Here is a 243793-nt window from a genome sequence, read left to right on the forward strand (position 1 = left end):
ATAGGACCTTAAAAAGATGATTAGGAAGGCATGCCTGGAATCCTACAAAGGACACCACGGAAATATTGTCAGAGACTGCAAGGGGTTGGGGAGGGTACAGCACTATGGTTCACCTTCACCTGCACCTTCTCACAGGGCACTGATAACCATGTACATGATTATTTAAATACATTCAATACCTAATAAAAGATTTAAATATGACTGAACTCGTAGGAGTGTTATTACTAAGGCCTTTAAGTGGAATCTGAAGTTTACCTTTGTGCAGAAAAAAATGTGTTAAGAATTGTTTTTGAAAGGAAGAAACCGATTTAAGGCAGTTGATCTACTTGAGTTAAATATGTGTATATTTAGGAATAACCAGCATATAATTCAGCAGTTGAAACACACAGCATTGGGACGCCTGGGTGGCGCAGTCGGTTAAGCATCCGACTTCAGCCAGGTCACGATCTCACGGTCCGTGAGTTCGAGCCCCGCGTCAGGCTCTGGGCTGATGGCTCGGAGCCTGGAGCCTGTTTCCGATTCTGTGTCTCCCTCTCTCTCTGCCCCTCCCCCGTTCATGCTCTGTCTCTGTCTGTCCCATAAATAAATAAAAACGTTGAAAAAAAAATTTAAAAAAAAAAAGAAACAAACAACAAAAAAAAGAAACACACAGCATTTTGTGCCAGAAACACGGACATTGGTAAATCATTAACATGGTGCTATACTTTAAACACATACAGAACTGCTCATTATAATAAAGATTAATAGTGGAATTAAAAGATTAGAATGTTTTTTAAATTTAAGAAGGTGATTGATACCATTTCCTAAAAGCATTTGAAAATGGCATATATTAAAATGATGTCCATGCTTACCGCTGTTAACTGAATTTCTTCAGGGAAAATTTGATTCATTTCCTTTCTCGAAAGTTCTATATCTCAGAAAACAATGCACTTGATAGATGTGTAAGCAAAAAAAAATTAATGAGTTCAATTATTAAACATTAATAATTACCCTCTTTTATAAGCCATTATCTTTTTTTTTTCCTTTGTAAGAATTGATAGCATGGATAAGTTTATCTCCCAAATGAAAGTAAAGTAACAAAATTAAATTCTTGAGTTACAATGGAGAACTCTTGGCCACACATCAGAATCACCTAGGGAGATTTAAAATTGGTGTTTTGGTTCTCACTTCCAGGGATTTTGATTCAATGGGTCTGGAATGAGATGTGGGGCTTTTAACTCTCCCTAGAATCTCTAATGTGCATCCAAAGGTGAGAACCACCAAGTATAGAACATCATTTTAGTTTCATGGATATATTAACAAAGTATCAATACCTCAGGAGCCAAGTAGTTTAAATAGCCCAACCCTTTCCCAGCAAATGGTTTTAGCCAGCATTGTGCAAATACTTTCATATGCATTCACACATACATAACACCTTTCAATTTTGAGAAGGAAGCACACATATTCCCTCTTGCTCCCAGAAGACAATATTCCTGCACGTCTCCTGAAGACTTTTGAAAATAATAATATATGTTTAATTAAAATACTAGCAAATCGTGTAGAACTGTGAATATTCCTCAGACTTCATGCACTTCACTTGGTTAGAGACAAAGCTTTCTTTGAGACCTCAGCACATCTGTGTTTGGGTGGGTGGCAACCCAGGCTCATATAGCGCTTTATAGAGTCTATATGGCTGGGCCAATAGGACTGTCAAGAGAAACAACCTCATGTGGGAGTGTTTGTCATCAGAGCAACCCTAGGACAAACATAGTGGCTGGGATGGAGGGCGCTGTAGGCTTGTGGATGCTGAAAGGAGTGTTGTCTCTTTGGAAGTTGTCATAGACTAGAATCTGACCCATCACATACTTGCTCAATGATCCTGAGCAAATTACTTCTCTACATCTTGTCATCTATAGTACAGGGATACTGTACCAGCTTAGGTGATACATAATAAGTGTTGGCTAGTGTCCAACATGAAACACTAGGGCTATTAACTTGTACTGGGAAAATATTTTTTAATCTTCTCATAGTGCAAGGGCTGGGGAATTTTCAGGTTGACAGACCTTATTCCACAGATACAGAAACCTAAACAAAAGGGTAAATGGCCTGCTAAAGAACGCAGCTAGTAAGGATGAGAGTCCAAATGGAAACATAATTCTTATGGTTTCTACCAAATTGGTCCTTGCCTCCTAACGACTTGGTATTTCTCTTTCTTAATTATTTTTTTCATGACTAGAGAGGAAAATGCAAAATTATAATTTATATTTCTACAAACCTCCATAAAATCTGCTTAGTTATACAGCATAATCAAGGGAATAAACCAAGAGAAATTGTTTTCTGAAAATTCTGCAAACTAACACCTACAATAAAATTCAAACACAACAACCATCATCGTAACTAAGCCTAAGGAGACATGACTATTTAACGCAATGTGCTATCCTTGATGATATCTTGGGGGAAAAGGACAGTATGGGGAAATTAAGGAAATCTGGATAAATTATAGATTTTAGTTAATAATAATGTATCCATGTGGGTTTATTAATTATAACAATAGTGCCACACTACTGTTTGGGGAAAAGTTGATGTAGACTATTTGGAAACTGCTTGTACCACTTTGCAACTATTCTGAAAATCGAAAACTATTATAAAATAAAAAGTACATTTTAAAATGTAAGTCATATGATCTTCTACCAATGTTGTGTTATTATTATTGTTTACTAACATTTATTCCATTTGGGCATTAGACGGTGCTCATGCTCATTTTAATGAGCAGGTTGGCTTCATAATATCACCAATAGATGTCTCAACTGGAGATGTTTCTGGAAGATTTGGTCCAGTATTAATTTCAAAGGTAAATTGTTTGAAAACAAAGTTAACCCCATAACAAAGTTTAAATAAACCTTAGGTTGGGAGGCAAAATTGAAACAATGAAGAAAACTAGAAATTAAGAAACCATTAAGTAGGATTCCCAAATCTCAAGGCCTCCAAAGGCAGATTTCAAGGCATCTACAGATCTCCTGAAGATGTCTGTATATGTTGGATCCATCATGTTTATCATATTTTCAAAGGAGCCATGGATACCCCAATATTTGAGAACCATTATTTTAATATACCTTTCAGTTTCAAATCATGTCCCTATCTTCAACATCCACCACTAAATTTTGCATTTAGTACACAATCTTAAAAAGTTTGTTGATTGAATAAATGAACTGATCAGAAAAATGAACAAAAGGAAATTCTATGCTGAGCACAAATGTCACCCCTTCCCTTCCTCTAAATATTTACAGCATTATACATATTTTTACCGCTCAAGTCACTGGATACTTATTTATCTATGTATCTCTCATCAATATTTGCAAACTAAGATTGAAAAGGACCTTTTAAACAAGGGATCTTGAATTGGTGTTTTTATACCCAATCCTGCCTCTGCTTGTCATATTAGCCCAGTAATTGATGAAGGAACATCATCCCAGAACTTTATAAAATTGTAGTTGTAGATCATCCCAAATCTGACTAAAAATTAGAAGAAGCTAGTTAATGGCTGCAAAAAGAAAATAAAAAGCTTAGCAACTGGGTCTAAAATTACAACCAGGGGCGCCTGGGTGGCGCAGTCGGTTAAGCGTCCGACTTCAGCCAGGTCACGATCTCGCGGTCCGTGAGTTCGAGCCCCGCGTCAGGCTCTGGGCTGATGGCTCGGAGCCTGGAGCCTGTTTCCGATTCTGTGTCTCCCTCTCTCTCTGCCCCTCCCCCATTCATGCTCTCTCTCTGTCCCCAAAATAAATAAAAACGTTGAAAAAAAAATTTAAAATTACAACCAAATCTCAAAATTGTTCTTTTAGTGCTGCTTCAGTCCAGCTGTGATGTTTTTATTTTTTGATGGTATTCTCCAGCACTAAATAAAAGGATAATGGATTCTCAGGAAACAATGAGTCCATGGAATAGAAGAAGTCATCTGATTGAACTAGGGCTCTGCTTTTAACATGGGCTTTGAGAGAAAGCTCTGAAGTTTGAAATGAAAGGCTTTGTACTATTTATTTCTAATTAACACGACACTTGATGATGCCATCCAAGCAAGCAAAAACAAAACAAAAAAAAGCAGGAAACCTTTTTCTTCAAACAGGTAACATGATAAATGAAGAACTTATACAGAGCAGTCATCAAAGACCAATTCTGTGTGTGTGTGTGTGTGTGTGTGTGTGTGTCGCATACACAATGCTAATTTTAAGGAATCTCTTCACACAGAGAACTCCTAGAAGAGTTAATGTGTACAGATTTGTTTTGCCCCCATTTTCTGAGCACTTGAAATGTGACATAAGAACTCGGTAGCTTTAACCAAACCTTTTTTTTTTTCTATTTAAAAAAGGATTTCTGATTCTTACTTTGTATTTATTAATGTGTGACTTTATAAAACCATTAAAATCTACACAGTTCTTTTGACATATTTTATTATCATGCCAAGTCACCTACAGATTCCTAAAACCACCACACTGCTTTACTTCCTTGGGCCTTTTTTTTTTTTTTTTTTTTTTTTTTTTTTTTTTTTTTACCTCATTTGACACCCTTCCACCACTTGCCTGCAGGACATTTGCAGAGACCCAGCTTGGCCATCATCAGTGCTCTGTGCCTGTGCTTAAGCTGCTCTCTCTACTCTCCCCAATTCCTGACCTATCTGGATGGCCTCTCACCTTTCAGACCACAGTTTATAAATCACTTTTTCCATGTAGCCTTTCATTAGGAAGATAGATGTCTCGGCATGAATTGTACGCACTGCATTTCCCCTAACAGGCACTACATTTTGTTCATTTGTTTTCATTATCTATCTTCACAGCATGGTGCTAATCTCAGGAAAAACAAGGGAAGCATCTGTTTTGCTCACTGTTATATCTCAGCATGTAGTAGTGGCTCAATAAATATTGAAGTGAAATATGAATGTCATTTCTTTAAACACCTCAGAATATGACTATGCCTTCAGAATTAGATATTTGAAATGTGTTTTGTTTTCTTCAACTGTTCCTCTTCATAAAAGATATATCCTAAAATACAGATTTAAGTAAAGAATAATTTGCCAGAAACTTGCCTAAGATACCCCTCCATGTCTTTTCATTTTACTTCTTCTACCACCTAGTGGCAAACAACCACATGAACAAACAGAAGAAACAGTCAGGTTAAGTTACTGTATCTGAGTAGTGTTACCTACCCAGTGGAACTCTCTAAGGGTTACCTGTGAGAGCTGTAACCAGGAGCCAGGCACACAGCAAAATGAAGCCGATTCCCACTTTCTTATTGACACTAGCCACCGAAATATCAAGCTGTGATATCTATTTGGCATATGGAGCAGAACATATATATCCTACAATTAACAAAATTATATCAATTACTTTAATTGTAAATAGGGAAGGGTATTATCAGAACAAAAATCAAGGCATGGCAGATTACCATTCTTTAGTATAAGGTAACACATTTCAATATGTAATTTGCTTCTGTCACAATATTAATAAAGAGTATATTCTCATTAAAAGGAGTTAGAAATGTTTTGGAGTACCTTGAACCAAACACCAGAAATGGTAAAATACCAATTTTTATTATGAACTTAAGAGGTGGTCAGTAACAGACATGTGCATGTCTAATTAAGTGTCTGAATCTCTAGTGACTTTCACAGTGACAACAGTAGACCCTAGCTTCTTACACCAGATTGTTTCATATAGCCGTGCATGGACTATGCAATACTTCTTTGGGGTGAGAAGCAAATAAAAGAAAATCTTACACAGTATGACTCCCTTCTCCGCCACCCCCCAATAGGCAGGCAAGAAGAGACTGTGGGTTTTAAGCATTATAAGGACTTTTGATGTGATTCAGAAAGCTATCAAGAGCGTGAGACTCAAGCATGTCTGTCTTGCAAATAGGTGATTGATACAAATTTATTAGGTAAACAAGCAAAACTTAAGTTGTACATTAACAGATTGTATTTTTGATTCGGAGTATTGATATGGGTGACAGGATGGAAAATGACTTTAGACTTTTGGCTGAGCAACAAAGATGGTAGGCTAAAGGAGTTCTTAGTGAATATGAGTGGTAATGCTGATGGAGAGAAAGAGCCTTCTTAGACATTTAGGTGGCAAATTGATGGGACTTGGTGACCAAATGCAGGTAAGGTTAAAAGAAGAATTATGAGGAAGCCCAAAACTCTGGATTGGTATGCTGGGTGTCATGGATTGAAATAAAGGCTAAAGGAGAAAGAATGCCTTCCTTTGGGTGTGATGAACGTTTGAATGGGAGTGTTAAAACTAAGTTATATTTGAATGGGAAAAATCAGCTCTGAAGTGGTTCTACATGCCGTGTCTTTGACAGATTGACCAGTGAAACATGGGGGAAGAAAGAAAAACAGCTGGGTGAATAATCTTGATTTAAAAGATTTATAATCAAAGTAAAGCCAAGGTTCTGAATCCAAGTCAAGAGTGAAATTGTAGAGCAGACACAGGTAGGAGTTGTAGATCAGGGCAAAAATGGCAGGACAAAACCAAGAAGTAGGCGATGCATGGGAAGGCAAGTAATGAAGTTTGAGGCAACGAAAAAAGGGGACCTTCGTTGTAAAGAAAACCAATCAGGACAAGAGTCAGTCCCTTAACAAAACCTGCCTAAGTTCTGGAGCAAGAAGAAAGCAGGCAAAAAGGATATCCATGTTGCAGTAAGCAGAGACTCAGAGGCCCATCCTGACAATGGGAGACCAAATTTGAGAGGTGTCCCAAGAGAGGCAACCCATCTGGAGAGTTTCCCCGCTGAGAGTTCCCTGAACCGGACTCACGAATCTGGCAAAAAGAATCCAGACACTGGCATTTTCCCATATTTACAAGATGAGAACATGTAACGGAGGACATAAGCTTCTCAATTAGATAACTTCAGTCTCTTGATCTGGGAAGGAAACCACAGACATTCTTAATTTCTTAAACCTCAGAAGAATTTTCAATCTCCTAAATATGGCACTAAGGTCACGGTTTTGAGTTGCTCCTTTGCCCCAGTCATTTAGAAAGAATTCAACAAGAAGAAAAATACTGTGACACTTCTAAAAAAAAAATCACAGATCTCTTAAAAAGAAAAACAGCTCGTATTCAGAAACTAGACTTAGTTTAGTAACTGAAATCACTTAGAAAATCTTTAATTGACTTCTCTTCCCCATCCCTATTGTTCCTACCTTAGCTGGGGCTGTCATTCTCTTACCCGGAGTACCACCCTGATCTACCAGCTTGTCTACATGTGTTGTGTCTAGCTTGGCTCCTCTTCAATCTTCCAATACAAAGCTGCCAGGTGGTACTTTCTAAAATGCTCTAGAACATTCACCTGAAAAGGTTTCTCCCCAATTAAAATCTGTCAATGGTTCCTGGCTTCCTCCTGAATAATATCCAGACCCCTTTGCAAGGAATTCATGTTTTTTAATGGCCTGGCTTCTTTCCCATGGCCCCATTTCATCGGACACTCCTTATAATTTCTCCTCTCAAAACACCATATGCTTTCTCATTTTCTAAATTCAAAGAATAATTCCACACTGCTGGGCTTTTGGATATGCTATTTCTTCTGCTTGTACTGTCCTCCCTATCTTAATTACCTGAGAAATTCATACTCAATCTATTAATCTTCAACACTCATCTCAAATTCCCTCTTAATAGAGACTCTCCTGCTTTCTTGACCTCCCTCTTCCCACCCTTCGCCAGCCATAGTCTATCATCCCATCTCCTCTGCTATCTTGGTTTCTTGTACACTCCTCTACTTTAGCATGTACAAATAATAGTAGACTCTTAAATTTTTTACTGAAGAGATGAAGAGGGCATTTCTTTGGCAATCCAGACAAGTCTTTGGAAATCCCTAAATTCACAATGCCACAGCATCATAAATTTCTCCCCAAAATGGTTTTTTTAGGAAGGAGACAGAACATAAGCTATGTGAATGTGCAGATGGTGAAAACCCGTCTAAGCTCATTGACTAGCTCCCTGCCTAACTCCTATTGCATGGACAATTTAAATAAATATATGTCTAAGTGAAATTACTATTTATGGTGTATAACTACTCTGTACTTACTAGTGAACAATCCAAACTTAGAATGTAAATTTTATAAATACCAAGGATCAAACTGATAGCACTACCTTGTTTAAACATTTGCTACCCCATCTAAATCTACATTCTACGAGAGGAGAGACCATGTCTATTTTTGTGTGAGAAATAGTAAATGTTCAATCAATTTTAAATGAATAAATGACCCAGATACCTGAAATTCAATTGCAATATTTAAAAAAAATCATAAAATGCTCATTCCCTTCTTCCCTGGTTTTGAGGAGAATGCAACCACATCTTCTTATTTCTAAAAAGCATTATTGCTGGAGAAATGATTTACTTCATTCAGTACTGATTTATTTCACTATATATTCATTCACAGACCAAATATTTCTTGGGTTCTTAATATACGCTGCTCACTGTTCTATGTGTTAAAGATACAGGAATAAGTACAAAAAGATGAGGTCTCTGCTTTTATGACATCTGCATTCTAATGAAAATACAATAAGCAAATAAATGAAAACCTCACAGTACCACAAATTCATATTTTTAAAAATGCTTCTGTTCTTTTTAAAAGATTTTTTAAATGCTTATTTATTTTTTGAGATAGATAGAGACAGAGTGCAAGAAGAGTAGGGGCAGAGAGAGAGGAAACACAGAATCTGAAGCAGGTTCCAGGTCCTGAGCTGTCAGCACAGAGCCCGACATGGGGCTTAAACTCATGAATTGTGACATCATGACCTAAGCTGCAGTGGGATGCTTAAATGAGTGAGCCACCCAGGCACCCCACCTCTGTTCTTTTTAAAACCTGTTAAAAAGTTAGATATGGGAGTTGAAGTTAGGAGGAAAGGATTGGTGGGGTTTGCTGTCTACTGTTGCCACTACACAATGCAAACTCTGAGCTTTGCAATTTCAGATTTTGGCTATCTTTCAAATCCTTGTAGTGTTCCTAACTTATTTGTATAAATAGCATTGCCAACTGACTGACTAAGATAAATTTTCATTTCTCTGGGCTGGGTGTGTGGCTTTGCAAACAAGCAACTTTGCCAGGAAACTGAGTAAAAAGGTCTTACTTTTGTCATAGGGAGACACTTATCTGAGGAAACTAAAGGTGGTGGGCGGGGAGGGGGGCGTGGAATATGCAGTCTTGTAGTGGAAACTGCCCTTTAGAAATTCAGTAAGTTTTAAGTAGAGACTGTTTTCTACAATGACGCAAGCCAGCCAATCATTGTAAAATCAACAGAGGAAAAAAATGCCTCCTTCAATGATGAACTAACTCTTTTTGTAAATTTAGAGGAAATCATACCAGCCAGAATCATCACAATGAATTAAGGCAGGACTTGAAAGACTGAAAACGTGTTGATGGCTTCTCACAACTATTCTTTCCTCTGGAATAAGCTTCCCTCCACATTCCTCCAATATCCAGCTAAAGGAACCAAACTTTTGAACCCTTCTCTCTCATGACATTTAGTACCACTGTGCTCTATATATTTCAACTAGTTCATTGATCACATTGTACTTTAATTATTTTTATAAGTCTGCTTCATATTCTAGATTGTAATCTTGTTCCCATATACATCTTTAATCCCCATAAGTCATCTTTCTGGAATGGATAGAATGAATAATTATAGTCTATTTTCTACAATGGCTTCACCAAGCATATTATTCTATAGTGATATGGAAGAAAAGTCACTCCTTCAATGGCTAAGCAACTTCCTTTAATTAAAATGAAATATTTTTATATTCACATTCTTCAATTTTATTGTACACACAGCTTCAAAAGACATTTATCCACCTTTGCTGAATTTGTTTATGATGACAAATGAAATATTTAATGAATATCTAACCTAAAAATGTTAAATATCAAATATTATAATTGCCTTTCCATACTGCCAACAGCATATTTATGCAATAATGATGATGAAACATTTCCTTGAAAGGCATAAGATATGTTATCCCTAACAATGAAATGTTTAATGGGATTAGAGTTAGTGAAAAAGTAATATTAGGAGCAGGAAATTCTTCAAGCTCTGACAAAAGGATGGACAATTTTTCTCATTACAGAAAGTAAGAGACGGTGGACTCATTTGTGAACACGGCAAATGGATAAAGAAATCATTCCTTAACCGAAGCTCAATAAGAATAAAGCCTAAGATAGGGTAAAAAGAGAGTAGAAAATACAGACTAGATTTGATAAAAAACAATATCATTACTCTAGGTCATTTATCTGCTACAAAATTATGTGTAGAAATTTAGTCCCTGAGAAAAAAATAAGGTAGAAATGGAAAATTCAGAATTGGAATAATCACAGACGGCTGTAATCTAAGATTATCTGTTACATTTTAGCACTGAAATGCTTTCCGAAATACTTATTTTCCAAAAAAGTAACTTAGAGGCTACTGAGCATTTTTCTGGTCAAGCTTGCTTAAGGAACTTATCTTTCTTAAAAAAAAATTTTTTTTTCAATGTTTATTTATTTTTGGGACAGAGAGAGACAGAGCATGAACGGGGGAGGGGCAGAGAGAGAGGGAGACACAGAATCGGAAACAGGCTCCAGGCTCTGAGCCATCAGCCCAGAGCCTGACGCGGGGCTCGAACTCACGGACCGCGAGATCGTGACCTGGCTGAAGTCGGACGCTTAACCGACTGCGCCACCCAGGCGCCCCAAGGAACTTATCTTTCTAAATCAGTGCTTTTTAAACTGCTGGTTCCAGTCTTTGAGTGAGTTGTAAGTTTAAGAGTTGTTTTATTCTTTTTAAAAACATTATGTGTACCTTATATACACACATGAACATATATGTGTGATGTGGCTCAGGGTGTAAAATGTATTTATTATGAGTTACAGTCAGACCATATGAAAGCGGTCATCTTAAATAACATGAATACATTAACAATGTTTCATGGAAATGTTTAAATTTCCTCAGGAAAGACTAACTCAAGATATAAATGAAGTAAATGAATGCCTATAATACGTCAGTGGAGGACCGTGAGCACTGTTTCCTGAGGAAGTTAATTTCCCAACATTGGTCAAGGCACCATTCTCTCTCCACCTCACCTTAAAGCCTCACCATTAGTGCCCCCTGCAGTTTTACTGAGATACAACTGACAGAACACTGCAAGTTTAAGGTGTACAACACCTTGATTTGATTTACTACCACAGTATTAGCTACTGTCTCCCTCCTGAAACATAGTTGTCGTTTCTTTTCTGTGCTAAGAACATTGAAGACCCATTGTTAGCAACAACTTAACTATGTGATGCAGGACAGCTACCTGTAATCCCCATGCTGTGCATTAGATCCCCAAATTCATCAATCTTACAACTGGAAGTTTATACTCTTTGAACAGTAGCTCCTCCTTTAAGACTAAAAAAAGGGGGCACCTGGGTGACCCAGTCATTGAACGTCCAACTTCGGCTCAGGTCATGATCTCACAGCCCATGGGCTGGAGCCCCATGTGGAAATTTGTGCTGACAGCTCAGAGCCTGGAGTCTGCTTCAGATTCTGTGTCTCCCTCTCTCTTTGCCCCTCCCCTGCTTGTACTCTGTCTCTCAAAAAAAAAACATACATTAAAAAAAAAATTGAAAAAGACTGAAAAAAGAAACCTGCCTCAAGATCATTTCTTAATAATTTTTATTAAAATGAGATGATCTTTAAAGTCTAGTTTATGATTTTAGCTATTTAACAGACAGAAGCCACAGAGAGACTAGCTCTGAGGGAATAAGAGATACTGAGAACAAATACCATGTTTTCCTAATGAGAGAGAGACTAGTGGTGGCAGACCAGCCCAAGGCACACACTATAGAAGAAGGAGAGCTGGGGCAGGGAACCTGGACTCCTCAATAGCCAGAAGCAAAGAGTGAGGATGCTGAGCCAGGAAGAGGAGGGACCTCGGGATGCCCTAACTTGAGTAGCAGAGGACATCAGGGAGTATCTCTTAGAAATACTATGATTCTTTTCCTGAAGATGAATTCACCAAAACCTCCCACAGGATTATTCCTCCAGCTCCTGGAGACTGAAGCACATGGCTGCATGTACACTCTAGACTGTAACTGGTCAGTTCTAGTGTATGATTGTGGGTGTGAACAGATCACAGTATATGAATCTCCCTCCACCCATGTCCTCTACACAAATAAATCTGAGGTCCCTTTTTTAAATCTGTAAAACAAGAAAAAGGAGGATAACTAATAATTTGGAGTGTTTTTCCACTGTGCTTTTTAACAAACCACCTTCTGAAGAACACAAAGCAAATACACTATTATCACCAGAGGAAACCCAGAGCTGATATGACCCACACAAGTTCACAAATCCAGCAATTACTGAAGAACTAAAAACCTGAGTCTGCACTCCAAATCCTTTGCCCATTGACTGTACTGACCTGTTTTGCTATTTGAGAAAGAACAAAAGGAACCAAAATCAAAGATATATTTTCTTTACTCCATGGCTTTGCCCTTGGGCTGCCTTAGTGTTTGGTCACATTAAGAATATCCAGTAAATCTGAGGAGACGATTTGGGGCCTCATGTGTTTACTTATATTCTCTTTCACAATAAATTGAAAAAGTACTGTATTTCATAAACTCTAAGACTACATAAACTGTAAGATGCATGATTATTTTATGTACCACAGACAAAGGGAAAAAATACATAAGCAATTAAACCATAACATAATGGTTTCATATCTCTTTGAATTTCCTTCAACAAATACTGAAATATTTATTCAGACTTATTTAGATATACATTTTTTTTATCACATTCACTCTGGGCACCCATAAAAACAAGTATGAATGAAATAATTTTGGTGAAACTATTCCTAACACTTCCTTGTGTTCACACTCTAACTCTTCTGACCCATGTTTCGAACTTCCATTACTGTTGTCTGTGGTTTTCCATCTGCACCATCCTCTGTGACGACAGGTTCACGCTTCAACGAGTTTGAATGGTGAAATGTCTGGCTTTTACCAAACTATGAACAAAGGAATGTTTGCAGACAATCACTATGTCTCATAGTCTTTCTTCAGATAGTATTTAGATGGTTTGTAGATTGAAATATCTAGGTTGCATTTTGTGTACACATGTCACCAGAAGTAATGAGTCTACATATACACAGGCAGGAACAATTACTTCAGCCTGGCTGACTTTTTAATCACACGGACCCTGGGTTCAGTGACATTAAATGGGGTGTGTGTGTGTGTGTGTGTGGGAGACTACGTGTTTTAAAGTTCTTTAAATAAAATGTTTTCCTTGAATTATCTTTTTACTTTCCCTTTAAAAATAATAGGTCACGGGGCGCCTGGGTGGTTCAGTCAGTTAAGCGTCCAAATCTTGATTTCAGCTCAGGTCATGATTTTGCAGTTTGTGAGCTGGAGCCCCATGTCAGGCTCTGCACTGTCAGTTCAGAGCATGCTTGGGATTCTCTCTCTCTCCCCCCTCCCGCCCCTCCCCTTCTCTCTTTCTCTCAAAATAAATAAACTTAAAAAAATTATAGGTGACAGATTTGGATCAGACACTTAACCAGCCCAATTCCTTCCAGGGAGTCAGCCAAAATAAGACCAAACATTCAAAATCAGTTAGCCAAGAGTAGTCAAACATAATAGCTGACACTTATTGAATATTACAAGGTACCAGACGCTGTGTTTCATGTGCTAATTCTTACTAGTGTGCATGGAAGGCTTTGTTATACATTTTACAGATCAGGAAACTGAAACTCATGGAGATTAAGCAATTAGCCCACAGTGAAGAGGCAGTGTATGCCAGAGCCTTAATTACAGCTCTCAAAAGATCATTCATTGCCTCATGTATAACCTCCACTTCTCTCTACTCTCCTTATGGGCTCATCTCCATGTACAAAACATTCCTTTTGGAAACTAGTCCCCACCCCTACTTCCTTCATTCCTTTCTTTCTTTTGTTCACTCTCCTCACTCCTGAAATACTTTGTGGTGAACAATAAGATGTCCTAATTCTCACTAGACACACCCCCAGGAATCCAGTTGTGAACCCAGGTACAGAGACATCCAGCGACAGATGGCAAAAAATGCTTCCCCCACCCAGTAGTCCCTGTGTTGTTGTTTTTTCTACCATAATTGGATGATATTCAATTACAACTGGGATTTTGTGAGATCTTAATATTAATGGATAACCTGAAGATTCAGTGGTGTGTGTGTTTGTGTGCACCCCTGTACATATGTGTTATCTTTCCCATGAGACATATTCATAGGAGTGCTTGGGGGTGGGGGTGGAACTCTTAGAAGGGGCTGTCTACACCAGCAAAAGTGGTATTCATAATTGCAAAAGACCTTATGGAAAGGTTGTGGCTGATGTGAGAGTTCCTATCCCGCACTTGTTCACTTACCCCCTAACAGCGCCCTTTTATCAGAATGTTTTACAACCATTATGCTGTGGATTCCCATGGCAATGATATTCTTAAATACAACAGCTGACAGTAGAAAGAGGCATCAGAGCTTGCAGAAGCTGGGTGGGATTTCCCAGATTCTCAAGATTTCATTTACTCCAAAGAACACGAAGACATAGGAAAGAATGAAGTAGTTTCTTTTCTTAAAAAACCACCATTTGATTTTGAGGATAAGGTGGGTGGTTGAATTATTATGATACACCTTCAGAGAATAAAAATTACAGGTAACTTTCTTTTTCCTGAAAGGTTATTATGATGATAAAACTCTGCTTTTTTTTTTTTTTTTAGTTTTTAAAAGTATTTATTTATTTTTGACACAGAGAGAGACAGAGCATGAATGGGGGAAGGTCAGAGAGAGAGGGAGACACAGAATCTGAAGCAGGCTCCAGGCTCTGAGCTGTCAGCACAGACCCCGATGTGGGAGCTTGAAATTACAGACCGTGAGATCATGACCTGAGCTGAAGTTGGACGCCTAACCGAGTGAGCCACCCTGGTGCCCCAATAATAGAGCTCTGCTCTTAAGAGACCATAAGCTCTTCTTCTATGAGAGGAGAAAAGAAGCCTAGAAATGACAACTGTCAAAACAATAACCTTGAAACAGAACATAAAATGCGAAAGGATCCTGAGATACTACACCAGCCATCTCTAAGAATAAGCCACACATAGCTGGCTGTGAATGCATGCATGTACCTGTGCACAAGATGTGCACTATATCTCCTCACTGTCCACACATGAATTGGGACAGCAGGAAACAAAGCAGCCAAGGGAAAAACAGGAGACACAGCACCTCATTTTTCAGCCCTTCTGTGTTCCCACTCCATTCATTCTCTTATGGAGCTAGATGTTCTCTACCCATTTATAGATTCTGAAACATTGACAGATGAAATTCAGAACCATGGAACATGAACCTAGGCAATCCTGTTTTCTAATTTCTTAAGAATTCAGTCTACTCTTTTGAGTGACCTTGAGATTATGACCTTTGTGTCTAAAAATTTCCTTGTAGGGGACTCCAGGCCAGTAGATTTTAATTACACTAGTAAGCTATTTTTTAAATTTCTTAGTAAGTCAGTTTAATTATCTTTTCAGCCAGTGTTTTCCAAACTATGGGTTAATCTAAAAAATAATTTAGAGAGTTATGAATGGCATGTTTTAAATTAAACACAAAATAACAGCATAGTACAGAATAGAAAATATTACATTGCTTTGTACACAGTAAGGATATACTGTTTAATAAACTTTCGTCTCTGTATGCCCAGTAGACTCATGATATATATATATATATATATATATATATTTTCTTACTGTTGTTTATAAGGACAAATATTTGAAATCCATTGTTTTAAGTGATATTCGGGTGTCAGGTTTTCATTTGTGCTGTGGAAGAAGCTATGTTACATGCCCCATGCTTACCAGGTCCTTCCAGTGCTCCACTTTGCAGCCTCTGGGCCACCATGGAGTTCAGCCATATTTTTTGTGGACAGTTCTAGAAGCTCTTAGACTCGCTCTGAATTGCTAACTTCTTACCTATCCATCTTTGTGTGTTTGACTTTTTCCCCTGCAGCTTCTCTAATGCTGTGGAGTTTACTGGGGTGAGTTAGTAGAGCCTGGAAGTGAGAGGGAGTTAATGACCTTGGGGTAGCCTTCAACCCATATAGGATGGAAGGATAGTGGATATATGCTTTCTCCTGTCTTTCTCTAGAGTCTGAGATAAGGTCTTAGGTGTAGATGGTTTGTTTGGAAGATGATACCAGGGGTCAGGAGTGGGAATAGGGAATGAAATTGAGAGAAGGAAAGAATAGTGTAAGGTTACATCTCAAGACTACACTCTTGTGAGCCGTGTGGACTAGACTCTGCCGGGGATTCCTCCTAGAAGACATAGGGAATGCTCTCTGTCTAGGGAAAGGCAGGCAAAAGCATATATCCACTAGCTCCATCCTATATGGTTTGAAGGTAACTCCACGGTCATTAACTCCCTCTCACTTCCAAATCTTCCAGCTTCCTTTATATTTTTCTTATTTCTACTTATTAGTGACAATAATACACAGAAAGGTAGAGTTTACTAGAATATTGCCATAAAAATTAAGCTGCGTGATAAATATTTGATGAATACTGTGCATGGTCCTTTCAGACATGGTATTTAAGGGGCACCTGGGTGGCTCAGTCGGTTAAGCGTCCGACTTTGGCTCAAGTCATGATCTCGCAGTTCATGAGTTTGAGCCCTGTGTTGGGCTCTGTGCTGACAGCTCAGGGTCTGGAGCCTGCTTCGGATTCTGTGTCTCCCTCTCTCTCTCTGTCCCTCCCCCACTCCTGCTGGTGCTCTCTTTCTGTCTCTCAAAAATAAACATTAAAAATATATATGGTATTTAAGAGGGAAAATAATAACAAGTGTTGGTGAGGATGTATAAATTAATAAATTGGAACCCTCATTGCTTGTGAGATGCAAGATGGTGCAGCTGCTTTGGGCAACAGTGTGGTGGTTCCTCAAAAAGCTACATAGTTACATATGAGCCAGCAATGTTTTCCTAGGTATGTACTCAAGAGAATTGAAAACATGTGTTCACATCAAAGCTTGTACATGAATGCTCAAAGCAGCAGTGTTTATAGTGGCAAAAAAAAAAAAGGAAACCAAAATGGCAATCAACTGATGAATTGATAAGCAAAACGTGGCATGAACATCCATACAATGGAATATCATTCAGCCATAAAAACTAATGGAGTACTGATAGATACCAAAACATGGATGAGCCTTGAAATATTTATGTTAAGCCAAAGAAGCCAGACACAAAAGGCTACTTACTGGAATCAGATAAGTGATTCCAGGTATATGAAATGTCCAAGTTAGGCCAATCTATAGAGAGAAAGATTGGAAGTCGTCAGAGGCCAAAGAGAGGGAAGGAAAATGGTAAGTGACTGCTAATGAGCACAGAGTTTCTTTTTGAAGTGTTGAAAATGTTCTGCAATTAGACAGTGATGGTAAAACAAGTTTGAATACTAATTAAACATGCTAAAATCCACCAAACTGTACACTTTATAAAGGTGAATGTTAATGTATGTGAATCAAATCTCATTTTAAAAAGATGGTACTGGGGGCACCTGGGCGGCTCAGTCGGTTGAGTGTCCGACTTCAGCTCAGGTCATGATCTCGTGGTCTGTGGGTTCGAGCCCCGCGTCAGGCTCTGTGCTGACAACTCAGAGCCTGGAGCCTGCTTCGGATTCTGTGTCTCCCTCTGTCTCTGCCCCTCCCCTGCTCATGCTCTGTCTCTCTCTGTCTCAAAAATAAATAAACGTTAAAAAAAAACATTAAAAAAAAAGATGGTACTGAAGTTCCCATCTTTCTTGCACCAGGACAGAAGTAGTGAAGCTGTAAAATGCCACACAGAACACAGTCTCCAAGGCTGAAGTTCCATCCGTCAGTCTCACTGTGGAGGTAGGAGATGAGAACCACATCTACTCGCATGGCTTAGATGACCTCCAATACAGCAGAGCCACGTGTAAACACTGAGCACCAAAGGTGCCATAATAACAACATAATAAAATATTGAATATTTCAATAAGCTATTACGAAGCTAAAATTATGAATTCTTGTACAGGAAAGATAAGCCCTTCCTGCAATTACAAAATAAAGTACCCATTCCAATTGCATAAAAATGTAGAATGACACTCCTAGAAATTAAATGAATTATGCAATACTACAAATGCATGCTACATAAGAATGAAGTATTTGATTTATACCAATCCCTCACAACTAAGGAATTTTCCAGCCTAGTGGTTTTAGCAACATGGTGGATATAGAAAAATGTCTATATTTTATCTTGAGTATATTCTTAATCAGAAAAACTGTTTCTTTTCTTTTTTTTCCCCCTCCATATATTTCTTTCTTTTCTCTTAGGAAATATTTCCAAGGTGTCCCTGAATTACAAGAATATAAATATACTTGATGGGTCCTACTTGTCAATCAAATTGACAGCTTTGCTAAAGTTTAACTTTTAAGGATGAATTTTTTTTAAGGATTAATTTTTAACTCTGAAATTTAATCATATGCATGCTCCTTAAATGAAGAGATGATGCCTGGGTAATTTGCTCTATGTGCCACTGAATATTAATTCAGACATTTCCTCTTTAAGGATACTGTCCTGATAAGATAATGTTGCCCTGGAAAGTGTTTGAATAGCCATTGGCACATTTTATACTTTTCACTACAAAGGGTTAATAATGACTCTCATAATAGTTAATGAGAGAAAGGGCTAATTATTCAATCTTTGGTAACTTCAGTGAATTTCAGAAGTAGCCTCTCGATTCTAGACATTAAAATGTACACAAATCAAAAGGAAGAATCTGCTCCATTTCTAGAGTCTTGACAGCTGGGGCAGAAAAGGATGTGCAGCAGAATTGGACATAATCAGTTTAATTAAGCCCAGTTTATGAAACCTTCTTATGAGGTTTTATTCTCCTTAGGTTAGTGACACTCATGGTAATTAGATTATATCACTTTTCTTTTTAAAAATATTTAAAATTTTTATTTTATTTTCTAAAATTTATTTATGCTTTTTGTGCGTGTGTGTACAAAACAGAGAGAGCACAAGCTGGGGAGAGGCAGAAAGAAAGGGAGAAAGAGAATCCTAAGCAGGCTCCGTGTTGTCAGCATAAAGTCAGACATGGGGCTCAAACTCATGAACGGTGAGATCGTGACCTGAGCCAAAATCAAGAGTTGGATGTTTAACTGACTGAGCCACCCAGGTGCTCCTCACTTGTCTTTTTAAAATTTTTTATTTTAGGTCTAGTTAGTTAATATACAGTATTACATTATTTTAGGTGTTTGATGCAGTGATTCAGTACTTCCATATATCACTTTCCTAGCCCCTTAGGGATTCCCATCCTCAGAACTGACATAGCGACCTGGTTTCCAATGCATCTGACTACTGACAAGAGTAGTATGATGTTATAACCCAAGGTCCTGAGCTATTGTTATTAACCGATCACATGCAGACATTATACAAATTTTCTGATTTATTTTAAAGAATAAACTTTGAAAAGATGTCTGCACCCCTATGTTTACTGCAGCATTATTTACAGTAGCCAAGGTATGGAAGCAACCAAAGTGTGCATCAATAGATGAATGGATAAGGAACATGGGGTATACATACACAATGGAATATTACTCAGCCATGAAAAAGAATGCATGTTTGCCATTTGCGGCAGCATGGATGGACCTGGAGGGTATTATGCTAAGTGAATAAGATAAAGACAAATACCATATGATTTCACTCATATGTGGAATTTAAGAAACAAAACAGGGGCAGCTGGGTGGCTAGGTTGGTTAAGTGTCTGACTCTTGATTTTGGCTCAGGTCATGATCTCGTGGCTCATGAGTATGAGCCCCACATTGGGCTCTGTGCTGACAGTGTGGAGCCTGCTTAGGATGCGCTCTCTCCTTCTCTCTCTGCCCTTCCTTAACTTGTGTTGTCTCTGTCTCTAAATAAATAAATAAATAAATAAGCAAAATAAAAAATAAAAATAAATGAACAAAGGGAAAAAAAAGAAAAATAAAAAACAGACTCTGAACTATAGAGAAATGGTGGTTTCCAGAGGGAAGGGTGGGTGGGAGATGGATGAAATAAGTGAAAGGTGTTAAGTGTACACTTGTGATGAGCACTGAGTAATGTATAGAATTTTTTATTTTATTATATACCTGAAACTAATGTAATACTTTATGTTAATTATACTTGAATAAAAAATTAAGAGAAAAAAGATGGGGGGAGGAGGAAGAGAGATGTGTAAAAGCATTATTATAATATTCAAGACAAAATTATAAAAGTTCACAAATATATTCAATTAAATGTAGGTCTACAAAAAATAATAAACCTTTGTTTTAATTTAAAATATAAAGTCATATATGCTCTCCAAATGCAATCATAATGGATTTATTTATAGAATAAAATTATACAGTAAATTGCACTTTTCTATACCTATTGAGGATCTGGTATCAAGGACACAGTAGTATCTTGATAAATATTTTAGATGGAAAAGTGATGTATGAAAAAATGAATACAGAATAAGTATAGATTTTCGAAGGTGGAGGAAGATGGCAGTGTAGGAAGATGCTGGGCTCACCGCATCCTGCCGATGGCTTAGATTCCACCCACATCTGCCTAAATAACTCAGAAAACCGCCAGAAGACTAGCAGAATGGACTCTCTGGAGCCAAGCGTAGATGAGAGGCCCACGGAAGAGGGTAGGAAGGGCAGAGAGGCAGTGCACACTACATGGACTGGCGGGAGGGAGCCAGGGCGGTGGAGGGGCAGCCAGCCTACCCAGCAAGGCAGAGCCCCCGAGTCTGGCTTGCGAAAGTGGAGGGGTTGGACAGAGTGTGTTCTGACAGCCAGCAGGACTTAACATCTGGAATGCTATAAGTCAACAGCTCTGCTAGGAGAGCAGAAGGGCTAAAGGACAATGGGAGGGAGAGTTGTTGAGCCCCAGAGGACAGAGCTCAGCTTGGTGGGGAACAAAGGCACTTGCAAGCGCCATCTCCCTCACCCATTCCCCCAGCCGAAATCCCAAAGGGAACCAGTTCCCATCATGAACTTGCTTGCACCGCCCAAGCACCCAATGCTTTGCTTCTGTGGATCCATCCTCCAAGGGGTCTGCCTCCCTCCCGGTGCCACAGAGCCCCTCCTGAAGCAGACCACTGAAGGCAAAGTAAGCTAAGCCTGCCCCTCCTGCCCCTGTGCATCTTGCGGATCCACCCCAGCTAATACACCAAATCCCATCGAAGCAGCACCACAAGCCTGGCAGTGTGCATGTAGTCCAGACAGAGGCCACACCACTCCACAGTGAGTTCTGCTCATGGGAGAGGGGGAGATAAGGTACACACCAGTCTGACTGTGGCCCCAGCAGTGGGCTGGGGACAGATATCAGGTCTGACTGTGGTCCCACCCACCAATGCAAGTTACTCCAGACAGCACAGGGGAAGAGCCCTGCAGTTCCGCGCCACTCCAGGGACTATCCAAAATGACTAAGCAGAAGAATTCTCCTCAAAAGAAACTCCAGGAAGTAGCAACAGCTAACAAACTGATCAAAAACGATTTAAACAATGTAACGGAAAATTAATTTAAAATAACAGTCATAAAATTAATCGCTGGGCTTGAAAAAAGTATAGAGGACAGCAGAGAATCTATTAGCACAGAGATCAAGGGACTAAGAAACAGTCAGGAGGAACTAAAAAAATGCTATAAATGAGCTGCAAAATAAAATGGAGGTGACCACAGCTCAGATTGAAGAGGCAGAGGAGAGAATAGGTGAACTAGAAGATAAAATTATGGAAAAAGAGGAAGCTGAGAAAAAGATAAAAAAAAAATCCGGAGTATGAGGGGAGACTTAGAGAACTAAGTGACATAATTAAACAAAATAATACACACATAATTGGAATTCCAGAGGAGGAAGAGAGAGGGAAAGGTGCTGAAGGTGTACTTGAAGAAACTGTAGCTGAGAACTTCCCTGATCTGGGGAAGGAAAAAAGCACTGAAATCCAAGAGGCACAGAAAACTCCCTTCAGATGTAACTTGAATTGATCTTCTGTATGACATATCATAGTGAAACTGGCAAAATACAAGGATAAACAGAAAATTCTGAAAGCAGCTAGGGATAAACGTGCTCTAACATATAAAGGGAGACTGATAAGTCTCGTGACGGATCTGTCCACTGAAACTTGGCAGGCCAGAAAGGAATGGCAGGAAATCTTCAATGTGATGCACAGGAAAAATATGTAGTCGAGAATCCTCTATCCAGCAAGTCTGTCATTTAGAATAGAAGGAGAGATAAATGTCTTCCCACACTACAAAAACTGAAGGAATTCATCACTGCTAAACCAGCCCTACAAGAGATCCTAAGGGGGATCCTGTGAGACAAAGTACCAGAGACATCACTACAAGCATGAAACCTACAGACATCACTCTAAACCCAAATCTTTCTATAATAACACTGAATGTAAATGGACTAAATGCTCCAACCAAAAGATATGGGGTATCAGAATGGATAAAAAACCAAGATCCATCTATTTGCTGTCTACAAGAGACTCACTTTAGACCTGAGGACACCTTCAGATTGAAAGTGAGGGGATGGAGAACTATCTATCATGCTACTGAAACTCAAAAGAAAGCTGGAGTAGCCATACTTACAGCAGACAAATTAGACTTTAAATTAAAGGCTGTAACAAGAGATAAAGAAGGGCATTACATAATAATTACAGGGTCTATCCATCAGGAAGAGCTAACAATTCTAAATGTCTATGCGCCGAATACGGGAACCCCCAAATATATAAAACAATTAATCACAAACATAAGCAACCTTATCGATAATAATGTGGTAATTGCACGGGACTTTAATACTCCACTTACAACAATGGATAGATCATCTAGACACACGGTCAATAAAGAAACAAGGGCCCTGAATGATACATTGGATCAGATGGACTTGACACATATATTTAGAACTCTGCCTCCCAAAGCAACAGAATATACTTTCTTCTCGAGTGCACATGGAACATTCTCCAAGATAGATCACATACTGGCTCACAAAACAGCCCTTCATAAGTATACAAGAATTGAGATCATACCATGCATACTTTCAGACCACAATGCAATGAAGCTTGAAATCAACCACAGGAAAAAGTCTGGAAAACTTCCAAAAGCATGGAGGTTAAAGAACACCCTACTAAAGGATGAATGGGCCAACCAGGCAATTAGGGAAGAAATTAAGAAATATATGGAAACAAATGAAAATGAAAATACAACAATCCAAACGCTTTGGGGTGCAGCGAAGGCAGTCCTGAGAGGAAAATACATTGCAATCCAGGCCTATCTCAAGAAACAAGAAAAATCCCAAGTACAAAATCTATCAGCACACCTAAAGGATATAGAAGCAGAACAGCAAAGACACCCAAACCCAGCAGAAGAAGAGAAATAATCAAGATCAGAGCAGAAACAAACAATATAGAATCTAAAAAAACTGTAGAGCAGATCAAGGAAACCAAGAGTTGGTTTTTTGGAAAAATAAAGAAAATTGCTAACTCTCTAGACAGGCTTCTCAAAAAGAAAAGGAAGATGACCCAAATAGATAAAATCATGAATGAAAATGGAATTATTACAACCAATCCCTCAGAAATACAAGCAATTATCAGGGAATACTATGAAAAATTATATGCCAACAAACTGGACAACCTGGAAGAAATGGACAAATTCATAAACACCCACACACTTCCAAAACTCAAACAGGAGGAAATAGAAGCTTGAACAGACCCATAACCAGCAAATAAATTGAATCAGTTATCAAAAATCTCCCAACAAATAAGAGTCCAGAACCAGATGTCTTCCCAGGGGAATTCTACCAGACATTTAAACCTATCCTTCTCAAGCTATTCCAAAAGATAGAATGGGAAGGAAAACTTCCAGATTCATTCTATGAAGCCAGCATTACTTTGATTCCTAAACCAGACAGAGACCCAGTTAAAAAAAAAAAAAGAGAGAACTACAGGCCAATATCCCTGATGAATATGGATGCAAAAATTCTCCATAAGATACTAGCAAATCGAATTCAACAGCATATAAAAAGAATTATTCACCATGATCAAGTAGGATTCATTCCTGGGCTGCAGGGCAGGTTCAACATTCGCAAATCAATGTGGTACATCACATTAATAAAAGACAAGATAAGAACCATGTGATCCTGTCAATCGATGCAGAAAAAGCATTTTACAAAATTCAGCATTTTTTCTTAATAAAAACCCTCGAGAAAGTCGGGATAGAAGGAACATACTTAAACATCATAAAAGCCATTTATGAAAAGCCCACAGCTAATATCATCCTCAATGGGGAAAAACTGAGAGCTTTCTCCCTGAGATCAGGAACACGACAGGGATGTCCACTCTCACCGCTGTTGTTTAACATAGTGTTGGAAGTTCTAGCATCAGCAATCAGACAACAAAAGGAAATCAAAGGCATCAAAATTAGCAAGTAGAAGTTAAGCTTTCACTTTTTGCAGATGACATGATAGTATACATGGAAAATCCAATAGACTCCACCAAAAGTCTGCTAGAACTGATACATGAATTCAGCAAAGTCGCAGGATACAAAATCAACGTACAGAAATCAGTTGCATTCTTATACACTAATAATGAAGCAACAGAAAGACAAATAAAGAAACTGATTCCATTCACAATTGCACCAAGAAGCATAAAACACCTAGGAATAAACCTAACCAAAGATGTAAAAGATCTGTATGCTGAAAACTATAGAAAGCTTATGAAGGAAATTGAAGAAGATAGAAAGAAATGGGAAAACATTCCATGCTCATGGATTGGAGGAATAAATATTGTCAAAATATCAATACTACCCAAAGCTATCTACACATTCAATGCAATCCCAATAAAAATTGCACCAGCATTCTTCTCAAAGCTAGAACAAGCAATCCTAAAATTTGTATGGAACCACAAAAGACCCCAAATAGCCAAAGTAACATTGAAGAAGAAGACCAAAACGGGAGGCATCACAATCCCAGACTTTAGCCTCTACTACAAAGCTATAATCATCAAGACAGCATGGTATTGGCACAAAAACAGACACATAGACCAATGGAATAGAATAGAAACCTCAGAACTAGACCCACACAAGTATGGCCAACTCATCTTTGACAAAGCAGGAAAGAATATCCAATGGAAAAAAGACAGTCTCTTTAACAAATTGTGCTGGGAGGACTGGACGGCAACATGCAGAAGGATAAAACTAGACCACTTTCTTACACCATTCACAAAAACAAACTCAAAATGGATAAAGGACCTGAATGTGAGACAGGAAACCATCAAAACCCTAGAGGAGAAAGCAGGAAAAAACTTCTCTGACCTCAGCTGCAGCAATTTCTTACTTGACACATCCCCAAAGGCAAGGGAATTAAAAGCAAAAATGAACTATTGGGACCTCATGAAGATAAAAAGCTTCTGCACAGCAAAGGAAACAATCAACAAAACTAAAAGGCAACCAACAGAATGGGAAAACATATTTGCAAATGACATATCGGACAAAGGGCTAGTATCCAAAACCTATAAAGAGCTCACCAAACTCCGCACCCCCAAAAAAACAAATAATCCAGTGAAGAAATGGGCAGAAGACATGAATAGACACTTCTCTAAGAAGATGTCCAGATGGCTAACAGGCACATGAAAAGATGCTCAACGTCGCTCCTCATCAGGGAAATACAAATCAAAACCACACTCAGATATCACCTCACACCAGTCAGAGTGGCTAAAATGAACAAATCATGAGACTGTAGATGCTGGAGAGGATGTGGAGAAATGGGAACCCTCTTGCACTGTTTTTGGGAATGCAAAATGGTGTAGCCACTCTGGAAAACAGTGTGGAGGTTCCTCAAATAATTAAAAATAGACCTACCCTATGACCCAGCAATAGCAATGCTAGGAATTTACCCAAGGGATACAGGAGTGCTGATGCATAGGGGCACTTGTACCCCAATGTTTATACCAGCACTCTCAACAATAGCCAAATTATGGAAAGAGCCTAAATGTCCATCAACTGACGAATGGATAAAGAAATTGTGGTTTATACACACAATGGAATACTACGTGGCATTGAGAAAGAAGGAAATATGGCCTTTTGTAGCAATGTGGATGGAACTGGAGAGTGTGATGCTAAGTGAAATAAATCATACAGAGAAAGACAGATACCGTATGTTTTCACTCTTATGTGGATCCTGAGAAACTTAACAGAAGTCCATGGGGGAGGGGAAGGAAAAAAGAAAAGAGGTTAGAGAGGGAGAGAGCCAAAACATAAGAGACTCTTAGAAACAGAACAAACTGACGGTAGATGGGGGTGAGAGGGTGGGGAGGGTGGGTGATGGGTATTGAGGAGGGCACCTTTAGGGATGAGCACTGGGTGTTGTATGGAAACCAATTTGACAATAAATTTGATATTAAAAAAATAAATAAAAAGCATATTGTATACCCTCTTAACAATTCAATGAAATGGAATGTAGACTGAAATTCTACATCCAGAATATCTGTCAAGAAAAAAAAAAAAAGACAATCACGGCAATGAATGCTTTGTATGTTTTAAAATTTCATTCTAAGTAATTCTAAAATATTTAATATTTGTGTTATTATCTTTCCATTTTAATGATTTTTATATATTCATTTCATGTTAATGTTCCCATATTTTAACATTTCCTTGTTCCCAATGTCTGTATCAAGTACAGAATATTTTTGCATATCACAGAAATATATAATCTTGTGACACTACATTAATCAATAACAAAAAATAACCATGCAAAAAATATATAGCTATTTAATAGATATCTACCAAATGAATAAGCAAATAAATCAACCATGTTTATCACGATTAAAATAAATCATTTTAATAGTGTGCTCGTGTTCACTGCTCATTTCATGAGCACCACATAGATGTGTATAGAAAAAAAATTACCTCTGAACGATTGGAGATGCTTCTATCATAAATTACCAAAATTTACAAAATATACTATTAAGATTTAGTAGACATAATTAGATTTTTGTGTGAATGCATTTTAACAATAGAGCATTTAAAAATGTACTGCATTAAATTCTATTGGTGCTTACTTAGGGAATATAATGAGGACAGTTAAGATCATGAGATGAGGAACACCAAAATGATCACTTGATCACCAGAATCTTCTCAGAAAATATGCATCAAAAATTATTCCCAATACCCTCAGACCTATCATGAAGTTCAACATTTTCACCTGTTTTCTTGTGCCAGAAAAATGGAAATAAAATCATATGGTAAGAAAAGAAAGACAATGCATTGTGAGTTGCCAAAGGTTTTACTCCAAGGACTGAAATATACTTCCCCCAAAGAATTCCCACTGAGAAAGACATCCAGTAAATACTGAATGTCTAAAATGTGTCAATTTACCATTTTCCCCTAGAAACACAATGTCCTCTGCTAATCCTCATATTAATTTCCTCTTGCGCTTCTATATACTTTAAAAATCTTATATAAATTCCACTTAAACAGTGTAATATTAATTTCAGGTGTACAATATAATGATTCAACACTTCGATACAACACCCAGTGCTCATCACAAGTGTACTCCTTGGTCCTCATCACCTATTTCACTGATCCCCCCACTCACCCCAGCTTTGGTAACCATCAGTGTATTCCCTGCAGTTAAGAGTATGTTTCTTGGTTTGCCTCTCTCTCTTTTTCCCCTTGGCTTGTTTGTTTCTTAAATCCCACATGAGTGAAATCATATGATTTTTGTCTTTCTCTGACTGGCGTATTTTGCTTAGCGTTATACCCCCTAGCTCCAACCACATCATTGCAAATGGCAAGATTTCATTCATTTTTATAGCTGAGTAATATTCCATTGTATGTATATACTACATGTTGTGAGCTATGAACTTTGAAACTAAATTCTGATTTTCAGATATCAGAACACATAGGTAGTAAATTATTTGTACAAACTGAATTGTTTTACAGTGAACTGTGAACATGCATGTTCCTGAAGCATTATCTCTTCTTGAAATCCCTATCCTCCTCTTCTTTATCAGCCATAATCTTCATTATATTTTCAGTTAAAGTTTATTGAGTTCCACTAAATGTGTATTCCTAGAATTTGTACCATAAGAACACAGATTAGTTATATGTTACAATTTTTTTTAGAAGTGTGTAATGTAGTATGGATATGGACCAGTCAGTTGCCAATGGATATGACACAGAATTCCAAGAAAGTACAGGATAAATGTGCACACGATATAACAAATTCACATGAAAATCTATACGTGATCATGTAAGCTTTTGTAGTATTTAGTTTCCAAATATTTGAAGTCTGTTTACCTGTCAGAAACAATAGGATCAAGAATTAGGCAAGGGGCGCCTGGGGTGGCTCAGTTGGTTAGGAATCTGACTCTTGATTTTGGTTCAGGTCATGATTTCATTGCTCATGAGTTCAAGCTCTATGTTGGGCTTTGCACTAATAGCATGGAGCCTGCTTGGGATTCATTCTCTCTCTCTCCCTCCCTCCCTCCCTGCTTCCTCCCTCTCTGCCCCTCCTTTACTTGTGTTCTATCTCTCTAAAAATAAATAAATGAACTTAAAAAAAAACTAGGCAAGAAATAGACATCAAAAAATAATGGCCTGTATCAAGATGTGCAATTCTCACAATTATTCATAAACACCCAACATATAGAAAAAAAATCTAAAAGATGTTTTCATCATGCTAGGCTAGATTGTGTTGCAATAACAATATAACTTCAAAATCTGGACGCCCCAAAATAACAAAGGCTTGTTTTTGATTCATGCTACAAATTCATGTGGGTTAAGGGATTGGAGGAAAGGGGAGGAACATGTGCTGTGTCTCTCTACACTAGGACAAAGCTAATAGAACCTCCCCACCTGGGGCTGGTTGCCATGGCACAGAAAAAGAGGTTCTGACAAACTGTGCACTAGCCATTACAGCTTTGTCCCAGATGTGACGCATAGAGCTTCTCAAGATTCATCCACCAAAGCAAGTCACATGACCATGATCAGTGCAAAGCGGATGGGAAAATTCAACCACCCTTCTGCCCAGACACAAGTCAGAAATATTTGGTGAGTAGCACTTGTATGTACATGTATGAATAGGTAATAGCTTAAAAGTTTTCAAATACTTAGATATCTGGAAAGTGCAGGTAATATATCTGTAAGATTTTTTTTTTTCCTTACAGATATATTCAGCATCTTAACCTGAAAATCTTGGTCAAAATGCTACCACCTTAGTCATGCATCTTTCCATGGAATTTCTATTCTTCTCTCCCTTCATCTAACTCTGGTCTATGCAAGTTTAGCAGAATTAAATATATATGCAAATTTTAATGGGTTCCCTCCAAAAACATTAGTCAATTTTGCTTTGCAGGGAGCAGAACAAGTGAAAACATTATATATCAATTATGTTTGCTCCTAAGGTTGTTTCCTTGAGTTAAACCAGATAAACAAGTGGAAATTGTAAACATTATAAAAAAAAAACTGCCAGAAAAGTTGATTATGTTCTGAATTCCTTTACAATTGCCTTGGTGTTTTTTATATACAATTTTAAGTACAACAAACACTACCTAAAGTAGTGCATTTCATTTATTTTTGGCATCTCCAGCCTGTTCTTGAATGATATTAGATAAGAATAAAGATGGCTAAACTAGTCATGGAGATGGAAAGGATAGTGCTTGCATCCTTTTCTGAAGATAGAAGAGGAGGCTTCTGAACTAAAAATATTATGTACGACTATTGCCTCACATTTTATACTTGATCTTAGCCAAAAGGCCGAGAAGCGATGCCTCACATTTTATTATAGATGCTTTTATCAAACTAAAACAATTTACCCATCTCTGTATATCATCTTTTCAGTCCTTGCTAGTAAAAACCCTCACTTTATCCCAGAAACAAAGGAGGTGTAGATAAACTTCTCAGAGCTGTACACTCTTCCTTTTTTTTTTACATTTAAAGTAATCATTTAAAAGAGTTAATTTAATTCCTAATAGAATCTCATTCCTGTAGCATTCTTCTCCATCCCCTCCAGGCTAATGCTGAAGAAATATCTACAAGGTTTCTTAGAAATTTGGACACAGTAAGGAGAAAAGAGTGTGCATGTCTTATGGGGAAGGGTAGTTGTGGTGATATTGGGCTAGGATTAGCCTAAAAGAATACTGTGTATAACAGGGCAGTGAATAATCCCTGTCCCACAGACTCACACCCACCTCAGTCCTTCAATCCCACAATCCTTTGTCTGTCTTCACTTGAACTTTCTAGGACTTGTAAAAGAAAGCTTTTGAAGTGGTGGGGGGGCATAAAAATAGAGGGTCAGAGAGCTCTGGCAGCCTATTTTACTGGACAACCTCCTTCTCTCCTTCTAGATATCATCGAGAGGAGAAGCAAATTGGAGAGTCTGCTTTCTAGTTGTTTTGCTTTCTTGTTTTGGTCCCTAAAGTCATTAAGAACAGAAAGAGGAGAGAAAAGGTGAGAGAGGCACAGAAAGGAGATGAGAGGTGTTGGAATGAGTTGTAGACAGACAGAAGAAGTCTACAAATAAAATGTGTCTTTTTTCTCCTGACATCTCACAGAACACTTTGTCATCTGGTCATGATCAGGTAGGTAAAAAGGGGCTGAGAAACACACTAAATTCTCCATGGGCTCATTGGATGTGGCTAAGAACACATGATGCCCAGAAAGGATACCATATTCACCCTTGTTTAGAGTTATAGAGCCACACCTGCCAGCCTAATCACCTCTCTGACATCAGGTATGGTTCTTGAGTGACAATGAAAGGAGGGTAGGTGGAAGAGCTTTCCAGTGGTTGGTAGGGAGCATGAGTCCACGGGTGGTTCTGAAGGTCCCTGTCACCTAGAAACCAGAAAATGGGGTTGCTGGTGCTCGGTACACAGATTATCCAAAAGGCTAATAGAAAAGGTAGAGCATGGCATAGGCCTTCATGAAGACTTATCAGCAGCAAAAAAGCTACTTGAAAAATTTTGGATTTTGGTAGATTTAGAGGTCCCTTACTTTTATCCTTTACCTCATACAAGCTCAGCAGCACTCTACTGCTTATGTCCTTGTTTTTCCAGATACTCAGCAGGGTGGGTGACATGGGCTCCTGGGCAAAGATGAAAATTCAGATGGTGATGGCCAAGCCGAGGTCTTAGGGTCGTGACGTTATCCACTGGAAGATGAACAACTTGCCACAAACATTTAACATGAATCTAGCTTTTCAATGTTCTTGTAGTTATGGTGCTTGAAGATACAATGTTCCTTTTCCAATGTGACTCTTAAGTACCTACATCACAAGCAGGTGGGAAGGCCTTGACACAAACAAAGATTCAAGCAATGGAGATGAAGGCAGTGCTGTCTTTACTATCATTTCCTTGGCTTAGACAAATCATGGTCATGTCCACAAAAGCTACATTAGTGATGATGACAGCAATGACAGAGAAGAGAGGCCAGCACATGCACACCACTGTTGGCCAAGCAGAGGTCCAACAACTGCTGGCAGGTAATCTGGGGCAAGAACAATTTCCAAAGGCAGGAGTTAACCACACTAGTACCCAAAGAGCTTGAGTATCTCCATGGGCTGCCCTGCTGAAAGTAGTCTGGTTTCCCTTCACATGGTAGTTACTCCTGTAGGAACTGGACTACAGTTCCCCGTTAGCAATAACAATAGTTTCATGCTCTCTTGGGCAGCACATATACTAAAATAGTAATAACAATAGTTTTGTCTGATTCTGGGAGGCTGTGGTCTGAGGCAGTGATGAAGGTAAGAAGCTACAAGTGGTGTCCTGCTCCTGTAGATGAAGGACGGGGGGCATAGGGTCCTGATCCAATGTTTTGAATGGAAAGAAAGGACATCTGTCCAGAAGATCTGACCTCATCACACTCTCTGATCACCTGTTTTTCCAGTAAGAGTTTGTCCAATAGAAGACCCTCAACTTGTAGCCGTCCTGGGATGTCTGAACTCTTTCATCCCTAACTGGTATACACCTTAGCAAATCTGCATTAGGGTGTTTGTTAGGTGGGGGTTGGTTCAAAAGGTGAGGTAGGTCCCACAATGCAGGTATATTTTGGTTGATGAAACTTGTGTCCTCATCCAAGTGCCGCTGCATTCACCCCAACTTGGGATTGAGGTGGAGGAAGGCCCTGTCAGCCTGAGCATCCATGGTCTCTAACTCCACACTCAAAGTCCCTGAAGAGATCACATTCAAGGCTCAGGGCCTCCCCACTTCCTTCACCTCCGCCACTTTAGTCTTCTGCACCATGTCTCATGTGTCTCATGTGAACATCCCTTCCTCATCTTCTCCTCTATCTCCTCATTCATTTTTTTCTTCTCCAGGATTCTCATCTCTCCATTGGCTCTTCATCCACTAATTCTTTCTGCTGCCACTGAGAAGGTGGCATACTCCTCAGTCATCACATGAGACCTCTATGACACCATGAACCAGATCTCTGAAGGCACTCCACCTGACATTACCAGGGTGTGAAAGTATATCACTCACCAGTACCAGATGTATGGGAGAAAACTGAGGCTTCACAAGTGATGGCTGGCAGAATGCAGCAGCTTGGATATTGCCACACCCTGCCACCCCAACTCTAAAGGAGGGGATACCACTGTCACACCACTGGGGACAGCAGTTTCTGGGATTAGATAGAACAGTAACTACTACTAAGAAGAAACTCAATCTCCCACAGCAGGGCCAAGAAGCAGCCTCCACCTCCTTAGCACATTCATTTTCATCAGACAGTATGTTGGGAATTCATCTCTATGTATTTATTCCCTTCCTATGCAATGATTACCAGGAAAGCAAAATTATTACCCTGTTTTTTTTTTTTTTTAATTTTTTACAGATCATCTTGTAGTCAATCCAATATTAGCACTTTCATTGTAGGGTCCTATTTTATGATGTAAAAGTCTGATATTCTGAAATGAATTTTGATGTTTTAATGAGTTAATGTTGCAAAGGCTAGCACTCTGTACTGGTCCTTATGCAGTCACTGGCAATAAGAACGAAGGTGTGATGGGTCATTAAAATAACCTTCTATTACTTCTCACTTTCTATGTATGTTACCTCTTGTCACAAAGGAACTGAAAGTTCTCACTTGGCATTGTCATAAACTGGCACTTCAGAGAGAGGAGTCTCTGTATACAGACACCGACTCTTTGCACAATCTCAGGAAAATAAAAGTTTGTGCTCCTACAGTCAGCTGTCATTTTTACCCATGGACTGTTTTCCCCACTACAGCTTTAAAATTCACACCTGATTATCCTCAGACATCCTGAATCAGCATATGGGTTGAAAGCAGGTTTATTTACTCTTTTTTAAAGGCCTTGAAAACCACATGAATATGCTCATTATTTTGAAAGGAGATGTCTCATAAAGAAGAACTATTTCTACCTCACTGGTTACACAGCTTGGAGGGCATGTTCCTAACACTACAAAGTAGACAAACAAAGTCTATCTCAAGAGGAAGCCTTCACTTTCAAGTTTTCTTTCCCCACTTCTGAGTCTGTAACTGACATACACATACCCAATGGATAAATTTCTCTCTTTAGCATGGTATCACGTTGATGTTGGGTGTGTGTGTGCGTGCGCACACATGCACGTGTGTTTATATTCTCCCTCTACTAGCTATGTATTTTACTTTTTATATGCCTGGACCCTAGCACAGTAGCAGGATGGTTTTTATGAGTTTTACTGAATGCTTTAAATTGTGTCTAATTTCTACAGGCTGGAATTGTCAAGTTTTCAAATGCAAAACTCAGGATCACCTACATAAAAATCACTCAGAGGGTACTTGTTAAAAATGAGATCCCCAAGGCTCCACACCTAGATCTACTAAATCAAAATATAGGTATAAGGCCCAGCCATCTACATTTTCACATTCTCAGGTATATTTATGATTTACAAAGTTCAAAGACTTCTGGTATATGAACTAAAACACTACAATATTTACCCAGATATTCACCTTTTCTTTAAGACCCAATGAGATCTTGAAAGGAGAAGAAAAAGAAAAAAGGAAAGAAAGAGAAGAAAAGTACTCCTACCCTTGAACTCCAGCCATTTCCTTATACTCCTTCTCTGTCTTCTACCCTATCCATAGGGCAATAAACTTCTCCAAAGATTTCCTTACACATCAGAATTTCAAACTATGAGTCCTAGCCCAGACTCCCCGCCCCCCCAAAACAAAATGTTGAGATTCATTTGGCACAATAGGTATTCAATGATCCAAAGAAATTTCGCTGGGTTCAATTAATGGCTGTATAATGGCTTGGCAATTCAAATGGAAACTACTTGAAGGATTTACTGATAAAGCCACTTAAAAACCCCTCATTCTTAAAAAAAAATTTTGTCTAATTTCACTCATTTGGGCTGATGTTTCTGACCCAAATACTACTTCTTTTAAGGGTGTTTCTACAATGCTCAGCTGATACAGCACTGGAAAAGAGGTCATGGATATAAATACAACAGTGATTTGACCTGAGAACTACTCTGAAGTGAGGGAAAATAGATTCCAAATGACTGCTCATCAAAGAAAGCTCTTCTGATAATATGCTCAGTAGATCTATCAGTATAAACTCCAGTTTCTTCCCAGGAATCTCAACCCTGTGGAAAATGCTGCTGTCAGACCCCAGGTTATTTATCATAACAGTTATTGAATACTGGGTCACTTGAAAAAAGAAAAATATATTGAAACTCGCAGTCAAAATTTCTTTCTTCAAGTTAGATGTGGGCAACTGAAAATTTCTTTCCGCTGTCCAGCAGTCTATCCTGTAGGATCGTCAGTGATAGGGCTTCGACTCTCCACTTTCATCCCCCCAATATCACTTTTAGTTACTCTATGTTCCAATCAAAATGAAGAACTCAAAGTTCTTTGCCAACTTCCTGTATCTCCCTCCACCATGTTTATACTCAGAGTTACTGCTCTACTTGGAATCATTATCCATTTGCTCTTTGTAAAATAATTACTGAGTCTATCACTTTCAAGAAAAGTTTTCCAGGGATTCCTGATTTGTCATAACTTTAAACATTGCCCCTAAAAATCAATGAATGTCTACTGTATTTTCAGTAAACACATAATGAGTGTTAAATAAAGTGAGTCAATGTCACAAAAGTGAATAATTTCGAGACTTACAATAATGCTACAGTAATCAATCAAGACATTGTGATACTGGTGAGGAACCAACAAATATATCAGTGGCACAAAACAGAGAACCCAGATGTAGATTCCTAGAAATACAGTCAACTGATCGTTGACAAATAAGGAAGGGCTGGGTACCTGGGTGGCTCAGTTGGTCAAGTGTCCAATTCTTGACTTCTTAGCTCAGGTCTGACTCTTGATTTTAGCTCAGGTCATGATATCATGGTTTGTGAGTTTGAGTCTCACATCAGGCTCTGTACTGACCACTTGGAGACTGTTTTGGATTCCGTCTCTCCCTCCCTTTCTGTCCCTCTCCGGAGCATGCTGTGCTCTCTCACACACACAAAACAAACAAACAAACAAGAAGCAAGGGCAACAAAATGGAGCAACAAAAGTTTCTTTAACAAATGATACTGGAATGAGTAGACATCCACATGAAAAGAATGAATCTAGACACAGACCTTACACCCTTCACAAAAATTAACTAGAAATGGGTCAGAGACCTAAATGGAAAAGGGAAAACTATAAAAGTCCTAAAGAAGAAAGTCTAGATGACCTTGGGATATGGCGATGCCTTTTTAGATACAATAATGAAGATGAGATCTATGAAAGAAATAACTGATACACTTGACTTCATTAAAATTTGTAGACCTGCTCTACAAAAGATAGTATCAAGAGAATGAAAAGACAAGACAAAGACTGGGAGAAAATACTTGCAAAAGACACATCTGATAAAGGACTCATCCAACATATATAAAGAGCTCTTAAAATTCATCAACAAGAAAACAACCTGATTAAAAATGGGCCAAACACCTTAATAGACATCTCACCAACGATATGCAGATGGCAAATCAGTGTATGAAAAGATGGATCACATCCTATATCATCAGAGAAATGATAAATTAGGTAAATGAAAAAATAAAGTGGTCCATGCAAACAATGGAATATTATTCAGCACTAAAATGAAATGAACTATCAAACCATGATAACACATGGAGACTTGAATGCATATTAGTAAGTAAAAGAAGCCAATCTGAAAAGGCACCATACTATATGATTCCAACTATATGACACTCCGGAAGAGATAACACTATGGAGACAGCAAAAAAGGCTAGTAATTGACAGTGAATGGTGAGTGAGGAAGGGGATGACTAGGCAGAGCACAAAGAATTTTTAAGGCATTGAAAATACTCTGATATTATAATGATGAACATATGTCATTATATATTTAACCAAATCCATAGAATGTGCAATACAAGAGTGAACCCTAAGGCAAACTATGGACTTGAGGTGTTTATAATGTGTTAGTGTGAGTTCACCCTTGGTAAAAATGTACCATTTTGGTGAGTGATGCTGACTGGGTAAATCTACGGGCCAGGGAGTATGGGAAATTTCTGTACCTTACTCTCCATTTTACTGTAAACTTAAAACTGCTCTAGAAATATTAAGTCTTCTTTTAAGAAGTGCATAGTTGGGGCGCCTGGGTGGTGCAGTCGGTTAAGCGTCTGACTTCAGCCAGGTCACGATCTCGTGGTCCATGAGTTCGAGCCCCGTGTCGGGCTCTGGGCTGATGGCTCGGAGCCTGGAGCCTGTTTCCGATTCTGTGTCTCCCTCTCTCTCTGCCCCTCCCCCGTTCATGATCTGTCTCTCTCTGTCCCAAAAATAAATAAACATTGAAAAAAAATTTTTTTTTAAAAAATAAAAAAAAGAGAAGTGCATAGTGAAGCCCGTGAATCAAATGAAATAAGTGAATCAAATGAAAATGTTTCATCACAAATATGTTTCTTGAAGATAATCTAACTTCCATAAATCCTAATAGCCTCAGGTATCAATATAATTATTATCTTTTATCCTCCCAGATTAAGTATAGTTTAGAAAACAGGCCTTCCACAACCCCTCTTCCATGAGTTAAATGTGTCACATGCTTCCAAGTCCATTTTCATGCTCTATCTTTGCTAATCCTTTAAATCCTTAGGTAGAATGTGATCTTTGCTTCTTAAAGAAATGCAATACAACTTGGCTGTGGCACATTGTACACCACAGTCACTTGTGTTTGTACTTTGTTATCATCCTATGTACATTACTAGGTCACTTACTTTTGCAAGCAAGATAATATCTTAGTTATCTTTTTAAGTCCTGCAGGGGCTAATAGAGTGTAGCATAGTAGACACTTAGAGAATTATGACTGAGTCAAACTGTATTATATACATCTCTATCAAGAGCTAGGTCAACATCGATAAGATATAAACTGCGTTTCAAAATCAAAGTCATTGTAAGAATCAACTCACCATGAGCCTGTGTAATGCCAAATCAAGAACATATTCAGATCAGCAGGTGATTTGTATGAATTATGGAAGTATTTCCATTAAGTAGACAAAATTAACTGCTTTCTTCAGGTTTCCATCATTGACTCAATTCTCTCATACACACCTGCTAGCCCAGGTAATGCTACTGCCATTTCTCACTTGAAAGATGGCAATAATATCCTTATGTTCTGCTTTTGCACTTCAGATATATGCCCACACAACTGTGAAAGTGATTTTTTAAATTCTTTATTTTTTTTAAGATTTCAGGAATAGAATTTAGTGATTCATTACTTATATAAGACACCCAGTGCTCATCACAAGTACCCTCCTTAATGCCCATCACCCATCTAGCCCACCCCCACCCACCTTCCTCCAGCAACCCTCAGTTCTTTCTACGTAAGAGTCTCTCATGGTTTGCCTCTCTCTCCGTTTTTATTTTTGCTTCCCTTCCCCTGTGTTCATCTGTGTTTCTTAAATTCCACATGAGTGAAATTACATATTTGTCTTTCTGACTTATTTCATTTAACATAACACACTCTAGTTCCATCCACATTGTCACAAAAGGCAAGATTCCATTCTTTTTGATGGCTGAGTAATATTCCATTGAATATATATACCACATCTTTTTTATCCATTCATCAGTTGATGGACATTGGGGCTCCTTCCATATTTTGGCTACTGCCAATACTGCTGCTGTAAATATTTGGGTGCATGTGTCCCTTTGAATCGGCATCTTTATATCCTTTGGATAAGTACCTAGTAGTGCAATTGCTGGGTCATAGGGTAGTTCTATTTCTAATTTTTGAGGAACCTCCACACTGTTTTCCAGAGTAGCTGCACCAGTTTACATTCCCACCAACAGTGCAGGAGTGTTCTCCTTTGTCCATATCCTCACCAACATCAGTTGTTTCTTCTGTTAATTTTATTCTGACAGGTGTGAGGTGGTATCTTAATGTGGTTTTGACTGACATTTCCCTGATGATGAGTGATGTTGAGGATTTTTTCATGTGTCTGTCTATTGGACATCTGGATGTGTTCTCTGGAAAAGTATCTATTCATGTCTTCTGCCTATTTCTTCGCTGAATTATTTGATAAAGTGATTTTCCTTCCATGACTTCACCTTGCTCCTATGATTAAGACCAAAATCCTTAAAATGGCTAAAACACCAGGTTCTCGCTCCTACCTGTCTTTATCTTGTGCTACTCTTCCATTATTTCAGTTTGACCATAGTGATCTTCATTTACTTGTTCCAATTTCATTATGTTCCTTTCTGACTCAGAGCCTTTACAGATCCTGACCCCACCGCATAAAATCCTCTGCTTCCATCATCCTTCCTACCCAGTTAGCTCCCTCTCATCCCTTAGATCTCTATTTTAAGGTCACCTCCTCATGGATGCCTTCCTGAACTCCTAAAGTGGGTGTCTCTATCACAGGCTATCATAACACTATGTAATTTTCCATCATTTTGTGGTAGTTTATAATTATGTATTTGAGAAGTGATTAATCTCTGTCGTCCTCATTAGTCTGTGAACTCCATGTAGGCAGGTATCATGTCCATTGTGCTGGTGATATGTGGTAAGTGCTCAAGAAACCTTCCTTTAAGGGATAAATGGGTGAAAGGGGTTGGTCAAGTTGTGGACTTCCTTAAGATCATGCAGTCTTGAGACCCCCACAAGCAGTCTTCTGGAAGGGATAAAGCCTGAGCAATGTTAAGTCCACCACCTATTAGCTTTGTGACCTCAGATAATTTCTTAAACCCCTTTCAAGCCTCATTTTATTCTTCTATAAAAGGCAAATAATATTTTACAAGGCTGCTGAAAAGATTAAATAATTTTATATCTCTCTAGTGATAGCCATAATTTTAATTAATAAAGAATTAACTGTCTGTATATTTGTTTAGTATCTATCCCTAATGCTCAATTTATAAGCACCAAAGAATATGGACCATGCCTGTCTTACATACTACTATGCTCCAATGCCTAGCTTAGTATGTAGAACACAGTAGGTAATAATTATTTGTTGAAGATAAATCAATAAACATAAAAAGAATTTAGCATGGTACCTAGCTAAATTAAGCATTCAGTAAATATCAATGTCTACCATAGATTGAATGTTTGTGGCCCCCTAAATTCCTATGTTGAAACTTAATCCCTAATGTGATGATATTGGGATATAGGACTTTTAGGAGGTGATTAGAGACCTTTGGGAGGGCTCTACCCTCATGAATGAGATTTGAGTCCTTATAAAAGAGACCACAGAAGGTGAGCATCCTTGTCTCTTCCAGTATGTGAGGACATGGCAAGAAGACAGCCATCTGGGAGCCAGGAAGTGGGTCCTCCCTAGACACTGAATCTGCCAACACCTTGATCTTGGAAATCCCAGCCTCCAAAACTGTGAGGAATAAGTTTCTGTTGTGTATAAGTTACCTGGTCTGTGGTATTTTTGTTATAGCAATCCAAATGGACTCAGACACTCTTCTTCCCTCCCTTCATAGCAAATTCCCCAAGACATTCCCTCTAGCCCTGTTGTTCTTTCATTTGGGTGGAGGTAGAATCAGCTGCTTGCATTGTTCATTAATTCACAAGGTATTTACTGCAGATAGTGTTATTATTTTAAAAATTCAAAATTGAATTTTTAAAATAATAACACTCTCTTTTTTATGGGCAGAAAAAAAAAATCCCAACAACAATGATCTGCTGAGCACAATTTATGTGTCAACTGCAACAAAATGCTCTATCAGTACTACTGTTCCGACTTTGTAGAAGCAGAAGGTAGACACAGATAGGCTACATGACTTAAGTAACAAAGACAGAATTAAAATGAGCTTTCCACGCTTCTGTTCAATACCCTTTCCTCTGCACTTAACTGTCATTGCACATGAGCAAATTCAGCAGTTCTCATCAGGCCTTCTGTGATGGTCAATGAAACTTATTTCATCAGACAGCTGAAATATGCTCTATTGTTTATGAGACAGTGAAATGAGTAATGAAATTAGGTTAAGTGGGAAAAGGGAGAGGCACAATACTATGCTTAAAGTATTTTTTTTAAACTTCTGCATAAAGATTCTCTTTAGCTTCCTGGAGCCAAAGAGAACTAGTGTTTATGAAGTCCAACACATATTAAAAAATAGTACAGGGGCGCCTGGCTGACTCAGTCGGTTGAGTGTCCAACTTCAGCTCAGGTCATGATTTCACAGTTTGTGAGTTTGAGCCCTGCATTGGGCTCGCTGCAGTCAGTGCAGAGTCCACTTTGGATTCTATGTTCCCCTCTCTCTCTGCTCTTCCCCCACTTGCACTCTCTCTCTCAAAAATGAATAAACATTTATTAAAAAATAATAAATAGTAAAGATTTGTTGAATGCCTTAAAAAAGGAGACCTAGTTATAGTCTTAACTCTAGGCTAAAATTCAAATTGCAATTTAAAGATTCAAACTCAACCTCCAACTATTATTTCAAGAGCCTTGTGTTCATAATAAAAGTTTTTGGTTATTCTTTCTTTTTGCTCTCTGAACACGCCTGTGATGTACCCATTGTTTTCATTCTAAAGGTATGAAATTTGTCTCGTGATTGTCAGTTACTGGATGCAGGATACCAAATTATGAAATATAAATATATATGTGTTATATATATATGTGTGTGCACGTGCGCATATATATATATATATATATAGAGAGAGAGAGAGAGAGAGAGACAGACAGACATGTATGTATATGTATATATATATGTGTGTGTATATATATATAAAGCTAGGACCACCTTTGGTCCTAGTTCTGCATCTAACTAATTAGGAATAGTAGCTAATACATGACTGATCTCAACCACTGTTTTCTACAATATGAGCTTTTAGCCAAATCAAAATCCCATTCAAATAACATCTCTGCCACTTACTAAGCTCATCTTCAAAAGGGACATAAGAACACATATGGCACAGTGTTCTTCTGGAAAATAAATATCACAATGAAGGCATTCAGCTCTGTTTTAGAACACAGCTTATATTTAGTATATGTGAAGTCCACTTCTTTAGTTCCTCTTTGCTGTAAGAAATTTTCACTTTTTAAATCACTAGTTTTTTAAGTGGTAAGAAGTAGGAGAATTACATTTCTGCTACATAACAAGAATTAAAGGTTTGTGAGGAAGATAATGGAATCAATCCAATTCAATAAGATTTGCAGATTGCACTGAGGCTATCCTATCAGCTAAGTGAGAGGTAGCTGTCCTGTCTAGAAGACCAATTTCCATTTTAGTAAATGCATCCAATGCCCAGGTATTACAAGCCTTGAGGGGAATATAACTGACATATTCATATTCTAATGCTTGCCAGAAATCCTCTTCTAAATGGCCTAAGGGTAACAGAAATGCTTGTAAAAATCATTGTCATTATACAAAGAAAACTTGATATTTTTAAATGAAAAAAATTAAGTTTATTCATTTATTTTGAAAGAGAGAGAGAGCATGAGCAGGAGAGGGGCAGAAAAAAGAGAGAGAGAGAATCCCACGCAGGCTCTATACTCTCAGTGAGGAGCCTGACACGGGGCTTGAAACTATGAACTGTGAGATCATGACCTGAGCCAAAATCAAGAGTCAGTTGCCCAATGGACTGAGCCACCCAAGCATCACTAAGTGAAATTTTTAAGTAAACATATTGAAGTAACTCACCGACTAGGTGGTAAACTTAAAATTCCAAAGTGTACACAAACTAAAAGCTAGTTTCTCATAATATTCTGATAAAGGTGTTAGTGACAAGGGCAAACATGCTGTTGAGCTCAGAGCTTAACTTCTTACAGCTTAATACATAAGAGACAGACACTGTGTAATAACATAGACTCCATAAAGGCTAGTGAAAAATCTTTCACTTGTATCATGAGGTAACATTTACCCTTTTAGATATAGGAAATTCTAGCAACATGGGTTAATATACTAAGAAAACTTGCTAGAGACTAGTTATCATAAATTTCCAGACTGTTTTTACAATTGATAGGCGTTTCCTTTGTGTCTTATTCTACTCAGGCTGCTAATAACAAAACACCATAGGCTAGCTGGCTTAAAACACAGGAACTTCTTGGGGCACCAAGGTGTCTCAGTCGGTTGAGCACCTGAATCTTGATTTCGGCTCAGGTCATGATCTCGTGGTTCATGAGTTCTAGCCCCACATCAGACTCTGTGCTGACAGTGTGGACCCTGCTTGGGATTCTCTGTCTCCCTCTCTCTCTGTCCCTTCCCTGCTCGCTGTCTCTCCCTCAAATTAATTAATTAATTAATTAATTAACTAATTAATTGAAAACAAACAAACAGGAATTTCTCACAGTTTTGGTGGCTTGGAAATCCAAGACCAAGGTGCTGGCCGATTCGGTTCACTGGGGAAGGTGGACCTCCTGGCTTGCAGGACTTCTCTCTGTGTCCTCACTTGGCTGAAAGAGAAGGAACTCTGATCTCTTCCTCTTCTTCTAAGGACACTGATCCCATCACAGGGCCCCATCCTGATCATATCATCTAAACCTGATCACCCTTCCAAAGGACCACCTCCAAATACCATCGCATTGGGGGTTAGGGTTTCAATAAAAGAACTTTGGGAGGATACAAGCATTCAGTCCATGACACCTGGTAGTATAAAAATCAAACACATCAATCTCTTAGTGGTGTCCACCACTATTTAGGTGATTAAAAATTAATAGGGGTAAAAAGAACAACCCCCAAATACTTTGATAAATTCAGCAAGACACTTCATCAATTTTGATTTCTGCTTGGCAATCCACATTATTTTAGCCTTCTATTTCACGATTTCCCACAACACTAAACGAAAATGTCATTTGAATATCAAAGGAAAATCATTCAGGATGTCAGATTACAACATAAAAAAAATAAACATTTTAGGTTCCATTTCACTGTGTTGGTAACAGACATTGCACAAGTCAATGTTACTTAGAGAAACACTGTCATCTTCATAAATGCCATATTGTAACTTGGATTATTCAGAAAAAAATGCAGACAAACCATGAGCCCATCTTCAGGAATAAGGATCCATGAGGCTCCAGTAAAGGTCATACAAATAATTCATTTCAGGGAGCTTCCCTCTTAGCCCTTATTTTACCTCTCTCCATACCCTTCCTTCATAGACTTTCTCTGGCATACAACGTAATTCTAATAACCTGAGAGAATGAACCCAGGCAAATGAACATTTTATCTATTTCTAATAATCACTGGCCACACAATGTTCATGTACAAACACATGCACATCCAAGCATTTGCCTATCAAACACCCACCCCCCGTACTCACCATATATGCCCAGAAACACCTATGTGAAAAGGACAGTTAACATTTACAGTTAGTATATGGACCAGACACTATAATAAGCATTTTACAGGTATTTCATTAAAATGTTTTTTTAATGTTTATTTATTTTTGAGAGAGAGAACGAGCAAGCAGGGGAGGGGCAGAGCAAGAGGGAGACACAGAATCTGAAATAGACACCAGGATCTTTTTTTTTTTTTTTTTATGTTTATTTATTTTTGAGAGAGAGAGAGAGACAGAGTGTGAGCAGGGAAGGGGCAGAGAGAGAGGGAGAAAGAGAATCCAAAGCAGGCTCCAGGCTCTGAGCTGTCAACACAGAGCCTGATGTGGGGCTTGAACTCATGAACCGTGAGATCATGAACTGAGCCAAAGTTGGTCACTTAACTGACTGAGCCACCCAGGCACCCCTAGGCACCAGGATCTTGAGCTGTCAGCACAGAGCCTGATGTGGGACTTGAACTTACCAATGAGATATCATGACCTGAACTGAATCAGATGCCCAACCAACTGAGCCATCCAGGTGCCCCTACATGTATTTCATTTAAAAGCTCATTTAATCCTCAGCTCTGTCTGATGGAAATAATTTCATTCATGACCTCTGCTGAAGAGACCACCATATTTTGCCCATGTAATCCCACCACCCATCAGGTCCAGGATACTGGAGAAGACATCTTCTTAGCTGAGGAGTATCTGTCCCAAACCTGGGATAAAGTCTATCTTTAAGAAATTCATGTTGCCACTCATGGGAATACAAGTTAAATACAAAGAGTAAGGTAAATGGTAAAGTAAAATGTAAGATAATGAGAAAGCCAAGACACATGGGGGCATAACATTAAGTTGGAGTCCTAGAATGAAAAGCCATCAATCCCAATTGCTGTGGTACTTAAGCCACTGGATCCCAGAACCACCCTCAGGCTTCTGCTCTTTTCAGTTTGTTTGGCTCTTTCTGAAGTCCCATGCCTATATACTCATATAACAAGTTCCCTGACTGAGAAAATTTTGAGTTAGCCTCAACTCCTTAAAACTCAATTAGTCTTGGGGCGCCTGGGTGGCGCAGTCGGTTAAGTGTCGGACTTCGGCCGGGTCACGATCTCGCGGTCCGTGAGTTCGAGCCCCGCGTCAGGCTGATGGCTCAGAGCCTGGAGCCTGTTTCCGATTCTGTGTCTCCCTCTCTCTCTGCCCCTCCTCCGTTCATGCTCTGTCTCTCTCTGTCCCAAAAATAAATAAACGTTGAAAAAAAATTTTTATAAAAAAAAAAAAAAAAAAAAAAAAACAACTCAATTAGTCTAACCAGTACCACCTACCCTAAATCTTTGAAGATGGATCATATACCAAACATCCTCAAAAGTACTGGGACAGGGGCGCCTGGGTGGCTTGGTTGGTTAAGCGTCCGACTTCAGCTCAGGTCATGATCTCACGGTCCGTGAGCTCGAGCCCCGCGTCGGGCTCTGTGCTGACAGCTCAGAGCCTGGAGCCTGTTTCAGATTCTGTGTCTCCCTCTCTCTCTCTGCCCCTTCCCTGTTCATTCTCTGTCTCTCTCTGTCTCAGAAATGAATAAATGTTAAAAAAATAAATAAAAAAAAAAGTACTGGGACAATAGTGGGTTTTACCCCACAAATCATTCCCAGAGAACAAGGTCTGTTTGGTAGTTATCTTCAAGAGCATTAGATCTAATGGAAGTGACTGGTTATTCTCTATTTTCAATGAGAAATGAATTATTAAAAAAGGTAGGGGAGGGTTCCCATTGTAACAGGAGGAATTTCAATGAAATTTCCTTTAAAGTAATGGCTTTTTTTATTTTACACTGGAAAGACAACAGAAGGAGTCCTCTCTGGATGAAAAAGACAACAAATCATTTTAGAGAAGCAGGAATTTTTAAAAATTGGAATTCAATGCACATGTCCCTCTCTGAGTCTCCCCATGCCATGACGGCTGCACCACGGTAACCAAGAATCACCTCATCAGCTCTGGCACCCCAGGGTCCCACGGAGCCATATGGAAAAGATGGCAGCCTGCAGGTCTTTACTACACATTGCCAGAGGAAACATCATGAAAAGCCCCAACAGCAGCGTTTAGAGTCCAAATACCTCAATTCAAAGTTTAACTCTACCTATTCTAAGTTTCTGTGTTAGGATCTGTAAAGTGGAGAGGAGAATACTTTTATCAGATATTGTGAGGATTAATAACCATTACCATGCAGAAAAGCATCATGGGAGCTGTACATCCCTATAAATTCTTAATATTTGTGATAAGAAGAAATTTCTTACAGAATAATTAGTAGTGAAATTCACTTAGGAGTTAAGAACGTGGACTCTAGGATCACACAGACCTAACTTTGAGAGCTAACCTTCTAGATCACTAACCAGGTAATATTGGACAAGTTATTTCAATTCCAAATCTCAGTTAGCTGTAAAATGGGGTGAAATAGCAACTCACCTCATGAGCTGGTATGATATTAAGTTACAGGAGATCATGAGTATAAAGCATAAAGCCCTAAGATTCACACTCATGTACTGCAAATGTTAATAGTAGTAGCAGCCACATTAAGTGGTATTTCCAATACTATTTATAAACAGAGCATCATCCCAGATACAGAAACACCTTGGAATGCCCATTCCCAAGAAATAACTAAAGAGCAGGAAACCTTGAATGTGATACTCATTTTTTATACCAACCAGCAAGTGGCATCACTTAGGGTGCACCGTGTTCACTTCTCATGCTAATAGCAAAAGGAAATTCAATGTAGCTTCTCCAGCCACAAATATACAGTCGTCCTTTAGGAAGAATTTAGGACTGGTGAACCATAATGAGGAATTATATTCTCCTAACATCAGTGTTCAATTTATTGTTTCAAGTCTTCAGATATAACCTACAGACAAGGCTGAAATCTGGCAGGAAGAAAACACTTTTTGCTGTAATAAGCTAACACATCCTTAGAGCTGTCATTTTGACTCCTACTTAAATATTCTTTCATTTACCCAATCATTTAACATATATTTAATGGCATAGGATCAAACATTGGCTATTGACAGTAAGCAAGGCACATACAGCCCCTATCTTTTACAGCTCACAGCCCACTGAGTACACAGATGAGATAACCAGCAATTACCATCCTGTGTGTGGAAGTTGTGTTAGGAGAAATCTGTTTTGTGGGTACCTGGAAAGGAAACCCTCCCCTATTCTCAAGGTAACAATTCCATAATAATCAAGACACTGAACTGGTCTCCTCTCCCTATTAAATTATGACTCTCACAGAGAGAATCCAGCTTACTCGTCTTTATTTTCTCCATAGAACCAGAACTATTACTTTCCACAGGTACTTGCCTAGCATGTGTCCAGCTGACTGGCCCACTCAACATCTATTCCAACCTCCTTGTACTTTTCTGCAAGACTGGAAAGTAAAAACATCCCCCAGCCACCCTTGTTCATCTGGCTATCAGTGTGACTTTGTATTTGCATGTAATTGGCACAACCGAAGAGTTGTTTCAGAAATGTGTTAAATGGAGATAAAAGTAGTCCTAGAACCATCCCTTAGTGGTGTAGACTTCAGCAGACACATGCAGCTGGAGCCAACAAATTCAGCAGTGACTTGCTGGGTTATGGCCGAGATGGAATGAAACTGGGGCCAGAATTTTGAATAGCAGCCCCCTGACCTCCTGGGATTATAACCGTGACAGGGCTAAAGCAATTTTGGCGGGACTCTTATTCTGCAGTCCTTCCCAGAGGCTCAGCCTAACCGCTGTTTCTCCAGCATTTTAAACAATGTTATAGCCAACTAATTCCCTGTATGAAGTCCCTTTCCACCCAAACTAGCTGGAACCATTTCTGTTATTGGTAACGAAACCCATATCTTCTGAACCAAATGGAATTTGTCAGAAATATATACCAGGCCCCACCGTCAGTAACGTGAAGCACTAGAGCATAAGATGAAGCCACACAAGGTGTGTAAGAATAGTAAGAAGGAGCACACCATGGCCACTTAACTCCTAACTACTTAAATAATTCTGCTTCAGATGGTTTGTGAATGTGTTGGTCTGTCAGTAATCTGGAGCCAGTCAAGGCCAATCAACGTGGTTCTATTGCAGGCTTAAACTGGCCTGCAACTAAGTGGACAATCTAACAAATTTAAGGATGTGTCGTGGTCTGCACAAAGGTCTAGAAAGAAGGAAGTCAAGAGCAGGCACACTGTAAAGAAGATGGGGACTTGACCAGCAGACAGGAGAAACTTCCCTTGGAAGGCTTGATTCTGTCGATTATAAAAACAATGAAACTCACCATGTAGGTTCTCTACCTAATTCCTTTGGGTCTGCTTACAGATTCATTATAGATTTTTAAAAATACCTAGCTAGTTGCCAATCATGTGGTGATTACTTTGCACCCACATATTCATTTTCTTCTCTCACCCACTCTTTCTAGATCCATTTTATAGGCGAAAGCCTGCAGCTCATGAAGGTAATTGATATACCCCAAGTCTTATAGACACTGGTTGGCAAAGCGGGGATTCTCTGGCTCTGTAACACCAAAATCAAATTCCTGAATGACAAGTTACATCATGCTGCCCCCTGCAAAGAAATTCCTTCCAGGGAGAGAATGCAGTGACCAATTGACATTAGTATTCATGTCCTCTTGCCAAGCATAGTCTCTGTGAAATAAACAATTGTATCTGGCTGTACAACAGTCTCTTTTGAGATAACCTGATTTTTCAGACCCCATCGACTCCCTCAAATCTGATACACCAGTGAGGTAAATTGGAGGAATTGACCAACTCAAGAACAGGCTCAGAACATGCTGGACCCACCAAAATGCTGCCATCCTTGGGCTCCCAGCCTGGATAGCCTCTTTTGTAGCTGCACACTGAAGAAAAATTTCCCACTTAGACTGAGCAGACGTACAGAGCTGCCTCTGCCAGCAAAATAGTGGCAGGAGCAAACTTCACATTGTCTTTGTTTCATGTTCACCAGGTATAAATATGAAACAATGTTAGAGCATGGGAGGAAAACACAAGGAGCCTCCAGACATAGACCAAACACACATCTGGTGTTTACATGAAAGCATGCAGGGAGGATGTGCAGTTTCAAGGACTGCTAGGCAATGACAGTGGGTCCCTTCCCTCACTGGCTCCTGGGAGATCATGGGGCTCTGGATCTCACAGTGCTATGGCATTCCATAGCCTTGAGACCAGAACATCCCTGACGTTTCAGCAGTTACCCCATTCACTTTCCCAAGGCTTACAATACATTCTCTAGAAATAACTCCACACTCTATGTATATCCTTTCTTTTCAAAAGCCATAACCCCTATTTCTCTTTCTCCTCCCTCTGTCATCAGGAGGCTGCTGTGGTTTAGGGGGAGGCTCTTGGGTGTTCACCATGGCATGCCATGTCACCATGGCATGACACAGATTTCTGAGCTATTTCGGTAGGAGGCTTGTCCCATGTTGTCCTCACATGAAAGATTTTCAAAGGTTGTAGAATTCCACAGCTCAGTCTTATCTTGACTAGTCCCTAAAGTGCAGGTTCCAACAACAACAGGGAGTATTAGCAGCTGTTTTCATGATGTAATTTCAGGATCAACAAGAAGGCCTCTCCCACACTCATAAAATTATATCTCCATCTGGCTAATGAGGCCTAAAAATTCACAGATTTATTCTTTTAAGCTGTGGCTTCCTGCACTTACCACATTTCAAATACCCCTAGGAAACCAGTATATTAACCTTTTTCAGTCATTAACATCCTACTGAGCTTAGTTTCTCATAAGTTCCACCTACAGGAAGGTTTTAAAAAGTAGGACCAGAAAGGGGAGCCTCAGATTATGAGGCTTTAAGACACAGAAGGGATGGGGGTGGGAGGTGGAGAATGGTCTCTGCCTTTCTGGAGCTCAGCTCTAGGAGGGGTGGGGAAGGGAAGAGTCAAATGCATGGTTTACAGTCACTCCCTCCACGACTCCCCCACCTTGCTGTGTTCTATATGCTATCTGAATAACCTATGTTATATTTTTCAAACTAAAATAAGGAGTTCAAGTTGAGCTTCCACTGAAAACTCAGTACTAGAAAGAAAAAAAAAGATGTGGTATATATCTACAATGGAGTATTACTTGGCCATCAGAGAGAATGAAATCTTGCCATTTGCAAATATGTGGATGGAACTAGAGGATATTATGCCAGGGGAAATTAGAGAAAGACAAATATCATATGACTTCACTCATATCAGGACTTGAAGATACAAAACAGATTAACACAAGGGAACGGAAGCAAAAATAATATAGAAACAGGGAGGAGGACAAAATATAAGAGACTCTTAAATATGGAGAACAAACAGAGGGTTACTGGAGGGGGTGTGGGAGGCGCAGTGGGCTGAAACATTAAGGGGCATTAAGGAATCTACTCCTGAAATCATTGTTGCACTATATGCTAACTAATTTGGAGGTAAATTTAAAAATATATAAAAATTAAAAAAGGGGCGCCTGGGTGGCGCAGTCGGTTAGGCGTCCGACTTCAGCCAGGTCACGATCTCGCGGTCCGTGGGTTCGAGCCCCGCGTCAGGCTCTGGGCTGATGGCTCAGAGCCTGGAGCCTGTTTCCGATTCTGTGTCTCCCTCTCTCTCTGCCCCTCCCCCGTTCATGCTCTGTGTCTCTCTCTGTCCCAAAAATAAATAAGCGTTGAAAAAAAAAATTTTTAAATAAAATAAAAAAAAAATTAAAAAGAAAGATAGAGAGACAGGGTAACTTGATCCTCTGCAAATGTAACAAAGGCAAAGTCCTGGAACAATTTGCGAATGAAGCCGTCTACCACTTCTCAGTCCTGGCAAAAGAACTGCTGCAGCTTATAGGCAGTCACGTCCCTCTGTAAGGCACCCGACAAACGCCTTCCTGCTTCTCAAAAGCTCATCTGGGCTTCGATGAGATTCAGGAAGTTTGCAGTCACACCATCGTTCCTTGATCGTATGTCTCTACAGGTGACATGACTTTCACCTGGGTTTCCTGTTCCGTAAAACAAACACAGACAAACCCCTTTGAAGGACTAGTGTGCATATCTCTCCTGACCTGAACCATAAAACCTCTCCAAAGCCACCAAAATATTCTTTCAGATCCTGTTTGGTTATTTTCCACGGGAGACCCAACACTCTTAAATCGGACGTTTTCTGGATGGCTCTCTTCACTTTCTCTGCTGAAGAAGCAGGCATCTGTCTCGTCCCTTTTTCTTTGGCTATCTTTGGGATAAGTTGACGACAGGTACCAGATTCCCCCAGCCAGCATCAGGGATGTGCAGAATGTCTTTGACCAGCCGGACACCTCTCATACACTGAGACGCTAGATTCCGGTAGTGCAGTCCACGTGCTCCCAACAAACTGGGCTGTCACTGTGGACAGCAGCACTGTCCCATCGTCTTCCGATGGCATTTAAATGGGCTCGTCATTCTCATCTTTGGTCACCCGAGTACATTCAGACACCTGCTCTTATTTCTCCACTAGGCCGCTGCTAGGAAGCCTGATAGGGAACCCGAAGCAGCGAGGGATCCAGGAGCAGCCCAGCTACCGCTTCGCTCCCACGAAATGGCCACCTTGTAACTCTTTACAGAAGAGGAAAAAATACCACCGTGACCGCCACCACTTAATAACCTTGCTCTAAGTGTTGAGAAAGCAACCACCCGTCCCCAAAAGGAAACTTCGGCAGGCTACACGTATAGGACATATGGAGCCTAAACTTGCAAGTGCTTACTTACGTGGGAACATGGAAGGGTCACCTGAGTCCCTGATGGCCCAGATGGGGTTCTTTGGAGGTGTCTGAATGAGTTTTCTTGTGTGCTCCCTTAGAGAAAGCTGGCCGTGAGACGACGCGGCCAGAAACTAGGAAGCCCTTTGGTTCCATCAGTGAAGCGCCACCTTTTGGGGAGGAACCAATGCTCACGGAGATATCCCGGGCCACATTTGGTTTGTTGGTTGCTGCAGCTTTTGGCTTCTTTGCACCAAATTGGCTGTGTTCTCATTGGAAATGGAAAACACCTGCGCGATGGGATCCATCCACGGCAATGCCCTCGTGCGATTGGATTTGTTTTTACAAAAGGGGGAGATTTGACCATTGGGTCTTTCGTGTCCTCTCCACAAATAGGAGTGAAACGAAGGCTGATGTTGGTTTGCATCTTGTTTGTGGATCTATGGCCACAGGTGTTATCCATGTGAGATGTTTTCTCTACCTCTGGATGCTATTGCTAACACCAATTTGTAAATGAGTTCGTTAATGTGTTTCAAGGCAAGCTCTTGTAAACATTGGGCATTCTAACACTCAGGAAGATCAGAACAAACTCAAATGTTTTTCACATTAACGTGAATGGTGTGTGTGTGTGTGAAATTCTCTACATTCAGAGTTTTATGTTACTCCAATAAGAAAGTTGCCTCACAGGAAGGGACACAATTGATGGCCCAGAGAGAGAAAGAGAGATAAAAATTCAACACACCTGCCCTCCCCGCTACACCCACACCCACACCCACACCCACACACCCTTTCCCAATAGTCAGAAGAATGAGGAAGAGGAGGAAGGCAGGCAGATGCTAGTGATTCTAAACCCACCCCTCCCCCTCCCCAAGCACAAGCGCCAGAATTGGTGCCCATCCCATGGCCTGCTCCTTCACGTCTTCCACAGGGCTGAAAAGCAAACAGAAACAAAGCCACTTTAGCAGGAGGGAAAGACAGACGGAGATGGGAGATGGGAGATGGGAGATGGGAGATGGGAGATGGGAGATGGGAGAAGGGGAAGGGGAAGAGGAAGAGGAAGAAGAGGAGGAAGAAGAGGAGGAAGAAGAGGAAGAAGAGGAAGAAGAAGGTGGCTGATGCTGATGTGCAAAAAAAAAAAAAAAAAAGATGAAATAAAAAGATAAAAGAAATGGAAAAATGTTATTCCAAAACTTTAAATCTGCCCGGGGCCTTGCCAGTGGCTCCCTTGCCACCTCTCCCTTCCCCTCCCTCCCCCACTCCTCCTGTTTATGCATCACTTGGTGTGGCTCCAGTGATCTCCTCAGCCATCTCCAGTGGTGGGGCCTCCAGTGAGGGCGACTTTGGGCCACTTCCTGATGAGGTTCAAATTGGAGCACCTACCAAATCAGCAGAAGGGGGCCAAGAGGTCCCCTGGGCTTCAACTGCCCACTTCAGACTTTCCCACAGGAGCCTGATGGAGGGGAAGTGAACTGTTTGAGTTTTTAGTGGACACAGATGTGACATATTCAGTACTAAATCCCATTCAAGGTTGATTGCTTATTTAAAACAGACATGTTTTTGGAGCTTTCAACATCAAACACAATACAGATAATCAGGCTTTATTCTTTGTTGTTGTTGTTGTTGTTGTTGTTGTTGTTGTTGTTGTAGTAAAATCATCACTTGAATTTGGTACTCTCTGCATTACAAGCCTTGGGGTGGGCAGTGGAATTGCCTTGCTTCTGTCCCAATGCTGAGCCTGTCTGTAATTGTGGTTATCAAAAATTGTGGCCATTATAAACAAAACAACACGTTTTATCCCTCGTTTTACAAGAGGTATCAAAAAAAAAAAAAAAAAAAAAAAAACCTTAACAAATACACCCTTGTTCTACCCTGACACTCACTTCAGGATCCATCCCTGAGGGAGAAGCCTAATCAGCTTTTATGTGACTTAATTTTATTAGTTAACTAGTACCTGTTTCAGTTTGTCAGGGAAAATTACTTCAAATGATGTTTCATTTTGTCTGTCTCATACAGTGTCCATGGGTGATTGTTGAGAGGATATAGGTTAAATACATAAAAAGGTTTATAGGTAAACTTTTAAAATGGCTTCCCAGATCTTTGATAACCTGGGACTTCAAAGCTTTGCTGAGTTAAGTGATAAATTGGGTTAAATTCATCGGACATCTAAGTCTTTTCACATAAGATAAAATACTAAAGGGTGAATTACTAAACAGTGTATTTTGTTTTGTTTTTTGTCTTTTGCCTTATTCAGAAAAACTAAAGACACTTCTGTCTGTTAGTAAACATGTTTCATGCTTTTTTTTTTTTAAGATTTGGGGCGCCTGGGTGGCGCAGTCGGTTAGGCGTCCGACTTCAGCCAGGTCACGATCTCGCGGTCCGTGAGTTTGAGCCCCGCGTCGGGCTCTGGGCTGATGGCTCAGAGCCTGGAGCCTGTTTCCGATTCTGTGTCTCCCTCTCTCTCTGCCCCTCCCCCGTTCTGTCTCTCTCTGTCCCAAAAATAAATAAACGTTGAGAAAAAAAATTAAAAAAAAAAAGATTTGTTTTTAGGTATATTTCCTTATTTTTGAAAGAGAGAGAGAGAGAGACAGAATAAGCAAGAGAAGGGGAACAGAGGATCCAAAGCGAACTCTGTGCTGACAGCAGAAAGCCCAATGTATGGCTCGAACTCATGAACCGAGCCGTAGATCATGACCAGAGCTGACGTTGGAAGGTTCATTGACTGAGGCACCCAGGTGTTCCCGTAAAGAAAATTTTAAGAACACCTATTTCTGTATGCATTTAAATGCTAATAGACTGACACTTTAGAACAGTGTACATTTAGGCAATTGAGCATAGGGCCATTCCTTAGAAGTGTATGGAGTAATTATCAAACTCTTTTTGTAAAATTTAAATTCAAGTTAGTTAACATATAGTGTAGTATTGGTTTCAGGAGCAGAATTTAGGGATTAATCACTTACATTCAACACCTAGTGGTCCTCCCAACAAGTGTCCTTCTTAATGCCCAACACCTATCCCATGTCCCCTCCAGCAACCCTGACTTTGTTCTCTATATTTAAGGGTCTCTTAGGGTTTGCCTCCCTCTCTGTTTTTATTTTTTTTAATTTTTTAATGTTTATTTTTGAGAGACACACACACACACATTGTGAGTGAGGGAGGGGCAAAGAGTGAAGGAGACACAGAATCTGAGGTAGGCTCCATGCTCCGAGCTGTCAGCACAGAGCCCTATGCAGGGCTCAAAACCACTAACTGCGAGTTCATGACTTGAGCTGAAGTCAGATGCCCAATCGACTGAGCCACTGAGGTGCTCTAGTCCCTCTCTGTTTCTATCTTATTTCTCTTTCCTTCCCTTCCCATTTGTTCACCTGTTTTGTTTCTAAATTCTACATATAACTGAAATCATATGATATTTTCTTTCTCTGACTTATTTTGCTTAGCATAATATACTCTAGTTCCATCCATCCACTTTGTTGCAAATGGCAAGATTTCATTCATTTTGATTGCTGGGTAATATTCCATTGTATATATACACCAATCTTTATCTCTTCATCAGTTGATGGACATTTGGGCTCTTTCCATAATTTGGCTATTATTAATAGTGCTGCTATAAACATTGGGGTGCATGTACCCCTTTGAATCAGCATTTTTATATCCTTTAGTAAATAGTAGTGCAATTGCTGGGTCATATGGTTGTTCTATTTTTAATTTTTTGAGGCACCTATATACTGGTTTTATATAGCTTTTTATATACTGTGTATAGGAGCCTATACACAGTGGCTTTACCAGTTTATATTCCCCACAGTGCAAAAGGCTCCCCTTTTTCTATATCCTTGCCAACATCTGTTGTTTCCTGAGCTGTTAATTTTAGCCATTCTGACAGGTGTGAGGTTATATCTCGTCATGGTTTTGACTTGTATTTCCCTGGTGATGAGTGATGTTGAGCATCTTTTCATGTGTGTATTAGCCATCTGGATGTCTTAATTTTTTTAATGTTTATCTTATTTTTGAGAGAAACAGAGACAGAGAAGGAGACACAGAATCTGAAGCAGTCTCAAGCTCTCAGCTGTCAGTACAGAGCCTGAGGTGGGGCTCAAACCCACAAAGCATGAGATCATGACTTGAACCAAAGTTGGACACTTAACTGACAGCCATTCAGGCACCTGCATTTGGATGTCTTCTTTGGGAAAATGTCTGTTTATGTCCTCTGCCCATTTCTTCACTGGATTATTTGCTTTTTTGTTGTTGTTGAGTTTGTTATGTTCTTTATAGATTTTGGATACTCACTGTTTTATCTGACATGTCGTTTGCCAAATGTCTTCTCCCATTCTGTTGGTTGCCTTTTTGTTTTGTTGATTGTTTCCTTCACTATGAGGAAGATTTTTATCTTGAGGAGATTCCAATAGTTCATTTTTGCTTCTGTTTTCCTTGCTTCTGCAGACATTTCTGGTAAAAACTTGCTGTGGCTGAGGTCAAAGAAGTTGCTGCCTTTTTTCTCCTCTAGGATTTTGATGGTTTCCTGTCTCACATTTAGGTCTTTCATCTATCTTGAATTTATTGTGTGTATGGTGTAAGAAAAGGGCCCAGTTTCATTCTTCTCCATGTCACTGTCCAGTTTTCCCAGCATCACTTGTCGAATCGACAATCTTTTTTCCATTGGATACTCTTTCCTGCTTTGTTGAGTATTAGTTGACCATACATTGTGGGTCCATTTCTTGTTTCTCTATTTGGTTCCATTGATATATGTATCTGTTTTTGTGCCAGTACCATACTGTCTTGATGACTACAGCTTTGTAATAAGCTTGATGTCTGGAATTGTGATGTCTCCAGGTTTGTGTTCTTTTTTCCTTTTTCTTTTTTTTAAAAAATATTTATTTATTTTGAGAGAGAGAGACAGAGAGTGTGAGTGGAGGAGGGACAGAGACAGACACAGAATTCAAAGCAGGCTCCTGGTTCTGAGCTGTAAGCACAGAGTCTGAAGCAGGACTTGAACCACAAACCATGAGATCACGACCTGAGCTGGTCAGACACTTAACTGACTGAGCCACCCAGGTGCCCCTGTATTCTTTTTTTTTTCAATATTACTTTGGCAATTTAGGGTTTTTTTCTGGCTCTGTACAAATTTTAGAATTGTTCTAGCTCTGTGAAAAATGCTAGTGTTCTGTTGATAATGACTGTATTGGATGTGTAGATTGCTTTCAGTAGTACAGATATTTTAAAAATATTTGTTCTTCCAATTCATGAACATGGAATGTTTTTCCATTTTGTGTGTGTATTTCTTCAATTTCTTCACAAGTGTTCTATAGTTTTCAGAGTACAGATGTTTTACCTCTTTGGTTAGGTTTATTCCTAGGAATCTTATGATTTTTTGGTGCAATTGTAAATAGGATGAATCCCTTGATTTCTTTTCTGCTGCTTTATTATTTGTGTATAGAAATGCAACTGATTTCTGTATGTTCATTTTATATCTTGTGAATTTGCTGAATTCATGTATCAGTTCTAGCAGTTTTTGGTGAAGTATTTTGGATTTTCTACATCCATTTTACGTCATCTGCAAATAGTGAAAGTTTGACTTCTTCCTTACCAATTTGCATGACTTTTTTTCTGTTTGTTTTTGAATCACTCTGGCTAGGACTTACAGTACTGCGTTGAACAACAGTGGTAAGAGTGGACATTCCTGTTGTGTTCCTGACCTTATGATGAAAGTTCTCCATTTTTCCTCACTGGGGATGATATTAGTTGTAGGTCTTTCATATGTGGCTTTTCTGATGTTGAGATATATTCCTTCTATTCCTACTTTTTAAAAAGGGTATGATCATTTTTTGTATATATATATATATTTTAATTTTGTATAATTAATTTTTTTATAATTTACATCCATGTTAGTTAGCACATGGTGCAACAATGATTTCAGGAATAGATTCCTTAAGCCCCTTACCCATTTAGCCTATCCCCCCTCTCACAACCCTTCCAGCAGCCCTCTGTTTATTCTCTATATTTTCTTATGTTTTGTTCCCTCCTTGTTTTTATGGAATAGAATGGAAAGGAAACTTCCAAACTCATTTGATGAAGGCAGCATTACCTTGATTCCAAAACCAAAGATCCCACTAAAAAGGAGAACTACAGACCAATACCCCTGATAAATCTAGATGCAAAAATTCTCAACAAGATACTAGCCAACTGGATCCAACAATACATTAAAAGAATTATTCACCATGATCAAGTAGGATTTATTCTTGGGATGCAGCGCTGATTCAATATCCACAAATCAATCGATATGATACATCACATTAATAAAAGAAAGGATAAGAACCACATAATCCTTTAAATAGATGCAGACACAGCATTTTACAAAATACAAAATCCTTTCTTGATAAAAACCCTCAAGAAAGTAGGATAGATCATAAAAGCCATATACAAAAGACCCACTGCTAGTATCATCCTCAATGGGGAAAAACTGAGAGCTTTCCCACTAAGGTCAAGAACATGACAAGGATGTCCACTCTCACCACTGTTATTCAATATGGTGTTGGAAATCATAGCCTCAGCAATCAGACAACACAAAGAAATAAAAGGCATCCATATCAGGAAGGAGGTCATCAAACTTTCACTCTTCGCAGGTGACATATGATACTCCATGTAAAAAACCCAAAGACTCCACCCGAAAACTACTAGAACTGATCCATGAATTCAGCAAAGTTGCAGGATACAAAATCAATGTACAGAAATCGGTTGCATTTCTATACACCAATAATGAGGCAGCAGAAAGAGAAATCAAGGAATCAACCCATTTACAATTGCACCAACCACCATAAAATACCTAGGAATAAATACCTAACCAAAGATGTGAAAAATCTATACACTGAAGACCATGGAAAGCTTATGAAAGAAATTGAAGAAGACACAAAGAAATGGAAAAACACTCCATGTTCATGGATTAGAAGAACAAATATTGTTAAAATGCCAATACTACCCAAAGCAGTCTAATATTCATTGCAATCTCTATCAGAATAATACCAGCATTCTTCACAGCCCTAGAACAAACAATCTTAAAATTTGTATGGAACCAGAAAAGACCCTGAATAGCCAAAGAAATCCTGAAAAAGAAAATCAAAGCTGTTTTTGAAGTCCAATTCCTCATTTCAAGCTGTATCACAAAACTGTAATCATTATGACAGTATGGTACTGACACAAACACCGACATATAGATGGTACCAAATAAAACTGAATAGAGAACCCACAAATGGACCCACAAACATATGGCCAACTAATATTTGACAAACCAGGAAAAAATAGCCAATGGAAGAAAGACAATCTCTTCTGCAAATGGTGTTGGGTAAACTGGACAGCGACATGCAGAAGAATGAACCTGGACCACTTTCTTACACCATACACAAAAATAAACTCAAACTAGATGAAAGACCTAAATGTGAGACAGAAAACCATCAAAATCTTACAGGAGAAAATAGGCAACAACCTCTATGACCTCAGCCACAGCAAATTCTTACTAGACATGTACTCAGAGGCAAGGGAAGCAAAAGCAAAAATTAACTGTTGGGACCTCATCAAGATAAAAAGCTTCTACACAGTGGGGGAAATAATCAACAAAACTAAAATGCGACCATTGGAATGAGAGAAGATATTTGCAAATGAAATATCAGATAAAGGGTTACTATCCAAAATCTATAAAGAACTTATCAAACTCAACATCCCAAAACCAAATAATCCACTGAAGAAATGGGCAAAAGACATGAATAGACACTTTTCCAAAGACATCCAGATGGCAAACAGCCACATGAAAAAATGCTCAACATCACTCATCATCAGGGAAAAACAAATCGAAACCACATTGAGATACCATCTCACACCTGTCATAATGGCTAACATTAACAACTCAGGCAACCACAGATGTTGGCAAGGATGTGGAGAAAGAGGAACCCTTTTGCACTGCTGGTAGAAGGCAAGCTGGTGGAGCCGCTCTGGAAAACAGTATGGAGGTTCCTCAAAATATTAAAAATAGAACTACCCTACAACCCAGCAATTGCACTACTAAGTATTTATCCAAGGGATACAGATATGCTGTCTCAAAGGGGCACATGCACCCCAATGTTTATAGCAGCGCTATCAACCACAGCCATATTATGGAAAGAGTCCAATGTCCATCGACTGAAGAATGGATAAAGAAGATATGGTGTGTATATATACATACATACACACACACACACACACACACACACACAATGGAATATTACTGAACGATCAAAAAGAATGAAATTTTGCCATTTTCAACAACATGGATGGAACTAGAGTGTATTATGCCAAGTAAAATAAGTCAGAGAAAGACAATATATGACTTCACTTACATGTGGAATTTAAGTTACAAAACAGATGAACATAAAGGAAGCAAAAAATAGTATAAAGCAGAGAGGGAGAGAAACCATAAGAGACTCTTAAATACAGAGAACAAACTGAGAGTTGTTGGAGGGGTTTTGGGTGGGAGATGGGATAAATGGGTATTAAGGGGCATTAAGGAAGACACTTGGGATGAGCACTGGGTGTTATATGTAAGTGATGAATCACTAAATTCTATTCCTGAAATCATTATTACACTATATGTTAACTAATTTGGATGTAAATTTTTAAAAATCATTAAAAAAATACCCCGTGCACTTCTGCTCCCTGCTGTCCACCTTGTCCAGGAACTCCCTGTAATGTAACGGACATGTTTCCCCTACAAGAAGCTAAAGTGTCAGAAGGAGAAACACAGGGAGGCACCACCAAGATTACAAGTACCTTTCTCATTGCAAGATTTAAGACAGGTAAAAGAAAATCTAGATAAATTTTCTGATGATCTGGATAAGTATATAGAGGCTTTCCAGAATATTAGGTATGTTTTTGAGTTGACCTGGAAATATATGATGCTTTTGTTGAATCAAACTCTTTTTAAAAATTTTTAATGTTTATTTTTGAGAGACAGAGTGTGAGTGGGGGAGGGGCGGGAGACACAGAATCTGAAACAGGCCCCAGGCTCCAAGGTGTCAGCACAGAGCCCAATGTGGGGCTCGAACTCTTGAGCTGTGAGATCATGACCGGAGTCAAAGTTGGACATCCAACCGACCGAACCACCCAGGCACCCTTCAATCAGGGTCTTAATGAGACAGAGAAGTGTGGTATTCTGTCAGTGGCTGAGAAATATGGGGATGAGCAACTCATTAATTATTATGGGACTGGGGATCCTTTGCAAACTCCCAGTTCCATCCCAAGATCCTAATTGGGAGTATGATAATCCCATTAGGGAATGGTATCATTGCCACTTCAAAACTTGTGTTTTGGAAAAACTAAGGAGGTCTATAGTTAAACCCTTAAATTATGCTAAATTAGCCACTATTTTACAGACACAGGAGGACAGCCTGGTGGCCTTCCTGGAAAGGTTAAGGTTAAATATATGGCTATCTCCCCTGATACTCTCTGAAGCTGAGACAATACTAAAGGACAAATTTGTCACTCAGTTGGCCCCAGATACTTGAAGGAAACTGCAAAAATTGGCTATTGTCCCAGAAGGGGTCGTGGAGGAGTTTTTATGAGCTTCCGATTGGGTATATCACAACCAAAATAAAGAGAATAAGGAACAGGAAAGGAGTCTTAAAAAAAACAAACAAACAACTAAGGCCTTAGTCATGGCCTTACTTACTATGTCAGACCAGACTTCTGAGGTCCTGGCACCATTTATGAAATGAGAATGTCCTCGGAGGGGACAACCGAATTTGAAACCCCATAAGCCATGCATGCCCCTTGTATGGAGATAGTCACTGAAAAATCTGAATGCCCTTGGGGACCTCAGTGTGCAAGGGCTCAGATAACCATGCCCCTGAAAAGAACTAAAGGGTCCTGGGGCTCTTCATAGTGGCTCCCCTGAACCAACTGTCTATTAGAGATACAGAGCCCTGGGTAACTCTAGAAATAGAAGGAAAACCAGTTAATTTCCTCCTTGACATCAGAGCCACCTTTTCTGTCCTCCTTTACACTCCTGTGCAACCATCCAAACACAGCATAACAATTAGTGGTGTCTCCAGAAAAGTTACTACTAAATTTTTCTCTCAGCCACTGGGGTGCATATGGGGAGACTTTTTTCACATTCTCTCTCTCTCTTTTTTGATAGTGCCAGAGAGGCCCCACTCCCTTTCTAGAAAGAGACATTTTGACTGAATTACAGATTATAGTGCTATTAGCTCCAGGACTGTTAAACAATTGTCTAAACTTATAGTAACCTGGATATCTAAGATCAATCTTTTCTTGTAAAATTAAATATGCCTCATGGAATTGTTCCTATGGAAAAATTGATGGCCAAAGGAAGATTTGAGCATTGAGAACCAAAAGCTACTTCAAATGTGTAATTATTCTAAGCAACAATATCACAAGATCCAAATAAATACCAAGAAGAGGGAGGAAAAACTATAGTTAAAAAAAAAAAAAAAGACCAGACATGTCAGGGACTTTTTGGGTGGCTACAATGCATCTTTCCTTTCCATGGTGTGACTTCCTCCCTAGGAGGCATTAGATTGGGAATATTAATGCTTGCTAGTCTAATATTCTTTTTGCATGTCATTTGTAGAAGCCATCTCATATGCCGTAAAAATAGGATATCCAAGAAAATTTTGCTAGCCTAGACCTTCCAAACACCCTCTCATTATTTCAGACCTCTGGATCGACCTCTGAACCTGCCCTGACTGCTGTACTCCTGTTGTGGCCCTCTTTCAGCAGGAAGCAGTTAAGCTGAGTCATCATCCCAATTCTTAATGGCAGTTAGGAGTCATGTGTTCAAAGGGGGGGAATATGATAGGAAAAGATGGGATTCAGTAGGCAAAGAGGGAAAGGTTAGGACCTGAGGTCCCTGGGTAGAAAAAAAACACATATTTTGAAACAATACTGGGAGCATCTGATTACAGCAAACCCCCTTGGGTGTAAGGTTCCTCTTAAGAAACAAATGTCTGTACCTAATGCCCAAAATAACCTGTTATTGGAAGATACACCTGACTGTGAAGAGGAGAGACAACTTTGCTGAACATGATTGAGTGAGGCCTCAAAAAATAAAGGAAATATAAATAAAAATGGAATCAACTTAGAAAAGAAGAGAAAGGATTGTGAGAAGTGAGGGAGATGATTCATTTTCAGAAATACCATATAAAACTGTGCTATCTAGTTAACAATAGATTTACAACCTCTTGGAAATATATACAACCTCCCCTCTCCCATAATGGAGTCCCAAACCCTTGGACACTTCACTTCTGGTTCTTTTTCCCTTCTCCGTTTCATGGGCTTATTTTTGTGAGCTTTGCAATGAGCATGTGTCAAAGAACAAAGGGACAGAAAATCTCCGTGTCACCTCAGGAAATGTACGTTTGTTCCAATCAGAGTACTTTTTGGCTTAGAGGGGCATAGGCAATGTCCAGGTAAGGCGGTAACCTCTTGTACTCAGCCAATGAGGAATCGAGAGAGGGACTTGCAGGCTAGGAGATAAATTGTCTGCTGTAACTGTCCTGAGTGTGCCTGTCCATCAGACACCCACTCTTGCAAGAACATTGAGTAAAGCCTCACTTCACTGTGCTCTGAGTCTCTGAGTCCCTTCTTTGATTGGGTCAGTGGGCTTATTTCTCACAGTGCCATTGTGTTGTCTGTAGAGTTGGTGTTTCTTGTGATGTCCCCTGTCCTTTCTAGTCTTTGTTGCTTTTGATCTTGTTTTGTTTTGTTTCCCCCCCTCAAAGAGTCTCCTTTAAAATTTCTTGCAGGGCTGGTTTAGTGGTCACAAACTCCTTCAGTTTTTCTTTGGGAAACTTGTTATCTCTCCTTCTATTCTGAATGAATCCTTGCTGGGTAAAGATTTCTTGGATACATATTTTTCCCATTCTTCATGTTTAATGTATCCTGCCACTCCTTTCTGGACTGACAAATTTCTGTGGGCAGATCTGTGAACTTGATCTGTCTTCCCTTGTAGGCTAAGGACTTTTTTTCCCTTGCTGCTTTCAGTATTCTTTCCTTGTCTATGTATTTTGTGAACTTGACTATGATATGCCTTGGTGCTGGTCGGCTTTTGTTGAATATAATGAGTTTTCTCTGTGCTTGTTGATTTTGATGTCTGTGTCCTTCCCCATATTAAGGATTTTTTCCCATTATAATTTGCTCATATGAAACTTCTGCCTCTTTTTCTCTCTCTTCATCTTCTGGATGCCTGTGATATAAATGCTATTCCTTTCTAATAAGTCACTGAGTTACCTAAGTCTGACTTTGTGATCTTTTACCTTTGTTTTCCTCTTCTTTTAAACTTCACTATTTTCTGTAATTTTATCTTCTATATCACTGATTTGCTCCTCTGCTTCATCCGTCCTCACCATCATGGCATCCATTCAAGCTTGCGTGTTGTTTATAGCATTTTTAATTTAGACCTGAGTAGATTTTAGTTCTTTTATCTCTAGATAAAAGAAGAAAGGTATTCTCTGTGTCTTTTATGCTTTTTTCAAGCAGAGCTAGTATCCTTATAATTGCATTTTTAAATTCTAGTGCAAACATCTTCTTATATTTGTATTGATTAAATCCCTGATGGTGAATTTTACTGCCTGTTCTTTCTTTTGGGGCATATTTCTCCACCTTGTCATTTTGCCAGAAACAAAAAGAAGAAAAAAAACAAAACAAGGCAAAGAGAAAAACTCCAAAGAGCAAAACAAAACAAAATAACACTAGATCCTTGGTGTGTTTGGTCTATTTGTTAAAAGAATCTAGATCCAAAAATAAAATATAATGAAAACAGAAAAAATAAAATAAAAAATTAAATAATTAAATAATATGTATGTCTAAAAGTATATATATACATATATATGTGTGTATATATATGTATATATATAATAATAAATTTAAAAGAGTGGAAAAAATAAGAAAATAAATGAAAAAAAGATTAAAAGTAAAATGGAAGTTAGATCTTACTTCCCCTAGAGCTGAAACTTTGTAGCACTCTATGATCAGTTGGCTTGGCGCAAGTGTGTTGTTTGTGATGGTCTTCTAGAGGAGGGGCCTGATTTCTTAGGCTGACTTGTTTTGGTGGAAATGCTGCTCCAGGGTGCAGTGGGGGTGAGTTTTGGTGCAAGTGACCCCAGCCTCCACTAGGTGGCACTGTGTTTCTCTCTGAAGTCTGACCCTGCTGGTGGGCAGGAAGAGGTGGTGGTGGAAGATGATGTCATCCCATCCTCTCATACCCTGGGAAGAGAACTCAGGGCCATGACTGTTCAGGAGGTACTGACAGAAAAGTGTCCCAGGATTTAGTCAGAACCCTGTTCTTAACCTCTGTTCCCAGAATTTGGCAAGCCCAATACCACTGTTCTGTGTTTTATCTCTGGCCAGTGGCCTGGCAAAATTCATGATAGGGTTTTGGAGTGGTGGTGGGGTCCAGAGTTGACAGTCAAGAAAGAATTCATGTGACATCTTTGGTGCAAAAAAAGGTGATTTTTATTAAAGCATGGGGACAGGACTTGTAGGCAGAAAGAGCTGCCCTAGGACCATGAAGAGAGTTGGGGGAAGTAAAGTCAAGAGGAAGTTTCAAAAGAGATTTTCGTTTGCTAAAGAAGGCTCACAGCTATTGTCAAGCTAAGGTTGTTTTTCCCTCTAGCAAAGCATTAACATTGAGACAGTAGGGAGTTCCTGGAGAAATGTTATACTATGACTGCCTCAAGTATTTGGCAATGGGCTGCAGGTTATAAGGAAATTTAATTTCATCTTCCATTTCCTTCTGCCTTTGTTTCCCACATCACTTTGACCCACTCCCCTCCTCGAGGCTTGTGGCACCATTCTGTACCACAAAATCAGTCACATGGTGTGTGCACAGTGGCTGGAGTCTATTGTGGTATATAGTGAAAAGCTGTGACCAGGTTATTTGGTTTCTGCACGTGCCTCTTTCCTTAGCTCCATTCTGTCCCAGAAAAACAGTCACACACTGCGTGCACAGTGGCTATAGTCTATTGTGGTGCACAGTGAAAACTTGTGATCAGGTTATCTGATGTCTGTGCACACCTCTGTTCCCTGCTGTTGAATGGCCACTCAAGGGCTTCTGGTGGGCCTTTTGTTCTTGGAGAAGCAAAATACCCTCTTTTAAAATGTACTCCATGAAGGGGAGGAATCTATCCCAGTACAACCCAGGGGATCCCCACACCATAGTTTTGTGCTAACACTACACACTGCTCCCTCCACCCTCCAATCAAAATGAAGAACTCAAAGTTCTTTGCCAACTTCCTGTATCTCCCTCCACCATGTTTATACTCAGAGTTACTGCTCTACTTGGAATCATTATCCATTTGCTCTTTGTAAAATAATTACTGAGTCTATCACTTTCAAGAAAAGTTTTCCAGGGATTCCTGATTTGTCATAACTTTAAACATTGCCCCTAAAAATCAATGAATGTCTACTGTATTTTCAGTAAACACATAATGAGTGTTAAATAAAGTGAGTCAATGTCACAAAAGTGAATAATTTCGAGACTTACAATAATGCTACAGTAATCAATCAAGACATTGTGATACTGGTGAGGAACCAACAAATATATCAGTGGCACAAAACAGAGAACCCAGATGTAGATTCCTAGAAATACAGTCAACTGATCGTTGACAAATAAGGAAGGGCTGGGTACCTGGGTGGCTCAGTTGGTCAAGTGTCCAATTCTTGACTTCTTAGCTCAGGTCTGACTCTTGATTTTAGCTCAGGTCATGATATCATGGTTTGTGAGTTTGAGTCTCACATCAGGCTCTGTACTGACCACTTGGAGACTGTTTTGGATTCCGTCTCTCCCTCCCTTTCTGTCCCTCTCCGGAGCATGCTGTGCTCTCTCACACACACAAAACAAACAAACAAACAAGAAGCAAGGGCAACAAAATGGAGCAACAAAAGTTTCTTTAACAAATGATACTGGAATGAGTAGACATCCACATGAAAAGAATGAATCTAGACACAGACCTTACACCCTTCACAAAAATTAACTAGAAATGGGTCAGAGACCTAAATGGAAAAGGGAAAACTATAAAAGTCCTAAAGAAGAAAGTCTAGATGACCTTGGGATATGGCGATGCCTTTTTAGATACAATAATGAAGATGAGATCTATGAAAGAAATAACTGATACACTTGACTTCATTAAAATTTGTAGACCTGCTCTACAAAAGATAGTATCAAGAGAATGAAAAGACAAGACAAAGACTGGGAGAAAATACTTGCAAAAGACACATCTGATAAAGGACTCATCCAACATATATAAAGAGCTCTTAAAATTCATCAACAAGAAAACAACCTGATTAAAAATGGGCCAAACACCTTAATAGACATCTCACCAACGATATGCAGATGGCAAATCAGTGTATGAAAAGATGGATCACATCCTATATCATCAGAGAAATGATAAATTAGGTAAATGAAAAAATAAAGTGGTCCATGCAAACAATGGAATATTATTCAGCACTAAAATGAAATGAACTATCAAACCATGATAACACATGGAGACTTGAATGCATATTAGTAAGTAAAAGAAGCCAATCTGAAAAGGCACCATACTATATGATTCCAACTATATGACACTCCGGAAGAGATAACACTATGGAGACAGCAAAAAAGGCTAGTAATTGACAGTGAATGGTGAGTGAGGAAGGGGATGACTAGGCAGAGCACAAAGAATTTTTAAGGCATTGAAAATACTCTGATATTATAATGATGAACATATGTCATTATATATTTAACCAAATCCATAGAATGTGCAATACAAGAGTGAACCCTAAGGCAAACTATGGACTTGAGGTGTTTATAATGTGTTAGTGTGAGTTCACCCTTGGTAAAAATGTACCATTTTGGTGAGTGATGCTGACTGGGTAAATCTACGGGCCAGGGAGTATGGGAAATTTCTGTACCTTACTCTCCATTTTACTGTAAACTTAAAACTGCTCTAGAAATATTAAGTCTTCTTTTAAGAAGTGCATAGTTGGGGCGCCTGGGTGGTGCAGTCGGTTAAGCGTCTGACTTCAGCCAGGTCACGATCTCGTGGTCCATGAGTTCGAGCCCCGTGTCGGGCTCTGGGCTGATGGCTCGGAGCCTGGAGCCTGTTTCCGATTCTGTGTCTCCCTCTCTCTCTGCCCCTCCCCCGTTCATGATCTGTCTCTCTCTGTCCCAAAAATAAATAAACATTGAAAAAAAATTTTTTTTTAAAAAATAAAAAAAAGAGAAGTGCATAGTGAAGCCCGTGAATCAAATGAAATAAGTGAATCAAATGAAAATGTTTCATCACAAATATGTTTCTTGAAGATAATCTAACTTCCATAAATCCTAATAGCCTCAGGTATCAATATAATTATTATCTTTTATCCTCCCAGATTAAGTATAGTTTAGAAAACAGGCCTTCCACAACCCCTCTTCCATGAGTTAAATGTGTCACATGCTTCCAAGTCCATTTTCATGCTCTATCTTTGCTAATCCTTTAAATCCTTAGGTAGAATGTGATCTTTGCTTCTTAAAGAAATGCAATACAACTTGGCTGTGGCACATTGTACACCACAGTCACTTGTGTTTGTACTTTGTTATCATCCTATGTACATTACTAGGTCACTTACTTTTGCAAGCAAGATAATATCTTAGTTATCTTTTTAAGTCCTGCAGGGGCTAATAGAGTGTAGCATAGTAGACACTTAGAGAATTATGACTGAGTCAAACTGTATTATATACATCTCTATCAAGAGCTAGGTCAACATCGATAAGATATAAACTGCGTTTCAAAATCAAAGTCATTGTAAGAATCAACTCACCATGAGCCTGTGTAATGCCAAATCAAGAACATATTCAGATCAGCAGGTGATTTGTATGAATTATGGAAGTATTTCCATTAAGTAGACAAAATTAACTGCTTTCTTCAGGTTTCCATCATTGACTCAATTCTCTCATACACACCTGCTAGCCCAGGTAATGCTACTGCCATTTCTCACTTGAAAGATGGCAATAATATCCTTATGTTCTGCTTTTGCACTTCAGATATATGCCCACACAACTGTGAAAGTGATTTTTTAAATTCTTTATTTTTTTTAAGATTTCAGGAATAGAATTTAGTGATTCATTACTTATATAAGACACCCAGTGCTCATCACAAGTACCCTCCTTAATGCCCATCACCCATCTAGCCCACCCCCACCCACCTTCCTCCAGCAACCCTCAGTTCTTTCTACGTAAGAGTCTCTCATGGTTTGCCTCTCTCTCCGTTTTTATTTTTGCTTCCCTTCCCCTGTGTTCATCTGTGTTTCTTAAATTCCACATGAGTGAAATTACATATTTGTCTTTCTGACTTATTTCATTTAACATAACACACTCTAGTTCCATCCACATTGTCACAAAAGGCAAGATTCCATTCTTTTTGATGGCTGAGTAATATTCCATTGAATATATATACCACATCTTTTTTATCCATTCATCAGTTGATGGACATTGGGGCTCCTTCCATATTTTGGCTACTGCCAATACTGCTGCTGTAAATATTTGGGTGCATGTGTCCCTTTGAATCGGCATCTTTATATCCTTTGGATAAGTACCTAGTAGTGCAATTGCTGGGTCATAGGGTAGTTCTATTTCTAATTTTTGAGGAACCTCCACACTGTTTTCCAGAGTAGCTGCACCAGTTTACATTCCCACCAACAGTGCAGGAGTGTTCTCCTTTGTCCATATCCTCACCAACATCAGTTGTTTCTTCTGTTAATTTTATTCTGACAGGTGTGAGGTGGTATCTTAATGTGGTTTTGACTGACATTTCCCTGATGATGAGTGATGTTGAGGATTTTTTCATGTGTCTGTCTATTGGACATCTGGATGTGTTCTCTGGAAAAGTATCTATTCATGTCTTCTGCCTATTTCTTCGCTGAATTATTTGATAAAGTGATTTTCCTTCCATGACTTCACCTTGCTCCTATGATTAAGACCAAAATCCTTAAAATGGCTAAAACACCAGGTTCTCGCTCCTACCTGTCTTTATCTTGTGCTACTCTTCCATTATTTCAGTTTGACCATAGTGATCTTCATTTACTTGTTCCAATTTCATTATGTTCCTTTCTGACTCAGAGCCTTTACAGATCCTGACCCCACCGCATAAAATCCTCTGCTTCCATCATCCTTCCTACCCAGTTAGCTCCCTCTCATCCCTTAGATCTCTATTTTAAGGTCACCTCCTCATGGATGCCTTCCTGAACTCCTAAAGTGGGTGTCTCTATCACAGGCTATCATAACACTATGTAATTTTCCATCATTTTGTGGTAGTTTATAATTATGTATTTGAGAAGTGATTAATCTCTGTCGTCCTCATTAGTCTGTGAACTCCATGTAGGCAGGTATCATGTCCATTGTGCTGGTGATATGTGGTAAGTGCTCAAGAAACCTTCCTTTAAGGGATAAATGGGTGAAAGGGGTTGGTCAAGTTGTGGACTTCCTTAAGATCATGCAGTCTTGAGACCCCCACAAGCAGTCTTCTGGAAGGGATAAAGCCTGAGCAATGTTAAGTCCACCACCTATTAGCTTTGTGACCTCAGATAATTTCTTAAACCCCTTTCAAGCCTCATTTTATTCTTCTATAAAAGGCAAATAATATTTTACAAGGCTGCTGAAAAGATTAAATAATTTTATATCTCTCTAGTGATAGCCATAATTTTAATTAATAAAGAATTAACTGTCTGTATATTTGTTTAGTATCTATCCCTAATGCTCAATTTATAAGCACCAAAGAATATGGACCATGCCTGTCTTACATACTACTATGCTCCAATGCCTAGCTTAGTATGTAGAACACAGTAGGTAATAATTATTTGTTGAAGATAAATCAATAAACATAAAAAGAATTTAGCATGGTACCTAGCTAAATTAAGCATTCAGTAAATATCAATGTCTACCATAGATTGAATGTTTGTGGCCCCCTAAATTCCTATGTTGAAACTTAATCCCTAATGTGATGATATTGGGATATAGGACTTTTAGGAGGTGATTAGAGACCTTTGGGAGGGCTCTACCCTCATGAATGAGATTTGAGTCCTTATAAAAGAGACCACAGAAGGTGAGCATCCTTGTCTCTTCCAGTATGTGAGGACATGGCAAGAAGACAGCCATCTGGGAGCCAGGAAGTGGGTCCTCCCTAGACACTGAATCTGCCAACACCTTGATCTTGGAAATCCCAGCCTCCAAAACTGTGAGGAATAAGTTTCTGTTGTGTATAAGTTACCTGGTCTGTGGTATTTTTGTTATAGCAATCCAAATGGACTCAGACACTCTTCTTCCCTCCCTTCATAGCAAATTCCCCAAGACATTCCCTCTAGCCCTGTTGTTCTTTCATTTGGGTGGAGGTAGAATCAGCTGCTTGCATTGTTCATTAATTCACAAGGTATTTACTGCAGATAGTGTTATTATTTTAAAAATTCAAAATTGAATTTTTAAAATAATAACACTCTCTTTTTTATGGGCAGAAAAAAAAAATCCCAACAACAATGATCTGCTGAGCACAATTTATGTGTCAACTGCAACAAAATGCTCTATCAGTACTACTGTTCCGACTTTGTAGAAGCAGAAGGTAGACACAGATAGGCTACATGACTTAAGTAACAAAGACAGAATTAAAATGAGCTTTCCACGCTTCTGTTCAATACCCTTTCCTCTGCACTTAACTGTCATTGCACATGAGCAAATTCAGCAGTTCTCATCAGGCCTTCTGTGATGGTCAATGAAACTTATTTCATCAGACAGCTGAAATATGCTCTATTGTTTATGAGACAGTGAAATGAGTAATGAAATTAGGTTAAGTGGGAAAAGGGAGAGGCACAATACTATGCTTAAAGTATTTTTTTTAAACTTCTGCATAAAGATTCTCTTTAGCTTCCTGGAGCCAAAGAGAACTAGTGTTTATGAAGTCCAACACATATTAAAAAATAGTACAGGGGCGCCTGGCTGACTCAGTCGGTTGAGTGTCCAACTTCAGCTCAGGTCATGATTTCACAGTTTGTGAGTTTGAGCCCTGCATTGGGCTCGCTGCAGTCAGTGCAGAGTCCACTTTGGATTCTATGTTCCCCTCTCTCTCTGCTCTTCCCCCACTTGCACTCTCTCTCTCAAAAATGAATAAACATTTATTAAAAAATAATAAATAGTAAAGATTTGTTGAATGCCTTAAAAAAGGAGACCTAGTTATAGTCTTAACTCTAGGCTAAAATTCAAATTGCAATTTAAAGATTCAAACTCAACCTCCAACTATTATTTCAAGAGCCTTGTGTTCATAATAAAAGTTTTTGGTTATTCTTTCTTTTTGCTCTCTGAACACGCCTGTGATGTACCCATTGTTTTCATTCTAAAGGTATGAAATTTGTCTCGTGATTGTCAGTTACTGGATGCAGGATACCAAATTATGAAATATAAATATATATGTGTTATATATATATGTGTGTGCACGTGCGCATATATATATATATATATATAGAGAGAGAGAGAGAGAGAGAGACAGACAGACATGTATGTATATGTATATATATATGTGTGTGTATATATATATAAAGCTAGGACCACCTTTGGTCCTAGTTCTGCATCTAACTAATTAGGAATAGTAGCTAATACATGACTGATCTCAACCACTGTTTTCTACAATATGAGCTTTTAGCCAAATCAAAATCCCATTCAAATAACATCTCTGCCACTTACTAAGCTCATCTTCAAAAGGGACATAAGAACACATATGGCACAGTGTTCTTCTGGAAAATAAATATCACAATGAAGGCATTCAGCTCTGTTTTAGAACACAGCTTATATTTAGTATATGTGAAGTCCACTTCTTTAGTTCCTCTTTGCTGTAAGAAATTTTCACTTTTTAAATCACTAGTTTTTTAAGTGGTAAGAAGTAGGAGAATTACATTTCTGCTACATAACAAGAATTAAAGGTTTGTGAGGAAGATAATGGAATCAATCCAATTCAATAAGATTTGCAGATTGCACTGAGGCTATCCTATCAGCTAAGTGAGAGGTAGCTGTCCTGTCTAGAAGACCAATTTCCATTTTAGTAAATGCATCCAATGCCCAGGTATTACAAGCCTTGAGGGGAATATAACTGACATATTCATATTCTAATGCTTGCCAGAAATCCTCTTCTAAATGGCCTAAGGGTAACAGAAATGCTTGTAAAAATCATTGTCATTATACAAAGAAAACTTGATATTTTTAAATGAAAAAAATTAAGTTTATTCATTTATTTTGAAAGAGAGAGAGAGCATGAGCAGGAGAGGGGCAGAAAAAAGAGAGAGAGAGAATCCCACGCAGGCTCTATACTCTCAGTGAGGAGCCTGACACGGGGCTTGAAACTATGAACTGTGAGATCATGACCTGAGCCAAAATCAAGAGTCAGTTGCCCAATGGACTGAGCCACCCAAGCATCACTAAGTGAAATTTTTAAGTAAACATATTGAAGTAACTCACCGACTAGGTGGTAAACTTAAAATTCCAAAGTGTACACAAACTAAAAGCTAGTTTCTCATAATATTCTGATAAAGGTGTTAGTGACAAGGGCAAACATGCTGTTGAGCTCAGAGCTTAACTTCTTACAGCTTAATACATAAGAGACAGACACTGTGTAATAACATAGACTCCATAAAGGCTAGTGAAAAATCTTTCACTTGTATCATGAGGTAACATTTACCCTTTTAGATATAGGAAATTCTAGCAACATGGGTTAATATACTAAGAAAACTTGCTAGAGACTAGTTATCATAAATTTCCAGACTGTTTTTACAATTGATAGGCGTTTCCTTTGTGTCTTATTCTACTCAGGCTGCTAATAACAAAACACCATAGGCTAGCTGGCTTAAAACACAGGAACTTCTTGGGGCACCAAGGTGTCTCAGTCGGTTGAGCACCTGAATCTTGATTTCGGCTCAGGTCATGATCTCGTGGTTCATGAGTTCTAGCCCCACATCAGACTCTGTGCTGACAGTGTGGACCCTGCTTGGGATTCTCTGTCTCCCTCTCTCTCTGTCCCTTCCCTGCTCGCTGTCTCTCCCTCAAATTAATTAATTAATTAATTAATTAACTAATTAATTGAAAACAAACAAACAGGAATTTCTCACAGTTTTGGTGGCTTGGAAATCCAAGACCAAGGTGCTGGCCGATTCGGTTCACTGGGGAAGGTGGACCTCCTGGCTTGCAGGACTTCTCTCTGTGTCCTCACTTGGCTGAAAGAGAAGGAACTCTGATCTCTTCCTCTTCTTCTAAGGACACTGATCCCATCACAGGGCCCCATCCTGATCATATCATCTAAACCTGATCACCCTTCCAAAGGACCACCTCCAAATACCATCGCATTGGGGGTTAGGGTTTCAATAAAAGAACTTTGGGAGGATACAAGCATTCAGTCCATGACACCTGGTAGTATAAAAATCAAACACATCAATCTCTTAGTGGTGTCCACCACTATTTAGGTGATTAAAAATTAATAGGGGTAAAAAGAACAACCCCCAAATACTTTGATAAATTCAGCAAGACACTTCATCAATTTTGATTTCTGCTTGGCAATCCACATTATTTTAGCCTTCTATTTCACGATTTCCCACAACACTAAACGAAAATGTCATTTGAATATCAAAGGAAAATCATTCAGGATGTCAGATTACAACATAAAAAAAATAAACATTTTAGGTTCCATTTCACTGTGTTGGTAACAGACATTGCACAAGTCAATGTTACTTAGAGAAACACTGTCATCTTCATAAATGCCATATTGTAACTTGGATTATTCAGAAAAAAATGCAGACAAACCATGAGCCCATCTTCAGGAATAAGGATCCATGAGGCTCCAGTAAAGGTCATACAAATAATTCATTTCAGGGAGCTTCCCTCTTAGCCCTTATTTTACCTCTCTCCATACCCTTCCTTCATAGACTTTCTCTGGCATACAACGTAATTCTAATAACCTGAGAGAATGAACCCAGGCAAATGAACATTTTATCTATTTCTAATAATCACTGGCCACACAATGTTCATGTACAAACACATGCACATCCAAGCATTTGCCTATCAAACACCCACCCCCCGTACTCACCATATATGCCCAGAAACACCTATGTGAAAAGGACAGTTAACATTTACAGTTAGTATATGGACCAGACACTATAATAAGCATTTTACAGGTATTTCATTAAAATGTTTTTTTAATGTTTATTTATTTTTGAGAGAGAGAACGAGCAAGCAGGGGAGGGGCAGAGCAAGAGGGAGACACAGAATCTGAAATAGACACCAGGATCTTTTTTTTTTTTTTTTTATGTTTATTTATTTTTGAGAGAGAGAGAGAGACAGAGTGTGAGCAGGGAAGGGGCAGAGAGAGAGGGAGAAAGAGAATCCAAAGCAGGCTCCAGGCTCTGAGCTGTCAACACAGAGCCTGATGTGGGGCTTGAACTCATGAACCGTGAGATCATGAACTGAGCCAAAGTTGGTCACTTAACTGACTGAGCCACCCAGGCACCCCTAGGCACCAGGATCTTGAGCTGTCAGCACAGAGCCTGATGTGGGACTTGAACTTACCAATGAGATATCATGACCTGAACTGAATCAGATGCCCAACCAACTGAGCCATCCAGGTGCCCCTACATGTATTTCATTTAAAAGCTCATTTAATCCTCAGCTCTGTCTGATGGAAATAATTTCATTCATGACCTCTGCTGAAGAGACCACCATATTTTGCCCATGTAATCCCACCACCCATCAGGTCCAGGATACTGGAGAAGACATCTTCTTAGCTGAGGAGTATCTGTCCCAAACCTGGGATAAAGTCTATCTTTAAGAAATTCATGTTGCCACTCATGGGAATACAAGTTAAATACAAAGAGTAAGGTAAATGGTAAAGTAAAATGTAAGATAATGAGAAAGCCAAGACACATGGGGGCATAACATTAAGTTGGAGTCCTAGAATGAAAAGCCATCAATCCCAATTGCTGTGGTACTTAAGCCACTGGATCCCAGAACCACCCTCAGGCTTCTGCTCTTTTCAGTTTGTTTGGCTCTTTCTGAAGTCCCATGCCTATATACTCATATAACAAGTTCCCTGACTGAGAAAATTTTGAGTTAGCCTCAACTCCTTAAAACTCAATTAGTCTTGGGGCGCCTGGGTGGCGCAGTCGGTTAAGTGTCGGACTTCGGCCGGGTCACGATCTCGCGGTCCGTGAGTTCGAGCCCCGCGTCAGGCTGATGGCTCAGAGCCTGGAGCCTGTTTCCGATTCTGTGTCTCCCTCTCTCTCTGCCCCTCCTCCGTTCATGCTCTGTCTCTCTCTGTCCCAAAAATAAATAAACGTTGAAAAAAAATTTTTATAAAAAAAAAAAAAAAAAAAAAAAAACAACTCAATTAGTCTAACCAGTACCACCTACCCTAAATCTTTGAAGATGGATCATATACCAAACATCCTCAAAAGTACTGGGACAGGGGCGCCTGGGTGGCTTGGTTGGTTAAGCGTCCGACTTCAGCTCAGGTCATGATCTCACGGTCCGTGAGCTCGAGCCCCGCGTCGGGCTCTGTGCTGACAGCTCAGAGCCTGGAGCCTGTTTCAGATTCTGTGTCTCCCTCTCTCTCTCTGCCCCTTCCCTGTTCATTCTCTGTCTCTCTCTGTCTCAGAAATGAATAAATGTTAAAAAAATAAATAAAAAAAAAAGTACTGGGACAATAGTGGGTTTTACCCCACAAATCATTCCCAGAGAACAAGGTCTGTTTGGTAGTTATCTTCAAGAGCATTAGATCTAATGGAAGTGACTGGTTATTCTCTATTTTCAATGAGAAATGAATTATTAAAAAAGGTAGGGGAGGGTTCCCATTGTAACAGGAGGAATTTCAATGAAATTTCCTTTAAAGTAATGGCTTTTTTTATTTTACACTGGAAAGACAACAGAAGGAGTCCTCTCTGGATGAAAAAGACAACAAATCATTTTAGAGAAGCAGGAATTTTTAAAAATTGGAATTCAATGCACATGTCCCTCTCTGAGTCTCCCCATGCCATGACGGCTGCACCACGGTAACCAAGAATCACCTCATCAGCTCTGGCACCCCAGGGTCCCACGGAGCCATATGGAAAAGATGGCAGCCTGCAGGTCTTTACTACACATTGCCAGAGGAAACATCATGAAAAGCCCCAACAGCAGCGTTTAGAGTCCAAATACCTCAATTCAAAGTTTAACTCTACCTATTCTAAGTTTCTGTGTTAGGATCTGTAAAGTGGAGAGGAGAATACTTTTATCAGATATTGTGAGGATTAATAACCATTACCATGCAGAAAAGCATCATGGGAGCTGTACATCCCTATAAATTCTTAATATTTGTGATAAGAAGAAATTTCTTACAGAATAATTAGTAGTGAAATTCACTTAGGAGTTAAGAACGTGGACTCTAGGATCACACAGACCTAACTTTGAGAGCTAACCTTCTAGATCACTAACCAGGTAATATTGGACAAGTTATTTCAATTCCAAATCTCAGTTAGCTGTAAAATGGGGTGAAATAGCAACTCACCTCATGAGCTGGTATGATATTAAGTTACAGGAGATCATGAGTATAAAGCATAAAGCCCTAAGATTCACACTCATGTACTGCAAATGTTAATAGTAGTAGCAGCCACATTAAGTGGTATTTCCAATACTATTTATAAACAGAGCATCATCCCAGATACAGAAACACCTTGGAATGCCCATTCCCAAGAAATAACTAAAGAGCAGGAAACCTTGAATGTGATACTCATTTTTTATACCAACCAGCAAGTGGCATCACTTAGGGTGCACCGTGTTCACTTCTCATGCTAATAGCAAAAGGAAATTCAATGTAGCTTCTCCAGCCACAAATATACAGTCGTCCTTTAGGAAGAATTTAGGACTGGTGAACCATAATGAGGAATTATATTCTCCTAACATCAGTGTTCAATTTATTGTTTCAAGTCTTCAGATATAACCTACAGACAAGGCTGAAATCTGGCAGGAAGAAAACACTTTTTGCTGTAATAAGCTAACACATCCTTAGAGCTGTCATTTTGACTCCTACTTAAATATTCTTTCATTTACCCAATCATTTAACATATATTTAATGGCATAGGATCAAACATTGGCTATTGACAGTAAGCAAGGCACATACAGCCCCTATCTTTTACAGCTCACAGCCCACTGAGTACACAGATGAGATAACCAGCAATTACCATCCTGTGTGTGGAAGTTGTGTTAGGAGAAATCTGTTTTGTGGGTACCTGGAAAGGAAACCCTCCCCTATTCTCAAGGTAACAATTCCATAATAATCAAGACACTGAACTGGTCTCCTCTCCCTATTAAATTATGACTCTCACAGAGAGAATCCAGCTTACTCGTCTTTATTTTCTCCATAGAACCAGAACTATTACTTTCCACAGGTACTTGCCTAGCATGTGTCCAGCTGACTGGCCCACTCAACATCTATTCCAACCTCCTTGTACTTTTCTGCAAGACTGGAAAGTAAAAACATCCCCCAGCCACCCTTGTTCATCTGGCTATCAGTGTGACTTTGTATTTGCATGTAATTGGCACAACCGAAGAGTTGTTTCAGAAATGTGTTAAATGGAGATAAAAGTAGTCCTAGAACCATCCCTTAGTGGTGTAGACTTCAGCAGACACATGCAGCTGGAGCCAACAAATTCAGCAGTGACTTGCTGGGTTATGGCCGAGATGGAATGAAACTGGGGCCAGAATTTTGAATAGCAGCCCCCTGACCTCCTGGGATTATAACCGTGACAGGGCTAAAGCAATTTTGGCGGGACTCTTATTCTGCAGTCCTTCCCAGAGGCTCAGCCTAACCGCTGTTTCTCCAGCATTTTAAACAATGTTATAGCCAACTAATTCCCTGTATGAAGTCCCTTTCCACCCAAACTAGCTGGAACCATTTCTGTTATTGGTAACGAAACCCATATCTTCTGAACCAAATGGAATTTGTCAGAAATATATACCAGGCCCCACCGTCAGTAACGTGAAGCACTAGAGCATAAGATGAAGCCACACAAGGTGTGTAAGAATAGTAAGAAGGAGCACACCATGGCCACTTAACTCCTAACTACTTAAATAATTCTGCTTCAGATGGTTTGTGAATGTGTTGGTCTGTCAGTAATCTGGAGCCAGTCAAGGCCAATCAACGTGGTTCTATTGCAGGCTTAAACTGGCCTGCAACTAAGTGGACAATCTAACAAATTTAAGGATGTGTCGTGGTCTGCACAAAGGTCTAGAAAGAAGGAAGTCAAGAGCAGGCACACTGTAAAGAAGATGGGGACTTGACCAGCAGACAGGAGAAACTTCCCTTGGAAGGCTTGATTCTGTCGATTATAAAAACAATGAAACTCACCATGTAGGTTCTCTACCTAATTCCTTTGGGTCTGCTTACAGATTCATTATAGATTTTTAAAAATACCTAGCTAGTTGCCAATCATGTGGTGATTACTTTGCACCCACATATTCATTTTCTTCTCTCACCCACTCTTTCTAGATCCATTTTATAGGCGAAAGCCTGCAGCTCATGAAGGTAATTGATATACCCCAAGTCTTATAGACACTGGTTGGCAAAGCGGGGATTCTCTGGCTCTGTAACACCAAAATCAAATTCCTGAATGACAAGTTACATCATGCTGCCCCCTGCAAAGAAATTCCTTCCAGGGAGAGAATGCAGTGACCAATTGACATTAGTATTCATGTCCTCTTGCCAAGCATAGTCTCTGTGAAATAAACAATTGTATCTGGCTGTACAACAGTCTCTTTTGAGATAACCTGATTTTTCAGACCCCATCGACTCCCTCAAATCTGATACACCAGTGAGGTAAATTGGAGGAATTGACCAACTCAAGAACAGGCTCAGAACATGCTGGACCCACCAAAATGCTGCCATCCTTGGGCTCCCAGCCTGGATAGCCTCTTTTGTAGCTGCACACTGAAGAAAAATTTCCCACTTAGACTGAGCAGACGTACAGAGCTGCCTCTGCCAGCAAAATAGTGGCAGGAGCAAACTTCACATTGTCTTTGTTTCATGTTCACCAGGTATAAATATGAAACAATGTTAGAGCATGGGAGGAAAACACAAGGAGCCTCCAGACATAGACCAAACACACATCTGGTGTTTACATGAAAGCATGCAGGGAGGATGTGCAGTTTCAAGGACTGCTAGGCAATGACAGTGGGTCCCTTCCCTCACTGGCTCCTGGGAGATCATGGGGCTCTGGATCTCACAGTGCTATGGCATTCCATAGCCTTGAGACCAGAACATCCCTGACGTTTCAGCAGTTACCCCATTCACTTTCCCAAGGCTTACAATACATTCTCTAGAAATAACTCCACACTCTATGTATATCCTTTCTTTTCAAAAGCCATAACCCCTATTTCTCTTTCTCCTCCCTCTGTCATCAGGAGGCTGCTGTGGTTTAGGGGGAGGCTCTTGGGTGTTCACCATGGCATGCCATGTCACCATGGCATGACACAGATTTCTGAGCTATTTCGGTAGGAGGCTTGTCCCATGTTGTCCTCACATGAAAGATTTTCAAAGGTTGTAGAATTCCACAGCTCAGTCTTATCTTGACTAGTCCCTAAAGTGCAGGTTCCAACAACAACAGGGAGTATTAGCAGCTGTTTTCATGATGTAATTTCAGGATCAACAAGAAGGCCTCTCCCACACTCATAAAATTATATCTCCATCTGGCTAATGAGGCCTAAAAATTCACAGATTTATTCTTTTAAGCTGTGGCTTCCTGCACTTACCACATTTCAAATACCCCTAGGAAACCAGTATATTAACCTTTTTCAGTCATTAACATCCTACTGAGCTTAGTTTCTCATAAGTTCCACCTACAGGAAGGTTTTAAAAAGTAGGACCAGAAAGGGGAGCCTCAGATTATGAGGCTTTAAGACACAGAAGGGATGGGGGTGGGAGGTGGAGAATGGTCTCTGCCTTTCTGGAGCTCAGCTCTAGGAGGGGTGGGGAAGGGAAGAGTCAAATGCATGGTTTACAGTCACTCCCTCCACGACTCCCCCACCTTGCTGTGTTCTATATGCTATCTGAATAACCTATGTTATATTTTTCAAACTAAAATAAGGAGTTCAAGTTGAGCTTCCACTGAAAACTCAGTACTAGAAAGAAAAAAAAAGATGTGGTATATATCTACAATGGAGTATTACTTGGCCATCAGAGAGAATGAAATCTTGCCATTTGCAAATATGTGGATGGAACTAGAGGATATTATGCCAGGGGAAATTAGAGAAAGACAAATATCATATGACTTCACTCATATCAGGACTTGAAGATACAAAACAGATTAACACAAGGGAACGGAAGCAAAAATAATATAGAAACAGGGAGGAGGACAAAATATAAGAGACTCTTAAATATGGAGAACAAACAGAGGGTTACTGGAGGGGGTGTGGGAGGCGCAGTGGGCTGAAACATTAAGGGGCATTAAGGAATCTACTCCTGAAATCATTGTTGCACTATATGCTAACTAATTTGGAGGTAAATTTAAAAATATATAAAAATTAAAAAAGGGGCGCCTGGGTGGCGCAGTCGGTTAGGCGTCCGACTTCAGCCAGGTCACGATCTCGCGGTCCGTGGGTTCGAGCCCCGCGTCAGGCTCTGGGCTGATGGCTCAGAGCCTGGAGCCTGTTTCCGATTCTGTGTCTCCCTCTCTCTCTGCCCCTCCCCCGTTCATGCTCTGTGTCTCTCTCTGTCCCAAAAATAAATAAGCGTTGAAAAAAAAAATTTTTAAATAAAATAAAAAAAAAATTAAAAAGAAAGATAGAGAGACAGGGTAACTTGATCCTCTGCAAATGTAACAAAGGCAAAGTCCTGGAACAATTTGCGAATGAAGCCGTCTACCACTTCTCAGTCCTGGCAAAAGAACTGCTGCAGCTTATAGGCAGTCACGTCCCTCTGTAAGGCACCCGACAAACGCCTTCCTGCTTCTCAAAAGCTCATCTGGGCTTCGATGAGATTCAGGAAGTTTGCAGTCACACCATCGTTCCTTGATCGTATGTCTCTACAGGTGACATGACTTTCACCTGGGTTTCCTGTTCCGTAAAACAAACACAGACAAACCCCTTTGAAGGACTAGTGTGCATATCTCTCCTGACCTGAACCATAAAACCTCTCCAAAGCCACCAAAATATTCTTTCAGATCCTGTTTGGTTATTTTCCACGGGAGACCCAACACTCTTAAATCGGACGTTTTCTGGATGGCTCTCTTCACTTTCTCTGCTGAAGAAGCAGGCATCTGTCTCGTCCCTTTTTCTTTGGCTATCTTTGGGATAAGTTGACGACAGGTACCAGATTCCCCCAGCCAGCATCAGGGATGTGCAGAATGTCTTTGACCAGCCGGACACCTCTCATACACTGAGACGCTAGATTCCGGTAGTGCAGTCCACGTGCTCCCAACAAACTGGGCTGTCACTGTGGACAGCAGCACTGTCCCATCGTCTTCCGATGGCATTTAAATGGGCTCGTCATTCTCATCTTTGGTCACCCGAGTACATTCAGACACCTGCTCTTATTTCTCCACTAGGCCGCTGCTAGGAAGCCTGATAGGGAACCCGAAGCAGCGAGGGATCCAGGAGCAGCCCAGCTACCGCTTCGCTCCCACGAAATGGCCACCTTGTAACTCTTTACAGAAGAGGAAAAAATACCACCGTGACCGCCACCACTTAATAACCTTGCTCTAAGTGTTGAGAAAGCAACCACCCGTCCCCAAAAGGAAACTTCGGCAGGCTACACGTATAGGACATATGGAGCCTAAACTTGCAAGTGCTTACTTACGTGGGAACATGGAAGGGTCACCTGAGTCCCTGATGGCCCAGATGGGGTTCTTTGGAGGTGTCTGAATGAGTTTTCTTGTGTGCTCCCTTAGAGAAAGCTGGCCGTGAGACGACGCGGCCAGAAACTAGGAAGCCCTTTGGTTCCATCAGTGAAGCGCCACCTTTTGGGGAGGAACCAATGCTCACGGAGATATCCCGGGCCACATTTGGTTTGTTGGTTGCTGCAGCTTTTGGCTTCTTTGCACCAAATTGGCTGTGTTCTCATTGGAAATGGAAAACACCTGCGCGATGGGATCCATCCACGGCAATGCCCTCGTGCGATTGGATTTGTTTTTACAAAAGGGGGAGATTTGACCATTGGGTCTTTCGTGTCCTCTCCACAAATAGGAGTGAAACGAAGGCTGATGTTGGTTTGCATCTTGTTTGTGGATCTATGGCCACAGGTGTTATCCATGTGAGATGTTTTCTCTACCTCTGGATGCTATTGCTAACACCAATTTGTAAATGAGTTCGTTAATGTGTTTCAAGGCAAGCTCTTGTAAACATTGGGCATTCTAACACTCAGGAAGATCAGAACAAACTCAAATGTTTTTCACATTAACGTGAATGGTGTGTGTGTGTGTGAAATTCTCTACATTCAGAGTTTTATGTTACTCCAATAAGAAAGTTGCCTCACAGGAAGGGACACAATTGATGGCCCAGAGAGAGAAAGAGAGATAAAAATTCAACACACCTGCCCTCCCCGCTACACCCACACCCACACCCACACCCACACACCCTTTCCCAATAGTCAGAAGAATGAGGAAGAGGAGGAAGGCAGGCAGATGCTAGTGATTCTAAACCCACCCCTCCCCCTCCCCAAGCACAAGCGCCAGAATTGGTGCCCATCCCATGGCCTGCTCCTTCACGTCTTCCACAGGGCTGAAAAGCAAACAGAAACAAAGCCACTTTAGCAGGAGGGAAAGACAGACGGAGATGGGAGATGGGAGATGGGAGATGGGAGATGGGAGATGGGAGATGGGAGAAGGGGAAGGGGAAGAGGAAGAGGAAGAAGAGGAGGAAGAAGAGGAGGAAGAAGAGGAAGAAGAGGAAGAAGAAGGTGGCTGATGCTGATGTGCAAAAAAAAAAAAAAAAAAGATGAAATAAAAAGATAAAAGAAATGGAAAAATGTTATTCCAAAACTTTAAATCTGCCCGGGGCCTTGCCAGTGGCTCCCTTGCCACCTCTCCCTTCCCCTCCCTCCCCCACTCCTCCTGTTTATGCATCACTTGGTGTGGCTCCAGTGATCTCCTCAGCCATCTCCAGTGGTGGGGCCTCCAGTGAGGGCGACTTTGGGCCACTTCCTGATGAGGTTCAAATTGGAGCACCTACCAAATCAGCAGAAGGGGGCCAAGAGGTCCCCTGGGCTTCAACTGCCCACTTCAGACTTTCCCACAGGAGCCTGATGGAGGGGAAGTGAACTGTTTGAGTTTTTAGTGGACACAGATGTGACATATTCAGTACTAAATCCCATTCAAGGTTGATTGCTTATTTAAAACAGACATGTTTTTGGAGCTTTCAACATCAAACACAATACAGATAATCAGGCTTTATTCTTTGTTGTTGTTGTTGTTGTTGTTGTTGTTGTTGTTGTTGTAGTAAAATCATCACTTGAATTTGGTACTCTCTGCATTACAAGCCTTGGGGTGGGCAGTGGAATTGCCTTGCTTCTGTCCCAATGCTGAGCCTGTCTGTAATTGTGGTTATCAAAAATTGTGGCCATTATAAACAAAACAACACGTTTTATCCCTCGTTTTACAAGAGGTATCAAAAAAAAAAAAAAAAAAAAAAAAACCTTAACAAATACACCCTTGTTCTACCCTGACACTCACTTCAGGATCCATCCCTGAGGGAGAAGCCTAATCAGCTTTTATGTGACTTAATTTTATTAGTTAACTAGTACCTGTTTCAGTTTGTCAGGGAAAATTACTTCAAATGATGTTTCATTTTGTCTGTCTCATACAGTGTCCATGGGTGATTGTTGAGAGGATATAGGTTAAATACATAAAAAGGTTTATAGGTAAACTTTTAAAATGGCTTCCCAGATCTTTGATAACCTGGGACTTCAAAGCTTTGCTGAGTTAAGTGATAAATTGGGTTAAATTCATCGGACATCTAAGTCTTTTCACATAAGATAAAATACTAAAGGGTGAATTACTAAACAGTGTATTTTGTTTTGTTTTTTGTCTTTTGCCTTATTCAGAAAAACTAAAGACACTTCTGTCTGTTAGTAAACATGTTTCATGCTTTTTTTTTTTTAAGATTTGGGGCGCCTGGGTGGCGCAGTCGGTTAGGCGTCCGACTTCAGCCAGGTCACGATCTCGCGGTCCGTGAGTTTGAGCCCCGCGTCGGGCTCTGGGCTGATGGCTCAGAGCCTGGAGCCTGTTTCCGATTCTGTGTCTCCCTCTCTCTCTGCCCCTCCCCCGTTCTGTCTCTCTCTGTCCCAAAAATAAATAAACGTTGAGAAAAAAAATTAAAAAAAAAAAGATTTGTTTTTAGGTATATTTCCTTATTTTTGAAAGAGAGAGAGAGAGAGACAGAATAAGCAAGAGAAGGGGAACAGAGGATCCAAAGCGAACTCTGTGCTGACAGCAGAAAGCCCAATGTATGGCTCGAACTCATGAACCGAGCCGTAGATCATGACCAGAGCTGACGTTGGAAGGTTCATTGACTGAGGCACCCAGGTGTTCCCGTAAAGAAAATTTTAAGAACACCTATTTCTGTATGCATTTAAATGCTAATAGACTGACACTTTAGAACAGTGTACATTTAGGCAATTGAGCATAGGGCCATTCCTTAGAAGTGTATGGAGTAATTATCAAACTCTTTTTGTAAAATTTAAATTCAAGTTAGTTAACATATAGTGTAGTATTGGTTTCAGGAGCAGAATTTAGGGATTAATCACTTACATTCAACACCTAGTGGTCCTCCCAACAAGTGTCCTTCTTAATGCCCAACACCTATCCCATGTCCCCTCCAGCAACCCTGACTTTGTTCTCTATATTTAAGGGTCTCTTAGGGTTTGCCTCCCTCTCTGTTTTTATTTTTTTTAATTTTTTAATGTTTATTTTTGAGAGACACACACACACACATTGTGAGTGAGGGAGGGGCAAAGAGTGAAGGAGACACAGAATCTGAGGTAGGCTCCATGCTCCGAGCTGTCAGCACAGAGCCCTATGCAGGGCTCAAAACCACTAACTGCGAGTTCATGACTTGAGCTGAAGTCAGATGCCCAATCGACTGAGCCACTGAGGTGCTCTAGTCCCTCTCTGTTTCTATCTTATTTCTCTTTCCTTCCCTTCCCATTTGTTCACCTGTTTTGTTTCTAAATTCTACATATAACTGAAATCATATGATATTTTCTTTCTCTGACTTATTTTGCTTAGCATAATATACTCTAGTTCCATCCATCCACTTTGTTGCAAATGGCAAGATTTCATTCATTTTGATTGCTGGGTAATATTCCATTGTATATATACACCAATCTTTATCTCTTCATCAGTTGATGGACATTTGGGCTCTTTCCATAATTTGGCTATTATTAATAGTGCTGCTATAAACATTGGGGTGCATGTACCCCTTTGAATCAGCATTTTTATATCCTTTAGTAAATAGTAGTGCAATTGCTGGGTCATATGGTTGTTCTATTTTTAATTTTTTGAGGCACCTATATACTGGTTTTATATAGCTTTTTATATACTGTGTATAGGAGCCTATACACAGTGGCTTTACCAGTTTATATTCCCCACAGTGCAAAAGGCTCCCCTTTTTCTATATCCTTGCCAACATCTGTTGTTTCCTGAGCTGTTAATTTTAGCCATTCTGACAGGTGTGAGGTTATATCTCGTCATGGTTTTGACTTGTATTTCCCTGGTGATGAGTGATGTTGAGCATCTTTTCATGTGTGTATTAGCCATCTGGATGTCTTAATTTTTTTAATGTTTATCTTATTTTTGAGAGAAACAGAGACAGAGAAGGAGACACAGAATCTGAAGCAGTCTCAAGCTCTCAGCTGTCAGTACAGAGCCTGAGGTGGGGCTCAAACCCACAAAGCATGAGATCATGACTTGAACCAAAGTTGGACACTTAACTGACAGCCATTCAGGCACCTGCATTTGGATGTCTTCTTTGGGAAAATGTCTGTTTATGTCCTCTGCCCATTTCTTCACTGGATTATTTGCTTTTTTGTTGTTGTTGAGTTTGTTATGTTCTTTATAGATTTTGGATACTCACTGTTTTATCTGACATGTCGTTTGCCAAATGTCTTCTCCCATTCTGTTGGTTGCCTTTTTGTTTTGTTGATTGTTTCCTTCACTATGAGGAAGATTTTTATCTTGAGGAGATTCCAATAGTTCATTTTTGCTTCTGTTTTCCTTGCTTCTGCAGACATTTCTGGTAAAAACTTGCTGTGGCTGAGGTCAAAGAAGTTGCTGCCTTTTTTCTCCTCTAGGATTTTGATGGTTTCCTGTCTCACATTTAGGTCTTTCATCTATCTTGAATTTATTGTGTGTATGGTGTAAGAAAAGGGCCCAGTTTCATTCTTCTCCATGTCACTGTCCAGTTTTCCCAGCATCACTTGTCGAATCGACAATCTTTTTTCCATTGGATACTCTTTCCTGCTTTGTTGAGTATTAGTTGACCATACATTGTGGGTCCATTTCTTGTTTCTCTATTTGGTTCCATTGATATATGTATCTGTTTTTGTGCCAGTACCATACTGTCTTGATGACTACAGCTTTGTAATAAGCTTGATGTCTGGAATTGTGATGTCTCCAGGTTTGTGTTCTTTTTTCCTTTTTCTTTTTTTTAAAAAATATTTATTTATTTTGAGAGAGAGAGACAGAGAGTGTGAGTGGAGGAGGGACAGAGACAGACACAGAATTCAAAGCAGGCTCCTGGTTCTGAGCTGTAAGCACAGAGTCTGAAGCAGGACTTGAACCACAAACCATGAGATCACGACCTGAGCTGGTCAGACACTTAACTGACTGAGCCACCCAGGTGCCCCTGTATTCTTTTTTTTTTCAATATTACTTTGGCAATTTAGGGTTTTTTTCTGGCTCTGTACAAATTTTAGAATTGTTCTAGCTCTGTGAAAAATGCTAGTGTTCTGTTGATAATGACTGTATTGGATGTGTAGATTGCTTTCAGTAGTACAGATATTTTAAAAATATTTGTTCTTCCAATTCATGAACATGGAATGTTTTTCCATTTTGTGTGTGTATTTCTTCAATTTCTTCACAAGTGTTCTATAGTTTTCAGAGTACAGATGTTTTACCTCTTTGGTTAGGTTTATTCCTAGGAATCTTATGATTTTTTGGTGCAATTGTAAATAGGATGAATCCCTTGATTTCTTTTCTGCTGCTTTATTATTTGTGTATAGAAATGCAACTGATTTCTGTATGTTCATTTTATATCTTGTGAATTTGCTGAATTCATGTATCAGTTCTAGCAGTTTTTGGTGAAGTATTTTGGATTTTCTACATCCATTTTACGTCATCTGCAAATAGTGAAAGTTTGACTTCTTCCTTACCAATTTGCATGACTTTTTTTCTGTTTGTTTTTGAATCACTCTGGCTAGGACTTACAGTACTGCGTTGAACAACAGTGGTAAGAGTGGACATTCCTGTTGTGTTCCTGACCTTATGATGAAAGTTCTCCATTTTTCCTCACTGGGGATGATATTAGTTGTAGGTCTTTCATATGTGGCTTTTCTGATGTTGAGATATATTCCTTCTATTCCTACTTTTTAAAAAGGGTATGATCATTTTTTGTATATATATATATATTTTAATTTTGTATAATTAATTTTTTTATAATTTACATCCATGTTAGTTAGCACATGGTGCAACAATGATTTCAGGAATAGATTCCTTAAGCCCCTTACCCATTTAGCCTATCCCCCCTCTCACAACCCTTCCAGCAGCCCTCTGTTTATTCTCTATATTTTCTTATGTTTTGTTCCCTCCTTGTTTTTATGGAATAGAATGGAAAGGAAACTTCCAAACTCATTTGATGAAGGCAGCATTACCTTGATTCCAAAACCAAAGATCCCACTAAAAAGGAGAACTACAGACCAATACCCCTGATAAATCTAGATGCAAAAATTCTCAACAAGATACTAGCCAACTGGATCCAACAATACATTAAAAGAATTATTCACCATGATCAAGTAGGATTTATTCTTGGGATGCAGCGCTGATTCAATATCCACAAATCAATCGATATGATACATCACATTAATAAAAGAAAGGATAAGAACCACATAATCCTTTAAATAGATGCAGACACAGCATTTTACAAAATACAAAATCCTTTCTTGATAAAAACCCTCAAGAAAGTAGGATAGATCATAAAAGCCATATACAAAAGACCCACTGCTAGTATCATCCTCAATGGGGAAAAACTGAGAGCTTTCCCACTAAGGTCAAGAACATGACAAGGATGTCCACTCTCACCACTGTTATTCAATATGGTGTTGGAAATCATAGCCTCAGCAATCAGACAACACAAAGAAATAAAAGGCATCCATATCAGGAAGGAGGTCATCAAACTTTCACTCTTCGCAGGTGACATATGATACTCCATGTAAAAAACCCAAAGACTCCACCCGAAAACTACTAGAACTGATCCATGAATTCAGCAAAGTTGCAGGATACAAAATCAATGTACAGAAATCGGTTGCATTTCTATACACCAATAATGAGGCAGCAGAAAGAGAAATCAAGGAATCAACCCATTTACAATTGCACCAACCACCATAAAATACCTAGGAATAAATACCTAACCAAAGATGTGAAAAATCTATACACTGAAGACCATGGAAAGCTTATGAAAGAAATTGAAGAAGACACAAAGAAATGGAAAAACACTCCATGTTCATGGATTAGAAGAACAAATATTGTTAAAATGCCAATACTACCCAAAGCAGTCTAATATTCATTGCAATCTCTATCAGAATAATACCAGCATTCTTCACAGCCCTAGAACAAACAATCTTAAAATTTGTATGGAACCAGAAAAGACCCTGAATAGCCAAAGAAATCCTGAAAAAGAAAATCAAAGCTGTTTTTGAAGTCCAATTCCTCATTTCAAGCTGTATCACAAAACTGTAATCATTATGACAGTATGGTACTGACACAAACACCGACATATAGATGGTACCAAATAAAACTGAATAGAGAACCCACAAATGGACCCACAAACATATGGCCAACTAATATTTGACAAACCAGGAAAAAATAGCCAATGGAAGAAAGACAATCTCTTCTGCAAATGGTGTTGGGTAAACTGGACAGCGACATGCAGAAGAATGAACCTGGACCACTTTCTTACACCATACACAAAAATAAACTCAAACTAGATGAAAGACCTAAATGTGAGACAGAAAACCATCAAAATCTTACAGGAGAAAATAGGCAACAACCTCTATGACCTCAGCCACAGCAAATTCTTACTAGACATGTACTCAGAGGCAAGGGAAGCAAAAGCAAAAATTAACTGTTGGGACCTCATCAAGATAAAAAGCTTCTACACAGTGGGGGAAATAATCAACAAAACTAAAATGCGACCATTGGAATGAGAGAAGATATTTGCAAATGAAATATCAGATAAAGGGTTACTATCCAAAATCTATAAAGAACTTATCAAACTCAACATCCCAAAACCAAATAATCCACTGAAGAAATGGGCAAAAGACATGAATAGACACTTTTCCAAAGACATCCAGATGGCAAACAGCCACATGAAAAAATGCTCAACATCACTCATCATCAGGGAAAAACAAATCGAAACCACATTGAGATACCATCTCACACCTGTCATAATGGCTAACATTAACAACTCAGGCAACCACAGATGTTGGCAAGGATGTGGAGAAAGAGGAACCCTTTTGCACTGCTGGTAGAAGGCAAGCTGGTGGAGCCGCTCTGGAAAACAGTATGGAGGTTCCTCAAAATATTAAAAATAGAACTACCCTACAACCCAGCAATTGCACTACTAAGTATTTATCCAAGGGATACAGATATGCTGTCTCAAAGGGGCACATGCACCCCAATGTTTATAGCAGCGCTATCAACCACAGCCATATTATGGAAAGAGTCCAATGTCCATCGACTGAAGAATGGATAAAGAAGATATGGTGTGTATATATACATACATACACACACACACACACACACACACACACAATGGAATATTACTGAACGATCAAAAAGAATGAAATTTTGCCATTTTCAACAACATGGATGGAACTAGAGTGTATTATGCCAAGTAAAATAAGTCAGAGAAAGACAATATATGACTTCACTTACATGTGGAATTTAAGTTACAAAACAGATGAACATAAAGGAAGCAAAAAATAGTATAAAGCAGAGAGGGAGAGAAACCATAAGAGACTCTTAAATACAGAGAACAAACTGAGAGTTGTTGGAGGGGTTTTGGGTGGGAGATGGGATAAATGGGTATTAAGGGGCATTAAGGAAGACACTTGGGATGAGCACTGGGTGTTATATGTAAGTGATGAATCACTAAATTCTATTCCTGAAATCATTATTACACTATATGTTAACTAATTTGGATGTAAATTTTTAAAAATCATTAAAAAAATACCCCGTGCACTTCTGCTCCCTGCTGTCCACCTTGTCCAGGAACTCCCTGTAATGTAACGGACATGTTTCCCCTACAAGAAGCTAAAGTGTCAGAAGGAGAAACACAGGGAGGCACCACCAAGATTACAAGTACCTTTCTCATTGCAAGATTTAAGACAGGTAAAAGAAAATCTAGATAAATTTTCTGATGATCTGGATAAGTATATAGAGGCTTTCCAGAATATTAGGTATGTTTTTGAGTTGACCTGGAAATATATGATGCTTTTGTTGAATCAAACTCTTTTTAAAAATTTTTAATGTTTATTTTTGAGAGACAGAGTGTGAGTGGGGGAGGGGCGGGAGACACAGAATCTGAAACAGGCCCCAGGCTCCAAGGTGTCAGCACAGAGCCCAATGTGGGGCTCGAACTCTTGAGCTGTGAGATCATGACCGGAGTCAAAGTTGGACATCCAACCGACCGAACCACCCAGGCACCCTTCAATCAGGGTCTTAATGAGACAGAGAAGTGTGGTATTCTGTCAGTGGCTGAGAAATATGGGGATGAGCAACTCATTAATTATTATGGGACTGGGGATCCTTTGCAAACTCCCAGTTCCATCCCAAGATCCTAATTGGGAGTATGATAATCCCATTAGGGAATGGTATCATTGCCACTTCAAAACTTGTGTTTTGGAAAAACTAAGGAGGTCTATAGTTAAACCCTTAAATTATGCTAAATTAGCCACTATTTTACAGACACAGGAGGACAGCCTGGTGGCCTTCCTGGAAAGGTTAAGGTTAAATATATGGCTATCTCCCCTGATACTCTCTGAAGCTGAGACAATACTAAAGGACAAATTTGTCACTCAGTTGGCCCCAGATACTTGAAGGAAACTGCAAAAATTGGCTATTGTCCCAGAAGGGGTCGTGGAGGAGTTTTTATGAGCTTCCGATTGGGTATATCACAACCAAAATAAAGAGAATAAGGAACAGGAAAGGAGTCTTAAAAAAAACAAACAAACAACTAAGGCCTTAGTCATGGCCTTACTTACTATGTCAGACCAGACTTCTGAGGTCCTGGCACCATTTATGAAATGAGAATGTCCTCGGAGGGGACAACCGAATTTGAAACCCCATAAGCCATGCATGCCCCTTGTATGGAGATAGTCACTGAAAAATCTGAATGCCCTTGGGGACCTCAGTGTGCAAGGGCTCAGATAACCATGCCCCTGAAAAGAACTAAAGGGTCCTGGGGCTCTTCATAGTGGCTCCCCTGAACCAACTGTCTATTAGAGATACAGAGCCCTGGGTAACTCTAGAAATAGAAGGAAAACCAGTTAATTTCCTCCTTGACATCAGAGCCACCTTTTCTGTCCTCCTTTACACTCCTGTGCAACCATCCAAACACAGCATAACAATTAGTGGTGTCTCCAGAAAAGTTACTACTAAATTTTTCTCTCAGCCACTGGGGTGCATATGGGGAGACTTTTTTCACATTCTCTCTCTCTCTTTTTTGATAGTGCCAGAGAGGCCCCACTCCCTTTCTAGAAAGAGACATTTTGACTGAATTACAGATTATAGTGCTATTAGCTCCAGGACTGTTAAACAATTGTCTAAACTTATAGTAACCTGGATATCTAAGATCAATCTTTTCTTGTAAAATTAAATATGCCTCATGGAATTGTTCCTATGGAAAAATTGATGGCCAAAGGAAGATTTGAGCATTGAGAACCAAAAGCTACTTCAAATGTGTAATTATTCTAAGCAACAATATCACAAGATCCAAATAAATACCAAGAAGAGGGAGGAAAAACTATAGTTAAAAAAAAAAAAAAAGACCAGACATGTCAGGGACTTTTTGGGTGGCTACAATGCATCTTTCCTTTCCATGGTGTGACTTCCTCCCTAGGAGGCATTAGATTGGGAATATTAATGCTTGCTAGTCTAATATTCTTTTTGCATGTCATTTGTAGAAGCCATCTCATATGCCGTAAAAATAGGATATCCAAGAAAATTTTGCTAGCCTAGACCTTCCAAACACCCTCTCATTATTTCAGACCTCTGGATCGACCTCTGAACCTGCCCTGACTGCTGTACTCCTGTTGTGGCCCTCTTTCAGCAGGAAGCAGTTAAGCTGAGTCATCATCCCAATTCTTAATGGCAGTTAGGAGTCATGTGTTCAAAGGGGGGGAATATGATAGGAAAAGATGGGATTCAGTAGGCAAAGAGGGAAAGGTTAGGACCTGAGGTCCCTGGGTAGAAAAAAAACACATATTTTGAAACAATACTGGGAGCATCTGATTACAGCAAACCCCCTTGGGTGTAAGGTTCCTCTTAAGAAACAAATGTCTGTACCTAATGCCCAAAATAACCTGTTATTGGAAGATACACCTGACTGTGAAGAGGAGAGACAACTTTGCTGAACATGATTGAGTGAGGCCTCAAAAAATAAAGGAAATATAAATAAAAATGGAATCAACTTAGAAAAGAAGAGAAAGGATTGTGAGAAGTGAGGGAGATGATTCATTTTCAGAAATACCATATAAAACTGTGCTATCTAGTTAACAATAGATTTACAACCTCTTGGAAATATATACAACCTCCCCTCTCCCATAATGGAGTCCCAAACCCTTGGACACTTCACTTCTGGTTCTTTTTCCCTTCTCCGTTTCATGGGCTTATTTTTGTGAGCTTTGCAATGAGCATGTGTCAAAGAACAAAGGGACAGAAAATCTCCGTGTCACCTCAGGAAATGTACGTTTGTTCCAATCAGAGTACTTTTTGGCTTAGAGGGGCATAGGCAATGTCCAGGTAAGGCGGTAACCTCTTGTACTCAGCCAATGAGGAATCGAGAGAGGGACTTGCAGGCTAGGAGATAAATTGTCTGCTGTAACTGTCCTGAGTGTGCCTGTCCATCAGACACCCACTCTTGCAAGAACATTGAGTAAAGCCTCACTTCACTGTGCTCTGAGTCTCTGAGTCCCTTCTTTGATTGGGTCAGTGGGCTTATTTCTCACAGTGCCATTGTGTTGTCTGTAGAGTTGGTGTTTCTTGTGATGTCCCCTGTCCTTTCTAGTCTTTGTTGCTTTTGATCTTGTTTTGTTTTGTTTCCCCCCCTCAAAGAGTCTCCTTTAAAATTTCTTGCAGGGCTGGTTTAGTGGTCACAAACTCCTTCAGTTTTTCTTTGGGAAACTTGTTATCTCTCCTTCTATTCTGAATGAATCCTTGCTGGGTAAAGATTTCTTGGATACATATTTTTCCCATTCTTCATGTTTAATGTATCCTGCCACTCCTTTCTGGACTGACAAATTTCTGTGGGCAGATCTGTGAACTTGATCTGTCTTCCCTTGTAGGCTAAGGACTTTTTTTCCCTTGCTGCTTTCAGTATTCTTTCCTTGTCTATGTATTTTGTGAACTTGACTATGATATGCCTTGGTGCTGGTCGGCTTTTGTTGAATATAATGAGTTTTCTCTGTGCTTGTTGATTTTGATGTCTGTGTCCTTCCCCATATTAAGGATTTTTTCCCATTATAATTTGCTCATATGAAACTTCTGCCTCTTTTTCTCTCTCTTCATCTTCTGGATGCCTGTGATATAAATGCTATTCCTTTCTAATAAGTCACTGAGTTACCTAAGTCTGACTTTGTGATCTTTTACCTTTGTTTTCCTCTTCTTTTAAACTTCACTATTTTCTGTAATTTTATCTTCTATATCACTGATTTGCTCCTCTGCTTCATCCGTCCTCACCATCATGGCATCCATTCAAGCTTGCGTGTTGTTTATAGCATTTTTAATTTAGACCTGAGTAGATTTTAGTTCTTTTATCTCTAGATAAAAGAAGAAAGGTATTCTCTGTGTCTTTTATGCTTTTTTCAAGCAGAGCTAGTATCCTTATAATTGCATTTTTAAATTCTAGTGCAAACATCTTCTTATATTTGTATTGATTAAATCCCTGATGGTGAATTTTACTGCCTGTTCTTTCTTTTGGGGCATATTTCTCCACCTTGTCATTTTGCCAGAAACAAAAAGAAGAAAAAAAACAAAACAAGGCAAAGAGAAAAACTCCAAAGAGCAAAACAAAACAAAATAACACTAGATCCTTGGTGTGTTTGGTCTATTTGTTAAAAGAATCTAGATCCAAAAATAAAATATAATGAAAACAGAAAAAATAAAATAAAAAATTAAATAATTAAATAATATGTATGTCTAAAAGTATATATATACATATATATGTGTGTATATATATGTATATATATAATAATAAATTTAAAAGAGTGGAAAAAATAAGAAAATAAATGAAAAAAAGATTAAAAGTAAAATGGAAGTTAGATCTTACTTCCCCTAGAGCTGAAACTTTGTAGCACTCTATGATCAGTTGGCTTGGCGCAAGTGTGTTGTTTGTGATGGTCTTCTAGAGGAGGGGCCTGATTTCTTAGGCTGACTTGTTTTGGTGGAAATGCTGCTCCAGGGTGCAGTGGGGGTGAGTTTTGGTGCAAGTGACCCCAGCCTCCACTAGGTGGCACTGTGTTTCTCTCTGAAGTCTGACCCTGCTGGTGGGCAGGAAGAGGTGGTGGTGGAAGATGATGTCATCCCATCCTCTCATACCCTGGGAAGAGAACTCAGGGCCATGACTGTTCAGGAGGTACTGACAGAAAAGTGTCCCAGGATTTAGTCAGAACCCTGTTCTTAACCTCTGTTCCCAGAATTTGGCAAGCCCAATACCACTGTTCTGTGTTTTATCTCTGGCCAGTGGCCTGGCAAAATTCATGATAGGGTTTTGGAGTGGTGGTGGGGTCCAGAGTTGACAGTCAAGAAAGAATTCATGTGACATCTTTGGTGCAAAAAAAGGTGATTTTTATTAAAGCATGGGGACAGGACTTGTAGGCAGAAAGAGCTGCCCTAGGACCATGAAGAGAGTTGGGGGAAGTAAAGTCAAGAGGAAGTTTCAAAAGAGATTTTCGTTTGCTAAAGAAGGCTCACAGCTATTGTCAAGCTAAGGTTGTTTTTCCCTCTAGCAAAGCATTAACATTGAGACAGTAGGGAGTTCCTGGAGAAATGTTATACTATGACTGCCTCAAGTATTTGGCAATGGGCTGCAGGTTATAAGGAAATTTAATTTCATCTTCCATTTCCTTCTGCCTTTGTTTCCCACATCACTTTGACCCACTCCCCTCCTCGAGGCTTGTGGCACCATTCTGTACCACAAAATCAGTCACATGGTGTGTGCACAGTGGCTGGAGTCTATTGTGGTATATAGTGAAAAGCTGTGACCAGGTTATTTGGTTTCTGCACGTGCCTCTTTCCTTAGCTCCATTCTGTCCCAGAAAAACAGTCACACACTGCGTGCACAGTGGCTATAGTCTATTGTGGTGCACAGTGAAAACTTGTGATCAGGTTATCTGATGTCTGTGCACACCTCTGTTCCCTGCTGTTGAATGGCCACTCAAGGGCTTCTGGTGGGCCTTTTGTTCTTGGAGAAGCAAAATACCCTCTTTTAAAATGTACTCCATGAAGGGGAGGAATCTATCCCAGTACAACCCAGGGGATCCCCACACCATAGTTTTGTGCTAACACTACACACTGCTCCCTCCACCCTTACCCCACCCCTGTTCTCTCTTTGTCATCCTGATCACTCTTCACAAAGAGGGTTCCCTTCCCTTCTTGGCACTGTGGATTTTCTCCCTTCCAATTCATGGCTCTGAAATTCACATCTGCTGCTTTTTCTTTCTCCAATTGTGCAGATTGTTTTCTTAATCCTCAGATAGATTTCCTAGTTGTTCAAGATGATTTGATGTTGATCTAGCTCTGTTCAAGGGATGAGGCAAGCTCAGGGTCCCCCTACTACTCCACCATCTTAACTTCTCCCATGGAACTCTTCTTATGTGTCTAAGATGTCCAATAAAGCCATTTGAAGAATAGTTTATGTTTAGAAAATTAAGCACAAAGCCATTTCCAGATGTTTATATAGAGCCATTGAAGAACACTTATAATATGTATATAAGAAGTCTATTCAGGGGATTGAAATGCAGTTATTTCTAGGAAGTTAGCACATGGCAAATCTCAATACCTTATATAGAGTGTTTATGGATAGTTCATACTGAGTATACATTAGGGCTACATGAAGGAGGCTTTAAGCACAGTTTAGATTCAATAAGACAAGCACAGTGTCCTTCCCATGTGTTTATAAATAGAAGTTTAAGGACACGTGTTACTACATGTACTTAGAGGTTTTTGAAGGCCTCATTGAGGACAGAGCTGTTTCATGCAGTTCAGCACATGGTCATTTCCTAGTGCTTACACAAAAAGGTTTAAGAAAACGTTCTTCATGTTTCCCAGAGATTCCTTGAAATCCTCTATGAGCTCATTTTGCTTTTCAACCAATTAGAACAAAGTCATTCCTTATTGCTTTTATAGAACGTTCTAACAGAAGTTTCTCTCAGTTGTATGTTAAAGACTGCATGAAGGTCACTTGAAGCACAGTTGAGTTTTAGGCAGCTGAGCACATGACCATTCCGTACTCCTAATATAGAGTGTTTATACAAAAGTTCCTTAGATGTACATTAAAGGTCACAAGAAAGGCCAAGATTGTGGGGAAGTGACAGAGTAGGAAGACCCTAAGAAGTGTTCAAACTTAAGCGACCATCAACTTAATGTTGACTGCTGTATGCAGAAGATGTTATATACAAACTTAATGGTAACCATAAATCCAAAACTAGTCATAGATATACAAAAAATAAAGAGAAAGGAATACAAATATGTCACTAAAGTAAGCCAACTTATCATGAGAGAAGAGAGCAAGGGACAAAAGCAACAGAGAACAACAAAAACAACAATGAACAAGTAATAAAATAGTAATAAATGCACATTTCAATAATTACTTTGAATGTAAATGGGCTAAATTCTCCAATATGAAGATAGAGGGTGATGGGATGGATAAGAAAACAAGACCCATCTGTATGCTTCCTACAAGAGACTCATTTCAGACCTAAAGACATATGCAAATTGAAAGTGAGAGATGGAGAAACATTTATCATGACAATGGATGTGAAAAGAAAGCTTATAGAAAACAGTTAAGAAACACTTCTTATTAAATGTGTAAGAGGTCTGTGAACGCTGCATGAAAAACAGTATAGTTTTGGCAGTTAAGCACACAGCCATTGCCTATTGATAATATATAGTGTTTCAACAAAATTTCCTATGAGATAAATATGAAAAGCTACATGAAGAATGCTTGAAGCCCAGTGTAGTTTTAAGCAGTTAAGCATAAGACCCTTCCTTAGTGCTGGTATAAACAAGTTTAAGGATACTTGTTACTACATGTGTTTAAGAGGCATTGGATAGTTTCACTGAGAACACAGGTGTTTCTGGTAGGTAAGCACATAGGTATTCCCTAGTGCTTAACTAAAGGATTTAACCATACTTCTTACTGGGTAAATCTAAGAAGCTAACCCCAAAATGCTTTAAGCACAGTGTTTCATCTACAAATAAGCTCATGAGCACGTAGGGTTTAAACAGAAGTTTATACTAGATGTCAGTTACAAACTATATGAAAGATGTAGTAAGCAATGTAGTTTAGATACTTAAAAACAAGGCCATTTCTTAGTGATTCTACACAAGGGTTTCAGGACACTTATGACTGTATGTATCCCAAACTCTTTTTGAAACATGCTTGAAGCACAGCATACTTAGGCAGATAAGCACTTAGTCATTTCTTATAGCTAGTATGAAATTTTTAAACACAGGTCTTATTGGATGTATGTGAAAGTCTCCATAAAGTTGTTTGAAGCACAGTGCAGTCTTAGGTATTTAAGCATATGGGCATTTTACATTGCTAATATAGTGTTTCAACAAAAGTTCCTAGGAGAATTAATGTAAAAGACTACATGAAGAATGCATGAGGCACAGTGAAGTTTTAGGCAGTTAAGCACATGGTCATTTTCTATTGCTAACATAGACTGTTTCAACAAAAGTTCCTATGATATTTATGTGAGGGCTTCATAAGTGATGCTATAAGCACAACGTAGTTTCAGACACTTAAGCCCCTCCCTAGTTCTTTGAAGAAAGGTTAAGAACACTTCTTACTATATTTATCTGAAATGCTAATTGATATCTCCTTTAAGCACAGTACCATTTCAGACTGTTTAAGTCATGACCATTCTCCTGAGTCACTTACATTAAACCCTGCCCACCTGCAACCTGGAAGTGCATTTCCAACGAAACAAGTCTGCTTGAGAATCAGCACAGTAGGCCCTGCCCCAAGACCACCAGCACAAATCCCTTCCACCCACTCAGTCTAAAGATCATAGTGTTTTGCAATGTTTCAGCTCTAGGGGAAACTGGATCTAGCTTCATTTGGGCTTCTTTTTGTTTGTTTGATCATTTGTTTCTTTCTTTGCTTCTGTTTTTGTTTATGTTGCTGTTTTTTCCCTCACTTTTTTTTTTCCTGGACCCAGAGCAAATTTTTAATTCTATTTCATTTTATTTATTTAATTATTTAAAATTTTTATATTTTTAATTTTTTTCTTTTCTTTTTGTTATTGTCTATCAATATTGTCTTAACAAGAAGATCAAAATACACTTAGGATCTAGCTCTTTTATTTGATTTTTTAAATGTTTACTTATGCAAAAAAAATTTGTATGTTTATTTTTGAGAGAGAGCAGAGACAGAGGGTGACTGGGGGAGGGGCAGAGAGAGAGAGGGAGACACAGAATCCGAAGCAGGCTCTAGGCTCTGAGCTGTCAGCACAGAGCCTGATGTGGGGCTCAAACCCATGAGCCATGAGATCATGACCTGAGCTGAAGTCAGATGCTTAACCAACTGAGCCACCCAGGCACTCCTAATGTTTATTTATTTTTGAGAGGAGGGGGGAGAGGGAGAAAGAGAGAGAGCGAGCGAGGGAAATAGAGAACGAGCAAGGTGGGGGAAGGGCCAGAGAGAGAGGGAGAGACAGAATCCTAAGCAGTCTCCAGGCTCTGAGCTGTGAGCACAGGACCTGACACAGGGCTCAAACACATGAATTGTGAGATCATGATCTCAACTGTAGTCGGACACAACTGACTGAGCCACCCAGGCGCCCCTTGTTTTGTTGTAAATTTTTAAATTTTCATATTTTATTTTATTATTTTTTCCTTCTCTGAAATGAAAAGATGGAAGAATTCACCATCAAGGAAAGAATGGGAAGAAATGACAGCCAGCGATTTAATCAGTGCAGATATAAGTAAGATGTCTGAACTCGAATTTAAAGCCTTGATTATAAGAATACTAGCTGGGGTTGAAAAAAAAATCATAGATGACAGCAGAGAATCATTTCTGCAGAGATAAATGAGCTAAATCTAGTCAGGTTGAAGTAAAAAATGCTATAACTAAGATGTAATCTCAAATGCATCATCACATGACGGTGAGGATGGATGAAGCAGAGCAGAGAATCAATGATACAGAGATAAAATTAAAGAAAATAATGGAACTGAACAGAAGAGGGAAACAAAGGCAAAAGATCACAATACATGGCTTAGAGAATTCAGCAATTTATAAAATAGGAATAACATTCATATTATAGAAGTCCCAAAGTTGAAGACAGAGAAACAGTGACAGCTCATTTCTGTGAGCAAATTATAATGGAAAACCTCCCTAATCTGGGGAAAGACACAGACATCAAAATCCAAGAACAGAGAAATCCTATTAATTTCAATAAAAGCTGACCATTACCAAGGCATATCAGAGTCAAATTCACAAAATACATAGACAAGGAAAGAATCCTGAAAGCAGCAAGGGAAGGGAAAAAGTTCTTAACCTACAATGGAAGACAAATCCAGTTCACAGCAGATCTGTATTAAAGCAGATTCCTTACAGAGGAAATAAAAAAGTACATGGAAGCAAATGAAGATGAAAACACGACAATTCAAAACCTCTGGGATGCAGCAAAGGCAACCATATGAGGGTAGTATATAGCAATCCAGACCTTCCTAAAGAAGGAAGAAAAGCCTCAAATACACAACCTAACCTTACACCTAGAGAGGCTGGATAAAGAACAGCAAATAAAGCCCAAAACCAGCAGAAGAAGGAAAATAATAAATACTAGAGCAGAAATCAGTGATATCTAAATTAAAAAAAAAACCATTAGAACAAATCAATGAAACTAGGAGCTGGTTCTTTGAAAGAATTAACAAAATCATTAAGTCCCTAGCCAGATTTATCAAAAAGAAAAAGGAAAGGTCCCAAATAAAGTCACAAATGAAAGAGAGAGATCACAACTAACACCACAGAAATACAAACAATAATAAGAGAATATTACAAGTAATTATATGCCAACAAATTGGGCAATCTGGAAGAAATGGATAAATTCCCAGAAACATATAAACTACCAAAACTGAAACAGGAAGAACAGAAAAATTTAACAGACCCATAACCAGTAAAGAAATTGAATTGGTAATCAAAAATCTCACAACAAACAAGAGTCCAGGACCGGATGGCTTCCCATGGGATTTCTACCAAACACATATAGAAGAATTAGTATCTATTTCTTCGAAACTGTGCCAAGAAATAGAAATTGAAGGAAAACTTCCAAACTCATTCTATGAAGGCAGCATTACCTTGATTCCAAAACCAGACAAGACCCCACTAAAAAGGAGAACCACAGACCAACTTCTCTGATGAACATGGATGCAAAAGTTCTCAACGAGATACTAGCAAACTGAATCTAACAATACATCAAAGAATTATTGACCACGATCAAGTGGGATTTATTCCTGGACAGAAAGGTTGGTTCAATATCTACAAATCAAACAACGTGATACATCACATTAATAAAAGAAAGGATAAGAACCACACGATCCTCTCAATAGATGTAGAAAAAGCATTTGACAGAATACAGTATCCTTTCCCGACAAAAACCCTCAAGAAAGTAGGGATGGAAGGAACATACCTCAGGATCATAAAGGCCATATATGAAAGACCCATAGCTAATATCATCCTCAATGGGGAAAATGTGAGATTTTTCTCCCTAAATTCAGGAACATGGCAGGGATGTCCTCTCTCACCACTGCTGTTCAACATAGTGTTGGAAGTCCTAGCCTCAGCAATCAGACAACAAAAAGAAATAAAAGGCATCAAAATTGTCAAGGAAGAAGTCAAACTTTCACTCTTTGCAGACAACATGATACTCTATGTGGAAAACCCAAAAGACTCCAAAAAAAAAAAAAAAACAAACAAAAAACAAAAAACCCTGCTATAACTGAACCATGAATTCAGGAAAGTCACAGGATATAAAATCAACATACAGAAATCTGTGGCATTTCTATACATCAATAATGAAACAGTAGAAAGAAAAATCAAGGAATTTATCCCATTTATAATTTCACCAAAAACCATCAAATACCTAGGAATAAACTTAACCAAAGAAGTAAAAGATCTGTACACTGAAAACTATAGAAAACTTATAAAAGAAATTGAAGAAGACACAAGGAAATGGAAAAATATTCCATGCTCATGAAATGGAAGAAGAAATATTGTGAAAATGTCTATACTACCCTAACAATCTACACCATCAATGCAATCCGTATCAAAATAACACCAGCATTTTTTACAGTGCTATAACAAATAATTCTAAAATTTGTGTGGAACCAGGAGGCCTAAATAGCCAAAGTAATATTGAAAAAGAAAACCAAAGGTGGAGGCATAACAGTTCCAGACTTCAAGCTATATTGCAAAACTGTAATCATCAAGACAGTATGGTATGGCATAAAAACAGAGACATAGATCAATAGAACCGAATAGAGAACCCAGAAATGGACCCACAAATCTATGGCCAACGAATCCTTGATAATGCAGAAAAGAATATCCAATGGAAAAAAGACAATCTCTTCAGCATGTGGTGTTGGGAAAACTGGACAGCGACATACAGAAGAATGAACCTGGACCACTTTCTTACACCATACACAAAAACCAAATCAAACTAGATGAAAGACCTAAATGTGAGACAGGAAACCATCAAAATCCTACAGGAGAAAATAGGCAACAACCTCTTTGACCTCACCACTTCTTACTAGGTATGTCCCCAGCAACTTCTTACTAGATATGTCCCCAGAGGCAAGGGAAGCAAAAGCAAAAATGAACTATTGGGCCCTCATCAAGATAAAAACCTTCTGCACAGTGAAGGAAACAATCAATAAAACTTACCAGTAACAGGTGGAATGGGAAAAGATATTTGTAAATGACATATCAGATAAAGGGTTAGTATCCAAAATCTATAAAGAACTTATCAAACTCAACACCAAAAATCAAATAATCCACTGAAAAAATGGGCAAAAGACACGAATAGACACTTTTCCAAAGAAGACATCAAGATGGCCAACCGACCCATGAACAAATGCTCAACATCACTCAACATCAGGGAAATACAAATCAACCACAACAAGATACCACCTCACACCTGTCAGAATGGCTAAAATTAACAACCCAGGAAACAATAGATGTTGGCAAGGATGTGGGAAAGGGGAACACTTGCACTTTTTGTGGGAATGCAAACTGGTGTGGTCACTCTGGAAAAAAGTATGGAGGTTCCCTCCCCAAAATTAAAAATAGAACTACCATATGACCCAGCAATTACACTACTAGTATTTATCCAAATGCTACATAAATGCTGGTTATAAGGGGCATATGTACCCCAATATTTATATCAGCACTATCAACAACAGCCAAATTATGGAAAGAGCTCAAATGTCCATCAACTGATGAATGGTTAAAGAAGATATGGTATAAATATACAATGGAATATTACTCGGCAATCAAAAAGGGGTGAAATCTTGCCATTTGCAACAATGTGGATGGAACTTGAGTGTATTATGCTAAGCAAAATAAGTCAGTCAGAGAAAGATAAATATCATATGATTTCACTCATATGTGGAATTTAAGAAACAAAACAAATGAATACAAGGGAAGGAAAACTAAGATAAAAAGAGGAAGGAATGCAAGCCATAAGAGACTCTTATTTTTTTTTAATTTTTTTAATGTTTATTTATTTTTGAGAGACAGACAGAGCATGAGTGGGGGAGGGGCAGAGAGAGAGGAAGACACAGAATCTGAAGCAGGTCCAGGCTCTGAGCTGTCAGCACAGAGCCCAATGCGGGGCTTGAACTTGCCAACTGTGAGAACATGACCTGAGCTGAAGTCAGACGCTTAACCAACTGAGCCACTCAGGCGCCCCCATTAGAGACTCTTAAATACAGTGAACAAACTGAAGGTTTCTTGAGGGGAGGTAGAGGGGGAGATGGGCTAAATGATGGGCAGGCATTAAGGAGGGTACTTGCTGGGATGAGCACTTGGTGGGTTTTTATTAATGTTTGTTTATTTTTGAGAGAGACAAAAAGATAGAGCATGAGCCAGGGAGGGGCAGATAGAGAGGGAGACACAGAATCCAAAGCAGGCTCCAGGCTCTGAGCTGTCAGCACAGAGCCCAACATGGGGCTTGAACTCACAAACCGTAAGATCATGACCTGAGCCAAAGTCGGATGTTTAGCTGACTGAGTCACCTAGGCGCCCCAGCACTTGGAGTTATACATAAGTGATGAATCACTAAATTCTACTCCTGAAATCATTATTACACTATATGTTAACTAACTTGGATTTAAATAAAATTTACAAATTAAAAAAAACACATATAATGATGAAAAGTGTTATTTGAAGAACCCTTTAAACAGAGTCCACTTTCAAGGTTTAAGCACATGGACTTACAACTGCTTATACTCATAAAATTCTATTTTTTAAGTTTATTTATTTATCTTGAGAGAGACAGCGAAAGTGGGGGAGGGACAGAGAGAGAGGGAGAGAGAGAGAATAGCAAGCAGGTTTGGCACTGTCAGCACAGAGAACCATGTGGGGCTTGAGCTCACGAACAGTGAGATAACCTGAGCTGAAATCAAGAGTCGGATGCTTAACTGAGTGAGCCAACCAGGTGTCCCTACACTCATAACATTTTAAAAGCCTCTAATTTCATGAAACTAAGATGTTACTTGTAGGATGCTTTAATTATAAAATATCATATATCTGGTATATGAGAGGTGTGTGTGTGTGCATTATATGTGTAGGGTATGTGTGTGTTGTGTGTTTTGTGGCATGTATGTTTATGTGATGTGTGTAATGAGTGTGTGTTTTGTTGTGCAGTGTTTGGTGTATGTGTGTTTTTCGTGTATGGTATATGTATAGTGTTTGTGTGAGATGTGTGGTGTGTATGAGGTAATATGTGAAGTACTGTGGTATGTATTTGGTTTATATGTAGTGTATGGTGCATGTATGGTATATGTGTTGTGCGTGTGTGGTATATGGTGTGCATGGTGTATACGTGAAGTATGTTCATGTGGTACACATGTATGTGTTTTGTTGGCATACGTATGTTGTATGTGTGTTGTGTGTGCTAATTGTTTCTGGGGGGTGTATGCATGGTGTTTGTGCAGTGTGTGTGTAGTGTTTTGGTTTGTATGGTATTGTGTGGCATTGTGGTGTGTGTACGGCATATGTATGGTATATGTGTGAAGTATGGTGTGGTGTGGTTTTAGTGTATATGTGGTGTATGTATGGTATATGTTTGGTGTGTGTGGTATATATATTGATTGCATTTGTGTGGTATATGTGTGGTATTTTGTTTGGTATATGTGTGTTGTATGCACGTTGTATGTGGTAAGTTTGTGTGAGGGGGTGTAAGTGTGGGTGTATGGTGCATGTGTGATGTTAGACATGTTAGATATTAGACATGTTTGTTGTATATGCATGGTAAGTGTGTGGTGTATATGAGGTATGTGTAATGTACATATGGTGTGTACAATGTATGTGTGATGTGGGTGTGTATGTGGTATTTGTATGTCAAGTGTGGTATGTGATATGTGTGGTTTGCGTGGAGGGTGTATGTATGCATTATATGTGTGGTGAGTTTGTTGTACATGTGGTTATGTGTGATGTATGTTTGATATATGTTTTGTGATTGTGTGTTGTATGTGATGTGTATTTGTATCTGTGTGGTGTTTGTGTGGTATATGTGTGTTGTGTATGGTAGTTATGTGCGTTATATCTGTGCTGTGTTTTCGGTGTATGTGAAGTGTGTGTGTGGTGTGTATACAGTGTATGTTTGATGTCTGTGTGTGGTATATGTTTGGTGTGTGTTGGTATATCTGTGGTGTGAGCTTGTATTGCAGATGTTTGGTATGAATGGCATGTATATGGTGAATGTATGATGAATATGTGGTCAGTGTGGTGTATGTGTGGAGTTTGTGTGTTTTCACTGTGTTGTATTGTGCTGTATCTGTGTTGAATGTATTGTGTGTGTGTGGTGTGTGTGTGTGTATTTGGTATTTGTGTGGTGTGTGTGTGGTGTTTCTCTGGTGTATATGTGGTATTTGTGTAAGTGTTGTTTGGTGACTGTGGTGTATCTGTGTTGTGTGTGTTGGCAGTATATTTCAGGTGTGTGTGATATGTATGTGTTGCATGCGTGGTGTGTTTGTGGTGTGTGTTTGGTATCTGTTTTCTGTGTGTGATGTGTGCTGTATTGTGGTTTATGTGTGTGAGGACTATATGTGACTGTGTGGGTGTATATTAAGAGTGTGGTGATATGTTTGATATCTGTGTGTGGTGAATGTGTGCTGTGAGTGTGGTATATGTGTGGAATTTGTGTTATCTCTGTGATGTATGTGTGTTATGTCTGTATTGTATGCATGGGTGTCGTGTTTGTGTTGTATGCTTATGTGTGCAATGTATGTGTGGCGTGCATTTGTTATACCTGTGATGTGTGTGTGTGGTTTCTTTGGTGTATGTGTAATTGTCATATGTAAGGTGTCTGTGGTGTACCTGTGTCACATTTGTTAGTGGTATATTTGAGGTGTGTTTGTGATGTGTGTGTTGTATGTGTGTGTGTGTGGGGGGGTGTTGTGTTTTTGGTGTATGTGTCTTTGTGTGGTGTGTGATGTGTATGTGTGGTTGTGTGTTACGTATTTTTGGTATATGTGGTGTATGTGTTTGGTATTTTGGTGATGTATATGGTGTGTATGTGGTGTGTGTGGTGTGTATGTGGTGTATGTGTGGTACATGTGTTTTTAGTGCTTTGTATACATGTGTTGTGAGATGTGTGTGTGGCAAATGTATGGTTTCTGTGTGGTGTATGTGTTGTGGGTGAGGTATATATGGAGTTTATGATGGTAATTATACATATCTATATATCTATATCTATATATATAGTATATACGTGATGTGTGTGCTGCATGTGTGGTATGTGTTATGTGTGTGGTGTGAGTGAGGTGTATTTCTGGTTGTGTGTGTTATATGTGTGGTTTATGTGGTGTATGCATATGTGTGTGGTATATATGTGTTATATGCTATAGTTTGTGGGCACGGTATCTTTGTGGTATATATATGGTGTGTGTTTGGAGCATATGTGATGTGTATTTGCACGGAATATGTGTGGTGTATGTGTACTTTATGTGTTTGGTATCTGGGTGTGTACGTGGTGTATATTTCATATATTATGTGGGTTTGGAGTATATGTGGTATGTGTGTTTGTGTATATACACCACATATGATGTATTTTTTGTGTTAGTGTATGGTATGTGTGGTAAGTTTATTGTGTATGTGTGGTCTTTGGGGGGTGTATAGGAAGATTTTGTGGTGTATCTAAGGTATGTGTGTGTGTGTGGTGTGTGTGTGTCTTATGTGTTGAGTGCAAATTGTGTTGTGTGGTGAGTGTTGGTATTATACATGTAGTGGTTGTGTGGTATATGTGTTGAGTATGAGTGCTATGTGTGTGTAGTATATTTGTGGTCTGTGAGCAGTATATATATATATATATATATATATATATATATATATATATATAATGTGTGTGATATGTGAGTGGTGTGGGAGTAGTGTATGTGTTGTGTAAATATTGCATGTAGTAGGTATGTATGTGTGTGTGGTATGTGTGGTGTCTGTGGTATACTTGTTGTAGGTAGGTGGTATGTGTGGTTCTTTGTGGTTTATGTATTGTGTACGTGGAGTATGTACAGTGTGTGTTTGTGGTGTTTCCCAGTGTGGTGCCTGTGCAGAGTGTATTTAATAGATGTAATATGTGTTTTGTGTGCATGTGATATGCCTTTTAGTGTGCTGTATTTGTGGTTATGTGTTGTATGTATATTGTATATGTTTGGTATATGTGTGATGTGTGTGGTGTATGTGGTACGTATGCTATATTTGTGGTGTGTATGTGTGATATGTATGGTGAGTGTATGGTATATTGTGGAGTATGTGTATGGTGTATGTTTGGTGTGTTTGTGGTGTATGTGTGGTATGAATATGTGTAATATATGTGTCATGTATACGTGGTATATGTGTGATGTGTGCTGTGTGTGGCATGTATGTGTGGTGTATGTGTATGGTATGTATATGTGGTGTGTGTGAAGTATGTGTGGTTAGGGTTTGGTGTTTCTATCTGATATAAGTATGTTTTGGGTAGTGCATATGTGATGTATATCTGTGGTATATATGGGGTGTTTGTGGTGTGTGGGAGGTATCTTTGTGGTGTGTGTGGTGTGTGTAATGCATGTAAGTGTTTGGTGCACATGTGGTGTATGTGTGTAGATAAGCAACATGGATATGTGGTGTATGTATGGTTTCAGTGCAGTATATGAGTGGTGTATGTGTTGTGAGTGTGAAGTGTGTATGTTCTATGTGTGGTGTGTGGTACACATGTTTTTGGAGTGGTGAATGTGTGATTATGTGTGATGTTTGTATTGTATGTGCTGTATGTGTGGTTTGGGAGCTAGTGTGGTATTTATGTGGCAGGTATGGTAAGTGCATGGTGTGTGTGGTATAGGTGTGTGATGTATGTGTGGCAAGAGTTTTGTGCATGTATTGTATCTGTTTTATGTATGGTGTTTGGGGGGAGTTGTGGTGTGTGTATGTGTGTGTGTGTGTGTGTGATTTGAGTGGTATAAATTTGACGTGTGTATTTGTGTGTGTGGTGTATGTGTATTGTGTTTGTGTGTATGATATATGAGTATGTGTGTAGTATATGTGTTATGTGTGTGGTGTATGTGTGGTATGTGTTCATATCTATGGTACTTCTGTTTGTGGTGTATGTCAGGTCTGTGGTGTGGTGTGTGTGTGGGTATGTGTGTGGTATAATGTGGTGTATGTGTGGTGTGTGTTGTTTGTGGTTTTGTGTGTGTTAGGTGTTTGTTGTGTGTGTTCAGAATGAGTGGTGTGTACACGTGTGTAGTGTATGTGTGGTAATTTTAGTGTATGTATGTTGTGTTTGTGGTGTTGTGTGATGATGTGTGTTTGGCGTATGAGTTGCGTTTGTGGTGTGTTCGTGTGGTATGTGTATGGTTTATGTGTGATGTATGAGGTGTGTGTGGTGTATATGTTGTATATGAGTGATGTACTTGTGTAGATGTTGAGTGTTTCAGAATGTGGTATATGTGTGGTGTTTGAATGGTGTATTTGTGTGAATGTTGCATATGCAGTGTATTTTTGTGTTGTGTGTGCATTTGTTATGAGTGGTTGGTGGTTGGTGTATGTGTGTTATATTTTTGGTGTTTTTGGTGCATGTGTGATGATATCTGTGTGGTATGTGTGTTCTGTGCATTGTGTGTATGTAGTGTGTATGGTGTTTGTGTGGAGTGTTTTCCTGTGTGGTGTATTTGTATTGTGTGTGTGTGGTGTGTGGAATATGTGTGCTATAAGTATATATACTTTCATGTGTGTTTGTGTATGTGGCATATGTGTGGTTTGTGGGTGATGTATATGCAGTAAAAATGAATATTCTTATTTAAAAAAATCAGTCAGAAACTCACGCAAAAAAAGATATAAAATATCATAACATACACCTAAAATGTGAGGACAGAAGAGAAAAGAATGGGTTCAAATTTAAACAACCATCAATAATATAGACTGCTATATGCAAAAGATGTTATCTACAAACCTGATGGTAAACAAATATCAAAACCACTAATAAATGTGCAAAGAATTATGAAAAAGAAATCCAAATATATCACTAAAGGAAATCAGCAAAACATGCAATAAAGACAGGAAAGGATCAGAGAAAATCTTCAGAAACAACCACAAAACAAATAATAAAATGACAATAATATATATCTATCAATAATTACTTTGAATGTAAAAGGAATAAATGCTCCAATAAAAATATATAGGGTGTCAGAATGGGTTAAAAAACAAGACCATCTATATGCTGCCTACAAGAGACTCATTTTAGACCTAAAGACACCTGCAGATTGAAAGTGAGGAGATGGAGAAACATCTAACATACAAATGGATGTCAAGAGAAAGCCAGAGTAGCAACACTTACATAAGGCAAAACAGACTTTTAAAAAAGACTGAAACAAACAAACAAACAAACACTGTAACAGGAGACAAAGAAGGGCACTATATAATAATAAAGGGGACAACCCAACAAAAAGATATAACTATTGTAAATATTTATGCACCCAACATAGGACAATCCAAATATATGAAATAATTGATAAACACAAAAGAGCCAATTGAAAATAATACAATAATAGTAGGAGACTTTAGCACCCCATTTACATCAATGGACAGATCATCTAAATAGAAAATCAACAAGGAAACAATGGCTTTGAATGATACACTGAGACAGATGGACTTAACAGATACATGCAGAACATTCCATCCTAAAACAGAAGAATATTCATTTTAAGTGCACACAGAACATTCTCCAGAAAAGACCGCATATTAGTCTACAAAATAATCCTCAACATATTCAAGAAGACTGAAATCATACCATGAACCTTTTCTGACCACAGTGCTATGAAACTAGAATCAACAACCACAAAACAAAACAAAACAAAACTAGAAAACCACAAATACATGGAGCTTAAATAACATGCTACTAAGCAACAAATGGGTCAACCAGGATATCAAAGATCTGAATGCTGAGAGAACAAACCTCAGAATGAGAGGGAGAAAAGAAGCCACATCATGGAATGTAGAAGCTGCAGAAACAAGATTCTGGGGAGAAAAGAATCGTGGGTGCTGCAGAGGGGAGGGAGTTTTAATCTGAGAGAGGAGAAACAGAAAGAGAGAGAAACAGAGAGAAAGAAGTACACAGGGATTATACAAGAGAAACACTTCCCCAAAACCATTGATTGGGAAAACTAGAGCATCTGATTATCACAAGTTTTTACAAGCAGTGGAGCTGAAAGTTTGAAGTTTTATAAATCTGTGCCACCACTGGATGGAGGCTGGTGGGCCTAGAGGTGCTCCTGTGGGTAAGGAGGGAAGAGGCCTGTGAGAAGACAGTGTGGTTTGAGGGTTCCCTGGGTCGCACTGGGAGAGACAGTTCCCCTTCTTAGAGTGCATTTTGGAGAGGTGGCACAGTTTCTCAGGGAACAAAAGAACCAGCAGGTGCCAATGTGCTCCCCATTCCTTAGCATAGAAAGAGATGTGTGTGTGGGTATGTGTGCCTGGGTGGCTCAGTCGGTTGAGCATCCAACTCTGGCTCAGGTCGTGATCTCACGGTCCATGAGTTTGAGCCCCGCATCGGGCTCTGTGCTGACAGCTCAGAGCCTGGAGCCTGTTTCAGATTCTGTGTCTCTCTCTGACACAGAGAGACTCTCTCTGTCATGCTCTGTCTCTCTGTCTCAAAAAAATAAATAAACGTTAAAAAAATTAAAAAAAAGAGAGAGAGACACCTGCTGAGGGCAGAAAACCTTGGTGTCAACTTTTTACTGCATTTTACCATAAACTCCGAGCACCTGTATGATCACACAACTGCTTTTCTGGGATAAACTGGCACCAGCCACAGCCTGGCAAGACCATACCCTAGAGGATTAGCATGGGTCCATGCCACACCAGGTCCCTAAAATATGAGTTTTGAAACCAAGCACCACACCTGAGATAAAACATATGTACTGTGCCACCCACCTGGCAGGCAGACAGCACAGACACAGTCAGGGTGAAGACAAGGATATGACATAAGCCAGAGACACAATAGGGGAGACTGTTTGCTCTTCTGTGAGGGCTTCGCAACCAGTGGCTGGCCACAAACTCCCTGCTCCAGAGAAGAGACAACTGGGTGATGGCATTCCCCCTGCCCCCATGCATCAACACTGACAGACCTCAGTGAGCTACACAGCACCCCCAGTGGAGGCTGGAGCCACTTACACCAAGCCTCACACCCCTGTGACCTTCAGCTGCATCTTTACTAGGGAAAGTCAGCTTGAGAACCAGAGAAGCAGGACCCTCCACCAGAAGACCAGCACAAACCCTTTGCAGGCACCAATTCTACTGATCGTAAACTGCTGCAAAGCTTCAGATCTAGTGGAAATAGGATCAAACTTATTTTAACAAGCAGACCAAAACACACCTAGTTAAAACACCACACACTGGACCAGGTCCAAACACTCTCCACTTCAGGGAAGGAGAAACTCTACAGAGGACTGACCTGAGGGAAAGAAAAAGCTGAAACACGACACAGTGCACACACTGAAACATTTCCTGAAGTGTCAGGCCCTGTACAGTATAGGGCCTCTTCTTAATATAGTCATTACTCCCAGTAGCAGGAAACATAACAGGCTTTCCTAACACACACCAAAATAGAGACCTAGACAAAATGACAAGATGGAGGAATTCACCCCAAAAGAAAGAACAAGAGGAGGTCATGGCCAGGGATTTAATCAAAACAGATATAAGTAACCAGAATTTAAAACAACAATCAAAAGGATACTAGTCAGGCTTGAGGAAAGCATTTAGCATAAAAGACACTAGACAACCCATTACCACAGAGATAAAAGAACTAAAAACTTGTCAGACCAAGATAAAAAATGTTATAGCCGAGATGCAAAACTGGATATGTGAAAACAAGGACGGATGAAGCAGAGAAATGATTCAATTATATAGAAGATAAATTATGGGAAATAATGAAGCTGAAAAAGAGGAGGGAAAGAAAGGTATTGGATCACGAATATAGAATTAGGGAACTAAGTGACTCCATAAAGCACAAGATTTGTTTCATAAGAGTCTCAGAAGAAGAAGAGAGGAAAAAGAGGAAAGAAGGTTTACTTAAACAATTTAGAGCTGTAAACTTCCCTAATCTGGAGAAGGAAACAGACATTGAAATCCAAGAGCCACAGAGAATTCCCATGAGAATCACTGAAAGCTAGCCAACACCAACACATATCATAGAAAAATTTACAAAATACATAGACAAGGAAAGAATCCTGAAAGCAAAAACGGAAAACAGTCCTAAACCTACAAGGGGACACAAATCAGGTTTGTAGCAGATATTACCACAGAAACTTGGCAGTCTAGAAGGGAATGGCATGATCTATTCAATGTGCTGAAGGGGAAAAATATGCAGCCAATAATACTTTATCCAGAAAGGCTATTATTCAGAATAGAAGGAGAGATAGTTTTCCAAACCAAAACTAAAGCAGTTTGTAACCACTAAACCAGCCCTGCAAGAAATATTAAAGGGGACTATTTGTGTGGGAAAGAAATACCAAAAGCAACAAAGACTAGAAGGGAACAGAAAACATCACCAGAAACATCAACTTTGCAGGTAAATTCATATCTATCAACAATTACTCAATGTAAATGGACTAAATGCCCCAATCAAAAGATGTGGGGTATCAGAATGGATTAAAAAAAACAAACAAAATCCATCTATATGCTGCCTCTAAGAGACTCATTTTAGACCTAAAGACACCTGTAGATTGAAAATGAGGGGATGGAGAACCATCTATCATGCCAATGGACATCAAAAGAAAGCCAGAATAGCCATACTTATATCAGACAAACTACATTTTAAAACGAAGAGAGTAACAAGAGATAAAGAAGGGCACTATGTCATAATTAAGGGGTCTATCCATCAAGAAGATCTAACAATTATAAATATTTATGCCCCCAACTTGAACATCCAAATATATAAATCAATTAACAACAAACATAAAGAAACCCCTTGATAATAATACAATAGTAAGAAATTTTAACATCCCACTTATGGCAATGGGCAGATTATATAAGCAGAAAACCAACAAGGAAACAATGGCTTTGGATGACACACTGGGCCAGATGGACCTAACAGACATTTCAGAAAATTTCGTCCTAAAGCAGCAGAATACAAATTCTTTTCAAGGGTACATGGAAATTCTTCAGAATAGATCACATACTAGGTCACAAATCTGGCCTCAACTAGTACAAAAAGATTGAGATCATATCATGCATATTTTGAGACCACAAAACTATGAAACTTGAAGTTAACCACAGGAAAAAATTGAGAAAGACCACAAATACATGGAAATTAAAGACCATCCTACTGAAGAATGAATGGGTTAACCAGGAAATTAAAGAAGAAATAAAAAAATACTTGGAAGCAAAAGAAAATGAAAACACGACAGTCTAAAACCTCTGGGAAGCAGCAAAAGTGGTCCTGAGAGGGAAGTATGTAGCAATACAGACGTACATCAAAAAGCAGGAAATGTCTCCAAACACACAACCTAATCTTACACCTAAAGGAGCTAGAAAAATAACAGCAAATAAAGGCTAAAAACAATAGAAGGGAAATAATAAAGATTAGAGAAGAAATAAATGATACAGAAACAAAGCAAAACAAAACAAAAAACAGTAGAACAAATCAATGAAACCAAAAGCTAGTTCTATGAAAGAATTAATAAAATTGATAAACCCCTAGCCAGACTTATCAAAAAGAAAAGATAAAGGACCTAAATAAATAAAATTATGAATGAAAGAGGAGAAATCACAGCCAACACCCCAGAAATGCAAACAATTGGAATATTGTGACAAATTATATGCCAACGAACTGGGCAATCTGGATGAAATGGATAAATCCCTAGAAACATACAAACTACCAAAACTGAAACAGAAAGAAATAGAGAATTTTAACAGACCCATTACCAGCAAAGAAATTGAATCAGTACTCAGAAGTCTCCCAACAAAGGTCCAGGGCTAAATGGCTTCCTAGGGGATTCTACCAGACATTTAAAGAAGAGTTAATACCTATTCGTCTCAAACTGTTCCAAAAAATAAAAATGGAAGGAAAACTTCCAAACTCATTCTCAAGGCCAGCATTACCTTAATTCCAAGGCAGACAAAGACCCCACTAAAAAGGAGAATTACAGGCCAATATCCCTGAAGGACCAAGATGCAAAAATCCTCAGCAAGATACTAGCAAATCAAATCCAACAGTACAGTAAAAGAATTACTCATCATGAACAAGTGGGATTTATTCCTGGACAGAAAGGGTGGTTCAATATTCACAAATCATACAATATGATACCTCACATTAATAAAAGAAAGGATAAGAACCATATGATCCTCTCAATAGATGCAGAAAAAGCATTTGACAACATACAGTATTCTTTCTTGATAAAAACCCTCAAAAAATTGGAACAGAGAAAACATACATCAACATCATAAAGGCCATATGTGATGGCCTCACAGCTAATATCCTCAATGGGGAAAAGCTGAGAGTTTTCTACTACAATCATGAACAAGACAGAGATGTCCACTCTCACCACTGTTATTTAACATTGTAGTGGAAGTCCTAGCCTCAGCAATCAGACAACATAAATAAATAAAAGGCATCCAAATCAGCAAGGAAAAAGTCAGACTTTCACAATTTGCAGATAACATGATACTCTATGCAGAAAACCTGAGACTCCACCAAAAAATTGCTAGAACCAATACATGAATTCAGCAGTCATAGGATATAAAAATCACTGTACAGAAATCTATTGCATTTCTATACATCAATATTAAAGTATAGAAAGAGAAATCAAGGAATTTGTTCCATTTACAATTGCACTAAAACCAATAAGATATCTAGGAATAAACCTAACCAAAGAGGTAAAAGATCTGTATGCTGAAAGCTATAGAACACTTATGAATGAAATTGAAGAGGATACAAAGAAAAGGAAAGATGTTCCATGCTCATGGGTTGGAAGAACAAATATTGTTAAAATATCTATACTACCCAAAGCAATCTACACATTTAATTCAATCCCTATCAAAATACCAACAGTATTTTTCACAGAACTAGAACAAACAATCCTAAAATTTGTATGAAATCACCAAAGACCCCAAATAGCCAAAGCAATTCTGAAAAAAAAAAAAAAAAAAAAAAAAAAGCAAAGCTTGAGACATCACAGTTCTAGACTTCATGCTGTATTACAAAGCTGTAATCATCAAGACAGTATGGTCCTGGCACAAATAGATCAATGGAACAGAATAGAGAATCAAAAATGAACCCACAACTATATGGCCAACTAATCTTTGACAAAGCAGGAAATAATATCTAATGGAAAAAAAGACAGTCTCTCAACAAATGGTTGTTGGGAAAACTGGAAAGCAAGATGCAGAAGAATGAAATTGGACCTCTTTCTTATAGCATACATAAATATAAATTAAAAATGGATGTAAGGCCTAAATGTGAGACAGGAAACCATCAAAATCCTAGAGAAGAACACAGGCAGAAACTTCTTTGACCTTGGTCTTAGCAACTTCTTACTACACATGTCACTGCCTGCAAGGAAAACAAAAGCAGAAATGAACTATTGAGACTTTATCAAGGTAAAAATCTTCTGCACAGTGAAAGAAATAACCAACAAAACTAAAAGGCAACCTACAGAATGGGAGAATATATTTTCAAATGACATGTCTGACAGAATTATTATCCAAAATCTATAAATAACTTATCAAACTTAACACACACACACACACACGCACACACACACACACACACACACACAAAATAATCCAACTAAAAAATGGACTGAAGGTATGAACAGCAATTGTCCCAAGGAGGACATATAGATAGCTAACAGACACATGAAAAGATGCTCAACATCAGTCATCATCAGGGAAATACAAATCAAAACCATGATGAGATACCACCTGACACCTGTCAGAACGACTAAAATTAACAACACAGGAAACAACAGATGTTGGCGAGAATGTGGAGAAATGGGCACCCTCTTTCACTGTTGGTGGGAATCCAAACTTGTGTAGCCAGCCACTGTGGAAAACAGTATGGAGGTTCCTCAAAAAAGTTAAAAATAGAACTACCCTATGGCCCAGCAATTATTTACCCAAAGGATACAAAAATACAGGTTTGTAGGAGCACATGCATCCCAATGTTTATAACAGCATTATCAACCATAGCCAAACTGTGAAAAGAGCCCAAATGTCTATCAACTGATGAATGGATAAAGAAGATGTGGTAGATATATATACACTCAAATACTACTCAGCCATCAAAAAGAATGAAATCATGCCATTTGCAATGACCTGGTTGGAGCTAGAGTATATTATGCTGAGCAAACTAAGTCAGAGAAAGACAAATACCATATGACTTCACTCTTATGTGGAATTTACAAAACAAAACACATGAACATATGGCAAGAGAACAAAAAGAGAGGAAAATAAACCATAAGAGACTCTTACCAATAGAGAACACACTGAGGGTTGAATGGAGGGAGGGACGTGGGTGGGGGATGGGCTAAATGGGTGATGGGAATTAAGGAGGGCACTTGTTGGATTGAGCACTGGGTATTATATGTAAGTGATGAATCACTAAATTCTACACCTGAAACCAATTTTATAATATATGTTACCTAACTAGAATTTAAATTAAAACTTTAAAAAAAAAGAAATTTTAAAAGAACATGGAAACAAAAATGAAACACAATGGTCCCAAACCTCCTGGTGCAGCAACAGCGGTTCTCAGAAGGAAGTGTATAGCAATACAGGTCCACCTCAAGAAGCAAAATAATTTCAAATAAACAACCTTACCTTGCACCTTGAAGGAGGTAGAAAAAAGGCAACTAACACAACTGAAAACCAGCAGGAGGAAGGAAATAATAGATTAGAGCAGAAATAAATGATAGAAAAACTAAAAAACAATAGATCAATAAAACTAGGAGCTGGTTCTTTGAAACAATCAATAAATTGATAAACCTCTAGCCACTTTTACCAAGCAAAAAGCAGAAAGGACTCAAGTCAGAAATGAGAGAGGAGAAATAACACCACAGAAATACAAACAATTATAAGAAAATATTATTTAAAAAACTATATCCCAAAAAAACTGGACAACCTAGAAGAAATTGATAAGTTCCTACAAACATAAAATATACCAAAATTGCAACAGGAAAATGTAGAACATTTTAACGAACCAATAACCAGCAAAGAAATTGAGTCAGTAATAAAAAAACTACCAACAAACAAAAGTCCAGGACCAGAGAGCTTTACAGGTGAGTCTTACCAAACATATACAGAAGAGTTAATACCTATTCTTCTCAAACTATTCCAAAAAATAGAAAAGGGAGGAAAACTTCCAAATTCATCTTATGACGCCAGCATTACACTGATGTCAAAACCAGATAAAGGCTCTACTAAAAAGGAGAACTACAGGCCAATATTCCTGAGAAACATAGAGGCAAACATCCTCAACAAAATACTAGCTAACTGAATCCAAAAAAATAAATAAATAAAATAAAAAAAATCATTCACCACAATTAAGTGGGATTTGTTCCTGGGTTGCATAGGTGGTCCAATATTCATAAATTATTCAATCTGATACATCATATCAGTTAGAGAAAGGATAAGAAGCATACTATCATTTCAATAGCTGCAGAAAAAGCATTTGATGAAGGACAGCATCCATCCATGATAAAAACCCTCAGCAAAGTACGTTTAGAGGTAACATATCTCAACATAACAAAGTTCATACGTGAAAAAAAAAACACAGCTAACATAATTCTTAATGGGGAAAAACTGAGATCTTTCCTCCTAAGGTCAGGAACAAGATAAGGATGTTCACTCTCATTTTTATTCAAAATAGTACTGGAAGTCCTAGGCACAGCAATCAGAAAACAAAAGGAAATAAAACTCACCCAAATCAGCAAGGAAGAAAGAAAACTTTCACTATTTGCAGATGACATGATACTGAATGTAGAAAACCTGAAAGACTACACCAAAAAAATGCTAGAATAAATACATGAATTCAGTAAAGTCACAGGATACAAAATCAAGATACAGAAATCTATTGCATTTCTATACACCAATTAATGAAACATCAGAAAGAGAAATTAAGAAAACAACCTTTTATTTCTTCATTTTAAATTTTAATCTAAACTCTAGTTAGTTAACATATAGTGCAACATTGGTTTCAGGAGTAGAATTCACTGATTCACCACTTACACACACACCCAGTGCTCATCACAACAAGTGTCCTCTTTTTTTTTTTCAACGTTTATTTATTTTTGGGACAGAGAGAGACAGAGCATGAACGGGAGAGGGGCAGAGAGAGAGGGAGACACAGAATCGGAAACTGGCTCCAGGCTCTGAGCCATCAGCCCAGAGCCCAACGCGGGGCTCGAACTCACAGACCGCGAGATCGTGACCTGGCTGAAGTCGGATGCTTAACCGACTGCGCCACCCAGGCGCCCCACAAGTGTCCTCTTTAATACCCATCACCCATCTAGCTCATCTCCCACCCACCTCCCTCCATCAACCCTCAGTTTGTCCTCTATCATTAAAAGTCTCTTGTGGTTTGTTTCCCTCTTTCTTCTTTTTCCCCTCTCACATGTGTTAATCTTTTTTCTTGTTTAAATTCCACATAAGGAGGAGCCAAGATGACAGAACAGCATGGAAGTTTTTTGTGTGTCTCACATCCATGAAATACAGCGAGACCAACACTAAACCATCCTACACACCTAGAAAACTGATTTGAGGATTAACACAACAATCTGCACAACCTGAACCACAGAATTCAGCAGGTACGTGGCCTGGAGAGGTTAACTGGGGGAGAGAGAAGCTGGCAGTGGGCAGAGAGCTGCTTTTGCAGGCAGAGAGAGGACAGACACTGGGGGAGGGGGGAGAATATGGGAAAAGCACCCCTTCCCAAAAGCAGCTGGAGAGAAATTGGAAAATTGGAAACTGCCGCAGGGACTAAACTAAAAAGGGAGAAAGGAGAGGGTTTAAATTCCATTAAGACTGTAAACAAGGGGTGCACAGTCTTCAACTCCGCAGCTCCATACCTGGTGGTGCTCTGGTGGGAAGGGCAAATCCCCAGGAAGAGAGTGGGGTCCGGGAGGTTCTCAGCCACACAGGGAAAAGCGGTTCCACTGCTGGAAGGAGATTTGGTAGAGACTGTTGAAGCCACCTGGTGCCAATAGACCCCAGAAAACAGCCACATTTGCTGGTGCTGGAACAAGGTCGTAAAGGGTGAAGCCTAGTGGCAGATGTGTGTTGTAATTTTCCACAATCCCTGAAATGCTGCTGCTACACTACCTCGTGAACTTTTTCTGGGCTGGGCTGGCACCTGGCTGCAGTCTCAGGGCGCCGGCAGCAGCAGGGTGCAGCAAGCATTCCTGGGTGCAGCTGGCATTTGGCCATTTCTTGGTGAGACCCTCCTGCAGAGGGGCAGAATGGGTCAAAGCCGCAGTCCTTCAGAAGTAAGGGGCCAGGGAAAACAGCCGCATCTGAGACAAAACTTGGGAGAGAGGTACTGCCTGAGGCCTGGTCACGGAGAGTGAAAGAGCGGGGAGTGGACGAAGGCTGAAGACAGAGGACGGGTGCGCGATTGCTGATCCAGGAGAACAGACTGGGTAGTTGGGTGGCGCCATTTTCACCGCTCCCACGCATGCGCATACAGCATCTATGAGTGCGGCAACAATCCACTCCAGTAGGCTAGCAGCGCCATCTAATGGAGAACAGAGCCATTACACTGAGCCCCACCCAACTGGGCCAACCTCGTTCTTCAAGGACACAAGTCTCACCGCCTACTTAGTTTATGGACTATAAAGTGCTACATAGTCTGACTTCTGGGGGAAAACGAAGTAATTTCAGTCCTATTTAAATCTGTTAGAAGGTCCATCTATTCAATTTTCTTTCTTTTTTCTTTTTCTCTTTTACATTACTTTTCTTGAATACAGAAAGAGAAAACATTCATTTTTTTTGGCTCATAAACACTGCATATTTATTTATTTTTATTTATTTCTTTATTTTTCAATATATGAAGTTTATTGTCAAATTGGTTTCCATACAACACCCAGTGCTCATCCCAAAAGGTGCCCTCCTCAATACCCATCACCCACCCTCCCCACCCTCTCACCCCCCATCAACACTCAGTTTGTTCTCAGTTTTTAAGAGTCTCTTATGCTTTGGCTCTCTTCCTCTCTAACCTCTTTTTTTTCCTCCCCCTCCCCCATGGGTTTCTGTTAAGTTTCTCAGGATCCACATAAGAGTGAAAACATATGATATCTGTCTTTCTCTGTATGGCTTATTTCACTTAGCATCACACTCTCCAGTTCCATCCATGTTGCTACAAAGGGCCATATTTCATTCTTTCTCATTGCCACATAGTACTCCATTGTGTATATAAACCACAATTTTTTTATCCATTCATCAGTTGATGGACATTTAGGCTCTTTCCATAATTTGGCTATTGTTGAGAGTGCTGCTATAAACATAGGGGTACAAGTGCCCCTATGCATCAGTACTCCTGTATCCCTTGGGTAAATTCCTAACAGTGCTATTGCTGGGTCATAGGGTAGGTCTATTTTTTAATTTTTTGAGGAACCTCCACACTGTTTTCCAGAGTGGCTGCACCAATTTGCGTTCCCACCAACAGTGCAAGAGGGTTCCCATTTCTCCACATCCTCTTCAGCATCTATAGTCTCCTGATTTGTTCATTTTGGCCACTCTGACTGGCGTGAGGTGATACCTGAGTGTGGTTTTGATTTGTATTTCCCTGATGAGGAGCGACGTTGAGCATCTTTTCATGTGCCTGTTGGGCATCTGGATGTCCTCTTTAGAGAAGTGTCTATTCATGTTTTCTGCCCATTTCTTCACTGGGTTATTTGTTTTTTGGGTGTGGAGTTTGGTGAGCTCTTTATAGATTTTGGATACTAGCCCTTTGTCCGATATGTCATTTGCAAATATCTTTTCCCATTCCGTTGGTTGCCTTTTAGTTTTGTTGGTTGTTTCCTTTGCTGTGCAGAAGCTTTTTATCTTCATGAGGTCCCAGTAGTTCATTTTTGCTTTTAATTCCCTTGCCTTTGGGGATGTGTCAAGTAAGAAATTGCTATGGCTGAGGTCAGAGAGGTTTTTTCCTGCTTTCTCCTCTAGGGTTTTGATGGTTTCCTGTCTCACATTCAGGTCCTTTATCCATTTTGAGTTTATTTTTGTGAATGGTGTGAGAAAGTGGTCTAGTTTCAATCTTCTGCATGTTGCTGTCCAGTTCTCCCACGACCATTGGTTAAAGAGACTGTCTTTTTTCCATTGGATATTCTTTCCTGCTTTGTCAAAGATTAGTTGGCCATACGTTTGTGGGTCTAGTTCTGGGGTTTCTATTCCATTCCATTGGTCTATGTGTCTGTTTTTGTGCCAGTACCATGCTGTCTTGATGATTACAGCTTTGTAGTAGAGGCTAAAGTCTGGGATTGTGTTGCCTCCCGTTTTGGTCTTCTTCTTCAAAATTACTTTGGCTGTTCGGGGCCTTTTGTGGTTCCATATGAATTTTAGGATTGCTTGTTCTAGTTTTGAGAAGAATGCTGGTGCAATTTTTATTGGGATTGCATTGAATGTGTAGATAGCTTTGGGTAGTATTGATATTTTGACAATATTTATTCTTCCAATCCATGAGCATGGAATGTTTTCCCATTTCTTTGTATCTTCTTCAATTTCCTTCATAAGCTTTCTATAGTTTTCAGCATACAGATCTTTTACATCTTTGGTTAGATTTATTCCTAGGTATTTTTTTTTATTTAAAAAAAAATTTTTTTTTCAACGTTTATTTATTTTTGGGACAGAGAGAGACAGAGCATGAACGGGGGAGGGGCAGAGAGAGAGGGAGACACAGAATCGGAAACAGGCTCCAGGCTCCGAGCCATCAGCCCAGAGCCTGACGCGGGGCTCGAACTCACAGACTGCGAGATCGTGACCTGGCTGAAGTCGGACGCTTAACCGACTGCGCCACCTAGGCGCCCCTATTCCTAGGTATTTTATGCTTCTTGGTGCAGTTGTGAATGGGATCAGGAAAACATTCATTTTTATTTTCAATTTTCATTAAAAATATTTTTCTTTATTTTTTTACTATATTTTTTACTTTTGTTTAAATTTTTAAAAATTCTATCTTACTTCCATCATTTTATCTTAGTCTACTTCAGTGTATTCACCTTTTCAAATTTTCAAACGATTTCTTTTTTTTCTTTTTTATTTCTTTTCTTTTTCTTGAATGCAGAAAGAGGACAACTTCATTTTTACTTTCAGTTTCTATTAAAATATTTTTCTTTAACTTTTTTACTCTATTTTTTGCTTTTATGTAAATTTTTTCAAATTCTATTTTACTTCCATCATTTTATTTTAGTCTACTACAGTGTATTCACTTTTTCAAATTTTCAAATGATTTTTTCTTTTTTTCCTCTTTTTTGTTTCTTTTCTTTTTCTTGAATACAGAAAGAGAAAAAAATTCATTTTTATTTTTAATTCTTATTAAAAATATTTTTCTTTAATTTTTTCTACTATATTCTTTACTTCTGTGTAATTTTTTCAAAGTCTATTTCACTCCCATCACCTCATTTTAGTCTACTTCAGTGTATTCATTTTTTCAAATTCTCAAACGATTTCCTTTGCCCCACTTTTTTTCCTCTAATCTATCAAACCACTGTCAACACCCAGACACCTAGGATCCAGCATCATTTATTAGATTGTGTGTGTGTTTTAATTTTTTAATTTTAATATTTTTTCAATTTTAATTTTTTTAACTAAAATTTTTCTACCTCATTAATTCCTTTTCTCCCTTCAAAATGACATAATGAAGGAATTCACCTCAAAATAAAGAGCATGAAGAAACGACAGCCAGGGATTTAACCAACACAGATACAAGCAAGATGTCTGAACCAGAATTTAGAATCATGATAATAAGAATACTAGCTGGAGTTGAAAATCGATTAGAATCCCTTTCTACAGAGATTAAAGAAGTAAAAAATAGAATGAAATTAAAAATGCTATAACTGAGCTGCAATCACGGATGGATGCAGCGGCGACAAGGAAGGACGAGGCAGAATGGAGAATCAGCAATATGGAGGACAAACTTATAGAGAATAATAAATCAGAAAAAAGAGGGAGATTAAGGCAAAAGAGCACGATTTAAGAATTAGAGAAATCAGTAACTCATTAAAAAGGAACAACATCAGAATCATAGGGATCCTAGAAGAGGAATAGAGAGAAATAGGGGTACAAGGGTTATGTGCTCAAATCATAGCAGAAAACTTTCCTAACCTGCGGAAAGACACAGACATCAAAATCCAGGAAGCACAGAGGATCCCCATTAGATCCAACAAAAACCGACCATCAACAAGTCATATCATAGTCAAAATCACAAAATACTTGGGCAAGGAGAGAATCATGAAAGTGGCAAGGGGAAAAAAGTCCCTAACCTACAAGGGAAGACAGATCAGGTTTGCAACGGACCTATCCACAGAAACTTGGCAGGCCAGAAAGGACTGGCAGGATATATTCAATGTGCTGAATCAGAAAAATATGCAGCCAAGAATTCTTTATCCAGCAAGGTGTCATTCAGAATAGAAGGAGAGATAAAAAGCTTCCCAGACAAACAAAAATTAAAGGAGTTTGTTACCACTCAACCAGCCCTGCAAGAAATTTTAAGGGGGACTCTCTGAGGGGAGAAAAGATGGAGATATATATATATATATATATATATATATATATATATATATATATATATACATATATATATCTAAAGCAACAAAGATTAGAAAAGACCAGAGAATACCACCAAAAACTCCATCTACAAGCATCATAATGGCAATAAATTCATATCTTTCAGTACTCACTCTAAACATCAATGGACTCAATGCTCCAATCAAAAGACATAGGGTAACAAAATGGATATGAAAACAAGATCCATCTATATGCTGTTTACAAGAGACCCACTTCAGACCTAAAGACACATTCAGACTGAAAATAAGGGGATGGAGAACCATCTATCATGCTAATGGTCAACAAGAGAAAGCCGGAGTAGCCATACTTATATCAGACAATCTAGACTTTAAAATAAAGACTGTATCAAGAGATGCAGAAGGGCATTATATCATAACCAAGAGGTCTATCCACCATGAAGACCTAACAATTGTAAACATTTATGTGCCAAATGTGGAAGCACCCAAATATATAAATCAGTTAATCACAAGCATAAAGGAACTCATCGATAGTAATACCATAATAGTAGGAGACTTCAACACCCCGCTAACAGCAATGGACAGATCATCTAATCAAAAACTCAACAAGGATGGGGCACCTGGGTGGCTCAGTCAGTTGAGTGTCTGAATTCAGCTCAGGTCACGATCTCACAGCTTGTGGGTTCGAACCCCATATCAGGCTCTGTGCTAACAGCTCAGAGCCTGAAGCCAGCTTTGGATTCTGTGTCTCCCTCTCTCTCTGCACCCCTGCCCCCTACTCACTCTCCATCTCTCTCCCTCTCTCAAAAATAAACATTAAAATAAAAAAAAACACAAAAAAATCAACAAGGAAACAATAGCTTTGAATGACACACTGGACCAGATGGACTTAACAGATATATTCAGAACATTTCATCCTAAAGGAGCAGAATATACATTCTTCTCCAGTGCACATGGAACGTTCTTCAGAATAGACCATATATTGGGACACAAATCAGCCCTAAGTACAAAAGGATTGAGATCATACTGTGCATATTTTCAGACCACAACACTATGAAACTCGAAATCAACCAGAAGAAAAAATTTGGAAAGGTAACAAATACTTGGAGACTGAAGAACATCCAACTAAAGAATGAATGGGCTAACCAAGAAGTTAAAGAGGAAATTAAAAAGTATATGGAAGTCAATGAAAATGATGACACCACAACCCAAAACCTCTGGGACGCAGCAAAGGTGGTCATAGGAGGAAAGTATATTGCAATCCACGCCTTCCTAAAGAAGGAAGAAAGATCTCAGATACACAACCTAACCTTATGCCTTAAGGAGCTGGAAAAAGAACAGCAAATAAAACCCAAAGCCAGCAGAAGACAGTAAATAATAAAGATTAGAGCAGAAATTAATGCCATCAAAACCAATAAAACAGTAGAACAGATTAATGAAACCAGAAACTGGTTCTTTGAAAGAATTAACACAATTGATAAACCACTAGCCAGTTTGATCAAAAAGAAAAAGGAAAGGATCCAAATAAATAAAATCAAGAATGAAAGAGGAGAGATCACAACCAACACAACAGAAATAAAAACAATAATAAGAAAATATTATGAGCAATTATATGCCAATAAAATGGGCAATCTGGAAGAAATGGACAAATTCCTAGAAACATATACACTACCAAAACTGAAACAGGAAGAAATAGAAAATTTGAACAGACCCATAACCAGTAAGGAAATCGAAGTAGTAATCAAAAATCTGCCAAAAAACAAGAGTCCGGGGCCAGATAGCTTTCCAGGGGAATTCTATCAAACATTTAAGGAAGTGTTAACACCTGTTCTCTTGAAGGTGTTCCAAAAAAATAGAAATGGAAGGAAAACTTCAAAACTCTTTCTATGAAGACAGCATTACTTTGATTCCAAAACCAGACAGAGACCCCACTAAAAAGGAGAACTATAGACCAATTTCCCTGATGAACATGGATGCAAAAATCCTCAACAAGATATTAGCCAACCGGATCCAACAATACATTAAAAAAATTATTCACCCCGACCACGTGGGATTTATACCTGGGATGCAGGCTGGTTCAATATCCGTGAAAACAATTAACATGATTCATCACATCAATAAAAGAAAGGACAAGAACCATATGATCCTCTCAATAGATGCAGAGAAAGCATTTGACAAAATACAGCAACCTTTCTTGATAAAAACCCTCAAGAAAGTAGGGATAGAAGGAGCATACCTCGAGATCATAAAAGCCATATATGAATGACCCAACACTAATATCATCCTCAATGGGGGAAAAATGACAGCTTTTCCCCTAAGGTCAGGAACAGGACAGGGATGTCCACTCTCACCACTGTTATTCAACATAGTATTGGAAGTCTTAGCCTCTGCAATCAGACAACACAAAGAAATAAAAGGCATCAAAATTGACTAGGAGGAGGTCAAACTTTCACTCTTCGCAAATGACATGATACTCTATATGGAAAACCGAAAAGATTTCACCAGAAAACTGCTGGAATTGATTCATGAATTCAGCAAAGTTGCAGGGTATAAAATCAACGCACAGAAATCAGTTGCATTCCTATACACCAACGATGAAGTGACAGAAAGAGAAATCAAGGAATCGATCCCATTTATAGTTGCACAAAAAAACTATAAAATACCTAGGAATAAATTGAACCAAAGAGATGAAAAATCTATACACTGAAAACGATAGATGAAAGAAATTGAAGAAGACACACACAAAAAAGAAAAAAATATTCCATGTTTATGGATAGGAAGAACAAATATTGTTAAAAGGTTGATACTACCCAAAGCAATCTACATATTCAATGCAATCCCTATCAAAATAACACCATCATTCTTCACACAGCTAGAACAAATAATCCTAAAATTCGTATGGAACCAAAAAAGACCCCGAATAGCCAAAGCGATCTTGAAAAAGAAAACCAAAGCTGGAGGCATCACAATGCCAGACTTCAAGCTATACTACAAAACTGTAATCATCAAGACAGTATGGTACTGGCACAAGAACAGACACTCAGATCAATGGAACAGAATAGAGAACCCAGAAATGGACCCACAAACGTATGGCCAACTAATCTTTGACAAAGCAGGAAAGAATATCCAATGGAATAAAGACAGTCTCTTCAGCAAGTGGCATTGGGAAAACTGGACAGTGACATGCAGAAGAAAGAACCTCGACCACTTTCTTACACCATACACAAAAATAAACTCAAAATGGATAAAAGACCTCAATGTAAGACAGGAAGCCATCAAAATCCCCAAGGGGAAAGCAGGCAATAACCTCTTTGATCTTGGCTGCAGCAACTTCTTACTCAACACATCTCCAGAGGCAAGGGAAACAAAAGCAAAAATGAACTACTGGGACCTCATCAAAATGAAAAGCTTCTGCACAGCGAAGGAAACAATCAGCAAAACTAAAAGGCAACTGACAGAATGGGAGAAGATATTTGCAAATGACATATCAGATAAAAGGTTACTATCCAAAATCTATAAAGAACTTATCAAACTCAACACCCCAAAAACAAATAATCTAGTGAAGAAATGGGCAAAAGACATGAATAGACACTTCTCCAAAGAAGACATCCACGTGGCCAACTGGCACATGAAAAAATGCTCAATATCACTCATCATCAGGGAAATACAAATCAAAACCACAATACCACCTTACACCTGTCAGAATGGCTAACATTAACAACTCAGGCAACAACAGATGTTGGCAAGGATGCAGAGAAAGAGGATCTCTTTTGCACTGCTGGTGGGAATGCAAGCTGGTGGAGCCACTCTGGAAAACAGTATGGAGGTTCCTCAAAAAACTAAAAACAGAGCTACCCTACGACCCAGCAGTTGCACTACTAGGCATTTATCCAAGGGATACAGGTGTACTGTTTCGAAGGGACACATGCACTCCCATGTTTAGAGCAGCACCATCAACAATAGCCAAAGCATGGAAAGAGCCCAAATGTCCATCAATGGATGAATAGATAAAGAAGGTGTGGTATGTATATATATATATATATATATATATATATATATATATATATATACACACACACACACACACCCACACACACACAAACACACACACACACGATGGAGTATTACTCAGCAATCAAAAAGAATGAAATCTTGCCATTTGCAACTACGTGGATGGAACTGGAGGGTATTATGCTAAGTGAAATTAGTCAGTCAGAGAAAGACAAAAGTCATATGACTTCCCTCATGTGAGGACTTTAAGAGACAAAACAGATGAACATAAGGGAAAGGAAACAAAAATAATATAACAGGGAGGGTAACAAAACAGAAGAGACTCATAAATATGGAGAACAAACAGAGGGTTACGGGAGGGGTTGTGTGAGGGGGGATGGGCTAAATGGGTAAGGGGCACCAAGGAATCTACTCCTGAAATCATTGTTGCACTATATGCTAACTAATTTGGATGCAAATTCAAAAAAAAAAAAAAGAAAAAAGAAAAAAGAAAACAACTTAAAATAAAAAAATAAATAAATTCCACATATGCGTGAAATCATATGGCATTTATCTTTCTCTGACTAATTTATTTCACTTAGCATAATACTCTCTAGCTCCACCCATGTCATTGCAAATCGCAAGATTTCCTTTTTATGATGGCTAAGTAATATTCCATTGTATATATATCTACTACATCTTCTTTATCCATTCATTAGTCGATGGACATTTGGGCTCTCTCCAAAGTTTGGCTATTGTTGATTATGCTGCTATGAATATTGGGGTGTATGTACCTCTTTGAATCTATATTTTTGTATCCTTCGGGTAAATACCTCGTAGTGCAATTGCTGGATCATTGGGTAGTTCAACCGTTTTTAGAATTGCACCAAAAAAAAAAAAAAAGATATCTAGGAATAAACCTATCCAAATATATGAAGTATCTGTACTCTGAAAACTATAAAACACTGATCAAGAAATTGAAGATGACACAAAGAAATGAAAAGACATTCCATGCTTGAGTTGAAAGAACAAGTGTTTTTAAAATGCCTATACTATCCAAAGCAATCTACACATTTAATGCAATCTCTATGAAAATATCAACAGCATTTCTCACAGAGCTAGAACAAGGAATCCTAAAATTTGTATGGAACCATAAAAACCCTGAATAGCCAAAGCAACCTTGAAAAAGAAAAGCAAAGCTGGAGGTATTGCAATCCCAAATTTCAAGATATACGACAAAGCTGTATTAATGAAAACCATAGGGTACTGGCACAAAAATAGACATAGATCAGTGGAACAGAAGAGAAAATCCAGAGATAAACCCACAATTATATGGTCAATTGCTCTTTGAAAAAGCTATAGATAATTTCCAGTGGGAAAAAGAATGTCTCTTTAACAAATGGTGTAGGGAAAACTGGACAGCAACATGCAAATGAATGAAACTGAACTTTCTTACACCATACACAAAAATAAATTAAAAATGGATTAAAGATCAAAATATGAGACTTGAAACCATAAAAATCCTAGAAGAGAACACAGGCAGTAACTTCTTTGATATTGGCCATAAAACTTCTTTCTAAATATGTCTCCTGAGGCAAGGGAAACAAAAGCAAAAGTAAATTATTGGGACTACATCAAAATAAAAAGCTCCTGCACAGAAAAGGAAACAATCAACAAAATTAAATGGCAACCTATGGAATAGAAGATATTGGCAAATGACATATTTGATAAAAGATTAGTATCCAAAATATATAAGGAACTTGTCAAACTCGACACCCAAAAACTAAATAGTCCAGTTATATATGGGAAAAAGACACAAATAGACACTTTTAAAACTTTTAAAAAATGTGTATTTATTTATTTTGATGGGGGGAGGCAAAGAGAGAGAGAGGGAGGGAGAGAATCCCAAGCAGGCTCCACACTGTTGACCTAGAGCCTGACACAGGACTTGATCTCATGAACCATGAGATCATGACCTGATCCAAAATCAAGAGTTGGACACTAAACCAGCTGAGCCACCCAGCCACCCCTAAAGAGACATTTTTCCAGAGAAGACATACAGATGGCCAACATATACATGAAAATATGCTCATCATAACTTATCATCAGGGAAATTCAACTTAAAACTACAATTAGATATCACCCCACACCTTTCATAATGGCTACAACCAACAACATAAGAAACAACAGGTGGAGCGCCTGGGTGGCTCAGTCAGTTGAGCAGCCAGCTTCGGCTCAGGTCATGATCTCGAGGTCCGTGAGTTCGAGCCCCGCGTCGGGCTCTGTGCTGACAGCTCAGAGCCTGGAGCCTATTTCAGATTCTTTTTTTTTTTTTTTTTTAATTTTTTTTTTTCAACATTTATTTATTTTTGGGACAGAGAGAGACAGAGCATGAATGGGGGAGGGGCAGAGAGAGAGGGAGACACAGAATCGGAAACAGGCTCCAGGCTCTGAGCCATCAGCCCAGAGCCTGACCCGGGGCTGGAACTCACGGACCACGAGATCGTGACCTGGCTGAAGTCTGACGCTTAGCCGACTGTGCCACCCAGGCGCCCCTGGAGCCTATTTCAGATTCTGTGTCTCCCTCTCTCTGACCCTCCCCTGTTCATGCTCTGTCTCTCCCTGTCTCAAAAATAAATAAAACATTAAAAAAATTTTAAAAAGAAACAACAGGTGTTGGCAAGGATGTAGAGAAAGGGTATCCTTCTTGCACTGTTGGTGGGAATGCCAACTGGTGCAGCCACTCTACAACACACTATGGAGATTCCTCAAAAAGTTAAAAATAGAACTACCCTGTGATTCAGCAATTGCACTGCTATATTTACCCAAAGAATACAAAAATACCAATTCAAGGGATACATGCACCCCAATGTTTATAGCAGCATTATCAGTAATAGCCAGATTATGGAAAGAACCCAAATGTCCATTGACTGATGAACATATAAAGAAGATGTGGGAGATTATATTTATACATAACCGACTGAACCACCCAGGTGCCCCAAGAGACAGACTCTTAACTGTAGAGAAGAAAACTATGGTTACCAGAGGAAAGGGGGGGATGGGTGAAATAGGTTATGGAGTGCGTTTGGTGTGAGGAGCAGCAGGTAATGCATGGAAGTATTGACTCACTATATTATACACCATCTGCAGCTAATATTACACTATATGTTAACCAATTGGAATTTAAATAAAAACTTTAAAAAAAATTTTTTTACTGTTTATTTTTGAGAGAGAGAGAGAAAGAGAGAGAGAGAGACAGACAGACAGACCATGAGTGAGGTGGGGGGTGGGTAGGGAGAAGGAGACCTCCAGGTTCTGAGCTGTCAGCACAGAGCCTGACCGACGCAGGGCTTGAACTCATGAACCGTGAGATCATGTCCTGAGCTGAAGTCAGATACTTAACCGACTGAGCCACCCAGGTGCCCCTAGATAAAAACTTAAAAAAAAAATAGGGGTTCCTGGGTGGCTTAGTCGGCTGAGCATCTGACTCTTGATTTTGGTTCAGGTCATGATCCCAGGAATGGAGCCTCATGTTGGAGTCCATACTGAGCATGGAGCCTACTTGGGATTCTGTCTCTCTCCCTCTGCCCCTCTCCCTCTCTCCCTCCCTCTCTCTCTCTAAAAGCAAACAAAAAAGGAAATCAGAAGAGATTAATTGTAAACTAGAAAAAAATTAATAAAACACAAAATGGAAATCAATAAAACTTATAATTAAAAAACTCCTAGTGCTGTTTCAAAAGTAGAAATTGACTTAAGGCACATTCTTGAGTTGTTTTTGCAGGACTGAAACTATGCCTCAGGGTTAATAGGTTAAAATGTTCTCCAGGAAGACCCCCACTTACTCCCCATCTTCACAGGAATGTTAACCTTATATTTTAGAGGCAAACAGCAGAAAGAGCTCTGGCAAGCCTAGACCAGTTTGAGCTTGGCCACCAACCCACACCTGTAGGGGTGGATCATGGAGTGTCAGTTACCTGTTATTCATTATAATGTTCAAATCTCTGTCCAAAATTTAACATAACATACAATGTGTGTATAGGCATGTTTCCTTAAGATGCATGTGCGACCTTATGCCTACCTCTATATATGATGACAAGGCCCCCCTTTCTGAATATTCACCATAACCTTACATAAAAGAAACCCACTTGCCCCTGCTCAGGGAGTCATGGCTTTGGAGGTTATCCCTGGGATGTCTTTATTTGTTGCAAATAAAGTTTCCTTTGTGTGACAACTTCACCTGGTGTAGTCTCTACCTGTAACTCACCAAGGAGCAAACTCATATTAGTTAGAAAACAGTTGGAGTAATTCCCACAGTGAACCAGTGTTAAGGACACTGTTGGCAATGACATAAACAGTCTGAGCATTAGGTGCCCCCCCCCAAAACCAGACTTCAGGCAAAATATGTGCATCTGTGTAGGTCAGGCCTTGGATTTAGGCATATGCCAGGTACCCCCAATAGTCTGCTACTATATGCCCGGACCTCATCTAACGTTGCCCTGTTCCAGGTCCCTGGCTACTCTGACCTGTGAAACTGACACCTGTACAGACACACCCTGTCAACTGCCCATGAGCAGCCAGGGCCCTACAAGCCTATGGATATAGGGCCTATCTGCAACTACCTGCATTGTCTTAAGCGTGAAGGGTGCTCACCCCTGAAATTCTCTTTGAGGCAGCCACTGAGATGGGTGGCAGTCAGTTCCCAAACAGTGCTTACTGTTCGCTGAAGTCCCAGGTTTTTGCATCAATGAAGGTTCCCAGATGTCTCTTATTAAGGATACCATGGTCAGCACACTAGAATCAGCACTTGCAGGGCTTCTAAATTCCTCCAGCTCTGCCTTTGGAGGATATGTACATTTATGTGGATTAACACCTGTAAATAGGCATGTGCCATGTGTCCCCACTAGCTCACTCCTTGTGAACCAGCCTCTCCAGAGAGACTCGCCCTATACCACACCCCTGGCTACACTCACCTACATGGCTCATGCATTGGCAAGAAACACCCTATCAACCGGCTGAGAGTATCTAGGAGGCCCTCCAAGCCTGTGGAGCTTAGGCTGGTCCCAAACCACCTGCATAGCCTCCAGGCCAGAGGGAGCTGCCCACCCAAAAATCTTTCTGAGATGGAACCTTTCAACTGGCCAAGCTCAGTCCCCATTTTGAACGGCTACCTGAGGAGTCCAGGGCTTACCAGTAATCAAGGCTCCCAGGTATCTTTCAGTGAAGGATACGCATGTATCCCAACAAGCTGCATCCTGGCAAGGCAGACCAGACTCATCCATCCACCTGTACCTTTAAAGAGAATATGCACTTTTGTGTTGGATAGGGCTTGGAATAGGCAAGTGCCTTGTACCCCCAACAGCCCACTCCCAAGACCCATCTTTTCAGGACACTTGCCCTGTTCAGGTCAGTTCTCCTACCTAGTGCCGACAAGGCAGTGCAGTGCCTCTAGATTGGCCTGCAGGGGGAATATGTGCATTCGTATCAACCAAAGCTACAAATGAGGCAGATATCAGGTACCCCCAAAGAACCTGCTCCTGTGACCCAGCCTCTTACTACAGCTTCCCTGTTTTAGGTCCCCATCTTCCCAGACCATAGCCTCCCCGACATGGGTAGTCTGTGCTGTATCAGTTGGCCTTTGTCTGCCTGGGTCCTCCAACCTGGTGGAGCACAAACCAGCCCTCAAATTTTGTAGAGCCTCCAGGGCACACCTCCCAAATCTCTCTCTTTTTTTTAATTTGTAAAATATTTTGTGTGTGTGAGAGAGAGACAGAGTGTGAGTGGGAGCGGGGCAGAGAAAGAGTGAGAGACACAGAATCGGAAGCAGGCTCCAGGCTCTGAGCTGTCAGCACAGAGCCCCATGAGGGGTTCAAACTCAGACTGTGAGATCATGACCTGAGCTGAAGTCAGGTACTTAACTGACTGAGCCACCCAGGTGCCCCCCAAGTAGCTCTTTAAGGCAGCATTTCAAACTGGGTGCCTCTTATGGAACAGGATAAAACTTGCAGTGAGGCAGTTGCCAGGTGCCCCACACAACTTGCTCCTATATGTCAGCCTCCCCTTCCAGTTGCTCTGCTGCAGGTCCTCTGATGCCCTGATCTGGAGGACCTGGGATAGCCCTTGCCCTGAAGCCAGCCTTGGGCATTTGGGGCCCTCAAGGCCTGAGGAGCTTCAGCCTGTCCTCAACAACTAGGACAGCTTCCTGTGTGGAGAGATTCCACCCCCAAATTTTTTTCTGAGGCTTCAGCTTCAAACTAGCATGAAGTCAGTCCCAATTAGGACTGGTTCTCTGATGGGGTCCTGGGCTTACCGGTCATTAAGGCTTTCAGGTCCCTTTTAGTGAAGGACACCCCTGTCAGCCTGCCTGGTGCCACCCTAGCAAGATGGCCCAGATGCCTCCATCTCTACCTTCACAGTAAATATGTGCATTTTTTATAGGTTAGGCAGATTCCATGGCCCCCAAGAGCCTGCCCATGAAACCTAGATTCCCTGAGAGGTTGCCAGTTCCAGGTCCATGGTTCCCATGACCTGCACAGACCATGCATGTACAGAGCACACTCTGTCAGATGGGCTTGGCTGGCAGGGGCCCTCCAGGCTTGTGGGGCTCAAGCCAGTCCCCAATTTCTTACAGAACCTCCAGGATAGAAAGAGGACATTCCCAGGAAATCTTTCTGAGCCTAAATTTGAAACAGGACTGTCTCTTTTTGGACTGGCTGCCTGAAGGGGTCTCAGACTTCTCCAACAACTAAGTCTCCCTAAGTGTCTTTTAGTAAAGGCTACCCAGACCTTCTTTCCTGGCCCCAAGCTGACAAGGCAGTCCAGATTCCTCCAGCTCTGCCCTCAGGGGGGCATGTTCATTCATGTAGGCTAAGACTTAGAATTAGGTAGATGCCAGTCACTGCAGAGAGGTTGTGAGACCTGGTCTCTCCCTTCAACTGCCCTGTTCCAGGTTCCCTGGCTTCCCTGGCCTGTGCCACCTTTGCATGCTACCTAGGAACCTGAATTACTGGAAAAGCCTGGACCCCATCAGATAGCTGCCTGAATGGGGAATCAATGGTCCCCTATTTAAAACAAAGCCTCAGATTTTTCTGGGGGTGGGCTCTCTGTACCACAGAGGCCACAAAAGAGTCAGGGACTGGCCTGAGTTAGACTACCTAACTTAAGAGGCCAACACACGCACACATTGTCAGCTATCATTGGGCAGCATGGTCCCACAGGGTCATTGTAGAGAGAGGCTGGGTCACAGTAGCAAACTATATGAAATACCTGGCATATGACTAATTCCAAGAATTCTCATATCCAATAAAAGACGCCCATTTTAAAAAGTAGACTCAGAACGGCATCTGGGTGGCTCATTGAGTTGGGCATCTGACTTCAGCTCAGGTCTTGATCTCATGGTTGGTGAGTTCAAGCCCCACGTCAAGCTCTGTGCTGACACCTCGGAGCCTAGAGCCTGCCTCGGATTCTGTGTCTCTCTCTCTTTCTCTCTCTCTCTGCCCTTCCCCCACTCATGCTCTGTCTCACTCTCAAAAACAAAAATAAACATTAAAAAAAAAAGTAGACTTAGAAAGATATCTGAGCCCTGAGTCCATTCAAGTGGTTAGGGTCAAGCTAGCACTCCACTCCACAGATCTAGAGTGCACCTGCAGCCCAAGGCCAACTGACAGGGTGCTAACTGCACATACATGGGTACCCCAAGTCTAGATAACCATGGATATGGAAAAGGACAAGTGACTGAAGAGGAATAGTCAGAGTAGAAGGTTACTAAGGAAACACTTCAGAGCCTTGAGTACTGGAAAGCCCTCGCTCAACTCTTGGCTGACACAGTGCAGTGGCACATGCATGGGCAGAATAGGTCAGGGGAGCCAGGGACCTAGAACAGAGCAGCTGTAAGAAGAGACCAGGCCACAGTAGCAGGCAACTGGGTGTAGCTAGCATATGCCTAATTCTAAGACTTAACCTACACAAATGTGCATATTTTCCCTGAAGGCAAAGCAGGCGGAATCTGGATCGCCTTCGCAGGGTGGGACCCCATGAGACAGTTAGGGGTAACCTCCAAGAAGAGACACCTAGGCAGCCTTGATTGCTGGAGAAGCCCTGGGCTCCATAGAGACAGCCAGTCCAAATGAGGCCTCGCAATCCCTGGTGTAAAATAGCCCACAGAAAGTTATTCAGAGTGTGGCTCTTTCTACCCTTGAAGCCATGCAGGTGGTTAGAAATTGGCTCTGGCTCCACAGGCCTGGAGTGTCCCCCTGCAGCCAGCTCACAGGGTACAGACTGCACATGCACAAGCTGCACAGGTCAGGGAAGCCAGGAACCTGGAACAGGGCAATGTGGGGAGGGACTGGGTAACCAGAGTAAACTATTGGGGGTACCTGACATCTACATTTTTCCAGGACTTCACCTATACTATTGGGCCTATTCCCCCTTAGGGCAGACCTGGAGGACTCCAACTGCCCTGTCATGTCAGGGCCTGACCACTGGCCTGGTTAGCAGCCAAAGGAGACACCTGGGAGCCTTGAGTTCTGAAGAAGCTTGCCACCTATCAGGCAACCTGTCTACATGGTGAGTGACAGTCACAAGTGTAAAGCTGTCATGTCAGAATGATTTTGGTAGGTGAGCTCCCTCCAACTCAAGAGCTCTGCAGGTGGTTGGGTTTCAGCTCAAGCCCCACACGTCTGGAGTGCCCTGGCTACCCAAGGTTGACGGACAGGGTCAGAATGAGCAGGCAGGCCCAGTAGGCCAAGGGACCCAGGCACCTAAATCAGGGTAACTGCAGGGAGAGGCAGAGTCACAGGAGCAGACACTCGGAGATACAGGACATCATCCTAATTTGAGTCCAAACCTGCACAAAGGTATATATTGTCCCAGAAGAAAGAGGTGGAGAAATGTGGACTGATAAGGCACAGGTGACGCATCTGTTCACTGCGCAGGTCAGAGTAGCTGGGAGACTGGGACAGGACAACTATACAGAGAGGCTGGGTCACAGGAGTAGGCTGTTTGGAGGTACCTGGCATCTGCCTCATTGGCCAAGGTATCCCTTTGCAAGAGACTCCTGGGAGTCAACTGCTAGAGAAGCCAGGGACCCCATTAGGCAGGCAGTCCAAATGGGGACTGACTGTCACCACATTCAAGGTGCCACCTCTGAAGATCCTTGGAGATGGGATCCTTCCACCCAGGAGGCTATCCAAATGGTTCAGCCCTGCCAGAGTTCCACAGGCCTGGAGGGCTCTGGCTTCCCCACACAGGGTGGAGGATGCCTATTGCACATGCTTGAGCTGCACAGGTAGCCAGGGACCCAGAACAGGGCATGGTGCCCAGAGACCAGGCCACGAGAGCTGGACCTTGGCAGCCTAAGGCCCTTGCCTAATTCCAAACCCTATTCTATGCCAACGTGCATATTTCTCCCAAGGTAAAGCTGGAGGTGTCTACACTGCCTTGCCTGGACGGGGCCTATGTGGCTGCTAGGGTATCCTGCACTAAGAGACATCTGGGAGTTTTGATTCCTGGTAAGCCTAAGACCCCATCAGGAAGGCAGCCAGTTCTACTGGGGACTGTCACCTCAGAAATATTTTTTTTTTAATTTTTTAATGTGTGTTCATATTTGAGAGAGAACAAGTGGCAGAGGGGCAGAGAGAAAGGCAGACTGAAACTGAAGCAGGCTCCAGGCTCCAAGCTGCCAGCACAGAGCCCAATGTGAGGTTCGAACTCACGAGCTGTGAGATCATGACCTGAGCCGAAGTCAGACACTTAACTGACTGAGCCACCCAGGTACCTCTCAGAAAGATTTTTATGGGGAGGTCTCCTTCTGCCCTGGGCAGGGTGGGGGGTGCTCAGGTGGAGGTGGTTCAGGACCAACTCAAGGCTCCACCAGCTTGGAGGGCTCTGGCTGGCCCCGGCTGCCCTCAGCCTGCTGAAGAGGTACGAACTGTGCACTCCCAGGCTGCACAATTAAGGGGAGTCAGGGAGCTAGGGACAGGGCAGGGGTCTCAGGTAAGTTGTTAGGGGCACAAGGTATCTGCCTCATTCCCATCGTTAATTCACGCAAATTAATGTGTTCTCCCGGAGGGCAGAGCTGGAGGAATCTGGTCAGCCTCAAGAGGGCGGGACAGTGTGAGATGGTCTAGCATAACCTCTGGCCACAGAACTCTGGGAGCCTTGGCTGTTTGAGAAGACTCTGGGCCCGATTGGGCATCCAGTCCAAAGGGGGAGTGTCTGTCACCAGTTCAAGCTGCACGAATAGATTTACATTGCATTTTTATTGCAAGGGAGATTCTCTACTTCCCCCAATAACCACATGCAGCATATGCATCTGAGGGTATGGGCTGTCCCTCCAGTATGGGCACTGGTCAAGCTGGTGCCAGATCCCAACACTGCCATATGTGAGCAAAAGTGTGTGACTGCTGCCACCCCATGTGCTTCCCGTTCTGTGGCTGTTTTCTTGGTGTTTATGACAAAAAAAAAAAAGTCATCACACAAAGTGTATTGTTTTCATTTGCCCTCATTTATCTTCTTGCTGATAACATTACCTGTTTTCTTCAATACTTGGATTCCTTTCCCCTTTGCCTGGCCTCACTGTTTCACCTTGGGAAAGTCCCTGACCTTTCCAGGCTTCATGTCTCACCTGTGCAAGGCAGAGGTGGGCAGAGATGACTCAGAGGCCCTTTCCAGGTCAGATATCCTGGGTTGTACAGTTTTGTCATATAAGATGGGGCAAGGGACAGAGCCACAGCCTCCTTCCCTCCTCCCTAAGGCAGCGATTCATCAGCACACCTTGCAGAGAAGGTGTGGTGCCTAGGACATCCTTCTTTATCTGTGCTCAAAGTGCCTTTTCCTGCATGATGGCAGGGCAACACCACTAACACTTAAGACATCTGGAGCAGTTCTTTATTTTTTTTAATTGAAAAAAAATTTTTTTTAAAATTTTTTTAAATGTTTATTTATTTTTGAGACAGAGAGAGAGCATGAATGGGGGAGGGGCAGAGAGAGAGGGAGACACAGAATCGGAAGCAGGCTCCAGGCTCTGAGCCATCAGCCCAGAGCCTGACGCGGGGCTCGAACTCATGAACCGCGAGATCGTGACCTGGCTGAAGTCGGACGCTCAACCGACTGAGCCACCCAGGCGCCCCTGAAAAAAAAAAATTTTAACGTTTATTTATTTATTTTTAAAAAAAAAATTTTTTTTTTTCAACGTTTATTTATTTTTGGGACAGAGAGAGACACAGAGCATGAACGGGGGAGGGGCAGAGAGAGAGGGAGACACAGAATCGGAAACAGGCTCCAGGCTCCGAGCCATCAGCCCAGAACCTGACGCGGGGCTCGAACTCACGGACCGCGAGATCGTGACCTGGCTGAAGTCGGACGCTTAACCGACTGCGCCACCCAGGCGCCCCAACGTTTATTTATTTTTGAGAGAGAGACAGAGTGCGAGTGGGCGAGGGGCAGACATGGGGAGGAGACACAGAATTCAAAGCAGGGTCCAGGCTCTGAGTTGTCAGCACAAAGCCCGATGAAGGGCTCGAACCCATGAACTGCAAGACCATGAACTGAACCAAAGTCAGACGTTTAACCGACCGAACGCTGCAGGGGCCCCTGGTGCAGTTCTTTATGCTGGGCCTTATGCTCAGGGCTGACACCTCACTTCACAGAGCTACATAACACCAGCTGAGATGGTTTTCTAGTATTATTCCCATTTCTCAGACAGAAAAACAGAGAGCAGAGCCTGTGGATTTTTTTTTAATGTTTATTTATTTTGAGAGAGAGATTGAGAAGGAGAGCACAGGCAGAGAAAGGGCAGAGAGAGGGGGAGAGAGAGAATCCCAAGCAGGCTCCAAGCTAACAGCACAGAGCCCAACACAGGGCTTGATCTCAGGAACAGTGAGATAATAACCTGAGCCAAAATCAAGAGTCGAGGCTTAACCTACTGAGCTACCCAGGTGCCCCTAGAATCTGTGTTTTTAACCTCTACACTGCACCACCTCCTGTTTAAAAAAATAATAACAAAAATAAAAACCTGGGGCACATGGGTGACTCAGTCGGTTAAGTGTCCAATTTCTGCTCAGGTCATGAGCTCACAGTTCTTGAGTTTGAGCGGCTCATCGGACTCTCTGCTGTCAGCATAAAGCCTGCTTCCGATACTCTTTCCTCCCTGACTCTCTGCCCCTCCCCCGCGTGCGCGTGCACTCTCTCTCTCTCACACACACACAAACACACAAATAAATACACATTTAAAAAATAAATAAAATAAATAGAAATTAAAAACCCAGTTTGTAGTATTTACAACCCAGGGAGCTAGCCAGAAAGGTTTGGGGGCCAAGATACCAAATGGGACTTATCTTGCTTGGGTACCACCCATTATCACAAGTCCCAGACCGTCCCCATCATCACAGAAATTTCATGTGAAAGGAGTCCAGCTCTTGAGATGTCAAATTGTTTCACTCCAAAGCCCGTGTAAACTGGGATGTCACATAAAGTCCCAGGTAGGCCTGTTGTAGGGTACAGCATTCATTCATAAATTAAGACTGTAATTAATCACTTAGGTTCTAAGTGAGCTGTCTTTCTCCCTCTTCCTTTCTTTGTTCTCCCTGGGAAACCTCTGGAGAAGGAGTCAGCTCCTAGGTCTGCTGGCTTCTCTCCAGCTGTTCCATCCGCTGGGGTAACAGGCACCTCCATCAGTTCTGACTCAAAAACAAGGCCACCATTCCAAAGTTGGAGCATAAGGTAAAAACTGAAGATGAGTGAAATTACCCTTGAAACCCTTCTAGAAGGGGTGGGGAGCCAGGTGCCATCACTCATTGGTGATTCCTGCCTGCTAGTTTTCCTGCCAGGCCTGGAATAATCTTGGTTTCTCCAGTGGATCCCACAGCCAAGGCCATCTTTATATCCGGAGGTCCTGAGAGATACTCAGGAGACAGCAGATTCACCCACTGAATGGCAAGGCAAGTGGAGTCACTCACACCATTTACACCCTTCCTTCCTCTTTCCCTCTCTGTCTACAGAGCACGTGTAAGTGAATGTGGAATATGCTGTGACTTGTCTGTAAGGTCACAGATAGCATTTATTGAATGCTTACCATGTGCTAAGCTTGGTGCTAAGATCCTGTATCAAAGGGTGCCTTCAGCTGAAAGGAGCAGATAACAGATTTCCCAACTGCTTTATATAAGGGCTTTTAAAATCATCTCTCAGAACAAGAAAGGTAGATGGTTAATCTCAGGCTGTTCTATAGCTTGATAATGCCTCCCCTGCCAATATCCTACTACTTAGCCATCCTCAATATGTGGGCTTCACATCCTCAAGCTAGATGCCTCATGGTCGTGGATGCTGCAGTTCCAAGCATCCCAACTCTTCACAGGCAGGAAGCAGGAAAAGCAAAGGCTTCATCCTCTGTATTTTTTCAGGAAGCCCCCTGCCGACTTCCCCTTACACCTCATTGGCCTTAAATGAGTCGCATACCCATCCTCAGCTGCCAGGGAACTGGGAAAACCAGTATCTGGCAAAGAAGAAGGACATCACTGTGATTGGCTTAAACCATTCATGATTCATGCACTACACTGGGCCACTTTGCTACCTGAAACAAAGTCAGGGCTCTGTTAGCAAAAAAGGGGACACCTTTGTGGGGTAGCTAACAATGCCATGTGTCTTCTCAATGAAACTCACAGGAGTCCACTGTGGTGGGCCTTTTCTAAGTTCCCATTTTACAAATAGTGTAACTAAGACTCAGAGCCATTTAGTAACTTGCCCAAGATCCCATAACTGGTAACTAGCGGGGTTCAATCCCAGGTCTATCTCCTGAAAGCACGCTCTTAACTACTGTATACCCTTAGGTAACTGCTTCTTGGGTATATATCACCCTAGGCCATGACCCTATTGAAGGAAGGGACCATGTCTTCATCTTTGCATTTCTGCAGTGTCTTATGATTGACAGAAGCTTAATTGAATTGATTGAAATACAAAATTATTTTGTTTTGATACTTGCTGCTTTGTCGTGTGTTTTAAAACCAAGAATGCAAACTTGGCAATGCTACCTTTAAAAAATACACCTATCTCTTCTTCTGTATTGTTTTCCATTTACCCATACTGGGTTCCTGAAGTCCCGGGAAGAATTCCAATGTAAATATCACCCATGATGGAAATTTAGGGGAAGGAGAGGAGGGTGAAAGACTAATTGAGGCCCTAAAGAGAGTCAGTTCCTCATTAACTATGAAGCCATGGAAAATTCTTTGTTCCCGCCTGTTGGCCTCTTGCCTCCAGGATCTGGGTGGGTATTGCCCTTGGCCAGCTTCCTGGTCAGGTCACAGACAATTGGATTGGAGGGGTGTGTCTTGGGGAACAGGGCAGAACCAGGCTGGATCTGGGTCCTTGGGAGTGAATGCAAGAAAAGATGGGCCCCGAGCATCTGCAGTCCAGAAGGACTAGGCTGGCCACTCCACATACACTGGCTCACTTAGCACTCCCGATGACCTGTGGGCTTAGGACTACTATCTTCCCCATTTTACAGCTGAGAAAGCTGGGGCTCAGAGAGGTGAGGTCACTTGCCCAAGGTCACACAGTGGAGCTTGGATTAAAAACTTAAGCCCGTGAACTTCTTAGGTGGGGTCCATTCTGCAGTCAAGAGTGACTACTATCGCAGGCACCCCAGAGAGAGTGCTGTTGGAGGCCAAGGAGGTCCCCGGCCCATCCTCGGAGCTTTCACCAGGCCAGTAGTCAGTAGTCACAAGCAGGGGCTTTGAATAAGAGCCAGGTTAGGACCCCAGCCTTACACTGCCTAGGGACTTTAGGCAGGCGACACACTACCTTTTTCTTTCTGTCCATAGTCCAGTGGTTAAAAGCCTGGGCTCTGGGGCCAGACAGCCTGGGTTCACATTCCTGCTCTCCCAGGTACCAATTTTGTGACCCTCACCCCATTGTGAAATTTTATAAAGAAGAGCATAAAGAACCTGCTCTAAAGGCAGCTTGTAAAGATTAAATGGTGTCCTCAGCTCAGTGCCTGGCACCGAGCCAGTTCTTGTTAGGTAGTTCTTTTATCCCCGCCCCAGTGCAGACAGTGCTGTGAGGGGCCCCAGGCAAAGGTCCCCAGCTAATCCCATCCTTCCCTCTGCCCCAGAAGCTGGCTTTGTGAATGAAAGACCCAGGAAGGCCTGGACTGATTTGGTTGCACAAATGAGGCAGGTGTGACTTCAGGGAATTAAATGCAAATGGAACCCCACTTGCAAATTTGGTCATTTTCATGGAGAATGGTTGTTAGAGGTCAAGAGATGGGGCCCAGCTGAAGCTCCCCTCCCATGCTCCCACTTTCACCGTGCAGAGGGTCAGCCCGAGATCCAGAGAGTATGCCCAGCATGCCCAGCCCCTTTGGAAGTAACCGCACTCACCATTCACACAGATTCCCTTAGTCTGCAGGGCCTGGTCTGGGTCTGGGAGGGAGCCCAGAGAAGTAGAGGACATGCCAAGGTCACCTGTAGGGCTGGCGACAGGGCAGCGGGCCTTGCCCATGTGTCTGCCCAGAGGCTGGCCACAGCCCAGGCGTCAGGTGTCTTGGGCACAGTGCCTGGTTCTGCCACATGGGAGATCTGGGTGCCTTTGCCAACTTCCCCAACCTCTCTGGGTTTGTGGTCCCCATCTGGGGATCTGGAAGGAACCCAGAGTACTGGGGCTGACTTGGCAGGATTCAATGCCTAGGCTTGGGGCCACAATGACAGGATATCCCCAGGGAGCTGGGCTGGTTGCCACACAGGGAACACTGGGGTGGAGGCTGGCACTGCTGACAAGAGGCCCAAAAAGCACACCGAGGAGACAAAGCCAGGACAGCTGGGCCCTGAGAGGGTAAAGGACAGGCTGGGAGTGCAATGGAAACCACAGCTACAGGCAGTGAGGGGCCCACAGATAAAGACCTAAGTTTCTCCTCAGCCCCTAGCCTGGGAACCAAGGGCAGGACCCAGTCTCCTGCCACTCTGTCTTGATTTTGGTCCTGGGTAGGCAGTGTGAGCAAGTTCCCACCAGGGTTCCTGTGAGCTCCAGATATCATCTGTCCCACCCCTATTGGGACAAAGACCCAGGGTCCTGAGGGAGAGAGGCCTTTTCAGACTCCTATGGCCAGGATGATATGAGGAGGGCCCAGCCTTGCTTGAGGACTTGGCTAGCCCCGCAGCTCAGCCCCAGTCCTGGAGACACCCTCTGGGAGAGGCTAAACCAGCAGTCCCTGCTCTCTGCACACAAGTAGCAAGGCCGGGACCCCAGATTAAGGGACTGACTAAGACAAGCCTTGCCCCCAGATGCTCTAGGGCCAACGCCCTTTCCCCATACCAGGGAGCAGGTCTCAGCTTCCAAACTCCTTTTCTTTTGTCTTTTTTTTTTTTAACTTTTTAAAAATATTTATTTTTAAGAGACAGAGAGAGAGCGCGCGAGCAGGAAAAGGTCAGAGAGAGAGGGAGACACAGAATCTGCAGCAGGCTCCAGGCTCTGAGCCTGTCAGCACAGAACCCTATGCGGGGATGCGGGGCTCAATCCACGAACTGCAGAGATCATGACCTGAGCTGAAGTCGGATGCTTAACTGACTGAGCCACCCAGGCGCCCCCCCAAATACTTTTCCAAGTTTGTACCTCAGGCTGATGAGCCTGGTTGAGTATAACAATTTACAAGGCAAATAAGGGTTTTGTGTTTTATCTTCTTACAACCCACTACCAGCTGAGTCCCTGCAGGCAGATTGGTCAGACGTGGCCTGGAACAGCTGGAGCCCCCTCCTTGCCAGGCAGGTCCTCTTGCCTCATTGGCCAAGGTGCTGATAGGCATTGCCAAAGACTAGCTGAGAGACTATGCATTTGTGCCAGACGATGGAGCAAGGAAGGAAGCATACAGCTAGGCGGGAACCCAAGTCCCTATGTGACCCTGGTGGGCCTTAAACCCCTGTCCATACAATGGGAATGCTAACTCTGATACATCCCACCGTGAGAATATCACAGCTCATGAATGTTTTCTTTTACTTTCAACTTGTTTTGTTTTACATGGATTCATTCCTTTACTTTCCAGTATTTGTACCTCATTACTTTTATCTCTTATTGCATTGGCTAGAACCTTGTTCATTTAACCGCCATACATTTTTAAGTCTGGTGGGTACCAAACCAGGTACGAGACACTGAGATGCAATGATGAGTGCCATAGACTCAGCTTAGGCCTCAGGAGATTCTCAATCTAGAGGGCAACTTTATAATGACCTTCATGGACTGGGCCACCCTCTAGAGATCTTGAGATGATTCAGATACAGCTCCTGTTCTGGAGGGATACAGCTGGATGCTGCAGCTGCGAATTCAGGCAAACGTGGAGGGGCACACAAACAGGTCACTCAGCAGGTACAAGGTCACTGGCTCCCAAGGGGTCAAGGAGGAGTTCTTGGAGAAGGCATCTGAAGAGGGAGGAGGGTTCAGATAGGTAAAGATGAATGAGCTAGTTTCCCAGAACAGGTAACAGCATGGGCAAAGGCAGAAAGAGGGGAATTGTTGGAGCAAGAAAGGAGAAAATAAACCAATGTGATTGGGTTTAAGGTGTTGAGGGGGCAGGAAAACAAGATAAGGTTGGCAGGCTGAAGAGTTGATCTCTTTCTTTCTTTCTTTCTTTCTTTCTTTCTTTCTTTCTTTCTTTGAGAGACAGAGAGAGAGAGAGAGAGAGAGAGAGAGAGAAAGAGCGTGAGCAGGGGAGGGGCAGACAGAGGATCCCAAGTGGGCTCTGGGCTCACAGCAGCAGGCCCAATGTGGGGCTTGAACTCATGAGCCGCAAGATCACAACCTGAGGCAAAGTCAGACACTCAACTGACTGCGTCACCCAGGCGCCGCTGAGGAGTTGATCTTATTCCCCAATAAGACCATAGGAAGCCATGGAAGACACTTGAACAGGAGAGTGTTAGTTAGCATGACTTTTTTAGGAAGAGAAATCTGGTAGCAGCAGCAAAAGGAGGCAGGCATACCCTCACATGATATGCTCCCCATTTCCTGAGGTCTGGGGTGTCTCTGCCCACCACTGGGAGAAAGTGGACAACTTCCTCTCCTCAGCCTGGCCAGGGAGATAAGGTGGCAAGGACAGGAAGTTGTCTTAAGGAGCTGAGGAGTTGGCAGCCTGGCCAAAGCCCCCACCCCCACCCTGTGCAGGGTGTCCTTGTAGAGGTAAATTCAGGGGAAGGAGACCAGGCCCCTCAGGCCAAAATGCAACGATCCAGGTGTCCTGGGCTGGCTGAGGGGCCCTTGGGTGCCTGCTCTGTCCTGCTGCTGACAGGTCTGCACTTCCCGTGCCCTTGAAGACCAGGTATGCTCCTGTTCCAGGAAGAGGTTCTGGAGTTTTCCTACCTCAACTCTGTCATGCAAACACCCTCCCTGACACCTCCTGGAAACAAAGGTGAGTCAGACCAGACATCTGCCCTCAAGGGTATCAACAGGCCAGGGAGCAGAGCAGACAATGGACACCAGGGTGCTGTGAGCCTGATGGGGTCATGCGGGCTACCAGAGCCCTGTTGGCCTCACTGATGAGAAGTGGCTTCCAAGCCTTAAGAACTAGTAGGGAGCAGCACTAAAAGATGGACGGGTGTTCCAAGCAGAGGGGACGACTGAATAAACAAAGATTCAGAGGCAAGAAACTTCCTATTGTGTGCAATGACCTAGATGTGGCCCCCGTGTGGCAACCATGGGAGGCAGGAAGTAGTGCGGCTGAATGGTGGGCTGGGAAATCTAGATACCCTCTTAGAGGCAAGGTTGAGGGGAGATGACACGGTGAAGGTCCCCATCTTAGAGCACAGGGAGAGGCTGAAGGGAGAGGTTATACAAGTGGCTCCAGGCCAGGTGGGGCTCCGGCCCAGGAGGACTGGTGGGCGTGCTTACATGGGGTCCCCAAGCCCAAAAGATCAAAATAAAAGAACTTGGCATCAGAGAGAAGATAGCAGACAGGAGCATCTCCCGGTCTGAACAGTTGGGAGCCAGTCTTTCCTGCCCCGCCAGAGGGGACTGTTCAAGTAGGTGGAGGTAGGAGGATAAGACAGTGGACTTAGAATTGGTGCTCAGCAGCAGGGTCTTAGGGAGCCTGGGACACCTGCTGGCTGGGCCTGGATGACGCTGGTGAAGAGGAAATGAGGTTCCCAGGTCTCTAGGGCTGTTTGCATTTTCAGTCAAACCATTTACAAACCAAAGTGGGGCAGTGGCAGGGCAACCCCGGCCTCTCTGTCTTCTCAAAGGACTGCACTGCCTCAGTCCCTCCCACAGCCAGCACTGATGTGACAGACGGGAGCCTGAGGCCCAGAGACAGCAGGCACCTCCAAGGCCTCACAGAAAAGCCTACTTTACACAGGCTGTCCCTCAGCCCAGATCACTTTTCCCTCCCCTGTTCCTTCAGATTTCCCCTGTTCCTTCCTCTGGGAGATCTTCCCTGAGCTCCCTGATTGAGAGAACCCCCTCCTGACCATGTGTCAAGACTCTGATGGCCACCCTGCAGTCTGTTTCTATGTGTGGTTAGTTGGGATTAATGACTGAGGGACAAACCTCAGGGAGAACAGGGGCCATCCCTCTAGGGCCTGGCACTGTCTCTGGTACATGCTGGGTCCTTGTTAAATATTTTAGAAGAAGGGAGGGAGGGAGAAAGGGAAGCCTTTCTCTGGCCTCATTCAGAGCCCATCAAAAGTGTGCAGGGAGGAGAGCAAATACACAGGACTGAGGTAGCCAAGGAAGTGAGTTTCCCAAGTGGAGAGAGATTTTAGGGAGAGGAGCCTAGGAGAGCAGTCCAGGCCAGGGGAACAGCGTGAACAAAGAGGTGGAGCTGGAATGCACAAGGCCAGTTTGAGGAATTTTGAGACCAGTTTACCTAGAGATGCCAACCGGTAAAGGGCTGTGATTGCTGGGTTGAAGAGTTTGGACTTTACCCTGAAGTAATAGGGAGCTAAGAAAGGTTCATAAGCAGAGGAATGAACTCATGAAACCACCAGCTCAGTCAGGCCATCTGTATACGCAGAGGTAGGTCTGGAAGCGGGGAGACCAGGGAGGAGGCTTGAGAGAGAAGGTGGGGCTTGAGCTCAGGCAGTGATAATAAAGTAGGAGGCAGGAAGAATAGAGCAGGCAGGAGACCACCCTTCTCCACTGGTCAAAGCTCCATTCACCTCGTGCTTTGGGAGGGGCTTCCAGGTAGGTAGACTGGTGGGGTGTTTAGGAGCCTGGGCTCTGGAGTCAGAGTAGCCCAGGTTTGAAACCCAGCTGTGTGCCCTTGGGCAAGTCCCCTGGGCCCTCAGAGCCTCTCTTTGTCTAGGAAATGAGAACAGGGCTGGCAACATAATTTGTAGGGCCAGTGCAAAATGAAATGTGGAGCCCCCCTCTAAAAAAGAGGGTGAAGGGGCGCCTAGGTGGCTCAGTTGGTTAAGCATCCAACTTCAGCTCAGGTCATGATCTCGTGGTTTGTGAGTTCGAGCCCCATGTCGGGCTCTGTGCTGATACCTCACAGCCTGGAGCCTGCTTTGGGTTCTTTGTCTCCCTCTCTCTCTACCCCTTGCTCTCTCTCTCTCTCTCTCAAAAATAAATAAACATTAAGAAAAAATTTCTATAAAAAAAGAGGGGGGGAATGTGCCATTGTCCATTATACATTGTACAAAGCTTTTCCTTCTGCAATCTCTGCTTTACTGGTCATGATGGGGTGTTTTTTTTTTTTTTGTTTTTTTTTTTTTTTTTTTTTTTTAATTTGCTATTCACTCTTCTAAGTAAAGGAAAATGAAAAATTTAAATTATTAGCCTGAATTGTACCATTCATCTTTATTTTGTGCAATGCCAGTTTTAAACGCAAAATTGAGAGCATTTCACTCATATGTTCAATCACTAAAATGACACCAATTGTATTTCATAGCTGGTGTGTGCATATGTGGGCCCAGCACACTTCCACTGTGCAACTCTGCCGTGCATGCATATATATGTGGTTTGGACCAGAACAGCGGGAATGCTGCACAATACTTACTCACTGTTTTCATTTCACTTCTTGACATGGGTGAATCCTAGCCCTTGGGCTTACAGATGAGTAAGGATATACTAAAAGAAAAGGGAACTCTGGGTTGCCCTCTCTTTCCCCTTTCTTCTATGGCATCCTTTCTTTCTTTCTTTCTTTCTTTCTTTCTTTCTTTCTTTCTTTCTTTCTTTCTTTCTTTCTTCTTTCTTTCTTTCTTTCTTTCTTTCTTTCTTTCTTTCTTTCTTTCTTTCTTTCTTTCTTTCAAGTTGTTTTATTTATTTTGAGAGAAAGAGTGAGCAGGGGAGGAGCAGAGAGAGAATCCCATGCCATGCAGGCTCTGCACCATCAGCATGGAATAGGGCATCCTTTCTAATTTAAGTGGTTGGCAAATGCTGGGAAGTATCATGAGTGAGGAAGTGTTTCTTAGGATACTATTGCCTTCTTTTTGCTTTTGAAGCAAGTTCTGGTTCAAAGGCAAAGCATGGCCTATCAGGGTGGTCAGCACTCCCACTTACTCAGTTGTAGACATAACACGCTTGCTTTATACCCAGTTTGAGTCTCACTGAACTCCCATGCATCATGAGTCCACCAGAATTCTGAGCTCATAGAGCATCACAAACTCTATATTTGAATGGGACAGCATATTTGGCATAGCCTCTCGGCTTACATACATGCTCTGTTGACTTCATTTACAAAGTGTAAGTTCAGAGATAAAATTATGCAGAATTACGAGACAATGATAGCAGAGCATTAACCAAGCACCAGACCCTGCGTAATCATACACTTTATATGCCCATGTAGCCGGGAATAATAATAACAACCCCAGTGTTGTTGTGGGGATTAAATGAGATGATATGGGAAAAGAACTTAGCACAGGGCCTGGCACACGGTGACTCTTCACCTCAGGTGACAGGCAAGAGGCATATCAGAGTGCTGGGGCACAGCGCTCAGGCCAGCCAATGAGGCTCTAGGACAAGGCCCAGAGGAGGGACATCTGGGAAACCTTCCTCTGTTGGTCCCATGTTTTTCATCTTCGTTTCTGGCTGCTCCTTCTCCATCTCCCCTGCAAGTCCCTATCCCACTCCTATAAGAGTAAGAGTAATGCTAGGAACCATTTATTGAGCACGTACTACTTCTGGACACCATATTTTACCAACATCCATCAGTTAGTTCCCACAGCAGCTCTTTAAGGCCGTTTCCAAATGGCAGAAGCCCTTACTAAGAAAGGAATTTACTGACTCACGCAACTGAAAAAAAAAAAAACAAAACAAAAAACTAGGGATGGACTGATTGCAGGTAGATGTCATCAGAAATTTGCCTTTCTCCATCTCTCTACTTCTCTTTGTGGTAACTTCATGGCGGGAAAATTCTACTCTCATGGTGGCAATATGGCTGCCAGCAACACCAAACTTACATTGCACCAGATTCACCACCACTTTAGGGACATAATAACAATATTTTCCCTAATATTCTCATAAAAATCCAAGTCAATGGCTCTGATTGGCCAACTTCTGGTCACATGCTTGTCCTGAACCAATCAGTCGCTATGGCCAGGGAGTTATAGGCCCCTCCTTGGCTAGAACAGAGTCAAAGACCACCCCTAGATCTAGGAAATGGGATCAGTTCTAAGGGAACCACAAGGAATGAGGGAGGAGCAGGGAAGATTCTAATAAAGAAAACCAAGCAAGGAGGATGGATGCTGGGTTTCATCAATCCTGGAAGTGGGTCATTATTATCTCCATATATGGCTAAGACTACCTATTCACCAGACTAGTTTTCTCTTCTTTCTTAAATATATATATTTTTTATTTGAGAGAAAGAGAGAGAGAGAGCACACACGAGTGGGGGAGAGGAGCAGAGGAAGATAGAGAGAGTCATAAGCAGCCTGCAGGCCCAGCGCAAGCCTGATGCAGGGCTCCATCCCACGACCCTGGGATCATGACCTGACAGGAAATCAAGAGGTGGACGCTCAACAAACTGAGCCACCCAGGCCCCCCCCCCCCCCCACTTCTTTCTAAGCACGGGTAGACTACATTTCCCAGCTCCCCCTGCAGTTAGATGTGGCCATATGACTGAATTCTGATCAATGGAACTTGAGAGAAAATGAGGTCCTCACCTTCTGGACTGCCTCATACACTGATCACCACCCTCCTTCCTCTTTCTCCTTTTGCTGACTGGATGCACGTGAGTGTGGTAACCTTGGAACCACATTGGAGATGGCAGAATCACAGAGCAGAAAGAGCCTGGGCCTCAGTGTCGCCACTCCACCAAGCAGAACACCTGCTTCAGACTTAACATGACCGAGAAATAAACTTCCATGTTGCTTAAGTCTTTACACATTTTGGAGTGACCTTGTTACAGTAGTTGACTTACCCTAATAATTACAGATGAACAAGGTGAGGTTCAGAGGGGTGAAGTGCCTTGCCCAAGGCCACACAGCCTGCAAGAAGCAGAGCCCAGATTCAAAGCCGAGCCTACCAGACTCTAGTCACAGCCCTTTGGCTGCAATAGACAAAAACCTGCTCAAACTGTGACAAATAAAGGCAGGTCTATGCAAAGTGCACAAAATTGTGCCTCATGGAATCTCGGGGAGCCAAGGGCAGAAGTACGGTAGAGGCTCTGAGGAACTTGGATGCCATTAAGCAGTCTCTATCTCTGCCTCTCTCTCCCTGTCTCTGACACCACATGGTATCTTGTCTCAATATCTTGCTTTGTGTAGACTTGGTTTTCCCTCTGCTCTCCCATTGCTGTACTTCACATGATGTTAACTCCTGCCCTCTAACTGTAGTCCAAGCGCCTATGGTCATAGGTCTGGATATAACCTCTGGCTCAACATTTAATCTCTTCGAGAGAGACTTTGATTGGCTCAGTTCACCTGCCTATGGCTGAGTGACTCCTGGCTCAGAGCCCTCCCCTCGTCACTCAGCTGGGGAGGGGGATTACATGAGCAGTTCAGGCTGCCTCCCAGGTATCCCTCTTCAGCCCCAAACCACAGCTGCCTTAAGACATCTCTACCTGGAGTCTCCCAGACCCCTCATACCCCTTGGTTCCCCACTTGGCGCCAAATATACCCCTTGATTCCTCTCCCCACATCAATCTGCTGCTCCCTTACCTCACGGCTGAACCTCTCTCCCACCCAGCTACTGATGCCAGAAACTTGGGGATTAGCTGGGACTCCTCACTATCTCTCATCACTGAATCTAATCCATTACTAGGTTCAGTCCATTGCATCCCTGTCTGTCTTGGTTCACACTGCTTCACTTTTTGTCAGGAGGATTGCAGGGTCCCTTCAGCCTCTGCTCTCCCCTTCAAAAGCTCCATCTCTTAATGCTTAAAAAGCCTTCAGTCCAAAATCCAGGCCATTATATGGACAATCAAGGTTCTCAGCGTCATAGCTCTGTCTCTCTGACCTACCTTCCTAATCCTGGTGCTCATGCTCCTTATGATCCAGCCATGCTGAAGGATTGAATCACTACCCCTGGCAGACAGCTGAGGTGTCCCACCTTCAACACTGGCTGTTTTTTTCTGACTGCAACACCCTTTTTTTCTCATGTGTCTAAGTCCTTCTAAGGAAGACCTACCTTTCCCCCATGCTCCAGCCTGGTCTCCTCAGGTGAAGTGAGGTAGGCATGTCTGTTGCCAGAGAGGCGGTAAATTCTGCCAACCATCTATCCTGTGAGAGAGTTCGAAAGAGCTGGGCCCAGGTGCCAGGACCGAAGTTCTCAGTACACGGCAGCTGGGAGGTGGGGAGGATAGACGTGCCCTTTGGACAGCATGCCTGTGACCATGTCACTTTGGCCACCAGCTGTTTGTCCAAGTGCAGATAAAGCATACACTCACTGAGTGTCTCAATGCTTAAGGAGGCATAGTGAAGATCAGACAGAGGAGGAGGAGGACCACATTCTATCCTGGCAGGGAGAGATCAGGAGCTGTGGGGTACACACGGTCGGATAGGGGTCAGCAACCAGGGCCAGGCTGAAAGCTTGGGCTTGTGTGTGCAGTTGCAGTATCTGGAAAGGCTTTCTGGCTGCACAGGAACTCACTGTAGGGTTTAGGGTTTGAACAGCTGGCTGGGTGGGCTCAATCTGGAATCTATGACCTTGTGCAGCCAAGGTGGATCCCAGAGGCTGAAGACAGCAGAGGCCAGCTTGGGAGGGGGTGGGGCGTAAGAGGGCAGATGGGTGAGATTGGATGGCTCTTAAGCTGAAGGGGGTGCCTGGAGTAGACTGCTCTCTGCTCCTTCTTTTGACGGGGTGAGTGGTTTCTGCCTTCCCACAGCTCGATTCCCTGACCTGCAACTCCTTCTCTTGGCACCCCTTAGAGAGGCTGGAACTCAGGGAGCGCTGGAGTGGGGGTTCCTAGGTCCCTCCCCATCCCTGACTCAGGGTCACTCTCCCTGGGGACCCTGGCCAGAGGCCTCCACCCCAGCCCCTCAGGCCTCTAGGGAGCCCCACCCCCACCTTGGCAGATACATTTCCTGCTGGGGTAAGACTGTGAGTCTAAGGTAATGAGACTGATTTTCTTTCTCATACACTGGTTCATTGTTAGAGGTTCGGTTGTATGAGGAATAACCATGCATCGCTGACCATTTGGAAGAGATCAAGAAAGCACAGACATCAAAAGAAGAAAACATCAAGTAATCTCCGCAGTAGTTGCGCTTATTCACAGGCTTTTGGGTTCTCTCTAGACCCAGGGTCCTCCTTTGCATAATTCAAGTTCGGGGATAGGAAGCCATTCTATGGACACCTCCATTTTGCAACTCCCCAGGACCCAGGAAGGCTCAAAAGAGGACAGCCCTGAGAATCGTGCTCCGCAGCCCGCCGCAGCTCTCGGCCCTTGGTGGCGCCCAGAGCCCTGAGGACAGGGGCTGCGGACCCTCCCGGACACGCTAGGTGCGCTCCCCGCAGGAGGCCTCAGTTCCCCCTTCCGCAGAATGGGCTGGCGGCCCAGCCTCTGCGCCCCGGGGCGCTGCGGGGGCGGGGCGGGGAGGCAGCGGGCTCCTAGGGCTGCCGGAAGGGGTGTGAGTGCGGGGGCGGGCTCCACGCCGCCCCGCCCCGGGGAGGGAGCCCGGGGCGCTGCATCCTGGCGCGGGCCTCCGCCGCCGCTGCAGCCACTGCCGTCGGGAAAGGTCCCGGCGCGGACATGACCTCGCGCGCCTCTCTCCTGGGCGGGAGCTCCCGGCGCCCAGCGCAGTAGCCCCGCGAAGAGGCGGCGGACTCGACGGTGCAGACCGCGCAGAAAACCAGGCGGGCGGCATGGAGGCGGCGCATCTGCTCTCGGCAGCCGACGTGCTGCGCCGCTTCTCAGTGACGGTCGAGGGCGGCCTGAGGCCAGAGCAGGTGACTAGCGCGCGAGAGCGCTACGGCCCCAACGGTGAGAGCGTCGGCCTGGCCAGGGAAGCGGGGACCCGCAGTTTCAGTTTACTCCCCTGCGCCGCAAAGGGGAGCGGACCTCTCCGGTTCCAACCCTCGGTTACCGCAGGCGGGCCGGAAGCGAGGGCTCCAGAAACTTCTGCAGATGCTCTTGGGGCACTCGGACGGGCTGCGCGGCCACCTTCGCGTGGGGGTGCAGGGCGGGTTCCGGGTTTAGAGACCTGACTCCTGGCTGCCCTTCCCCAGGCTCAGGGATCTGTCCGGACCTTAGAGGCTTTCCACATCCACTCCCCATCCATCCACTCCCGCAAGCTTTAATCCACCCCCATCCGCGGTCAGCGCTGGGTTCCGGTCCCGCACTGCAACCTGCCCCCATTGTGCAAAGGCATTCGCCGACCTCAGCTGACCAGGGACTCTAAGACCCAGCCTCCCAGCTGGCGCAGAGGGTCTCCCCTGAGGGCTCAATAAACACCCAGAAGGTGCAATTTGTCAGCTGGCAGCCTTGGTGCCCCCACCCCCACCTTCAGGTCTTCCTCTTTCTGCAACCCAAGGCGGATGTGGCTGGCGGGAGGGAGTCGGTGGGGGCTTTGAACTGCTTAGGCGGGAGACCTACCTCCCTGGGGGTGGCAGATTCAAGGCCTCACTCAGGGAGTTGCCAGGATAGGCCTTTCCCTCCTGCGTGACCGTGACCGTGACCGTGACCGGGAGCAGCACCTGACTGCCGCTGGGCAGGGAGGGAGCGTTTATGCTGTTGCTGTTTGGGTGGAAATGGTATCATTTCTTCTTATCTTCTAAGGAGTTTGGGATTCTCCATCTGCCAAAAGGCACAAGTACCAGGTACTACCCAGATGTGGCCCAGGCACACAGGTGGGAGATGGAGGGGTCCCCTCCTCAAGTCACTTCCAGTCAGGACTTGCCACCCGCTTCATTCACCCCCAGGGTACTGTGCACAACTTTTGGGATCCAGATGGAAATATACCCCCACCCCCCCAAGTGCAACCTGGACCCACTTTGTTTTAGGACTTGGGGCCTCACCCTTTCAGGGATCCTGGCCAGCCAGAGGGGAAGGTGCTCTGGCCTGAGTGTCTTACTGCTCAGGGATGGCTTGAAAATTACAAAGAGCTGTCAGAAAGGGAGCTTTGGGTTTTGTATTGGCTTATGAAAACCACCTCTTATATAAATATTATCTTTCTGGAGCAGAAATCCTTTTCCAAAAAAATTAGTTGCTATATTTAGTTGAGCTGTGGGAGGAACTAGGCAGATAAATATTATTTAATATCCTCCATTAGTGACTTGGCAGGGAGGGTGTCATTGCTGCAAGAGGACAGGGCAGCAGGACTTTTCCCCCAACCCTGGGGTGGGGGTGGGGATGGGGGTCAGGGCAGCAGGTCTGGGGTTTCACAGCCTCTTTTGTGCCACTGTGGCCTCCAGCTTGGGAGTCCTGATTCCCAAGGAAAACTGGAGACCTAGCCCTTGGTTCTGCCTCCAGAAGCCCTGTGTGACCCTAGCCTACATCCCTCTTCTTTCTGGCTCCCATGTGTTCATTGATCCAGGAGAGGAGAGGCTGCTTAAGAAGGAGGGAGCCTTAGTTCTCCCCCATATTATTTTGTCTAGTGAGGGGCTTTGGGGGTGACCAGTCCACTGAGCATCTGTGTGAAGTGATAGATAAGGATGTTGGTGTGGTGTGTAGATCCACAAAGAGGTGGATGTGCTTTTGGAGGGTGGTAAGTAGGAAAAGTTGGGGGGGGGGCGCTGATGGGGTCCCTGGTTCCCTTGTGCCTTGATAGTGGTAATAATAAAAGGTAATGTTCACCGAGCACTTACTATGTGCCAAGCACTATTAGCACTTTTCATCTCTTATTTCTTCCCCAAAACAATTCTGTGAAAACAGCCGTTGTCATTCCCATTTTGCAGAGGAGGCAACTGAGTCACCAGGAGGTTAGACAACTCGCCCAAGGTCACATAATATTTGGTGGAGCCGGTCCTTGGTACCTGTCCCTCTCTAGCCTCCCTTTTTCTGTGTGTAGAAGGGAGTCACTGGTTCTACAGGCCTTGGGCCCCTGATGGTGGCTGTGCTAGGAGGTGGGTCAATTAGGCAGGAGCTATCCCAGCAATGCCCCCAGCCCTCACAGGGCTCTAGAGATCCCTCAGATCACTGATTGGCTTCTTCTTCAGGAAGCATTCCGGGACTCTGGAAGTCCTCAGGTTAGGAGAGGGGAGCCAGCTGCCCCTTCCCGCATCATGCTCTCTCCAACCAGCCCCAGCTGAGGAGGAGTCATCTGTGTTCTGCAGTTTCTATGGGCACTGGGGGGGGGGGGGTCTTTCCCTCTTGGGTAACCTGGAGTGGTGTCTACTTGTGTCTGGGATTGGGCTGACAGAATTTTGAACCTTAGCTCTGTCCCATTCACAGCTGTGCAATCCTGGATAAGCCACTTTTCCTCTCTGTGCCTTGGTTTCTTCGTAAGTGAGGCCGTAATAGGACCCATGTCTTGGAGTTGCTTGCGAGTGTTTGTGTGCACCAAGCCATCCCTCCTGGTAGCAGAAGAGTCTGGGCCAGGATCTGGGCCAGCTGGGTGGTGGGGTGGGCTAGACCTACAGGTGGAGGGAAACACCCCAGGGACAAGTGTCTTCCCCACCCCAGGAGTCTGTGCACCTGCAAGGTCGTTAGTGCTGGAAACCACAAGGAAGTCATTTGCTTAAGTCCTGAAGTTTGCAAATTCTGCTGGTAGAGGGAGGAAGGGAGGCTGGAAAGCAGGGGCTGGGGATCCTGTCCTACCTTCTCTAACTCCTCCCTCCTCAGAGCTGGGGGATGGGCCTCAGCAGTGCTGTGAGTCTGCCAGCTGGGAATGCCCCATACACACCGAACACAGCCTCTCCCAACCCCAGTGAACAGATGTGTCCTCTGAAACCCCAACAGGGGAGTGCACAGGAGGCCCCTGGCCCAGCACCTCTGGAGAGTGTGCCCTTCCCAGCAGGTCCCAGAGGTGCCCAGGACTCCATTTCTTTGGGGGGCTTTCTACATCCTTTCAGTTTATTTTTTGAATAAAAATGTACACACAGTACAACATTCAAAGGGTTAAAAGGTACAGTAAAGTCTCCCCAGACCTGTCCAGCCACCCAGTATTCCCAGGGTCTTGTGTCTCCTTCCCAAGGTATGCTGTGTACATACTCCTTTGGATCCTTATGATCTTTTTCACACGAAAGGGAGTGGATCGTGAGTGCTGTTCTGCCCCTGCTTTCCACGTGATAATCACTCTTGGAGATGGTGCCTTGTGGAGCATCCTGGGGCTTCCTAGTAGCTATGCAGGGTTTCATGTGGCTCTTCCGGTATTTCTTCACCTGGCTTTTGGAGGGCACTGCGATTGTTCATAGCCTCTCCTGTCACACGTCACAAGGCATATTCTTGTCCCCACATCACTTCACACACTTGTCAATATTGCCAAAGGATACATTCCTAGAAGCGGAGTTGCTGGGTAAAACAGCATGTGTACTTTACATTTTGACAGCTATTGCTGAATTGTTCTCCATAAAGTTGCACCTGTTGACCTGCCTGTTTCGTCACCCCTGCACCATTGCCATGCATCACCAGACATTCTGATCTGTGCCAATCTGATGGAAAAGTGTCCTCTCATAGTTTTACTTTGCATTTATCTGGTTACCAGTCATGTTGGGCCATTTTCCATGTATTTTGGAGCCATTTGATTTTCTTGTGTCCGTGAATGGGCTGCCCATCACCTTTGCTGGATGTGAGCCAATGCAAGAGGCAGGACTGTGTTGGGCATGTCCTACCAAGCAGGCCAACACCTGACGGCCCTGGAGAGCCCAGTGATGCGGAAGTCAGGCAAGATCCCAGAAGGTCTGGGGTGGTTCCTGTTCAAGGGAGCTAGGGAAAGGGCTCTAACAGGAACTGGAGCCTTCCATCTGTACACTGGATACAACGGCCCCAGAGCTGCAGGTGGGAGGGGTGGCTAGATTTAGATTATTGCCAGTCGTGTCTGGGCTGTGACCTTATCTCCTGCCTTCAGCCCGGGCCCCAGTTGGCTGCTGGAACTCAGGAAACCCATGTGTGTGGCCGTAGGAAACTTGGCCAAGGGGTGTGGGGCCAGGCAGGAGGAGGGGGTGAGGTCTGAGTGGTCCACCTTGCTGGGTGGCCTCAGGAAGACTTGTCCTTCCTTGGCCTCAGTGCCCTCCTCAGTGCAGACGTGGGATCCTGAGATTCCCCTGAAGGCCTTGCGGGATATGAAACGATTCTTGGATCTGAGGAAAGTGTGGTTTCCCTACAGGCATGGGAAGTTCCAGGCCTCTTAGGTCCCCCCTAGATTTCATGCCCACTGGCCCTCTTGGGCAGCCTTGGCACTCCCCCGCCCCCACCCCAGGAACAGCATCCCCTCACACCAGGAGCTCCCTGAGGCAGGACCGAGTCTGTCCACACCATGCTGGCATATAGACGTTAAGCAGACCCTTTGCCTGGGTTTTCTACTGCCAGATCAGCCAGGTAGTCTGTAGGCCTCTGCATTTGGGGAGCTGCTTCCCAAGGCCCCCTGGAGGGCAGGACCATGTTGTCCACTCTAGATAGGTCCTAGAGACCCGGACAGGGCCAGGTGAACTGGGTGCGGTCTGCCCAGTGAAGGCGTCTCCCTGATTCTGCAAGTGATAACTTAATTGCCCTGTAAACTTACTTTTGAGGAAGACCTTGGCGAGCTCTTGCCTCTCCAGGCTGGAATCAACAATTTAGAAGTTGAAATACCAGTTTCCAATGTTTTGAGATGAGAAAAAGGAGTCAAGAGGGAAGATCAGGGGAGCAGGTGATGCATGCAGCCTGGGGTAGCCTTGGCCGTATACCCCACTTCTCCTGGGCTCCAGGCTGTGGGCCCAGGGCCTTGACCTGAACAATGGGGCGACTGAGTAAACAATTCTGTGAGGCTCTTTATGGACCCAGGGGTGACTCATTCCCTCCCCGCCTTGGAAGGGCTCCCATCAGGTGGGGGTGACCGCAATACTGATGACTAGTAAGAGAAGAGCGGAGGGATGGGTGGACGGGCTTTTCCAAGAAGGCTTCCTGGAAGGCTGGGGTTTAGATGAGGAGCTGAGAAAAGGTACTCTGCACAGAAAGAATGGCCCAAGCAAAACTTTGGAGGGGAAGAAGCTTTAGCAAAACCAGGGAAGGTAGTGGCAATTCTAAGGCATCTCACTTGGCTGGCAGATGTCCAGGATATAGGAGGATTCTGAAAGGTCAGCTTGGGGCAGATCCAGGAAGGCCCTGAAGGCCATGCTAAGGTCGGTCTTTATTCCTCAGGCCAAGGGGAGCCACCATTGGTCTGTGAGCAGGACAGAGGCAGGGTCATTCACTCATTTCCAAATCTTTATTGAGCACCTTCTATGTGCCAGGCACTGTTCTAGGTGCTGAAGACACTGCACTTGACAAATTACTACTGGCATGGAGCTTACGTTTTAATAACCAATATTATAGCTAATATTTACTGAGCATTTACCATGTGCCGTGCATGTTGTTTAATCTTCACAGTGACTTCAGAAGTAGTTACTATCATTATCCCCATTTTGCAGATGGGGAAACTGAGGCACAGAGGGGGTTAATTGACTTGTCCATAGCCAAAGAACTATCAAGAGATAGAGCATGACTTGAACTTAGCCCTCTGGACCAGACTCCTTGCCCCAAGCCATGAAGCTTCTCTGATCATATACTCCCTTTTGTCCTCCAGGGCCCACAGGCTATCTTCCAGGCCCCTTCAGACCAGCCCCACATTGGGCATCTGGGGGCGTGGGCCAGCTCACTGACAGTAGTGACCTAGGGAAGGGGTTGGCTGGGAGAGTCCACCACGTACACTATTTCAGAAGAATAGTGGGGGACTGCATGCCACCGGGCTGGCCCAGCTGGGATGCGGAAGGGAATAGCACTTCCTGTTACTGTCTTTGGCTGCAGCCTGCTGAATGGCACCAAGAGGTGGGCAGGGCTGGGGCATTCTCCCCATTTAACAAATGGAGCATCTGACACTGTTGAGGGCTCAGCGCACCACCCCCTCCACATGCAGCCTGAGGATAGCAAGGGGGAACCAGCATCTTCCAGGGATGCCTGGGGAGAGGCTGGGACAGTGCTTTCCTAGCCCCTGGGTTCCCTCTGTGGCCCTAGGACCCGGTCACGTGAAGGGACAGCCCCAGGGTTGTCTGGGGTCTTGGCAGAATTTGAATTTGAAGTAGACCAGGCCTGAGCAGACGGAGCCTAGTAACCGTCAGAACACCACCTGTGAGGACAGCAGAGCCTTTGTGGGCAGGGACGATTTTGGCTAGTGGCTCTGGGATCACGACGAAGGGGTGAGCTAGTCGATGGAATCAGGGCACCCAGCCTAACAATCAGGACATAGGATGCCAAGTTTTTTCAGATGACTTTGGCTAGCGAAGGCAGTGCAACAGGGATGGGAAGGCAGAGCAGCTTAGGAGTCAGCGCAGGAGGTGCTGAGCAGGGGGTCAAGAGCCAGACTACCCGAGTTTAAAATTTTTTTGCTTACTTATTTTTGAGAGAGAGAGACAGAGCGTGAGCAGGGGAGGGGCAGAGAGAGAGGGAGACACAGAACCTGAAGCAGGCTCCAGGCTCTGAGCTGTCAGCCCAGAGCCTGATGTGGGGCTTGAACTCACGGACCGTGAGATCATGACCTGAGCCGAAGTCGGATGCTTAAACGACTGAGCCCCCCAGGCGCCCCTGGACTACCCAAGTTTAAAGCTGCCACTTCGCAGCTGTATGACCATAAAGTAGTCATTCAACCTCTCTGTGCTTCAGTTATTTACTCTGTAAAAGGGGAATAATAATGGTATCTTCCTTCTCAGGTTGTTTGAGCATCACAAGAGAGTTAATGCCCAAGAGGATGCATGGCATTTGGCACGCCCAACACTAATAATTCTGCTATAATTATTCTGCTGTGGAGTACCTTCTTATATGGTCAGCATATAGTACCCACCCCATAAAGCACTTGGCACACTGCTTGGTACATAATAGGTGCTCAGTAAATGTGGTTCTTACTAATGTTAATAATGACAGCAGCCCTTCAGGGTGGGAGTGGGTACCCCATCTTCCAAAGAGGCTCAGGATCCCACAGGGAGCCAGCTGCTCAGGCAAAACTAGAAGCATGTGCACTGCATGTACAGGGACGGGCAGGGCATCTTCTGTGACCTCGTGGCTGGCTGAGCCTCCCCCAAGGGCAGTGGGTAGGTTAGAAGGGGAACCTTGTGGTAGAGGCCAGGTCTGGGGAGAAGGGGGTATCAGTCAGGATCAGCTAGGTTATGCTGCAGTAACAAACCCCGTATCTCAGTGGCTGAAAACAGTACAGGTCATTTCTTGCTCACGCTGTAGATCTGTATGTCAGTGGCAGGTCGTCTGGGGGCTTTGTGTCTCCTGTACTCTGTGATTCTGATTCACAGAGCAGACACGTCTCACGGGTTGCTGGTTGTTGTAGCAGAAGGACAAAGAGCTCCGGATCTTCACTGTCCAATGCTATAGCCACTAGCCTTGTTTGGCTGTTTAAATGTAAATGAATGAAAATTAAGTGAAATTTAAAATTCACCTACTCAGCCACACTAGCCACATTCCCAATGCTCAATAGTTAACATGTGGTTAGTGGCTACTGTATGGGACAGTGCAGCTAGAGGACGCTTCCATCATCACAGAAAGTTCCACTAGACAGTACCCTTCTAAATAGAGAGTCTCCTGCCACCAATTTAATGCCCCCGCCCAGAACTAACATGCATCCTTCTTTTTGTAACTTGCACAAGGGCCAGAAAGTGCAGTCATACTATGTGCCCGCAAGGTGGGGACAATCAGAAGCATTTGGAGAACAAACGGCCACCAAAGAGTGGATCCTGAGTCAGATGTTGGGTCAGAGAGCAGAAGGGGAGAACTTGACAGATGACTGAGGCAGGCAGAGGGCAGCTTGGGGGGAATTCGAGCTGGTACGTGTGCCCTGGGACAATGCTTCCCAACCCCAGGCCTTGACCCTGCCCAGAAAAAATGCCCTCAGGAGTATGGTAGCCTAAAGGCTACATGCCTGACAGAGGGAGGCGTTAGGGAGACAGCAGGAGGGATTCGGGTGAGACTTATGGATAAACTCCCATTGGTCAGGAACCCCGAACATCCCCACAGAGGCGGGGGGGTTCGGGAGTCTCCTGAGTAGAGCACAGCTGAAGCAGGCTGAGGTGTGCCATGAGGTTGGAAATATTCTGTGCCAAGACTGGGGCATGGCAGACATGACCTCTAAAGGACCCCGCTGGATTGGAGAACTGGCCCAGAAAACTAGGCCTGGCCCTCCCCCTGCCTTTCCTGTTCACTTCAGCTAAATAGATCAGAAGGAAAAAGTCTGTTTGATTTTAATCTCAATGCAGGACACTGGAGATTACATTTTCCACGGAAAATGTCAGCCGTTGCCTAAAATAGGACCAGAAAATATATTTTTAGGTTATGTGTTTCCCTCCTGGATTTCTGCATCCCAGTGGGCTGCTTGATACTCTCCATGGTTCAGCTGCCGGATGCCCCAGATCCTCCGAACAGGTGGTCTGGGGAGAGGCCTCCCACAGGGAGAATGGTTGCGGGTATTCGAGCTCAAAACAGGTGGACAGATACAAGGACCTGTGCCAAGAAGGAAGAAGAGGAAGGGAGAGCCAGCCTAGGTTAGAGCCTCAGAGTCCACGTTGTTGACAAGCTCCCAGGTGATGCCAGCGCTGCTAGCCCAGAGACAGGCCAATGAGTAGCAGGGCTCAGGGAGGCTCAGTCTGGGAGGAGCCTCAGGCCTCAACAGAGCCTGACTTCAGCCCTTGGAGGGAGAAGCCCATTGGACTCCACCCTTTGAGTCCCAGCTCCTGTCCCTTCCCCTAGACTTACCTACTTGCTCTGTGACCTTGTTCAAGCCGCTTTTCCACTCTGGATCTCAGTTCCTGTACCTGTGGAACAGGGTGAGCATTCCTGCCCTGTCTCCCCTTTAGGCTGTTGGGAAGATTCAAAGACTCCAGGTAGTGAGGCAGCCGGCTCGCCTGGAATAAAAGGTCCTTCAGGAAATGGAGGAGATAAAAATAGAGCTTGTAAAGTGACAGCAGGTGGTGGTGGTGTTTGGGAACATCATTCCTCAAACTGTTCTACGGGTCACAGACCAGGCGTGTGGGATGGATCTTCATGGAGTTTGCCCAGAGTGGAGGGTTTGGGGGTGGGGGGGGGGACAAGGTGAGACTCAGCCTCTAGGAACTTAACCATGGCAGGGTGCCTGGGATGCTGGCTGCTGAGGTTGTGTCCAAGGGAACCCCCAGGTATGGGGGACTCAGCAGGCTGGCTGTGCTATAGACCTTGTCCAAGTATTCCCAGGGGACCAGGTAAGTCAGAAGTAGCCTGAGCTAAAATCAAGTAAAATTTTAAATTTTACTTAATTTTCATTCATTTAAATTTGAGGGAGGGGCTACCTTGCCATGGCCATAGAGGACATTGAACAGGATTGGGCAGCCGTCTGAGAAAGAGCAGTGCAGGGGAGCTATCAGCTCACTGGTGACCTTTGGGGTCCCTTCTCTTCAACAGTTTGCTCAGTTTCTCTGTGCAGTGGAGGGGGGTCTAGAAGGACCCATGTCCCAAGGTGAGCCATGCCATACCATGCCATACCAGATCTTCCTCAACCAGAGTGGGGTGAAGCGAGGGGAGCAATGGAAGCCTCTGTGCTCAGACCATCCATTCTGTGACCTCAGAGAGCTGTGGGGACATCTCTCGACCATCATGGTGGTCTGGGTAGGCATAGTGGGGAGGGACTGCTGAGACTCCTCCACGGCCCCACTGCATAACCCGATTATCTCTTGTCTCCTCATGGCTCCTGTGACTGCCTGGATCCCACAGAGCTCCCAACTGAAGAAGGTAAGGCTTGGGCCAGGGTGGGCTGCAAGGCCACCAGGCAACATTCTTGGGCCATTCACTGTCAGGTTGTAGCCTTCCCTCTCCCCAACAGAGTGAGGCTTTGCCAAGCCCCCCCCCCCCCCCCCCCCAGTATCACCCACCTGTGCCTGTAGGGCCTCAGGCTCTCAGTCTTTAAATAGTATGGAGGGAGTGGGCCAGGTGGTCTCTGAGGCGGTGCCAGCTCTGAATGGGGGCAAGTCACTTGGTAAGGAATCCAGGCTTCACCTAGTACTCTGGTTCTCAGGGAAGTCCCTGTGGGAGCTGGTGCTGGAGCAGTTTGAAGACCTCCTGGTGCGCATCCTGCTGTTGGCTGCCCTGGTCTCCTTCGTAAGTAAGGCCCCCGTCCCAAGCATCAGTCTTCCCGGAAGGGAAGGCCAGGTTGGGGCAGTGCTCAGAGGCCTAGGCTCTGAATCACAGGTCTGTCCTCTTAGCCATGGGCATCCCTGGACCGCTACACACCTCTTGCCTTGCTCAGACTTCAGCTTCCCTCAAAGCCTGCCTCCCCAGTGGTATTCCCTAGTTGTGACAATCAAATGTCTCTCGGGGTACCTAGGTGGCTCAGTTGGTTAAGCGTCTGACTCTTGGTTTCAGCTCAAGTCATGATGTCACAGGTTCATGGGATCAAGCCCTGCATTGGGCTCTGTGCTGACAGGACAGAGCCTGCTTGGGATTCTTTCTCTCTCTCTCTCTGCCCCTCCCCCCTCATGCGCATGCATGAGTGCACACATGTGCTGTCTCTCAAAATAAATAAATAAAACATTAAAAAAAAAGTCTCCCTATGTTGCCAAATTATCCCTGGTGGTGGAGTGCCCTTTCCATGGTTCCCAATGCCCCACAGAAGAATTTGGACCTTAACCTCTTACAGCTTCTCTGTGGCTGCTTCTCTCTTTACTCTTCCGCTATTTTCACTGCCTGAAACCCTCCTGGACCTGTAGGATCAGGGGCCCAGGGTGGAGCTGTGGGGGGGGGGGGGGGGACGGTGATTGTCACTGATGGCTGAGCAGCAGAAACCCAAGGGTAATGCAGGGAAATGGCCCCCTGGGAGTGGACACAGTTCCTGCTGTTGGCCCTGTGCCCAGCAGGGCCTGGGGAGGAGACCTCATGTAGGTAACATGGAGTGCGGGGCAGCGGGGGCCCAGCCAGCTGTATCTGGCCTTCCTGGCAACTGAGGACTCCTCCAGAGGAAAAAAAAAACCCTATCTATGCAGGTGCCTACAACAGCTTAGCCAAAAGGGTGCTGATACTCCTCTACAGTACAGATGGACACACTGAGACCCGTGGAGGGGAGTAACAAGTACCCACTTGGGCCAAGAGGTGGGAATGGGACTTTAACCAGGTCTTTTGCCTCCAGGCCTGGACTCTGACTGAAATTATGCTTCTCTGGCCAGTGGACTTCAGGCATTAGTCCGCAATGGGATCAGCTGGGTTTGTTCAAACATAGACTGTTGGGGCCTCACCCCAGACTTTCTGACTCAGGAGAACTGAGATGGACCCTGAGAATTGCATTTCTAACAAGTTCCCAGATGCTGCTGCTGCCGCCAGTCTGGCATCACACTTGGAGAACCACAGCTGGGCACGCTGGCAGCTGTATAACCGCCCCTTGTCCTGAAAGTCGGCTGGGTGGGATGTGGGCCATGACAGTCACTAACTGCAAGAGCTGAGTGTTCTAAGCCAGAGCCTCAGAGCAGCCCTCTCCAAGCCCAGGGCGCCCTGGGGGGATCTCTCCCAAAGCAGGAGAGCAGACAGGAGATCCGGGGTGTGAAGGAAACGGTGAGCAGACCCTGGCGCACATCGTAGTCCCAGCTCACCAACTCTCACTCCATAGGTCCTGGCCTGGTTTGAGGAGGGCGAGGAGACCACAACAGCCTTCGTGGAGCCTCTGGTCATCATGCTGATCCTCGTGGCCAATGCCATCGTGGGCGTATGGCAGGTGGGAGGTAGAGGTGGGCTGGACCCTGGGGTGTCCCAGCTGCTGGATGTGACCGCCACTTGGTGTTCGAGTCCCGCTGCAGGTCCTTCTGCTTCTAGCTGTATCCCAGGCCCCAAGGGTGTCATTACAAGGGGTCAGCCAGCTAGGGCCAATAGGGACAGACCACCTACCTGCCTCATATTCTGCAGGAACGCAATGCTGAGAGTGCCATTGAGGCCCTGAAAGAGTATGAGCCTGAGATGGGTAAGGTGATCCGCTCGGACCGCAAGGGCGTGCAGAGGGTCCGCGCCCGGGACATCGTCCCTGGAGACATCGTGGAAGTAGCAGGTACACTGGGGGCCTCTTTTCATTATGTGATGCTGGCGAGCCCATCCCTCCCTTTGTCCCCATCTTTCTGGCTGTATACACAGAGCGGGGTGGCTGCTGGATCCCTCCAAAGCTTTTTGGCCAAAACCCCGTTGGACAGATATGGAGACTGTAGGCCAGGGAGCAGCACCTATCTCAGGGATCACAGCTCAGGCCCTTGCCTCTCAGCCCCAGTCTTGGTTCCTGGCAGCTCTCCTGGCTTTGCTAGGGGGTGGTGCCTAAAGCCACACTCAGCCAACTCTCTCCCCACAGTGGGAGACAAAGTGCCCGCTGACCTCCGCCTCCTCGAGATCAAGTCCACCACTCTGAGAGTGGACCAGTCCATCCTGACAGGTGAGGCCTGGAGAGCAGGGGCTAGGTCAGGGGGTGGGGGTGTCTTCACATAAGGCTTCTCATTTCTGATTCCACAACCAGGTGAATCCGTGTCTGTGACCAAACACACAGATGCTATCCTGGATCCCAGAGCTGTGAACCAGGACAAGAAGAACATGCTATTCTCTGTAAGTCCCTGGGATGGCTGGACACTGCTAATAAAAACAGTAACATTTAGATGAATCAGTTAAGCCCTACAAAAAGAACTTCATCGATTATTGACAATATGTACAAATTTATGGTATTAGTGATAGCTTCTGTTTACTGAAGGCTGTGTGCCTGGCACTATTCTAAGCCCTTTACGTGTATTTATTCCTCACACTGCTTTTGAAATGAGTACTCTTATTCTTCACGTTTTCCAGCAAGGAAACAGGCACAGAGAGGGTAAGTAAATTGCCCAAGGTCACACAGCCAGTGAATGGCAGAGCTGGGATGTGAACTCAGACGCTCGGAGTCCAGAGCTTTTCCTCCTACCTGCTAGGCTTTACCCTGCCTTAATCTATAGAGGGACAGAGCTAGCTTATAATTTCCCAGTGGAGACGCCTCTAGAGAGAAGATGGTTGCCAAAGTGGTGGAGTATGGCAGAAACAGTTCATATCTCAGATGGGAAAACTGACCCCCTAAGGCAAGATGCCAGGGCCCGGTGGTTCTTTTCAGGGAGAGTGGTGGGTTCAGCCATGGTGGGAATGATATGGCCCTGTGGCCTCAGAGGTACTTAACCAGCGAAGGTTACAGGCCGCCCAGAAACAGCCAGAAGCTGAACACAGGAGCCACGATAGGTCAGGCCATTTGGCCATGTCCCAGGGCACCAAGTTATAGGGCTAGAAGACTTCCCCAGAAGTGAACAGAAATGGAGAACACAACATTTGCTCCGAGTTCTTTTTAAGAACTGCCTGCCTAGATGCATGGAAGCCTTGGACAAGCTGCTTTGGGGTGGGGAGGGACTTGACAAGGCATGCTCCAGCATCAGCAGCTGTCACTAAGCAGCCTTCTGAGGTGCACGCTCTGGCTAACTGCAGGTCATTTCCTTAGCTGAGGGGCCTGCAAATTGTGTGGGCAGGGGGATGGGAGAGTAGAAGCTGCAATGCTCAGGACAAGAGAAAAGAAACTGAGGTTGCTACTGGCACCTACCTTTTCTCCAGCCTCAGCCCAGGACACCTGTCTGAAGGTGTTTTTAGCCCCCTCAGAGAAGCTCCTTTGTGGGACCATTTTATCAAAGAGGACACAGAGGCTCAAGGCTAGCTAGCCTTTACATCATGACTTAAGGATTTTACCAGGGCCCTGGGAGTGGATGGATGTAAACTTGTTTTCTGGATTCTTCAGTAAATATTTACAGATTATTTACCTAGGATCACAGTCAGCTTTGGCACTCCTACATGGCCACATTGGCTTTTTATGAATCACATTTTGGGGGATTGGTGTTGTGCTGTGCTGGTTGATCCTATCGTCAATATTGGCCTGGTGCTTCCCCATGCTAGTCACTGGGGACGTGGTGCTGAACCAAGCCCTTGCCTTCATAGAGCTGACACTGTCATCAAGATGACAGCGATAGCTTGGTCCTACATAGCTGCATAATGCTGAGAGCACTAAGTGACACGGAGACAAAAAGCCTAGTAGGGGGATAAGCACCTTACGCCAGCCCGAAGGAGTCAGGGGTCCTCAGCCCTAACCAGGGTGCTAAGCAGCCTTCTCACCTCTCCCTTGGCCAGGGTACCAACATCGCATCGGGCAAGGCACTGGGGGTGGCAGTGGCCACAGGCCTGCACACAGAGCTGGGTAAGATCCGGAGTCAGATGGCGGCAGTGGAGCCAGAGCGGACACCGCTGCAGCACAAGCTGGATGAGTTCGGGCGGCAGCTGTCCCGTGCCATCTCTGTGATCTGTGTGGCCGTGTGGGTCATCAACATCAGCCACTTCGCTGACCCAGCCCATGGTGGCTCCTGGCTTCGTGGTGCCGTCTACTACTTCAAGATTGCCGTGGCTCTGGCTGTGGCTGCCATCCCTGAGGGCCTCCCAGCTGTTATCACTACATGCCTGGCTCTGGGCACACGGCGCATGGCACGCAAGAATGCCATTGTGCGGAGTCTGCCCTCTGTGGAGACGCTGGGCTGCACCTCGGTCATCTGCTCCGACAAGACAGGCACACTCACCACCAATCAGATGTCTGTCTGCCGGGTGAGTGGCTGCGGCCAGCTTGGGGCCCCACCGGTGTTGCCGTGTGGCGTTCAGCTGGCCGAATTCCCTCTTTGGGCTGCCCCTTGACTGCTCTTTGGCAGCGGCTGGAGGAGAGAGCCTGTGGGCTGCCCCATGGTGGGGAGCAGATCCAGGTTTTCCCGGGGCAGAGCAGCTAAGTCTGGCTGGACACGTGTCACTAGAGCCCACATGTCACTGTGGCAGGTCATTGCCTATGAAGCTCAGTTTCTTCACCTGCAGTTTGGGTTTGCAAGCTTTGGTAGACAACCGTAAAGGACACGGGAGGGGGTCAAGTGCAGCCTTGGCATCTGAGCCAGGTTCTGTCCTGCTCCACTGTGACTCTGCAGTCAACGCCTGTCACCAGATATGTCAGCTCCAGTGACCTGGGAAGGGCCAGGGCAGGAATTATTCATTTCCTGGCACTCAGTCCCAGATCCTGGGCCTGCTGCCTGCATGCTCCAGGGATTCTGGCTGAGACTCCATGGGGCAGAGGGGTGGGTGGGGTAATGGTGCAGGTTGTGGGTTTCCCACCCCTCTCAGATTCTCCCATCCCCCTTCTCTCACCTCTGCTCCATAATCTGCCCACTGGGAAACTCAGGCTCTGTATCCGAGAACTTGAAGCCCGTCAGAGGTTGTCACAGGGGAAGGGGCACCAGCAAGCTTTATATCCTGAGGCCCCTGACCTTTAAAATCTCTAGTAGGACTTCATTTGAACAGAGGGTTCCTTAACTGAAATAAAGATTTGAAAAACACACTATGGGGAAGTTGTAGAGGCCGTGCATGCTGGACAGGGGGCTGAGAAACGACTTCTCAAGAGTTATGCTGGCTGGAGGGCTGCCCCCTAGGAGCAGGGAGGAGAGCTCAAAGGAAGGGGCATTTAGTGAGCACCTCCTGGGTGCTGAGCTGGCCATTGGCTTGGGAATGTAAGGCAAAGCAGTTTCCAGAAAGCAAGAGCTCTCCCTGGCAGAGCTGGCTGGCAGACAAGAAAATGGGCTGCCCTGGGAGGGGTGAACCCCCTGTCCCTGAAGTGCACAGGTAGGGGCTGGGTGACCCGGCAGGCCTAAGAGCACACTCTCTGGGAACACCTTTGGGCAGGAGGGTCTCTGCCTCAGAGCAGGCTGTGGGTTTGCTCCCTTGGAGACCAGGAACTCCTCCTTTCAAAGGGAAGAGAGGGGCAGCTCTAGTGTGACCCCACTCTCTTCTCATGTTACCGGTGGAGAAACTAATGCTCAGGTTCTCAGCCAGGAATCGCATAACAAAATGGGCAAGGACCCAGGCTTTCTGCCGCTCCTTCCAGAACATTGAAGAACCAGCCATAAACCCGTCAGGGGTCCAGAGCAGAGGCCCTGCCTCAGCCTGAACCCTACCCTTAACACTGTATCTCTCAGACCTTGGCAAGAGGGAAGGCCAGTGGCTTTTCTGGGGGCCCAGAGAATCCCACCCTGTTATCAGGCTTTATTCAGACCCGTTGCCCAAGGAGGAGAGAGGTGAGGGCTTGCCTGAGCATGCTTCTACGCTCCCCAGATGTTCGTGGTAGCCGAAGCTGAAGCAAGCTCCTGCCGTTTGCACGAGTTCACCATCTCCGGCACCACTTACGCCCCGGAGGGCGAAGTGTGAGTGCTGGGCGAGGGAGAGCGGGTGGGCGTGGTTTCCTGGTGAGCTGGGCTACACCGGACAGACGGCTCCGAGAGTCGTCAGTGGGCGAGGCTTCCTGGGGGCGGGATCAAGAAGCTGTGCGCCTCCCAGGGGCCGGGCCAAATGCCCCGGTACTGAGACCCAGCCCCACAGGAGGCAGGCGGAGCAGCTCGTGCGCTGTGGGCAGTTCGATGGGCTGGTGGAGCTGGCGACAATCTGTGCCCTGTGCAACGACTCAGCGCTGGACTACAATGAGGTGGGCCCCAGCTCCCTTTCGTGACCTCCCTAGTATCCAGGTGCCCAGGACAGACGCTTCTCTGAGTCTCAGAACTCCCAGGATTGGTAGTCCCTTACCCTTTGGAGTACCACACCCCAGGGGCACTGCCACCCCTGCACAATCCCCCACTGCCATTCCTTCCTCAGACTGGCTTTAGAACCAGTGCCCTAAGTGCCTTAGGGCTCTTGGACTGTGGGGGACTGTAATGTAAGGGACTGTAGTGCCAGGGTGCCTAGAGGAAGAAATAAGGGGAGCAGGGCTAGGGAGGGTGTTTAAAGTAGAAGGCACAGCCCGAAAAAGGCCCATAGGTCATAACAGCCTGATGTGATGTAGGCATTGAATGCCCTTGACTGCAGCTGGAGCAGTAGAATGGAACATGCAGGAAGACACTCCTACCTGAGGGAAGGACTTGACCACACCAAGTCAGGTCCCATAACAAGCTGAGGACAATAGTGAGCCACCAAAGGGTTTTGAGCAGGAGAGTGATAATGGTCAGATCTGCATTTACGAAAGATCAGGCTTCTATGTGAAGGATGGAACAGGTAGGGCAAGACTGGATTCAGGAAGTCCTGTGTGGTCCTCCAGGTTGGAGAGTTGCTGGCTGGGGCTTCAGGGAAAGGGGAGAAGGCATAGGTTGGAGAGAGAATTAGGAACGAAACTCCTGGGACTTGGTGACTGGTTAGGTGAAAGAGTCGGAGGATAGCTCCTGGTTGGTGTCCGGGCTGGGACTGTCACTGGAATGGCAAATACAGGGGGAAGGGGAGGTGGCCTGAGGGTCAGTAAGGAACCAAGTCCAACAGGCAGCTTGGAGTTCAGGGGAAAGGTCACTGCCAGGCTGGGCACTGGAAGTCAAGCACATGAAAGGTGGGGGGAGCAGGGAGCGTAGGAGGCCTCAGGGAGAGAAGATGGGAGGGGAGAAGCAGGGACCGGACAGCAGGGTTTAGAAAGAGGAATCTGGGGAAGGAGGCTGGGAAGGAGCATGCGGAGCATGAGGTAGACGGCCGGGAGAACACATGTTCTCTGATGTCAGGGAAGGGCCAGAAGGGAAGGGAAGCATCAGTGTCGGATGCTACCCAGACCTCATGTCAGCTGGGCTGGGAAGGGTCCAGAGGCCTGATGCAAAGGAGGTTTAAGGTAACTGGCCAAGGGAGCTCTAGGGGTCAGGGAGTGAGTGGGAGGTGAGGCTTGGGGGTCCACTGGAGGCTTTCCTGCTCTTCACGCCCTGTACTCTGGGCCCCACCAGGCTAAGGGCGTATATGAGAAGGTGGGAGAGGCCACGGAGACAGCCCTGACTTGCCTGGTGGAGAAAATGAACGTGTTTGACACCAACCTCCAGGCTCTGTCCCGAGTGGAACGAGCCAGTGCCTGCAATGCGGTGAGTAGAGTGAGAGCTCTGGCCACAGGCCTCATAGCGGGGGCTTCTGGGCATCTAGAGAAGGGAGAGAGGAAGGCGAAATCTTGGGAGGCTTCTGGGAGGAGGAGGGACGTCAGACGCTAGTAAGACTTGGCTAGGAAGAAAAGACAGGAAAAGACTGAGTGTGGGCGAGGATTCAGAGTTGGGAAGTACACAGCATGGTCAGGAAGTGGCAACCTTTTGGCATTTCTCAGGCTGGAGAGGGAGATGGGGGCTTCCAATGCCAGGCTCAGAGGAGGATAGGCACCATCCCACAGGGAGCGGGAGGCTCTTCGTAGGATCGGGCAGCTGGAAAGAAAGCAGTGAGACTTGCTGGCTCTGCCTCTCACATCCTGACCCTCCTGGGCCCCGTAGGTCATCAAGCAGCTGATGCGGAAGGAGTTTACTTTGGAGTTCTCCCGGGACCGGAAGTCCATGTCAGTGTACTGCACGCCCACTCGCCCTGGCCTGGCAGCCCAGGGCAGCAAGATGTTTGTGAAGGTGGGGCCTGCCTAACTGGCCTAGGGCCGCTGCCCATGTGGAGTCCCTGGGAGATCCGATCTCCAGTGTTCTAAAGAGCCAGTGACTGCAGCTGTGGGAGACCAAGGGAGCTGTGAGGCCCACGGTCAAAGCAGCGGATCCAGAACGAGGGTGGTCAGCCTGCCGTGGGGCACTGGGAGCAGGATCTGGTCTTGGTGGAGATAAAGCCGGGGCTAGGCACCAAGGCCTGCCCCTCACCATGGTCCCAGCCCTGGGCTGAGAGGCACTGCCTCACCACATGACCTTGGGGTCACCTTTGCTCTTCCATGGGCCTCAGTCTCCCCATCCAAATGGCAGGATCAAGCTGGAAGGTCTCGGAAGCCTTTCACCTCTGATGAGGGGCATTGAGGTAGTTGGTGCCCATCTTTGGTGCTTCATGTTTTGGCAACTGAGTCCTAGAGAGGGAAGTCTCCCATCCAGACTTCTGCCCATAGCACTGTTACTGTCACTGCTTTTCAACCTGAAGTAGGAATCACAGCCCTAACTTCATGCTGAAGTGGAAGTTTTAACTTCTTTTGAAATGAAAAGGCTTCTGTATTGGGATCTCAGGCTACTTTGAAAACTTAGCCACTTTGAAAACTCTCCTCTCTTTTGGGGAGAGGGAGAAGGCATGACGAAGGGCTCAGAAGCTATTCCCAGGCCCGGGGTGAGACCCAAGGTGAGACCCCAAGGCTACTGAGGAGCCTGTCACTCCGTCACATTTTCCCAGGGCCACACCCACCACCCCTCAGCATGGCTGTGTCTCTGGTCCCCAGGCAGGGCTCAGTCTGCTTCCCGTTGCTGAACCCCCCTACAGAATTGGGATCCTGGTAGCACCAGGTTGGCAGGGAAACAGGGCATGTAGGAGGACTGCCAATCCTATTCCCACCCCCTGCCCCAGATGCTGTAGCAGACCTTCTCAGCTCTGGATTGGTGGGGGGAGGGGGCCTCCCCACGGGCAGCCACTACCCCCCATTCCTTTTGGGTTTTTCCCAGTGGGGCCCCCTTGGTTTCCACTCTGAGCTTCCAGAGAATGGATTCTGGTCCATGCCTTGCTGTGTGTCCCCTTGGATGCCCTTTTCCCATTTCTGGGCCTCAACTTCCTCTGTTGGGCAAGAGGGAAAGGAGGGGTCCTAACTGACAGAGTTACCTCTCCCCTCCCCCGTGACGCAGGGGGCTCCTGAGAGCGTGATCGAGCGCTGCAGCTCAGTCCGAGTGGGAAGCCGCACAGTACCCCTGAACGCCACCTCCAGGGAGCAGATCCTCGCCAAGATCCGGGATTGGGGCTCCGGCTCAGACACACTGCGTTGCCTGGCACTGGCCACTCGGGATGCACCCCCAAGGAAGGAGGACATGCAGCTGGATGACTGCGGCAAATTTGCGCAGTACGAGGTGCGTGCCAGGGCAGGGCCCAGGGTTGGGAGCCACGTGTCTCCCTGCCAGGGCCGGGCAGGTAGCAGCTTGAGCGTGGGCCCAGGCCCCACTTGCATCTGCGCCCTCCCTACAGATGGACCTGACTTTTGTGGGCTGCGTGGGCATGCTGGACCCTCCAAGGCCCGAGGTGGCTGCTTGCATCGCACGCTGCCACCAGGCCGGCATCCGTGTGGTCATGATCACAGGGGACAACAAAGGCACAGCTGTGGCCATCTGCCGCCGGCTTGGCATCTTCAAGGACACAGAGGATGTGGTGGGCAAGGCCTACACGGGCCGCGAATTCGATGACCTCAGCCCTGAGCAGCAACGCCAGGCCTGCCGCACAGCGTGCTGCTTCGCCCGTGTGGAACCTGCACACAAGTCCCGAATTGTAGAGAACCTACAGTCCTTCAATGAGATCACCGCCATGGTGAGGCCACAAGATGGGAGCCTAGTGGAGGTGGTGAGGAGTTGGGAGGGGGAGGAGGGTCACTGACCGTAGAGCTTGGAAAGAGCAACCCGTACAACATCTGCCCCTGCTTCATTCTTATTTTTTCGGCATTTTATTACAAAAAGTCTCAAGCACAAAAAGAAATTAAAATAGTTTTTCAGTAAACATCTATAATATCCACAATCTACATTCTACAAGTAACGTTCTGTTATATTTGCTTTGCACATACCTATCCATCTATCCATCCTTAATCCAGCTTTTCTTAAGTAAATTTCAAAGTAAATTGCAGGCATCAGTACACTTCACCCTCACATAATTTAGAATGCATACTCTATCTAGAGAGCAGCATTTCTTTGTGGTTCTATTTTTTTTCCTTTTTGAGGTAAAACTAACATGCAATGAAATGCACAAGTCTTAAGCATAGCATTCACTTGACATGTTTTGATAAATGCAGACACACCTTTGGGTGTCATCCAAACTCTTATCAAGATAAGGAATATTACCATGGAGACATGAAGTTCCCTCATGCAGCTTCCCCATCAGGACCCTCTCCCACGACAGGCCATTTTTCCACCATAGATTGTCTGTCCTAGATTTTCACATGAATGGAATCATGTAGTATGTATTCTTGTGTGTGGCTTCTTTGTTCTGAAATTTATCCACGTGGCTTTGGGTATCAGTAGATGATTGCTTTTTTTTTTTTTTTTTTTTTTTTTAAGCATTGAGTAGCGTTCCACTGTGAGTCAGTTTACTTATCTATTCACCTTTCAATGGACATTTTGTTTGGGCCCAGTTTTTGTTTTGTCTCATTCTTGATTACTAACCTATTCATCAACACTCAGCTGACTCTTGAACCCAGTCTCACCCCTGACCTGGCCTCTGTTGACCTCCAGCCCCCAGTTCTTTACTTTAATGCTGACCTGTGATCCAGTCTTGACCTTGATACTGAGCTGGGCACCAATCTTGACTTGACCATAATTATAATCTGGTTCTTGACTTTATTTTGACCTTCATATTGACTTGGTCCCTGACCTTGAACTTGACCATCTTAATCTGATTTTTACTTTGGGTCAGCCCTAAATGGGCTGCAGTCTTGACCTGCACCCTCACCTGATCCTTGACATTGACCTTGACCTCCAACCCAATACTTTTTGTAGACCTCAACTTTATGTGGCCTCTAATCTTCACCTTGACTGCAATTCCAACCTTGTCTGTGACATCACTCCTGATGTGGGCCGTAACCTTGATTTGACCTTTGACTTTGACTTGACCTTTGCCTTAGTCTAGTTTTTAATTTTGAGTCTGAGTCCAGTGTTGACCCTGACCTTCACCTTGGCTCCAGCCTTTACCTTAACTATAACACCCACCTGATCCTTTGCCTGGGCCACAACCTTGACCTCATCCCTGACTTAACCTTAACTTTGCCCTTAACCTCAGCTTTGTATTTTATACCACATCCAACCTGAATTTCGTCTCTATCCTCATCAGTGACCCACTGTCATCCCCAACTCCACCCTCACCATCTTCTCTGACCTTAGAATTGACCTTCTCTTCAAATTTGTCCTTGTCTGCAATGCTTGGCTTCCCCCTCAGCCTCATACCCCAGCCCAATCTCTGAGCTCATTCTCAACCTCACCATTTGTTTTGTTCAGCTGTCTGCTTCCTTGGGGACGTCCCCTGAGCTTAGGGATAGGCTTAGTTGAGAGGAGTCAAGGAGGTAGAAGAGAAGTTTCTCAGGCATGGTCCTACCTACCTTGGCCCCTAGACTGGAGACGGGGTGAATGATGCCCCGGCTCTGAAGAAAGCAGAGATTGGCATTGCCATGGGCTCCGGCACAGCTGTGGCCAAGTCGGCAGCTGAGATGGTGCTGTCAGATGACAACTTTGCCTCAATTGTGGCTGCAGTGGAGGAGGGCCGGGCCATCTACAACAACATGAAGCAATTCATCCGCTACCTCATCTCCTCCAATGTCGGCGAGGTTGTCTGGTAAGGCCCTGCATTTCCTGTTCCCAGCCCTCTGGACCAGCTCTAGGTCACTAAGGGAAATGCCTGTTCCTCAGATGGGGCTGTAGGGATAGAGGAACACATGCCCTGCCCTGGAGACGGCGTTCTAGGACCTCATCTCAAGGAGGGCAGGGCCTTGTCATTCTTCCAGAGGCCTTGGTGCATCCCGGCCCCCAAGGAGATACCTAAAAAGTCCCTGTCATCCCTCTAGCCATAATCCCCACATTCACAGTTGCCAAGATGGGAGAACTAGCGCTGCTCTGGGGCAGTAACATGTTCACGTGTGTGTGTGAGTGTGTGCACACAGGTGTGTGCAAACATGGCGTGTGTACCCGAATGAAAGGTGTGGGTAGCCATGTGCATGTGTGCTCTTGTGCATCTTGAGGCATAAGCAGAAGCACGGAGGGTTTGTGCCAGCATCTAATTTGTACACATTTAGGTTCACGTGTGAGAGATGCCTGTGGGGGATGGTGAGCACATGTTTGCTTGGACACATGTGACTTCTGTCACCTCTGCTTGTCCGGGCAAGCATGTAGGTGTTTGCTTGTGTTTGTGCGATTGTATGGCCTGTGCTGTATTTACTTCTGTCTGTGAACAAATTGTATGTGCTCAGGCATGCATTGTCCACACGTGTACATGCCCTAGAGAGGAGTTCTGGCCTAAACAGGAGAGGCCTAAAGAGCAGAATCATCCAGCCTCCAGAGCTGAGATTAGGAGGCACGAGTGGTCCAGTGTGAAGCAGAGCCATGTATATGCAAGTCTCACTTGTGCACACACATAAGAACTAGAAAAGTGAGGGGGGGCTCCTGTGAAGACAGTAGGTGAGCTTCCCAGTCTAGAGTGTGAGGAGGAGCTGGGCTCTCCAGTTGCTGGGCCCTAGAGCCTCTGACCCTGGTTCCAGCATCTTCCTCACGGCAATTCTGGGCCTGCCGGAAGCCCTGATCCCTGTGCAGCTGCTCTGGGTGAACCTGGTGACGGATGGCTTACCTGCCACAGCCCTGGGTTTCAACCCACCAGACCTGGACATCATGGAGAAGCTGCCCCGGAACCCTCGTGAGGCCCTCATCAGCGGCTGGCTCTTTTTTCGATATCTGGCTATTGGAGGTGAGTGGGGCCCCAGCCCTCAGTGGGGTTTCAGGAGCTTCCTGAGAGCTTCTATCAGGGATCCTTGCAAACTGCAGACAGTATGACTCAGCCTGGCATAGGCCAAAGGAAGCTGTGTGGGCTCATCTAATGGAAAATACTGGAGCATTCCTCAGGCATGGCTGGATCCAGGCCTCAGTATCACTGGCCTATTTTGGCTCTGCCTCAGCTCCATTCTCGGACAGGTGCTCCTTGAGATGGAAAGATGGCTGCTGCAGCTGTAGCCCTCATGTTTACTCTCTTACAACCCCCAATTCAGCAGAAGAGAGAGTGTCCGTCAGTAATATGATCAAAGTCTCAGGCCTGTTCTTGGCCCACATTGGGCCACCTGCTTATCTCCTAGCCAGTCACCGCGGCCAGGGATGTGGCAGATGTTGATTGCCAATCAGGGCCCACCACTGTCACTAAGGGTAGGTGCTATAAACCACATGGCTCAGAGAGGGAGAGGGCGGTTGCCTGACAGAAACTCAGGGCATTTTTAGGAAGGGGAAATGGATGCCAGAAAACCACAGCTATCCACTATAGCCAGCTTCCTCCTGCCCTCCTTGCAGTGTACGTAGGCCTGGCCACGGTGGCTGCCGCCACCTGGTGGTTCCTATATGATGCCGAGGGACCTCACGTCACCTTCTACCAGCTGGTAAGCAAGGATGGCCAGGGACTCTGTTGGGGTTATTTCTGAGGTAGAACTCACTGCCCAAGTTGTTGGAGCTCCAGGGGAAAGGGATCTGGAACTCCACGGTTGGCCAATGGCTGTCCCTCCCTACCCCCATACACTTACATAGACATCCACCATCTAAGGAGCCAAGCTCAGAAGCCACTGGAAACCTAGAGATAGCAGCCCAGCCCCAGAGCCAGAGAAGTGGTTACTGCTTCTCCCAGTCATTTGGTTAGGGGGCTGCCAAGGGGCATAAATGCCCAGAAGTATCTTGCCTTCATCAGGGAACCCCCAAAACATTGAGGGTTCAGAGATATGTAGAACTTCAGGTGGAGGGTCAATAAGGAGATTAAGGGGGGCACCTGGGTGGCTCAGTTGGTTAAGTGTCCGACTTTGGCTCAGGTCATGATCTCACGGTTCGTGAGTTCAGGCCCTGCGTTGGGCTCTGTGCTAACAGCTCAGAGATTGGAGCCTGCTTTGGATTCTATGTCTCCCCCTTCACTGCCCCTCCCCCCCTCACGCGCTCTCTCTGTCTCTCTCTCTCTCTCTCTCTTCAGAAATAAATATACATTAAATTTTTTTTAAATAAGGAGATTAAGAATGGAGGGAAGAATCTGCCAGGCTCTCCCTCCCCACCCCACCCCTATAACAACATGCTTCTCAAGAAAGGGATCCACTGACCTCTCGAAGTCACCTAGCTGGTACATGCCCACCACAGGGCTGGCTTAGCTCAGCACAGCTCTGAACTGAGCAAGCAAGGAGACCCCTCAGCTCTGTCTGTCAATCTGACCCTCTGTCTGGGCATCTCCTTTGCTTGAAAGAACCTTTGCACTGAATCTGGCAATGTCAGTTTTGGAATTCTCATGTAAAGCTGAGAGCTGCAGGGATTTGGGATCTTTTTCCTCTGAGAGTGTTTGTCTTCATTACCTTCTTGTAGATAGAAGAGCTCAAAAGAGGGACCTGACTCATTGCCCCATCCTGCCTGGGGAGGCTCTGTGATGATTTCAGGCATTCTCGCAGTGTTCGTATCTAGGTACAGTCAGCTCAGGGACGCTTTTCTTGTACCCACCAGCCCTGAAGCTCATGGGCTCTCCTTTCTTGCAGCAGTGCAGAGCATAGGCCCATGCCCTCATCCCAAAGGCTCGTGCCCCCGAGCCCTTGGCAGAAGGCTCGGGCCAGCCTCAGGCACCTCTGCTCATTTAGCTCCTGTGGGAGCAGCAAGATGCAGAGCAAGGGCGTGCTCACCATCCCGCTGCTGCCTTCTTCCAGCATTGTCTCAATTAACCTCCTTCATCTATAGATCTCAAATCTCCCAGGATCCCCCTCTCCCCCGCCACTGCGCTGTCTCAATGTTTCTTCTGAGCCCAGTCCCAAAATTCCAGCTGGATACCTCCCCTGGGATGTCCCACAGGCCCATTGTATTCACTAAGTCCAAGATCAGATCTATCACCTTTCCCCAGATAATCCCTTTCCTTCATCCCCATCTCAGTTCTACTGCCTCCCTGGTCACCCATGCCAGCCAGACAGCTGGGGGTCGTGGTAGACACATACACCACGCCCACCACGAATTAGTCACCAGTCCCCTTGGTGCCAACTTCCCAACTGTCCTCAGGTCATTCCATTTCTCATTTATCCGTCTGGTTAAGAAATGGCTATTAAGCACCAACTGTATGCTAGGCACAAATTAGTAGTGACCAAGCAGGCAAAGTCTCTGGGAAGAGCTGGGAAGAGCATGGCAGTGGGCGTTCACATTTTAAGGTGAGAAGTGCTGCAGCAGAGAATGCAGGTGTCTCTGAGACTTGGAGGTGGTCAAAGGTTAGACCTAAGGTAGAACTTTCAGCTTCAGATGCTGGAATTTCAGCAGAACTGACTAGAGCCCTCTCCCCCTCCCCCGCCTGCTTGGTTCCTGAAGAAAGCTGTCAAAAATGCAGCGGTGACTAAGAGCACAGAGTATGGAGCCTGGATCCAGGCTGCCCGGGGTTCAAACCCTAGTGCCACCACACACCAGCTGTGTAACTCTGGACAGGCTACTTAACCTCTCCGTATTAGTTTCCTTATCTACAAAATGGATAATAATAGAACTGCCTCAGCCTCATAAGGCTATCAGGAGGATTAACTGAGTCAATGCTTGTAAAGTGCTTAGACCAACATCTGGCACATAGTAAGAGCTACGTACAGATGAACTAAGTTAATGAAACACAGAGGAGGCCTTGCAGCATAAGGTAAATAGGAAATAGCCAGAGAGGCAAAGGGAAGGAATAGGCAGAACAGTGGCTTCACCCAAAGAAACAGGCCCCCACCACCACAAGGCTCATGATGAAACTAGGAGACTGAAGTTTCAGCCCGATGTACCTTCTAATCAATTCAGGAGGCCACTCTATGACCCATGACCTGGGGCATAATGTATGCATGTGGCAGAGGCACACCAGTAAAACCCAGAAGGTTTAAACTGGACAGTGTATTTATCTATTGAAACCTCTTAGTGTGATCCTTTTTGTATTTTTTCCCTCTGCACATGCATAAGGATCTAGACGTGCACATGCCTGAGTGGGAGGTGTGTATACGGCATTTGTATGTACATGTGTACACAGGCCATTGAGATCTGGAAAGGCGGGGGGGTGGGGGGGTGCTGACCACAGTGACACAGCAGGCAGGGGCATTTGGTCTTCTTGCTCTATGATCAGTGCCAAATAAAAACATGCATTTGTCCCAAATACTGGAGCTCGATTTGGGGAGAAAATCCCACTGCTGGCTTAAATGAGATAAGAACCTCCATCTCTTTGTTAAAATAAGAAATCTGACCAAGCCTTAGTCTTTTGTAATTTTTTATCCTGCGTGAGGGAGAAAAGGAAAGTGCTAGCGGCCCCTTCTGGCTGAAAGTCACCTTACCCATATTTATGCAGTGTGGGAAAACAGGGATGTATTTACTGGACAGGAGCTCAGACAGCCGGTCATTTTACAGGCTTCTCTTTGAGGGTTATTTTTACAGCATGTGATTCCAGTTTCTAAACCTTTAGCTTAAAAGATCTCTGTGTTCAGAGGAGAGTCCAGAGAACAAATTTATATTATTAGAGAACAGAGCTGTTTAACAGTTATGAACATTCACACTCATCCCAGTAATGCAAAAGAGAACAAGCCAGAAGTTCTCATACATGGCCTCAGCTCAGCATCTTATCACAGAAGAATCTGTGAGCAAAGTTTATGAACAGGAAGAAAACTCTCCCCCGGGGACTGCAAGGGCAAGAGCCACTTCCCTTATCAAGCCCCGAGAGCTTCTTCTTAATTATGAAGAAGCTGTGTAGTAAGCCTGCACCTAGCAATTCATTAATCCATGTTGTAAGCAAAAGGCAAGTGTGGTAGAGCTCAATTTCAGTGGCAGAATTGGAGGGAAGTATGAGTGGAATCTTATTTAATGGTGATTGGGAGTACATGCAGCCTTTGTCTACCCACCAGAGGTGAATTCTATTCGAACAATTTGGCTGATTGGTTTTCATATGCATTTATTTATTCTGTGGTCTCAGGTAATCACCACCCTCAGTCCTGCATCCCCAGTATTCAGGGCTCCCCCAAGCACCTTCAGGGTAATGCCTGCATCCTCCCTCTGATCCCAGGGCCCTCTGCTGTCCTCCCCATCCTAATGCTAGCTTCTCCTTTCTCTGGAACAGTGTAGTCCCTCTGACCCCATCCTGGGTAGGCACCCCTCCTTGGGCCCACCCCATGGCAGCACCCTGCCCACTGGTTGTATTATGTCCTCAGATATAGGCTGAGGACGGAGTGAGGCTTCCCTCTTCCCCCACACTGGCCCCTCCCTGACCACTGTTCTCCCCAACCCCACCCCACCCCACCTTGGTGCCCTCAGAGGAACTTCCTGAAGTGCTCCGAGGACAACCCACTCTTTGCTGACATTGACTGCGAGGTCTTCGAGTCACGCTTCCCCACAACCATGGCCTTGTCTGTGCTGGTGACCATTGAAATGTGCAATGCCCTCAACAGGTGGGCTGGGCTGAGGGGCCCGGAGTGGGTTGAGGGATGGGGGGTGAGGCCTAAGTGTGGGGGCTGAGGATCAGAGGGGTCCAGAAGAGGGTTTTGAGGATGAGTGGGGCCAGAATTGAGATCTAGGGAACAATGAGGGCCAAGATTGGGGTCTAAAGAAACGGAGGGGCCAGGATTGGGTCTGAGGGACAGAGAAAGGAGGTTCAAGCTCTAAGGACAGGCTGCTGGGGGGCTGAGCAGACAACTGTGACACATCCCTCCCAGCTGCACTGGCCTCCCAGAAGCACTCCAGCCTACAGGCCCAATTAGGGAAATTCTGAGGCTCAGGCCACTCCCTGCACCTCCACGTGGGTGGATGGGTGCCCACCGCAGGGCCTGCTCCCATCCTGGCCCAAGATGAGTATCCTGTACCATTGGCAGCGTCTCGGAGAACCAGTCGCTGCTGCGGATGCCACCCTGGCTGAACCCTTGGCTGCTGGCAGCTGTGGCCATGTCCATGGCCCTGCACTTCCTCATCCTGCTGGTGCCACCCCTGCCCGTGAGTTTCTGCCTGACTCCAAATCCCTTCTGCAACAGGGTCCAAACCTTCCTTTAACATTTCTGGCCCTGGGTTGGCCACTGGGCCTCTGTGGACCCTTTTGCTATGGAAAGCCTGGAGGACTGGGAGTGGGGAGATCTGAAGGTGCTTGGTGCACACAGCCTGTGCTTCAGGAGCCCTCAGACTTGGGGAACAGAAGAGGTGGAGACCGGACTTCTTGTTCTGGGGAATTGCCCAAGGCTAGGGCAGGAGGAAACACTATGCTCTTCCCCAGGACAGAATGCCTCCCACTTCTCAACAGGACCAACAGGATTTGGTCCTTGGCTAAGGGCAGGGGAGGGCACTTCTGGCAGGGGAAACAGAGTGGACAAAGATCTGGAGGTGGGACCTCAAGGAGCATCTTGGAGTTGCTCATGTCGGGTCCATTGCAGCCCAGGTGTATGAAGCAGGTGGATCACGGGGACATGAGAAGTCCTTCCCTTAACCAAACCTCCCCACTCCCCAGCTTATTTTCCAGGTGACCCCACTGAGTGGGCGCCAGTGGGTAGTGGTGCTCCAGATATCTCTGCCTGTCATCCTGCTTGATGAGGCCCTCAAGTACCTGTCCCGGAACCACGTGGATGGTGAGTAGGAAGCCCCAGGCCCTCCCCACCCTGCTTGCCTCTAGCCTGTTTCCCTGCCCACTTCCCTGCCTGCCTCTGCTCCCAGGCGGCAACGGGCTGGTGCCAGCTTCAGCCTCCCTGTCTATACAGAGAAAGAAGTATTCTTGGATCACCAAGTAGAGGACAAGAAGGGGCTCTGCTCTGGTGGCTATGACTCATGATACCTGCAGGGTCTTGTGCTACAAGGGCACAGCCAGCAGGATCACTACTCAGGGCCATGCTGCCTCCCTCTCCTCACTTGCCATCCACCCTGCATGGCCAGGCCCAGTGTGCCCTTCTCTGGGCCTTGGCCTCTGACTTCTCTGAACCCAGCCTGTCTTAATGCAGATATTCTCAGGGCAGTCTCCCAGGCATGGAGTGAGCAGCCACTGACCACCTCCAGGATCCCAGACCACACTGGATTGGCCTCTTTGGTGTTACCTTGTAGGAGGGTGGACGAGGGCGTTCTCTGTTTCTAAGCTCACTGCTCTGGGTCTGCCTTGATCCAGTAATAGAGGAAGAATGGCAGGGTCAGCATTGGAGGCAGTGTTTAGAGGAGGGGGCTGGGGCATGGCATCCATCTGCCAGCTTCTGCTGGTGGAGGAGCCTGAGAGAGTAGGTGATTCTAACCTCCCAAGGACAAGGGAGGCACCATCTTCTCACTCCAGAGCTGCCTAGAAATGGAAGAAGGCAGGGATGAGAAACTCCCTGTTCCTGGGAGTTTGAGCCAAGGCAGTAGCCCCGTGGCCAGATTGCTAGGGAGGGTCTGGATTAGTCCCAGCCATAGCCCAAGGCCTGCACTGGAGCGGCTGGGTCCTTGAGGGTCATCTCAGGCAGGAATGTGTCACGGCCCCAGGGGAGGGAGCCTGGAGTTGGGGGGAGGGCTATAAATAGATCACGTGCTTGTCATTCCATAGGGGCCAAGGCGATCAATCGGCTTCTGTCTCACACTGGCCAACCCTCCTAGATGCTGTAAACATTTTATCTTATTAAAGAGGCTAAAACAAGTTGGCCTTCTTTCTCTGGAGAAGCTGGCCCACCACAGGTCTGTCCATAGTGTGACCAGACCATTTAGAGGTGGAAGTAGGTGCTCAGCCAAAGCAAGGCCTTGTTGGGACCCACGAGTGAGGTAGCGGGAGCCAGACAAGGCATTTTGCCCCCAGTACGGTTCTTTCTGACCCACCCACCGTGGACACTCCTAGGGAGCTGAAGAAGGAGAAATAGGACTGTCACCTAAAACTCCACCCTTGGGGGCCCAGGGCTTCTCCATTTCTGGCTGAAGCACAGAGGTGACCTACCAGGAATTCTGCTGGCCGGCCTTGATCACGCTAACTCACCTGGGAAGTCAGGCCTCATTGGCAGCTCGGGCAGTTTCTCTGTCTTCCCTGAGAGCCTTCCCTAGCAGCCATATCTGCTAAGGAGTTCAGCACATTTTCTTGAGAAAACTTAGAAGTGAGAAAATTTCTCAGCCAATGGGGAAAAGCCTATGTTCGGCACTGGCTGGCACATGGTAGAAGCTTCCTGGCCTGAGAGGAGGGAAGGCACCTAACAGGACAGGGCAGCTTGGAAGGGCTAGGCAAGAAGCAATCCCTGCTGGCTAAGGGTTGCAGGTGGTTTCCAGAAGAGACAAGATCTAAGCAGAGGTTCAAACGGGGAGGATGGAACTTGGGGGTGAAAGGGCTGGGCTAGCATGGCTTGGCGTCTCTAGTGGGGCTGGGGCTCAGAGTGCAGGGTAGAGAAGTGAGGCTACAGTGTGGAAAGGGCCTCGAATGCCAAGGTAAGGACCCTGGGCATTATCCTCATGGCAGTGTGAGCCACAGAAGGGTAGAAGCATGGAAGGGACTGGGGTAACCATGGAGGACAGATGGGAGGGTCAAAGCAGGGAGGCTGATGAGCTGTGTTGAGCTGGTCTAGGGGGAGACACTGAGTGCCAGCCCAGGGCGAACTGGTCCTGGGCAACACCTCCACCTCCACCATTAACCTGAGATGTTGACTATGGTTCTGGTGAGGCTTGGCTTGAAAGGGCGGTACCCTGCTGTAGGGAGTGGCTATGGGGCCCACGGGAAAGACTCAGGCTGGGCACCTGCAGCCACATCTGAGAGGTGGCCTGGTGTGTGCCTGCCACAAGTCCAGACAGCTCTGCCCTGTGTGGCTGCAGAGTCCCTTGGGCCTTCTGAAGCCGGATGGGGCGGGGGTGAGAGAGGGGACCCTGTTACATTCCCAGCAAGCCTGGTGGCCTTTTAGGGAAGTTTTACTGAGGCCTGATACTTATAAGCTTCCCTATGATTTATGAGGGATGTGTCCTGGGGAGAATTGCAGATGCCGGGTCATCCGTAGGGGGTAGGCGAGGGGGGGTGGTCCTCTTGCCCCATCTCTTGGCCATACCTAGGTGTGACTGAGCAGCTGTCAGGCAGAAGCCAAAGGGCCAGACCGAGGGGAAGGGAGGCCTAGAGGAGCTGATCTGGGAGAGTCCAGAATGCGAGGGGGGCTTGCACTTTATTCTGAAGGCAATGGAGAGCCATCAAAGGGGATGACAGGCTGGATTTGTAATGTGATGCCAGGGGCAGGAGGGTGATGGTGAGGTAAGATGGGGGCTAAGAGCAGGGCTGAGAGGACTTGAGGCATGGGGCAGCAGGAGGAAGAGAACTCGAGAGACGTCGGTGGTAAACTCAGCAAGCCTGAGTCTATGGGATGAACAAAGAGTTAATGCCACCAGTTTCTGGATGTCGTCATGCTAGGTATGGTTCCCCAAACTGAAAACTGAGAGGAAAATATGCCCTGGAGGTGTTGATAGAACATGTAGAGTGAAGGAGGCCCAGGGGGCATCAGGGAAATGTGCCCGGGCAGCAGCTGGATATGTGGAGCTGCATCAGAAGACTCAGTGGAACTGGGTCCCCTGACTGATACCGTGGGAGAATGCAGCTGTCCCGAGAGAAATGGAGGGTGGGAGGGGCCAGACAGAACCAGTCTGGCTGTGTACCGTCACACATACATCTCAGCATACTCTTGGGTCTTTCTTCCAGAAGAAAAGGACAAGAAGTGAGTGCTGGGAACAGAGTGGAGTCTCCAGTGCGTACCTCAGCCTGATGATGCCCAAGCGTTCACTCCTACTCCCCACACTGCCGTCACGCTCACCGCTTGCTCACTGGGCCCTGCCGAGGGTCTCTGTCCTTGCTTCCATATGCATGGGGGCTGTGCAACTCATGCCTCTGGGACTCTCCTGGGAAGTTCACCCCTGACGTTCCGGCTCCAGAGCAGCAGCCTAGGAGGGGCCTGCCCAGAAGCCAGAGCTGGAAGCATATCCAGACATGCAGAGGCCTCTACCCCCAAATCTATGAGCACATTCTGGAGCAGGCACCCCCTTGCTTGGAGGCTGGGCATTTTACTTGGTCACTGGTGCTTCTGTACTGATGGAGGACTCCTGGAGTTCCTGCTAGCTCTGACCTCTCACTTAGTGCCTGGTCTGGGGCCTGGTCAGCGGGACGGGGGGCGGTGAAGGGGAGGACATCTGGGCCCAGCTGTGCACAGTGAGGGCAGACAACCCCCCTCCACTCTGCTCTTTTCCCACAAAGTTGGCACGTGAGGGTTTGAGCCTCTTACTGTTTATATGTGCAGGGGGTTGAAGGGTCAGTGGGAGGGAGATGGTAGTAGTGGGGGGGGGGAGGGGGTTGCTGGGTAAGGATCCCCTTCCCAAGAGACAGCTGGCTTGGCTGCCTCAGTTCTGGACACTCCCAGACTGCGATTTCCCTGTCCTAAGCAAATGAGACATGCCAAGTCTCGTTGCTGTCCAGTCTGCCAAGCAGAGGCTGGATTTGCCCTCCATGTCCCTGGTGCCTAAGACCCCAGACATCCTTGGGTACCTGATCACTGTGCCCTCTCAGCTCAACCCTGTGTGCACCATCCCACAGTCTGCATGGCTGGGTGATTCTGAGTCTTCTAGACTCTTGGCCTCACTCTTCACCTCCAACCCCACATATCCGTGAGCTGAAAGGATGTCACTAAGAATGGCTAGTTACCCAACAGCACTTACTCTCCCTCCCTCATTGCTGGAAGAATGTGTGTCCATTGTGGATCATGTTGGATGATGGGAAAAGAGCGTTTGATGGACATAAATGTTCTTTTAATTCGGCTCTTGCCCCTCTGGCGAAAATTAGGCATGGAAGAAAACAGTGGGTCAATGTACATCCTCACCCCTCCTGGAGAGTACACCAAGTGATTCTTTTATGTGTAAATCAAGACTCACATCCCTGTCCTGGTCCCCAGAATCAAAAAGCCCCCTTAGCCTGCCTTGCAGACAAATGGGCTCCAGGCTCTGTGGCCTCTTACCACACCTTTCTTCCCTCCCCTCTCTCAGTCAGGCGGGGCTCCCCTGGGCACTAGCCCACAGAGATTCTCTGCTTCTGTCCTGCTGAAGGGAAGGGAGATCTTGAGGTGGGGGATGGTTGGAGGGCCCTGAACCCACCTGTTGACGTGAAGTTGGTAGAGAAATAAAGGTTGAGTGCCGGGGGCAATGGAGGGTCATCACCATCTGTTTTCCTAACGAGTGGCTCCACCATCTGCCCATGTGTCTACCTGAGCTGTCACCAGCTATACCCACCTCACCTCTGGGAACAAGAGTCGAGGTCTGGGGTTCCCACATTGCCAGCCAGGGATTGCCCTCTTCCTCTGAGATAAGGCACTGACTTCCCCAGCCACTCCCAAATGGCAGAGACACAACTCTGCTCCTCACAGGGACAGCACTTGATAGTTGGTGCATGTGTTCAAACCCCCTGCACATGTTAAGACTCACATGTCATCAGTGAGGAAACAGGCTGGGAGGGGTTTACGACTTGGTCTGGGGCAGAGCTAGGCCTGGAACCTAAATATCAGGGACCTCCAGCCCTGACTATTCTGTGGGTCCTGAATCTCTCCCTGAGGTTTCTCGCTCTGCTTCCTTGCCCTCCTTGAACCCCAAGGATGCCTTCAATTTCTGACCCTTCCAAGCCCAGCTCAAAGGCACCTCTCCATGGCTTCCTTCAGCTCACATTGTCCAAGACCCTTTGAGAGGCTGCTTGATATTAACTCCTGACTCACCCAGGTGACCCTGCCCTCTGGGAGCAGGGGCTCTGCAAAAGGAATAGCTGTGCATCCCCATCTCCCTGATTTTCTTCCTCTGTAGGGAAGATTCATTCATGAAGTTTCTGTATCTAATCCTTTGCCCAGCTGCCTTGGGAAGGGAAATCAGGCCCTGCCCACAGAGCCAGAGACAGGACTGACTTTGGAATTTGCGAGCTGAGTACAAAATGAAAATGCGGAGCCCTTTGTTTAAAAAGTGAGAGTTTCATAACAGTGACAGCAGAGCATTAAAACCAAGACCAGGGCCTTTCTGAGCATGGGGTCCAGTGCACCTTCGTAGAGCACACATCCATGAAGCCAGCCATGACTGGAAGAGACAGAACTCGCCCTTAGGAGCTCCTAGACTTTATGTGGGGGGAAGGGCAAGATTTGGCACACGGCTCACAGCTGGAGCCAAGGATGGGCAGGATGCTTCCTTCTGCGTGGTCCATCACTAGGACCTCTCAGATCCCCAAACCTCTGCATACTCTGCATCTCCCTCGGTGCCCAGCCAGCTCCTTGAGATGGGCCAAGCCAGGGGTTAGGGCTCCATTTTACAGATAAAAGATCCCCAAGACTCTGAGAGCCTGACTATGTAGCTGATTTCCTCATGATGTATAGGCAGAGCGTGGAGCTAAGATGGGCTTGGGGGGCTTGCTTAGGAGACAGGGCAGCTCCAGGACTTCCATCAGCTGCTGGAGGTCATGGGCAGGCCGGCTTCACCTCTGCCCCTACCCAAGCCTGCACAAATCCAGCCTTGCCAGCCCACAGCATGGAGCCTGGCAGGTCAGGATGGAGCAGCCAAGGTAAACAGAGGTTTCCTACCTCACAGCCACTCACCCAAGAGGGAGTTCTGGGGCAAGCCCCGGCTCACTTTGCACTGGCTCAGGGATGGCAGCTGCCAAAATGTCCGTGGCCTTGTCCTGCCCCCTCCATTGGCCCATGTTGTGCCCCCCAATGCCTCCCATGCTACACCCCTCACAGGGGTAGGAGAGACCTCGTTGGGGCCGCACCGGGAGAAATGGAGGTACAAAGTCAGAAAATGACCTAACGTCCATACAAAGAACTGAACTCAACTGTCTGTGGCAGCTTTACTCATCACAGCCCCAAACCGAACACAACCCAAATGACCATCAACGGGGGAAGGACAACAAGCTGTGGTATGTCCATACGACAGAATACTTCTCAGTGAAAAAAAGGAGCAAGCTATTGATATATGCCACAGCATGGATGAAGCTTAAAACCCTTGTGCTGAGTGAAAGAAGCTCATACTGTGCAATTCCACCTCCATGAAATTCTAGAAAAAGCAAAACAAATCTAGTGACAACACAGATCAGTAATTGGCTGGGGGTTGGGGAGAGATTGACAGCAAAAGAACAGGAGGGAACATTCTAAGGTGACAGATGACGGGTGGGGGTGGGGGTTACATGCATTTGTCAAAACTCATCAAACTCTGTGCCTAAAATGGGTACATTTTATTGTATGTCAGTTACTCCTCAATACAGTTGGATTTAGAAGAAAAGATGGAGGTAGGAGCCCGAGGAGGTGGGTGGGCATGTGGCTGCCTTGTGGGTGTAAAAGTTTCAGCAACATCAGGAGGCAAGGAGACAAGCCTCCCAAGGAGCGCTCAGTGTTTAGGGGGCAGGGACCTAGGTCGGCCCAAGGAGTCCTCATATTCCAGGGGCAGGAAGTGGATGGGGACCAAGAGGAAATGACTCAAAAGGATGGAGGAGAACCAGGGGGTTGTGATGCCTCAGATGCTGGGGAGAAGGGGCTCCGGCCAGGTCATGGCCCACAGCTGGGGAGGTTAGAAGAGGCCAGAGAAGCAGTGCAAGGTCTGGGAGAGGCCAACCATGAGGACCCCTGCTGTGGCCTCCCCATAAATGCCTGCCCCTACAACCTCCCCTTGACAGTGTCTGTACACTGGCCCAGAGCCCTGTTCTGGCCATCACCTAAGGAGTCGAGTGGCGTTGAGCGAGCCCTGGGACACCGACGGGCCCGGTGTGGGGGACTGGCCTGAACTCTTCAAGCAGAGGTGTTATCCCTGCAACTCTGGGACCCTGAATGGCTAAGGAGACCATTGGAATCTGTGCTGACCCCCTTGAGGGCCTGGGCTGGCCTCCAGGACGGACACAGGCCCCCTCTACACTCCATAGAGTGGCTAAATTTAGCCAGGCAGAGGAGGCTGTCCTGGGGCTGAGGGCTTGGCAGCACTGCTTTGTCTCCCTACAAGGTCTGGCCCAATACCAGAGCCAGCCACTTGGCCTTTGGGCTTATAAGGTCTGGCAGCTCTCAAATACTGGAGTCTTGGGGTGGGCTCTGGGCCAAGCTCTCAGACTTTGGGGAGCCTCCTTTCCAGCCACTGGCCGGCATGGGAGCTACTTAGGCAAGGCACTCAATTTCTAGAGCCTCAGTTTCCTTATCTGTAAAATGGGGGTTTCGGTGCTTACATCACAGGGCTGTTTTAAATAAAATCTGTGGAGTGTGAAAGCACCACGTCCCCTGTAAACTCTGACCCCTGCCCTGCCCACCCCTGCTCCCCACAATGCCTAGAACAATCACAGATGTCTGTCCCTGGGGATGCTGGAGTGGGGGCAAGGGCGGGAAAACATAGTCCTGGATGGAAAGATGCATTTTAGAACCAGTGAAAGATGCATTGATCCTATCAGCTGCCTCTCTTACTCTGGCAAAGTTACTAGGAAAAAAGAGATCTGGGAAGAGAAACGCAATTGCTTTTACTTCTTTTTCTTTGGGGCGTGCTCTAGATTTCATATGAAATATGAATGAAATAATCCTCATGACAGTCTGTTCAAATGAAATAATCCTCCATGACAGTCTGTTTTCTGAATGTCAGGGTCAGAACTGAGGCTCTAACAGGAGCAGATGTGTGTGCTCCAAGCAAGGGTGTCTGAGTAGCTAAGGAGACCCATTGGAGCCTTGTGCCGAAACCCCTTGAGGGCCTGGGCTGGCCTCCGATGAGCAGAGGCCCCCTCTGCACCCCACCGGCCACTAAATTTAGCCAGGCAAAGGAAGCCATCTGTCCATTGGTCCATCTGTCTGTCAGCAAGGCTGGCTCCTTGGAACGGGGCAGAGGGGAGAAGAAGGAGGAGGAGGTGGAGGAGGTCACGGTGATGGTATCCAAAGGGCAGATACAGATTGGAGGATGACTGCCTGAATTCCTTTGCCCCCTCCTCCTCCCCTCACCTAAGTGCCGGCTGCCCTCCTTAATATCCAGGAATCATGGGAGGAGAGGGACACAGAGATGGCTCAGGTAATGCCAGCATCCACCCCGGCTCTTCATCACAAGCAATTCATGTCCTGGGACCTGCTATTCCAAGAGCCACGGGATCAGCTGGAAAGAGAATAGGCCCTTTTGTGTGGGATCAAGACCAGGCCGAGGGGATGTGATCCCCTTAGGTCTGGCTCCCAGCATCTCTGGATTTTTTTGCTTAGAAAATCCCAGGACATGGTTCTGGCCTGCCCTGCTTGACGGTGGCATTGGACACACAGTTGAGTCTGAGACTGGCGAGACTGATCTGTCTGAAAGGGGGATTGGCCCAGGGTGCTGCAAGAGGCCACGGACCTGCCCTCGGTTGGGGCCTTTGCCATCCAGAGAGCAGCTCTGTTCAGGCACACCTGGGATTTCCAGCCCTTGGGTCTGGTTCCCTGACTAGAGCAATTTCCCAGCTAATTTCCCAGCCATGAAGGAGACTCTTATCAGCCCTCAGGGTGAGGCAGTTTGGACTGCAGGGGAGCGCCCCACACCCCTGGGACACCCAGCCTCCACCTCCCACCTCTAGAGGAAGTCCCAAGGACACCTGGCCTGGTTTGAGGGGCAGCCAGCAAGGCCTTCCTGCTTCAAGCTGAAGCCTCCAGTACCACCCAGGGTGAGCTTGGGCAATTCATTTCTCTTCTCTGAGCTCATTTCTTCATCTGCAAAACAAGGCATGGGGTTGGAGGAGGCCTCTGGCTCTAGGGCTCCAAAAGCGAACATGAGGCCTCTGCCCCATCCCAGTCCCCGGGGCCTTGCATTCCTGCCCTGAGCTGGGGTTGAAGACAGGGATACAGAGGGGCTCTGGTTTTTGTTTTTGTTTGTTTTTTTTTTTGTCCTCAGCATTATTGGGACTCACCTGGCTAGGGCCTCTACCTATGAAAGAAATCCATTATCATCCCCATTTCACAGATAAGGACACAAGCTCAGACAGGTGAGGCAAATAACCCAAGCCCTCACAGGCAGCTAGTGGCAAAGCCAAGGATATTAACCAAGGCCGTCTGCTGTCAGGCTTACCCGGATGCATCTGAGGGAGCCCAATGGCAATGTGTAACTGATGTGGCCCTTGACTCTTCTAGGCACTTGCCTCCCTCTGCTTGTTTCAGGGAGGTGGAGGCCTGGCTAGGACAGGACAGGGCAGGTGATGGGAGAGGAGAGGTAAGCTATAGAGATGCCAGCCCAATGCTAAGGTTGACTGGGCACAGCCAGGCTTGGACTCGGACAGGTGGATGGAAGGTGGTCTACAAGGACAGAGGTGGGGGTCCTGTCACAGGCTCTGGAAGTATCAGGTAGCTGGACCAGAAATGTCCTACGTCCTCTTCTGCTCTCCTGGCCGCAAACCTCCCAGGGACTGAGCTCCCCACCTGGGGCCACAGGTAGAGTGAGAAGGATGTTTGGATATGGGGATGGATCCCCGGTTTGGGGAGGGCTTCAGCCTGAGGCCACTCCACCCAAGCCCTTGGCCCTGTTCTGTTCTGTTCTGCCAGGTTCGTTGGGGGTTGACAGCTTTATCTTTGCCTTGTGACGAGTGGCCTGTGGTTTTCCTGCCAACAGCTTCTGTTTCCGGAGGCTCAGCAGGGCCTAGGCGGAGCCAGGAGGGGCAGTGGGGCTGGGCCTGGGTGGCCCCACTAGCCCCGCCCCCATCCATCTTTGGGAATTTATTTGTCCACAGACAGGGCTGGCCCACAGTCCATTGCCTGCCAGGGGCCAAGAGCTGCTCTGACCACCCAAGGACTCTCCTTCTCAATCCAAATGCCTCCAACTAACCCCTGACTCCTGACCTCTGGCCCCAAGCTGCCTTGCCCTACCCTTCCTAAGGGACCAGGAAACCCCTAGAAGCTCCACTGTAGACGTGGGCGTTGACGCTGGTCTCACCTCAAGAGCAAAGGCTGTGCAAGGCGCTCAGTTCTCAGCCCCTAGCCTGGCCCACCATGGCACAGCGGCTCCAGGATGAGCTGTCTGCTTTCTTCTTTGAGTATGACACTCCCCGAATGGTGCTCGTGCGCAACAAGAAGGTGGGCGTCGTCTTCCGCCTGATCCAGTTCGTGGTTCTGGTCTACGTCATCGGGTGAGTCTGGGCCCCCTAACTGCCACCCTCTTGCACCAGCTCCCAACCTGGGCCTTTTCTCCAGGCTTGGGGATGCCCCCCAGGATCCCAATGAGCCCCTCTTTCTCTCCATCGGTTGTCATCCTCCGTGACAAACTGTAGTGCTATTCAGAAAGAATGGAAGCCTGATAACTCACTGTCAAGATGGGGACACTAAGGTAGAGAAGGGAAGCCTTGCTCTGGGTCATATGGTGAACAAGAAGCAAAGCCGTTGGGTTCTAAGGAACTGACTCACTGTTAACAGTCTCTCAAGTGGTGAGTGGTGCTGGAGGCCAGGGCCCCAGCAAACCACATCCAAGTCTTACTTCTGACCACCCAGCCACGCTGGCCACTACTAAGAGATGGAGGCCGCACCCCATTTTATAGGCCAAAGAGGGAAAGGCCCTGCTTCCACCTGCCCCGCCTAAATTAGAGGCATCCTGCAATATTTGAGACCCCCAGAGCAAAGAAACTTCCAAATTCAGAACACCTGACACCTAAACGGCGGCATGTCAGGCAGAGGTTGGAGGTCAGTTCAGGTTGCAGGGATGACTCCTCCTTTATGGGCATCTTGAGACCTGTCCCGCTGAGGCAGAAGTAAGGTGAGAGTCCCCTGCAGTCTGGCTGTCCTGGGAACTGTGCAAAGGCCATCTTCTTAAGATCAGCCTTGCTGTCCCAGAAGCCAAGACAGGCCTGGCAGGGGCTTACCCATGTGTGTGCTTGTGTGAGCACGTGTGTGTGTGTGTGTGTGTGTGTGTGTGTGTGGTGTATGTATCTGTGTTGTACCTAGAGCTCTGTGTGGATGCACGTGTTCTCATGTGTCTGGGCATGTGCCTACTGGGTGTGTCCCTGGGGTTGGGTATCCACATGATGCATGTCCTGTGGCTGAAGTGGCTAGGTACCTTACGTGTTCATCCCTACATGTGTGTGGAGGTGGGGAGATCACCATGTCCACTCACAGTGATGCTGCAAAGGGTTCTTGAAGGCCCCAGGGCCACTGAAAGGGTTTCAGCTCCTGCTGAGGGGTTGAGGGATGCCCGGCAGAATCATTTTGCTCTGTGATTCTGAGGGCCGTGCCCCTCTGCTCTCCATATCCCCATTTTTGTTGTGGGACCAAACCAGGACTGCTGACTGGAGCCCAGGGCAGGCTGACCAGGAGGCCAAACAGTGACCATATCTCTCTGGTCCCTCCAGGGCCTCTGTTATCCAAAACAGCCTTCCCATCTGGCCCCCAAGGTCTTAAAGCTGGTCAGGTGGAGTCAGAGCCAGGACCTAGGCCTCTGATACCTTCAGCCTCTGCCTCCCTGCTGCTCACAGACCAGTTTGACATCTGCAGTGTCATGTGAGCTCTTCCAGAAAGGAGCAGTGGATCCCAGCTAGAACTGAGACCTCCTGCCCCCAAGACTTAATGCTGCCTTCTCCTTTCCCACCTCACACGGGCTCTGAGAACTTTGCAGTGAGGCACTGATGCTATGATGCCAGGCACAGGACAGGCTTAAAAGTTCATCCTTAGCTGCACTCCTGATCCTCCAGGGAAAAGAGAGGTTGCCCACCCAGGCCCAGCCCATCCTTCACCCAAAGAGATGGGAGACGGTTGTCCTCACTGTGACCCCCGTGGCTCCCTATTTCTGCTTTCAGGTCAGCACTGGGACCAGCGCCAGGACCCTCTTGTGTGTTGGTCACAGCCTGTCAGAGGGAAAGGGACAGTCCTCCCCTCCCACCACCCCACCCCTAGCTGCACCATATGCCCCGAGCCACCATTCAGTCCTGAACACATACTTCCAGTAACAGGGACCTGCCTACTTCCCTCCTTCCTTTCCTCCCTCCCAAGGACAGTCTACTCAGTTTCCAAATGGATGTGGCCTCCTCAGCGTTGGTGATGCTCAGAGACAATGAGTGATTTAGTGTGGATCTCACAACTAGAAAGAGGCTGAACCAGCTCTGAATCCAGCTGCAAGTTTCCAAAGTTGGCCTTGAGATCCTGAAAAGGAAACATCCACAGAGAGGGGTACCGACTTGCCCAGGCGTATAGCAGAGAGAGGAAGGCAGGGTGTCCTATGATACCCACCCCCCCACAACCCCACCCACAAGCCCAGACGTCCGACTCCTGCTGTCTCTGGCACCCTCATCTGGCCACTGCCCACTGCTTCGCTAACCACTCAGCTGGAGATGGAAACCAGCCTGGACTTGGTCTTACTATCTCAGGTTTCAAGTTCCCAGCTGTTCCACAAAACAAGGGCGGGGAGATCCCCTCTAAAGATATTGTACACAGGCGCATTCCTGAGGAGGAATGGCCTTTCTTTACTTACCCACCCCCCCTTCCCAAGGCCGCTGTCTGTCTGGTCCTGTGGTTGCTGTAGGGTACAAAAGGGAGCATGGGAGAAGAGCCAGACTTCTGCATTCCAGAGACAAGGGCACAAACAAGATGGGGGATGGACGGACAGAGAGACAGACCTGGACAGAGGGACAGACATTGGAGCACAACCATTCTGACGAAGAGACAGGTCCTGAGACTTAGAGATGGAGAATTACTGAGATGGAGGCAGAGAGGCTGAGATGCTGAGAACCCGAACAGACTCTGAGGAGGGAAACTGAGGCTGTGTTCTCTATCAGTCACACTCTTCTGGGAAGTCCATGGCAAGTGGAGCGAGCAAGTGGGCCTGAGGCCCCAGCGGGCTGAACTAAGCTGTTACTCTTTTTGGCTCAAATTAAAATGGTTAATTTGTGGGGCGCCTGGGTGACTTAGTTGGTTAAGCATCCAACTCTTGATTTTGACTCAGGTCATGATCTTGCAGTCTGAGATCAAGCCCTGGGTTGGTCTCTGCACTGAGTGTGGAGCCTGCTTGGGATTCTCTCTCTCCCTGTCTCTCTGCCCCTCCCCTGCTGTGTTCTCTCTCTCTCTCTCTCTCTCTCTCTCTCTCTCACACACACACACACACACAAAGTAAATAAATAAACATAAAATATTTTTAAATGGTTAATTTGCAGTTAGAACTATCTCCTGGGTGGTGATGCGCTCTCTGGAACTCAGCATATAGGCTGTGGGCTGTCATCCATGACCTATCAGGCCCATCCATATAAGGAGCATACTGGGATATGTCCCTGCCTGGAGGGCTCTGGTTTGGAGAAGAGAGAGGTCTGGCTGCAGCTCACAGGAGAGTCCCAGTGGGATTTGTGAATGCTGCTTGGTAAGAGTAGTGTGGGAAGGCTTCCTGAAAGAGGCAACACAGTGGCGGAACCACCTTGAGCAAAAAAGCCTAGGGGCTATAGTCCAGGAAAGCCTGTTCTTGGCTTTCCTAACCCCCTGTGCACCTCCACACGGAGTGCTTGAGAATTTCACATGCTTCTAAGATTTTCAGATGAATCCTGGAACACACCAATCAGGGATTAGGATAGATACAAATTATTGCTGGGAAAAATGGATTCAGGGACATTTCTACAGCATCTTCTCTGTGCCTATTTCTGTGTTGGGCTCCATGAGAAAAAGGTGGGGTACAGGGTAGGCAAAGGAAAAATGAGGAGTGAAGAATGAGTTGGCCAGGACTTCTTTGGTTCCTAGTGAAGAGTGGGGCTATTGAGTGGTTTATATAACTGGAAAAAAAAATCAAAGCAGGATTTGGGCCTGGCTGGATCCTCCATGATGAGAGCACAGGAAGAGAAAGTTCCACAGGGAAATGGTGGGGAGTTCAGGTTGGTCCCACTTAGGTTCTCCAAAGAAGCCAGGATCTTCTCCCCTTCCCCACTCTGCCATCCTCTGGGCTTCATTCTTAGGCAGTCTCTCTGTCCTCATGGTGGCAAAATGTCCCCCAGCAACTCCAGGCTGATGTCCCACCAGCTTAGCCATCATTGGGGCATAAGACTGTATCATTTTCCAGAGTTCCAGCAAAAGTCCCAGATCCAACTCTTACTGGCAGGGGTTAGGTCAAGGGCCTACCACAAAACCAATTGTTATGGTCAAGGAAATGAGATACTCTGGTTAGTAGAGTCTGGTTGTGTGACTACATGGTCCAGGCACTCATGCTGGAAAGCAAGGTATGGTCAAAGGTCCTGGGGCAGGAAAGGAACAGCAAAAGAGTCACTAGGATTAGTCTGTGGATAATGAGAGAACTGAAGGGAAAGGAAGTGGAGGGTGAGAACAGCCACTGATCCAGGCCTCTGAACGCCAGGCTGAGGAACATGGGGAGCCATAGAGGGTAGTGGGGAGCCATAGAAGGATGTCTATCAGGGGAAGGTCCAGGGCAGGCAGGTGTTGGGGTGGGGGTGGAGGCCAGAAGTGGGCAGCTGTGAAGAGGCAGCAGTGATAAGAGGACAGGATTACACCATGCCCAGGCAGAAGCAGTGACCAGAAAGACAGAAGTGGTCACCCTAGTGGGCCCCACACCAGGGAGGTATGTGTGGAGGGAGCACCCACTGCTTAGTTTCGGCACATCATCGCTGCAGGCGGACATGGGCCCAGATCAGCCAGAGTTTTTGACTTCTCAAGAGCAGGGGGAGATTGGAATTTATGGGCAAAAGGAACCTCTTGGTGTTTAGAAGTGGGTGACTCATTAAAACTGTTTAAAAACACAAATTGTCAGCCTGACTTACCTGCAGACTGCAGGTTGATTAACCTCTGAACACTCAGCATGGGTCCCAGCTGTGAATTCAGTCCTTCTCATGCCTGGAGTCTGGTCTTAGCCCTCCCCAAGGCTTCTGTGCCCCGTAGCATGTGCCTGGGCTGGTCACCTGCTGCCTACAGTCCATGGGTACACCTTGTGTCCCATGAGCCACAACCTACCCTCCCATCCCATGCCCAAGTTCCCTTGGCATCTGCCCCAAAGAATGTGGGGATAATGGAGAACGAGGGTGTGAGGATGATACCTGGGCTTTGAGGGGGATACAGTAGGTATGGTGCCGTCCTCCAAGATGAAGGCACCAGAGGGGCAAGTTCTATGGGGACATGAGGCATTCAGGTTGGTCCCACTGAATTTTTGTTTTGAGATAGAAGTCAAATGCCATAACATTCACCCTTTAAAAATATACAACTCCGTGGTTTTAGTATAATCACACAGTTGTACAACCACCACTATCTAGGTCCACAAAATATTCACGAGTCCAAAAAAGAAAGCCTACACTTCTTAGCAATCACCCTCCATTCTTTCTCTCTCTACAGCCTATTTTGCCTACTCTGGACATTTCATATAAATAAAATCATATAATATGTGGCCTTTCCCATCTGGCTTCTTTCACTTAACACAATATTTATTAGGTTCATCCATGTTGGTTGTAACATGTATCAGTAGTTCATTCCTTTTTCTGGCTGAATAATATTCCACTGTATGGACATACCACATTTGGTTTGTTCATTCATCAGTGTATGGTCATGTGGGTTGTTTCCGCTTTTGCCTCTTATGAATAATGTTGCTGTGAACACTTGTATACAAGTGTTCTTGTATACAAGTGTTCATACAGACATATTTTCAGTTCTGTTGGGCACATACCTAGGGGTGGAATTGCTGAGTCAATGGCAATTCCATGTTTAACTTTTTGAGGAATTGCCTGTTTTGAAAAGGGTTGAGTTTGAGTTTGAGGTGCCTGTGTGATATCTGGGGTGAGGGACCAAGAAACAGGGAAGGAATGTGTGTCACAAAGCAGTGGGCCATGTAGACATGTATGTAAGTTCCTTGAGTGCAGAATTTTGGTTTGTTTTGTTCACTTCTGTATTTTTAGTGCCTAGAACAGTGAGTAAATAACAAATAAGTAAGTATTTGTTGAATCACTAAATGAATGTGTGGAATTAGATCTCTCAGGAGAGGTGCAGAAGTAGGGATAAAAACCTGGGAACACAATGTATCTGTGACAGCTCGCACGAGGTTCTGTCTGGGCTGAGGATGGCAGCCAGGGCCATGGGGGCAGGTGGACATTTAGAGAGAAATCACTGACTTGAGACAGTGAAAATAAGAGAATTATTTATTACATGCCTACTGCATGGTCATTTCCTTAAAGAGAACTCATGGGAACATCCCCTAGTCACCTAGACTTGTTTTCTTCCTGGGGCCCAGCCCACAGTTGAGTGCATGGTAGGGCCTTGCTCATATTTGTTGAATGAACAGCATTTTTGAGGTAGGTGCCACCAACTCTGTTTTACTGAGAAAGCCAGGACTCAGAGGTTTTGTCCTTAGCCTGGTGAGGCTAAAGTCACACAGCTGCCAAGTGGCAGTGCCGATACCCTAATCTTGGCTTCTATTCCCTGGGGGTGGGGGGGGGGGGCACTTGGGCAGTCCCTCTTGGCCAGTCCACTATGTGCCGTCTTCCATGAGGGGCTGTCTGAGAAAAGACTCGGGACAGGGTATTGCTGAGGATGAGGTGGAAAGAATGAGAAAGATAATGTCTGGAAAAGGAGGGACTTCTGAAGATGTTCATGTCTTTGGCATCAGACCCCCTTGATGGTGACAGCTAGGCCAGGTCAAGGTAAGCATGGGGGCGGGGGGCTGATGCCACGGTTAATCCATTATTATCAGAACCGAGGTCATTGATGTCAGATTGACTTTACCATTTTACCCCCATGATTGACAGTCCACGGGGGCGGGCCTAGCCGAGAGTGACTGTATCAGTCCCTGCACACAGCCGTGGTGTGGCTCCACTCTCCTGCCTCCTAGCAGACATGCTGATGCTGGGCTGATCAGTGGAGAGGGGCAGAGACCTGGGCCGGGACCTCAAGCCTGGGGTCTGCCCCTGACTCGGGAAGGACACTCCCTCAGACCTCCGTTTCCCCATCTATACTGTAAGGAGTTGGTATTGGACCCAGAGAGAAATTCTATTGAGATGTTGGATGGGGGCGGCAGAGAGGGAGGCCTGTGACCCTCTTATAGGGGATCAGGACATGGAGCAGCTCCCCATCACCCCCAACAGCTCCTCTGAGCTTGGGCATGAATCCAGAATCGTCCCTGGAGGAAAGAGGTTAAGGAGGGTGGCAGTAGGTGATGTCCCCAAGTCTCCCTGATGAGGCTGGAAGCACTGAGGACTCGAGGCCTTTGTCATGCCTCACCTGTTTCCATCTGGGACCTGCAGGGGGCAGCAGTGACCATGCTTAGGCTTGGGGGCACCTCCAGAGCCAGGCTGAGGGAGGGACTTAGAGAAGATGAAGAATGGACTATGGGACGGGAGAGGGACGGACGGGTGTGATGACTTCTGGGCCCTGGGGCAGGAAGACAGCCCCCAAAAAGCTAGCACTGACTCTGGGACTAAGATGCCCAGAGAATTGCTATCAGGCCTGAGCTCTGGGACGCAGGAGAGAGGCTTTGAGCTCTGCTTGGACAGGTGGGCTGAGGGTAGGGTGAGGGATGAAGGGGATATAAACATACCTGCCTACAGTCAGACACAGCCACAGGTGTGCTTACAGATTTCCCCTGGAGATACATAGCTACACACTCTGACGGGCACCACACATGGACAAACACACACACACAGAGTTACCCTGAATCTCCATGCAGTCTCTCCTGAAGGAAATGGGGCATACCCAGGATCCTCAGTTGTTAAGTAACAGAAACCAAACCCAAATTGGCTTAAATAAAGAAAGGGAATTTATTAGCTAATGTAACAGAAAAGTCCAGAAGTAAATTTTTTTAACATGCCTCAGGCATGGCTAGATCCAGGAGCTCAACCATTATCAGGAGGCTGCCCTCTCCATCTCCTGGCCTGACTTCCCTCTAAGTTGGCTTCATTCTCAGGTTTACTCTCTCTGTGAGGTAGCAAAATGCCTAACCTTAGTTTTGGTCTTATAGCTACATTGTTTTGCTATCCTGCAGAAAGGATGTCTCTTTCCCAGTAATTCCCAGAAAAACCCTGGCCTCATTGCTGAAACTCCCCAGGTTGTGTGTCCATCTTTAGACCCATCACTGTTGCTAGGGCGATGGAACATTGATTGGCAAGCCTTGGTCGTGTGCCCCACCCTCCAGCCCCCAAGGTTAGGACGGAGGTAAATTTCACTGAACCTCCCAGATAGAAAGTGAAGAACCTAAAGCAACAGGGGTTCTTCATGCTGGAAGGGAAGGCCAGAATGTCCCAAGACAGCTGGGAGGCCTCCAGCCTGAGTCACTCCCACAAAGGCCTCAAATGGAGCCAGATAACACAAGCTCTTCAGAGGGCCACTTGCCCCCCTCTGTTTCTCTTCCAGTCCCCCTTGCCAGGGGCTCCCAGCATGGCTGAGATAATCATAGCTAATGTCTCTACAGCACTTACCGCACCTGCCAGTCCCCACTCTAAGTGATCTATGTGCATTAAGTCACAACAAGTACTATTGGTACTATTATTATTATTCCCATTTTACAGATGAGGAAACTGAGGCATAGAGGGATTGAAGAGTTTATCCCAAATCACACAGCCATGGGTAGTGTAGCTGGGGTTCCAATGCAGGCTCTTGGGCACCAAATACCAGGTTCTCAGCCATCATGCTCTGCTAGGTCTCAGTGGGAGAATCTTAGGAAGGAAGGAGAACTCTGGCATAAGGATTATGGTCTCAGAAGCTTGGCCTCCAGGCTCCAGAAAATCCTGCTTCTTGGAAAAGGATCTGAGAGAGTCCTTCAGCGGTTCTCCTCCCTGGGAATTAGTATTTTCCCGGGGAAAAGCAGGGTGGAACTTCAGGTACAGGCCAGCTCAAGGAGGCAGGTGAGGCTCTCCTGCCCCCAGCCCAAGATGTTAGCTTTAGGAGCAAAGAGTGGCTCAGAGATGCTTCTGGAGACAGGAGGGCAAAGGATTTGACATGTCTAGCCGGTGCCAGCAAGGGTAGCAGCCCATGTAACCTCAAGCCATCTTTGAATGGTTCTGCCCAGCTCTGGTCGTTTTAACCCCCAAAACACTCCACAGGTGGGTGTTTGTCTACGAGAAAGGCTACCAGACCTCAAGTGGCCTCATCAGCAGCGTGTCTGTGAAACTCAAGGGTCTGGCCGTGACACAGCTCCCAGGCCTGGGCCCCCAAGTCTGGGATGTAGCTGACTACGTCTTCCCAGCCCAGGTGAGCTGGCTCAGGAATACACCTTCCACCCACAGGGCCTGGTTCAGAGCAGGATTGGACTCTGTCCAATAACAGATGGGACCAGTTCAGCTCCTAGCTCCCTCTGGGCCTCAGCTTCCCTAACCAGCAAAAACAGGTTGTTATATCATCCCACTCTGCCATCATCGGTTATGGAGGCTGCTGGGTATCGTGTGGATTCTAGGGGCTTGTTGGAGCCGTGCTTGGGTTCTGGGGGGTGCTGTTCTCCCAACTCAGAGCCCTGGTCTCCCCTCCCCTGCCCCTCACTTCCAGGGGGACAGCTCCTTTGTGATCATGACGAATTTCATTGCAACCCCCCGGCAGGCTCAAGGCTACTGTGCAGAGGTGAGGACTGCTACCATCCCCTCTCCCCGCTTCCTGGACCCAGGGAAAAGTAACATGGAAGAGAAGGTCCCCCTGGGGGTTGAAGATAGGATTCCCAAGGAGACTGCAGTGGTGAAATTTTAGGCATAGACTCACACAAAGTAACAATCCGAGATTTCCCTCCCATCTGTGTGTCAAGCAAGATGCTGAGCCTCAGTGCTCACCCAATCCCCAAACCCTAACGTCCCTGTACCCTGCCAGCTGACACTGGTAATAGGGCAGCTGGACATGAGCCCAGAAGGGTCCTGGGAGGGGTCTGGGGGGAGGAGGAAGCTGTAAGCAAAGTTCACCCCAAGGTGCTCCAAGATTGCCCCACGACTTCCCTAGGGCCCTGGGGGTGAGAGGAGAGTTTCTTAGAACCCTACCCAAGGGGCCTAGGACCAGCAACTCTCCCTTCCCTTAGCACCCGGAAGGGGGCATATGCACAAATGACACTGGCTGCACCCCAGGGAAGGCAGAAAGGAAGGCCCAAGGTAAGCTCAGCCTCCTCCTGTCCCCCTGCACAGCCCTGAAGCTCCAAGCTTCCTCCACCAGCAGATCCTTCCTGCTCTCTCCCTTGCTGCCATCCTAGCCTTGGCCTACCCTGTCCCAGACCCAGACACATTTCTGTCCTCAGGTTTCTGCTCTCGGGTGTCCCATCACTGGGGGCTCTTGTGGATGAGGGGCCTCCTCTGTATCCCCAGCTTGGGATGAGCACCCACGGGTTCCTCCCTTGCTCCAGGTATCCGCACAGGCAAGTGTGTGGCCTTCAATGACACTGTGCAGACATGTGAGATCTTTGGCTGGTGTCCCGTGGAGGTGGACGACAACGTCCCACGGTAATGCCTTATCCATCCAGGGAGCTAGAAGCAGGTTCCCTAACCCAGACAGAGGGGCATCTGGATCCAGTTCTGGAAACGATCTGTCCTGCCTTCTTCCAACCCCACCCTTACCCCATCTGTATGGCCCAAGCCAATGATCCCCCTGGCCCCTGGTCATTCAGCATACCCATCCCCCACAAAGCCAAGGCCACAGGAAGATCCCATAGGTTATCACACCCCCACACCCATGACAAACTCTGGTGGGCGCATGGGGGACTCCTGGGGAGGGGGCAGTGAGTGAGTGCAGTCTCCTCCAGCCCTGCCCTTCTCCAAGAAGCCGAGAACTTCACTCTCTTCATCAAGAACAGCATCAGCTTTCCACGCTTCAAGGTCAACAGGTTTGTGGGAAAAGGGGGCAGAAATGCAGGAGCCCCTCGAGGCTGTTCCAGCTGGTCTTGACTGTCTCTGTCACCTTCTACTCTTGCTGATTTCACTCTGGAGACAGAAGCCTGAGCTGGGCCCCTCGGGTGGGCTGCTTTTAGTCTCCAAGGGCGGGGTTTAGTGGAATTTGTGACGGATCCCCAGAGCTTTAGGGCATGGTGGGCAACCTCCCAGCTGGCATTCTGCGGCCACTGATGCTCTCCACTCCCATTATAGGCGCAACCTGGTGGAAGAGGTGGATGCGGCCTACATGAGGACCTGCCTGTATCACAAGGCCTTGCACCCACTGTGCCCCGTCTTCAAGCTTGGCTATGTGGTACAAGAGTCAGGACAGAATTTTAGCACCCTGGCTGAAAAGGTATGGTGCCAGGCGAGTGAGGAAGGCTGGGTCCTGGGATCATCAGGTCAACAAAGGCTTTTATTTTTATTTTATTTTTTTTTTTAATTTTTTTTTCAACGTTTATTTATTTTTGGGACAGAGAGAGACAGAGCATGAACGGGGGAGGGGCAGAGAGAGAGGGAGACACAGAATGGGAAACAGGCTCCAGGCTCTGAGCCATCAGCCCAGAGCCCGACGCGGGGCTCGAACTCACGGACCGCGAGATCGTGACCTGGCTGAAGTCGGACGCTTAACCAACTGCGCCACCCAGGCGCCCCAACAAAGGCTTTTAAGTGGCAGGTGATGCCCCCCTCCAGCCTCTCTGGTGAGGGCTGAGTATATATATGCATCTATTCCCTAATATTGGGCACTCCTGAGGGTCAGGCCTGAGTCCTCAGCCAGCCTGGCATGGACCTGACACGGAGGAGGCACCCAGAATGATTGGATGTGGGCAGATCTTATCACCTGGATGTTTGCTGAGGTCACACTGTTTTTTAAATATTAGATAAAAGCAGCTTGAATTCCATGACCCATGGCCCTGAGAAATCCTGCACCCTGCCCAGGATTCCTGGGAATTCCAGAAGCTGGAATTTGCACAGTCACCTGGGGCTCCGAGAGAAGCAGTACCTTATAAGGAGCGCAGACCTATCTGACTGGGTTCAAATCCTGTCTCTGCCCCTAACGAGCAATGTGACCTCAGACTAGTCTTTTACCTTGAGTGTGACTGAGCTTTTGCACCTACACAGTGGGTACAGTAACAGTACCAGGCTCAGGGGGGTTGTCTTGAGGATCAAGTGAGCTCACGCGTGGGACAGCACTTCAGTGCTGCCTGGCATGTGGCAACCCCCCCCCCCACCCCGTACATGTTCCCACATGATCATTATCATCCTTCTCCTGCAGGTGCCCATTTAGGGCAGGAAATCAGCTTCTTTTCTGTGATATCACACATACACACACAACACGTCTAGCACAGGGGCCAGCAAACTTTTTCTTTAAAGGGCCAGAGAGTAAGTATTTTCAGTGTCGCAGGCTGTATGGACCGTGTTGCAATCACTCAAGTCAGCTGCTGTAGGGCAAAAGCAGCCACGGACGATACGCAGACAGACTCGGCCCTCTGGCTTCAGCTTGCCAAACCCTGGAGGGGGTTACACTGTAGCAACACATGCCACCAAAAGCTGAATGTTGGACCTCCCTGTCCCTAAAATCTCCCCATCACCTGCACTTCTTACCCCTCCCCATCATCTACAGATGCCTGCGTATCTGCCTCCTGCTTAGTTGCCCAGATCTCCTCTCACTCTGACCCCTTCCCAGCACTCCTGTTGCTCAGCCTAACCCCGCGTGTCCCTGATTCTTGCCTTGCCCAGAGGAGCTTTACTTGTTCAAGTTTTCTCTTCCTAGCCCAGGTCTTGACAGACTCACTATTCAACATGGTTGCCTTCCATGCTGTGACTTTCACTAGGAACTCAGGAGTCAGTGACAAATGAGACAGCCAGCCCCACCTTCATGGAGCATACAGTCTTAGAAGAGATGGGCTAATAATCACACGAAATAAATATATGATTTCAAGGTGGCAAATGTTCCAGGAGAAAACACAGAGGGAATAACAGGCACACATTTGAGACTGGAAGGTGTGGTTAAGGAAGACCCCTCAGAGAAGGTGACCACAAGATAAGAAAGAGCCAGCCTTTTGGAACTAAGGGAACTTTATGTGCAAAGGCCCTGAGGTAGAAAGAACTTGGTGTGTTCTAGAAACCATCGGAAAGTTGAAGTGTGATGGATGGGAGGTGGGGCCAGCGAAACTGACAGGACCTTCACCCTGAAGCAGCTTCTCGAAGTCTCTTCCCGAACAAACCAAAATTGCTCCCCCCACCCCCCGCCCCACTCAAGAGATTGCTGGCATCAGCATAAGACAGGAGTTTCTTGATCCCAAAATCCTGGATCTTAAACACCCGTGTCCCTGCAGGGCGGCGTGGTAGGCATCACCATTGACTGGAACTGTGACCTGGACTGGCAGGTACAGCACTGCAAGCCCATCTACGAGTTCCACGGACTGTATGAGGAGAAAAACCTGTCTCCAGGCTTCAATTTCAGGTGCCTGTCCCCCTGAACAGGTGCACCCAATTTCAGGTGCAGGACCCCACCGGTGCACCCTTCCTTGGGGTCCCAGAACCCCTTGAGGCCAAGCGAGTGTGCCCAGGAAGGAAGCAGAGGAAGCAGAGGAAGCCGGGCAGCTCCCATTCTCCTGGGACTGGCCAAGCAGGGAGCCCGCAGGGAACAGGACCTTGGCAGCCTGAGCTCCGCCCTTTGAGGCCCGCCTGGCCAGGGCTGGCAGGGGAAATTGCCGACCTCAGGAGTTAGGGTGAAGGTTGAACACAGCATTCCTGGAATGAATGTTGGGGGGCATGGGACTGTCCTCACAAACCTCTGAGGGCTCCTGCTGAGCTCTGAGAACACCGGACCTGAAACTGTTCTCCATCACTCATTTCTGCAACCTCACCCTTTCCCCAAGGTTTGCCAGGCACTTCGTGGAAAACGGGACCAACCACCGGCACCTCTTCAAGGTGTTTGGGATTCGCTTTGACATTCTCGTGGATGGCAAGGTGAGTGTCCGGTGCGAGGGACAGCCAGAGACACAATCTCAGTTCCCGTGAGTGCTTGTTGGGGGTCCACGGTTATGGACAACGGGAAGTTGACTGGGCTTCATTCAGTATTTTTACTTCTAATAACAGATGGACCCGGATACCTGCTGAGGGCAGGTCTTTCCAGTCTGTGACCTCACCTCCTCCGCTACCTCCCTGTATCCAGGGAGGCAGAGCCAAGGTCAAAACCCAGTGCTTCTAACCAGCAGCTGGGTCCCCATGTAGAGCTAGAGCTGTGGGGAGCAGTCTGTGGGGCCAGCTGATGGCGGGGGTGGGGGCAGATGGGGAGCCCCTTGCCCCAGGTCTGGCCTTAGGGTTTCTGAGAAAGGCCGCTTCTACCTGGCTCCTTCTGACTGTTAATTCTTCTCTCCCTGGGCCCTGCCACCAGGCTGGGAAGTTTGACATCATCCCCACAATGACGACCATCGGCTCTGGGATTGGCATCTTTGGAGTGGTAAGTGTTAGAATCACGGGGCCAATGTGCCAGGGGTTAGTCCCTCCTCCACATCTCGGTGGCAGCCAAGTCTCTCACCCCTACGGTGCCTATCCCACTGCCTCAGACCCACAGTATGTCTGCAGAAACTGAGGCCCAGAGCTGGGGCAGGACAGAGGTGGGCTGGGATGATCTTGATGCCCTGAGGGAACAACAGAGCATCATCCCCGCCCCCCTCCTTCAAAACCTAAGGTGTGGATAGGGCAGGACTGAGCCAGGCCCCCACAGCCAGTAGGGACTGATGTGGGCTGTGGAGGGCTCGGTCCTCGCCACCATGTTATATCCACTGTCTTGCTGCCCTCAGGCCACGGTTCTCTGTGACCTGCTGCTGCTCCACATCCTGCCCAAGAGGCACTACTACAAGCAGAAGAAGTTCAAGTATGCGGAGGACATGGGGCCAGGGGCGGTAAGAGAATCCCTGAGTTGGGCCTATCTGAGGTCTTAGGCCCATGTGTCTGTGTTGGGGGGCCAGCTGCTTCCCTGGGGCTGACTTTTTATCCCCTCCAATGCTTACACAGGGGGAGCATGACCCCGCGGCCACCAGCTCCACCCTGGGCCTGCAGGACAACATGAAGACATCCTGACCCTCGGCCCCTGACTCCTAACCGGACACAGCATGACACTTCAGGCGGGGGCCCTGGTGGGGTCCCAGCCAGGACACAGAGGTCTCCTCAGGAGCTCTCCAACCTCTTAGCCAGGCAGACACTAGGTTGCCTGCGGCTCAGCGTGGACACTGGGAGAGACCTGTGCAATTCTGGGCTCTGGCCCCAACTCCGCAACCTCCAAGGGAGCTTCACCCAGCCTCAGCCACTCCTGGTCTAGAGCAGCTGGGGCTGGGCAAGGCTCCTCTCACACTCCTGTGTCAGAGAAGTGTGCTTCTCTCTCTGGGCCCTCACGCTACCCCACTGCCTCACGTCTCTAGATCCATGCTTTCCCATATGGCAGACACTAGCCATGATGACAATTTAAATTTATATTAACTTAAATTGAATAAAATACAAAATTCAGTTCCTAAAACTAGCCACATCACAACTGCTAAATAGACACATGTGTCTAGTGGCTGCCATATTGAACCACATAGAATATTGCAGAAAGTTCCATTGGACGGCTCTGCATAAGCCCCATTTCTTACTGGCCCCAGATTTTCCTAGGGAGCTTATCGACAGTGCAGGCACCTGGGGCCACCTCAGACCTCCTCAACCAGAATCTGTAGGGCTGGCCACAGATCTGTAAGGATGGAAAACTCCAGACCATTTTCAGGATATAAGTTCAAGAATTGCCTCTGATTAGGTATCAGATTCAGCCTGGGCCTGCATGGCCTCGCAGATGCAGGTACTGAGCAGGTGTACGGTGTGTTTATAAGCCACGTGGTGTCTCACGTACACACCCCCACACACATACTCATCCACATGCACACCCCCTTCCCATCCACACTCTGTTTTTGAACAGCTAGAGCCCTGCAAACACAACCATGTAAACGTACCTATGCCCTTGAGTACAGACACATGGTCCATGCCACAGCACCTCCATGGGGATATGCTTCTCCCCAAGTATGTCAGGCTGAGACCGTCCCTTCTAGCCATGAATCCTTACTCAGCTACCTCGGGTTGGGGTGGAGACCTGGCCAAATCCTGGGCTTCCTACTCCTGTCCCAGCCTCAGCGCCTAAGGCCTGCCCAGTTCTGTTTGAACACAAGGTCTGGGGAAAGTGAGGGGCGGAGTACAATAAAAGGAATGAGGACAAACCTCTGCCTTCTGTACTTTTCCCCACTTTTCCCTCTCTGAAACTAGGTGTCCCCATCTGTGAAATGTGGGGGGCCGAGTTGAGAGATCTCTGAGGTCCTCTGCATCTCTTGGTAGACAGTGGTGAGCCAATATTTACGTCTTCAGTCCTCCAGTCCAGTACTGGAGGTCGGCTCACCTCTGTCCATGGGCCACTGTACCCGAACATTGGAGCTCTTCCTGGTCCTCCATATGCCCCTCCCACAGCTTCGAGAGGCCTGGCACTCGTACAAGCAGATACCCTCAGAAGTGGCCTCATGACAGCAAGGATAAGACTGGGGCTGGCTGTCCCAGGAGGGAGGTCTGAGAGAATCCCAAAGAGAGGAGGAAGGTCTTGAATGGAGGCAGTGTGGAGGGATTCTCCAGGGGCTCTGCTGTGACAAGACCTGCACGCTAGACTTATGGCCAGGCAGCATCTCTGGGAACCCCCCCCCCCCCCACCATCACCGTGCTCTATCTAGACCCATGCTGTCCAATAGCAATGATGGAAACATTATCTGTGCAGCCCAAAATAGTATTCGCTAACCACATGTGGCCACGGGATACTTAAAACGTGGCTAGTACAACCAAGGAACTTAATTTTTAATTGTATTCACTATTTTTTAAGTTTACTTATTTATTTTGAGAGAGTGTGCGCGTGAGCATGCAAGCAGGGGGAGGCGCAGAGAGAGAGGGAGAGAGAACATCCCAAGCAGGCTCTGCACTGTCAGCGCAAGCCAGACGTGGGCTTGATCTCACGAACCATAAGGTCATGACCTGAGACGAAATCAGGATTTGGACACTTAACTGACTGAGCGACCCAGGAGCCTCTCATTTTATTCACTTTTAATTACTTTAAATCACCACATGTGGCTAGCGGCAGTAAGAAATGATATTGGATGACACAGGCTAGCCCCTCCCCTGTCCTTCAGGCCTTTGGCTTTCTACCCTCTTCCCCAGCCAAGAACCATCCCTCAGATTTTACAAGACAGGAATTCCTTCTTCTTCCCTCCGTTCCTTCTCCAGTCCTACCTGCTTTTGCAACTCCTGCCCTCTTCCCTCCTGAATGAGCAGAGGATTCCTCCTTTGTATCCAACCCTTCTATCTAGCCCAGAGGCCTCCGGGTAGAGGCTGCCTCTCTTTTCTGCCAATACCTGCATTTGCTCCTCCTTTCTGCCTCCTCCGGGCCCTTGTTCTTCTGCAGTTCTGCGTGCTCTCCCTTCACTGCCACTGTTCCAGAAAGACCCACATTTCTACACTTCCTTCTGCATCCCACCCTGTGCAGCTGGTCTCCAGCGGCCACCCCCACTTCTCCTAAATGCCCTTGGCAAAGTTACCAACAGCGTCCTTGCTGCCAAATCCAAGCAGACACTTCAGCCCGTATCCTGCTTGGCCTGTCAGCCTCTGACACTGTTGACCAAGCCCTCCTTTGTTAAAAGATTTCCTTCCAACAGCTCCTAGGACCCACCCTCTCCTGAATTTCCAGCCAGACCAGTACACAAAGAAAAGACAGTTTTCAATTGCAGCTTTGCCAAGGGTCACTGTATGTCCTTAGGCAAGTTGCTTAACTCTCCAAGCTCCTCTACAAGGCAGGGATAATAATAGCCTCTACTCAGGTTGGGGTAAGATATGTAAGGTGCCTAGCACAGAGCCTGGCACACCAGTAGTGCTCTGCCTCTCCATCTAGCCTCTCTTTCAATAGTGGGGTCAACTAGTTGTCCCTGGATATCTAGTCTACAGTGATGCTACCCTTGGTTCTTAGTTGGGTATGTGGCTGCCTAGAATGGAAACTGCATTTCCCAGTCTCCTCTTGCACCTGGGTCTGGCCATGTGAGTGTTTTAGCTAATGGGATGAAAGTGGAAGTATCATGTGACACCTTTTGGGACCTTTCCTTAAAAGAAAACTGGTGCAGATCCTTTGCCCTCTTCTTCATCCTTGTCTTCATCCACTGCAAGGGATGCATATGTGACAACTGGAGCTCTAGCCATTATCCTGAACCATGAGGACGAGAGTCATGCCAAGGGGTTGCTGGAGTGGAAAGGGCATGGAAAGAGCCACATCTGGAAGGTCTTTGTGGAACACAGCTGACATACTAGCCTTGGACAATCTTCTCTGAGGCTTATATGGGGATTTCTGTTACCTAAGTCAAAACTGATCCTACCTGGTACAGAAATCTTTCCCCCTTAAAAGCAACTGCTCCGTCCTTGGCGTCTGCTTTATTTGCTCTGAGTTATCTCACCCTTTCCCATGGCTCTACTTACCATCAGGGGTCTTTTCTGACAACTTCCAAAAGTGTCTTTCTGGTCCAGCCCTCTTTCCTAAACTCTACTCTCACATATCCAACCCAAGTGCCATATCTAATTATTCATTAGACAAACATCTTTTGAGCACCTACATGCTCACGATGTGTCAGACAGTATGCTGGGTGAATCAGACACAGACCTTGTCCAGAGGGGGAATAGGCAGGTAAACGAATGCTGAGTACAGGGCAGTCCCTAGGAGGGGCTGCTAAGCCATGCTGGGTAGTGAGGAGGTCATAGGGAAGAGCTCCTGGCAGAAGGGACATTGAACCAAGCCCTGAAAGGAGTTAGACAGGCAGGTGGTTAGGACTGAGGTCATGGAGGTCTTGTTGAGACCTATTCTCAGAATACCGGTGAGCCACAGAAGATTCCTAAGCAGGAGCTGAATGGAGAAAGACTAGTCGTAGGAGTGAGACTGGAGGCCAAAGAAGAGGCTGCTGCAGCAATCCAGGTGCAGCAAGATGGTGGCCTGAGCTAACATAGAGGCAGAGAGCCGGTGAGAAGTGGATGGTTTCCAGCCATGTTTAAGAGGCAGTGTCAACAGGACTGGTTGCCGGGAGGGGTAGGCTAGGGTGACTCCCAGCTTTCTGGCTCCCGACTGAGACAGGGACACAAGAGGCCAGGTTTGGGGGAGTGACATGGGGCTCTGTTTTGGGCAGGTGGTGGGGTGAGGTGCCAGAGGATTCACAAGGGAACTTTGCATAATTGAACCAAGAATTGGTGAGCAATCCCGAGGAGAGGGATGGGGGTGGTTGGAATCCCTAGGAATTGCCCCTGTGAAGGTCAGAACGTCCTATTGAGTTCTTTCCATCCCGTCCGCTCCAGCTAGGCCATTCCTGCCGCCTGTTCATAGAGCCCTTCCCCAAACATGAATCCAACTATGACCCCAACACTCTGTGATAAACCACTTCGCTTTCCCCTACCCCCCACCCAGCAGAAGGCTCAAGTCCTGAGTCTCCCATTCTTGGCCTTTTCCCCTGGCGCCCAACCTCTGCCGCATCCCGCAGTCGCGGATCTCACTTTGCCCCTCACCTAGTAAGCGCCGCGCACCTCCACCCCCAACTACCCACCCGCGAAGCGCCCATGCCCCAGCCAGGCCGAGACGGGAGGAGACAAAAGGTTTGGGGAGGTAAGCCCTCGGACCTCGCAGGCCCGGCTAAGAGGCCCAGACCGCGGCTTGGAGGGATTTGGGGGGAGCCCAGGCGGCCTTAATTGGGGCGACGGGGGCGTGAGGAGGTCCAGCCCCACCGCAGGGGGAGGGGCCCCTCTTGAGCCCTTACCCGCCGTGGCCCCTCCCCTCCAGGAGCCGGGCAGGAGTCCCCGGCACTGATTGGGCGGCGCCGCGGGCGGCGGAGCCGGACCAATGAGCGAGGGCCGGGCGCGGCGGCGAGCGAGGGAGGGAGCGCTGTCTGGAGGAGCGGCGCCTGCAGTCTGAGCTCCGCGATCCCAGCCCTGGCCAGGCGGGTGGGGCGGGGCGCGAGCCGCGGGAGCGAGCCTGGTCGCCCGCCGGGCCGCGGAGACTGTCGCCGGGCGCCGAGGTAGGGGTTGGTGGGGAGGGGACCAGGGGCAGGGAGCGGGAGGGGACGAACACCTGAACGTCTGCTCGGCGGAGCCTGCAGGGAAGAGGGACGGTCTATGAGGCCTCGTCTAACGAGGGCAGCTGGGACCGCATCGGTGCGGGGATCCTTCCCCCTTTTGGGGGGCCGGATCTACTGGGTGCGTTCCGGAGCCTGCTTCTGTCGGCGCCGGCAGCCGGGACCGCATCTATGCGGGCGCCCCGCCGTCTGCGTCCCTTCCCCAGCTCCAGTCTGCGGGACGGCGTTCATAACCCGGCGCACTACCCACCCCCGCCCCAGCTGTGGGTGGGAGGCCGTATCTATGCGGAGTGGGCCCAGATCTGTGCACCCACGTGTGGATCTGCGCTGAGTGCTCCTCCTACACGGCCCTCCGCCGAGTCTTCCTGCAAGAGCTGGGGAGAGGCGGAGAGGGGGTGGATGAATGGGACAGATGTGGCGGGTGGCTTTAGCTGCGCAGTCCTCCCCTGGATGGAGCGGGGTGGAGAGGGGCGGCGAAAGCGGGCGCTGCGGCCTCAGGGGCCTGATGGGCACAGAACTGGTGGCTGGAAGGGTGCACACGTGCGCAGGGACCTGTGTGTGGTGTTTGGAGGTGGGTGTGTGTGTCACGTGGACACGAGTGTGCCTGTGTGTGTGAGGGGAGTGCATGACTGGATGGAGTGGTGTGTGAGGGCCGATCACATGGACGTGGACGTCGGCGTGCGCCTATCTGGGGAGGCGTCTGTGTGTGCCTTGAGGGTACAGAGGTGTGTAGAAAAGGTTGTGTCCCAGGTCACAGGACTATGTCTTGGTGGGTGCATATGCGGCTGTATATCTGCCAAATGGGCTGGGGAGTTGGGAGGAGCACGCAGCTTGTGTTCTTGAGGATGCACTGGCCCCCACACGGCCCTCACTCCTCATTCGGCAGATACAGATTGAACACCCACTGTGTGTCAGACTGTGTCCTAGGCCCACAGACTCTGGGGACCTCTGCCTCCTCCTTCGCCTCTCTCTCTCAGTACCCACAGCAGGCAGGGGGATCATTTTAAACCTCATCCAACTGAGCCATTCCCCTGCTCAAAAGCATCTTCCGGTTTTTGAGGCCTCCTGGTCTCTGTCCACGAACCCCTCCAAGGCCAAGCCCTGAGTCTCAGCCAGAAAATGGCTTTCTGTCATGCATAGTGAGAACTTCCATCCACTCCCCCTCTGAAATCCTTACTCAGTGGTCATGAAAGAGCTTACATGCCACCTCCTCCAGGAAGCCATCCCTGGGACCAGGCACGGCAAATGGCTGGGCCCTCTCCTCTGGGTGTAACTCTGTTCGCCTGGGTACCTCTCACATGCAGAATCCCAGTCCAGCAACATTAGCCTTCTTGCTGTTCCTCAGACAGTGCGAGCACCATCCCACCTCACAGCCTTTGCAGTGGCCGGTTTCTCTGCCAGAAATGCCCTTCCCAGATGTGCACACTGCTTGCTCCCTCACTTTCTTCAGATTCTACTCAAATCCTGCAGAAAGGCCTTTCTGACCACACTGTAAATAGTACCCCCCCCAGCCCCTCACTCTTGATCCCCCTTACATGACTGTATTTTTCTCCATTGCACGTACCACTTGACATATCATCTGTTAATTATTGCCTTTCTTGTTTGTTGCTTCTTGCCCTAACTAGAAATTAAACTGCATGAAAGCATGGACTTTATGGTTCACTGCTTTATCTCCCAACACCTAGCACAGTCCCTGGACACATATATAGCAGGTACTTATTGAATATTTGTTGCATGAATGAGTGACTCTGGATTTGGATCCCAGAAGTCTGTGTCTCTGGCTGTTCCCTAGCCTATGAGCCCCCAGTATGAGGCTAGGCCTCCTCCTCTTCTGTCCTCCAGATTCCAAGTTCCTGGAAGGCCAGGTGTGGGAGAACTGTGACCATATTTGTATGTTAGAAATCTTCCCTCTAGCGACTGATGTGGAGGAGGGCTTGGGGTGGGTTCAAGGTATGAGCCTGGAGGTGGGGAGACTGTGTGGCAGAAGCAGTGGGAAAGAAAAGCAGAGATCTAAATCCTGATTTTGTAGGGGGTCCGACTTAGTAACCTCACCCAGCAGTGGGGAGACGAAGGAGGGCTCCCGGAGGAGGAGATATCTGAGCTATCCTCCAGCAGCAAAATAGAGGGAGGTGTGTTCCTGGCAGAAGGCACAACTTGTACAAAGCCCTGGCAGCGGAACAGAGTCTGCAGTTTGGGAAGCCGCGAGTGGTGTGGTGCAGCCAGAGGAGAGAGTAAGTGTGGGGCTAAGGGAGCAAGGATGAGCAAAAGGGAGAAGATGGGTGATACGGAGGGCTCCCGGGTTTCTGGAGAATTGGGAGGATGATGGCATCCACCTCTGCGACAGGCACAGAGGAAGAGCAGACTTGGGGGAAGTGCCAAGTGCAATGGGGACTCTGTGGGTCTGAAACGCCCAGGAACATTGCAGGAAGGAGGCAGCTGGCTGGAAAGAGTGGGGCTGGAGGTGCAGATCTGGTGTGGAAGATGAGGAGGGGCAGAGATAGAAGGTGATGCCTGGAGACCATCAGCCAAGATGTGCTGAGGAAGCGCTGAGGGTTGCCGTGCGAAATTGGGTGCAGGGCCCACCTCGGTGCTTGGGGCCTCTCCGGGGATGATGGGAGGGGACATCCTCACGGTAGGCATCCTCAAGCATGACTTGGCACTAGATGCCTGGGCCTCCCTCAAGGAGGACTGAGTCATCCCGGGCGGAGGCAGGAACTGCAGAGGGCACCCGTTGCCAGGGCCATCCAGACACTTGTCAGGAGCATAAACACGGCTCCTGTGAGGCAGCCTGGCGATGTCAGGGCCACCTTCTGAGTCTGGCCTGGGTGGCCTGACCACCTCCTTGCAGCTTTCCTTTCTGGACAGTGTTTGGATGGCCAGGGCCGTGTCTTCTCTGCCTGCATGGTAGCTGCTCAACCTAGCCCTGAGATTCTCAGCAGCCTTCCAGAACTCACAGTGAGGTCTGAGTGGTGCCTGAAGTCATCCCAAGAGGCGCTGCTCGAACATTTGGACAAAAGCGGGATCTGCCTGCTCTCTGGTACTCTGGGTCTCGTCTGAGAGACTCAGGTAGACGGGGAACATCCTGAGGAGGAAGCCAGGCCAAGTAGGCATCTGGGGCCAGGGTCTGCATGTTGGAAGTAGCCAGATGCCTGGGGGTGGGGGGATTCCCTGAGGGGTTTATGTGCCAGGCCCTCCTGGAGCCAGGGGGCAGATATGGGGTTGTACGTTGTACATCAAGGCTCTCTCTCAGTGGCTTCTACATGTATATACATCTTAGCTCCATATCACTCAGGCACAAATTGCTTCTCTAGCCACAATCTCATCTACTTCTATAGCCCTGGGAGTTGGCAGGATGGCAGCCTCTTGTCTGATTCACATATGAGGAAACTGAGGCTCCAAGAGTCTCAATGACTTTTCCAAGGCAACATGACCCAAGTCTGGGAGGACAGGATTACAGTAGCTTTTCCCAGTGAGAGAGGGCCTGAGTCTAGTCATTCTTGGCTACCAGACTAAGCTGGTTCCTGGGGGACTCTCCATGCCCATAGAGTCCTTGCTGGGCCTTGGACCTCGGTCCTAGCCTGTCTGTCCTTTTGTTTTGTTTTGTTTTGTTTTAACTTTATTTATTTTGAGAGAGACAGAGAGCGAGCGAGCATGCGTGTGCTTGTGCTCACACAGAAGTGGGGGAGGGGCAGAGAGCGAGAGGGGGAGAGAGAGAATCCCAAGCAGGCTCTGCACTGTCAGCACAGAGACCGACATGGGGCTCAAACTCACGAACTGGGAGATCATGACCTGAGCCCAAGTCAGACACTTAACAACTGAGACACCCAGGCGCCCATGTCTGTCCTTCTATTTGCCCACATAGCCCCCATTTGCCTCCACAGTCAGTTGCAATAAAGTGACTACTGAGGCCTCAGCTTGGGGAGGGCCTTGAGAGACCTTCTCGGTGGCCCCTCAGAGAGGGGTGGCGCCTGCCCAGGACACACAGCCCAGCCTGGTGGACAGGTGACTGTGTGGGAAGTTCAGACTTGACCTTCTAAGATCAGGTTCCCATGGTCCCCGTGCAGCCACCGCCCCCCACCCCAATTCTGGAGCACGCGTACACGAGGACCTAAAGGCACCCAGTGCACATTAACACATTTATCCACCTGTGTAGAGTTCTCTCTCCCTGCAGATGTGCTTCTATGTGTGGACTCCCTCCCCACCCACCCCAGACATACACATGACCCCGGCCCACATCCCTGCCTGTACAAGTTCTCTCACATGTGGCCGCACATTCTCTCACGTGTGGACACATGCCCTCAGATGCATAGCCTCAGGTGCCAGGCGCCGTTGCCCGGACATGAGGCTGGAACCTGGGGCCTCCCCAGTGCCTCCTGTGCAGACATGCTTAGTCACCTGAATTTGATCCAGGGAGGAGGGAGGGTGGAGGGCCTGACGTCAGCCCTCATAGCCGCCTTGTGCCGCCTGCACATCCATCTGGGCCACAGCGTGTCCTAGGCAATCACAACAACAGCACCACAACAACTCACTTTTACGGAGCTTCCGCAGTGACAGGCTCAGTTCTGAGACTGGTACGGACAGGATTCACACGTTTATGCCTCACAACTACCCAGGGAGGTGAGACTGCTATTAGCCCCATTCTGTAGATGAGGAAAACTGGGGCACAGAGGTGAAGTCACCTGCCCGTGGACCCAGACCAGGAAGAGATGGGGACAGCAGCCTGGCATCAGAGCCTGGACCCTTAACCAGGTAATAGGGCCCCAGGGTGGAGCAGAAAGACTTCTGCCTTGGCTTTCTGTGTGAGCCCTTCCCTGGCCCTTGCTGGACCTCACTTTCCCCTCCAGAAAAGAAAAGGAAGGGCATTAGAGGAAGCTGGCTTCATGCTGGGATAACAGCCTCAGGGAAATCATATGCAAATTTTATGGGCCCGGGCCACCTGTGGCCGCTGCTCTTCAGGGGGCTGCAGACCTAGGGCCGGAGCTCCTGACATTGATTCATTCCCTACGAGAGACTGGGGCCCCGGGCTTGTTGGGGGTCCCGTTTCTGACGCTGCTTTCCCGTGTCGACTGGGGACAGCGCTCTAATGATCCCTATGGCTACCCCTCGTTCATTCAACACACATTTATTGAGCTTCTACCATGTACCAGGCACTGCTGCAGATCCCGATGATCTCATGGAGACGAGGCAGACAAGAGCCCTCATCTATGGACCTTATATTCTAGTAGGAGGAAAGAGTCCTACAGGGTGGGGGTGACGGGCAACAGAGTGGGCCATCTACACGGAGTGGACTAGGCCAGCCAAGCTTGGAGGGCTCCTTTCATCCTTGGCTTCCTCCTTCCCACAAGTGGCCTGGTTCCTGAAGCCTCCCTGATGCTTCCTTCAATTGCATACACTGTCCCTCTCATCTTTTCCAGGGAGGACCCCTTAACGCTTCATCCCTACTCACCTTCCTCACCTCCTTCAGAGAGGCCTTCCTGATGTTCCAGCGCTACCTGCCTCCCTCACCTCCTCCAGGGTAGTCTCCCTGATGTTCCAGTCCTACTCATTCTCTCACTTCTTCCAGGGAGGCATCCTTGATTCTCTGGGCTCACCAACTGCTTCCTCATTCCTCTAGGTCCAGCCTTCATGTCTTTTCCTATTGCCAGTCTGGATTCCCTTCCCCCTTCCTTTCTGCATGTCAGCATCAGCGATACCACCTCTGGGTTTCCACTCATTCAGCACACTGTACCAAGCACAGGGCTTCTGGATGACACCCTTGCCCACAGTCCATCTCTAGGGAATCTGGGAAGATTGGCCCTAGGGAATCTGGGAAGATCCTGTGTCCATGGTACAGATGGAGAGGTTGAGGCTCAGACTCAGGAAGGAGCCCACCCAGGACCCCACAGTAGGCTGACAGGCAGGATTAGAACCCAGCCCAGGCTCCTCTGTGGCCAGTGGGCTCCAGTGAGCCCTACCTGCTTGACATCTCTCAAAGCAAGATGATGGGGGCACAAGGGTGACTTACGTTCTTTTTTTTTTTTTTTTTTTTTTCAACGTTTATTTATTTTTGGGACAGAGAGAGACAGAGCATGAACGGGGGAGGGGCAGAGAGAGAGGGAGACACAGAATCGGAAACAGGCTCCAGGCTCTGAGCCATCAGCCCAGAGCCTGACGCGGGGCTCGAACTCACGGACCGCGAGATCGTGACCTGGCTGAAGTCGGACGCTTAACCGACTGCGCCACCCAGGCGCCCCTGACTTACGTTCTTAAAGTCACTGTGTGGGTAGAGAGGAGGTTACCACCAAACAGGAAGGGCAGAGGGTCAGGAGTCCACTCACTTCCTTTTCCTGAGAAGATGCTGAGTCTGGCCCAGGAAGGGGGAAGGGCACTGGGCTGGAGTGGGGCCACTGCTCAGCCTAGAGCAGGTCAGCGATGGAGGCCCAGTCTGAGGGTCAGGGTTTAGCCTGGGGTCAGGGTTCAGCCCAGGGTTGTGGTAGAAGGTGAGGGCTGGGTTAGAGGTCAGTTTGGGGTTCAAGCTGGGGTCAGCCTTTGGCCCCGAGCCTGGTTTGGGGCTCAGAATGTAGTGGGGTCAGGGTGGGTGTAAGGTCAGGCCACGGAGAACATCTCAGTCTGAGTAGCTGTGACAAATATTTGGGGCACACAAATAAACTGGAAGGAAAAACCAGGAAAAATAAGGAGTGACCTTTTAAATATTTATTTTTGAGAGAGAGAGAAAAAGAGAGTGTGTGCACATGAGCAAGGAAGGGGCAGAGAGAGAGAATCCCAAGTAGGCTCCTCACTGTTAGCACAGAGCCCCAAGTGGGGCTCGAACTCACAGACTGTGAGATTATGACCTGAGCCAAAGTTGGACACTTAATCAACTGAGCCACCCAGGCACCCCGGGAGTGACCTTTTAGTTTAGTGAATTCTCTCTTGACAGCCACCAAAGCAGCAGTCCCTCCCCTAAAGGACCCTCTCCTAGGCTTCAGGCTCTGCTGAGGCAGGGAAGGGAGTAATGCGGGATGGGAAACTCGCTCTGTGGTCCTGGAGAGGCCTTCCTGGAGGGTAAGTGACTGGTTTGGAGTATCAGGGAGGCCTTTGCATTACCAGTGCCCAGCTCAGCTTCCAGGCAGCAGCACTGGAATGCTCTGCAGTCCAGGGTGGGGCTGGTGACTCACTGGACTGTCTGCTGGAAGGGGCCTGAGCTGACCCTGGACTCTGTTTCTCCCATTGCTGCTGGGCCTCCAGTATTCTGCCCATGTCAGTCTGTCCTGACTCCAGAATCTCGGATTCTCCCTGCTTCCCTGTGAAGCCAGCAAGGCAGATGTGACTATGCCCATTTCACCAATGGGGATACTGAGGTCTAGAGGGCTGCTGTGCAGCAGAGCCAGATGAGTTCCTGGAACTCCTTCAGTTAGCAGGGGCAGACCTGACTTCGGATGCTGGCAACTCAGGCAGGGGGAACAGGGAGGGCAAAGTCATGAAGGTGGGACCAAAGGGCCTGGAAATCTGACCTCTTTAGTCCATGCTCAGGATTGAAGCCTTCTCTGTCCTCTTTTTTCAGGTTCCCAGTAAGGCTGCACAGAGGACCCCCTTAACTGTGGCAATGGAAGGGGGGCCAGCAGTCTGCTGCCAGGACCCTCGGGCAGAGTTGGTGGAGCGAGTGGCAGCCATTGATGTGGCCCACTTGGAGGAGGCAGGTGGTGGTCCAGAGCCTGCCAGGAATGGCGTGGACCCTCCGCCAAGGACCAGAGCTGCCTCTGTGATCCCTGGTGGTGCTTCAAGACCCCCACTAGCCCGGCCCAGCCTTTCAGCCAGGAAGTTCTCCCTGCAAGAGCGGCCAGCAGGAAGCTGCCTGGAGGCCCAGGCTGGGCCTTATGCCACAGGGCCTGCCAGCCACATCTCCCCACGGGTCTGGCGGAGGCCCACCATTGAGTCCCACCATGTGGCTATCTCAGATACAGAGGTTGGTGGGGCAGAGCTAGGGGGTGCTCACAAGCTTTTAATAGTCCTAAATGAAGATGTTTTTCTTTCTGTGCCCCTGCTGCACAGCTGTTTAGCCTTTGCTTTGCATACCCCCAGAGTTGAGGAGCCTGCTACCTCACAATATGGCTCTTCCCACCAGGGAGCTCCTTCTGAGCCAATCACTGTTAAGTCCCACCATTCCTATCCCTAGGCCAGGCCTCAGAAATAGGCCCTCCCCTTGTCCCCCAAGAAGTTCTCTTAGAAATTTGAAGATCGGTAGTATGTCCACCCTCCCCACCACAAGTCAAACCTAGCTTTAGCCTCCACTTCTAATCCTGCTTCTTAGAGTCTCCTCTGACTCAGAAGCTGCCAGCATGCTTCCAGTCTCTGTTCTTACTTCTGCCCCTCTATCCCACTGGCTCTGTTTTCCACTTAGATCTGACAGTGAACCCTAGTACCGAGCAATCTACCGATTGCAGAGGCTGAGCTTCTTATGCCTGAGCCAGGGCTGTGGTCTCCTGTCCCCAAGGCTCTCTTCATCTTTCTTGTCCATGCAGCCAAGACCTTGCATTCAGCTACCTCTAGAAATACTTGCTTATGCATTTCTCACAGATTTAGGTCTCCCAGACCCCAGCATCCAGGCAGGAATCAGTGTATTTTTCCTTCACCACTTCCTAGGGAGTAAAGTACAGCCATGGCTCACCATTCATGTTTGCAAACATGAGTGTGTTTGCAAACATGAGAGTGTCCTTTTTCGTGGCATAGGGACCACCAAGTTTCCCCATCCAAACATGAAGGCTTGATGAGTTGGGGGGGGGGGGCTGGGATTGAGGGGCCCAGAGCCAGGATTGGGCCCTGAACAGGCTGCTGAAGTGGGATCAATACTGCCTCTGGATTAAGCTTCACCTGATGCTTCCCTTTCCCCTCCCCCCCCCCCCCCTCCCCAGGACTGTGTGCAGCTGAACCAATACAAGCTACAGAGTGAGATTGGCAAGGTAGGACTGGGACAGGCAGTGGGGACTGTTCTCTTGAGGCTTTGGGTAGGCAGCCTATCAGGATCCTCTGCTTGGCAGTTCTTTCTCCCTGGGAATGTAAGGCAGAGCCGGGAAGGCCCCAGCTTAGAAATGAAGACAGTTTTGTCCTCTGGGAAATACCTAAGGTGGGGTGGGAAATGATTCTCCATTCCTGATTCCTTAGTTTTTGATGGAAGACAAAGAGGGTCTGAGGCAGCATAGAGCTGCATCGAGCCAAGCAGAGGCAATTACCAGGAACAGCAGTCCTCTTTCTGTCTGCCTGAAACGTATGCCTGCTGGTGGCCAGCTGGTGGGGGTGGAGATGGGATGAGGGGGGAGGGAGCCGGAGCTGTTCAGGCTCCCCATTCCCTGAGCTAGTCCTGGAGGAGGTTGCCCTGTCCAGGCAGGGCTGACCGGTGCCTATTTCCAGGGTGCCTACGGCGTGGTGAGACTGGCCTACAACGAAAGTGAAGACAGGCACTATGTGAGTCTGGGGATGGGAGGGAGGTGTTGCCCCAGCCAGGCCCCAGAAGCCTGGGAGGTGGGCAGTGGCTCTGCTGGGAAGACAGAGGACAAGGCTGCCTCTAGAGGGAGTGGGCTCCTGTCCCTAAGGGAATGCAAAAGGAGTAAGCTTCTTGAGAAAATGCAAGCAGAGGCTGGACCTTCTGAGAGGAGAGCTCCAGAAAGGCTTGTTGGGGAAATAGGGTAAGGCTTAGACTCAGATATGGTCACCTCCTAACCCAGCTTAACCACACCTAGGCCATACTTTCAGTTCTGGTGGCAGTCACCCACTGGTGATTGGACCTCCATCCACATGTAACCAGCCTGTTCTAGCTCCTGGTGGCTGCACACAAATGACATTTCTACCCCTCCCTCCTCAGGCAATGAAAGTTCTTTCCAAAAAGAAGTTACTGAAGCAGTATGGCTTTCCACGTATGTATCTATTGGGTCCTATGCTTGGGAGCTCCTTGCTTGGGGGCAGAAGAGGAGGACACCTCAGTCCCTCACTATTTTTTGTTAGGACTGGGGGTAGAGGTGGGGAAAGCATGAGCAAAGGCCTGGTAGTGGGGATGTGTTTGGTGGGTTGGGGACAAGACCATTGCAAGATTCTTGCTTGAGGCTGGTTGTGGGGCCAAGGTGAGGCCTAGCCTCCTGCAATAGGGGCTCGACTCCCCTTCCTGGTCACAGGTCGCCCTCCCCCAAGGGGGTCCCAAGCTACCCAAGGAGGACCAGCCAAGCAGCTGCTGCCGCTGGAGCGAGTGTACCAGGAGATTGCCATCTTGAAGAAGTTGGACCATGTGAATGTGGTCAAGCTGATTGAGGTAGGAGGCAGTGGTGAGTGGGTGGGGACTCAAGTCCTGTGAAGCAACCTGTGGTGCTTGGGGACACTCAGCACAGACCCAGGGTTCCCACCAGATACTCCTCCCAAAGTATCTGTGGCTAAGGCCTCCAAAGACAGAGCTAGACTTGGGGTGGCAGCTATAGGGAGGCTTTAGGGTTCAGTTCAGGCTGGTCTGCAATATTCTCAAGGTCTCAGTGAGGATAAGGGGCTGCCCAGAAGCAAGAAGTGAGCCCCCAGTCATGGCAGGAGGAGAGAACAGCTGGATGTCACTTGGTGGGCCAGGGTTGGGGGTCAGTGAGTTTCGAGGCCTCATCTGTCTGGGGCCTACACCGTTCCTGCTCCATTGTCCAGGGAGGCTGCACAGCATACTGGGGTCCTCAAGCCCTACCACCATGTCTGTTCCCTCTGACTAGGTTTTGGATGACCCAGCTGAGGACAATCTCTATTTAGGTGAGTGACCCAGCTTTTCCCAAAGCAGCTTACCTAGGGTCAGTCTAAGGCCTCCCCAGGGACACATATGACCTTCAAATGGGCTGTATGAGCATGTTCTCAAACCCTGGATTCCCTTGCCCAGCCCTGCCAATCCAAACTTAGAATACCCACATGGATTCAATAAATATTCCCAAGCTCCCACTCCACTGATCAGAGAGACAGTGGATCAAGTACGTGCACGAAGCAGGCTATGTGATATGGGTTCCCAGACCCTGTATGATAGCTCTGTGCCTCAGTTTCCTCACCTGTAAAATGGGGGATAATATATCTAACTCATAGGGTTGATATTAGGAGTAAATGAGTCATTATATACAAGATTGTTATTAATGTTGTTATCATTTAAGTTCACGGTGCCTGATTCACGAGTTTAGAGGCCCTCCAGAAACGGGACAGAAAAAACACTGGGCTTAGAAATTAAGGTCAAGGCTTTAGTCTTCACTCCCTGTCCTACTTGCCTATCTGCTGTGACCCTCAGGGAAATTCCTGCCCCTTCTGCAAGCCTCAGTTACCCACCTCCTTCCCAAGAAAGGAATCCATGGTGAATCAGGATGAGGCAGATCCATAGTAGACCAAAGTAGACCATACTTTCACCCATTTATTTCCTCTGATACCCTGGGACCCTTGTCCCATCCATCCCTCAAGTATGCCTGGATGCCTGACCCTCTCCTACCTTCCAGAACAGGGAGGGACCTTGGCATCACCTGCTTTGCAAGCCTGGCTGCATCTTACTTACTTTACTTTTCTTTTCTTTTCTTTCAGTGTTTGACCTCCTGAGAAAGGGGTGAGTTCCCCATCCCAATCAGGCAGGTCAAGTCTAATCCAGGCCTTCTTTTCCCTCCCTATGCCCTTAGTCCCAGGGTCAGCTACTCTAGGAGAAAGCAGAGACCCAGGCCCTACCCTTGGGGAGCTCTGATCTGGGGGGAAATGAGAGACAAATAGGGGCAATTCTTTGAAGTCTGTTGGGGGTCAGTGAGGCTGGAATATTCAGAGAGTTCTCTGGAAGAGGGGGTGGGTTTTGAGCCAGGTCTTGAAGAACTGGAAAGATTTTGAGGGAGGAGTGGGAGAAGAAAGGAGTGTTTCTCAAGCAAATATGTAGAGATGGGGCTCTCACCTGGATTCAAGTCACAAAGAGTTCTTTCAGCTTTACAAGTTTATGAGTTGGGTGGGTGGGACTCCATTTGCTCCCATTTACAAGAGGGGAAGCTGAGGTTCAGAGGGGGTAAGTGGCTTGCCCAAGGTCACACAGTGAGTCTAATTCATGTCTGCTCTATTTGGCCTTCTCACAGTATTAGCAAAGCAGCAGACTTGGGGTAGTGGGCATAGGCCTGGGTGGACCCTAGGCCCTAACTGTCAAGACCTTAAATACAGGGTATGGCTTGTGATTGCCTCTCTGCGGGGAGTAGGGGGCTGGGAGTAGTATCCCTTTAAGACTCAGAGCTTTTCAAACATTTTTGACCTTCATCGAAGTAAGAAATACAAGTTTTACATTGTCATCCATCTCTGTAATTGAAACCAAAGTTTTACAAAACATTACATGTCTTTATCACATATGATGTACTCTGATAAATTCTACTTCATTAGAAAATTTTTAAAAAGCATTAGCCAGCCACTAAATTAATTTCATGACCCTCTATTAGGTCTGGACCTACAGTTTGAAAAACACTGCGGTAAATGGCATCTTTGCAACAGTTTGGTTATAGAGAAGTACTTAGTAGAAGGAATACCAAGCCAATCAGAAATTAAGATAAAGCTAATTTGAAATTATAATGATTGTAAGGGGATATTTGTGTCTATGTGTTTTCAATGTTTCATTATATGGGAGAAAAAGCTAATGTCTTGAGTTCTGGGGAGGTGTTTGAGCATAGAGGGCTCCCGGGAAGTCCTGAGGGGCCTAAATGGCCCAGCCCCTGTCTCCCTACCAGCTGTCTGCTTTTACTCATTATGATTCAGCTGAACACCCCTCCTCCCCTCCCTTTCTGTAGGCCGGTCATGGAGGTGCCCAGCGACAAGCCCTTCCCCGAAGAGCAAGCTCGCCTCTACTTGCGGGACATCATCTTGGGCCTTGAGTACTGTGAGCGAGGGTCTGCTTGCCCCTTGGAACGGGGGACGGGGGGCGGGGGGGGCGAGCACCGGAAGGGTAGAGCCCGGGCTGAGCTAGCTCTTAGCAGTCCTATCAGTCAGCGCTGATCTGCCAATCAGCTTCGTTTGGGGGCGTGGTGTGGACTGTGGGAGGGGCCAGAACCTCCCGGATTGGAAAAGGGAAGGGAGTGGTGGCCGGTTTCGCTGGGTTTGCACCAGGTTGTTCAAGTGGAGCTGCGCCTTGGGTGTTCTCTGTATCTCTTCTGCTGAGTTATTAGTCAAGCTTAACCTTTCTGCAGGGCCTCAAGAGATGTAGGAAGGAAGAGATTTATGTCCAGCTGCTTGAAGAATAGTCTGTCATGTCATGCGTCCTGTGGATGAGGAAGGGTGGGTTTACTGTGAGGGCTCAAAGGTGATGAGAGCTCAGGAGGGAGGATGTTAGCTTAGCCTCTATCCCTGGAATTCACTTATTTACTCATTCATTTACTTCTTTTTTTTTTTTTTTCACTTGCTTCTTTCATATATGAATACCTACTAAGCGCCAGCTAGACGCCAGGAGATTGACAAAGACCCAAATGTGACCTTGAGAATCTCAGTGTAGCAGAAGGGACAGGAACCTAAGCAGGCAGATACAGTGCAGTGCTGGCTAAGGCTGGGGTGGCACAGGGCTGTCGGAGACTGAAGGGAGGCTTCCCAGAGGAGACCATTTGTGACCAGGGTCCTTAAGGATAAGTAGGAGTTCATCGGCCAGGCTTGAGGGATGGATGGGAGAGAGTATGTCAAGCAGAGAGAACTGCATAGCAGGGGCACAGAGGGGAGTGGGCATGTCCTATTTAAGAATGGGGAGACGTAAAATCTGGTTGAAGCATGGGGTGGAGAGTGGTGAAACACAAAGCTGGAAAGCTACTCAGGCCATACCAGGAGGGCTGGGAATACCTCCACGGAGGACTTTCATGACTTCATTCTGTCAGCATTGTAAACCGCTGAGGGCTTTGAGAAGGGAGGGGCATGATAGGATTTGCATCTCAGAAAGCTCGGCAGCTGTGTAGTGGCTGAATGAAGGGCAAGAGGTGAGGAAGGAGGCTTTTTCTACAGCCCAAGTGACAGATGGTGAGGCCTGGATTAGGGCAGTGGCAGTGGGGAGGAGACATGAAGGAGGTGAGGGGGGGCAGCACTGGATGACTGGCTGGTCATGGGGAGGCGAGGTTCCTCAGACATTGAGGGTTCTGGCCTGGTTTGGGGAACAGGAGTGGTGCCCATCTCTCTCAAATCTTAACTGGATTTATCAGGAGCATATTCTCTTCCTAGGGGAACAGGGTGAGGACCTATCTGAGGTATCAGGAGCCGGGATTGTCTTTATCTCATTTGAGCCACTCCACTGCCCTCTAATACTCTCTTTGCACATACGGGGAAACTGAGGCACACAGAGAGGAGGGCTTTGCAGAAACTCCCAAGGGTTTAGAGTTATGGGAAGGGGGCATTTCACCCTGGGTGTGATGAGTGGTGGGCACAACCCTGTACCAGGTTGGCTTCCACCCCTTCCTGTCCTGGGCCCTTTTCTTCAGCTCAGTGCCTTTTGTTTCCCATCCTCTGTTTCCCCCATCCCAAAACAAGCTAATCCCATCTGGCTTTGGAGTAAAGTCTTGTCAAGACCCAGCTAATCACAGTGAAGGGCTTCCCAGAGCCCACTGGTCAGAACCACAGGTTGGACAGGCAGATGAATGGAGGCATCAGGTGCTGAAGACCTTCCTTGTCATTCTGGTCCTCAGAAGGGAAGATGAAGGCTGCCTGGGGAAGGCTCCATGGTCAGGGGGCCCAGACCTGATTCTTGTAGATGGGCAAGTGTAGCAATGCAGGTATGAGAAGCAGTCACATCTGGAATATATCTTAGAAGTTGAGCCCATAGGACTTGTTGATTGAATAGGATGTGGTGTCTGAAAGAGAAAGGAGTTGGAGATGATCCTGAGGTTTTTGGCCTGAGCAACTGGTAATGTGCCATTAACCCGATAGGAAAGACTAGAGGAGAAGCAGAGGTCTTCTGTTTTGTTTGTTTGGTGAGGGATGGGGAGGGGGTTGCAGACAGCGCAATCAAGTTCTGAATTAGATGTGTTGTTGAGAAATTTTGAGAAATACATTAGATGTCTGCCGGATATCCATGTGGATAAATATCCCGGAGTTCAGGGGAGAGGCCAGGGTTTGAGATAAGAATTTGAGACCGCTTTCCGTGGTCAAATACACAGTCCCTTGAGCCTCTGCACTCTGATGGGTATGTGTCAAATCTCTTGAGTGCATCAGGCACATAAGAGGCCGTCACTAGAGGAACATTGGTTTGGTTGTTATTGTTGTGTGACACTCACTCCCTTTGCCCTTCATCTCCGCCTCTCCTCTCTTCTTTCCTCCTGCCCTTTCCATCTTCCCTCCTCTCCAACATCTTGGGGACTGCTGATCCAGAGGAAAGTATTTGCTGAGGTAGAGCCCGTAAGTGGGTGACTGTGGGGTAGAGTCAGTGCCTTCTCTAAGCTGGGATGTCTCTGGCCATCTCAGCCTGAGCTTCCCATCTTTTCCTGGCACTGCTGAACCCAGGAAGCAAGGTGAGCTCTCAGTCCACTGGAGAAGGCTGACCCTTACCCCAGCCATGTTCATCCTAGCAGTCCCAAGGCTTGGGATGCCCTCTCCCCCTGATGCTCTTCAGCCCAGAATCCCTAAGCCCGAGGCTGTACTTCTGCAGGATACCCCACTATTCCACCCTAAGTCCGAGGAGGAGGAACATTTCCGACCTGGCTGGGTGGGAGAAGAGACTGAGAAAAGGTTTTGACAGGCTTTGGGACTGCAGACAACATGGGGAGGGCCAGAGATGGCCTCTGGAGAGGCTCCCTCCCCAATTTCCTCTGACAGCCCCTTCAGCAACAAGGTGTCTTGATTGCCACAGGGAGCACTGCACTTGGAGTCCAAAGACTCCAGTCCTAGCTCTGCTTCTGACAGCCTGGGCTGGCTGTGATGTCACTACTGCATAGTGGAGCAGAAGGCCCTGAATTCTTTTGAGGTCCTCACGAGATGAGTGTGTGCATGGGCTAGGATAGCCCCGCTCCTTCTCGCCTAGAGTTTAAGATGGGCTTCCCTGGCCAGGCGAGGGCAGGTGGGGGGGGTTCCAGGCAGTGGCCCCCCAGGCCAGCACTCAAGCTGCCTCTTTCTGCAGTGCACTGCCAGAAGATCATCCACCGGGACATCAAGCCGTCCAACCTGCTCCTGGGCGATGATGGGCATGTGAAAATTGCCGACTTTGGCGTCAGCAACCAGTTTGAGGGGAACGACGCTCAGCTGTCCAGCACTGCTGGGACTCCAGCGTTCATGGCCCCCGAAGCCATTTCTGATTCCGGCCAGAGCTTCAGTGGGAAGGTGGCTTCTAGGACCTAGGCTGAGTTGGCATTCAGGTGGAGGGGTGGAATGGTTTGCAGTGGAGCCTCATTTCCAACCTGAGGGTATCAGAGTCCTTATGTCTCAGGCGCGAACACTGAACACAGTCCTCTCCTTCCTGTTTGCCTCCTGAAGTCTGAGAAACTCCCCATCTTTGGCTTCCTGTCATTTTCCAGCAGGATGGCCCCGGGTCTCCACTGCAGATATTTCCTGCCAGCTTCTCTGTATGGAGCACTGGGCTGGGCTGTGGAACAGACAGAGCCCAGATGGCCCAGTTCTCTGTCCTTCTGGAGATGGTGAAAAGAACAGGAGAGCTCGTGTTTGGGAAGAAGTTGGAGGCTCCTCTCAGACTTTTTGGAGACGGCAGGGTTTGAACTAGGCCTTGAAGAATGGGGAGGATTTGAGCATGAGATGGAGACCACAGAATGTACAAGAGCACTGAGGAGCATTGGGAAGGGGGCATGATGGGTCTTGGGCAGAGTTTAGAAGGCCTGGAAGTTTGTGCTTCCTCCTAACTGACAGAGGCAGTGGGCAAAGCTTTCTGAGCAGAGGGCTGCAGTTCCGTCTGTTCCCCTGGCCACATGCCTGTTCCCACCTGTGGAGTGCTGGCTGCCTCACTGTGCCTCTGCCAGGGAGCCGATGGTCAGGAGGCATTTGGACATGTGTGTGGGTGTGGAGCTCAAGAGAGGTCAGGGATGTAGATAGAGATTGTTTTCAAGAATTTCTAATTTTGATGTAATTCCAAATTTACAAAAAATTACAACAATAGTACAAAAAAAAAACACCCTCCCGTGTATCTTTTTACCCATGTCACCAATTATTGACATTTTATCCCATTTACCTTTTCACCGTCTCTCCCTATATTTATTATACACGTATTACATTTTTCTGAACTGTACGAGAGTTAAGTTGGAGACCTTACCCTCCTTTATCACAATATAGTTTGGCAGATATTTTCTAAGAACAAGGACATTCTCTTACATAACCTCAGTACAATTATCAAAATTAGGAAACTAATCATTGATAAAAGACTGTTATCTAATCGACCTTATTCAGATTTCATCAGTTGTCTGGATACTGTTCTTTAATGCCTTTTTTTTTTTTTTTTTTTTCTGGTCTAAGATCTGATTCAAAGTTAGTCACTGCGTTCACTTGTCACATCTCTTTGGGGTCCCTTCATCTGGAAGAGTTCCTCAGCCTTTCTTTGTCTGTTCTGACCTTGACATTTTTGAAGAGAATAGTCCTGTTACTTTGCAGAATGATATCAGTTTGCATTTGTCTGGTGTTCCCTGGTTGGATTCAGATTGAATCATCTGTGTCAGGAATATGTAGGTAGACATTTGAGAATCATTCACATAGGAGAGAAAGTGGAAACCAGGAGAGGAGGTGGGGTTCCAGAGGGGGAAGATGTAGAGAGAGCACATGTTAGAACCCAGGATATGGGGAAGCCGTGAGGAGCTGTGGAGGTGGCCAAGGGCCAGGGCCTTGGGGTGGGCAGGGGCTGTTTTTGGTGTCAGAAGAAAGGTGGATGGTGGCTTCTCCAATGGAATATCAGGAAAAGGGATGACGAGCTAATTTAGTGAGTATAAGGTCAATACATAGCATGGTTTCTGGGGTGCATCTGTGTCACAGGTATAGCAATGTGACCCTGTAGGTGAAGGAAGTTTTGCACCTATTGAGTTGGAACTGTATCTGGTTTGGGTCTGTGACAGGGGGACATGGAAACCCTGAGAGGCCGGGACCTTGTTCTTGTCAGCCCTGTGTCCCTAGTGCTCAGCACAGGGTCAGGCATGGAACGAGTGCCTGGGAGTGTTTGTTGAGTGAATGTATGACTGAGGAAGGAGGGTCCCAGCATGCCCTCTCCCATAGCCCATGGGAGCTAGGTGAGCAAGGGGTGTTGGTTCCTTTTGGGGAACTGATGCGAGCTGTTTCTTCCTAGGCCTTGGACGTGTGGGCCACTGGGGTCACATTATACTGCTTTGTCTATGGCAAGGTGAGTGTTGGGTGGGCTGGCAGAGCTGGGTGGGCCCAGCCCCTTGGCGCCATGGGCGGGGCCAAGCTGAACCAGGATGAATGATAGCTGCAGGCTGTCATTTCCTTTGTGTCCTAAGGTAAAGCGACTTTTGAAAGGAGCCACCTGACCCAGAGAAGACTGAGGGAAAAGAGGCTTTTTTCTTTTTTCTCCTGACCCTTGGAAGGAGAACCATATGAAGGAGTCCCGGACAGCAGACATCCCAATGGGAGGTGTAGATGGCGGTATTGCCATCTTCCCACCAGAGTGCTCCCTGTCCTTCTGGCCCTGATGCCATTCATTCTTGTGTTCATTCGCATGTTTTTTTTTTTTTTTTCAACGTTTATTTATTTTTGGGACAGAGAGAGACAGAGCATGAACGGGGGAGGGGCAGAGAGAGAGGGAGACACAGAATCGGAAACAGGCTCCAGGCTCTGAGCCATCAGCCCAGAGCCCGACGCGGGGCTCGAACTCACGGACCGCGAGATCGTGACCTGGCTGAAGTCGGACGCCCAACCGACTGCGCCACCCAGGCGCCCCCATTCGCATGTTCATTCATTCATTCATTCTGCAAATTGTCCTTGACTCTTGCTCTGGGTCAGGATGGGCCTTGGGAACACTCAACATCGACTTAGCCAAAATCCCTGTCCACAGGTGCTCCTACTCTAGTGACTGCACTGAGAGCCAGGAGGGAATCTCAGTGAACATGTTCACAAACTCCAAGCCCTGGGAGTGGAAGCCTTTCTGCAGGTGGCTCTATGGCCAGTGGGTACACCCAGCCTCATAGTTCCCTCAATGACTCATTTGTTCAGTTAGTGTTTCTTGAGCACCTACTGTATGCTGAGCCCTGAACAAGTTAGACGGGGTTCTTCCCTTCTACTAAGGAGCGCAGAGCTGCCCCCCACTTCTGGCCACACCAAGAAATGGGGTCAGTCCCCCAAGGCAAGTTGAGGCCCTGGGCCTGCATCCTTTGTCTGTTTTTACACCCCACAGTGCCCGTTCATCGATGATTACATCCTGGCCCTGCATAGGAAGATCAAGAATGAGGCCGTGGTATTTCCCGAGGAGTGAGTTGCCCATGAAAGGGGGCTCCTGCCCACCCCCAGGGAGGCATGTCTGAGTTGTAGCAGAGCATTTGCCTTTTGAAGGCCCCACCCCAACTTTCTGGGGGTGCTGTTCCCTGGGAGGGGCTCCTGAGCAGATGGAGGGGTGGGACTGTAGAGCAAGGTCTCAGAGACATCTAATCGGATTCCACTGTACAAATGGAGCTCTGAGGCTGGGAGTTGGGCAAGAATGACCCCAGGTCACACATTCACACTACTTCTTCACTAAAGGCCTGTGTGGGGTCAATGGGCATCAACTTTACACGGACCCTGGAATCATGGGGAACCCCTATCTTCCCCACATGGGGTAGGAGGGCTTCAAGATCCCAGTTTGCTTCCCCATTTCATAGATGGAAAAGTGGAGGCTCCAGAGGAGAGTTATCAGTGGGTCTGGGATTTGAAGCCACTCCCTCCTCCCCATCCCTTCATTTGTAACTGGGGTCTCTGAGCCGAGAGGGACTATTTGGAGAGGTCTCCCTGCTCATCTGTGGTTCTTCTGGTTATGATATTGGCTACCATGGCTCCTTATTTTTCAGGCCCTTCTGCCATCTGATCAAAGTGCCCTGGGAAGGTCAGAAACCAACCTGGGCATTGTCCTCAATGACTCCTGCTCCCTCGTTCCCACTCCCTGTCTGGTCCCCGAGCCCTGTTGAGTCCACCTCTTCTGTATCTCTTGACTCCATTGCCACCTGCGCCCCTGACTGGTTCTGTCCTTGGATTTATCTAGCTACCTTCTCTTTGGTCTCCCTGCTGCCAGCCTCCCTCCAGTCCAGCCGCCAGTCAGGCCAGGGTGACCCTGATGAAGCACAACAAATCTCGCCATATCTCCTGCTTAAAGTTTTTCCAAGGCTTCCCAAAAGCCTGCATGAAGAGGCCATTCCCTGACCCTGGCATTCAAGGACATCTGGGTTCTGCCACCTGTTCCCCCACAGCACTAGCCAACTAGACTCCACCCCTTTTTGCCTGCCTCTGTACCTTTCCTCCTGCTGTACCCCCTGCCGGAGGTCTCTTTCTTCCCATCCCAAGAGTTGTAAATGGGATTAAATATCTAGGACAGCAGAGGGAACCAAGGTCAACAGTCCCAAGAGTGAGTTCCTTCTCTGCAGGCTTGGATGGATGGGCTCCCCAAAAATGTTGGTAGCAAAGAAGCCTGGAGTTTGGGCAGAAACAGTCAGGCTAATGTGGGGCTGAGTGTCCTGCTCCCCCTTCCCCTGAATCTCTCATCCCTGCCCTCACTCTTGTGGGTAGCAATGTGCCAACCCGCTAACCTCTCTGGGCCTAAGTTTCCTCCTCTGTCAAATGAGAGTATTTCTTGGCTACCTCCCAGGCAGAGGAGAGGATAAGATGGTGAGCGGGGTGAAGGCCCCTGGTGTCCCATAAAATGACTTTTCTCACTATCCTCACCATCTCTGCACTGAGAGGGTATCCAGTACCCCTGGACCGCATTTGTATTTGTGGCCCCTGCCTCTGGAGGAGATGGCTTTACTTCCTATTCAGGAAAGAAGGATATCCATCTACTTGTTCTGAAACTCTTTCCTTCTGCCTCAATACCTTCCTGCTCTCTGAGAAGTGAGGGTTGGGTGTGTCTCTGACCTGGCATGTACTATTCAGGGAATCCCAGAGCAGGTGGGGATGGAGAGGTGGGCAAGAAAGAATCCTCACTGACTGTCTCTCCCTCATCTCCTTCCTTCCCCACTTTTAGGCCAAACATCAGTGAGGAGCTCAAGGACCTAATCCTGAAGATGCTAGACAAGAATCCTGAAACAAGGATTGGGGTGCCAGACATCAAGGTTGGGGAACCAGAGGTCTTGAGCTGGGCTGGCCTTGGACACAGCAAACAGGCCTCAGTGTCTCCTTCTAGAGAGCCCTACACCAAGTCATATATATATTGGGTTTGGATTGGGAGTTTATGGGTGTTGGGTCCCCTCAAGGCGATTGCTGATAGAATGCCCGTGGTATTCTTTGCTGACTGGGTGTCTGTCTGACCTCTCTCTGTCCTCCCACTCCACAGTTGCACCCCTGGGTGACCAAGAGTGGGGAGGAGCCCCTTCCCTCAGAGGAGGAACACTGCAGTGTGGTGGAGGTGACCGAGGAGGAAGTGAAGAACTCGGTCAAGCTCATCCCCAGCTGGACCACGGTGGTAAGAGGGTGATGGGCCAAAGACTCCCTTATCCTGGGAGGGCCTGAGGAGGGCATGGTCATTGCCTGAGACTTGCTCTATGCGGGCCCTGTCAGGGGACAGAGGGCCATCTGGTCAGTCATCCCCAATGCTGATCTACTGGGGAGCTGCTGGAAGGCAGTGGGGAAAGAGGCCATGTTATTCAGTCTTGCAGTAGGGAGACCAGGAGGCTTGGTGAGGAGAGTGAGTGATTTAAAAAATATACTGCCCTCACCGAGGATCTTTCATCATGATGGGAAGAAATATTTTCTTCCTTCCCTCCTTCCCTCCTTCCTTCCTTCCTTCCTTCCCTCCCTCCCTCCCTCGCTCCCTCCCTCCCTCCTTCCCTCCTTGCTTCCAAGCGCTGTACTTTGTGTCAAGGACATGACGCTAAGAAGGCATAGGAAGCGTTTGAATTGGAGAGGTGGCCCTGAGCTCTTTGGACCGCACCCATGTGCTCCCTCCACTCTCCTCTCACATTTTACTTTTTCTCATCTTTCTCTGGACATCTTCCATGTTAACTATTGGAAGTTATTCATGTAGCCCCTCGTGGCCACATGGGGTTTTGTGGAGGACACTGAGAACCATGACCTGCCCTGCACTGAGGTATCACAGCGAGTCAGAGTAAGCACAAGGCAAAGAGAGAGCTGGTACCTGTGCTATGGGTACATCAGGCCTGTGTGCATTAGCCCTCCCTGCTTGGTCCAGGCCCAGCTAGGGACAGGTGGCCAGAGTCCTGCTTATTCCTGTGCTCCATAGAGCCCCAGGGCTCTGTGGTCTCTGGAACCAGTCAGCTCCCATAGGGTCTCTGCTGCTCCTTCCTTTGTCTTAGCCACCATTAACCACTGGAATAGCCTCCCAAGTTGTCCCCTGCTTCCACCGTCACCCGCATGACAGTTAGTGCTCAGCTCAGCAGCCAGGGTGGGTCCCAGTGACTGTTCATGTCACTTTTCATGTCTACCCTGCTCACGTAGGCTCCCATGTCACTCGGAGTAGGAGCCACAACCTTGACTGCCTGCACAGTCTGCGTACCTTCCGTCCCCATCTCCCTGTGGACCTCGTCTCTCCTCTCCTCTCTCCATTTGCTCAGCTCCAACCATGTGCTGCATAAGCTGCTGCTCCAGAACCTTTGCACTTCCCTTTCCTCCTGGGGGGTGCTCCTGCCCAGAAATCTGCAGGGCTCGCTTCCTCACTCCCTTCAGACCTTTACTCCAAAGTCACCTCAGTGAGAAGTGGGCCTTCCCTGGCCCCTTATCAAAAGTTCCCATCTCCTCTTTGTCCTTCCATATCCTCCCGCCTTGTTTTACCGTTTTCTCCTTAGCCCGTATCACTAACTCACGTATTTTAATGATTTGTCTTATTTACTACTTGTCCCCCTAACTAGAACATAAACTCCATAAAGAGCAAGAATTTTTGCCTCAGTGTGGCCCCTGCACCTAGAATAGTGTCTGGAATATGCTAGGCATTTGATAAATAGTTGTTGATTGAATGAATGAATGAATGAATGAATGAAGTAAACGAATGACTGAATGCACCCCCATGCCAGGCATGTGTTTGTGAGTGTGTGTGTGTGTGTGTGTGTGTGTGTGTGTGTGTGTAGGCAGCAGCCTAGAACTGTCCTTGCTGCAGGAGGAGGGACAAAGTCAGAGAGCTGGGGTGCAGCAGCCTCTACCTGTCCAGGCATCTCCCCCAGGCTGCTGTGCGCTTCCTCTCTGCTCTGCCTGGCACAACCTCTCCTTCACTGCATGCTCCCCACCTTAGCTGTAAAGCATTTCCTGATTGCACGCCCCATGTCTTCAAGATAAAGCCCCCTTTCAGCCTGGCATTCCAGACCCTTCATAGTCTGTTCCTGGCCTCTGGGCACCCCCACCAGTTGTGCCGAGCTCCTCACCATTCCCAGAATTCACCTTTCAACATCACCGCTCATGCCCTTGCCATTTCCTCTGCTTGGAATTCTCTTCCTTTCTCTGCTGACTGAAAGGGAGCCTCAGCAGGGCCACCTGGAAGCTGTGCCCTCAGGGAATCAGAGTAGAGGCTGCCAATGTGTCTGGGAGCCTGGGTTTCTGTGTTCCTCACTCTGACGTGTGTGTCCTCCCCAGATCCTGGTTAAGTCCATGCTGAGAAAGCGTTCCTTTGGGAACCCATTTGAGCCCCAAGCTCGGAGGGAAGAGCGATCTATGTCTGCTCCAGGAAACTTACTGTCGTAAGTATCTGTGGGCTGAGGCCTGCAGGGTGATCCCTGGGGTAGGGTGGGGGCTGTGTTATATCCCCGAGACTCTCACTGTCACTGGGCTGTGCAAGCTGAGCCTGGAGCCTGGGGACTCGCCAGGTCTCAGAGGAGGGCCCTGTTTACACCTCTGTCCTCAGCCCACGGCAGCCTGGTAGAGGTTTGCGGATAGGCCTCGTATCCGCTCCTTGTAGAAGGTTGCTTGTCTGTGGAAGGAGGGGCACTTCTGCTGACTCTTCCTGGCCCGGGGGGATTGTTAGCTGCCTTCCTGAGTGGCTCATGCTACCTCCAGCCATTGCTGAGGCCATGTGCTCCGTCATCACTTTGTAAATGTTTGTCCAGCAAGTATGGATGGGTTGGCTGATAGGGCCAGGGAAGAGAGTCCCGTTTGTTGAAGGCTCCCTACTGTGACCCAGGCATGTGCATTCACCACCTCCTAGGAGAGGTCAGAGAAGCAATTCCCCAAACCTCTGTGAGCCTTGTCCTCAGCTTTTCCGCCTTCTTCCATTAAAATAAAAGTCAGTTTGGGATGCCAACAAGGCCTGCTGGAGTTTGTGCGCAGACCTGCAGAGAGAAAACCCTGAGGGGTCCTAGACCAGAAGGTGGTCCTGGGACATTGGTTGCTTTCCTCTGGCCCATGAAGGATGCTGCAGGGAGGAGACGTTGTGCACCCCCACCCCCATCTTCCGCCCCTTCCACCCGCTGTGTGGAAAAGGCGTGCTCCCTAGAGAGGTGAGTGCCAGATGTTGTCTGCGTACCTCAGCCTGTCCAGAAAGAGTAGCACCACTTGTGCTGTGCAGGGGCCCACACGCTGGCTTCGTGTGAGGCCACCCTTTTGTAAGTGGGCTCTTCAGAAATGTCAAGTCCCATCACAGTGGGTGAGCTGGGGTCTGCTTCAGCCAGAGGTTGCTTGCACTCAGTAATGTCCATATACCAACTTCCTGCCCTCCAGCTGACAAATTTCCTGGCCAATGGAAGTTGAGTTGGGGGGGGGGGGGGGGGCTTTGGAGAGGCCTTGACGGTACTGAGCTTATTTTCAGTTCCCTGTCTCTTCAGTGAGGTGGGCAGGACTGGAAGAAGGGTTCCCTGGGTTCCTCTAGGTCTGCAGGCCTCGAGGCTGGAATTGGGTTTAGTATAGGGGATCACATATTTAACATCTAAATGGAGCCACTTTTGAGAGTGAAAGAGGAATCTGTTACTATTTATGGCAGGACAAAAGGCCTAAGTAGGACTGTAATGAACAAATCTGGACATCTGGTAACTCTAGCTCAGTGCCTGTGATTCAGTGCCCCCTAGGGGTGTGAAAAGGCAGTCACAGGCTAAAGACCTCTAGTCTATATCTGGCACAGAACTGGGACCCAGGAATAAAACCGAGCAAGGTTGTACTAATCATTGTCCTTTTATGGACACGTTAATGGGGAGAAAGGCCCGTTTCCTCATCTGGACTGTGAAAGGACTGGGCTTAATCCTTTTCAGCTATAAAATTCTATAATTCTGTGACCCAAGTTGAATTTTGAAAAGTAGGTTTTACTTCATCATAGAGTCCCAACATTTATCCTTGACAGACTCTGTTTTTTTTTTTTTTAATTTTTAAGTTTATTTATTATTTTTTTATTTTTAAGTTTATCTTGAGAGAGAGCAAGTGGGGTAGGGTCAGAGAGAGGGGAGAGATTGAATCCCAAGCAGGCTCTGTCAGTGCAGAGCCCAATGTGGGGCTCGAACTCATTAACTGTGAGTGAGATCATGACCTGAGCTGAAATCAAGAGTTGCACGCTTAACCGACTGAGCCACCCAGGTGCCCCGACTCTGTGGTTTTTTTTGTTTTTGTTTTTGTTTTTAATGTTTTATTTTATTAAAAAAATGTTTTTAGCATTTATTCTTTTTGAGAGGCAGAGAGAGAGACACGAGTATGAGCGGGGCAGGGACAGAGAGAGATAGAGACACAGAATCCAAAGCAGGCTCCAGGCTCTGAGCTGTCAGCACAGAGCCCAACGCGGGGCTCGAACCCACGGACTGTGAGATCATGACCTGAGCTGAAGTTGGACGCTCAACCAACTGAGCCACCCAGGCGCCCCTATTTTATTTTTATTTTTAAGAGAGAGAGGCAGACATAGAATCCAAAGCAGGCTCCAGGCTCTGAGCTGTCAGCATAGAGCCCGACGCAGGACTTAAACCTGTGAACCATGAGATCATGACCTGAGCCAAAGTCAGAACTGAGCCACCCAGGTTCCCCGACAGACTCTGTTTTTTATGCTTTGGGATAACTGGTGAAACTCTATAGTAGAGTTAAATGGGATTGATTTTTTTTTTTTTTTTTTTTTTTTTAATATCAGAACCTATTCATTGATGATTTAAAAAGAAAGATCTTAGGGGAATAATCAGATACAGGAACCTATTCGCTACATGATGAAATTCCAAAACTGGTAGGTAGACTCTTCCCTGTGAACAAAGCAAAGGAAATTCAAAACCAAAGCTCCTCTACCCAGGACCATGGGGGCTGAGCTAGGTCAACATGGAGAGCTTGTGACCTGGGTCAGGTTGTGAGCCAGCCGGGTCAGGTTGTGAGAAGCTCTGAAAGCCGGGCTGGGAAGTGTGGACTTCATCTCCAGGCGACAAGGAATGGTGGAGGGTTGTGGGCCGACGCTAGGGGTAGGGAGACTGGCAAGGGGCCACAGTGGGGGGGGGGGGGGGCGAGGCTGAGGTGAGCTTGGGGAAATGGGTAGGGGGACGTGGCTGAGAAATTGTGGAAAGTAATGGCTGTGTGAGTATGTGTGAGAGTGTCTTCCTGAGTGCGTGTTCTGACCCCTGAGGTCCCTCTGCCCGTGGTGTCCCCTGAACAGGAAAGACAGGTGTGGCGAAGGGGGCAAGAGCCTGGAGCTCCCCGGCGTTCAAGAAGATGAGGCTGCATCCTGAGCCCCTGCATGCGCCCAGGGCCGCCGGCAGCACGCTCATCCCACGCCTCCAAAGGCCCACTGCCCTCATGCCGACAGTCGCCCCTGCGGGCAGGGGGCTGAGGACTGTGGCCCCTCTTCCGGCCCTCCTCCTTCTATCATGCTGCATGACCTCAGCGCGCAAGTCCAGGGACAGGACTGGAATGTTTGTCATCTGGGGCTTGGGGGGTGGGGCTCCCATAAGGCCTTTCTCCTTATCCTGGCTCTCCCTGATGGGATCCATCCTATGGGAAAGAGAGGTACCCATGGTGCCTTAGAAACGCCACCTGGCTGCTTGGCAAGGCAGGAGGTAGGAAACCAAGGTAGCAGGTGGAGTCCTGGCTTACCACCATAGCAGAGACCGCCCACGGGGAGCCAGGCGGGCCTGGCTCACTGCCTCATGCGCATGGAGAGCTGTACCTTGCCCACCTCAGAGGGGGTCCTGCCGGAACTCTTGTCTACTGAGAATGCTGACATGGAGGCTCTGAGCCCTCAGTGGATATTCCTAGGCCTCAGGGAGGCAGGGGCCAGCATTGGAGAATTCAGATTCCTTTTTTGCCGTCTTTTACTTTTGTTTTTAATGTCAGGAGTGGAGTGGTGTAAAAGCCTGCTTGGGAACACCTAGAAAGCTCTCCTACAGCTTTGGGTGGTTCCTGGCACACTCCTCATTATTTGGCAGCCAGGTGGGATGGACTGACCTTCCTTGATTTTGTCACACTCGGCGCCACCGGGAGAATGGGTTAAATGAAAGCTTCCGGCAGGGGCCTGAGCCAGGAGCACCCACCTTCCCTGCCCACTTTACTCCCTCCCCGTGTGGCTCCCCTGTAGGAGAGACACCAGGGGCTGGCCGACCAAAGGCCCTGGACTCACAGGGCTGTGGCCTTGCAGATGCTGATGTAACTGGAATCCAATCTCCGACCCTACACTGGCCTACCCATCTGGCCCCAGAAGCTGCCCTCACGTTCCTACAATGAAGGACAAACTGCCCAGGTTGGAGGCAGCACTGGAAGCGGGACCCTGGTGGGGTGTGCATGCTGGCAGGTGGCCACAGAGAGGTGGGCCTCCTGCCACTGCCTCACCCCAAAGACGGTTGACATTCGGCCTGCTCAGAGCTGGTGCGCTGGAGCATGTGTGTGGACCTGGCCATGCTGGGGCAGACTTTATCTTCTCCCTGGGATCTGTGCCTGGTTGGCTTGGCACTTACTGACCAAATGCTCAAGAGATTGACCCCAAAGGAAAATAAAGCAGGACTCAGATACCTCCCCTGAAAACATGGGCTAAACACGGGATTTCAGTTGCCTCCGTGGGGTTCTTACTGCAGGAAGGCGGGCACTGAGAAGGAAAGGGAGGCTGGGCTGGAGGAGTGTCTGTGTCCTGTTCATCTTTGTGCCTGTGGGTATGTGTCGCGCCTCCACGCACACACGCATGTGCGTGCCCATCTGCTGCACACAGCACACCTGCATGTCTCGCACTGGCACGTGCATCTGTAATATAGTTTCTATGTGTCTTTAAGGCTATGAGCAGAATGTGGCCCATTGTCAATGGGCCCACATTTCTCCCTGGCCCCTCTGCACTAAGGCATTGTAACCCAGGGCTTAAACAATAATTCGATACTGTTTTTAAGAACACTTTTTCAGAGTTCATGGGAGGCTAATCACAGATCCACAAGTTTCCTTGAGCATCTCTACACTGGGGCCCAGAGGGTGGGAGTTTCAGGGGCCTACATCGATTGGACGTGCCCTCGCAGACCTCAAAGGTGGGCCTGGCTTCATTGCCCACGTGAGCCTGGATGGGGTGCTTACCGCATCACTGAAGGTTTGGGTTGGCATTATTGCTTTTGAATGTAGCACAAATGATAAACAAACTCCATAAGAGTGTTTAAAAAATTAACTTCCCAGGAAGTGAGTTAAAAACAATAAAAGCCCTTTCTTGAGTTAAACAACAACGACAACAACAAACTGTGTGTACATTTTCAACATCGGGATGTGTGCTCTTTCTCACCAGCTGGATCGCTGGCTTTGCTAGTTTTTCTGCAAGGGGCTGAAAAGGACAGTGGTGAGAGGCGCTCTGGATGGAGGCGAGAAAGAGGAAAGGAGGGAGAGGGAGGGAGAAAGACTGGCTCTGGAGGGTGAGGAGCTACAGTCCAGGATGTGGCTCAGGCTCTGGAGCAGGTTCTGCTGCCCCTCCTTGGGAAGAACACGATGTTTAGGAGCCAATGGGCTGCCCATGTTTCACAGGGGCCCAGGGAGCCCAAGGTCGGGTCCTTGGGAGCCATCCCACTCCTCATAGGGCAAAAGTCCCAGTGGAGCATCACGGAGTCTCTGTGACATGAGCCTAGTGTCTTTACTGTGGCCCCTTGGCCTTGAGCACTGCTATGGGCTCTCTGGACCCTGCAGCCTCCTGCTCATAGTAGCCCCCCATGGCCATCATGAACAGTCATCATTGAGGCCAGACAGCC

General features: G+C 45.3%; 3 protein-coding genes and 3 pseudogenes across 10 annotated transcripts; 3 read left to right on the forward strand and 3 right to left on the reverse strand.

Annotated features, from left to right (window-relative positions):
* Positions 1-29627: 29627 nt before the first annotated feature.
* Positions 29628-29774, reverse strand: LOC112855670 (U2 spliceosomal RNA; annotated as a pseudogene).
* A 20635-nt stretch (positions 29775-50409) lies between these two features.
* On the reverse strand, positions 50410-51888 carry LOC147574127 (TAR DNA-binding protein 43 pseudogene; annotated as a pseudogene).
* Positions 51889-81235: 29347 nt separating this feature from the next.
* On the reverse strand, positions 81236-153212 carry LOC147574128 (TAR DNA-binding protein 43 pseudogene; annotated as a pseudogene).
* A 1375-nt stretch (positions 153213-154587) lies between these two features.
* On the forward strand, positions 154588-188890 carry ATP2A3 (ATPase sarcoplasmic/endoplasmic reticulum Ca2+ transporting 3). 4 transcript variants are annotated; one of them, XM_025915770.2, is made up of 21 exons: positions 154589-154917; positions 164791-164808; positions 165092-165174; positions 166673-166777; positions 166966-167104; positions 167396-167476; positions 167558-167643; positions 169225-169689; positions 171232-171320; positions 171496-171598; positions 172863-172994; positions 173388-173513; positions 174705-174923; positions 175039-175374; positions 177161-177381; positions 178301-178503; positions 179094-179179; positions 183057-183190; positions 183611-183728; positions 184234-184351; positions 187396-188890. In XM_025915770.2, the coding sequence occupies exons 1-21, from the start codon at positions 154800-154802 to the stop codon at positions 187410-187412; spliced, it is 2997 nt and encodes a 998-aa protein (XP_025771555.1). In that variant the 5' UTR covers positions 154589-154799; the 3' UTR covers positions 187413-188890. The 4 variants fall into 4 exon arrangements, with proteins under 4 accessions (XP_086542395.1, XP_025771555.1, XP_025771547.1 ...); XM_025915762.2 differs by having other exon boundaries at positions 154591-154917; positions 187393-188890; XM_086686267.1 differs by lacking the exon at positions 154589-154917 and adding an exon at positions 164512-164536 and having other exon boundaries at positions 187393-188890.
* A 5499-nt stretch (positions 188891-194389) lies between these two features.
* Positions 194390-210710, forward strand: P2RX1 (purinergic receptor P2X 1). Of its 2 annotated transcripts, XM_025917218.2 has the most exons (12): positions 194392-194802; positions 203665-203812; positions 204104-204175; positions 204618-204687; positions 204936-205032; positions 205332-205412; positions 205672-205813; positions 207798-207925; positions 208344-208434; positions 208862-208927; positions 209271-209372; positions 209485-210710. In XM_025917218.2, the coding sequence occupies exons 1-12, from the start codon at positions 194666-194668 to the stop codon at positions 209548-209550; spliced, it is 1200 nt and encodes a 399-aa protein (XP_025773003.1). In that variant the 5' UTR covers positions 194392-194665; the 3' UTR covers positions 209551-210710. The 2 variants fall into 2 exon arrangements, with proteins under 2 accessions (XP_025773011.1, XP_025773003.1); XM_025917226.2 differs by lacking the exon at positions 205332-205412 and having other exon boundaries at positions 194390-194802.
* A 3701-nt stretch (positions 210711-214411) lies between these two features.
* On the forward strand, positions 214412-243280 carry CAMKK1 (calcium/calmodulin dependent protein kinase kinase 1). Of its 4 annotated transcripts, none has more exons than XM_025915670.2 (16): positions 214428-214565; positions 222166-222567; positions 223514-223561; positions 224010-224063; positions 224461-224512; positions 224768-224901; positions 225335-225371; positions 226173-226194; positions 227396-227484; positions 230689-230888; positions 232846-232899; positions 233911-233984; positions 235723-235810; positions 236032-236160; positions 238278-238381; positions 241246-243280. In XM_025915670.2, the coding sequence occupies exons 2-16, from the start codon at positions 222208-222210 to the stop codon at positions 241316-241318; spliced, it is 1518 nt and encodes a 505-aa protein (XP_025771455.1). In that variant the 5' UTR covers positions 214428-214565; positions 222166-222207; the 3' UTR covers positions 241319-243280. The 4 variants fall into 4 exon arrangements, with proteins under 4 accessions (XP_086542396.1, XP_025771455.1, XP_086542397.1 ...); XM_086686271.1 differs by lacking the exon at positions 241246-243280 and adding an exon at positions 239049-240942; XM_025915662.2 differs by lacking the exons at positions 214428-214565; positions 241246-243280 and adding exons at positions 218317-219371; positions 239049-240942.
* The last annotated feature ends 513 nt before the right edge of the window (positions 243281-243793 follow it).

The sequence above is a fragment of the Puma concolor genome, chromosome E1, assembly GCF_028749965.1.
Source record: "Puma concolor isolate L17-30 chromosome E1, mPumCon1.1.hap2, whole genome shotgun sequence".
In the NCBI taxonomy this organism is placed as follows: Eukaryota; Metazoa; Chordata; class Mammalia; order Carnivora; family Felidae; genus Puma; species Puma concolor.

What these genes read in the sequence shown, in the direction of transcription:
- P2RX1 (XM_025917218.2), top strand. Translation starts at nt 194,666, where the DNA reads ATGGCACAGCGGCTCCAGGATGAGCTGTCTGCTTTCTTCTTTGAGTAT. An exon ending in GGCAGAAAGGAAGGCCCAAG is followed by an intron (nt 204,688 to 204,935) that starts GTAAGCTCAGCC and finishes CCCTTGCTCCAG; the next exon opens with GTATCCGCACAGGCAAGTGT. An exon ending in TTAGCACCCTGGCTGAAAAG is followed by an intron (nt 205,814 to 207,797) that starts GTATGGTGCCAG and finishes GTGTCCCTGCAG; the next exon opens with GGCGGCGTGGTAGGCATCAC.
- ATP2A3 (XM_025915762.2), top strand. Translation starts at nt 154,800, where the DNA reads ATGGAGGCGGCGCATCTGCTCTCGGCAGCCGACGTGCTGCGCCGCTTC. An exon ending in CCATCGTGGGCGTATGGCAG is followed by an intron (nt 166,778 to 166,965) that starts GTGGGAGGTAGA and finishes CATATTCTGCAG; the next exon opens with GAACGCAATGCTGAGAGTGC. An exon ending in GCAGCAAGATGTTTGTGAAG is followed by an intron (nt 173,514 to 174,704) that starts GTGGGGCCTGCC and finishes CCCGTGACGCAG; the next exon opens with GGGGCTCCTGAGAGCGTGAT.
- CAMKK1 (XM_086686271.1), top strand. Translation starts at nt 222,208, where the DNA reads ATGGAAGGGGGGCCAGCAGTCTGCTGCCAGGACCCTCGGGCAGAGTTG. An exon ending in TTGGGGTGCCAGACATCAAG is followed by an intron (nt 235,811 to 236,031) that starts GTTGGGGAACCA and finishes CCCACTCCACAG; the next exon opens with TTGCACCCCTGGGTGACCAA. An exon ending in TCCCCAGCTGGACCACGGTG is followed by an intron (nt 236,161 to 238,277) that starts GTAAGAGGGTGA and finishes TGTCCTCCCCAG; the next exon opens with ATCCTGGTTAAGTCCATGCT.